The sequence below is a fragment of the Mustela nigripes genome, chromosome 6 (genome assembly GCF_022355385.1).
Source record: "Mustela nigripes isolate SB6536 chromosome 6, MUSNIG.SB6536, whole genome shotgun sequence".
In the NCBI taxonomy this organism is placed as follows: domain Eukaryota; kingdom Metazoa; phylum Chordata; class Mammalia; order Carnivora; family Mustelidae; genus Mustela; species Mustela nigripes.
In genome coordinates, this window is record NC_081562.1 from 118,087,540 (window position 1) to 118,375,897 (window position 288,358).

The 288,358-nt window shown below is 43.3% G+C and overlaps 2 protein-coding genes and 2 pseudogenes across 3 annotated transcripts; 3 read left to right on the forward strand and 1 right to left on the reverse strand.

Annotated features, from left to right (window-relative positions):
• Window positions 1–29,309: 29,309 nt before the first annotated feature.
• USP6NL (USP6 N-terminal like) lies at window positions 29,310–177,649 on the reverse strand. Of its 2 annotated transcripts, none has more exons than XM_059404088.1 (14): window positions 177,560–177,649; window positions 100,503–100,570; window positions 98,402–98,484; window positions 88,823–88,862; window positions 77,604–77,684; window positions 70,038–70,145; window positions 64,209–64,318; window positions 61,589–61,637; window positions 59,959–60,079; window positions 57,115–57,209; window positions 56,387–56,452; window positions 56,194–56,293; window positions 53,355–53,507; window positions 29,310–32,414 (listed from the first exon to the last, which is right to left on the reverse strand). In XM_059404088.1, exons 1-14 carry the CDS (start codon window positions 177,561–177,563, stop codon window positions 31,006–31,008), a joined length of 2,487 nt encoding a protein of 828 aa, XP_059260071.1. In that variant the 5' UTR covers window positions 177,564–177,649; the 3' UTR covers window positions 29,310–31,005. The 2 variants fall into 2 exon arrangements, with proteins under 2 accessions (XP_059260071.1, XP_059260072.1); XM_059404089.1 differs by lacking the exon at window positions 177,560–177,649 and adding an exon at window positions 104,267–104,392.
• LOC132021024 (U6 spliceosomal RNA) lies at window positions 111,962–112,062 on the forward strand (annotated as a pseudogene).
• Window positions 177,650–195,683: 18,034 nt separating the features above from the next.
• Window positions 195,684–196,399, forward strand: LOC132020409 (uncharacterized; annotated as a pseudogene).
• A 47,443-nt stretch (window positions 196,400–243,842) lies between these two features.
• On the forward strand, window positions 243,843–244,230 carry LOC132020865 (large ribosomal subunit protein eL39-like). Its single transcript, XM_059404989.1, has one exon. It carries the CDS (start codon window positions 243,876–243,878, stop codon window positions 244,029–244,031), a length of 156 nt encoding a protein of 51 aa, XP_059260972.1. The 5' UTR covers window positions 243,843–243,875; the 3' UTR covers window positions 244,032–244,230.
• Window positions 244,231–288,358: the final 44,128 nt, after the last annotated feature.

Consider the following 288,358-nt stretch of genomic DNA (forward strand, 5'->3'; position numbering starts at 1 on the left):
TGCAGGGGAGAACATCTGTGACCAGTCTGTGACATTCCCCCTGTGAACATCTGTGACAGTCACCCTGATTCCTCCCCACAGCTCTTCCACCGACGGAACCTGAGCCCCGCTCTCCGTGGAGGAAGCCAGGCTACGGAGTGTCTCATCCTACATGGAGGGCGCGGAGATCGGCCTCCAAACAGACTCAGACCTTCTGAAACTCTCGGAGGGACCCCACCCATTATCTCAGCGAGATAAAGCGCGGGAAGGTGACACACACCTTGGAAGGAATCTGGGGCAGAGCAGATCCTACCAAAAGCACGCGCGGAGGCCCAGACTCTGAATAAGCGTGGGGCTTGGCGACCCCGGGAAGCATGTGTCCAGGTTGGAGTCGAGCTCTGAGTAGAAGAGGAAATGCTCCACTTGCATCCGTCCTCCAGTCAGAAGGCAAACTGCTCCTTTTTCCAAACGGCACGTCCCTTGCACACACAGTGGCCGTCAGAGCAGAGGCTCGGAAAGCTGGAGAGGCCAGAAGCCTCCGGCCCCAGCGGCAGGCTCTGAGAACGCACGCGTGCACAAAGCCTGAAGCCGCGCTGAGATGTGGCCGTGTCTGGGAGGGCAGAGACCCCACAGACTACAGAGGAGGGACTCACAGGCCACTCCACCAGGCATCACCGTGGCCCGGACCCAGGGGCAGCCCCCTACAGAGCGACGCCAACCCTTGTTCCCCAGCACAAAACCCATGCCATTTACTGTCAACCAAATAATGACCTCATCCAGGGACCCACAGGCCCGCAGACACAGTCCCCCGGGGACAGAGAGGACAGGGATCCGTGTCCGGGCACACGGACGCCCAGTGCCCTGCGCCACCAAGTTCACATTCAGTCGCCCAACTCTGCTTTCTGGCAGAAAGAACCACCTGTCTGGGCCTTGCATTCAGTGATGTCGGTGGCGGACGTTTTCCATGTGCAAAGTCTGATGCTGAAAGCTGGATTTCTCTATTGAGAGTCAGCTGCAAAGGCCCCGAAGCTGGCTCGCACCGAGGCTTTGTCCTCGATTTGAAAACATGCTTTTCCCCGAAGGCCTCTGAGCAGGCCCTGTGAAGAATCGCAACGAGGCCCTGAAGTCAGACGGAATTAATGTGACTCATTCCTCCTGCTGGATCTCGATAGGACACTTGAAACCCAGGCCACATCCTTCTTTCCCAGGGCCGCGTGGCAAGGCTGAGCTCAGTAAAGCTTCAGGGATGATTTGTAATAGGATCAGAGTCAAGGGTTTGGGGTTTTGTGTGTGTGTTTGGGGCTGGGGGGGGGGTCTTCTTTTCAGCTGCAAGCACACCTTTCCAATGAAGCACCCAAATACAGGTATTATCAGGACAGAAACAGTGCATGGGAGCCAGGACTGGGAGGTGGCCAGACGGAGGTGGCTGGACGGAGCTGGAGGGGGAGAGGTTCCATTAAAGGCCCTGGAAGAGGGCAGAGTCTGGCCCAGAGGAATCTGTGCTTTAGTCCCAGCAGTGCCAGGTGGCGGAAGGTCAGAACACAGAGAAGGCAGAAGGAGAATGGACCTGTGGGAGTCACTGCGGTTTTCCCGGGCACTGATTTACGTGCCTACAACAGGCCGGGTCCCGTGGATAGAAGCGATTTAGGGCAAAGGGAAAGAACACTCAGAGGCCACAGGAAGGCCGTATCACCCCAGGAACGATGGCCCAAGATCCTCCAAGGGGCGGGCTTAAAGACAAGCCCAAACCCCCACCTTCCAGGTAAAGAAACGGAGGCAGAGATGGTAAATTAAACGTAAACTCCCCCTCCCCAAAATAAGGTCTATGACTGCTTTGAAATCATAGGAATAGGGTGTCAGGAAACCTCTGATTTTATCTTGGTCCCAATTAGCCATGTGGACTGTCTTAGTTGGCTTCGCCTGCAGTAACAAAATATGACAGTTTTGGGGGCAGAAACAACATGTATTCACCTCTGGGGCTGGAAGGGCCAAGTTCAAGCCACAGGCGGATTGTCCTTCTGGTCAGGGCCCGCTTCCTGGCTTGTGGGCAGCTCTGTGCATGCATGTCCTCATAGGACAAGGGGCCGGGGCTCTCTGGCGTCTCTTTATAAGGACACTGATCCCATCATGAGGGCTCCCTGCTTATGACCCAACCACCTCCCAAAGGCCGCATCTTCTATTACTATCACCTTGGGATGACAAAGTCTAGATACGAGTCTGGTGGCAGGACACACGCATCTGGTCTATAACGTGGCCTCAGTAAGCAACACGACCCACAGACAGCCTGATACTACATAGGAGGGACCCTCACTGCTCTTTGGTGGGGAGGCACAGAATTTCATGTGCCTGCAATGTTTTTTCCTATATTAAACTGAGACAACCTATTTTTTTGCTTACTCCTAAACCCCACTTTTTCCCAAATAAAAACCTTTTCTTTTATTCCTAAATGAGGAAACATATTTTTTAAACACCTCCAGTTTGTCCAACATGGCACCAAATGCTTGATATTTAACCCTTACAACACTGCTAAGAGGTTGGCATCCCACTTGGTGGATGAGGACACAGAGGCTCAGAGAGGTTAAGTCATCTGCCCAAAGTCACAATACGGACTGTGATCAGGTTGACTCCAAAACCCATGTGTGCCTCTCCAATATCAGCAACGCCCTCACAGATCTATTTGCCACGGACGAGTGAGCTGTCATGCCTCCTCCCACGGTGGCGGAGGGTGCGAATGAACAAATCGCACTCCGCTGGCCCTCCTCTGACCGAGGCTGATCTCGGTGACTGAGATCAGGTGCTGCTTCCTCCTGTGAATGGGGCAGGGAGGGGGTGGGCAGGAAGCAGGAAGCTGTTTCTAGCAAGGGCCACGATGGGGCAGTGCCAGCCTTCTCTGGCTGCCACATGTGAAGGTGACACAGACCTGATTCTAAGGGGCCACGTGACAGAGTGGAGAGATGCTGGTTGTGGCGGCAGCAGCCATTGTATTCTGGGTGTCGCAGGTTCCTTACAAATGCCTGGACTCACGCTCTGATGGCAGCAGAGACGGGACACCTGCGCTGATCCCGTGTGCCTCCCCGAGCATATGCCTGGTCAACCTGTTGGGTCTGGTAAGTCACTGGCATTGAGCTGACCTTCCCCCTCGTAAGCACCCGCAGAGGACAGCAGTGTGCCTTTCCACCTGTCTAAATGAACCTCATCCCCCAGCACCTGCGGTTTCCACCACGGAACCTGGGGACGTGGCGGAACCGACTCAGAGAAACCCTTTCATCCATTCAACCGTTCTCTAAACACTGAGAGGCCCCTTAGCCAACACGCTGTTGGATGTGACAGAAATGTCGTGGGCTTTTACGAAAGGCTTGTTTTCAAATCTTGGCTCTGCGACAACCTGTGTGCCCTTGAGATAATTTTGTGACCTTTCTATCTTCCCATCAGTGACACTGCTTCACGCGGGCTGTCAAGAAATGAGCCGAGACCACACCTAGACGGCAGGTAGCACGATCGGGCTCTGAATGACGGCATGACGTGTTCATGGGTGAGAAGGCTCCTGCTCTCCCCTTGACCAGGGACCCCCGCCTCTTCCACATCAGACAAGGACCTGCAGTGGCTTTAGCGCTTGGCCAAAATTTTCAGAGCTACGGTCTCTGGGTAAGACAAGAAGACTGAAGTGTATCTGACCAACGAATCACCCCACCCCATGAAGGAGGGAGAGAGAGAGGAAGTGAGCAAGAGAAGAAAAACAGAAGAAGAAGGTTGGAGGGGAAGGGGTTTGCAGAGAGCTACGGGGAGCAGGTTTTCCAAGAAGGACCCCTCGTGTCTTGGTACGCAAGTTCCAGATAAGTTTGGGGACATTCATGGAAATTTCCCTTGTGGTTTGGAACCTGGTCCTGTAGGACCCTGAGGGATACGTCACCGAAAAGTTGAATGACCTTGAAAGCCTGACCACAGAAGCATGACTGTCTTCGAGCGGGGCCTCCAATAAGGGCTTCAGGGGCAGAGCAAACTCAAAGACGGAACAGTTAGCCGTGGTGGCAGGACACCTTCCAGCCCCACTGCCTCAAGGAATAGGGGAAATCAAAAATGTACCCTACTCCCGGGGTCATCCGGCTGAGGAGAGGGTCCACACTGAGAGTGGGAGACACCATCGGCCTTCTCGCTGCTTCTGGTGAAAACCAGAGGGAGAGGGAGCTAAAGGAAGGGCCCTTGGACAAAAGGGAGCCACCGTCCTGGTTTGGGAAATTCTTGACTTCTCTGGATGCCAAGTGGTGTCAAAATTAAGAAAGGGCTCCCAGGCCAAAGACAAGTGCAGGGTGCTGTCCGGAAAATTGGATCTAAAGATGAATCCAGAAGTGTGACTGGTCTGCATCTGCTTGGATGACATGACAAATAGCAGGAAGGCCCACGGACGGGGACAAGAACAGCCCTGTCCTCTGAAGGGCTTATAGGACAGCTGAGGCTCCTCTCTTTCCGGATGGAATGAGCCCCGAGAAGACCGGAGACCCTCAGAGTCTCATGGAGGACGGACATTGGAGGAACGTGGCCAGCTTGGGCTAAAAGGCACAGACAGCACTCACTGACATGACGTCTTCAGCCTCCGGACCCTGTACAGGCGGGAAGCCTGCTGAGAAAAGGAAGCCCCTGGGAAAGGTAGGATGACCCAGAGGGAGAAACAGAGGCCGGCGGAATGAGTCTGAGAGCGAGGAAAGTATCCCGGAGCCGCCCACTGGAGCCCGCCTTCCTTCCATAAGTGCTCTGAGGCCATGACCTGGGTGTATCCCCACCTTCCACCCAGGCCGAACAGGAGGGCCCATGGCGTCACCCTCTGCTTGTCCCATCACTGCCTGTTGTTGAGTGTGGGAGGGGGCAGGTAGCTAGTGTCTCTAGCTCACAAATCTCAGATCAAAGAGAACTGGACTTGAGAGCTCAAGGAGCCTCATTAGTATGGATCTGGTTTGGACAAGATGAGAGTTTGGGGGTCTTGGGAGAGGCTAAGCACATCTTGCCCCTGGGAAGGCCCTGAACCATGGTGGGACCAAGGGCAAGTGTGGCCGCCCGCCTCTCAGATACCCCTACTGACTCCTCCCTCCGGTGTTCTCTGGCCTGTGTTGTCCTTCCCTTCTGGAATGGGACTGACCCGTGCCCGGGGCCCATGCTCTGGGAGAAGGCAGCAGTCACGTCATGCAGACACCTGAGCAGGTCTCTGCCAGGCCCACCTGGTGAGAGTCTGAGGCCTCTGCCCTCAGAGAGCACAGACTTGCCACCACGCGGGAGCCACCATGGTGGGCTGATCTGCCGGTCTCCTTCAGATGGCCGCAGGGCCCAGGCTGGCTGGCCCTTTCACTGCAACCTCGGGAGAGAACCCAAGCCCCACAATTGTATGAAAGCGCTCTCCAACTCCTGCCCCACAGGCACTATGTCCAAATAATAATACACATTTAGTATTGGTTTCGGGTACTACAATGTGGGGTAATGTGTTACCCAGCAACAGGTAACTATTACAGGATGTAAATAAACACATCGAAGATTTCATTCAATTCATTAACTAACGATGATGAAAATAGGAATTCGGTTCCCAGAGCACCTGAGGAACTTGACGCTTATGGACAGTTTAAGGACAGTTTAGAGTCCAAGGGCTGGGTTCATACAAAATAATATAAAACCAGTTCTTGTCCTATGGGGTAATGAACGGCCACCTTTGGGTTATCTTTCCACCAAACAGAAATTAGTTTCATCTGTGTCAGTCAAACATCTAAAGTTCACACAGAACTTCCGACATCTTGAATCTACAGAAAGCAGGGAATAGAGTCATTCTATGCAGGGAGAGGCTGCTCCGTGGCTTCCGGCACATTCAGGAGCATCACTGCCTTATGTACTACTTGTCAGTGACCGCCTCCCTCAACACTGCGCTCCGCGCCAGTCGTGACAATCAAACATGTCTCTAGACATTGCAAATGTCCCCTGAAGGACCCAGGGTTGAGAACCACTGCCTCAGATCATTAAGCATCCTTGGGCAGACCTATCCGATGATGCTCATTTTGACACTGACATGATATGCCTCCACTTTTTGGCCTCATTTCCAAGTTACACATACTCTCGCATAACAAGCATCTGTGAGCGGAGAGCCGAGAGCCGATGCTCCCTCCCAATTGATGCTTCCAAGGAAAGGGGGTTCCAGGCCCCTGCTGCTGCCTCCAGCTAAAACTGGACATGTGACATGGTCTCCTTCACCCCCATCCAGAAGGGGCCAGGAAAAGGGTATACAGGGCAAACACAGTCAGAGCAGGGCACGGGGTCACAGAGCTTCCAAGGTAAGCCATGCGGCACTATCGATAAAGACTTGTCTCTGAGCGCCTCAGGCAAGAAGATGAGTTGTTAGCCAATGGAAAGCTAAGAAGAGGAATAGAATTCCCAAAGAGGACTTCAGACCCTAACGAACGTTTTTTTGGGTTTTGTTTGCTACCTTTTCAAAATCATTTTAAACAGGCAAGCAGTATTTACCTAATAAAAATAGGTATGATTTTTTTCCTCTCTGAAAAAAAAAAAAAAAAAGAAAAAGAAGAAATTTGAATTCACCTTTGGGGGCAGATTGATTCTTTGTTTTGAAAGGAACCATTACATGAATTCCTTAAATGAATTCCCCTTTAAACTGATGAGGGACAGAAGCAGAAAAATGTTCACTCTTAGCCCAGAAGGCTGACCTACAGCCTGCTTAGTTCCGGTAAGGATCAAATACGTGCTGGTTGCTACATTCTTAAAGGGTCTTGTGACTGCCTGTACATCTCACCCCTAGTTAATGTCGAGCTGAATGATAAGCAGCAGAAAAAGCGTGTAAATGTAGTTCTATGAGCAGAAATTCGAGGAAGATATTTATGATCTAATACTCCCTGCCCATCGCCTCCCCTCCCTCGAGCACCAAGTGTATAACCACCAGCCTCACACAGCAAAAGGGCAGCTCTTTCTGCCCACGGGCCCTGTCCCCACACTACTGAAATAAACTTACTAAGTTGCACCATACAAAGTCTCAAGAATTCCTTCCCAGCTGTCACATGTGGCAATCTCGCAGGAAAACCATGACTTCGATGACGAAGCGTAACGCAAACACTCACCATGCTTGTTGAGTCTGTTGGCCTGTAGGTGGATGTTGGAGGTGGAGAAGCTCCACATTCTGTGCGGAGTAAATGGCAGAATCAGAACTGGACCTGGGGGGAAAAATTGGTCAGTAAGGGGTAGAGGAATCAGTTTGCTGTGGCTGTACCTATAGCCTGTGGGGTGATGTGTCTGCTGGAGGCCAGCCTGGGTTGGAGAATTCCCCCGCAAGGGAAGGAAGGAAGGCTAGGACAGGAGTCTGGGTGGGGCTCATTTCACTTAGCCTTTGTGGATGCTATGGGGCTAAGCTTAGTTTTAAGGCCCAGTTAAGTCTCCTGCTGGATAGTTACATTCCGATGGGCTAGTTTCATCAGGGACCAGAAGGCAAGGGAGCTCTCAGGAGGCCAAGGAGGTATACCTCAAAGCTAGGGTCACTTCTGTTGTCAGTCATCCTGGGAATGGGCTGGTCTTGAGCTAGGGAACGAGGATCAGGGAGGCCAGCCTCTGACAAAAGAGACAGCCCTTCTTTCTGGGCATCCGAGCAGCTGCAATCAGGGACATCCACAAAGCCCTTCTGGGGAAGGGGGGAACCCCTCCTTCCCATGAAGGCCATCTGGAAGCCAGGTGGGGGAGCCCTGGAAAGGACACCCGGACAGACCCACCTAGAAACTCCAAGAGTAGCCACATCCAGTAGGCTTATCACTTACCTATGCTCTACCCTCTTCCTCTCTTTCTTCCTAGCTCGTCAACCCAGTCTGGTTCCTGTTGTGAGGGAGGAATTTAAGGGAGAAGTCTGTTCCATGCCTAAAATGCAGTGCCAAGTGCCCAAGCTGGCTTGCTGGTAAGGACAGCAGCCTGAGGGAGAGGAAGCGTGGCCTGGCCCAATGACAGAGCATGTATGTATCACCCACCACAACCTCCAAATCAGACCTCTGAGAGATCTCAGGGGGGCTGAGACTCTGGGCACAGAGGGGACCCAAGGTTAACAATTCCCAAGACGAATGTGCCACTGAGGAATTCATGGAAACACGAAGTGTGGTTGAGGGGTGGTCACAGACTGGCAGACAGGCAGGCTATTGGTGAGCGATGGATAGACGGACAGGCAGAGACAGAGGAGGATGGATGGATGGATGGGTGGGTGGGCAGAGAGGCACATAGACAGACAGAGATAAAGGACGGATGGTGAAGTGTTCAGAACATGTCCCCCAAAGGAGGCCACTTTGGTATATTGATTATTTGAGTTAAAAGTCTTGAGAAATAGCAGGTATGGGACACCTGGGTAGCTCACTCAGTTAAGCACCTGACTCTTGATCTCAGCTCAGGTCTTGATCTCAGGGTCATGAGTTCAAGCCCTGCATTGGGCTCCATGCTGGCCATGGAGCCCACCTGAAAGAAGAGGCAGAGACAGAGACAGAGACAGAGAGGGGGAAGGAGCAAGATGGCAGAGGAGTAGGAGACTAAATGTCACTGGGTCTCAGGAGTTCGGCAAGATAGTTATCAAACATTCTGAACACCTACACACTCAACAGGAGATGGAAGAGAAGAAGAGCAGCGATCCTAGGAACAGAAAAACAACCACTTTCTGGAAGGTAGGACGAGCGGAGAAGTGCATCGGGGCAATAGGTGGGCAGAGAGACTGCGGGGGGAGGGGCTGGTTCCCCGCAAGCGGTGGAGCCCCAGAGCACAACATCGGAGCTTTTAGAGTCGGCTCCACTGAGGGACCTCACTCCCGAGGCTAAGTGGGGGTGGGGGGAATGGGGGGGTGGAGACCTCGCAGGGACAGTGTGGTCTCAGGGCCCGCGGGGTCACCCACAGACCAAGGGTGTCTGAGGGTGGCCGAGCTCGCAGGTATCAGAGCGGGGAAGCCGGCGGCAGAGACGGAGCCCAGGAGGAGCTCTCCGCTCGGGCTGACCTTACACCGTGATCCGGGACACGGTCAGGACACTAAGGGCGCACGCAGGAGTGGGGCCCCAGCTCGCAGCTCCTCCGGACAGAGCCTGGGCGGCGCCATCTTCCTTCCCATCCTCCAAAGCTCTACGGAAAGCGCTCAGGGAACAAAAGCTCCGAGAACAAAACCGCGCAGATGACTTAGCCTGGCCCCGGGTGAGGGCGGTCAATTCCGCCTCAGGCAAAGACATTTGAGAATCACGGCAACAGGCCCCTCCCCCAGAAGATCAGCAAGAACATCCAGCCGGGCCCAAGTTCACGGATCAAGGAGAACTGCGGAACTCCAGAGTTAGGGGAAAGCAACACAGAATTCATGGGTTTTTTCCCATGATCTTTAATTCTTTCAAAGTCAATTTTTTTTTAAATTTTATTTTTTCCTTATTCTGTTTTTAAAAATTTTCCTCGTTCTTATTTTAACATTTTTTAAACTACTTGTTCTTATCAATACCTTTTTTAAAATCTTTTTAAATTTTCATCGTTATATTTTATCCCTTCATTGTATTTAACCTTATTTTTTGTATACATACAGGTTTTTTTTTTTCCTAAAAAATTTTGGGATAAAATTTCATCTAATAGATCAAAATACACTCTAAATGTAGCTCACGGCTTTGTTCTGGTCTCCAGCCTAGATCACATCCTCTCACATGTGATGATCACATTCTCTCCTTTTTTCCCCCTTTTCTTTTTTCAATGAACTTCTTATAAATTCCTTTTTTAGAATCTTTTTAAATTTTCATCTTTACAGTCATATTCCATACCTTTATCATGTTTACCCTTCTTTTTGTATATATGTCAGTTTTTCTTTCTTTAAAATTTTGGGAGGAGTTTCTTCTAATAGACCAAAATACACCCAGAATCAAGTGTGTGTGGCTCTGTTCTGAAATTCACCAGTCATATATACATGACTTTTTCCCCACTCCTTTCTTTCCCCTCTGTTTCAGGTCCCTTCCAATTTGGTTAGTGTATATTTTTCTGGGGTCATTCTACCCTTTTAGTATTTTTTCTCTCATTCATCTAGTCTTATATGGATAAAATGAAAAAGCAGAAAAACTCACCTCAAAAGAAAAAGAAAAAGAACAAGAGGCAATACCAATGGCTAGGGATTGAAAAAAAAAAAAAAACCCATTGATATGCTGTCCATCAGAAACTCATTTTAGACCCAAGGACATCTCCAGATTTAAAGTGAGGGGGTGGAAAACAAGCTACCATGCTAATGGACATCAAAAGAAATCTGGGGTGGTAATCCTTATATTAGATAAATAAGATTTTAAGCTGAAGACTATAATAAGAAATGGGGAAGGACACTATATCATACTTAAAGGGTCTGTGCAACAAGAAGATCTAGCAATTTTAAATATCTATTTAAATATGCCCCTAACATGGGAGCAGCCAATTATATAAACCAATTAATAGCAAAATCAAAGAAACACATCAACAATAATACAATAATAGTAGGGGACTTTAACACTCCCCTCACTGAAATGGACAGATCATCCAAGCAAAAGACCAACAAGGAAATAAAGGCCTTAATGACACACTGCACCAGATGGACATCACACATATATTCACAACATTCCATCCCAAAGCAACAGAATACACATTCTTCCCTAGTGCACAAGGAAATATTTATATTAATTATCTCCCTAAAATGTGGGCAAGGGGCAAAGAAAGGATGTGAAAACATCAATGAGTGAGAACCACTGAAGGTAGATTACTTGCTTTTGCTCGTCATAATCCAGAAGGTGCTCCAGAGGCCAAGTTCAAAACTCCCCAGGGGTCCCCTGCTCTAGAAATGTGTGATGGACACATTTCACAGCAGTTTCACCCAACACCAGCCAGGATGTATGAAATAGAAATTCGAGAACCAAAGGGTGGGCCCATTGTTGTAGGAAAGGCGGGGAGCAGAAGAAGTTGTCCAGATGGGCCCTGAAGGAAGGCTGGTCCTTGTGGGTGTCACTGCGAGCTCCCTGATGCCACAGCCATGGGGTTCCTTCCAGAAGGTTCTGCTGCCCTTTACCTGTCTCCTACAGAAAGGGAAGTTTATCGTACATTGCTTGCTTCCCTAATGTATGTCAAACAGCTCAAAGAACTATTCTAAAGAATGTGACTATTTGTGGAAAAAGACCTTATGCAGGGCTACCTAATGTCACCTAATAACCACACAAGGCTCCCAGAAACATGACAGCCCAACAGATTGTGCCAAAGGCTTTCATGATGAAATGGAGCCCAGTGGGGCATCGAGAGTCCTAATCTTCTGTGAAAGGCCTAACTGGGGAGCCCAGTCATAGTTAATGTGCGTATTTTCCACACATAAAGCTGATTATCTCCCCCTACCTGGAAACAAGGGAAAAATTACTTGTAATTATTCTAGACTTAAAAATAGTGTGTTCTGGAAGTTTGTTTGACTCCCTTCCTAGCATGCCCGTTAATAGCTCTAAAGAGGAAAGAACACGGCGCTGGTTTGGAGTGACGCGATGGGTGACAGCACGCTTCACGTCTTAAGAGGAGGTGGGCGAGAAGGATCTACCTTTAAAGAACTCCAATTACAGTAATTACCATTGTTACCAAAATTACTGTTTTTAAAAGCCTGAAGTCCTCTATTGGAGAACACTTCAGAAGGCTGTGGAAAAAACCCACATGACCAGCACGATTAGGGAGAACAAAAGCCAAGCATTGTTTAAAGCTGCTTAAATCCTCCCATGCCTCCGTGCTTGGTGGGAAGTTACCGTTCCTGAAAGCCTGTCATAGTTTCTTAAGTTTTCAAAGAGCTGTCAGCAATATTCCCGGAATGGGAGGCCGAGCAGCACGTGAGCGGAGCCGCACGTCTCCTTCCGGCACCTCCTGAACTTCTCTTCTGATGGGGCACACACACCAGGGCTCCTGTTCTGGGCCACGGGGCGGACGGGCCACAATGGGCAGCGACCGGGGCTGCTAGGAGGTAGTGCGGATTCCATCTGGGATCACCTCTGTGCTCTTGGTGGGGTGCCGGAAAGATCTAGATGCTGGTGGGGATGCTCTCAGATTATGAGGACGAGGGCTATTTTTGCACATTTTCAGTGTGTTGCAGATGGATGTTTTCCGTCAAGAACCCTAAAAACCTAACTACTAGGAACATGAAATTAATAAAACAAAGAACTATAAAATATAAACCCCGTGACATTGTTATCAGGATCAACAGGCAAATACAAATTACTCTGTGCAATTGCTAGAACTGAGGCTAAAAGCTTCCCCCGCTGCAGACCACCAGTCCGGGGCTACCCTCGAAGCAGCTCTGGTGTAGGACAGCGTATCCCGAAGTCATCGCTCGCCAACTAAGTTACCCAAGGTGGTCACAAGCAGATGGTTCCGCTGGTCAGATGAGGTGTGGAAAATGCTAGATCTCTTTTTGGGCAGTCACAATGGATAAAAGGCTCTGAAAGATCTGGTTTTAAAAGAAGCAAAACGCTCCCTTTCTTGAGGCCACCTTTCCAAATTTATTTGCTCACTTTCTCTTTCTCTCTCCATTTATTGTTGACCGATTAGCTCATTCCTGCAGAGCACATGCACTACTTGCCCGACCACATCCCACCAATCCCACACTAAGAAATGCTTGTCTGGGGTCCGGCCTTATGGGAAGCCGGTCATAATGCCAGACCAGGACCCCAACGTGGAGAAACCCCAGTGTCAGCCGGTCTCTGCCAACCCACTTCGACCCCACAGTGGTGATGTCTGGGCCCATCTGCAGACAATGCCGAACAGTCCAGGGGATCGCTCGTGGTGACGGTCAGGTTCCTCTTCCTCATTCAGCAGCAGCTGATAGGAACCCAGCCGTTAGCGCTATGACGCTTTGGCAATGGCCTAGCACGCTGGGACATGGTGGCCTTCGGCAAACGTCCTTGAGCAGAGTGAAGTCGATCAAGGTAAGGAGACTGTGAGCTATGCTGGGGGATGCTGATGCACCAGCGACAGCCACTCTGTTTATCCTTCCCTGGGCTCACTCTAGCGAGGCCCACAGTGGCTTTTCCTAATTAGCTGGCATCAGGCCAACATCGCCTGGTGCGATCAGTGTCCTTCCACGAGGCTTCCAAACACTGCTCGGAAATACATTTGAACGCGCTAAGCCTCCCAATTCCCCTCTAACAAAACAATTATCCACAGTCCAATTTCCGCCGTGGAACCCTATGTGCCATTCACATGGGCGTCAGTAGCATGAGGGTCTGGTGGTGCCAGACCTCACTTACCAATGGCTTTAACCGTCGTGGAGACAGCTGGTGGCTGCCGCGGGTCTAGGGTACCACCGTCTTCCCAGGACAGGCCTTCTCTGCTGCTGTGCCACACATCAAAGCCACGTCGAAGCCAAGCCCCCTTTCTTGGTTCCTGTTCAGTCTCTACAGTTCCCTGCGTCCCTAACACTGTCTTGTACCTGTGGGCACAACACTGTGGGATCACTGCTTCACAATCTACTCCGACACAAGAAATCGACGCTCCTTGTCCACGTGCCCCCTCGTCCCTCTGCACACCTGACGTCAATCTCCGGCCACTGCAGACACCGAGAGACTTTCCATTGACCCAGACATGCCTAGGAGGACCCCAGACTATGTCACAAGCTTCTGTGCAGTAACAAAACATTCCAGAAATTTCTTAAATATGCCCCCCAGCAAAAGGTGGCATCTGATTCCCCTTCCTGTGAAGAAGGGCCAGTGGGGGGCCCTTGCTCCTGAGAGACTGCAGCAGGAGAGATGGCTGCCTGTCTCCCAAGGTCAGAAAAAGGGGACAGCTTCCTCCTAGTTGTCTCTCTCTCTCTGGGGACACACAGCTTTGGAACCCTGAGCTGCCACATAGGAAGGGTCACCACCTGGAAGACGCCATGCCGGAAAGGCGAAATGTGGAGACCACATAGATGCCTGAGGATAAGGAGCTCCGGCTCGTTCCGTCCAGGTACCACCGAGTGCCCCCACCTGCTGCTCCTGCACTGGGTGAGATGACACACGTTCATGGTTGTCTCAAGCCATGAGGTTTGGGGTGATCGGATACTTGGCCCTAGAGAACTAACGCACTCCTTGAGTGGGGCACTGTTGGAGCCCTTTCTACTTGTCTTTTCCTCGGCACACACTGTTGGCCTCTAGAAGACTCCCCCAGCTAGAGGAGCTCACCTACAAAGGAACACCTCGCAGACTTAGCCTTGAACTGCCTCCCCGCCCCCATCACTCACACCTCGCTTCATGCCGCTCACCTCCTCGGTGTTGACTCCTACTTTCTGAGACACCTGCGGTTACAAAGCCCAGCTGGTCCCTTGGTCGCTAACTGGAACGCTCCGTTGTCTTGAGCTGCCAAGCTCCGCTCTCTCCTGCGCCCACCACGCGCCTGGTGAGTCACTGTCTCCCATCCCTGGGCTCCTCCCCGCACAAGCACGGAGCCCATTGGGTCCAGGCAGGCCCGGCTGGTGCCGACAACTTCCACCTGCCTCCACACTCCCTCGAGCTGCTGTTTCTGGAGCGTCCACGGGCTCCAGGAGCAGAACGAAGCTGATAATCTCTCACTGTTCCATACAAAGCCAGGAGAGAAAACTCTTCCTTCCATTAGCAGGGGGATGAGCCGAGGACAACCAGGAATTTGTGCAGCCGGGACAGAGAATTTAAACTGGAAAGATCGGCCTTTTGTGGTTGTAGAGGCACGAGCTGCTGTAAGGCTGCACATGGCCACCACGGCCAGTTTTGTCATCTCTAGAACACAGCTGGGAACGGCGCTGCCACAGGGGGACGATATACGGGGGTGCTTCACCCCGTGCCTGGCATGCAGCAAGAGCTCAAGGAACGTAAGCGTTTCTTACTCTCAGGACAGCCTATCTCTAGCTTAATGCGCCCTGCGCCGAGCTCTTGGCATCCCCTCCCCCACCTTCCCCATCCCGGCTAAGGCCGCATCCTCCGTCCACTTACTCGGGCTAAAAAACCCCAGCACTGCGGGGGGCGGGGGGGCGGGGGCGTCTCCTTTCCTTCTCTCCCATTCCACGTGCGACCGAACGGCAGTGCGGTTTGATTCTACCTTCCAAACGGATTCAGAGCTGACCGCTTCTCCCAGCGGCTGCTCTTCCTCTGTCCAAGCCCCCATCACCTGCCCTCGGTTCCCGGCTGAGATGTGCGGACTCCCCTGCCCACTGGGATTGCCTCTCGCCCCAACCAGCTTTTCGGCCCACTGCCAGGAGGACTGTGGTTCAACAGATGCCATATCAACCTTTTTTTTCCCTCAAAATCTAGTGGTTTCTGACCATTCTCAGATGAAAGCCCATTCCTAAGGACCTCAGGATCTAATGATCTGGCCCCTGGTCTGGACTTCTCTCTCCCACCACTCCCTCTCCCCTCCCCTGACCCCCAGCGCATTGTTGGATTCAGCTTCTCTGGTCTTCCTTCTGTTTCTTAAGCACACCAGGCCCACTCCTGCTTCAGGACATTTGCACTTGCTATCCCTTCTCTCGCAAAGACTCTCAACAAATATCTGAAGGGCTTGCTTCCTCGGCTTCTCCCAGTCACCTTCTCTGGGGGGGCTTTGCCAGTCGTGCTCATTACAAATGCAACCCCTCCCGACCCTCCCTCTGCTTCCCGCACGCTTTCCTTTCTGCCACAGCCCTTCTCACGGTCGACCCAACTATGGAACGACTTTGCCTTGTTTCCCCGCCCGGCCTGGAATGTGAGCTCAGGAGGGTGTGGGGCCTGTGGCACACTGCTCGATTCCCAGCGCCTCGAAACTGTGCCTGGTGCATGGCAAAGGCTCAATAAGCGCTCCTGGCGGGCGGGGGATCGGGAATACGGCATATTGTTTCTTTGCCTCAAATGATGTAGGAAAAATCCAAGCCGATCCTTGTGGATCCTTGCCTGGCCTCTAAACTGAGATGGTGAAAACGTCTGTGCGTCTTCAGTAGGTGAGGGAAAGAGGGCGGGCCCTTGGGTACGGTTCCCTTCATCGTTCACGTGGTTGCAGGTGCAGCGGAATCACCACTGTGTGGGGGCAGAGGTGACCTCTGCGATAAAGACGCTCCCTCAAGGTGAAGAGCAGAGCAGAGTCAGAGGTCAAGTCTTCCTCTGGGATGCTAGTTCTTAGGGGGCCTCTGACACAGTCCGTGGCCGGTCTGAGTCACTCAGGGTGGAGTGAGCATTTCCTGGATGTTACTGACAGCCCGACCCATCAGAAAGCATGGGAGCTGCAGCTCCGACACGGACCAGATCCACGGGCTCCCCGACCTGTAGGAGGCCCCTCTACATCCAAGGAACGTGCCATGACCCGTGAGCTGAGCTGCTCTCCACCTTCTCAGGAGGGTGACATCGCAGATGTCTCCGAGAGCCCAGCAGTTTCGGACGAGAGCCATACACGCCACTAGTGGGAAAACAGGAGGACAACTGACACCTTTGGCGGGGACAACCGTGCTTTGATACAAAAGCTTCTTCTTCTTGCTTTTCTTATTCTCACTCATTCATTCTTTCCACAAGTGCTTATTTAACATCCACCTAGGTAACGGCCGTTTGCAGCGGAGCTCACCTTCAGAGAAGCCTCGTTTCTCGTGTCCTTCACTCCACTTTCTCTCTCGGAGCCGTCTACGCCACACCTCTCCCTGCGGTGAAGCTCGGGACCTCCCCCGAGAAAGGCGACTGGCTCCTTGCCGGACGGTCAGCAGAGAAGCTGCTGAAGTTATAGCCCTGGGAAGGCCCGGCCGAAATCCGCTGGCAGAGGCTGACATTGTGTAACCCCACGTGCATGAAGTTCTGCAGGCGAACTTCAAAAAGTACTTTAGGAAAAAGCAGCTGGGGGCGGCAAGGAGGGGGTGACTGAAGAGTCACCGCAGGCAGACGCGTCAGAAGCTCCGGGTTCGCGGGGATGGGTTTCTCAGAGTTGGCACCTACCCCGTGGCACGAGGCCCAGGCATAGCAGGTGGCACGGACACAGCTTTAATTGATAGCTTAATTAAGGAATTAGGTAGGTTATAACTTCCCAACTACAGCCTGCTGCAGCTAAATTTCAACATCTTCCCTTTCCGTAGAAACACACATAGAGAAGAAAAGGGAGGCTGGCTGCCGCACAGCCAGAAACTCTTGCTCGGACGGTCTGGCCCATCTGTGTGGATGAAGGGAAGAAAAATCTGTTTTAGGTTGGAAATGGCAACAGGTACTTCCTTCGCTTGTGGGAAACCACTGCGGGAACCCCCCAAGGGCAATGGTTTACCCTTTCTCCTCAAGACCTTGCTGGGTCGCCTTCCAGAGAGGAGAAGCACCGTCTCCAACAGCCAGACCAGAGCCTCCAAAGGTGCAGGCCTGTTAGTGCGCAGAGACCCAGATGGAGAAGACCCGTAAGCCCTCTCGCCAGTGTCCGTGAGCAGAGGTCAGCAGCTGTGTGCTTTACGAGCCACAGCCGTCATCGGCTTCAGGTCCCGGGCAAAGGTGTGGCCCTCCGGCGTGAGCAGGATGGGGCTCGGGAACTTGAACTTCCTGTTTCTCGGGGTGGTGTCCTGTCCCGCTGCATCAACACCAGGTGGGAGCTCCTAAGGGATAGGGAACCTCAGAGCAAAGTGCATTTCAGCAAGATCCCCAGGGCTTCTCTGTGCACATTAAAAGAAAAAAACTTAAGAATCAGTGACTTGGGGGCACCTGGGTGGCTTGGTCGGTTGAGTGTCTGACTTTGGCTCAGGTCATGATCCCGGGGTTCCGGGGTTCAACCCTGCATCAGGTTTGCTGTTCAGCGGGGAGTCTGCTTGTCCCTCTCCCCATCCCCCCACATGTGCTCACTCATGCTCTCTGTCTCTCTCTCAAAAAAATAAATAAAATCTTAAAAAAAAAAAAAGTCAGTGAGTTGGACAATAGAGGGGCAGTCCAGCTTCCAACTTAAAGCTGACTCTTTCCTATAAACTTCCTACCTTGAAACTGTAAGAAGATCAAGGTCTACAAAACACCTAAGCTGTTGGATTTAATATTAATGTCAAAGTCTACAAGAGAAGTGACTCCAGAAGTGGTGAGAGTCTCGGATGCGGGAGGAGGGACGAAGCTTCACAGACTAGACAGGAGGGTGTGGGGAGTCCTGAAGGCAGACCAGGCTCTGTAATATTGCCGGTGGCCTGGGTGCCACGGACGGTGGCCTTCCCACTGTAGGGTGCTCTGGAGTTTGGGGCATTGGCCGAGTTTGGAAACCAGCAGTCCACAAAGCTAAGAGTCCAGGTCTTGCCAAACTCTTATGCCGCGGAAGCCCCTTACTTCTCACCCAGACCTCCAACCCCCACGTGCATCACTGTCTGAGTCATTTCCGGGGAGGCTGGGGCTCTGGACGGCTCGGACAGGAAGCTGACGCCATGTCAGGGGCTCCTCGAAAGCCAGGCTGAGGACATTCAATCTGCCGGTCATGGGGAGCCTCTGAAGGTGGGTGAAGCAGACATAATCCGAACGGGTTTGGAAAGTATGATTTGAAATTGTGCAGTTGAGTAGCAAGTTGTTGCAATAATAGGTCAGGTGTACTGAAGACTCCAAATTGGGTTGTTTGTTGTCTTTTTTTTTTTTAATTGGGAGTATAGTGAGCAAAATGCCACTTTATTCTGATGGATACTCATTTATTCCAAGGGGCACATGGCAGGCATCCAGTAACACAGGGTTGAGTGAATGAGTGTAGAGCGACACCATTACACAGGCCAATCTACACGGAGCTGCAGTTAAACCTTGAATGTCGTTAAGCGATTTTCACCCATATTAACTGGGCCAAAATACCGTTTCTTGAACACTGGCGCCTGGGCTTGCTGGTTGGTTGGTTCTCCAAATGACTGGGTTTCCGTCAGGCGAGGGCTCTCTGGCCACAGGTAGGGTACACCCAGTCCGCCTTCCATATGCTGTGGGAAGGAGCCGCGGTGGGGAAAGGTAAGTTCTGGTCCTTTGCTCAAGGTCAAGTCACTGGACAATTATGGGCTTGTTTCTTCACCTGTGAACTGCCTACTGCAAAAACAGGAAGCGCGTGAGGTGTTGAGCCCACTGCAGACGGACAGGCTTCCTGGGCTTGGCTGTGGGCGGGCACTGAGAGGTGCTCTGACAGGCAAACATGGGGGACGTGTGCTTGCTCAGGCAAGGTTCCTGTTGGCTTCATGTGTTCCGGTGAAGCTGCCTGGTGATGAGATTCGGGAGAGGTCCATTGTCTCTGCTTCTTACCAACATACTTCATGGTCAAAGTAACACCTGCTTTTCTTTGCAGGAGTTAGGATTTCCTGGAGCAGCTTCCATTAGGTTCTACTTCTCCACGCTTTCTCAGCATATCTCCGATTTAACTCACACAGCACAGATCCCTTCTCAGGACTCTGATTAAACTTGCACACTCCATCTGGTGTTCCAAAAGCCGTTTCAAGCCTGGATTCCTTCTCTGAGCTTATTTGCCAACAACCTATCCATAAATTAATAGTTATGGCGTGTTTATTAGTTTCCGGGACTTCTAATAGCATATTGATTCTGGGCAGAAGCTTAGCATCTGGTTTGGCTAAAGAATTTAATTTTCTATAAACCACACAATCTAATCATATCATCTGGGATTGAAACAAACACTGATTCAGTGGCCTTTAAATGCTGATGTGTGCATCAGAGCTGAGCCATAGAGTTTTCCCCCTCTGGGAATGAGGTGTTAAAAAGAAATCAATATATTAGAAAGGTAAGTATATTCAATGTAAGGAACATTTTTTTTTCTGAGTTTATGCTTTCTTCTCTTTCATGTGTGTTATAATATTTTTAATGTATTTTTAATAAACCTATTGGAAAAATTAAAATGGGAAGCCCTGTGACGGTGCCTCAGATCTTGGGGAATAAGTTCTACTGACCCATAAAATCCAAAGGAAAAGCATACCCTGGACTAATAGAGCATCCAGTCATATTTAAAGTACGGGAAAAGTCCGGGCTCAAAACCTCCTCCATCCTTTTCTGGTACCAACAAACAGTGGCCATTGTCTCCCGTCAGGGCCGGCCAGGGAGGAAGAGATTGGCTTCCCAGATGGGCTTTTAAATAGAAGCCCTTAAATCCAACATGGACTCGTGCAGCAGGAAGACAGTAGGAGGCACCCGACCTCCCCCATGTTTCCAGGTCTTCGTATTTCTAAGATTTCTACCTTTCGAAAAACTTATCACCGCTTTTCTAACGTTCATTCATGGGCATCACTGACCTTCAGCCTCAAAGGTAGAAACAAGAGTGCCCTTTCACCCCTAGGCTACGCCGAGCTCCTGGCTGGTGACCACCTGCTGCCCGCCAGAGCCGTGGGCAGGAACTTCGGTGATTTTCTTGCCCGTCCGTTCCAAAGACCAGGAGCAAACGACACTGCTGAAGGGAAAGGAAAGAACTCTGAGAGCCTCTCCATTGAGGACCGGCATTCGCTGAGTTCCCCAGGAAGCCTTGTCGTGTTCACTTTGGGTAAAAGCCTAGATGGTGGCCCCAGTTCTGCTTTGCTCCCACTTCCTAGTCCTGTCCACCTGGGACAAGCCCTGCCCCTTCTTAGGGCTGATGGCCCCTCCTCACCTCCCTGTCTTGCTTCAACTGATTCTTACATCCCACATTCTAAACCTTTCTTCCCTGTCTATCCTAAAAGGCCCTAAAGCCTTCATGCAAACTGAACTTCCACGGCCCTCCTAGAGAGCCCACGGTGCCTAAACCAATAGTGAGCAGCAGCCATGGCCGGGGCACCCATGACCTTCACCACCACAAGGCTGGGCTGAGCTGTAGCCAGAACCTGGAAACGCAGCCAAGGGCTAAGTGAATGCTGTTTGCAGCTGTTTTCGCCGAGTGGTAAATCATGGACAGCTCTCCACATCAATACATGTAAAGCCACCTGCATATCCTTAAAGGGTGAACAGTATTCTTTCACGTGGTTATACCAAATTTAATGCATCATTTATTGATGGGCATGCACATTAATTTCTAATTTTTCTCAATTACAAATGCCGGTGCAAGAATTAGCCTTTCACATGTATTTCCTCCACTTGTATTTTTGTTCATGGTAGTACAGCTGGACAGAAGATACAACATGTAAACAAACGGAGACACTGGAAAGTGGGACGTTCGGGGGATGCGATTTTCCTCACGCCAGCGGGGCATGGACATCCTTTCTGCTGTCTTTGCCAATCATTGTTTCAATTTCAATTTCCTTAATTAATGGGTATGTAGAACATGTTTAGTAGCTTTGGACTTCTTCATCTGACCTTGTTGTTTAATATTATTTGTCCACAGTCCATTTGGGGGTACAAGTCTCAAAGAAAAAAAAAAAGCCCTTAAAATATGAATATCAGCCCTTTCCCCAAACAGACACATTCATCACTGAACACTTCGAAAGCATCTCTGTTCCAGGCACTGTGACACGTGCGTCATCTGAATTAATCTTCAGGACAACCAGGTAGGAAATGCCTCATTTTTCCCATTTTGTTCACGAGACAGGTCCAGCAAGGCTGGTGGTCATGCTGAGACGTCTCCAAGTTTGTTTTCAGGTCCAAGTTTTTTCATCGCACCTCTCAAAATCTCTAAATAAAAATGCCTTAATATGATCTTCAGGTGTTTTCCTGGTAGTAGTAGGAGGGTATGGGAGCTAGAAAACTGCATGGGGCCTGGAGAGAGTGGTATCTCCTTTCTTGCTCTGTGGCCCACTTTTTGCATGTTTTGCTCCAGTGTATTCTACACAATTGCCTTGTTGAGCTCTAGGTATGCAACCCTAAGGCCTGGGCCCACCCCGGGGGGATTGCAATGTGACTGGTCTGGGGTGGGCCCAGGCATGAACACTTTCGGCAGCTTCCAGGCGATGCTCACTTGCAGCCACGGCCGGGATCCGAGGTCCTAGACCACCTCCACCGACTGTTCCCGCTCTAACGCCCACGCGTTATGGTGGAAGAAAGCGAGCCTGGAAAGGGAACAGCACTTGCCCAAGATCACACTGCTGGTCAGTGGCAAACTCGAACCACAGTGCAGATCTGATGAGCCCCAAGCTGCGAATGCACAGGGCCACCGCTGTCCGCCCCTCTCCAAGGTGACTCCACTAAGGGCCTGGCTTGCAGGTGCCGATTGGCTGACAGCGTAGAACTGTCTGCAGGGTAGGAGCTGTTCGGGTCTGTACTGGTTACACGTCTCTCCTCACTCCCGGGAGGCACTGGGAGACCTGGGTCATTTTCCATGGTAACTTGCCGGCATCCTCTGCCCATCACTGTGGCTGCTTCTCCCAAGTGTCCAACTCAGGCCAGGCTGCGTCCCGTGGGCCTCATCTTCCTGCTTGCCACCGTCACAGGCCCTCCGTGCGCTGGGCGTGCCTCCTTCTAGGTCCCCGCCACGCGTGCAGGTCTGTTGTGCTGGTAACCACGTAATTCAGGTGAGCCTTCTCCACAACACTGTCTGCTCCCGGAGAGTGGGGACCTCCTGCCCTTGCTCACCACTGCTCTCCTAGCACTCGGCAGGACGCCGGGCACAAAGCAGAGTGGCCTTGGGCACTCTCCTCTTAGTTTTTGGGGCAGAACACTTGACACCTCCCCTTCCGCACCTCCAGAGATTACAGAGCAAAAATGGAGTCCCAGAGGGTCTCACGATCTGCTCCAAGTCCCACCGTGGATTTGTGGCCGAGCTTAGGGACTCATTCAAGAGTGACGGGGCTTTTTGGTGAGCCGCAGCTCATCGCCGACTCCTAGCCAGCCGAGAGCAGCTCACCTCTCCATGGTCCGCACACCCGCTCCTTCTGTGCCATTCTCATCGGGAGACAGCAAGATACAAGCAAGTGCCCCACACCGTCAAGGATATCCATGCGCAGCACTCAAGGGCTTTCTTGATACAGCGGGTTTTACACTGATTGTGCCAACTGGCCTCCACGTTAAAGTGAAAACTCAGAATTACAGGAAGTTTCATGATTGGTATTTTAATACTCATGAGTACATCAAGTAGCAAACTGGAATAAAACCGAGGGCTGCCTTGTACAAGAACTGGAGTGTTTGAACGGTCAAAACTCATTTCCAACTAGCATGACTTTTCTGTGTGTCAACACCTCCGGACCCCGTCCCCACCTTTACCCAGCAGGCCCTCCAGCTCCCATTCGGCCCGCCCTCCCATTCTCATGGAAGCCTCCGGAGAGAGCCGCGTTGCCTCCCACTTGCGTCTGCCAACCCTGCCATCTGAGGCAGGAGGAATGACAGCAGGTGTCAGATCCAAATTCTCTTCAGGCCCAGTCACCGGGCCATCCTGCTGCCGAACGTTTCCTTCTGGAAGTCTCGCTCCTCCAGCCATGGCCCTCCTCTGTGTCATGTTCCCGTTCCTGCTGGTCTATGTCTGCCCTCCTCACCAGACTCAGCTCCAGGACGTCACAGCCCATGCTCTCGTCACGAAACCTCGCACGGTCGTGGCATGTGACTATGGATCACATTTGAAATTATTACTGTGTGATGAGGCTGTGCTGAACACTTCACACGAAGTAACTCATCCAACTCACAGCTCCATGAAATGAAGACCAGTCGTCATCTATAGATGAGGAGGTGGACCAGAGCACCAGGCCCCCAAGGACGGGGACCGTGTTGCTGTGTTACATCCCAAACACACCACCAATGCCAAGAGGAGGCTTGAGCCTCTCTGGCTCCAGAGCCCACGGGTCAGTCACTGGACACTGAGCTCTCACAGAGCCTGCCCGCGAGCGCTCCCTCAGAGTCCTGCACACACTCCTTTCTCTCTGGCACCTCTTAAATGTCAGCCCCCCCATCTCCCCATCCTTAGCTAGCTCATCTCCCCAGACGAGCATTCTCACAGCTTTACCTCCTACGTGCTGGCAAGCAAGTCCCACATCTCCCTGAACGGTCAGCTGTCTGTCAGACACCACCATCTGTCAATCCCCTATTCCTCACATTCTACATGTCAAAACATGCCATTTTCTCACTAAGTCTGAGCCTGCTCCCTCTTCTGAGCTCTGTCTATCAGATGACGGGCCCCCGATCAGGCCCACCACCCAACCTGGGCATCGCAGAACTCTACCTTATCACTTGCCCTCCCCTCGCCGGTACAGAATGACGGGGAAGCACGTGGGCCCCGCAGGAAACAATCCATGCATGAGAGCAAGAAAAATAAAATACTCAGGGACAAAAGAAGTGCGAGACATACTAAAGCCACAAAATGTTGCCAAGAGCAATTAAAGAAGATGAAAATAGATGTAGAGACTATGTTTACGGCTTGGAAGATTCAACATTGTTAAGACGGCATTTCTTCCCAGGCGGATCCATGAAGTCCATGTCCTTTGCTTCTTCTTCTTCTTCTTTTTTTTTTTTTTTTCAGACAATGGCAAGCTGATCTCAAAACATATATAGAAATGCAAAGGACCCAGGGTAGCAAAAAACATTTGAAAAATAACAAATTTGAAGGAGGTACACTTTTTGATTTCAAACTGTAAAATAAACACTTATAAATATGGTCAAATGAATCTGACAGAAGTACCAAGGTACCCAATTCAAATGGAGAAAGCATGGTCTTTCTGTGACACATGACATTCCCATGAATTTAGGTCCTTACCTCACACCATACACAAAAATTCATTCAAAATGGCTCATAAACCCACATGGAACAACTAAAATTATGAAACTTCTTAAGAAAATAAAACAGGAAAACATCCTTTGTGACCTTGGGTTAGGCAGAAAGATACAATACTAAAAGCATGATTCATATAGAAAAAAACTGAAAAAATTGGACTTCATTAAAATTAAAAACATTTGCACCACAGAAGAAACCATAAGACAGACTTGGAGAAGATATTTACAAATCACGTCTTATAAAGGACATGTATCCAGAATATATTAAGAATCTTACTACTCGATAATAGGAAAATAACCCGATTCAAAAGTGAGCAAAGGATCTGAACAGACATTTCCCCCAAAGAAGACACAAGAATGGCCCATAAGTACATGAAAAGGTGTTCACCATCATTGGCTCTTAGAGAAATTCAAATCAAGGCCACGAGGAGATATCACTAGAATGGTTATAATAAAAAAAAGAAAATAACATGTGTCGGTCGATGTGGAGAAATTCGAACCCTCGTACAATGTTGATGGTGATCTAAAATGGTGCAGACACTTTGGAAAAGAGTCTGGCACTTCCTTAAGAAGTCAAGCATAAACTTACCATAAAAGCCAGCAACAGGCCAAGAGAAATGAAACCATGCCCCCACAGAGACATGGACACAAAGGGTCACAGCAGCATGCAAAGACAACCCACGTGTCTACGACTGGCGGAGGGAACGAACAAAACGTGATGTAGTCCCACCACGCACACTCCTCAGCAATAAAAAGGAATTCCTCACACCCCCTACGACATGCATAACCCTCAGAAGTGTTATGCTAAGTGTGAAGTCAGATGCAGAAAGCCAGAGACCGCCTGATTCCATGTGTACGAAATGTCCAGAAAAGGCAAACCAGGGAGGGAGAGGAAGTGGCTTCGGGGTTGCCCGAGGCTGGGGGCAGGAATGGAGCCTGATCGCAGATGCGTGTAAGAGATCTTTTGCAGGTGATGGAGATGTTCTAGAATAGGTTTGCTGTAATGGTTGCGCAGCTGTGTAAATTTACTAAAAAATCCTTGACGTGTATGCTAACATGGCAGGTAAACCAGAGCCCCTGAAAACTGCTGCACTGGGATAGTAGCAGAGGCTCTCGACTTAGACCATGTAGACTGAAATCCCGGCTGACGCGGGCTGGCTGTGTCACAGGGCGCGAGTTGTCTCAACCACCTGTTGTCCCAGAGGAACAGTGGCTTAGAGGGCCCAACCCTCACGGAATTAGGCTGAGAATTCAATGAGTTAATGCAGGTTCAATGTTTTGACAGAGGGCCGGACACACAACGAGCACTCAGTAACGTTCACGGTTTTTCTTATTATGATTATCATGATGACATTCAAACAATTATCAGGTCGGGCCAACTTTTCTTAGTAATTCTCAAGTTAATCCCCTTTGCTCTGAAACGCGTCCCGCACACTCCGGACCACCTTGGGCGTGAACATCCTGCCGCAGTCTTCCTGACGTCCTCCAGGCTCGCTCCCTCGCACGTAGCCTCCACAGATCCCCTAGCAAATGGGAACATACCACACCGGCTTCCGGTGTCTAGTTCAATGCACGGAAGGCCCCTGCCAGACAGTCTCTCTGTGAAACACTCCACTCCACTGGCGCACACACATCACAGCGGCAAACATCCCCCTACGTACCGTGCGGGTGCTCACGCCGTATGCCCTCGGCAGCCGTGTCCCGGCCCTCCCTTCCCTTCGTCTGTCTGTTCTCCTAATCCTCCGGCTCAGCAATGGAAGCAACTCCCCAGCCAGCCTCCACTGCTCCTTCTGAGGTGCGGCCTTCCCATGCCTGTGCTAATCACCTGCGCATGTCTCCCAAAACCGAACCAAGGCGCACAGCTTGAAGAACGTGTCTCCCATCTTGAAGCGTGAACCTAGCACAGTCCCTGAAACAGCTAGGATAGTGTAGGTGCTCAATAAAACGCCGCCTGGCTGGGTGAATAAGCAGACCATCGCATTTTCTCAGCTGCTCAACTAGGGAAAATGCACTTAGGTTTGCAAATAGCTCAGGCCTATTTTTAGCATGTCGCTTAAGGAAAATGACAGAGGTTGTCCAAGAAAATGGAAACCTTAGTAAGGCTCTATCTCGTTTGAGGCACTACTGTAAGCAGTAATGAGAAAAGATACAGGGTCATAACTCCCTCTATTTGAAGCCACTTATGCTTTCCAGAACTGTCGGTAGTTCATCAAAATTTACAGAAATGACTGGTAACACGAATCTTTCCAGTGGAATTTTTCCTAACTTACCTGAAATCAGAGTTTCTAAATCTGAAATTGATCTGTTGAGAATTTTTGAGACTGTTCATAGTGGGAATCTAAGACAATCAAAATCAAATTTAGGAGGACTTTTTTTTTTTTTTTAAGAGTTTTGCTGACTGAATGGGGAAAAAATAATTACCTGATGTCTGGGTTTCGCCCCAGAGATTCTGATTCAAGTGGCCTAAAGAAGAAACCAAGAAGAACCTTTTTTAAGTTCTCCAGATAATACTAAAGAGTAGCAAGGGTTGAGATGCACTCCTATGAAATCTAAAATGTGTTCCTTTATGCCTCATTGTTCTTATGTATAAAACAGTGGCAGTTATGCTTGGATTTATGGATAACTGAAAAATCTTCTGAAAGCACAATTCCTAACTAAATGTTAAGTGGAGTCCTCTCTTTTTATTCTCACTACCATGGGTCACTGAAAAAATAAAGTCTGATTTATTAAAACCACCTGATCGATAAGCATTAATATCCATGTTACAGAGGGGCATTTAAAATCCATTATAATCCATTACAGGATTTTACAAAAAAAGATCCCCCAATTGTAATCTTAATTAGCCCACAAACAAATGCATACTAAAAATAAAAGTGTGAGTCGGAAAGATAACGGAGATTAATAATATTTCCAGAAGACTGAGCTGTAGATCCTCTGTGAATAAATCCCTATGTGTGGGCATGGCACGTTTTTCTCTAGTCATGGATATGAAAGCTGATCTCAGCAAAGTACTGAAGAGGTACTATTTCCATGCTTGCATCTCAATGGGCCCTGGGGGAGAGATCTGAAATGACAAATACAAAACTTCACCTTAAGATTACACTGAGTAGGACATAAACTTTAGTATTAGAATCTCCTTAAAATGAAAAAAGTTAAAGCAATCACACCACATCCTGTAAACATCTATTTTTCTTCTCCTGAAATGTCCTATTCAATCTTTTTTTTAATGCTTCCAGGAAACATTCTATCATTGCCACTGAGGGAGATCAGGGCACATCACCCCCAAACACACACCACTTTGGCGTAAGAACGATTTTGAGCTGAAAGCATCTGAGTTCCTGAAATTGCTTATCTGCCTGAAAGCAGAGCCTCCCCACAAAATTCAGCGGTCATAAATCCCCTCCACAGGCAACTGTGCTCTCTCCCGGCACCGCACCCAGACCCTGCCACACACCAGCACACCGCCCATCACGCCTCCTAAGGATCCACTGATCTTTCCAGACAGTCCCGGGCTCTCCCGTACGTGCCCTTCTCCTCCTCCCTCTCCCTGCTAAGTTAGGTGCACCGACCCCACGTCCGACCCTCCCTTGAGTTGCTGAGGGCTGGGCGCCATGTGGATGCAGGAGGCCCCCGTTAATAAGCTGCTGTTTTTCTCTTGTTGATCTGCTTTCGTCAGACCGTTGACAGGGCCTGGCTGGAGAACCCCACAGGTGGAGGAAAAATAATTTATTTTCTTCCTCTACAGTACTTCGATATCTGACTTTACATTTATGTATATACATCTCTCTCAGCTTTGAACACCCATTTTTTTTAAATTAAAAAAAAAAATTTTTTTTTAATTAAAAAAAAAAAGTACCCAAAAGAGTCAAAGTTTAAAAACCCTTGGAGACTCTGGGTATAGCCTCTCTAACGTTTCAAACTAAATATTAAAACAAAAACCATACCGGGGTGCCTGGGTGGCTCAGTGGGTTAAAGCCTCTGCCTTCAGCTCAGGTCATGATCCCCGGGTCCTGGGATCGAGCCCCGCATTGGGCGCTCTGCTCCGTGGGGAGCCTGCTTCCTCCTCTCTCTCTGCCTGCCTCTCTGCCTGCTTGTGATCTGTATGTCAAATAAATAAATAAAATCTTTAAACAAAAACAAAAACCATACCAAAGTGCTTATCGTGCGAGGCAAGACTGCTGTGAAGAAGGGAGTGATTATGGACAAAGTATTCACAGCGCCCGCAGCTGTCCGTGAGCAGCCTCCTCCGCGGGGGTCCTCACCAAACACAAGGTGGTGATCCCAGTTAACCCACCTTACCAATACGAGTTCATCTTTCATCACCATTCCGCTATTTATCTTTCACTAAAAGATAAGTGTGAAAGACTAAAATTGTACGGTGGCAAAATAAGCTCCAATTAAATTTTCCTACTTGGAAAACAAACAGAGAGCTACATTTTATAGTGGGGAAGACTGGAAATACCTTATTGCTCTTAATAATGGCAGGTAAAATAAAGGAAAGGTAATGTAGTTCTAAATACAGAGCTCCTAGAAATTAATAAAGCGTTTGACATACAACTGTGATGTATAAAGTCACGTAGGCAAACACGGAGCACATCACCTCAATTAGAAGAAAATTAGCTTAGAAGCATCAGAGATGGAGAGCATTTCTACATATGAAAAAAAGCACATGAAAGACACAAAACAAAATATACTTATTACTTTTAGCATGTTAAAAACAATCACATCCATAAAAGTATACAGATAAAAATGTCATAGATGACATAAGAAAATAGTGTGTGTATATATATATTTTGCATATATATATATATATGTATATATATAAATCTACAGTATTTACCACTGTTGACATATATATTTTGGAGCAGCTCAGATGCTGCTTATCATATCCTAAATTATACAGCTTGGTTTATTACGAGTCACAGAATCATGGTTTAAAAACTGGAATTAACATCCTCAGCTATACGTCCGATGTACAATTCTTTCTAAGCCTCCACATGATCTGAATGGAGGCCCAGAGAGAGCAGGGGTTTGTGCATGCTTCAGCAGAGAGCTGAGCTGCTAACACACGGCCATTTGTTTTCCTGTTTAATAACATCATTACCAAGTTGATTAAAATTACATTAGACTCATTATATACATAAAAAATATTGTCACATTCACTAGCTAAACAAATGTTAGTCTCATCTGAAAAGACATACTTCGGTACCTTGAAAGTTTAAAGCCCCAACTTGCAACCAGAAGAGCCCGTGGTGTTCGGTTTTCTACTCTTGTCCTTGTTCAAACACGAGGAAAGCATGTTGAGAATAAGCTCTCCAATTAAACACAAAGTCAGACTTTCTGGGGATGCCTAAAACTGTCCCTGTGTTTTGGTAATTGTAGTGTAATAGACTGTTTTTGAAAGACGTGGCTAATTTTTTAACCATGAACCTGAATTTGTTCTCACTGCAAAAGAAAAAAAAAAAAAAAAAGGAGATTTTTAGAAGTATGAAGGTCACACTATTTTTATAAAGATTAAAACCTTAGACTCCTTACTAATAATTAGGATCATTTTTTACAAGTTTACACCATGATAATTTAATGGTCTAAGTGCAGCCATATCCCTTGATTACCACCTTTAAAGAAAGAGTGCCAGGAAAAGCTCAGGTAAGTCAACAGCCCGGGCCCTGCAGGAACTTACAGGGCAGAAGTAAGAAGCGACCACAGCATTAAGCCTGCTATCAAACGATGTCAAAGGAGCCTGTTCTGTGCCCCAGTGTTTAAGCACCATTCAGTGGCGAGCTTTTCTCTCCAGCGTCTTTAATTTTCAGAAGGAAAGAAAATGGCCACAACTGCAGAGAAGCTGAATGAAGGCGGGGCAAACCCCGACGGCACTCTAGGATCTGGGTGAAAAATATAAGGGAGAAAAAGAAAAAACCAAAAACCAAAAAGGTTGGCTGGAAGACAAGTTAAGGAAAGAAAGAACAGTAAATTATTCCATGGACGTAGATTAAAATTAATTTTTTAAAAATTAGTTTCTTTAGTTCTGTGTTCAAATGTGTGTGCCTGGAGGCTTTTTGGTATCTACTGAAAGACACGCACACTACATATAGCCTTGAAAGTATCTATTCTACACAGTTTCTCAGTGCTCTGTAACGTTACTCAGAACAGGATGGGCTAATGGTGCAAAAATGCTCAGGTTCTGGACGAAGATGTAAGTGAAACTGGGTCCCGAATTATCATTATGTGTGCATCCCTAACTGCTATTGCTACGTTTCTGGGTTGAATTCAGTTCAACAGGTTCAGTGATGCTGCAGTCTAAAAATGGTCATCACAAACCGCATCTACGTGGGCTCAAAGGCTCCTATGTATTCCTAGCATCAGCAGACGCCGCAACTCTGCAAGATGTTTACAATAGTATAAAATACTGCTTTGGCAATTATAAACATAGCAATGTAGGTTTCAAATGGTTTCTAGTCTCCCGTCTTTACCAAGTATAGATAAATTCTCACAGCAATACTGATTCTTGAATAGAAAGTCCATCGCGATTTCTGTAGTGGTACACTGGAGGTGAGGGCCCTGAATACTGGCAGCCAGAGGAGCCGGCATCTTCTAAGCCTGGGGAAGTTCTGTATCGCACTGGACTGTCCACTGAAACCGCCGGCAGGCTGTGGTCCTGGAAGGGAACGTGCTGGAAGGTGGAATATTTTGGTAAGTTGCTCAAGTGGCCCCGGTTAGTGTCTTGAGTCCACAACGGTCCATGAGTCTCGGGTCTGTAGGTGTAACTGACCTCCGACCACTTTCTGTTATCCGGCAGATAATCCACTGGAGGAATGATGAACTGTCCATTCTTTGGCGACTCTGGATTGCCTGCGTACCCCCCGACGCCAGGATCAATGGGAAGGACTTCTATGCGGCTGGAGGGCAGCACGACAGGGAGCGGGCGGCCGTGCGACTTCTCTGGAGAAATATTGACCGAAAGAGTAGAACCATAAGGTCTCCGGGAAGGATGCACTTGAGTCCCGTGGGTAGACGGCGGAGAGGCGAAGCTGCTGTTAGCAGCAGGGATGTGTCTGGGAGAACTGCCGTGGTAAACGGGGGGGTTACTGTAGGACGGCGGGGGCACTGTCCTGCGATCCTCGCCGTCCAGCGGAGGCGGGTATTTTGCGTAACCTGCAGGCTGCACTTTAAAAGTAAACTTGTTTGATACTCGCGATGGACTAGAACTTGGCTCCACGTACTTCCTTGGGCTGTGAGGGTAAACCACGTTCCGTGGACTTTGGGAGTAGGCTCTCTCTAGTGCCTCTTCGATAGAAGCGCTGTTGTCATTTTCAGGTACGTTGTCGTACTGGGACGCGTTAGAGCCCCGCTTCCCTTCATCGGCATCCAAAACCTTCATCTTCTGCCTCACGTTGGATACCCGAGGGTCAGCAGAACTTGGGATGGAAACGGTGAGTGCCGGGTGTCCTGACCTACTTTTGCCTTCGATGGCGTATTTGGCAGTCTTTTCAACAGCTGAAGTATCTGACGGTTTGTTCCACTTGGGCACAAATTCCTTCCTGGTATTGGACATGGCATTGCTATTCTGGTTAGCAGCTGCGTGATTGTACTGCCTGGAACTGTCCTGTGGACCTGATGGAGGTTTTCTTTGAAGATCTGCTTCATCTTGAAGCTTTTTACTGTCTTCATCTTCTGATTTCCGTCTCAGCGCTCTTACTCGTTCTGGTGTACCAGTCCTGCTCGCATGGAGAGGGGAAGGCTCGTGCTTTTTGTGAGGTGATGAGCCGCTTCCTCTTCTGCTGCTCGTATGGGGACTTGGCCTGCCCACACTTCTCTGTCCATTGCTCAGGTGACTGATGCAAGCAGATTCAGGTGGCAGCTGTCCCAAAGGTTTCTTCGGATACTCATCCTCTTTCCCTAAAGAGAAAGATAGATTCATAAGTAAAATAGATACAGGAGTAACTGGTATCAAATGTAAGAACCACAACAGAACAACTGCATGCTTTTCGTATGTGCACACGTATCTACACGCCACAGGATTGTACGGGTTTAGAAGCAGCACTATTTATTTATTTATTTTTTAAAAGATTTTATTTATTTGACAGAGAGAGAGAGATCACAAGCAGGCAGAGAGGCAGGCAGAGCAGGAGGGGAAAGCAGGCTTCCCGCTGAGCAGAGTTAGTGGGGCTCGATCCCAGGACCCTGGACCATGACCTGAGCCAGAGGCAGAGGCTTTAACCCACTGAGCCACCCAGGCACCACCAGAAGAAGCATTATTTAGAGAAACTGATACTAAAACACAGCAAAACTCAAAATCTTTTTACATGGCAGGCAGGTGGAAATATTTTATGAACTAATGAGTAATGTTTATACAATGATGAAACGCATGATTCTTGTTTTTTTTTTTTTTTTTTAAGATCTATTGTTGCTGGGTGGCCACCTGGGTGGCTCAATGGGTTAAGCCTCTGCCTTCAGCTTGGGTCATGATCCCAGGGTGCTGGGATCAAGCCCCACGTAGGGCTCTCTGCTCAGCAGGGAGCCTGCTTCCTGGCCCCCTTCCCCCGCCTGCCTCTCTGCCTACTTGTGATCTCTGTCTGTCAAGTAAATGAATAAAATCTTAAAAAAAGAAAAAAGATCTATTGTTACTTGCTTTTTCAAGAATGCAAAGCTGATACTCATTCTCTTTTTATTACCAAAACAATCGTGCAGGTCAGTGGTTCAATGTCTTACCATTATATTACTTTTGCTTTAATCTACCTCCACTAAAATGGTTTTGAAATCAGTAAAACCTCTCCTATCAACCTTAGGCAGGTCTGAAAAATTGAAAAGGCAGGGAATAACCAACTGTAGTCTCAACGTTGTCCCAAAACAGCTTATTAATTACTATTATAATTATTCTCTCAAGTACCCGCCAGAGGACTTCATGATGAAAAGAAATAGTACTCCATCTCAAAGTTTATAACTCTAAAATATCCTAGTGCAAATGCAAAAAAGGAAAAAAAAATTAGAAAAAGAAAGAAAATCATACTGACTACATTTAGTTTTACATTTTACATAATGAACATCAGAAAATTAATGAAGAGGGGTGCCTGGGTGGCTCAGTGGATTAAGCCTCTGCCTTTGGCTCCGGTCATGATCCCAGGGTCCTGGGATCGAGTCCCACATCGGGCTCTCTGCTCAGCAGGGAGCCTGCTTCCTCCTCTCTCTCTCTGCCTGCCTCTCTGCCTACTTGTGATGTCTGCCAAATAAATAAATAAAATCTTGAAAAAAATTAACGAAGAACTAAAGGAAGGTACAATACACTGGTCTTTCGGTAAACAGTTTTAGGAGGTTCAGGCTCACGACTTCGATTCAACACAATACTTGAAGTCCTAGCCATAGTCACACAAGAAAAAGGAATAAATGGCATTCACATTGGCAAGGAAGAAGTAAAACTGTGACTATTAGCAGAGGAGAAACCAAGGCAGATTCTTCACCGCGGAGAACAAACTGCCGGCTCCCACAGGGGCGGCGGGTGGGGCACGAGAGCCGGGATTACCAGCACATTCGTTACGGTGCGCACAGGTCATACACGGCCCTGCTGGAAACTGTACACCTGAAGCTAATATAGCGCCGTACGGTAACTCTACTGGAAGTAAAATACAAAACTTCAAAGAGTTAAAAAAGATTGAAACATGGATAATAATAACGTAGATATCCAGTAAATATCATCCTGAAGAAACAATGGAGTCCGTTTGTAAACATTCCATGGTTTAAAACACGTTTTTCACATTTCACAGAACACGGGTCTCACTTAGCAGTATGCGGCCGCTCTCTTCCCGCCACCACCGCCCGGAACACCGACCGGGTGAGCTCGGTGTAGGCATGTGCTACGTGATGCGCCCACGAGCCGTGAGCAAATAGACACGGTCTTTATTTTCACGTAGCTCACGGTCTGGATGATAATAATTTTGTCATTTACCCGCATATCTACTTCTAAGATTTTTTAAAAAAAATATTCAGTGAACTTTTCTTTGGGGGATGGAGAACAGAGTGATGAAGAAACAATATCCTTTAAGGAATTTAGCTACAGGAATCAGAATTATTAAGCTAAAAATGACCTTTGTGCTCTTTTCTTTTTCCTTTTCCTTTTTTTCTAAGGAGGCTCCACGCTGGGCTGGCCATGGAGCCAGTGCAGAGTTTGAGCCCACGACCCTGAGATCAAGACCTGAGCTGAGGACCAACAGTTGGAGCCCTCCCGGCGCCCCCCCGCGGCGCCCCTACCTTTGTGCTCTTCTAATCCAATAGTCTTTACACTTTTTAAAAGCAGACCCTTTTCTTTTCACACTGAATTCCATCTGAAGCCCCAATATAGAGAGAAAATATAAACACAGCTGCTCTGATCAAAGTGGAAAGTCACCCCTTTTTCCTCTTCCCTCAGCTGAGCTGCGCAGAGTCTGAGGGCTGGAGAGCTAGTTCTGCCTGTAGCTTAGAGGTGGGAAGCAGAGTCTCAGAGCAGCTGGGAGATCTCTCTCCTTTTTTTTTTTTTTTAACATTTTATTCACTTATTTGACAGAGAGAGCATAAGCAGAGGGAGAAGCAGGCAGAGGGAAAGGGAGAAGCAGGCTCCCCATTGAGCAAGGGAGCCCGATGTGGGGCTCGATCCCAGGATCCCGGGACCATAACCTGAGCCGAAGGCAGACACGCAGTGACTGAGCCACCCAGGTGGCCCCCATGTGATCTTTTGTGGCAGACACTGGATGAGAACCAGGACCCGGTGGTTTCATTCCAGCTCTGCCATTTATGTCACATTAATTAAACTCCAGAGATCCTTTTGATGATTTTAACTGAATCTAACTTTACTTTGGCAATATTTGCACAAGCCCTGTATTTTGCACATTTGAAAGCCCGCCCAGTGAACTGGCAATTACAGGTTGTGTTGCTCATGTCTCTATTAATATGGATGTATCGAGCAACTACAACGTGCCAGGCACTGCTTGGGGAGCTGGCCGTCCAGAGGGGACACAAAGTCCTGTTCTCCTGGAGCGTATGCTGGTTGTGCTGAGCTAGAAGACAGTCCTAGAAGCACCAGGAGAAGACAAAGCGATGTGGGGCGGGGCGGGGCCGAGCAGGGCAGAGCTCAGGCAAGAGCAAGGGCGCCCTGGGCCTTGAGTGGGAGAGAACACTGGGGCGAGGCTGGAGGAACGAAGAGTCACATCACACACGGCCCTGAAGACCACGGTACAGATTCTGAATTTCTTCCTAAGTTAACCGCAATCTACTAAGGGCTTTTCAGCGAGTGACATCATCTGATACCTATCTTACCAAGTTCACCTTGGTGGGACTTGTGTTATGTAATAATTAGTGTTGATAACAGTAACAATAATGGCTAATATTCATCACGCACTTACCATGTGTTAGCCACTGCTCAAAAAGCTGTCCATACAGCATTCAGCAATAGGCACATAACTGAGGTCACCACAGTGACTCTCACTCGAGAGAGGAGGAAATGGAGGCAGAAGTGAACCCGCTCAGGGGCTCCCAGCTGGTAAGTGGCAGATGCACAGTTCAAACCCAGAGCTGACTGCAGAGCCCTCTGGATGGAAGGCAAGAGAAGGTGCTGCTTCTTGCATATACCGTCAGGTCAGGGCCACACACTTGCTCCTGTGCTAGGCGTGGGCTAAGAGATGAATGGACCACAGGGGCCCTGGGGGCCGGAAGATACTGCTCAGTGACAGAGGGTGCGACCAATACTGTTCTCCTATTTTTTTTTTTTTTAAGGTTTTATCTATTTATTTGCCAGAGAGAGAGAGCACAAGCAGAGGAGTGGTAGGCAGAGGGGAGAAGCAGGCTCCCCTGCCCCACCCCACCCTGAGCAGGGAGCCTAATGTAGGACTCGATCCCAGGACGCTGGGATCATGACCTGAGCCGAAGGCAGATGCTTAACCAACCGAGTCACCCAGGCATCCTTGTTCTTCTGTCTTTTTATAAAAAAGACATTTTATGGTATGTGGACACAATATTTTAAGTGATAACCCAAACTTTAAAGGTTGTCCATGATGGAATGACTGGGGGGTTCAGTTGGTTAAGCATCCTCCTTGGGCTCAGGTCAGGATCCCAGAGTCCTGGGATCGAGTCCCACATCAGGCTCCTTGCTCGGCAGGCAGGACGCCTGCTTCTCCCTCTGCCTGCTCTCTCCCTGCTCGTGCTCTCTCCCTCTGACAAATGAAATGAAATAAAATAAAACAAGTTGTCCATGTCTGTCTGTGAAATAGTCTGAGGCAATTCCAGTTCAGGGTTTAACCAGCCTCATAAGAAACAGCTAGAGCGGGGGACTCCAAAGCTAGAAGGGGACTCCAACGCCAAAAGCACCCCGAGTCCAGAATATTCACAAGGAGTTATTTAGCCTACTGGGTTAAAAAACCAGCAACAAAAATAAAATCAGAACCTGTGTCCCCCAAAAAGCTTTCACCAGCTCTACAAATAGTTATCCACTGTGTCCCAGAAAAACACAGGAATTCCTTCTTCCTTGTAGGCGGGCAATACCAACAAACAAACCATCAGGAAGACATAAAGGTCTATATCAAAGGAAACCTGCACTTGGGAATCTCCTCGTGGTCCCGACTCAGACAGTTCTCTCGGGCACAACGCGGTAACCTGGGCGGCTAAGGCACGGGCCGGCGGCAGTCCGACGGAGAGAAACACCCGCCGGTCACCACGTCGGTCACCACGACGCCCTTCCAGGAGGGTGAGGGGGAGCCTGGCGACAGCCGCAACCATTCAACGGAAAAGGAAAGCAGCGGCGCCCAGAGAGGGGTCGTTCCCGCCTGCGAGATGTGCTGTTCCAGGGACAGAGCTGGCTTCGCTGCAGAGACGCTCCCGCGGAGCCCTTGAAGCGGCTCCTCTCCGCGCCCCTCCAGCCGCTCTCAGAGTGCTCGCACACCACCCCCACGCCGCCCCCCGGACATCATCAGGCCACCGGGCCGAGCCGTGAGCGTTTCGCAGCCCGCGCTGGATGTCTTCAGTGTCTCCACTGGCATCAGTTCACAACCCACGGAAGCCGGATTCTCTTGTAATTAGGTTGTTCAAAGGTTCGCTCTCTGCTGTGGACTGAAAGTTAGTGTCCACCCCCCGCCCCAAATTCATATATGGGAACCCCCCCATGGAATATAGTATTGGAGATGGGGTTTGGAAGACAGGTCATCCGGGAGAGACCTCATGATGGGATCAGTGCCCTCACCTCTCTTCAGATGGGGCAGGGGACAAGGCCACAAAGAGGTCTGATCTGTCCCCTCTGTGAAGGCTTCTTCTAGGAGTCGCCAGACTTCACCACAAGGACTGCAGCTGACGGGGTCCTCTCAGTGGGGTCAACAGTGGAGTGAGGAGTGGCCCCTGGCAGAGCAGGGGGGACACCCTGTTGGAGGAACAGTGGTCACATCTGGAGCTCTGGACCAGATGGGGACAACCCTTCTCCTTCCGTCATCATAGCTTCACAAATACCCCAGACAGGTGACACTCAGAGGGGGGGAGAGTCTGAGCCTGAGTCACGCGTGGGAGGCAATGGGCAGTGGCCGGCACATGTCTGCCCCAGGAAAGAGCTGTACGGTCTGCGACCTCTGAGGCGGACTGGGCGCTAGAGCAGGTTTCATTCACCAGAGGATGGATTTGAGTTTTCCCTTCTTCAGCAAAGACTGTGCCTAAAAATTACCTCACTGGTCGGGGCTGAATTACGTCCCCTCAGAATTAATGTGTTGAAGCCCTAATCCCTCAGTATACAACAGGATACAAGGCCTTGGAGATAAGGCCTTTACAGAGGTGATTAAGGTGAATGGGGTCATTGGGGCGGGCCTCTGATCCAATATGGCTGATGTCCCTCTCAGGAGACGTGTCCGGTCACAGACAGGCACGGAGGGAAGACCCTGTAGGAAAACGCCCAGCTAACGCCAAGGATGGAAGAAACCAATCTTGCCAACACTTTGATTCTTGACTTCCCAAACTCTAGAACTATGAGAAAACACTCCTCTGTTGATAAAGGCACTCAATCTGTGCTATTTCTATTAGAGCAATCGGAACAAAGATATTACCCTGGAGTCTATATTCTCAATCTCAAAACTGATTTGCTGTACCAAACAGATTTTATGGATTGCCTTTTTCTGCTAGTTAAAAATCACGTTTCATTATTTATAATCATCTGCTTTTTTCTTTTCTTTTTTTTTTTTTTTAAGATTTTATTTATTTATTTGACAGGCAGCGATCACAAGTAGGCCGAGATGCAGGCAGAGAGAGAGAGGAGGAAGCAGGCTCCCCACTGAGCAGAGAGCCCGACATGGGGCTCGATCCCAGGACCCTGGGATCATGACCTGAGCCGAAGGCAGAGGCTTTAACCCACTGAGCCACCCAGGTGCCCCTAATCATCTGCTTTTTAAAAAAAAAAAATTATTTATTTTTTATTCCTTTTCAGCGTAACAGTATTCATTATTTTCGCACCACACCCAGTGCTCCATGCAATCCGTGCCCTCTATAATACCCACCACCTGGTTCCCCCAACCTCCCCCCATCCCCTGCCACTTCAAACCCCTCACATTGTTTTTCAGAGTCCATAGTCTCTCATGGTTCACCTAATCATCTGCTTTTATGGTCCCAGCATATTTTCTTTTCTTTTTTTAAAAGATTTTATTTATTTATTTGACAGAGAGAGAAAACACAAGCAGGCTCCCCACTGAGCAGAGAGCCCAAAGCGGGACTTGATCCCAGGACCCTGAGATCATGACCCGTGCCAAAGGCAGATGCTTTAACCGACTGAGCCACTCCGGTCCTAGCATATTTTCAATGTCGACAATGTAATGAAACCAACTAGAGTCATGACAATTTATTTTACACGACCACATCGAAAAGACAACCGAACTGAACAAATGTGGAAGGCAGACACAGGCAGAAACAGATCCACAGTGATGCGAGATCCATTGCCTTGCAGGTGCCCATTTGCCATTTTCTGGGCTGTGGCTACCATGGTAGCGCTGGGGATGGGAACCTAGGATCGGCCTCCGTAGCGTTTTCCACAGACACGCAGCGAGACTGGCTTAGTGACAACGATGGCGCAAGAGGGCATCTCTAAGTGTGTAACCCGGAACTTAAGCAAGAATCCAGGTTTGGACTAGCTGAATCAGAGTAGAAAGGGGTTACTAAGGGACCGATCCATGGAAAGATTCAACAAAAAACAAACAAAAAACTTGGGGTAGGTGGAAGGAAGAAAGTGGGAGAAGAAAGAGCCGTGAGAGAAAATGGAACATCTCCCGGGAAAGTAAGGCCACGTCGCACACGGTTCCTGTACGCTAGTACCTACAGACTTGCGTCCTGAAGTCCTATAATTACATGAAAAGCACATACTGGTAAAGACTCACAGGATGTAGGATTACAGAGATAAGGCATGTATTTCTCAAGAGAAGGAATGAGAAGATTGAGAAAGGGTCATAGGGAGACGGAGGCCGTAATTCATGCACAAAACAAAACCGAGAGGTATGTGTCATACATACATGCTTGTGAGAGTTAATTTTTCAATATAAAGGTAGGAAAAGTATTCACCTCACATTTATTTTTTTTAAAGATTTTATTTATTTATTTGACAGAGAGAGAGAGAGAGAGCGAGCGCGCACACAGGGGAAGCAACAGGCAGAGGGAGAAGCACGGAGCCGGATGTAGGGCCTGATCCCAAGATCCAGGGATCATGACCTGAGCCAAAGGCAGGTGCTTAAGGGACTGAGCCTCACAGGCGCCCCTTCCCCCTGCATTCAACACCACTTGATACTCAAGTCAATGGAGCAAGTTTTCTGAGGAAGGAACATTAATGTTCTGTGCATCTACATATCGCAGAATTCAAAGAAAACTAACATGTTCCATTTACCAAATGGGCAAGAGGCCCAAATCCACATGGGGGAAAAAAATTGTGACTGTTCTAAAATATCCAAAAAGTGGCATGTCCAAGCTCCTTCATGGTAGCCAGACACGCGTGTCCCTTTCCCCTGGTAGACAATGACCTGCTTCAAGTGACTTCCTCCGCATCCCAACCTCTAGGATTTAAGACAGTCACGGAATTACAAGTGAGGTGGTGACAAAATGTCCATTCATTCTCATCGTAGCCTAATGGCACACTGTCCCTATGCACGGCACAGAAACATAATGGTTATAAATACCCAAGATCTACCAGCCAAGAAACTAGACGTAGCAGGGTTTAAAGGGGAAAAAAAAATCCAATGCAGACAAAATGACACTGCATTTAGTTAATTTCTAAACGGCAATCCCTCATTAGGCACTGGGGCCTGTAGCAGGCACAGGGTGAGGACCGCAAATGTACAAAGACATTTAGAGGATATGGCCTCTCTGTCCTCAAAGAGATTTTCAATAAGCATAGAGGGAGGTAAAACAATTTGAAAGAGGCAGTAGACAGAGATTTAAGAAAGAACCTTCCAAAATGCAGGGGCTTAAGAAACTCAGTTCTTCCCAATTTTAAAGATAATAACACAAGTGAGACTATGCAGGGCCAGGATATTCACGGGCACCAGGGCCAGACTGCAGACTGGGATTCACTTAATTTACAGCAGTGTCTGGTCAGCTCTCCTTCCCACAGTCATCTGTGACCCGGGGGTGTGCTGAAGACTAACAGGAGGCACGAACATGGGGTCCTGGCATCAGCACCTCCTTTCCATAAACGCCTGCTGACTGAGGACACTGTGGGATTAGGCTGTGCTCGAGCTATTCCCGTAACTGATCTCACATCTCTAACTGGCATAGAATTCTCAGAACCCGACAGTGATGGAAGATACACACGCACGTTAGAAGGGGGCTGGGGTGATGGACATTGGGGGGGACATGTGCTATGGTGAGTGCTATGAAGCGAGTAAGCCTGATGATTCACAGACCTGCACCCCTGGGGCTAATGCTACATTATATGTCAATAAAAAATAAAAATTAAAACAAAAACATACACACATTGCCTGTACCTCAGCGCAGGACCTCGGCCGTCCGGGGCCACACGACTGGGGAGGAGGGCTGTCTCTCTCAAGGGGAGGGGAAGTGAGAAGCGGGGGAAGAAGTGCCCAGAGAGGAAAAGGGGAAAGAGGCGGTGAGGAGAGAAAGCAGGCGCGAGAGGAGAGGTGAATGACGGGACCAGAAAGAGAAGGAAGGGGGGCCCAAGGGCAGAAAGTGGAGGCGGCCACAGGGAAGAGAGGAGCAGAACAGCGTCTCCCTTCCCGGAGAGGCTCATGTCGGAGCGGGGATTTGCTGGGGTTTCACAGAAACCGGGCGGGGCAGAGGCCGCTCCATTCCCACGGCAGTACCCAAACTCGAGGACCCGGTGCCGGGGCAATCCGACGTCGGTAATGATGCCATCTGGAAGAAAACTCTATCTGACTTTGTGATAAAGGCAATGCTTTCCTGAAGATGAATTATTCAACCTTTGCTGAGCTGAAGACAGACTGTGTAGACCGCTCAAGGAGGACCAGTGCCATCCTATGCTAGTAAATAGTCCTCACCGTTTTCCCATAAATGTGGCCCAAATAAGCAGTAAACATCCTTGTACTGTCCTCAGACCCACCTTAACCTATCGGAACCCCCGCGCACCCATACACATGAACGCTGCTGAACTTGGCTTTGTCTGGTTTACCTGTTCCTTTCACCCCAAGCGGTGAAGGGTAGTTGTAAGATTCGAGCCTGAGCCTAACTGATGTCAAAAGAGATGGCTCTACACAGGCAGAGTGGATCAACATTTATTCTCCGTACTTAAGTTCTGAGCTCTTCAACTGAACTCTTCAACAGCCACAGTACTGTCTGCGCTCGCCCCAGTATAAACTCCGTGCCCGTGATTTAATTTTCTTCTTCCCCTTGAAAACAGAGGTGTCTGAAATAATTACTGCCCTACTCTTAAAGGGTGGGAAAGCACCACAATTCTTATCATATACGACAGGGACATCTTTGTGAAAATATCACATTACAAAAATATTTTTATGCCACTGTCAACTTGACATATTTTAATAAAGACAAAAGAGCTTGTTAGTTGGTTTTTGGAACTTTTTTTCTTAAAAAAAGGGGGGGAGGACAAGAGAAAGAATAGTCTAACCATCCCTTAAACAAAACAAACAAACAAAAAACCACAAGAGAATCCCTAAAAACCCCCTCAGGTTTGGTCATCTTTGCTCTTACGCAGGTCTCTGCTGCCACCCTGTGGGCACTACACCAAATTACAAGCCTTGCAGGTCAATGGTCTGGGAAGGCATTACCAGTTCCGTTCTCCCAACAAGAGACACAGCATTACAGCAAAGCGCTCAAAGTGCTCTCTCTTGTGAGTAACCCCCTACGCTTCAATTTCAACAATAGAATATATGTACTCTCACTGTTCTAACAGTTTTCAGTAAGAAATGGCAGGGGCTGTTGTCAGGAAAATTATTCTAGGAGTCATCTTATTCCTTCCCAGATCAAATACAAAGTCTGAGTTTGAAAATATTGTCACAAAATCAGTGGTTTCACGTTTACATCTGAAAAGTCAAATGGCTTTATTTCTGTTTAATGTGCCATTAGCCAGAAAAATATACAATTCAAGAATTATTATAGCCATCAACAATCATACCTCCTTTCTATAGGGAAATAGTGTGCTGTATTTACAGCTATAATAGGGAAAAAAATATGTTCTTTAATCATTGTAGTTAGTTCATAGGCTTGACTTTTTTTTCTCATCAGACAAAACTTGGAAGACGGGAAACAGAAAGGAGAGAATTAGTTAAACACATTGATAAATCTCTTATAAAACCATTTAATGCCACAAAAATCAATACATGTTTGTGAAATAACTATTTTTAAGATTGACTTATTTAGAGAGAGCAAAAGCACAGGAGTGTCAGGGAACAGAGGAGCAGGAGAGGAAGTCTTTTTTTTTTTTTTTTTAAGATTTTATTTATTTATTTAACAGACAGAGATCACAAGTAGGCAGAGAGGCAGACAGAAAGAGAGGGAGGAGGAAGCAGGCTATCCGCGGAGCGGACAGCCCGATGGGGGACTCGATCCCAGGACCCTGGGATCATGACCTGAGCCGAAGGCAGAGGCTTTAACCCACTGAGCCACCCAGGCGCCCCGGGAGAGGAAGTCTTAAGCAGACTCCCCACTAAGGACAGAGCCCATGCAGGGTTCCATTGCGCGACCCTGACATTCGGTCCATAGCGGACAGCCAAGCTGAGCCGACACCAAGAGTCAGATACTCAAGTGACTGTGCCACTCGGGTGCCCCTGAAATAATTTTTAAAATCTGCACTTTGTGATCCTAGTGTTTGAATTCACACGTATACATATGTAAAACAAAACAAAACAAAACAAAAAAAACCCCTGCTGAGCACATTTAATATCAATTTCTATTATACAAACAAAAGTGAAAACCCACCTAAACCCTCAGAAAGTGCGACAGTTTTGTTTTGTTTTGTTTTTTAACTAACAAACAACACAGTTGACTCCTTTGTATGTGTGTATGTGATCAGGATACGAACCAGTTCCATTACCTCAAAACACTGCCTCATGCGAGCTAACCGTTTGTAGATGGCAGCCTTTATTATCTAAAGAATAGATGAAAACTTCATTAGTTCATTAAGAAATACTGACTGAATGCCCATTCTACGGGCACTGAAGTAGGTGCTGGTGACACGAAGAGCACTGGGAGCACACACAGGGTGCGCCCCAGGGACAAAACCCCGGGGCTTGAGTTCTGCGGCTCGGGAGGCTGCAACTGGCTGACAAGGCAGAAGGAGGAGATGATGCTTAAGCCAAGTCGTGAAAACAAACAGAATGGAAGGGGACAGAGGCACCTGGAGAATTGTCCAGGGTGTCCTTGGGGGAAAAGCATATCCCAAGGCAAAGTAGTAGGAGCGCGTAACACGGCAGCGGGGCCCTGAGGGGGCAGGCGGTCTGCTGTAAGGTAGGGAGCTGGCTTGGCAATCAGGCCTGGTCACCGGGGTGGGACCTTGGGCACTGCTTAAGCTCCAAGCCCCAGGTTCCTAATCTCCAAGCTGCTACTACTACTACTGATGCCAGAACAAGCATGAAAGCTATTCAAAATTAAACTAAAACGTCTCCTAATACAAGATTTAGGGTCCTTCATGGGTGCCTGGGTGGCTCAGTCAGTCTGCTTCCAGCTCAGGTCATGATCCCAGGATCCTGGTTCCCAGGCATGCCTGCTTCTCCCTCTGCCCCTCCCCCCCCCCCCCCCCTCCCCTCCCCCCCCCCCCCCCCCCCAACAGACCCACGCTAATCTTAAAAAAAAAAAAAAAATTTATGGTCCTTTCAGATAAAAAAACAAAGGAACACAGGATTCCATCATGTTCAAAGATGTTGAAAGGTAAAAGGTGAAAGTAAAAGTCCAAAAAACCCCCAAAAGACGAAAAACAAAAGCTAAGTCCAATCCTCCCGGGTCGAAAGCTGCAGAATTCCTCAAGGAGAAGAAAGAATTAGGTGGTGTGCAAGCAGGATCCACAGTGTCTGACTATGTGTCTGAGCCGTCTGAGGGGCACAGACCCAGTGATAATAAAAAGTGGTTCTGCCTATAAGTTCGTGACTGATGAGAATTTAGTTGGAGTCCTGGCTCGTATTTCAACTGACAAAGTACCTTCCAAATGTATTTGAAATTCATTTTTTTCATTCATAAAGATCTAGAATTAAGTATAGAAAAACTGAAGAGAATTAAATACAGGATTAATTCTGTATTTTTTGCATTAAGGAATCTGTCCATATTTAGTATTTTATATATTTACATTAAGAGAATTTGGCCCAAGTTGCTTTTTTATGCCAAACAGATTTGAACTTAGGATGTGAAATTTATAAATAGTAGTGTAACTAATTTTTAAGGGACTGGAGGTTCAGCAAATTCTTAAATTTATCACAGAAGTTCTTTAAGAACTAGGGAAGGCTTTGTTTTGAAATTTAAAAGTTATGTTTAAGGAACTGCATATATTAAATTTATAAATGCAATTTAAAATGTTTGTAGGACTTCATCTGTAAATGGAACCAAATGTTAACTATCATTAACATTAACCAAACATTAATGTGCCCTTTAAAAGAGAATGGTAAATTTTCCCAAATTTAAAAACAATCTACTGACTTTTATAAACTGGATTACCAGACTAAAAGAAGAACTAGGTTTCGGGATTTGGAACTTTAAGAAATTAAATACTAATTTTTAGAAACCTCAATAATTCTGTGCACCAAAAACTGTCCTCAAGGATATTAACAAACCTGAGTCAACAAAAAACCTTATTCCAAAGGGCTGTTGAAAAAAATTAAGTGACACGAATATGTAAAGAACGCATTTTGCGAGAAGACTATCATTTAAGACTCAAAAGTTTGCCATTATTGTTACTATGTTAAACGTGTCTGAGGAGGTGGGTAGGAGGGAAATAGGAAAATAAGCAGACGGCAGACTGGGTGAGGATCTGAGGTCAAACGAGGGAGCCTCATCTTCTCTGTCCGACACAGCAGCGCCCCCTGGTGGCTCTGGCAAGATAAGGGGCAGCACTGGAGTCCGTGCTCTGGGTGTGGACGACTCAGCCCCGCAGTGAGGCTGGAGAGGAGGCATCCAGAGAAACACAAAACCTGGTGTCTGAATGTCTGAATGGACTGTCACCGGGTGAAGTACTAGTAAGCGGGGGTGATGGGGAGATTCTGGAGACTGTGAAGATGGGGTAAAGTTGAACATTTTACCATGACAGGAAATAAACAGGAAAAAAATGGGAAAATGAACATTTTCTTCCTCCATTCCTGTCAAAACTTCTGGTGGCCATTACAAAAAAACCATACAGAAGGGAAAAGGCAATCTGAAGCTGGCAAAGTTTTGCTGTAAAGAGACAAAATTTTAAAAATCCAATTTCCCTAGGATGAAAAAGAACATTTCCCACAGCTAAAAGCAACAAAATGCTCTCCTTTCTGAACAAAGTTCCTTAAGTTTCATGTTTTCTGATACCTAAAATAAAAGATAAAAATTAAAAGGGCTCTCTCAATTATTGTAAGAAAAATTTGCTCTTGATTCTTTAAGGTCATATGGTCATAAGCTAGAGCTGGGCCAAACGGGCAGGCAGTCACCATGGATCAACATGGGCTTTCTAACCAGAGTGACTTCCCTAACTGGCAAAGTCTTTGCCAGACAGTCTCTTGTGAATAGAAGAGAGATAGCTGATGAGAACCAAGGGATAGTTCGACCTCAAGATCACAAGCCAATGGGGTATGTGGGAAATGATGGGAGTCATCTTAATGCTTTACTTGTACGCTTATTTAAACCGGGGTCTTCAGAGATGAGTTACGTTAAGAGATGGAAAAATAAAACTTTCTAACTACTTTATACGTGGTTACTGCAGCACCGGTCAAAAAGAACGGCATGATAGAATTAATCAGTAAAACAGAAACAACATAAGACAAAACACAAATGGTTGGAAATCAGATAAGTGACATACAGGAAAGGCTTGATATACTCCTAATAAACAAAAGACTGACACAAACAAGAATATAAAGATAAACAGCAAATTAGGAAGAGAAGGAAACATTTGTTGACGAAAGACAGTCACGAAAAAGCTGTGTACATTTATGTAAATATAAGTGCTTTCATTACAAGTTTATAGGTAAAAGCAAAGGAAATGGACTCAAAGAATATTCACCAACCTGAACTAACGGAAAGCCTTCATACTTCATTCAACATACTGCAAAGATTATCTACAGTTCTTATGAGGATATATTCATAAATTATTTCTGTAATAAAACTGAGGAATAGGGGATTTTTAGGGTAAGCCAGAACTATCTTGTCGCATGGAAATGTTCAAGGACGAATAGTGTTGAGTCAGAAGAACACAGAAATCAGTTTAAGGGAGCTCCCACTGGCCAAACAGAGAATAACGTGGGTATTAAAACAGTAACAACTGTATCTGGTTGAAACATTAAGAATATAGCAAATTCCATGGATTCACAGTGAGAAAGCCAAAACAAAAGCTCACTTTCTGCCACTGGAGGTAATCAAGAACATCAACTCCTAACTTTGAAAATTGGTAAAAGAATACAATTAAGCATTTATTCTGCCCCGTCAGTAGGAAATACATCTTAAGGTAACTAAAGAGCCCCTGTTGGTAACGAAGAGAAAACTCTTTTACAAAAGAAAATCTGTTGCTAAATGTAAAAGAAATAATGGAATTTGAAAAATTACTACTTTACAACCTATAATAAAATATTTGTTTTTGGCAAAGATTATTAATGGAAGCTAAAACCATCGAGGGAAAGATTAAAAACAAAGTCACTATCTATCAGAGAGGTGTGGACAAAGAGGGGAGGCCACTTTTGTTGTACCTCCACCATTGCTGAAAGCCCCTCTAGGCGACTTTCAGGGACTTTAAAGGGTCAGTCCCCTTTTTCTTCTTCTTTTTACTTTTCTCCCCTTCTGGGAGGCAGATATAAAAGACTAGGACATTTGAAAACTACTACATATGTGGGGAAAATTAGAAAGTGATGACTATACAGGTTCAGGGAAAGTTTCAGAAAAGGTTCTGAGAAGAACTTCAGTTTACATTTGTGGCTCATCCTTGCCACAGACACAGCCTACAACAATAAAACAAACAAACAAAACAACAAAAAACAGCAAACTTGGGGAAAACGGAGAAAACTCCAGAGTTACAGTGCTGGATACAAATGTCCAGTTTTCAACAACAACAAAAAAATCACCGGAGATACAAAGAAACAGAAAAGCATAGCTCATTCAAAGGGGGAAAAAAAAAAATCAAACTGAATTTTGTCCCTGAAAACTGTCCTGAAAAAGACCAATGGCAGATAAACTAGACAAAAACTTTAAGTGTCTTAAGATCAAAGAACTAAAGGAAGATGTGGATAAGGTTAAGAAAATCATGTATGAACAAAATGATAATATGAATAAAGAGAACACATAGAAGATTGTGGAACTGAAAAATATAATAAATGAAATTGAATAATCACTAGAGCATTCAAAGGCAGATTTAAGCGGCAGAAGAAAGAATCAGCCAACTTGAAGATAGGACAATGGAAATTATGAAGACTGAGGAATAGAAAGAAGAAACATTGATGAAAAGTGAACAGAGCCTAAGGGACTGGAAACCATCAGGCAGATAGACAAATGCCTTTTGGGAGTCCCAGAAGGAGAGAGAGACTGGAAAGAGAAAATATTTGACAAAATAATGGCTGAAAACTTCCCAAATTTAATTAAGGACATGAATTTAAATCTCCAAGAAGCTTAAAGATTTCCAAGTAAAATGAACTCAAAGAAACCCACACTGAGACACATTACAGTTAAACTTTCAAAAGACAGAATCTTGAAAGCAGTAAGAGAGAAGCAACTTATCATATACAAGGTATCCTCATAAGGTTATAAGCAGATTTCTCATCAGAAACTTTGGGGGCCAGAAGGCAGTCAGCCAACATAGTCAAAGCATTAAAAAGAAAAAACTATCAACCAAGAATCCTATATCTATTACAACTGTCTTTTAATAGTGAGGGGGAAATTTAGACAATCCCAGATAAACAAAAGTGGAAGGAGTCTGTTACCACTAGACCTGCCTTGAAAGAAATGTTTAAGGGTGCAGTATTAAATGAAAGGACATTACTCAGAAATTCAAAGGCATAAAAAGAAATAAAGATGTGATGAGCACTAGTTGTTATATGCAACTCATGAATTACTTTTTTAAAAGATTTTATTTATTTATTTGATAGAGAAAGAGAGTTCACAAGTAGGCAGAGAGAGAGGAGGAAGCAAGCTCCCTGCTGAGCAGAGAGCCTGATGTGGGGCTTGATCTCAGAACCTTGAGATCATGACCTGAGCCAAAGGCAGCAGCTTAATCCACTGAGCCACCCAGGTGCCCCTAACTCATGAATTATTGAACATTACATCAAAAACTAATGATATATTACATGTTGAATTTAAATTAAAAAAAGAAATTAAAAAAAGAAAGACAGCAATACAGGTAAAACCACGGGGAATTATAAAAGCTATTATTACTATAACAATGATTTGTAACTCCACTTTGTCTACATGATTTAAGAGAATAATAGTTTTAAAAAACCAATTATTTGTAAAAGCTAATATTGTTGTAACTTCAGTTTGTAACTCCACATTTTGTTTTCTCCATAATTTAAGAGACTAATGCATTTAAAAGAATTATTGCTGGAGTGGATGGGGCTGCGAGGGATGGGGTGGCTGGGTAATGGACACTGGGGAGGGCATGCGTTGTGGTGAGCGCTGTGTAAGATCGATAATCACACACCTGTACCCCGGAAACATATAGTAAATTATATGTTAATAAAAAAATAAAACTTAAAATTATAAAATTATTATTATTTTAAGGTTTCAGGCACAGAATGTATAAAAATGTCATGTGGAAACATCAACAACTGAAAGGGTTGGGGAATGGAGCTGTAAAGGAGTAGAGTTATTGAAGTTAATCCTCAAATTGAAATTAGAGAGTTATAACTTTAGGATGTTAACCATAGCTCCTTTAACTTCCCCCTGCCACAAATAGCTATAGAATATACACAGAAGAAAATAAGTAATTTCAACATTTCACAATAAAACAATCAACCAAAATGGAAAGTAAGATAGTAATCCAGGAAATAAGAGACAAAATTCTTTAAAGTATATAGAAAATAAATACCAAAATGACAGAAGTCCTTCCCTGTCAGTAATTACTTTAAAAGTGAATGGTTTAAACTCTTAAATCAAAAGACAGAGATTGGCAGAATGGATAAAGACACATGATCCAACTCTATGTTACCTTCGGGAGACTCTCTTTGGATCAAAAGACACCCACACACTGAAAGCGAAAGGATGGAAAAAAACATTCCAAGCCAAAAGTGACAAAAGGGAGTAGGGGTAGCTACACTACAGCAGACAAAATAGACTATACATCTAAAAAAAGTTACAAGAGACAAAAAAAGGACATTATATCGTAATAAAATGTACAATACAGCAAGCAGATATAATAATGGCCAATATGTATGCACCTAATAATAGACTATCAAAATATATGCCACACAAACTGACAGAAGTGAAGGGAGAAACAGTTCTACAACAATAGCTGGAAACTTCAGTAACTGGCCCACAGCAAGCGACAGAACCACCAGGTGGAACATGAGGACACAGAGGATGTAAACAACACAATAAACCAACCAGATCTAACAGACAATTACAGAACTCCCTACCCAACAACTACAGCATACACACTCTTTTTTTTTTTTTTTTTTAAGATTTTATTTATTTGTTTGTCAGAGAGAGAATGAGGAGAGAGTACAAGCAGGGGTAGCAGTAGGCAGAGGGAGAAGCAGGCTCCTTGTTGAACTAGGGAGCCCAGACCTGAGCCAAAAGGCAGATGCTTAACCGCCTGAGCCACCCAGGCGCCCCAGCATCCACATTCTGCTTAAGTGCACGTGAAACATTTTCTAGTACATGTTACATCACAGACGGATCTCAAACAGATTTTAAGAGACAGATTTTCTACAAAGTATCTTCTCTGGGCATGACAGGACAAAGTCAGAGGTCAGTCAACAGAAGTAAAACTGGAAAATTCGTAAATTCCCGGAAATTAAAAACACACCCTTAAAACTCTTCCCTTAAAAGTAATTCAAGATAGGGCTAAGGACTTAAGCATAAAAAAGCAAAAGCGTAAAAGTTGCAAAAGAAAATGTGGGTAACCAAAAATCTTTCACTCAGCATGTGGAAAATTCTTTATGAGAAGTATCTGTAACACATACAATAAACTGGCTAATTAATTTCCTTTACTTAGGAAGATGTGCGTGGATACAGCAGGAGAAAAATGGGCAGGAGATGAACAGTTTAGAGAGAAAGAGATAAAAGGCCCAATAGAAATAAAAGAAAGACACTCAATCAAAATTAAAGAAGTGCAAATCAAAACAACGGAAAACTTGATCCAATGGGAAAAAAAAATGAGCAATTCAAAATACCATGTGCTGTGCAGGGATGGGAAAACCAAGTGCTAAGTGAGGCAGCCCATCAGGAGCCACAAAGACATAAGATGCTTATGTGTGCTTTTAAGATGATGGGAGGTTAAAATGTCTTACTACAATGACCATTTAATGGCCTTAATGTTCACGGACAGATTGCAATAATTTCAAGAGGATACCACTGGCCAGGCTGCAGAGCGCAAAGCCCAGATAGTCGACGTCGTAGAAGTAGAGATACGGAGGAGAGACAGATTATTGTCCCAGAGAAAGTGCAGAGCCGCCTCACCACTCTGCCCTTTGTCAGTAAGATCAGGACAAGCTTTAGCCGATGGGCCTGGTGTTCTGGGTCCGGTCTCCCTTTATCCGCACCTCCCCCTCAATCCCGAGTCTATCACCTCCTAGTAAAAAGATCTTACAAACTACTACTACTAAGTTTGTTCACGTGTAAAAGGTGGGTGAGTACTTTTTCAGAGCTATTTTTAGGGATTAAATGAGATAGTGCATGTAGCCTGTGGCCCAGGCTAAGCATTCAGTAAGTAATATCTGCTACTTGGATGCTGAACATCCTATTCTGCAATATTTTATTCTCATGCTTGAATAGTGCTACTATATATATTTTTTCTCTCTGTATGCCTTTTACTAAAAGGACCAAATGTTAACACAGTTAGTCCACTGCTGTCCCACGGGTGTGCCCTGCTACAGTAAAGAACCAGCGGGCAACGGATGTTATCGCACTGAGCACGAGAGCGGTGTCCTCACTTAGCAAACGTGATGCTTGCCAAGGCCTCTGACCACCAGCAACCACTGTTGTGACGGTTTGTTTTCTAGTGGTTCTTGATGACCCAGAACAAACTTGGGAGAAACACTGATTAGAGCCCTCAAAATGAAGTACCAAAAAGCAGAGCATCTTGGTTTTTACAAAAGGGAAGAAAAGGTGCTTTCCATGAACGTACGTCTGCTCGTTCTGCACAGACATCTCTAAGAAGACATCAAAATACGGGCCAGACTGACTGGGAAATGCTACCTCCAACTCTACCTGAGAACGTAACAGCTGCATTGCCTTGGAACAAAGACAAGAGAAGAAATGGGCGAAAAAGGACTCTTTCCCAAGAAACCATTTCTTGTCAAATTATATCTCGCCAAAATGTCGGAGTTATTCCTGCTGTGATCTTTCCATATTTTCTTTCTCTCCCCTTTCCTCTGACCCCTCCTTTGGTCCCTCCCCATCTGTCCTGTTGACTTAGACTTCATTTGCTATCAGTCACATAAATCGTCTCCCCTGTGTGCACCTCGAGACAAGAAGCATGTCTTTCTCTTCAGTTGCTGAATTTCCTGCCCAGCACCTCACAGAAAATCTACTAGGAGGTGCTGGAAGAGGTTCTGAAATAAGCAAATAAAACGTTATCTACATGGCAACATCCCGCCAAGAGCCCTGGGTCACCAGTCAGAAGGCTTGGACGCCAGTGTCAGTAACGCCATCTGCGGGGTCTGTAGCTTCAGACAGCAGCGCGTCAGTATCCGGGTCCTCTTCTATAAAATGTTATCTTTTATTTTCTCTGCTATTCCTTACGTTTTACAGATTGAGAGGCTGAAAGTAAAGGCTGTTGTTTATGCTCATTTAAAGCACCATAATTACTTCTCTTGATCAGTATTATTTGCCATCCAAACCTTCTAAATTTAAGCAGGGGTAGTACAGTTATGCTATTAGGAGAAGCAGATTTCATTAATGCATTTATTTGCTTTTTCTTAAAATAAGCACAAAGCCATAAACAGCTTGCCATTACAAATACACATAATGCTTATGTTCTGAAACAGAAATGACCTGTGTTCACAGCACCGTTTCCCAACTTTAATTATGACTTAGATTAGAAAGTGTTTGAGGATTTCTTACCAGGTTCTGGAAGGTCTAATTTTGCACGCTTTAGTTCCACCATAGAAATCTGAAGTTGCTCTATTACAAAGTCATCTTCGAAGAAAAAATCCTTTGCCAGGGTCTCCTGAAGAAATTCTACAAGTTCTTCCATAGACAATTTCATTAGATGTTCTAAGAACAAATCAGAGAAATACAAACGCTGGGTTAACAGTTTCTCAGGTTGAGAAGGTAACATATTGTATTCTGGTGCAGTATTTTTTAAAAAGGGGCACAGCATACAACTTACACATAGCACTGTGACCATCACTGACACTCAGTAAGATGAAGTATTTTATGATACTCAAGCAGTCACATCTATTCTTCGGGAAGACAGGGAGAACTGATTACTAATAAGTACCTTCTTATGGATTTATTTAAGAACGTCACACCTTAGACATCAATATTAACCGAGACCAAGTACTTCTTAGAGACACGGGCCACCCAGGTTGACATGAGGGCTTTCTGTTTTATTGTTATGGAGCTCCACCTCCCATAGGCACACCTATTTCAAGTGTTTCTAGTTACAGTTTCAGAATTTCTAAAAAATCTGGATTACTAACCTTATTTGTATTTCTACTTATGAAATTAGTTTTATTTTTAAAAATTCAGATTACGGCGCCTCGCCTGAGTGGCTCAGTAGGTTAAGTGTCAGCCTTCAGCTCAGGTCATGATCCCAGGGTCTGGGGATCCAGCCCCGCGTCGGGCTCTCTGCTCAGGTGAGAGCCTGCTTCTCTCTCTCCCTCTGCCTATCACTCTGCCTACTTGTGCTCTCTATCTCTCTGTCAAATAAATAAATAAAATCTTTAAAAAATAAAAAAAACAAATTTTAAATAAAAGAATAAAAAAACTCAGATTACAGATACAAAGTAGAAAGCAAAAATCAGCTATGACCCCACTAAGCCACTGTCCTATAAGCAGATGTGTAGATACGTATCAATTTAAAAAACTGATTATACTTTGAGTCCATAGGATATACTATGATATACTATAATCTGCTTAATCAGTTTTCTAATACTGGACATTTAGGTTATTACTCATTTTTTTTTTTTTTACTACTTAAAACTAATAGTGTGTGATAAACCTGCTATGTCTCTAAATGTTGATAAAACAATCAGGAAAAAAAAAAAAAAGAACAAAATCTTAGGAGCTTTAGCTAAACTCTTGGTTAAGGTGCCCAGAAAGTTTATGAAGCATCACACAGCGGTGAAGAAAGTTCATGTAATTAAGTCCCTGAGCTTTTGTCTTCCTGAGGAAATAAACGACATTATTTAGTCTGATGATACGATGGGATATAAAGTAGCTATTAGGTTTTAAGTCTATTTGCAAAGGGTGAAGAAACTTTCCAGTTGCCAAAATTAATCAAGACTCATACATAAAACAGAATTTCAGATGGAGAACAGACCTATGGAGAAATACATCATGTTTCCACTTTCTTGCTGTTCAGTGAACATTAAACGAGTATGCATATGTCTTAATAAAAAAGTATACTTTTGTTCCACATCTTGGTCAGTTCATAATCCAGAAGGCGAGGAAAGACAGGGAGAGAAGGAAAGGCAGGAGAGGGAAGAGGAGAGGAGGGGGGGGGGGGGGCAGGTGGGGGAGAGACAGAGGTGGACCGTGGTTTTCCGGCAGACCATGAGCCTTGGGAGACAGCTGTCCCAGGGCTGTGGTGTGTGCGCTGCGGGAGTGAGGAGCAGGAGTAAGGGACATGAACCGCAGCACTTCTGAATCCTTATCTTTCTGAAGAAGCAACACAAACTTGATTTTAAAGGGAGTTTTCATTTCTCTCTCAAGTTTGGATAATCCAAAGGCCTGCTTTTCAAGTAAGCAATCCAACAATTATGTATTAAGATACCAAACATGTACTTAGAACAATGTCAAGCACAACAGGGAAAGAAAATACACACAAAAACGTGATCCCAAGGACTCAATTAGCTTAGAATTTCAGTTGGGCAGCTGAACAGAAGAATCATTCAAGAATAACCTAAGGGAGGAGAATGATCAATGAATGTGAAACCTCACTCTAAGACCTGGACTCCAAGTGCTCCTTGAAGTTCTAAAGCTTTCGAAGATTCTCTTTTCTGCAGAGTTACCAGAGGAGGTACTAGGAGGAGTTGTAATTTTAAAGACTGAACTGAGACTTTAAGATGAGTAAGGTTCTTCGCAGGCAAGAAGAAAACTCTCATTTCTTGATTTGTAAAGTAAGGCACTGCATGCCCAATGTACAGGGCCCTTGAAATGCTGCAAATGACCCTTGCATTTAGGCAACAAGTGACTATACTTGCCCCAGAGGCCACCATGCAGTTAAGCAGAGAGACAAGCCGGAGGTGTAGATCCCCTTTGGTCTACAGCCTGGAGCTGGGTGCTTTTTGCCTGGACAGAGGAACAAGGGTGGGAAAATCGTCTCCACTAGACGTTTTAACTAAGGGCCTGGTTCCTTTGGTCTCTCAGTTCTCTGACTACAAACCAGAGACTGAGACCGATGACAAGCAGTGTTAAGAGTATAGAAACAAATACTCAGTAGGCATAATATTATTAGTGCAACCAACACATTGCATTCTACTGCTTAAGTGGGAAAATTAAACCGAAATAGGAAAAAAAAAAATCAAAGACCTCTGCAATATAACGAATGAGCTTCTAGCCAGGAGAAAGGACCAATGGAAGCCGATTACCAACTGGACAGGATTTCTTCACTTTCAAGAATTTTTAAAATTCACCACTAAAAGAAAATGAATCTGAAGTTGGGTGAGGAATGAGAAATCAGAGTTAAGTCAAGCCTTGACCTTTGTGAAATCTTTATACTTAAACATTTTCTTACTTTTGTGTAATTTTAAGATTGTGTAAGACATAGCGGTAAGAACTCGTTCTCCTTCAAAGATGTAGATATCCCATATTCTGAGGTTTAGTGTAAAGGGAGTCTATAATTAAAAACAAAACAAGATAAGATTAACAGCTCACTCTTGTCTGGTATTTATAATTTTTATGATTGGGTTTTGTAAAGAAATACTCACACGATCAAGGAAACATTGAAAAAACCATTTCATTGTGTAAAAACTTGTGTAGATTTCTTGAGAGTCCTGAAAAAAACAAAGGCTTCAAACTTCTGGATTGCAGCAAACAAAATATGACAATCTAATATGAAAAGTTAGGAAAGCTGTTGGAGGCAGCTGTCAAAGCTAAGCACGAAACCGTTTCATTGCAAATCTTTTACATGCTGGAGGATTTCTAGCTTTTTCTCCTTCCTCCCCCTCTCTCTCCCTCAATCTCACTTTTGGAAATCACCTTCATAATAAATCCTTCTCCTATAGGATGGTAATACAACATTTTGATTCTCTACATTTTACAGCGAAGCATGTGTGCTTCACTAAATTACCATGTTTTATAGTACAGCACGTGTATGGTTCACTAAGGACGAGTCTGTATGACCCTTAAAGTATTTTTGGTGCAATAAAAAGGCCTCCAAAATTACCGAGAGATCATATGTCTTTAAAAGCTGCACCATTTGTATATATCATCTGCAAAGAAATGGTCTGATTTTATGAGTGAGGGCTGTGATGGTTCATCAATACTAAATTCCACAAATCTCATGCTCTTCAAACACCTGGGAATTACAACTGCATAGTAAATGAAATGGATAACACTGCAAATCAATAAAGTAATTGGGACCAAAGGCTGCACTCAATTCTTCTAGCTTTGTTCTTGATGTAAGTGGGTACAAGTCGATGTCACATCTACCTACCAAGTGTTGCTTAAGCTTGGATAGAAATTTATTCAGTATTTTTTCATGATGTTCTTGAAACCTCAAGAGTTTAGGAAAACCTTGAACAAAAAAGCCTAGAATACAAACATAAAAACAGTATTTCATAAACAATCGCAACAAAAACCCCTCTTTCAAAACGCAACACATTTCTTTCATTTTTAACTGTCAGTAACAGCAAAAATCCAGTAGTTACTAAGATACTTGTCCTCCTCACCAAGGAAATGATTGTGTGTAAGCTCTGGGTAATAAAATTCGCAATCTAGTACTTGTTTGCTAAAGATCTCCTTCAACCTTGTAAAAATATAAAAGAGAACAGACTATTTATGAATCAAAAGGGAAACTTAGAAACCAAGAAAAAAAATGAAAACTGAAGCCATTTATCAGGACTGTCTGTTCTCTTCAAGTACCTTAAAGCATATCTTAAATGTGCAAAACTTTTTATAGGTTATTCTAATCTTGAGGACTTATTTTGTTTTATTCTCAATACGCTACATAACAAACATTTTATTGCTTTTTTTCAGGTTACTCTAAAAGCTTCATTAGTATCATGTCTCCAAAGTTTTTACCACTTTTTAATCCCTTCTGTAATATTCAGCTAAGACATAATGACACTAATGATCGATGTTGTATCAGAAACTGGAGTTTATCCCATCTCCTTCTACAACAGAATCTCTTAAGATCTCTAGGAAGTAACTAATTGTAAATGGTTAAGTTAGTACCGATTTCGTGTATCTAACTCATGGACCTTTATGTCTATTCTTTCTTACGAGTTTCCTTTCAGAGAGTCTACTGATCCATTAAAAAGGTCATACACTCAACAGACTGATCATTCCTCCACATTAGTTATCTTCACCCTGGGTTTTATGTAGCTTTGACAGATGTTAAGAGCTGGCCTGTGTTTTTTAAAAAGCATCTAGGGAAGTGCTGCGTGTTCCACAAACCCTGCTGGTATGTTCATGACATGTAAGGGCTCCTCAATCTTTTTAACGTGCTTTCTAAAGAAACTTGGTTGGTTTGCTTGAGTCACTCCTTCTGCCAGACCGATTTGATCTGGGAATCCCATATTTTCTCCCCACAGAACATCTCCTTCCTCAACAGGGAAACTGTGTTCTCCCAAGAACCCAAGAAACATCCTTTATGTGTAAAAATTTCCAGAGAGAGATTCTGTTTCTCCCATAGTAACATTTTCTGATGTCATTAAAAAAAAAATATGCACGTATGTATCTATCTGTGCCACTTTCGTGGTCAGTTTGATAGGAATGGGAATTAGAAGGATTTCAAGAAAAAGTCTTATTGTGAAAAAGGCAATGCCCTCAGTAATAAACACTAGCTCAAGGAGAGCTAACATTACTTCACTTGTTAGCGATATCCCAGGCTTGATATTTTAAAATCTCATTTTCTTCAGCCCTCACTTTATGCTGTCCGTTTATAAGTGACATCGTTCTCAGGTAAAAGATGCAAAGAGCTGAGGCAAGCCTCGGTGAGAAAACTCCACGGGCAGACCTACAAACAAACATCTCTACATACACACGTCAGCAAAATAGTGACCTACGCTGCCCTGTGAATGCAAATATTAGGGTAGTAAAATTACTATTACTTTCTAGATGAGGCTGGTGACCAACGCCGAACGTAAGCTATCAGGTGTGTTCAAAAGAAATGACGTTCCTAGACTTGGGCAGTTTGCACGTCATTACACACTACTGAAACTGCAACATTGCTCTGCACTTCCCATACAGACCACAACACCATTCATTCCACGGTAAAGCAAAATAAAGGTGGATGAGGGGGAGTTATTTTTCTTCAAGATGCCTGTTCAAATGATACTCTCGGATGGCAGTTCGATACAGTGCGTCTTACCTTTGGAGTCTCTTGATGGGATGCAAAGTGTCCAGAAACAGTTATCAGTAGCGGTATTCATTTAAAAAATATTCACAAGGAAAAGTGAGGGAGATGGCGAAATGCGTGTGCGAGCGCATGCACACACACACAAACACACACACACAATACCACCCCAAAAACCACATGGTAAGAATGTGGAAATTAATAAACTAATAAACTTTGAAAATGTTACAATATCACTATCAACACGCGGCAGGCTCCTCACGACCTAAGGCTCACTTACAAATGGAACTTAGATGATCCATTCTTCAAGTGATTCATGTTAAAAGTTGTTTTTAACTTGGTATTATCACATGGATGGCACTTTGCACTAAATGGGCAAATGCCACTTTCATTTCCCGAGGAAGATGCAATCCAAACTCTAAAGCTTCTGGTATAAGCTTGGCAGATGGAAGGGAAAGGTACTTGAAAACCATCTAACTTGAAAACCAAAAACTCACGCAAGTTTTGAGAGATTAAATAATGAAGAACCCACGACATGTTAGCAGCAGCATTTTATCGTAAAATGGAATCAATTTTATGGCTAGAAGAACCTAAACACGCATTTCACTGAAGTGATCACTGCATGACAGTCTAAAAGTCTTAGTCAACAGCATCTTTTATTTCTCCAGGTAACAGAGCTTTCCTAAATTCCTCCAAACCTACGTTAGTTTATTTTGACTGGGAGCAAGTAAGGAAGGATTTCAAATGCCAACAGTGTGCCTTGACGTAAGCACAAAGGAATATAAATGTGGACAGAAAAGTGCAGCCAAGTTCAATATCGGCGGAAGAAGTGACTCACAAACACTGACTGACTGAACGGCCCCAGACATCCCGTTTCTGTGCTTTACGCTCCCACACATCTTCCAAAGTTTGATTCTGCTTTAATAACCTTTTTCTCCCTTCCTTGTTTACTGCTTTTGGTAAACTACAGGGCTTTCTTACCATGCATGGCATGTTTGGGGCCTGAGAATAGTTTGACCAGGGCCCAGAAGGCATCTTCTTCGTTCATATACATAAGGAGCAAAGCTGTGATCTGGCTCATCCCCTGACAGTATCCAACTTCCTGAAGATAAATGAGAACAAAGAAACTGGGGATTTTAAGATCCAAATACATGCATACCCACACGAAAAACCTGCCCACCAAAACAGTCAGAAAATGCCTGAACAATTAAATAACGGACAAGTCTACAGATAAAGACTACAGTTTCTACAACATGGAGCTACATCTCATTGAGCTATACATCAAAAATAAATGTAGAACTGTGGACCAAGTGTCAAACTACATGTATTTTTTTTGTCCCCTATTCAATACCATTATACCTTCTGTAAAGAGGACGAATCGTTTATTTTTCCTTTGCATATATTATTCTCAGTTCAATATTCCCCCTCTTTGTTCAAATGCTGGCAAGCTTCTCTCCTGTTGCAGCTCCTAAGTTGCTGTCTCGTCACCTCTGATTTCCCAGCCCTCAGAGAGACACATTTTGGGATACCCAGCCAGTCCATGTCCCTTCTCTGAGAACTGCCTACTCTCCCCATAGTCCCTGCTTATAATGTGGCCTCAGAGTTTCTTGTTTGTGCCATATGAACCGAAGCTGATGGAGCAGAAGAGGTCACTTGACCCCAGGAGAACATAACTGCTAATCACATACTCTCTCCAGGACAGCTGTAATCAGACGGTAAGATGGCATTTAAACAGAATGGTCATGTTGAGTCTGTGGGTGCAATTTCAGCCATGGGAAAACCAAAAAGTAGGCAAAGAAAGCAATCTGGAGAGAGAAACAGTGGAACAAGCAGTTTACGGAGATAATCAGTTACCATGTGGCCCCAGAACAGAAGAGCTACAGAGTGTGTAGTACTACTTTCTCAGCGAAGGCTTCTCACTTTCCAGCTCCAAGTCCCATGAGGCCCAACTATTGCTTCTTTTCCATGAAAAGGCCTTTAATAACTCTTATTTAACTTGCCCTAATTGGAAATTTCTTATAACTTAGAGGTTTTAATAGAAATTACACACCCAAGATTCAAGGTTGTCCTGCATAGAATCTACTCAACAAGCATCTAACGTCTGCGTTAGGTTCAACACTAACTGGTCTCTCCCCAAATTATTATCTCCCCCTGAATGACAGGTATGTTAAGGACAACATGTTCTATTATCAGAACGTTTACTTTTAGCCTACTCTGAGGGTTGGCAAGTAGGTACACAAGGTCTCCTCTTTGGCCCTCGCTGAGTAAACAAAACGTGACCTTGAAACGCAAACTCCCAGCGGGTGACGAAGAAAGAGCAAGGGTCAAGCAAAAATTTATCTGCCCACCGACTTCTTAAAACTTCTAGCCCTCCTCACAACTGTGTAAAAGAAAAACAAGGTAACAAATAACACCACAACAGAGTAATTCAGAGAAAGGAGGAGAATGAGAGCTTTGCTGGTATACAGTGGTTTTTCCTGCTTCTAAATCAGCTCTGTTCTGAGATCCCAAGGTCACCAGAGAAGCTTTGAAAAGATCCACAGAGGCAGGGGTGCCCAGAGAGTTCCCCCCAGCTCCTCAGAAAGACCTGAGTGGCTGTGCTCTGACTTACCGTGTTATAAATCGAGTACGCAGCGAGAACATGGAACAGTGACTGTTGCCTAGAGAAAACAAAGTTCATGTTGAATACATTTTGGTTATTTCACATAGTTTTAAAATTACAAACTTAAAAAAAATGTATAATAATAAATGCAGTCTGCCAGAAAAAAGATAATCCAGACAAAAGTACTACTGTAATAAAGAAATGATCCCAAGCTCAAATGTACACAACACTCTGTACAGTCTAAATTTTTTATTTAGATTTATATTAGATTTAGATGACATTCTTTTTTTTTTTTGGGGGTGGAGGAGCAGAGGGAGAGAAAGAATCTCAAGCAGGTTCCATGCCCAGCACGGAGTCCTGTGAGGGGCTCGACCTCCTGACCCTGAGATCATGATCTGAGCCAGACTGACGCTTAACCAACTGAGCCACCCAGGTACCCCTGGCATTCATTCTGATACAATTTATGCCAAAAAACCATCAACGGCTTCACAGTCTCTTCAATCTGTTGCCCTCCTTGCAGTGAAGGAGAGCAAGCACCCTCACTGAAATCATCCCCATGGGAGCAGGCAGCCTGACAGAACTGCGGAGGCCCTGGGAAGCCTCAGTTACAGTGGCCGCTAGGCACGAGGGCTGCGGCATCCTCTGGGAGGCTATGGATGCTCTCCACCGGCCACAGTATCTAGTGCTCTCTCCCACAGCCAGGATGCTGGGGTCCAAGACTCAAGGGGCAGAAACGGGGATGACTCTATCCACTATTTTCCCTAGTGGTCCACTAGCAAAATGCTCACTTCCCATTCCGTCAGCCTTAAGCTCTGCTGGTCCAGGACTCCTAGTTCCAAAGAAAGAAATACTTTCATCAGGAGACACAATGATTCCACTGAACTGGAAGCCGAAACTGCCACCCAGCCACTTGGAGCTCCTTGTGCTTCTGAATCAACAAGCAAAGAAGGAGGTGACTGTACCAGCTGAAGCAAATGAGCCGGATTACGAAGGAGAAACTGAGTTGCTACTATACACTGGATGTAAGGAAGAGTAGGCCTAGTTCGCAGGAGAATACGTGGGGTGTCTCTTAGCACAGTGTGATTAAAGTCAATGGAAAACTATAGCAATCTAACTCAGGCAGGACTGCGATGGTCCAGAATGAAAATGTAGGTTGCCCCACCAGGTACAGTATCATGACCAGGTGCCTGTGGAGGACAAAGGGAATATGAAATGGGTGGTGGAAATCAGTCATAACTACATACCCAGCCACAGAAATGATTAGGGGCACCCGGGTGGCTCAGCTTGTTAAGCGTCCAACTTCGGCTCAGGTCATGATCCCAGGGTCTTGGGATCAAGCCCCACACCAGGCTCCCTGCTCAGCAGGAAGCCTGCTTCTCCTTCTCCCTCTACTCCTTCCTGCCTGCTCACTCTCTAATAAGTAAAATCTTGTTAAAGAAAAAAAAAAAAAGAGATGATGATTATAATTTTTGTGAGCATTTCTTCCTTATTTTGGTGTATGTTTATACATACGTCTTTTAAAATATTTTTCCTCCTCCCTTTTCCCTTTTCATCTAACATATTAGCTATATTAGACAGATGTATTATTAACAGTTAATTTTATATTGCAGTATTTAAGTTTTAGAGCGTCAAAGCAAAAGAGTAAACATCACCAAGGACTTTGTATCCTCTTGTGGGGAAAGGGTAAGACTAGTTTCAGTCCCAGGCTAAAGAGTTATATTATGTTAGGTGAAGCATGACCTTGTATTAACCTGTATTTGGAAAGTGAGTTGTCAAGGATGTACTATAATGGTCAGTACACCATTGGTGTCACCCTGGCTAGGGTATAGCTCCCAATTATTCAAAAGCTAACCCACATGGGGCTGTAAAAAAGGCATTTTGTAGATGTGATTAAAATCCGTAAGCAGGATTTGACTTTAAGTAGCAGAGGTGATCCTAGTTCCTAGATCGTCTTGGTGGGCCTGATCCAATCAGATGACAGGTGGTAAGAGCAGATGTGAGGCCTCCCTGAAGCAGTTCTTCCTGTGGACAATAGCTCGGCTCAAGAGTTGCAGGCTGTCCCTGCTGGTGGCCTGTTCTCCAGATACAGGACTTGCTACCAAGCCAGTTCCTCTCAATAAATCTCTGAATACACATCTCTTACTGGTTTCTGTTTCTCATGTTGAACTCGGCCAATACAGAGGTCAGCAACACTACACTGCTCATGCATAAACTGTAATACTCATTGCAGACATTCACTCCTCATCTGTTTTAGTTTCAGTGATGCATTGGGGTCAAGTTCATAGGGATCTATTTGTCTCTGACCTGGTCCTCAAACACAACTTCCCATTTCTTCACTAAGATTTTAGTAAAAGTAGCTACTACATTTTTAAGAATTCCCAGATCATAAAATGACTCTTTGCCAACCAAATAGCATCTACTATGTCAAAGGCTAAAAAATTTAAGTGAACCTAGACACTAGGTTTCACACAACACGGACCAAACAATCTGCAAAAGCTTAAACCTTTAGGACCTACATCAAAATTATAGTTCACACAAGACATTCTACTCATTCATGTTTTAAGTAAACAAAGACTTTAATACTCTTTATAAATGCCATTTACATTTCATCACCTGAAAGTTTACTTACTTAACACCGTATCTGTCTCTAAACATAATATGGTCCCTAAATGTGCGGTTGACATCAAGGTCTATCTGTCTGATATCAGGTGAACAACCCCGGGCTCTGTGTTTTAATTTCTGAAAAGAAAAAAGAGGGGAAGAAAGCACATTTTTAAGGAAATCAGTTATTGAAAATAATTTTCATTAAAATATGAAATCATAAAATAATTCTTATTAAAAAGCGGTCTTGGTTTAGGAAAGCCACGCCTGTGGTTCACCAATGAACGTGGGAAGGCACACAATGAAGATCTTCCCTCCGAGCCATGTCCCCATCACTCCCACATCCATTCCTTCCCTCTAACCACCACCTTTCCCTTCCCATCTTAACAATACAATTCAATTTTAATTAGGAATGAAGCACTTTTTGGAGTCTGCCTTGGTAAGACTACGTAAAAGCTCTTCACAGCTGAGCCACAGAGTCTACTGGGATTTCTTTTTTCTTTCTGGCACAGTATTTTTGTTTTCCCTTGAACTAATCATTGCCTTGTTTCTTGATCTGCTTCATTTTCTACAGGCTTGTTGCTAATCCGATCCCAAACTCACTTTAAACCACATCCATCTCCCAGGGCGTTGGAAAATTGCAATGGAAAAGATACTCTCTGATTTCAACTTTGTGCAGATGTCTCTCCAGAGCCTTCAGACCTGCTCCAGCCTTGGGCTCCTGGACCTCTGGGCCTGCTGCACAGCTGGGGTCTTGGGGTCCCCCTTCACCCTCTGCTAGGCCTTCCTTCACTTGGGTCCTCTGTCCCCTGCGTCTCACGTCATCTTCTTTCTTGGTTTATTCCCTTGTCCCAGAGAAGCACATCCTCTAGTAGCCCCTGTGGAAGGGTGTATGGAAGATAAATTGTTTTGAAACTTCAAATGTCTGATACTACTACCTCCTTCTTACTCAACTGCTGGGCTGTTTTAGAATTCTAAATTGGAAAATATTTTTGCTCAAAAGGCACTGCCTTTACTGTCTTCTAGTTTCTAGTGTCGCCACTCTAATTCTGGTTTCTTTGTACGAAATCTGTTTTTTCTCTAGAAGTTCGTAGGCATTTTTCTCTCCATGTCCTGAAACTTCACACTTTTGTGCTTGATCTGTATCTATTTTTATCCACAGGGCTGGCACTTGATGGATCTTTTCAATCTTCTAAACGGAGACTCCCGTCTCTCAGTTTTGAGTGATTTCTTCAGTAATTCCTTTGTCGGTTCCTTCATCCCTCCCGCCCGCACTCCCATTTCCTCTTTCTGGAACTCTTATTATTACAGCGTGCAATCTCCAGCTGTCATTTAACTTTCTTGTATTTTCTCTATTAGTTTCCATTTCTTTGAATTTATCATCTGCTTTCTGGGAAATTCCTTCAATTGTTACTCTCAAACATCCTCTCAAATCTTTCAGTTCTAGTATAATTTTTTTATAACTAAAAAGCTCTTTGTTTTTCTCAAAGGTTCCTTTTTATAGGCTTTTATACTTGCTTTATGGATGTCATACCTATTTTGATCCCTCTGAAGATGCCTGTGATCATTCTTCTAAGTTTTCGTCTTGCTCTATAGTCTGTTTCTAACACATTTCTTTTTTCCATTTGTTCTCGTGTGTCTTTCTGTTAGCTCCCTTCCTCAAGTGAACAGCAGTATTTCGCTGTCTGCTTCTATTTAAAAGTAGAATACCAGAAAGCTGATGGTGAGCTCTGTGTGCGGAGGTGGGGCTTCACGACTGTGTCTCCACTGCAGAGTGATCCGACCGGGCAGTGTCGCTGGGGTTCCCCTGAAGTCAGTGTCTCTGGGTTTATGTCCCGCGGCTGGGCAGATTCCTCAGAGAAGTTTCTTCTGGTCTCCGGTCAGAAAGACATGCACCTGGCCACCAATGTGATGGGAAGGAGGCCAGCACGGCTGCAGCTCAGGATACGCAGTTCCTCTGCGCCCTCCCCCCCGGGAACATCTGGATCCTCTCCAGCCCAGCGGCCCTGTCGATCATTCTCTCCAAATGGTAAACCTCGGACTTGCGCCGGGGCGGGGGTGATGTCAAGGCTCTAACTCCTTCTGCGACGGACTCTGGGCCACTTCCACGGTTCTGAGCTTCACCTCCGCTCCCTGAAGCACCCGAAGTTGACGCTTACCAAGGATCCTGGAGATTCTGAGATCGAAATCAGGCAGTCGGGGCTTCCATTTTCTTGGGTTTGCTGAGTACAGTAAGTGTCTGTCTGGTTTCCAGATACTGGCAGCCATTCTCTCTCCTGTTTCTTACTCCTCATGGGCTTTGCCTTTACAGAAACTCCCTGCTGTCAGGTTCATGGCATTTCAGGGAAAGGGAGCTGAATGAGGATATTTAATCTCCCAAGCTGAACTAGATAAAAGAGATTAAAATGTATACTAATCTATACTTAACCACGCTAATGTATAATTATGCATCTATATACATATATTATACTGACTCGGGTTACCACGTGCTGGTGATACAGATCTCTGCCTGAATCAACTCCAATAAATACATATGAAAACATAACTGGCTAATTCCTGACTTTAGCTGAAAGCAGGAAGCAGCAGGCTATCTGGAATATGGGTGTCTGTGCCAAGGGTTTTGTAACTCTGTGTACTTTCTGTGTCTTGAGGTGCGAGCTCAGACAAGGGCAGCTTCTGTAGCTTTTAAAATCATGAAGAGTAATCACAGTATAATTCAGAGTGCTAAATACACAGGAAGATATTTATAATATCGGATGAGAATCACACGACCACTAAAATATTACTGTACACTATCGCTGATAAAAGTCAATCCAGGAGATATTACCAAAATTTAGTTTAAAAATGGTAATCTGTTCATTTTTTTTTTTTTAAGGGCAAGTAAAGAGGTTTCAGTTATTGTTCTACAGGCCTCCTGTTAAAAAATGAGATGTCAAAACATAGAAAGAAAATGTCTGACAGGTCATGATAAAATGTTCTTTACAATAAAATTTAGTTCAAAGGCAGAAAATCACCCAAACACACCTACAGTATCAGCTTCTCTAGAGGACAAGAAAATCCAACAATAAAAAGGCCTCCAGACAGAAGCAAATTTCAGTTAGCAGATAAAAAATAGTAGGTCAGAAAGATTATGTCCTAGAATATTTACCAATGAATGTACAGAAAACAGGAAATCAAGCATATTTCTTATCTTAGTGCAAGGAGGTAGAGCAGCTTCTACAGTTATCTCTGAGATTGGGTGGGCCGAGACCCATGAGTGTCATAACAATACAGGAATATACATTTTATTTAAAAAGAAATAGGATCTAGGGAATCTATAATCCTGAAGTGGAAGGAGAGAGGAAGCCATTCACATGAAAGCTCCGCGGTATCGTGGTTTCTTTGGCCAACAAGATTATGAAGCCCCAGGAAGGCCATAGGTGAGGTTGTTAGCCACAACAGACAGAACTGCCACCTGTGGGCTCTACCACGACACACACAAGAGACAAGTGACACTGAGGGACACCTGAAAGAACAGGAGGAAGTGGCGGATGAGAGTGCCAGCTCAGGACCAGCGACAGTCTCACCCACCCGAGAAAAATCTTAGTAGTTCTCTTCCTCCTCAAGCTCCCACCTGCAGAGAGCAACTCTGACCACCTTTGGAGAGACAGAGTAAGAAAGAGTGGGGAAGGAAGACCACCAAATAAGGGTGCCAGGAAAACTCAAAGAATACAAATTTTAAAAATTTTTTACGAAAGTGCTAGAAAAAATAACCCTTAAAAAAGTACTGGAAGGCAAGTCATTTCTTTTGCTATTGTTACTGTATGTCTGCCATGTTCTAAATAGATCCCTCATGTCAACCAGTGCTGGGATCATTTTATTCCCTGTAGAAAAGGTCTAAAAGATCGCGGAAAGCGGAGTTCTATTAGAACGTGTGCTGGATTGAACAGTGCCCCTTCCCCAAACTCATGCCTACCCAGAACCTGTGAATGGACCTGATTTGGAAACAGGGTCTCCGCAGATGTCTGAGTGAAGATGACATATGCTGGACGAGGGTGACCGCACGTCCGAGAACTGGCGTCTGTTATCAGGCCAGACACACAGACATACAGACACACACACGGAGCAGGCCATGGGAGGAGGGAGGCAGAGAGCAGACTGAGGCAGCAGAGAGCCCAGGAGTGGTGCCAGCAATGCCAGAATTTAGGAAGAGGTGAGGAAGGACTCTCCCCCAGCCTTGAGACAATCTAGGGACCTGCTGACACCCTGGTGTCTGACTTCCAGCCTCCAGACATGCGAGAGAAGACAGTGCTGCTGTTGGGAGCCACTCAGTTTGTGGCACTAGGAAACAAAAACAGCATGCAGAAGAGTAACTGTCTTCTCTCATTAATTAAACAAGAATTTAATGAGCACCTACCATTTACGACACACTGTGCTAGGTGCTAGGGTTAGATTTTTTTTTTTTTTAAGAGATTTTATTTATTTATATGACAGAGAGAGACCCAGCGAGAGAGGGAACACAAGCAGGGGGAGTGGGAGAGGGAGAAGCAGGCTTCTGCTGAGCAGGGAGCTGGATGCAGGGCTCGATCCTAGTACTCTGGGATCATGACCTGAGTCGAAGGCAGACATTTAACAACTGAGCCACCCAGGCACCCTGGGGTTAGATTTTATATGTTCTCTCAGACACCATTTTCAATGCTGGCTTTAAGACTATGATACTAAAAGCAAGTACCTAATCAACAGACTAAAATAACTTGAAACTCTAAAACTCTAACACATAAACTCATAGTCTGTGTAGGGCCCAAACAGCTAATTTAAAAAACCTTTTAGACACACAAAATAAGTGACCCTTTAAATTATCCAGTATTTATCATCTTTCATCTTGATTAAATCTTACACATACAAACACATTTCATGCAAAAGGAAAGAAAATATCAAGAGTATTCCAAAGTTCCTTTTATAATTGGTTTTGAGTTTATAAACAATTTTTCTTTCATCCATTTTATTCTCTTTATATTCACTTTCTGAGGGACATATTTCAAAAAGATTTTCAGATAATCATTCCTTTCAAAGGTTACTATAAACTTCAAACTTAGAAAGGAGTGTACCTGAGATGACAGGAAGGTAAATGAAATGTGTTACCCCATTTAAGGAAAGCATTACTGATCATTGAGTTAAAAGTTTGACCTTCGATTAACAAACAACAAAACCTAGAGATACCTACTAGGTTTGGAGAAAAATTCTTTTCTCACACCCAGAAGCAAACAGTCAACCACATATAGGCAGCTATTGGACAAACTGAATCCCACTGCTGTTTTCCCACAAAGTCTAGAAGCAACACTGTAGATCTCTTTATTAACACTACATGGGGGGCACCTGGGTGGCTCAGTAGGTTCCGTGTCTGCCTTTGGCTCAGGTCATGATCCCAGGGTCCTGGGATCGAGCCCCACATCAGGCTCCCTGCTTGGCAGGGAGCTTGCTTCCCCCCAGCCCCCTGCCTACTTGTGATCTCTCTGTCAAATAAATAAATAAAATCTTAAAACAAAACACTACATGGCACACACGCAGCTACGCTCAGGTGTTAGTCCACTTTCCTCATGAATATGTCCCCACACTGGTCATTTCAAGTATTTGAAAAGCACTGGACACTTACTGACTGATACAGAAAGTATCATTTTCCCTGAAGTATTTGTTCACAAGTCAGGAATTACATGGCTCTAAACCAAACAATCAAGAAAATAATAGGCTTCTACAACTCAATGTAATATCATTTCACTATAACTTCAAATGATACGAATATCTTATATCACCTTGAAAGTGAAAAGAAAGGGGTTTCACTTTTCAATTTCAAAATAACAAGTTAGCTTTAAATACTCACACTATAGAGGTCTCTTGTTTCTTCTTTCATTTTAGGGATCTCCAGAAGCAGAGCCCAGACTTCACCTCTGAGCTGGAGTGGGATTCCTTTGTAAATTCTCCTATGAAACTTGTTGAAATAAATAAATTGAAGGTTATAAATGAAATAAATAAGTTGAAGGTTATAAATGACAAAAAATCTTAGACTGAGCCCTCAAATCAACTAATTAATACCTGTTAGTCCTTTATTTTCAAAGCACCCATGATAACTGATACATTTGGACACGGGACACTTGGATCCCACCATCCCTACTTTTCAGACCCTGGCTGGGAGGCATACACACAGGTCGTCAGAGCACACAACAAGGAAAACGTTAAGTAAGCCGAGTGCATGAGGATTTCCATACGGTTACCAAGGTGCTCCTCACACAGCACCATCAGTGTTCTTTTTTAAGGCGTGAACATCTGACTTACACACTCCCTGTTGATATAACTAACTAGTTACATACTTTCTTCCTTTTCCCCCACACATCTAGAAGGCTTCAAATAGCAAACAGATTTCCTTGTCCCCAAACTGTTTTCATGGGAGTGTAGAGAATAGTGTAGCCCTAATATCCTTTCCTGCGGCATCGTCTCTCTGGGGCTTTCCAGAGCCTATCAACATAACATACCCTGTGCTCACGACTCGGCTAAGGTTCCCCCACAATCTTTAGTTCTCTCCCCACTCCCCAACTCCCTGTCCCTCCCCCCGCCCCACACACACCTCTACCCCATACTCCCGTCTCCCTCTCCTCTTTGATTTTGGCAGTTCTCCAGGAATAACCTGCCATCACTTTTGAATGGTACAAGGAATAAATCATCAGTTTTGTCAACTCTTCCGATCCTTGTACGCCGGTCACTCTATGAATCCTAAGACTCCATCTGCTTCTCCATCTTCCTATAATGTATCCTTTCTCCTCAAAGCTATATATTCAAATAACATACAAATCTATTATGGTTATTACAAAGTTGTGCACAATAAAACTTTGAAATTTAAAAGAACATGTCTAAACAAAGAAATGACTAAACAAATTATGGCAGAAACCTTGGGGACTGAGGTAAGAATAGGTACATAATTACCTTCATGATCAAAATAATATATTTGAATAGAATGGCTAAGCAAACAGGATGTAAGTTTTAGTAATTGAAATGCTGACAAGTTATGAGTTAAGAAGCAGAGTTTCAACTACTACTACCCTATACTACCTCACTTTTAAAATTTTTTTAATTTAAAGCTTCAGAACCTAAGTCATGGTGTAGTTTTATAAACTGATGCTGTGACTTAGAATGAGTAGCAACATAGAACAACTCTTGAATTAGGTAATTCCATAAGAATGGCCTTGAATTAGGTAATTCCGTATGGAGTTCTGGCTTTGTTCTTTTGGTATAAACACACTATTCCTCAAATTTGAAATTTCAGAAGATACTGATTAGAATCCTGGAAGTTTTTTTTTAACTCATGCAGTAGCTCTGACTAGAAGAATATATACAGCAAAGTTCTGTGTAAACCAAACTCTGCTACGTGCAACATTTCCCACATAGGAAAATAGCTACCACCTTTAAATGCAAACCGAGTGTCATTTAAAAAAAAAATGAATTTAAGAATTATGTTCCTAAAGAAAGTCTATCATCTACATTCATTCCAAAGTCGTAACATTTACCATTATACTAGAAGCATTTTCAATTTATCTCCTGAACTTCTAAAGTAAAGATGCTCTACTCTAAGCATCCAATGTGAGTATCAGAAGGTGTGGAAACTACTACAAAAGAGAAAAGTGAAAGTTTAATAACCAAGTAGAATATGATGACGGTGAGCAGATTAACTTTGAAGGACGTGAATCTCCATCAGGCTGATGTTTTCAATGAGTAAAACAAGAGTTCTGACATGTCTTTCTCACACTGTATTACTTGAAAAGACTTCAGACATTATTTTATTGCTTTTAAACCAATTCTGTATTCACCAACTATATATGTCTATTTTTCATCTTAAAGTATGTAATTTTTTTAAAAAATTAAATTATGATTATATTAATAAGAAATAATAGGGGCACTTGGGTGGCTCAGGCTGCCTTCAGCTCAGGTCATGATCCGAGGGATCAAGTCCCAGGCTCCCTGTTCAGCAAGGCACCTATCCCTCTGCTTGCCACTCCTCCTACTTTTGTGTTCTCTGCTGAATAAATACACAAAATCTTAAAAACGAACAAACAAACAAACAGAAATTTCTTGTAGAAAGCAAAAATTAATGGACCCAGTGCTACTCCAGGGCTAGAAAAATGAAGCACAACTTTTACTGGCCATTTACTATATGTAGGAAACTATTTTAAACTATATATAGATGTTTCTCTTATTTAATCACATCAACAATTCCATATTTTATTATCCCAATTTTACAGATGGTGAAAGTGAATCACAAAAAAGTTAAGTAATGTGCCCAAGGCACACACAAGACATCACCATCTTTTAGCAAAAGGTATTTATTTTACATTTTATAAAAAACAAAGACCATCTTTCCAAGACCATTTTGCATGTAACTAGTACCCACTGTTCCGCTCAAGTAAACTTACTAAAATACACAGATCAGAAAATACTAAGGGAATCCAAGAGCAGAAAGCATTAAAATAATGACAATGAAACTGTATTTAAAAGGAAGCATAACACAGAGTTGTCAAATCATTATGCTGCACACCTGAAATTCATGTAACACTGTGCGTCAACTCTACTTCAATTAAAAAAAAAAAAGAATATAAAAAGGGATGCATCTGGAATTCAGCTGTAGGAGGCAGTGAAATAAAAAACATGCATACAGAGTCACATATACCAGAACAAGGATTAAATTATGAGACCTTAAAATAAGAATTTTAAATTATGAAAAAAAAAATAAATTATACCTACTGTTTTTCAAATACAACTCTTACAGGACAGAAAGACATTATAAAAACATAATTTTCGACCATCATAGAAATTTTGGAAAATTTTGTAAAACAAAGTAGGAATTATATCAAGTATGACATACACAAATAAAATTTGCTTCTTCTCCAGAACAGTGTCCAGTTTACATTTGCTGAGAATCCTTCAACTGACAAAGTAATACCTCATCTTTTCTACGATAGCCTGTAGTGTAGGCAAAGCGAGTACTTTCAGTGCTGGGAGACCATGGCACTGAGAAGTGGCTCGCCTCGGTCAAAGAATTTCTTCTCTTAGTCCTATTTCAGGGCACTTCTGCCAAATCCCACAGCCTCTTAAGAGATCACAGCTTTAAATTAAGCAGACTTCAGCAGCAGCAGGTGATAGGTGTTTATCCCAACTCATAAATGAACATCGCTCATTCATTCTAAAAAGGAGCTTGGTAATGACTGCCTGCTTTGTGGCCAACACTTACTAGGTAGGTGCTCTGGCTAGAACATGAAGAAATTCTGTGGAGCTCACAGTGGGCGGGGGGGGGGGGGGGAATTGGTGTGTAGGCAGATAAACTGATACCATAAACTGATAGCCCTTTATTATAAAATACTCCCTGCTACAGAGCTGGGTGTCACCCTCTGATGGGAGAAGTCGGGACAGAGACAGACTCCCCAGAGGGGGCCAGAGTGGGAAAAGGAGAAGAGTAGGCCCTGCACTGCCTAAATGTGCATGAGCTGTTAGCCCTTCTGTTCCAGGACACAAGAGACTGGAGGGGAAAACCGGAAAAAGTTGAGGAATAGAGCTGTTGGCACGAGGGCAGTGAACACGGTGGTTACTTCTCATCAGACCAACACAGCGGCTCTCCCCTGGAGGCTGTATGAGAAATACTGTATCCGAGGAAGAAATACTGTATTCTACGTGACCGAGTCGGCAAGGATCAATACTGAAGGACCCACAGGGATCTGGCAGGAAGGGGCAATGCGGAGATGAGGGGGAGGAAAATAATGAATCCAGTAAAAATGACTTTAATAATAAGTGTTACGCTAACACTTTGTGATTATTTATTAGGAGCCTGCATATATGTTTCTATATCAATTTATTCCTTGTCATACTATCGCGTTTTCTTTTTTTACTATTTTCTTTGTTTATTTGCCAGAGACAGCGAGGGCGCACAAGCAGTGGGAGCAGCAGGGGGAGCAGGGAGCCTGTACCATCGCACCCCTGAAGAGGAACATGCTATTGTTAGCATCCCCATGTTACGGATGAGAAAATGAAGATGCGGAACAGTAACAGCAAATCATACAACTAACAAACTATAGAAGAACTGAAATTCAGTTAGTCTGACTTCAGGGACCACAGTTTCTGGTTCTGTTGTTTTGTTTGTTTGTTTTTTGTCTTTTTTTTGTTTTTAAATTAACATAGAATGTATTATTTGCCCCAGGGGTACAGGTCTGTGAATCATCAGGCTTACACAATTCACAGCACTTACCATAGCACACACCCTCCCCAATGTCCATAACCCAACCACCCTCTCCCTACACCTCCAACCCCCAGCAACGCTAGGTTTGTTTCCTGAGATTAAGAGTCTCTTATGGGGGGTGCCTGGGTGGCTCAGTGGGTTAAAGCCTCTGCCTTCGGCTCAGGTCATGATCCCAGGGTCCTGGGATCCAGCCCCACATCGGGCTGTCTGCTTCCTCCTCTCTTTCTGCCTGCCTCTCTGCCTACTTGTGATCTCTGTCTGTCAAGTGGATGAATAAAATCTTAAAAAAAAAAAAAAAAAAGAGTCTCTTATGGTCTGATTTTGTTTTCAAGATTTATTTACTTATATGTGAGAGAGAGGGAGAGAGCATGAGTAGGAGAGGGAGAGAGAGAATCTCCAGGAGATCCCCCCATGCTGCTCACGAAGCCTGACACAGGACTCGGTTTCACAACCTGACCTGAAACCAACAGTTGGGCTCTTTACCGACTTTGCCACCCAGCGCCCCCAGACAGCAGTTTTAACAACCATGATACAGAATTTCCGTATGTTGGATTTAAACAGCATTTTAATATTCTAAGTTAAAAAGTAATACCTTTAAAATCCTGTTAGAATTTTTTTTTTTTTTAGGGATATGATACATAAAATCTTCAAGAAAAAATAAATTAAGGTTCCCTGAAATCTACCTTTTGCTTTTAGTATCTCTGTTCTCTTGCCAACAGAAACAAGTAATTTATTGCAGTCACACAGATATATTTAAGCTTCCATCAACTAAAAAAAATTCCACTGACTGACCTAACATTTCCAATAGCTCTTTCTAACCTTAGTGATTTCACAGTAGTGATGAACGTGCCAGTCCAGTGCCAGTCCACATCACATGCTGGCCCGCGAGCCAACTTTGTAGCCAACCCAGAAGGGTTCCATCTGGGGGACATGCAACACCCCAAGTGTATCACCAGGAAACAAGAGTTCGTGCTGAGCGGCTGATCTCTACCGCCTCTCCGCTTCCTTTCCACAACCCTGTTCCATTAGCGTCTCCACCTCGGCCTCCAGAGAGGCACGAGCCCCTCTCAAGGCCAGATGTGAAAAAAGTTTTAAACCATACACAAGGCCCTATTGGCTCTTATAAGCACATTCTATTTCCTTCTGACTTTTTATTGACAAACACCAAAGGGAAAGCAAACATGAAAGATGGTACAGTAAACGAGCCTTCGAGTGTGGACATGGGACCTCCTGCTGCGACAAACAATGTGTGTGACCTTAAGAAATTTATTTATAAATTTGGTGCCTCCATCCTCCCATCAGTAAAATAAAATGCAAACTAATAAAAGGTCCCTTCAATTACTTGACTTAAAAAATGGGAACAAACTTGATCTGTCATAGGTACTCTGCTGTGACATAGCTTAGACACAATTATACCACGACTAATTAAATCATAATGTCTCCACTTAACAAAGATGACTTCATTTAATAGACTGTATTTTTTAAACCCAGTACTACTGAACCAGGGGCCGTGAGAATGTGAGACACAGGCAACACAAACAACCTTAATGGAAAATGTCTTTCATTAAAGTTTAGATTCTAAAGATCCAAATATTCTTTATCACAGCTATATTTTAATTTCAAGACACTTTTAAAAATTTCTTTGTATTACCATTATATAAGTAAGGAATCTCTGGACAGAAAACTTCCACTTCCTCTTGGAAGAGAAGAAAAACACACACGCTCCTTTTTTTTTTTTCTTCAGTGCAATTTAAAATGAGGTATGAATTGAGAGCAGCAATTCTTTTAGAAGGTACATACTGTTGCTCACCAAACTGGACCATATATTATCAAACAATTCCAGCATTATAGTTGTGAGAAAGTGCTTTAAAATTATACATCAAGGAAACTGTTCTGTTAAAAATCTCTCTTACTGGGAACTACATTAGACAGAATTGTTGTCAGAATAATGGTAGAATTGCTCATTTTTATACCGGCTTACATACTTTCACAGATATATGTATGCTCGAGAAGAACATAAAGCCATATAATTCTACAAATCTCTTCCTAGACCAAATGTTGAGATGAAAGTGGAGGTGCCGCACATCAACATTTACCCTGTAATTACCAGTTGAGCAATCTTCCCACAGACATGGAGTAAAGTAGGCGCCAACTTTAGGCCACTCTGGGAGACAGCATGATAATGAACAAGAGCACAGATGTTGTAACTGACATTCTACTTTGAACGGATTCCTCTCAAAAAAACATCTTGAGTTCCAACCTAATGCTCAAACACATTTAATAAAACCAACAACCTCAAAACGAGCTTACTCCTGATGAAAATAAAATAATAAAAGAGTCTAACAGACGTTAAGTAAGGGTATTTTGGAATGCTCAAAAAGAAAAGGGGCACTAGTCCTGTGAGATGCCCTCTGACAAAAAGATTTCCATGGTTGAATAAGTTCCACTCAGTTTAAGGTCTGTCTTGAAGGTGTGTTCTCCCTGCCACGTGTTACAATAGTGAAGACTCTGAGGAGTCCTGTCGTAAAGGACTTGACTTTGCTTCACTTGGGTTAGCTCTGGTATTCCCAACTTTATTGAACTAGAGACCTCTCCTCTTTTAAGAAAAACTTCTGCCACCAAGAACTCCACAGCTTCCCAATATTTAAAGAGTTTTGTGATGAGTGGCAGTGACAGTAATAGATGTGTGTATTACGTTTTAACTGGTTTAAAACTCAGCACCAACTCTGCAGGGCAAAAAGATTCAGGAGGCCAGCCTTCTTCCTGAGCAGTGTGACCTGTGGGTATGAAGCCTGGAACTGCTGCAAGGATTCTGATCCCAGGGGGAAGCCAACCTCAAGGTAAAGCTGGCACTGGAGATGGCAGAGAAGAGAGAGGGAGCGACGCTACGTCACAGGCAACACGAGGGAGCATCTGAAGCAAATCATTCCTGAAACCATCCACCTCCGGACTACCCGGGACATCCTCTAAAGTGCTGAAACCGATCTGACCTGGATATTCTGTTATAACGTAACGACTCCTAATTTGAGGCATCCCACTAAATTAAATTCTACTGAACGTTTTAGAAGGAATATGAACACTAATACTTATATAATTTAAAAGAAACTTTTATTGGGACAATCCACATTGAATTTGTGCAGTTTCAGAGAGAAGTAACATTATTTTAATTACCTTTTCGGTGTTCTTGTATTTCTCCCATCCTTTTAGCATTTTCAACCACTTAGTAGTTCTTTCAATTTCCAGTTGCTTTTGCTAAAATAAAATTGAGATTCATTGTTACTGTTTGAGGCTTCATACTTACAAAGTACCAAAAAAGGTCAAAGAAAATGCTGCTTTAAAAAAACCTACCGAAACAGTTAAGCACTTAGATTGCAAATACGCTATCTAACTTTAAAAAGACGGATAAGTGATTATAGTTGTAGCAATAGTATTCCACAACCAAAGTAAAATATATGGGAGATGCTCCAAGGGGACAGGTAAAGAGAAAGGAATTATTTAAATTTTCGAATGCTTTTAAACTAATCACTGAAACCCCCATGAATTCTACAAAATTAAACCAAAAGGAAGTTCTAAAATATTGTGCAATATTTTTTATGCAGCAACAACAGAAAAAAAAACTTAAAATTCCATTCTCTGACATTTTCCTGAATTCTACCATCTTAACGTTTACAGTGACGGAGATGATTCTTTAAAGGAGAGCTGGGTGCTCGTTTTGTGGAGCAAGTGATATCCACCTAGCAAAATGTTGTGAAAAATTTATCCAAAGTAAGTAAGAGCTGCTGCCCCGAATAAAGTTCAGGGCAACGGTCATGGACATTGATGGTACTGTGACAGTCAGAAAAGGTGACCACAAGGTCACAATGCAAGAAGTCGTCAAATCCAGTGAGGGATGTTAAAGAAGATAAGCCCTGGATGAAGAACTGTGGTTTGCTGAAAGATTATTAGAATTTTTATCACGTGCAACGCGGGACTGAATATTCCATGAAGCATGGATCAATGTTCTGAGACAGTATGGCACCGTGGGCGGCCTACAGTAGTTCTAAAGGGCTAAAAAAGGAAGCATCAGAAGATGGGGCTGGAAGTGCAGGCAGGGGTCTTGGATGGCGCACCAGACTGGCACTGGGGCAAAGCTGGGGAACGGGGAAGGTGGTACAGAAGATGCTTCTTCCTCCCTTCTTTGGCTTCCAGGAGAAGGAATGTTTTCTTCCTAATTATTTGGACCTGCTATCCAATCTCTTATTCACTCTTAAGGTGGTAAAGTGACTTGTTTAATTAGTAAGTTTAGAAAAAGGTCTGGGCATATACAGCTCCTCTGTCCCTATGAAAGCCTGAACGAGCGCTCAGAAGGCACATTTGTACTCCATCCTTTCAGACCGGGGAAAACACCCTCCTCAGCCAGGAAGTTGGCGGTGACCTGTCTGGGACCAGGTGGTAGGACTGTCTCCTACCAGGCTTCCGAGTTAGGGTGCCTACATCTGCTGCACACCTCACCTGCATTCTCCCCTAAGGCCTGTGTGCCCCATGAAGACAGACAAGTGGGCGTTTTCCCCAGTCCCTGGAACAGTGCCGGGCACAGAGCAGCGTCAAACTATTTCATTTTCATGAAATGAGACCAATGTGACCGTTTCTTATGAGTGAGCTGAGAGTCTGCTATTTTGTTAATTCCCAATGCCCGCATTTCCTTTTCTGGAGGACTCTGTAAATCTACATAGGTCTATGAATCAAAAACAAAGGAAATGAAAGACTAGACAGCACAGAAAACAGTTCTGAAGATCTACTTTAGGCTCAAAACGGTGTGCGCGTTACAACCCTACAAAGTACGTACAATCGTCTCTATTTTACAAATAAGAAAACAGAGGCACAAGGTGGTTTATTGGCTTTCAGAGTCCCCTCCGTAGTAAATTCAAGCGCGAAGAGCGGTTCACAGCCAGGCAGTTTTGGCTTCAGGACCTGCCCTCTGAGCCACCATAGCAAGGTCTCCTGTTCCCACGTGGCCTCTGCGCAGGTCACGAGACTAAGGTTTCCAATGAAAGCAATGGCTCCTTATCAATGGTCTTCAACACAGACCCACACAGGCAGATGACATTTGCCCACCAACAGTATTTTTAGATTTAGAAGAAGCATAAAATCCCAAAGAAAATCCTGATTTTAAGAAAAGATCCTCATTTTCCAAAAATGAAAATATTTTTAGGGAATTTTACTTTTAGGCACATTTTTTAGACTCTTTAATTACTTAACTCTTTCTAAAAATTGTGATGGGTTTTTCATAATAAAAGATGATCATTCGTGAGCAAAACATATTGCTATAATTCCCATATTTCAAAAGACTAAGCATAATCTTCATTATATTATTAGTGATAAAATGCTGCAGATGGTTCCAGAAATATGTTTAATTGTAAAGCTCGGTGAGGCACTGAAATCTAATTAATGTTTGTGCTAAATGTGACTTTAGAGAAGGCCAAGCTGTGAAAAATTAAGATTGATCTAAGTTAAGTATTTTTTTGTTGTTGATATTTCTGTACTTCCTCCCCTGACTTCTTCAAAGCACAGTCCCTTTCTCCTCCAACAGGAAAACACCAAATAATTCAAGCCAACCCAAGAGTATAATAACAGGCACTTGCCAGGAACAACCCTGCTGAGACCTAGCAGGTCTCTTGCTATCTTTCATTTTTATGACTATGAATTATCAATGAATCACTTTAAAAAATAGTTATTCTTTTTTTTAAAGACATATTCTGTATTCCAATTCCTACCATATACATAATGTTAAATGCTATACATTAACATGCAAGGGCAAAACACACACACACACAATCTTAAAAACCATTAATAAAGTATGCTTTTCTTTCCCCTACAGAGAAGGAAAAAAAAAAAAGACACACCTTGGAAAAGCTCCCAGCTGCAGGACTTAAAAATTATGTATCAGCAGTTCCATCAGGTTTCAATGTTAATTCCATAATGCCATCAAGTCAACCACACCTGACTTGAATGCAAGTGTCTGTCCCCCTACCCCACTCATGAATCTGTAACTCGAGGATAAAATATACTTTATCACCAAACATGCTACAACTAACTGTTCCAGAACTTATTCTGAAGTGAGAAGTAACTAAAATCACAAGTAACAAATGGTTACTCTATGGTAACCAAACAAATGGTTTCTGGATTGCTCTAGAAAAACAGGGTAAGGAACCCCATCTTGTCGTGGACTCAGTAACATCAAGACAAACTAGACTATAAGACAGCAAGTGAGAATCTTGACGTACAAGCTCAGCAGACACTCCATCCCACCATATCCAAAACTACTTCCCTGACCATGCTGCTGTCACCCTGCTCTTCCCAAACATGAAGGAACAGCATCACTACCTACTAAGGCCACCAAACGTTCTAGTTTTTCTTGGTTTTCATCATCCTTTCCCTTCCATCCCACTCCCCAAACCACACTCTGCTGGTCCCAATCCCGGCTCTTGCTTTCAACACGCCCCCTACCCCAGTTCAGCATCCTAACTCCTAGATGAAGGCACTAGCTCCTTACTCGTAGCCCTGATAGTCTTCAATCCCGTCTACCAAAACTTTCAGAATGTGTCACGGTTAAAAACCCTTCCATGGCTACCCACGATCTACAAATGAAGTTCAAACTTCTGCATGGACGGCCCTTCATGGTCCCGTTTGCCTTCCAGCTTTACTCCTTGCTACTTGTAAGACCCGGCCACTCTGAAATCCCTGTCACTCCCAGCACATGATCTCATGTCACGCCTCTTTAATCAAAGTTGGCTATTTGTCTGCCAGTGATGCTCTTCCCCACCATCATTTAGGTAAAATGTATCCTCTCAAGACCCAGTCAGATGTCAAAAGTCTGGAACCTTTCTCAAATGCCTCCATCCTCCAACCAGAATTAACTGTTCCTCAGCATGGCATGGACTAAGTTCCTAGCTGGCCTGGATTCAAATCTTAATTCTGCCCCTTCCTATCTGTTTCATTTGGGGCAAGTTACTTAATCTCTCTATATCCGAGCTGTCTTGTCTATAAAAATAAGAATTATTATGATTATTGTTCTAACACCTTACAGCTGTGCTTTAGTTGCCCTAAATACCCAAATCTTATCGTTGTTATTATTATTATTCAAGTACAAACTCCTTGAGAACAGGAACCATATCAAATACTCTTATTTTAATTTCATCACCTAAAATAGTGGCACTTTTACTTTAAGAGTCAAATAAATATAAACATAATTTATGTAAGAAAACATAAGCAAACAGCACTGTGAAACAATTAATAGCGTTCTGTGATCCCAGTGGTAGAGGGGTCGGAGGAGAAAGAAGATGAATGGATGGAACAAGATCATCAATACTTATGACAGCAATTCAATCACCGCGCTAGAGAAATAACCAGAAATGAACTATAATAGTCTCTCTTATGTTGCATAATGGTAAAAATGGTATCAGTCCTTCATATTGGCAACACTTTTCAAAGTACTGCCAAAAGGCAGAACTACTAATGTTAGAAGTCCGTACAAAATTGATAGTAGATAACTCTGTTGACTTCAACTACAGACATCTTACTTCTCCTAACTTTTATTTTGAAATACTTTAAACCTACAGAAGGTTAGAAGAACAGCACACCATATACTTCTACAGTTCCCCCTTGAACAACACGGGTCTGAACTGCATGGGTCTGCTTATATGCTGACCACAGCAGGGAACTGTAAATGTATTTTTCTCTTCCTTACGATCTTCTTAAAACATTTTCTTGTCTCTAGCTTACTTTATTATAAGAATACAGGATTTAACACATAGAGCATATAAAATACATTAATATATACTAATATATTAAATACATTGATTAAGTTAATTGACTGTTCATGTCACCCATGAAGCTTCTGGTCAAGAGCAGCCTAAGTAGTTCAGATCTGGGGGGAGTCTACAGTTGTATGTGGACTTCCAACTTCATGAGGGGTCACTCTGCTGTATGGTCAACGGTCAACTGTAATCTGTGTGGCACACTTTGAAGGACTGTGAACATCCTGGTCCTTGACAAGTCCGTGGTCTTATCATCCACTGATAATCTCTGCCTGAATAGATTCTGATTCTGATGGTGCTAAAATGATGTGGGTTTTTTTTTTTTTCCCGATGATTCCTTCTGTATTATTAACTGATACTTTTCTATTTCAAAGCTTTCCCTTCTAGCTCCTCCTCCCTTTCAAACAGCACTATGGTATAAAAGAACTATTTCATTCAATGTGTTAAAACTCACTACCGTCATTATTCTTTTAGAAGCTCAAATTGTCTCAAATTTGGCAGGACTTCCTCTTACCTGGTTGGAGATTTCCTCCTTTAATTGAAGCGGATCCTTTAGACATGCCCTATGTGGCACAAAATAATCAGGTTCACTTTACTTTTTACTTTTTCTACGCTAACCCTAGATTAGCCACTTCTTTAAGAAACAGTGGTTCAGTGTGCCTGGGTGGTTCAGTGAGTTAAGTGTCTGCCTTCAGGTCAATGATCCCGGGGCCTGGGACGGAGCCCCACATTGGGCTCCTTGCTCAGCAGGGAGTCTACTTCTCCCTCTCCCTTTGCCCCTCGCCCAGCTGGTACACTCTCTCACGCTCAAATAAATGAAAGTCTTGTTTTAAAAAAAAGAAAAAGAAGAAAAGAAACAGTCGTTCTTTTTAATGGGGAATGGTTTTCAAAAACTAAGATCTGGGTCCTAGGTGAGTACAACTGTTAAAAGCAGATAGAAGCCACATTAGTATAGGAAAATTCTATTCTCCCAAGAATGTAAAAACAACATATATCAAGAGGAAAATAATGCCGAGGTCTTTGTGTCTATCCTATATTCCCTTTGCTACCTCTCTGTCACCTCCACTGACTATGGAAACGGGATATTGTTGTGCACTTTTCCTCCCATGAGCTGCTTTCAGAAAAGGACTAAACTTCCACTTGAAGTTTGCAATCTGATACCCGACTGTCCTAAGTGATACCCCTCAGAATTGGACTGGCCCCTCCTGCTCAGGCAAGAAAGGTATAAAGGATTAAAACGGACTGCGACCAATGTCTCCCTTGCTGCTTCTCAATCTCCAGTGATTTCAGACTATATTTTTCACCCTAGGCAGGACCAAGTGAACAGTAAGTGCATAGAAACTGCTGCATCCACATGGTACTAACATATCCCCTGCATAGTCTTTCCTACCACTGATAACATCAATAACCCTGAGAATAACACCTACACACATACACATGTACACATATGCACCACACATGGGTGGATATTAAATGGCCTTCTCTTTTAGAATAAGAAATCTTGGAACATTACCAAAGTTCAAGCCTTCAGATCCTTTCCTGTCTCTCTGTTTGAGTCTTAGGATGAGTGACTGGGACAGCGGACCGGAGTCACAGACACCTAGACCTCACCAGCAGAGGTCAGGAGAGGACAGGAAGTACTGGAAAGAGAGTCCCGTTGTGACAGAATAACGACACTGAAACGTCTACAGGTCCCGTATTTTGAGTAAGATTTCACACCACATAAAATTAAGATACAGTTTTTAAAGATATGAATAGGCTCCAATATTCCATAAGCTATGCAAAATACTGCATTACATAGAGGAATAGCTGAATTCATGAAAATTCATAGCCTTACATACCCTTTCCTCTTTATTAAAAACATCAATAAGCTCAAAGAAACAATATAATCCATTATTAATATTGTTCTCTGCTGAGTAAATATAATAAGTGTAATTGTTTATTTGTTTAAATGCCTGTTTGGGGGACTCCAAAGCACTCTGCAAACATCAACATGAATCCTCTTATGAGGGGCTGCCCACTACTACCCCTATTTTAAACGGAGAACGGCCTTGGGCAAAATAATGCATGATGAAACTGGAACTAAAACCATGACGACTTGACCAGGCGTTAGTGTACAAATCTTCCCAAGTGGCAGTAAGCACATGCTTCAAGGCTATGCTTTGTAAAGATTAATAAACACGTGTAGGATTCAGCAAGGTACTATCTCCACTGATGTTATTCAATGAAGTAATACATGCAGAATTTTTTATTAGCCGGGGCGCCTGGGTGGCTCAGTGGGTTAAAGCCTCTGCCTTCGGCTCGGGTCATGGTCCCAGGGTCCTGGGATCGAGCCCCACATTGGGCTTTCTGCTTAGCAGGGAGCCTGCTTCCTCCTCTCTCTCTGCCTGCCTCTCTGCTTACTTGTGATCTCTATCTGTTAAATAAAATCTTAAAAAAAAAAAAATTTAAAAAAAAGGATCTTCTCTTAAAAAAAAAAAAAAAAAAGAATTTTTTATTAGCCTCCTGGAAACCATAGGCTTGGCTATTAGGGCTAGGCAGTCACTGAAAAACAATGAACTAAACTTAACCCAGAAAAACTGGGGGAAATTCTGATAAACTCAAAAGTTTACAGTCTTAGACTGCTTTGCATATGTTCTCATTACACTCTAAAGAGACCAAAAGTATACAAGGCAGGTCATGTAATAGGAGACAAAACTTCTACAAAAGGCATAAATGGAATCTCAATGAGCAGCCTCGGCATCCTGCATCTTTCTCAGTAAAAGACTGGCAAGTGCATATAAAATTACATCTTAATGTTAAATTATTAGGGTATGCATACGGTTTTTTTTTAGTGACTTCCTATTATGCTCTTTAAAGCAAACTACCAATTAATTATAAGCACAATTGTACTGGGTGGGTCTTTTATTCTACAGGCAAGTCTCTTAAAAAACAAAAACATAAAGACAACATCCCTCAGGCATGCATCCTCCACTAGTTTTTGTCTTCTATTTCTTCTTTCCCTCACTGTCACCCTTCTTGAATCAGCTGTATCACCAGTTCCCAGACTTCTGAACTTCCTGCACCAGAAAACTATGCAAAAGAAAAAGAGAAGCAGAGGCACTGAAGGAAGAAGTCTACACGGAGTTGCCAGATTTCGTTTTGCCAAATACGGATATTATTTTGTTAAAAGATACCTTCTAATTCTACTCTCCCTAATGTCTCAAATAAATGCCACTGTAATATTCAAAAGTGTTTAGGTCACCATATTTAGTGTTAAAAAGCAGCCGATATGTTCACTGAATTATGCATTCGGCCATCACTTACTAAGCATATATATATACTATATGCAGGGCTCTGTGTTCTGGGGGTACAGCAGTGAACAGAGTAGATACCCCCCCCAAAGAGATGACATCTTAGTGAGCAAACAGACAAATTAAAGACGTGAGTAACATATTTAAAATGTGAAATAGTGTTAAGTGCTAAAGAGAAAAATAGGAAAGAGAGGGATAATTAGCAATGTGTGGGGGGAGGGAGTTCCCAATTTTCGATATGATGGTCACGGAGGAGGGTCTTATTCTGAAGGTGACATGTGAGAAAATAGCAAAGGAAATGGAATGTATCTCATAGCTACTGGGCGGTGAGGCAGGGAAGCGCCCCAGAAGAGGAAGCAGCCAAAGAAACACTATGGCAGGCATGCTCTGGAAGCACTACGGAGACCAGTAAGGAAGAGAAGGCAGTGAGGAGGAAAGGAGAGCCTTAACAACGAGCACGTCATAAAGAGCTTTGAAGGCCACTCTAAGGCCTTCCTGTTTTACTGTAGATATGACTGAGAGGCAACACAATGTGCCAATCTCAGTGTCATGATCTTATGTATTTTAACAGGCTCACGCTGTCTCTGTTGGTGAACAGGAAGATCATGGTGGAGAAAGGGGGGACAACAGCAGAAGCAGGAAGACCGAAAACTCCAGAAGAGAGGTTACAGTGAACAGGGCGGCAGAAGTGGTGATGGTAAGTCATCACATTCTGAATACATCTTGAAGGAAGAGCTCACAGTGTCGATGAAATGCAGACTATGAAAGAGAGAAAGTCAAAGGTAACTTAAGAAGTTTTAGACTGAACAAGCAGAGAAGCGGAGCTCCCATTTTTGGACACAGGGAAGTGTGTTAACAGAATGGATTTAAAGAAAATACCAGACTCCTGTTTGGACATTTGTTAGAAATCTAAGTGCACAGATTAAGTCAGACATTTAAGTGTAGAAATTTAAATGTATGCGCAAGGATGTACAAGCATGGGATTCAGGGAGCCACAGATACGGATGGCATTTAAAACCAAAAGACGAGATGAGACCAAAAGGAAAAAATACAGACAGAAAAGAGAAGGTACCTCGAAGTACAGAGATCTAGGAGATGAGAAGGAACAAGCAGAGGAAACTGAGAACAAGCAGAGAGCCTGAGGGTCTGAAGGCTGGGAAGAAAGAATGTGTAAGAATGAGACCGTAGCCAACCACATCAAAAGCTGCTGGTAGGTCAAGAGGAAGACTGAACACTACCTACTTGATGACACAGTATGTTGGTAATTCGAGACCCTAATACGGGCGAGGAGGGGGCTTGGGGAAAGGGTGGGAGTTAAAAATCTGATAGGAATGGATGCGAGAAGGAAAAGCAGGAATGAATGGAATAGAAAGGGTATAGACACCTCTTTCATGGAGTTTTGCTGTAAGACCAACAGAGAATCTGGGTAGTTCTGAGGAGGAAATGGATCAAAAGAAGACTGGTACTGGGGTGTTGTTTACAGGAGAAATAAGAAATTTTACTCTGCTGGGAACATCAAGCAGAAAGAGAAAGAACTCGGGAGATGGAGAGAAGAACAGCTCAAGTGATGTCAGTGAACAAGTGGAATCACTCACAGTGACAAGAGCCTCTAAGCACAGATGAAGACAGGTGGGTAGGTATGGCTGTGGAACTCTGTGTAAGTTCTCTGATTGCTTCTATTTTCTTATAAGACACAAGAAGAAGATGAGCCGAGAGGACAAAGGAAGTACTGGAAGTTTGAGGAGGAAAGAGAATGTTCCAGTAGTTGAAATGGAGCAAAACCTGACTAGGAATAGCATGCTTTCCTAATATGCAAGTTGGCCGGAATCAGGGCTGGACTTTAGTCCGGAGGAAGCAATAGAGACGAGGGAGTAAAGGTACGTGGAGTGATTACACGGCCCTACAGCAGAAGTTCAGCTGGGGAGAGAGGGAATGAAGCCATGAGCTTGGTGAGGGATAACGTAACAGTGGTCGTTATCAGTGAGGTTCAAGGATAACTGAAGTCAGAACACGGACAACAGAGAAAACGGTCACAGAGTGGAGAGAGATCCTCAGATTCCCATTTCAAACGGGACTGCTACTGGCCACCAAGAATCTCCCGCCCAGTGTCTCACTTGACCTTCCTCTAGTCATCGGATGTCAGTGAGTGGCTCCACGGCAGAAACTACCTCTTATTTGACCCCAGTATTCTAGGCAGCGCCTGGTCCACTGCTCGATACACAGCTGCTACTCAATGTACCTACTGTAAGAAACTCATCTGCCAAAACATCAAGGTTCTGATATGGGGAGAAGACGAGGCAGACACAAGAGAATCCATCCACAGGAAGTACCTGTAAGGATCTTTATATATTTCAAAGGACAATTCTGTCTGCATCTTAAAGGTACGCTTCGTTTTCTTATTTTCAGAAATTTCTGACTTCAGACAGATTTTTCTAAAGTGTTTTTCGAATTCTCATTCTAATTATTTACCTCCATCATCTGAAACTCAGCCTCTTTCCCTGATCAAATATAAGCAAACCGAAGATAATCCCAATCAGTAGCCTGCCTTTCATTCTGCAATTCATTTTTTTAGTGCACAAAAAAAAAAAAAAAAAAGAAAGAAAGAAAGAAAGAGAAAGGGAAGGAGATTCCGACCAACCTTAAAATATTCAATCCCTAGTTCTCATGCACACACAGCTATGGGACAAGCTCCTTGGTCAAGTATAATGAACACAGGGGGGCAATACTGAGTTTAAAAAAAAAAAATGTGACAAGTTTACTATACATAAGATTTTTTAAAGTCCTTAAAAGCTAATGGGCTTATTTGACTAAAGCAAACTTCTGTTGTTGTTTATAGGAAATTGGGTTACAAGCTCATGGAATAGCTCTATTTAAAAAAGCTGCAGGTCTAGAATCCTGCTTTACTAGCTACAGAGGACATGAGAATCACTTGTGAAGCTTTCCGCAAATGACCTACCTGGGCTCCTGCCCAGAGAATCTGACCTAACAGACGGAGGAGGGTCCCCAAGCACCTGCGCTCTTCAAAGGCTCTACATTCGAAGCACTCCTAGACTGAGATTGTCTAGCAAACAAGTCTCTGAGAACTGCTACCTTCCTTTCTTTCAAGTATCTATCAGAAATTCAAAAAAATCTCCTAAAATTGTTTCACTATTAATTACTTTCTTAGTGATACACTCTGGGTCAAATTTAAATGGCCGCACCATTTACATAACACGGCACTCAAAGTCACCAAGGTGGAAATTTTAATCCTCTGATAACATAATTCACTAGTGATGATAAAAACATGCAGAACTGGACTCACGCGTTCCACAGCTGCGTTGTGATTCGGGAGCTCCTCCTCACTGCAAAGGAAGAAGAGAATATATGAAACAGTTAAAATCATAGCGAACTTTTTAAATATTATATACGTATAGATACAGATGATATACATGACCACCATCACAAGAATGGATCACACTACATAAGCTTCCATGCTACCAAATTCAATATAAAACAATTAGTGACCCTGAACCCACAAGGTCCCCTATCCCCCAATCTCTAGATATACACTGTCCAAGATAGTCTTCTCCAGCCACATGTGACTTTTTAATCTTAAATGTTAAGTTCAAATTAAATAATAATAACAATTCAGTTTTTCAGTCTCACCCCAGCCACAGTTCAAGTGCAAGACAGTCATGCAGAAAGAGGCTATTGTTTTGAACACTGTGTATATAGAAAGAATATTCCCACCACTGCAGGAAAAGTCCTACTGGACAACACTCCTACAGAACAGGAGTCAGCAACCTTCTTCTGGGAAGGTAAATATTTAAACAGTAAATACAATGGGCTTTGCACACCGTATAGTCTTTGTCATTAACTATTGAACTGTTACGTTGTATTGCACACACAGGTAATAGTATACTAAGTGCGATTTTATTCTCACAAAACATTTTCAAAAACAGGTGGTGAGCTGACTGTGATATGGTCATAGTTTGCCAACCTCTACTTGACAACATCACCTCCACTCCGTGGCTCAAACTATGGCCTATAAGAAATGACTGCTTTTCACAAAATGATAAAAGGATCGGGACACCTGCGTGGCTCAGTCAGTTAATTGTCTGCCTCCGGCTCGGGTCATGATCCCAGGGTCCTGGGATCAAGCCCCGCATTGGGCTCTCTGCTCAAGGGGGAGAGTCTGCTTCTTCCTCTCTTTCCCACTCCTGCTCTCTCTGTGTCTCAAATAAATAAATTAAAATCTTAAACAAATAAATAAATAAATAAATCAGCCTCCAACAGATTAATGAATGAAAAAGGAAAATCTAATTCTATACATCAGGAAAGCTTCATCTGTCAAAACTCCAATGGGGATGAGATTTTTAAATATGTAACAAAAGATCAAATTCATTCCCTGATACAGTAATACTATGGTATCAGCTCTAACCTGAAACATGCTGAGCCTCTTGTATTAACAGAAAAACAATGCACTATCTGTAACAAAGTTCTGAGCATTGAACTGTAACCTCAGTAATACTGATGGTTGGGCAATGATACAGATTCTCCTCTTAGTTTCTCTTAAACCACATAATACCACGCATATTAGTATTCCAGAATCCAGTATGTTCGAAGGCACTCTTCTGCTACTTTGAAGAGTCTTCGGGTGAACCACAAACCAACCTACAGCAATGGAACTGACAGAAATTCCAACAGCCAAAGGAGATCTTAAAGAGATAGTCCAAACCCTTCACTTCAGAGATAAGAAACTAACATTTCGCTTAGTTACAGTCATTTAGCCTAATACAGAGATGTGCAATCCAATCGCTCTAGCCCTGTGGGTTCAAACGAAGATGAATAAGATCTTTGGTTTGTGGAGTGGTATATGGAGAAAAGGCTTAGAAACCAATTCTCAAAAAGAAAAAAAGGATTTGAGGATTTAATATAAAAGTTTTTTTTTTTAATGTAAAATGTCCACTCTCACCTTACTGAAGGTGACACCTGGGTTTTTTTGTTGTTGTTTTGTTTATTAAATTTTCATATACTCATAGTCTACATTTCCCTGCTAATCAATCTGTACTCCTGATTACTAGAGCCAACGATGTATGAATGGTACAGGATGTAACTTCTAATTTATAAGTACATCTATCCCTTCTTCACTTACTGGCCGAAAAAGGGCTTATCGGCACCACTGGAATTTGTTTCTTAGGTGAACAGGGTCAGCAGAGACATCTCGAACGACCAGGAACATCTGACACCCTTTGCGCACACTGAGACCGGTATTTCTGGGGTGAGCAGGCTGCCCTGGGCAAGAGCAGCTTTTTGTGCAGCTGATTTAAGAAGCTCCTGATAACTGTTTGAACTTTCCCAACTGCAAATGAAGCGCCGACCCCGGCGGCTTACCGCACGACTAGCTCTTTGGGTACAGCTCTTTGGCGTCCTCCTCCTGACTCGACAAGACTAACTAAGACCTCACTGTGCCTGTTCCCAGCACTGAATCAGAACCAACTTCCGCACTCGTCTGTGGAGTGGGGCTCATCATCTATCTGCTTGGGCCACGTGGCCTGTGGTGCTCACGTCCTACAGACGTGAATTTCACCTGTGAAATTCAACATGAGACCGCACTGCTCTCAGCATCCTGCCCCACCTTACCATCAAGCCATACTCCGGAAAGCCCTGGGAGAGGGAGATGCAGGACCGAATGCACAACTGAAGTCAGCCAGAGGTGACATCCAGAAGTAGACAAGATCGGTGTTGGATTTCTTTCCATCTTGATATATTACGTGATTTCCTTTTGCCCTGTCACAACCCCCACCCCAGGATCTGCTTGCCTGTGCAGGAACATCATCATATCCCCAGACAGTTACTGAACTCCTACTAACCAAACCTTTTTTCGTATGCATTTTTTAAATTTTTTTTTTAATTTTTGATTGAGATATAACTGACATACAACATTGTATGAGTTTTAGATGTACAAGACAATGATTTATATATATATGTATATATATATCACAAAAGGATTATTATTTTAAGCTTAGTTAGCATCTATTACCACACACAGCTACACATGTTTTGGGTTTTCCCCTGTGATAAAAACTTTTAAGATCTACTCCCTTAGCAACTGTGAAATATACAACATAGTATTATTAACTATAGCCACCATGCTGTACACTCCATTTCCAGGACGTATTTACCTTATTACTAGAAACTTGTACCTTTTGACCATATTTTGCCTACCTCCCAGCACCACCGCCACTCCCCATCCCATCTCTGGCAACCAGCAACCTGTTCTCTGTATCTATTAGTTCATTTTTTTTTGTTTGTTTGGTTGCTTTAGATTCCACATATAAATGATAACATACAGTATTTGTCTTTCTCTGATTTATTTCACTTAGCATAATGTCCTCAAGGTCCACCCATTTTGTCAAAACGGTAAAATTTCAGAGGCCGAATAATATGCCTCTGTGCGTGTGTGTGTGTGTGTGTGTGTGTACACATATTTTCCTTATCCGTTCATCCATCAACGGACAACTTAGGTTATTTCCATGTTTTGGCTACAATGAAGCCAATTAACGGCAGGGGCCAGGGTACAAAAATCTTTCTGAAATAGTACTTTCCCTTTAGATAAATATCCAGAAGTAGAATAGCTGGATCATAAGTAGTTCTATTTTGGGGGAGGGGGTGAAGATTTTATTTATTTGTGAGAGAGCACAAGAAGGGGGCTCAGCAGGCAGAGGGAAAGCAGGCTCCCCACTGAGCAGAGAGCCCAATGCCAGACTCAATCCCAGGACCCTGGGATCATGAGCTGAGCCGAAGGCAGATGCTTAACTGACTGAGCCACCCAGGCTTCCCTAAGTAGTTCTAGTTTTAATTTTTTAAGAAACCTCCATACTGTCTTCTTTCATAGTAACTGCGCCATTTTCACTCCTACAGGCAGTGCACGGGGGCTCCCTTTTCTTCACATCCTTGCCAAAAGCTGTTGTTTCTTGTCTTTTTGATTATAGCTATTCTAACAGGTATGAGGTGACATCTCACTGTGATTTTCATTTGGATTTCCCAATAATAGGGGATGTTAAGCATATCTTCATGTGTCTGGCAGCCATTTGTTTGTCTTCTTTGGGAAAATGTCTATTCAGGTTCTTTACCCATTATTTAATCAGATTTTATTTTTTTTTACTTATTTGCATGAGTTCTTTATATATTTCAGATATTAATCTCTTATCAGATACCTAATTTGAAAATACTTTCTCTCATTTGGTAGGTTGCCCTTTTTATATGCTGTACAGAAGCTTGTTGGTTTGATGTTGTTCCACTTGTTTATTTTTGCTTTTGTTGTCTCTGTTCTTGGTACCAGATCCAAAAAATCAGAGCCAAGACCAATGTCAAGGAGCTTACAGCCTCCGTTTTCTTCTAGGAGTTTTATGGTTTCTGTTCTTATGTTTAAGCCTTTAATCTACTCGCTCTTCTGCATGTGGCTGCCCAGTTTTCCTACCACCACTTAATGAAGAGTGATCTTTGTGATCCCCATTGTATATTCTTGGCTGCTTTGTTATAAATCAACTGACCATAAATGCAGAGGTTTATTTCTGGACTCTCAATTCTGTTCCATCAATCTATGTCTCTATTTTTACACCAATACCATAATGCTTTGACTACTCAAGATCTGTAACAGAGTTTGAAATCATGAAGCATGATGCCTCCAGCTTTGTTCTTTTCTCTCAAGACTGCTTTAGCTATTTTGGTCTTGTGTGGTTCCATACAATGTTAAGACTATACACATTGTATTTCTGTGAAACAGGTCATTGGGCATTTTGCAGGTATTACACTGAATCTGTATATAGCATTGGGTAGTATGGACATTTTAACAAAACAATTCTTCCAATCCATGAGTATGGAACTTCTTTGCATTTATTTGTATCATCTTACATTTCTTTCATCAATGTTTTACAGTTTTCATAGTATGTCTTTTTCTCCTCGGTTAAATTGATTTCTACCTATTTTATTCTCTTTGATGCAGTTATAAACAGAATTATTTTCTCCATTTCTTTTTGATAGTTTTTACGATGTATACAAATGCAACTGATTTTTATATATTGATTTTGTATGCCACAACCTTACTGAATTCATTTATCAGTTCTAACAATTTTCAGTGGAGTCTTTACGGTTTTCTATATATAAAATCATTTCATTTGCAAATAGAGACAGTTTTACTTCTTCTGTTTCAATCTGGATTTTTATTTCTTTTTCTTGCCTAACTGTTCTGGCGAGAACTTCCAGCACTATGTGAATAAAAGTGGGAAGAGTGGACATCTTTGTCCTGTTCCTGATCTTGGAGGAAAAGCTTCAGCTGCTTACCACTGGGTATGATGTTAGCTGTGGGTGTGTCTTATGGGGCCTTATTCCTTATGGGGTCCATTCCCTCCACACTCGATAGATGCTAAATTGTGAAAACAGTCTTGAGACTGCTTAAGTGGATGAAAGAGCAACAAGATGGTCAAGTTTTTCCATATGGATTCTCTTGCATTATTGCTCCATATCTAAAACCTTTTATACAAAATCTGCTGTGTGCACAACACTGAATGCCACAGAATTTTCCCTCCTCAAACTTCTGTGATGGCGTGCATTAATCTTCACAGCCTTAAGGAGAAAGCAGAGGACTGCTGCCTTCCCAAAAGCTACATCTGATGTCTAAAATACCATGTCAAGCCCGGCACCAACCTCAAACACAGTGGCTGGCAGGCTGCAGGAGGGCACTCAATGCTGCTGAGTGAGCATATGAAAAAAAAAAAAAGGGTGAACCCTTGCCGGCACGCATATATGCACCTTCCCCTTGCCACATAAATATACTCCAAGCAGACGAAGGAAAGACTGAAGTCTGGATGAGTGCAGAGTATTCCTTCAGGTGAGCAAACTACAGCCCCACAGGTCAAATCTGGCCCACAGTCTGCATTTGGAAATAAAGTTTCGATGAACACCGCCACCCTCGTTCATGGATGGTCTGTGGTTGTTTACATGCTACACCAGTAGAGTTGAATCATTAAGTTTGAATCACAAAGATCACAAGGTCTACAAAGCCAAAAATATTTTACATCCAACTCTTTAAAGAGAATGTTTGCCTAACTCGACTTTAAAAAAATGAAGGTTTGTCCTCTGAAGGAAAGAGGTCCATAGAAGTTGCTAAAAGAAAATGCCAAGCTAAGAGCAAGAAGCCATGCCTCATAGAAACACATTAAGTAAAAACAACAACATGGTCATCCCTGGAAAGAGAGGGGCCTTAACTCAATCTGTTTTCATCTACTTTAAACTTAGAAGAATTATTTATTAGAGTACATGTGCCTGTTATTTTTCAATATTTCAGGGGGCATATTTCTGTAAGACAAACTTTCAGTGGGAAACTAAAAATTTGTTAAAATCAGTAAACTGAATATGTTGGCTACATTTTGTGTCTGCAGTTAAGTATGTCTAAGTTAAGATTTACTCTAATCACAAGGATTAGACAAAGAGTTCACAAGCTCTTGTCATCAAAACAGAGGTTCTTCAAAAACAAAAACACCTTTATTTTGGCTTTCAAATATTTATGTAGTCATAGTGAATTAAAAACAATCTGCTAATTTTTGGAAATATACATGTTTTGATTAGTTGAAAATCTGAAGGAGGGCACTCAACGCTGCTGAGTGAACATATGAAAAAAAAAGGGTGAAATATGCCCCCTGAGATATTAATTTTATCTTTATTTTTGATACAATTTCCTTCTAATTCTATTAATAACTTCTGACCTAAAAGCTCTATCATTATCCAAATTCCAAGCATTCCAAGCTGAACAGACTATTTTTTATAACAATGCTGAAAGTTCAAATTTCGAAATTTCTCTAACTCTTAAATGTGCTTGGTTTCTCCAATCTCCAGATGTAACTGTGTCACAGGCATGCAGACCAGGGACAACTCCCCATTTCTGAATCCTAGACAAAGACCATCCTGTTGCCGCATCAAGCCAAGCTGGTTTGGCAACAATTTTTATATTTATTGTGAAATCTCTTAAAAAGCCAAGTTAGGCCTATACTGCAGTTGTTAGTACGGTCACATACCATAACAAGCAATTTAAATTACTAAAACTATAATCAGATATGAAGTCAGCAGCCTTCGGAGAAGATCACAAAGTTAACTTTTGGCCACTGTATTGTATTGGCATTGACACTTAAAACCCAATTCACTGCAGAACCAATGAAAAATTGCACACAACTAAAAGAGCAGAAAAAAGTGCTCTTTGATCAAGGTGTGATAGAAAGCAGTATCTAAATGCCTAGGCCAAGTTTATTTATTTATTCAACAATGCAAAAAAACTTTAGGCTACAGTGACAAGCAATGGAAGGCACCAGCAGCAATCTCTCGAGGAAAGTGTTTTACTTATATTAGGCATTGTAACAAAAATCAATTAGTTTGGTGAAATTTAACAAAGCCTAACATTATATTAAAATGCATTTCTCTGCTTCATTATTTTCATTTGTGCTGGATGCTGCAGGACGGCACCATGGTATAAATTTAAAAATTAGTATGAGAACTGGTACCAACTGGTTTCATTTGCAAAGAAAATTAGTATGAGAACTGGTACCAACTGCTTTCATTTGCAAAGAAGTGGTGAGCTTAGCTATCTGACTTTACCTTCATACAAGTGACTGCCTTCAAATTTCTTTCCAGGCGTGTCAAAGCACTTTTGTGTTTTTCTTATTTAAAATACAGGACAGCAGTAACAGGCAGTATACTGCAGAAGTTCAGAACACAGGCCCTGCTGTAAGACTGCCAAAGGTCTACATCCCACATCTAACATGGTCAACACAACTCGGGCCAGGTGGTTGACCTCTTTCTGCTTCAGTTTCATCTGAATAAAAGATAAAAAGAGTGCCTATCCCATAGAGTTCTTGAGAGAAATAAATGAGCTACCTGTGTAAAGGGCTTAGAATGGTGCCTGGCACACAGTAAGTGCTCAATAAATACTACCTAATATTATTAAGATAAATAATGGACTGACTAAACATGTTTCAAGCAATCAGAAAAAGAGATTTTTAGGTAATTACTAGATCCTTTTGGAATACACAGGTTTTTCACAGGTAGTTTGTATTATATAGACCATTTTATGATATAAACATCTCTTTTGGTGGTTCGCTCCCAATATACAGTCCCTTGAGAAGGTTAAAATCAGGTAAGTTATAGTGCACCCTCTGAATCGAAATCTGGGACAGAGCCCAGAAATTTATTTTTAAGAAAAATTTCTCAGATGACTCTAGGTGTGCAGACAAGTTTGGGACCCACTGATCCTGACAGGGCCAAAAGCTCAAACTGTCCTTTAAAACTCCATCACATACCTCAGATCTGCACACTAACCCACACAAATATGTAACCATTTCCTGCCACATTTGTGGTCAAGCTTGATTTATTAAAAAAAAAAAAAAATGTGGAAGTGGGGGTTTAAGAATAGTGTTTCATCATAGTTAAATACTGCTCTGCTAGTCTGTTATGTTCAAAGTCTTCTAATTTTAACTACTCAAGGGAACACTCTGGTTATGTCAATAAGTATAATAATAACACCTTATATTTGTCCAGACCTTTAGACGGCATTACTTATATGGCATTCTATCATTTTATTTCTTTTTTTTTTTTAAGATTTTATTTATTTATTTATTTGACAGAGAGAAATCACAAGTAGACAGAGAGGCAGGCAGAGAGAGACAGAGGGAAGCAGGCTCCCCGCTGAGCAGAGAGCCCGATGCGGGACTCGATCCCAGCACCCTGAGATCATGACCTGAGCCGAAGGCAGCGGCTTAACCCACTGAGCCACCCAGGCGCCCCTCTATCATTTTATTTCTTCAAAGATCCCACCATATCCTAAAGTATGCAGAGCAGTGGTGATTCCATTTTACAAACGAGGCGTGACAGGGTTAACTGCAACAAGTGAAGGCACTAGAAGGGCACACATTCTCTAACTCCCAGAACTGTTTCTCTTCACTTTGTTCACTTGCTCTATCCAAAGAAAAACAAGATACCGAAAAATACTTTCCAAATGCAAGAAAACTCAACAGAAGGAGAAAAAGTCTGAGTACAAGATACTGCTATGAACTATCAAAAAAATTGTATTTTTTCCTTCAAAATGTAATCATGTATCCTAACATTAAAACAAAAAAAAAAACTCTAGCTTTTTCCTATTTATAATTAATGAGACTGGAAAAGAATAAATTTGAATGAGAAATTACTCACTAAATTGGATGGAAGCAAGCAAACTATAGAGTTGAATTCTAGATCTAGACTGTAGGGATCTGCCCAAACACCACCGGAACCAGAACAGGCAGAATTCACATCATTAGCGGGATGTTCTCAAGAGTCAAAATCACGTTAGCCCCTTTACAGTAGTCCAGACCTCTCTCAACTCTTTATATAACATACTCAGGATAAATGGAATTAATTGTGAGAAGCAATAACACAAAGACATCTATAACTATGGGAAAGATCAACGGCATTTCCTTTCATAGCTAATTTTTAGGCTGCGTAACACTGAAGTTCTAACTGCTAATTATTTTTAAAATGAATTTACATAAAATGAAATGTCTTGTAATTATTTTTGAAATGCAAATTATTATTCATTTCCATTTAATTCTGCTAAATTATTAATACAACTCACTTATTACACTTTATGTTCTTACTAAAATACAACAAGTATTAAAGACTGTATTCTTAACAATATAATTCAATGTTAATCATAGAGGTTAAAAATGCCAGGAATTTAATAACAAAAGCACATGCAGGACTACTCCTGGAAACTTATTCATAGCCGTGCGATTAAAAATAAAGAAAATCAATATAACAGGTCACCATAGAAACATTATAATAAAAAAGTTAGCTTTCAATCGATGCAACTTACTGTAAAAAGCCAAATCTATCCGTGACTTTGTAAACAAGGTAATCAGCATCCTCCCAAGGTTCAATCTCTGCGCCTTCTCGTCCCTGTAATTGGGGACAAAGAAGGGTATTATTGGGAATTTATAAAACTGAACAATTACTTAAAAGAAAAAGTCCACAAAACAGGAGCTTTTTTATGAATTAATAATAAGAGCTAGAAATAAGGCACTATCAGCCTAAATTAACTTAAAAAAAAAACTACTTTTGGCAATTAAATCACAATTTCCCAGTGACAAGCTTCAGAAGATCCTGTAAGGCAGCAACAGCTGACATGCAGCTAAGCCCTGATCGGACTTGGGTTTACGTGAGAAGTCAACTGAGAAAGAGAGAGCAATGAAGGGTAAGAAAGCCACTCTGACTAAAACATGTGTTGTAGAAAAAACTGTTTCTTACTTCTCATCCAAACTTCCCAGAAGAGTAAGCTATCCACCTTGTCTCTCTTACTTCACAGCTACATCAACCTTGACATTACTCTTGCCAACGTCAAAAATTATCTGCCACTGTTCAATCCAGTGGATGCTGTTCAGTTCCGATCTAGTAGATTCCGTTCAGTGCGTTTGTCCATGTTGCTTGCCCCCATTCCTCAAACTTCATCACACCAGCCTCTCTTGGCTCTCCTCATACCATCCAACTCTTCTTTTCATGGGTCTTCATGGGTCCCCCTTAACCGTCAGTGTGCCCATAGCTCTGCCCTCAGCCCATTGCTCTTCTCGTTCTACTTTTGAAGCCATTAATTAGCATGGATTAGAGAAGGAACATCAAATGTCTACACTGGTCCATCAAATTTTAGACTCAATACCCAACTGTCTTATGGACCACTCCGTGTGCATATATTTTATCAATGACTGCACAATGGCTAGCCTAGTTCCTAACTATGATTTAACTGCATGGGGAGAAAAAAGTGCATGCAAACATGAATGAATGATAGTCCTATTGGTTTTAAATTAGTTAAGCAGTTGAATAAATTAATTTGGTTTTTCACAGACTCCACTAAAACCTATTCACAATAATGGGAAATTGTGTCTGATGCTCCAAACAACCAATTCAAAAACAAACTCTGGGAACGTAACTATTAAGTAGAGCAGTGCCTGCCTATATGCCTCTCCAGGAGCAGGGCACAGTCCAGATGGCTTTCTGTAATTTCATGTTCCTGTTACTCTCCCAAATAATCAAAAATAACAGATATGTAATTACATGCAACTGAGATAAATATAAAACATGACATTTATAAATCACTGCCTCCAACCCATTATAGACCTCAAGGAGTAAAGTAATAACAAGAAGACATGTGAATTGTCAACAACTGTGATATTCTAGGGCACCAAAAACCAGATTCCATAAATAACTTAGAGATAAAATGCTAATGGAGAGTATACATAATGTATAAGTTCAAATTTTCAGATGTGTGTTAAAATTTTAAGAGCATATATAAATTATAAATAAAATGGGTATTTAGTTCTATATGGTGCCATGGTCAAAAATTTACTGAATACCTAGCATGTGCTAGGAACTATTCCAGATATTTCGGATATAAGAGTAAGTCAAACAAAAGAAATCCTTACCCTCAGAGTGTACATTCTAGGAGTGAGAGCAGACAACACACAAAATAAGTGTAATATGAAGCATGCTGATATAGTAAGTGCTATAGTGAAAAATAAAGAAGAGAAGAGAGATCCAGAGAGCTGAGGAGTTATTACACAGTGTGGTCAGAGAAGATCTCACTAAGATAGCAGCATCTGGGTAAAGATCTGAAAAAGGTGAGGCAATGAGCCATGAGAATATCCAGGATAAAGTGTTCTAGGCAGAAGAAACAGCCAGTGCAAAGGCCCAGAGGCAGGAGCAAGCCTGCTGTGTTGTAAGAACCGCAGAGACCAGAGTGGCCACAGCACAGGGAAAGTGGGAGAGAAAATCTGGAGATGAAGTGAGAGAAAGAAAGATGACTTCAACTGCCACATGAAGTAAACAAACTGCTTCTGAATTTAAGCTCTCCAAACATGAAATCCATTTCTATTTATGTCTTTTCCTAATAAATACTTACTCAAAGAGTCAATATGAATACTTACTCTGTCATATTTAGCAACTATTTCAGCTCGCTCCTGGGCAAGTTTGAGTGCTACATCCTGGTCTGAATCTGTGGAGATCAAATTTAGATGATCCGTTATTTAAAGAACCAAAAGTTAATTATTATATAACTAAGACAAAAGAGAAATAAAACAATAAATTGGTATTGCCTAAAAGGACAAACTAGCAAAATCAAATAAACTTAAAAGGCTGAGTTAAGTATCTGTAACTACAACTATGAAATATCGACGCATCTGCCATTTCAATAGTATAGATATTTTAAAAAAGCCAATTTGTTAACATAGCATTAACTTAGGGGAGATGATAAATTTTATCCCTTAAGAATCAATGTTGGATCTAATTTCAGAGAAATAAGTATTAAAGTAAGAAACAAATGGAAAGCTCTAAGTTTTCAGATGAAATCCATCTGGGTATATGATGAGAACATTCAAGAAGGCTTTTACAAACTGAGCAAAGCAGCATAATATATACTTCAGGAGTTAAAAAAAATTATTTCTTCTACATGATGAAAATAATTACTTCTTCATTTGGCCTCTGAGGTCCCCCTCATCAGCTGTCCCAAGTGCTATGATAATCTCCAATCTTTCCGCACAGACATACCTTCTGTCTTACTACCACCCTGTATCTTTGTGAGAAACACAAACCTGACAACAGCAGTGGAGATCACAACATGAAATAGTATGCTTATGATTACATCCCAAGTACCATAAGGAAAAACAAAAGACCAATAATAACAGGCTATGTCAAAGGCACCTCTTATCAAGGAGAAAAAAGACAAGGATTTCACTGGAAATTTGGGCAAAGGCCATGAGCAAGAAAATTCCCAAGAGTTAACGATAGCAGCCGCGAGCATGTCTGTGTTCTCGGGAACTCTCTGGCAGACAGTAAGAGGTCGCCAGGCTTCAGATACTGTGAAAAGCACTTTACATGTCTTATCACATTTATTTCTCACGATGACACTCTAAGAGAGGTATCACATGAATTCTACCACTCAGACAGAAAAACATGAAGCCTAGCGATTTTAGCGAACTTGTCGAAGGTCACAGAACTAATAAAGAGCAAAACAGGGATTCACATCCAGCTACAATGGACTTACTTCATAGCCAGTATTTTTAAGCGTTACTTTCTAAAAATGATTACTAAAGACACAAGGAAGGACTTCCAGGGAGAGATGGCCGATGGAACGTACATTTTATATCCATTCTTCTTGAAACTCACTAAAATGACAACAGAGGGATTCTTTAAATCCTCTCCCTCAAAGGCCCAGCAAATGGTGGCTCCTAAGGAGGGGAAGGATGGGGTTGAACACAGAACGCGGACGAAAGGGGTCGAGTCCCTGAGATTGAGGGGATGCGCAAGCCTGAAGGAATGTGTGGAAGAGGCTGGGTGCAGAGAAGAGAACCCCGTGTTGGCCCTGCAGATCAGGAGACCAGCGCACCCGCTTGACTGCGGAAGCAGGAAGGGCGACCCAGGCCTGCATCTAGCACCGTGGAAGGAAACAGAAAATGAAGCAGTCCGGGGAGTGGACGGTGGTTCCTTCTGGGCGGCGGACTGTGAGGCGGGAGGAGTATGGCAGTCAGCTATTTTTCAAAATAAGCCATCCAGACTGCTGAATCTTTAAACCAAGTATAGCTCTGGTAAAAATAAAATCTAAATATAAAAGCCAAGGCATGGGGAAAAGAAATCAAACTTATTAGAAACTGAGGAAATACAAGCTTTAAAATATCTTTGTACTTAGCTCAGACTGACCAAAAACCGCACTGATGTTACTCAATGCTGACAAGAGCGTGGGGAAATCGGTAGCAGCTTACTCTGCGGGGAGATTTATCAGTGTATAAAAATCTTTGTGGAAAGCAATTTGATAACATGTCTGCAGAATCTTAAAAAGAGGTATACCCCCAACAATTCCAAGTCTAGGGAGTTAGGCCAAGGAGATCATCGATATAACAATAAAAATTGGAAAAAGGGGAAATCTGTAAATTTTTAAATGTTTATTGGGGGGAAAAATGCTTATTCACTGCTTTTCTCAGACTACAAAGTGTCAATACGCTATCCTTTGGGGGAAACGTGAGTAAGTAAATAAAATAACAAAAATTCAGACCAGTTTAGATTTTCACAGTGAACTAATGTAGTCAGAAGTCCAGGATAATCAACTCAATTATATATTCATAATCCTAGTCCAGACTTACAGACCCCTGTCAATACCTTTTCTCTCTTCTATTGCCCAGCTTGACAACATTACACCCCTGCTTCTACAAAGGCGTAAGGAGAGCAAATTAATAGAAATTAAACTCAAACTTCCATTATCAGAACAACTAAGCGTGCGTATCTATGGTGATCAGGCGAGAGTCAGTGGATGAGTGTGTTCTTTGAATATGGTCAATACCACCTTCATTCCTGCTACCAGTCCTAGAGTCTGAACCCTATTTCCTACTTAACAAGGACAGGTTTAAAAGTACAAAGACAAGAACTAGAAACAGTATGGAGCTGATAAGATGCAGAGTATCATGAGAAAGCATCATTGTGGTGAACTGAAAGATAGCAAGCTTTCCACAGATGATCTCTAGTTTAGAGATTTCGGGAAAGGAAAACCTAACCATGTAACAGGCCATACTGGAACTGAATGAAATTCTATCTTAATTTTATGAGAGAAAGATCATGTACTTTCATATGATTAGAGTAGTTGACATGGCTCTAAATCAAAGAAAGTCAGTTCTAAATCTTTAAATTCCTTTAGAAATTTCTTATCATTGCATTTCCCTGTGGAGAGAAAATTCTATAATGTTGACAAATGTGTTCTAAAAAAAAAAAACATGGATCTGAAGTCAAATTGATTTTATAAAATACAGCCAAACCTGATTCTTTGAAGAGACTACATCTAAATGCCAATTCTTTCCAAGAGGGAGTAGTAGAGACATAATTTAGTAATCCACATTGTGAGGCAATAATCTTTAGAGTAAGAAGTAATATCCCTATGCAGACTTCACTGTAGTTATATTGTTTCATAATGTCTGATCTGTAGTTGAGAAGTTTATTAAGAATCATACCAGAATCCTCCCTTTGGTTTCATTTTGAGTGCTTCTTTAGAAATTCCATTGCAAGAACAAAGAGTGCCCTAAAACATTGATTACAAAGGGATATCAGCAGCTGTCTTGTGTCTGGGCACAAGTGTGCACAAAATTCCAGGCACCTATTTAACAAAGACAGTTGTGTTACTCAGTACTTAAATCACATGCCATTATTAAATTTAAGAAATCTCTATTACTTTACTCAGGCCAAATTAAATCAAGTTATTTTTATTGACTTCCCATCTAACGTAACAATGTTCCAAAGTAAAAGAGGCATATCTGAAGCAGTAAAAATCAAAAGACATTGGATTAAATACTCAAGTATACAGGAAAACATATCTGGGTACAAATTTATGGAAGATAATGACAGCTACTGCGTCTTAAGACACATATAAAAAACTGACAACTACAACATTTTAAGAAGACATCTAATTCCCTTTAAACACGAGAACTTTTAAGAAGCAAGCATCCTCCTGAATGGCATTTTTTAAAAGCAGGCACTGTAACTCAGTATCACTCAATTAATCCCAAGTTATAATGAACAAGTCAGTCAAAGTTATTAAATTTCAAAATCAATCCACTAAAACAAAATTGACAACAGACATTTTTCCTCCCGTACGGTCTAACAGATAATTATTATGTATAAATCAACTATTCCAATGCAAGAAGTACTTTACCCTTTGTTAGACAATTGGTCTGGCCTTGGGAATGACCGGCAGCTTCAGTCCTCATAGAGTAGACTTATCTCCTCCAAGATCTCATTATTATTTTACAGTTCTCAAGCACACCAGGAGTGTTAGGTGGTGCCTCACACATTCTTGCAACAAACTGAAACCGAAAAGTGGAAGGCAGCTCTGCTTTAAACACTTTGTGAAACAAGTACAAGAAAGAAAACGTTTCTAGGGGAGAAGAAAAGACCTTTCTGTGGTTACACAGACTACAGATACCCAAACAAAGATGATGTTTGTTGAGGGTAAAAACATGTCTTTCAGGCTAGATCCCGAGTATGAACCATACCAGCCTACACCCAGCATTCCATCTGACAACAAACAGGAGCTTGAAACAAGCAGCTTTACAACATGTCGTCTTGTACTGCAGAATTAGCCCCATGCTTACCACTTGGCATAAAATTTGTCATGAAGCAACAAAGACAATTTTAATTGCAAACATTAAACTGAAGCTAAGTAGAAATGTTCCCCTCAAACACATGTTACATCTTAACATAATTTTTAACATGAAAACTGCAGCCTCTGCTTCAGACACTAAGTAGAATACATGCTAAATTTTGGAAGGTTTTGGAAAGTTTGGGGAAGTTTTAAGACCCCACACATATACAAGTGAAACACATGTTTTGTGAAACAATGCGTGTAATTACTGTAGGACGGCACTGTGAAATGTTCTCTTCCACTCTATTTGTTCCGTCTTCCCTTCAATGCTTCCTTCTTTCAGATGGTCAAGGGCCTACACTTTGGAAACCACTTCACAAACACAACAGCCATGTTACAGGCATGCTTGTGAACGTCAATTACACGTAACTGGACACTTAACGCATTAAGTTTACACTCAGCTAAACTCATCTGTAACATTTAATATAAGCAAAAGATCTCAGAAGCTTAGAGAGAGGGGAAAATTTCAAGTCATATACTAAGGAATGAGAATCAAACTGGTATCAAACTTCTTACCAGCTAAAAGATAATGAAACTCTGCTTCCAAAGTTTTAAGAAAAAATTATCATTTACTTAGAATTCTATACCAAGCCCAACTATCAATGAAGCATGAAGAAAAAAATAAAAAACATTTCTAGATATTATGAGCTGTGCTGAGCTCAAGAATGACACCACCTCCCCAGAAGATGTCCACATCCCATCCCCTGGAACCTATGAGTGTACCTTATAAGGCAAAAGGGATCTGCAGAGCTTTGCAGACGTAATTACGTAAGGCTCCTCCGATGGGGAGAATATTCTGGATCATGCAGACAGGTCCGACATAATCACAAGGCACCATATACAAGGGAGACAAGAAAATGTGGCAATGGAAGAGGCCGGAGTGCTGTGAGAAAGGAAGGGGTCACCAGCCAAAGAAAGCAGGTGGTCTCTAGAAGTTAGAACGGACTAGGAACAGACTCTCCCCCGGTGGTTCCAGAAGGAACCAGCCAGCCAGACACCTTGCCTTTGGCCCAGTAAAACTGATTACAGGCTCTGGCCTCCAGATCTGTAACAGAGTCAGTCTATGTTGTTTTAAGCCACCACGTTTGTGGTCATTTGTTATTGCGGTGATAGGAAACCAATACAATGGTTCAAAGTTCACTGCCTATGCAATGTTTCCTTTAAAAAGAATTTCAGGATACACGACAGAAAAACAAGACAACAACAGAAATTGCTGACAGAGACTCTCTCCTTTTGCAAACTTCAGTCAGGCCCCTCCTAACCCTCTTCCTGAAGAGGCCTCAGCCTGTGTCCAGCCCGCCTAGCCCAGCTGTAGCATGAGTCTGTAGCTGGTCATCCTGGCATTGCCTCCACCCACGATCCTGTTCAGTCAATGTACCAAGGACCCCGTACCCTCGATGTCACCTCTACCTGCAGACTCCTTTGCTCTGCCTGTTGACTATAACCCCCCGTGTCCTTACTGTGTCTGGAGGGGAGCCCAATCTCTCTACCATATTGACAACAGTCTCTACACTAACTGCAATCGTCCTGAACAAAGTCTTCTTTGTTGCTTTAACAAGTGCCGGAATTTTTTCTTTAACAAAATCAAAAAGAGAGACAGACACAGGAGGCTAAAATTAGACATTTCCAGATGCCAACTGTGTAGTTGCCTAGAGAGCAGCCAGCCTACATTTGAACACGGAATACAAGGTGTCTTCAGGAAGAAAGTGGGTATTATTAGTGATACAGTAAAAGCTTATACATAAAAGACTCCAAAAAGAGGGTAAAAGGACTTGGAAATCTCAGAACAAGCAAAGCATAAAGTGATAAAAGTCACAGTCAAATGTAAAGAAATGTATACAAGGCATTTTTACATTTGAATTGGAAGCACATAAGAGAAATGAATTCAAGTGACCTTGACACTTTCAACAGTAGGATTTTACTTCCTTCCTAGGTACATCATAACATTTGAGACCGAGGTAAATGATACTGACATTATTGTGATCATATGATACTGACATTATTCTGATCACGGAAGAATTTTATCAACTTTTAAAGTTCACAATCAACTTCAGACCAAGTGTCCAAAACCAAACTCTGATCTGCAAACCCAGACCCCACTCCAAACCTAAGCCCCCTTCCCAAAAGCAGCTGCTTTGACCTATGAAAAACATTCTCCGCACTGTAAGAACCCTCCCTGCCTGTATCCATGCGTACACAGACATCAATTTCCCTTTTCTAGTCAAAAAGTAGAATCGTTCTACATATAATTCTACACCTTACTCTTTTTTCATGTTTAACAGTTCATCTTGGAGATTGTGCATATCAACATCTATAGATCTACCCAGTGGTATGCCAATACCACTTCTAAGAAGCAACTGATTCTTAGAGGGAAGAAGTAAGGGCTCAGGGACCTAGTTTGCAGCATCTCCCAACTTCCAGACGGCCGCTCCCAGCACTATGGTGGCTAATCAGCAAGCGACAGAGCGCCGGCACAGAAGACAGAGTTCAGCAGGCTCAAACACTTAAGCAGTATCTACCGCAACCTTTCCACAGGTGCAAAGCTTCCTGATGCCTTAATTTCTCTGACCAGTCTTCTCTGAGGGATGTGGGCGAGGATAAAATGGGAGTCCACTTTTAGTGGGAGTTAAAGACAAAACGTCAGCAGGTGAAGGGCTTACTAGGCAGTGGTGACCAAAGGCTAGGGGGGAAAACAGGAAGCAAAAAACGACCAGGAAACTCAGAAAAGCAGCTGTTGCAGTGAGGAAAACAGTACCTGGCATGCAGAGCAAAGCGAGTCACCATGACTAAAAAAAGAGACAGAAGGACCTCTCCCCGAAGCTGCTTCATGCTTCAGTTCCCAGTGGCTTTCACTTCCGGCTCAATACAAATAATGCTCTTTTATCTTGAAATAATTTGAGTAAGTTATTCTCGTCTATGATCTGAGTTCCTTCATTCCACCCCATCTTTCAACCCAAAGAGGCCCTTGGCACCGACGGGGCCTACGCAGGCTTCGGGTGTCTGTGATCACTTGCTTAGCACGCCCCGGACTAAGACGGACCAAAAATGAGGCTCTTTCAATGGTAAAATCTTAACAGGCACCACTCCTAAAGACGTCAGCATTGGTTTTGGTCATGCGTGAGATCCGAGGCTGGAAGGAATACTGGAAGGAGGAATAGGCAGAGTTAAGAAGATTAACACGAAAACATAACTAAAAACAAATTAAATAAAAGCAGGTGCACTAGTCACAAGAGAACGTGAAATGCCACTTACTGTGACTGGTCACTCTGCGTGAAATGACATGAGGTGCGGGCACCTACAAGTTCCATATACCCGAGCGCCAGCCCCTGAAAGCTTATTCTGAAACAGCATGGCAGGATACCATGGGATACAGCATTGGATATCGACCCCCTGCCCGTCCTGTGCCAACTAACTCAGGGTCTCCGCCCATTCCCTCCACTGGGAGGTCATCTGTAATCCAACATTCCTTGGCACTCCAGCCCAGCCCCACTTTCATCTCTCATAACTCAATTCCATATTAAACCACATCTTATCAAAAACTGTACAACCCCCCAAAACCTACTTCTCTCCTTCTTCCTTCCTCCACTAGAGTTAATAATCTTAGAAAAGTCATTGGCTTCCTTCTCTCTTTCTCATGTTCACTGGGAATAAGACAACAAAAGATTGGGATCATAGTTGCAATTATAAGACTACTATAAATAATCGTGATCAAGGAAGGGACAGCCAAAGGCAGGAAGCTAAATATATGAAAGAACCAATGCCATAACCCAGTCTTCAGAAATGCCCAGATTTGCTCTCAAAACAGCCACACAAGTGTCTGTACAATAGCTTCATATTTCTCTGGTTTAATATGCATTGTCTGATATCATAAAAAAATTCAAAATATATAAGCTTAAATACTCTTCAATTTTAGGTTTTATTTTAATTATCAGTGTGAAGAGGATTTGTCTCTTTCCACTCAAAATATTTCTATTACAGCACTATCAGCATGGTATCAATATTTTCTACTATATCATGCTTTAAATGAATAGTTTTTAAATTTTTCATTAAATTTGCAGAACACATTACTTCAAACAACTTCTTACACAGAAGCCCAATTGCCCAGCAAAGCGGGCAGGTAAGGTTAAGGAGAAAAGGAGCAAAGTTCCCCGACTTGATCTCCCTCTTTCTTCCACAGTGATCCAGGGGACCTGCACAGACCTACAGTGCTATACAGGCCAGAGCAAGCTGTACCCAGTGGCCTTCTTTTTTGCGTACCTTGGTAAAGAAAACTACTGCTCATATGACTTCTCTTCCAATCAGCTTCCCAACTACATCTCAAGCTCCCTTTCACTCTCCCATAATTCTCAAGGTCTGAGTCTTCCTTATACAAATAAAAAGATCAACATTTTATAATTGATAGGTTGGCTGTTTGTTTTATTGTGTTTGTAAGCATATACTTTTAAGACCCTTCAGAACACAGGTATTTTAAACACTAATATTTTAAACACAGAGTACCTGGTATCAGCAAAGGTATTTAATATTTCCATAACTAAGAAGATACTTAAACTTACAGTTTTAACAATAATTCCTGGGTAGGCTTCTATTACTTACTTCCTAATTTCTAGAAGGATGAGAAACAAAATAAATTTTAAAATAAAAAAATTACTGACAAAGATTTATTATAATTGAGAAGGCCATTTTTTCTCAATTTCAATCTTGAATTATAGTGGACCTACCTTACCAGTGCCCACTGGTATAAGGGAAAACTGGCCACTGCTTCATTTGTTCTAGCGTACTTCCAAACTGATACCCATAATATCTCATTGAATACATTTATTGACATGTCTATTTAACTGAAAGTGTCATGAACAAAAGATAGTTATCTCATTCACCTTGGTATCACTATCACAGTGCCTAACACAGGGTAGCTGCTCACCAAATATATCTTAAAAAGATAAAAATATCTCCTCAAAATGTATCACTATTGTGAACTATTCAACCAACTAAACACTAAAATATCTATTCATTTTTAACAATTAGATTTTTATTTTATTTTATTTAGTTCAGAGAGAGCATGAGCCTGGGGAGGATCTGAAGGGGAGGGAGAGGGAGAGAGAGAACCTCTTAAGCAGGTTTCATGCTGAGCACCAAGCCTGAAGGCAGCAGAGCTCCATCCCATGACCTTGATCACAACCTGAGCCAAAACCAAGAGTGGGACACTCAACTGATTGACCAGTTGCCTGAACAATTAGATTTTAAACTATTTTCCAGACACACTTTCACTGCAGAAAGCATACCTTTACTAAAGATTATCAGCTTTGTTTTTTATTCTATTTCAAGGTAGCATTAAAAAATTTTTATTAAAGCACATGGGTGGCTCAGTTGGTTAAGTGTCTGCCTTCAGCTCTGGTCATGATCTCAGGGGCCGGGGATCAAGTTCCGCATCAGGGTCCTTGCTCAGTGCGGAGCCTACTTTTCTCTCTGCCTGCCTCTCTGCCTACTTGTGTGCTGTCTGTGTGTGTGTGTGTGTGTGTGTGTGTGTGTGTCAAATAAATAAATAAATAAATAAATAAAATCTTTTTAAAAAATTTTTATTAAGACTGTAAAATTCAGATACAAGAAATCACAACGTATTTCTGATTAGCACTTCTAATTAATTACAAGTCCTTCATTTCTATTAAGGAAGAAGGAAGGAAGGAAGAAAAGAAGGGAGGTAGGGAGGAAATGAGAGAGAAAGAGAGAGAGAGAGAAAGAGAGAAAGAGAAAGATAGGGGAGCCTCTTGAAAGATGAAAACCACAGACTTAGCGTGAGGTCTGTGTTCCAACCTACTCCCTTCCTCACGTCGTCCTTGAGCCGGCTCCCCAATCTACTCATAGAATCTTGCAGTCTCACTTTCTTGACAGGAAGTCCTGTTCACTTGGCTGAGTGTGCTACCATCGTGCTTCAAGTCTATGTGGAGACACTTCAGCTAAAGGAACGCTCTAGAACTCTCCCGCCACTTCTCCCTCACTCTTCTCATGGGGTCAGAAGGACTTTGGAGGTTGGCTTGGTTGAACTCCTCGCTCTCTCTCTCTCAGTCCCCCTTGGGGCATGCCAGGGGGCATGGTCTACTGGTCTACTCTTCATGCATGAAGGCACCCATCTTGAGGGGAGGCCTGCAGTTGCCCGGCCGTGCTAGTCACAGCGTAAGTCTAAGTCACGATGGGCTACTAAGCCCTTTTCTCACTTCCGCTCTAATATCATGTCCTCAGATCATCCAACAGAGCAGACATTTTGACCTCTATCTGTCAGTCTCTTGTGTTGTATCTCTTAAAGAAAAGAAACAGTATCACTCTCGGTTCCCTAGAACTCCCCAAATCAGACTAGAACCTCCTACGCCTATGTGTAAGGTGATTCATAGAGAAAAAGGATATGGAGTGATGCAACAATATTTAAATACCATTACTACTGATGAGAAGCATAATTACTAGCTGTTGAATATGAGTCTAACTCCCACATTTGGGGGTAGGGTTGAATGACAAAATTGTCAACAACAGATACTTAGCACCAAGACAAGCTTATGAGTCATTTTACTCACTTAGATCCGCCTACAGGTTGCTGGCAAACTCGGGATTATACCTTAGCTGCTTTTCCAGCAGTGTGATTGCTTTAGAAGATGACACAAGACTCATTGGTAACAACTCCCTGTTTGTGGATACTTTACAACCTATCTAGTGAGAGTTTACTAGGTGCCAGACACTGTGCTGAGCATTTACTACGCATAACCTCACATACACAAGCTATTCTCGTAGTTGTAGGTCTATCCCCAGTTTACACATGGGAAGCCTGAGGTGTGGAAAGGTTATGTCACCCTGGCCCTAGCGGACGCAAGTAGCAGAACAGGACATAAAAGTCAAGGCTATCTGACATCAAAGCCCTGTTTTTAACCACCAAGCTATTTTGCTGAAGTACAAATGGTTGATCTTTTTATACTTCTTCTCACCTCCGCTGGTCCTTACATCTTTTTTCTTAGAAATAAATCTGTGATTCTAATGGTTGTTTTCTTTCCAGCAGCCTTCTAAACTGACCACACTGAACTGTCTACTATTTGTGCAAAATGGACTTTAATGATGCAGAGTCCAAGAACACCTTTATGAAATATTCTTTGTGATCCTAAGCAATTGTACCTCTTATATTGTAAGCTGTATGTTTTAGGATAATAGGAAATGTTCAAGAAACATGCAGTGCTCACTTCAGCAGCACATGTTCTAAAAACTGGAACAATACATAGGATTGGCCCCTACACAAGGATGACATGCAAATACATGAAGCATTCCAAAAAACACACAAATACAACAAAAAAAACCTGCAAAAATAGTTGAGTGACCACTCACCACATGGATACTAAATTTAACTCTGCTAAAAAACGTTACGCATTTAGTAGATACTAACTCAAATGCCCTCACAATTAATTTCTAGGACTATGGAAAGAATTCTGTTGAATCTACTTCATTTACCTGACTTCTACAACTTTCAGCTCATTCAGAACTGAAAGCATGTACAGTTATATTCACTATAAGTTCGTGTTGAATTCAGTCCTTTGGATACCAACAAGAAACAAAGCAATTATAGCAGATTCCTGTAGACCACACATAAGGCAAAGGGGCTGGAAGAGAATTCACAGAATGCCCACCGCAGTAGTACAGAACGAATTCCACAGATAATCTGGCAAACCCTATTTTCAACCTGATGGTAAAATTTCCACTCTTTAAATAAAAAAATGATAAGCAAATAGTAAACTGTGCCTAAAATGGCATACAAAAACAAGAACTCAGTATCACCTAGTACAACAAAGTAGCACAGACAAAAAATTGGATTAACACATTTTTTTTAAAGTATGACTATTCAAGTAGTATTTGGTTCCTGAATGGCTCTTAGGTTCAAATCAGAATATAAGGCCATTGAAGAGTGCCTAGGTGGCTCAGTCAGTTAAGCATCCAACTTTTAATCTCAGTTTAGGTCCTGATCTCAAGGTTGTGAGTTCAAGCCCTGCACTGGGCTCGTGCTGGGCATGGACACTACTTTAAAAAAAAGGAAAAAAGCTATCAAAAGCCAGCAACTTGGGAAATAATAAATCTAAGTGTTCATATCACACTGAAGCTGCCATCCATTCAAATAATTTTTTTACACAAGTGCCCTAAGCTTCAAGCACAGCACCACATAACTCCCATAACATAGAATTACAGTCATTGCCTCCTGTAATAAACCCTAAGAACACCATAAATGCACATCTCACATTTGTATGTATGTTTAATATAACATGCATTCTCTCCATTGTTACTGTTACTGTACCAATAAATTTGTGTTGGCCTGCCTCATATAAGTGAGATTTATTTTACAGAACAAACATCAAATGTGCTATACACATATGAAAGTCACTGATCAGGAGACTAGATATAATAAATACCAACTAAGAGTCTGGCTCATAATAACAGCTAGCATTTCTTTTGCACAATCTAAACATCTTATGTATGTTATTTCACGTAATGACCTCACGTCCAAACTGTGAGGTAGGTATCATTATTGTTCATTTCACAGACAAGAAAATTGTTGGGTTAATTAACTTGCAAGATCACACCGCTCTGCAGTGGCATTGGGCCTATGCAATAAGGCCCCAGAGTGCTCTTAATCGCTCCACGTAATCTCTGAATAAATGAAATGGCAAGCAAATGTACAAGAGGTTTGTCAAGAGAATCTGTCAAAAGGGATCCTCAAAGTAGCATTAAATCAGGCCAAGAGGCCAAGGAAATGCCCTCCAATCAACAGGAAGCCAAGGAGGTGTTTTTTAAAGGGAAAACTGGCCAGAAGCTGCAGCTACACTGAAGGCTGCTCGGGAAGGAAGAAGAATGTGCTTATTAACAGCTCATGTTATTGAGCTTCTGTAACTCAGCAGGCACTGTGCTAGGTACATACAATAGCTCAATGAATGCTCAAACAGCCTATTAGCATTTATATTTTACAGATGAGAAAATGAAACTTGAGAGGTTAAGCAACTGGTCTAAAGCTACATTATGGGTCAAAGTCTCAATACAAACCCATTATCTGGAAGGCTACAAAGCCTATCCCCTGGCCAATAACGCCATAAAAGTGAAGCGAGAAAGAGAATGTCTGCATATCTGTAAATTGATAAGGTATAAGCTACCAAGAAACTAATGCACGGTAACCAGGAAGTGGTTTGGCTGAGTCAGTGTGCTCAAACCTACGTGTGCTGACTGTGTTTCCGCAAATGAATATCCTCCCCCAATAAAAAGAAAAATCTTCCTAGATCTGAAAATGACTTCCCCAAATTCCTTATTCCTGGGCACTTTAAGATAACCACGTCCTCAAAGTTTCCTTACAGATATCAAAAAGCGCCACAGAGTTTTACACACAAAAAAAATGCATTTTCCTAGTTTGTGATTATTACAAACAAGCAAGCAAAAATTTCCAAATGTTACACTGGAGCAGCTCAATATTGATACAATCCAACCTATTTTTTTATTTTTTTAATGCTTTACCAGCTGCTACTCACCAGACCCTGGGAAGCGAGCAGGGAAACATGGGTCTCCTGTCAATGGTTTTAGTTGTCTTTGATTTATACCCTCTATTTAATATTCAGTCTTGTATTTATTTTTTTTTAAACCCTTTTAACTGCATCTTTTTGCCCCCTAAGTATAACACATAGGTTCTTCAGTATAAAGATTCATTAATTTTAAATTATACCAAACTTTAAAATACAACATTTCCAACACACTACTACTGGCAATTTGTAGTATATAAATATTGCACAAGACACTCCAGCTTTCATCATTGACATTTGAAGATTTTAATGTTTCATCAGTTTCAACACTCCTAAAGGTCATCATATGTAACAACTGGTGACTTTCCTTAGGCATGAATCTGAATCATGGACTGTGTATATGAAAGCGGGTCACATAGCTGATGAGGGGGCCTAGATGTCTAGTTAGTGCCTACCAAAGTAGCTTTGTTTTTCTCCACTCGTTTTATAAACACCAAATCCCATGGTGGGAGTGAAATAAAACCAAAGCAAAACACAAAATTTAGGGGCCTCAAAAAGAAAGCAGGTAGTACTTTGAAGTACCTCTGATCTGCTATGGTAACACAGCATAAACTCCTGAGATGTGACCTACAGAGGTCATGCAATGTAAACAATAAAGTTACTTCAATACCAAACAATAAAACAATAATCAACTACCATGGGAAACAAAACAAAAAAAGCACATGAACAGAAAAGAGACAAGTCACATGCAACTCTTGTTCTCAGGGCTGTGAGTCTGAGCCCCTGGTAGGGTGAAGAGATTACTTAAAAATAAATTCTTTAAAAATAAAACTAAAACACTAAAAACAAGAATGACATGCATCATAATGCTAACAATCATTTTAACTCTCTGAATTCCTTTGAGAGGATGAACTACAGACAATTTTATTTTCTTCTTACCCTTGTGTATTTTTTTTCTGCATGGTCATTAGTAAGTATATATTACTTTTATTATAAAGTGTATTTTTAATATAAAGACAGATCACATTAATACCATAAGTCAAAAAATTAAAAACCATTTATTCCCCAAATACATTTTAAGCTTTTTAATGAAACAGTATGCTGGGGCGCCTGGGTGGCTCAGTGGGTTAAGCCGCTGCCTTCGGCTCAGGTCATGATCTCGGGGTCCTGTTATCGAGTCCCGCATCGGGCTCTCTGCTCAGCAGGGAGCCTGCTTCCTTCTCTCTCTCTCTCTCTGCCTACCTCTCAGTGTACTTGTAATTTCTCTCTGTCAAATAAATAAATAAATAATCTTTGAAAACAAATAAATAAATAAATAAAACAGTATGCTGCCTGGGAAACAAACTTGCTCCCCAGTTCTCTAATGAGGTTTTAGATGGAAATCTATAAAACATTTTTTGAAGAAAGTTATCTATAGTCATCAAAATAATTCTCCCCTATCTCTATGAACACCTAAAATTCTACTTGGAATACCAAGTAATAAGTCATGTAAGTGAGTGAAGATTAGATTAAGAATATAAAGACCAGCTTTCCCCTGGAAAATGGTAGATTAGATTTTCTGATATTCATTAAATCAAAAACTACTGCCACTGCACTAAGTTACTATGAAAATAAATATGGATAAAACGTTTTTCATAAAGATCACAATCTCCTGAGGGGATCAAACACATAAAGAATCACTGTAAATAATGTGATAAATCTCCCTTCATTGAGGTCTTTTTAAAAATGCTACAGAGAAATTAACAGGAAAGAAAAGGAAGACAGAAAAAGATTTTCACTACAAGGCAACATTTGAGCAACGCCTTCTAAGAATGGTAGATACTTAACCATGTGGACAAGGACAGAAAATCACAATGTGTTAGTAAAGAGGTAGGGTCCATAGAAGGAAACAGAATAGCGCATGTAACACCTGCTGGGGGTTAGGGATATGCATAAATACAGAGATTCATCTATTCGTCTATTTCAACTGCAATGTCCACTGCTGGGGTAAAAAAAAGGTGAGACTCCTAACTTTTATCATTTCTCCTTTAATTATATTCTACCCAGTACAACAGGACAGAAGGCAATACCCTGGGGCAAAAGTTAAGTGTATGCAGGAAAAGAACAAAAGGTAACAATTCAGGATCAGAAATTAGTTTGAGGCCCTAAAGAAAGCAAAATAAACATAGTAAAAATTTAATAACTCTAGTTCTGAGACTACCAACATATCATCACTACTTGGGTATTCATTCATTACAACCTGAGTCATTAAAAATTAAATGACTGAGATAATGGCAAGTGGAAACCTATTTTAATGATGCAAATTCTGTTCCAAAAGCCAATTCAAAAACCAATCTAAGCACATTCAAATAAATATTCCTTCAATATTATGCCAACATAATCCACCATATACATTATTCTCCTTGAGAAAAATAGCAGTGGTAGAATGTAGATTTCCACAGAAAGCAGCACCACTGTACTCAGGATTTTTTAAAAGACAATAATCTTAGATGCAACTGACCCATGAAAGAAGAGCAAAGGGCTACCACTGGGCTCCAGATGACATCTTGTCTGGATATCCTGAAATTCCAACTTGGGTTTCTTTACTGTTAAGCTATATATCTCATCCCCATCCCAATGTCTCACGCTCAATTACCTGGCCAAAACTATAGCCACGTGTTACATGAAACTCTACGTGAATTTTTTATTATATCAGTTAAAGAGTAACTCAAAGACACGATTAAAGTAGGGGAAAAAAGTTTCTTTGAGAATGCTACACCCGATGAGTTCTACCAAATCCCACATGAAATATCACCACACGCCAGGGAGACTGACTATAAAAACACATTCTACATAGAAGACCTGCCATCCTGCTCATTGAGGAAAACATTTCTTAGAAAGCACTGTCTCCTTCCTACTCACTGAGTATACCATCTGAAGTTACAGAATACATTTATAACAACCACCCCAATTCCTCTTTTACAAGAAAATAAGCATGACCAACTCCACAAGCCATCAAAAAAGACTGGAAACAACCTAAGTGTCCCTCAATTCAGCTATTAAAAATCATGATGTAAAATTACATACTGATTTGGATTCATTTCCAAGATATACTGGAAATAGGGAGAAAAAAAGGGCAAAGGTTCAGAATAGTGCATATAACACCCTGCTGGGGGGTTAGGAATGCACAAAAATACACAAAACTAACAGTGGTTGTCCTGGGGAGATTAAAACCCAGAGTGAATGGAAAGGACACTTATTTTTCAGTGGCTAATCTTGCATACACCTTGAGCTGTTTATCAGGTACGTATACCACCTTATCAAAATATAAAAAATACATATATCAACAATTGTAAACATAATTAACGTTCGGAGAAAAATCCCTCCTCAGGAAAAGGTTAGGGTTTCATATGACTCCAGTGTAGCTCCCTCTACACAAGCAAACGTTCCCTTCTCTACCAACCCTTCTTCTAGCCTGCAGGGACCTGAAACAGGAGGAGGGCCAAGCACAGGGCCACGTCAGCTTTTATGATAGAATGCCTTCATCTTCCAGTTCTCCTCACTGTTCTAAAGGAAGGAAAGGAAGAATGTAAATTCAAAGAGAGAAAAACTATGTCAAGTGCATAACTATCTCCTTCCCATAACCATGAGAAAGCCCATTAGTACTTTAGACTCTAGCAGGCCATCCAGGCACAGGGGCTGTAATGGTGCAGAAAGAGGAAAATTAAGACTCTATATCCCCCCTTCTTGATATATGAATAGAAAACCAGGCCCTGGGAAACAGGTCTTTATCCAACACGATGATTTGTCAAACAATCAATATTTTACTGAGAACGGCAAAAACTACAAAAAGGATAAAACAAATGCTGAAGTCATTAAATTTTAGGCTATCACGGGCTAGATCAAACACCTTAAAAATAAATACATAAGCCTGGGGGCCTCTGGCTGCCTCAGTAAGTACAACACAAGTTTTGATCTTGGGTCGTGAGTTCGAACCCCATGTTAAGGCACAGAGCTTACTTTAAAAAAAAAAAAAAAAAAGTACAACCAAATAACAAGATTTACAGGAAAACCTGCTTTAGCAGATCACACTACAACTTTCCTAACCAATTCACTTACTTATTCAATGGGATTTTTATTGCTGACACATCTAGGTTATTTTTGAAATCCATGTCTCCTAGAACTTTCATTTATAGCATTCTTGAAATGCCTTTAAAGCCTTTTAAAGGTTTTTTTTTTTTTATCCCTTAAACTTTTTTTCATATGACACTGATCTTGTCAAAAGCAGTTTTGCCAACAGCCGTTCTTTTCAAGAGCATAACTTTAATAAACTCGCGGACAGTCATTACATTACAGTCATTGTGAATGGTAAGTTACTCTAAATGACCATTTTTAATACAGCCAATCTAATGAGTCCCTTGGCTTCCAATAAAACCACCAATGCTTTGACAATTTCACAAACTCAGTGTGGACAAAGGCTCTTTGCAAGTACTGAGAAACATAGACTATTAAGACCCCCTATCTGCCCTCAAGATGTTCACAACCTTGTAAATGAATAAAACAATCATTACCTTAAGGGATGTGTTGCCCACAGGACCTTACCAGCAAGGAGAAAAAGACAAAAGTAACAATCTTTCTTAAAGCACATCACACAATCTGCTGGGGACAAGTATGTTACTATACCATGCAAACTATTTCTAACACGACTAGAAAACCAGAGAGCATCTAATGAATGAATTATTAAAGGGGATTATCTAAAGATAGAACAGAATTTTAGTGAGATCGTTTTTGTTCATTTCAACACTATAAATGAGAGCCAATTTGGACTTCTAGGAGATGCCTTCAGATTGACTTATATCTCTCTAAAGACCTAATGATAAATCTAGCAATCAGAAGCTCAAATTGCCTGGCAAGTATACTGGAATGCCAACACAAACCAAAGTTATCTGCCTACTTCCTTTTTCATGCTATCAAGCACCATAAATCTTTTGGAAAGTATGGTTATCTTTATTTACAACATGCTTTAGAAAGTATTTTCCTACTTAATTATGCCTGGAATGTGTGTGTATATATATAAACCTATGCAAAACAAAGCTTTCCCCCAAATCTGTAATAATAGTTTCACAAGAGTCTGATGAATACATATAACAAATCAAAATGAAATTAATACCCTTACACAAATTAATACAAAATTAGTCCATATACCAGCACTATAGCTCCCATCTGATTTTGGTTCTGTTCCATTCAATAGAATAAGTAATAACTGATCAACCACTCATTACTGATAGAAACTTGGGCAAGTTACACACTGCATGAGCATCAGTGTTTTCACCTGTAGAGGAGAAATTATGACAATAAGAGCACTAGCTAACATTAACTAAACGTCTGCTATGTGTCAGATACTAGTCTAAGCATATCATGTTCTAGGCATATATTCTCAAGCATGTGATCATCAACGCAAACAAACCTATGGTATAGACACCATACTGAGAAAATAATATATCGCCACACTCCAGATGAGGAAAGAGAGACACATGTTTCTGAAGGTCTCATGGCAGGTGGCAGAGCCCAAATGGTCTGGGATCCAGAAGCCACACTCTCAATCATTAAGGTACAGCTGCTTAAAAACCGTTAAAACATCTCCTGCCCAACTTGTAGAATTCTTGTGAACATCACATTTAACCGGGCTCATAAAGTATTTTATAACTTTTGGTGTCATGTAAGAAGGGGTATTTATTATTAATAAAGTTTTAAGGACAAGACTGGTGAAAAATGACTGTGGAGGTATCAAAGCAAAAATTTAAGTTAAAAAAAAAAAGTTCAAGGAATTGTAAAGGACCTTCAAGTGTATCTAGTTCAGCTTTCAACAAATGTTAATATCTGCTGGATGACACTCTTAATAAGCTGTCACAGAATTTCTCCATTAATGCCTCCAGAGATGAAAATTTCCCCAACTCACAAGTCAGCCCATTCCATCTCAAAATGTTCAAATTATTATTAGAAATGTTATCCTTTCAGCTCTAAACAAAATTAGGCTTTTCCACTATAAATATAAATCACTATGATAGTCACACTTTTCAACCATGACATTTTATTAAAGTCCCCTTTAAAATGTGACACCCAAATTCAACATAAAATCCTTGAACAGGTCTAATGTTGGGAAAACAACAGCTCTATCACCTTTCTTGATCTGCACCTAAATTCACTTTTCTTTCCCGGCTGGTAGTCAATTTATTGAGCTCGCATTTGGCATATGTTTAATTGAAATATCCCAGTCCTCCCTTGGGGGCTATCTCAGTCACAGTGTAGAACATGACATTTTATCATTTTTAATCTTGTTTTCACTCTGGTCTATTATTCTAGCCTGAAAAGATCTTGGCAAATCTCAATTTTATAACCTTACTTTAGCGATCTCTATCAACACTATACTCTATCTCTTCCTTCACAAACCCACTGATGACAGTGAAATTTTCTCCCTGGCCACTGAAAATAAGTTAAAATCCTAGGACATATTACAGAGATCTTGACTCTGACAGAATAAATTAATTTAAATATGATTCATCAATCAAATGTAAAATCCTTACAAGACCTATCACTTCTAGTAGTCTGTGGCGGCACTGCAGAAGCCTTTATCAGTATGTTTCTAACACCACATTAAACCCATCTCTTGGTGGGTTGGGATCCGGACAGCAGCCTAGTAAGATCCTGAACTCACTTCCTCCTATGGATACAACAAATACACAACTACAGATAGGATAATTTGCTCTGAGAAAAACCAGAAGAGCAAATGAACAGAGTCTCCACAACAGAGGACAGCATCCAGGATAGGAAAGGCAAAGACAGCCGCAGAGAGAAAAGAGAGGAAAGTGGGAAGGGAGAGGAGGAGCAAAGGGAGGAGGGAAGAGAGGAAGGGGAGAAAGGGAGAGGAAGGGAGAAAAGAGAAAGAAGGAAGAGAAGGAAGGAAGGGGAAACGGAAGAAAGAAAGAGGCAAAAGCACACCCCAGGCACCATCAGGAGGGATCCTGAGAACAAAGAACTTCTCGCTCACAATGAGGGGTTTGTGCTCTTTATCAATCAGCCATCACTTAGACCCTGAATCCCAGAAGACCCTCCTAAACACTGGGCTTTGAAAACCAATAGGGATTACATCCAGGAAAGTCATTAAACTGTAGGGAATGGAGAACCCACCATAAGGAACGTCACACAGACTTCACTCAGGACCCAGTGCAAACACCACCAGTCTGAAAAGTACTTAGATTTTATGTGGAGACCCACTTATTAAAAACATCTGCCATATAGGCAGGAAACCACTGAGGGTTTCTCTGGGGATGGAAACTCTTTTTCTCCAGGGTGGGGCCATTTTTACCACCTCATCCTACCTTGCTAAACTCAGCACCGGTAGGCTCCTTTTGGAACTACCTCCCTAACCTGTTAGACCCAGAGGGGCGCCCAACTGAAAGCCCACTCATTCGCACAGCACAGCCAGCAAGTCACAGCTGGGCCAGACACCAGTTTTCCTCCCAAACCTATGCCACATGAGATGAGTGCCTGCAGCCCACGCAGGGAACACCCCTTGGGTGTCAAGATGTGCTGGTGAGACGGGATTGCACCACTGGGCTCCACAGGAAATCTCCCACACAATGCCACTCCTTCGAGATTGGGAAAGGGATGGGGAGCCTGGGTGGCTCAGTGGGTTAGGTCTCTGTCTTCGGCTCAGGTCATGATCTTGGGGTCCTGGGATCGAGCCCCGCACTGGCTCTCTGCTCAGTGGAGAGTCTGCTTCTCTCTCTCTCTCTCTCTGTCTGCCTCTCTACCTACTGGTGATCTCTGTCAAATAAATAAAGAAAATCTTTTAAAAAAAAGACTGGGAAAGGGAGTTGATTTATCTAATACATTAAAAACAAACACAAAGAGGCAAAATGAACAGATAAAGGAATGTGCTCCAAAGAAAGGACAAGAAAAAAAAAATCAGGCAAAGACTTTAATGAAATGGAGAAAAAAAATCAAACTACCTAATAAAGAGTTCAGAGTAATGGTCATAAAGATGCTTACTGTACTCAGGGACGAATGAAGACAGTGACATCCTTAACAAAGAGACAGAAAATATAAGTCAGTTTGAAACATGTGGGAGGCCGCAATAAGGCTTGAGACGAGGACCCAACCAGGCCCTGACTTGTGCTTCCTTTAAAGCTCGAATAACCTAACAAAAGGTTTAGGACGGGAAAAGTTGAGTAGCACTGAGAAAGGGTCTGTGCTGTGTGTTGTGCGCTCGCCTACCTGACTTCCCACATTATTGCTAAACAAATGAGAACAATCCGGTTGGGGTCAAAAGTTCGTTGCTGGTCCTTGCTGCCCTAGTACGGCCCATAAATTACTTTCAGGTTTGCTGTATCAATACAGAACAATTGTACTGGCATCAGCTGCTTGACGTCAGGAGGTCTGCTTAGAGTTAAATGTGAAACTTATTATGGGAACTCGGGGTTGTTCAACTAGACACAGGTGTATTGCTTCTCCTATTATCACTATATATATGGCCTTAGGGCTTTGAATAAACATAGCACTGTTGGACACCCTCCTCAGTGCTCCTCCTGCCCCGATTTCTTTGCTTCTCGAGTTCTTTTCTTCATCCTCTTACCCTCACGTTCCTGGTCTATTTGTCGCGCTGGCCGCGACAGAAACAGTAGTTATAGAGCTAAAGAATAACTGAACTGAAAAATACAAAAGGCGTTCAACAGCAAAGTGGGTGGGTCAATGACTGAGTCAGTGAACTATAAAACAAAGCAATAGAACTCACCCAGACAGAGCAGCAAGAAGAAAACAACTTTTAAAAAACAAAGAAAACTTAAGGGATCTTTGGGTTAGCATCAAGGAGAATAACCATCACAATATAAGGGTCCCAGAAGGAAAGGAGCAAGAGAAGGGGCCAGAAAACTTATTTGAAGAAATAACAGCTGAAAACTTCCTCATCTGAAAAATGAAATAAATGTACAGGTCCAGGAAGCCCAGACAGTTCCCGAAAACGATGAACCCAAAGTGATCCATATTAAGATACGTTATAATTAAAGTGATAAAAAGATAAAGAGAAAATCTTAATTACACACAAGGGAAATCCCATAATGCTAGCGCAGATTTTTTAGTAGAAACTCTGGAGGCCAAAAGAGAGTGGCAAGACATATTCAAAATGCTAAAATGGAAAAACTTCCAAACAAGAATTCTCTACCTGACAACATTATCATTCAGAAATGAAGTAAGCATTTTCCAGATAAACAAAAGCTTAAAAAGTTCATCACCATCAAACTGGCCTTATAAGAAATGTTAAAGGGAAGTAAGTCCCTAAACCAAAAAGAAATGGCACTACTGAAGAAAACATCCAAAAGTAAAATCTTACTAGAATATAGGTAAATATACAGTAAAGGTATACAAAGTATATAAAGCAAGTATGAAGGTTAAAAGACAATAGGAGTAAAAATAAATAAAATTATAGTAATTAGATGAGGCACATAAAAAGATCTAAAACATGACCAAAAATATAAAATGTGGGAGGCACTGAGAAAAAAGTATAGTTTTGGAATGTACTAAAATTTAAGTTGTTATCAACTAAATTAAGTTGTTATCAAATTAAGTTGTTATCAACTAACCAGATTATATATACTTATATACTTATATATACTTATATACAAACCTCACAGTAACCACAACCCAAAAACTTAGAGCAAACACACAAAAGAAAATAACAAAGAAATCTAACATCAAACTAAAGAAAGCCATCAAACCACCGAGGTGATAGAAAGAGAAAAGAACAGAGAGGAGCTATGAAATCAGCCAGAAAACAACAAATAAAATGGCCATAAGTACATCTCTATCAATAATTATTTTAAATGTAAATGGACTAAACTATTCAATCAAAAGACAAGGAGTAGTTGAATGGATTAGAAAACAAGACGCACCTATACGCTGCCTGCAAGAGACTCACATCAGAAAGACACACACAGACTGAAAGTGAAGGGATAGAGAAAGATACTCCATGAAAATGGAAATGAAAAGAAAAGGACAGGGATTACAGGAGTAGCTATACCCAGAGCAGACAAAACAAACTTTAAAACAAAGACTGTAACAGTAGATACAGAAGGCCATTACATAATGATAAAGTAATCAATCCAACAAGAAGACATAACATTTATCAGTACATATGCACGCAACATACCTGCACACAACCGAGATACATTAACCAAATATCAACAGGCCTAAAAGGAAAAATTGACATCTGACAATGTAGCATACTTTAACACCTCATTTATATTAATGGATAGATCCAAACAAAAAATTAAAAAGAAACATCAGCCTTAAATGACACATTAGACCAGACGGACTTAGTAGACATATACAGAACACCATATCCCAAAGCCAAGAGAATAGACAGCCTTTTCAAGTGCCCATGTAAAATTCTCCAAAACAGACCACATGCTAGGCTACAAAACAAGTCTCAGTAAATTCAAGGAGACTGAAATCATATCAAGCATCTTCTCCAACTGCAATAGGATAAAAACTAGAAATCAACTATAAAAAGAAAACTGGAAAAAACACACAAAAAATGTGAAAATTAAACACGCTGTGAACAAATGGATCATCAAAGAAATACAAAATACACCTATCAGCACTTGAACCTCACCAACAAGCACTTTCTTATTAACTTGAGACAAATTAAAATAGAAATACAATATATCAAGATCTTTGGAATGCAGCAAAAATGGTTCTAAGAGGGTATACTGTAACAATACAGGCCTACCTCAAGTGACAAGAAAGATCTGATATAACCAATCTAACTTAACACCTAAAGGAGCTAGGGAGAAAAAAGAAGGGGGGGGGGCAAAGTCGGTAAAAGTAATAAAGTAAGGATTGAAGCAGAAATAAACAAAACAGAAATTAAGAAAAGAAGGAAGAAATTAATGAAACTAAAAGTTGGTTCTTGGAAAAAACAAACGAGGGCTCCTGGGTGGCTCGGGGGTTAAAGCCTCTGCCTCTGGCTCAGGTCATGATCCAAGAGTCCTGGGATCAAGGCCGGAACCTGCTTCCCTTCCTCCCTCTCTGCCTGCCTCGCTGCCTACTTGTGACCTCTCTCTGTCAAATAAATTAATAAAATCTTAAAAAAAAAAGAAAAAAGAAAAAAGAAAGGACAGACAAAATTAACAAATGTTTAGCTAGACTAACTGAGAAAAAAGAGAGGGCTCTAACGAACAAAATAAAAAACAAAAAAGGAGAACTTACAACTGACACCACAAAAACTCAGAGGATCCTTAAGACACTACTGAAATAAGTATACTTCAACAAATCGAACAACCTACAAGAAAGTTTCTGCTTTAACAAACAAACAAAGGCAACAACCAAAACAAGCAGATGGAAGAAAAAGAGTCTGAGACATATTCTCTCTCTCATGTTTACATTACATGACCTGCTCTGAATAGCAGGCCTGGGTGGTCAGTACAGATTTCCAGGAATCAAAGTATGCTTTTTCATTTGTTTTTCTCATACCCCAAAATGTTCACAGATATCAACTCACTTGCTCTTGATTCTTCCTTACATTATTTTTTTAAAGCACTTACTACTCTCGTTCATTCAGTATAGGTTACAATACTGTACCTTCAACAGCTTTTATGTGTATTTTTACTTATTCAGTGTAAATTCCTTTATCATTTCTTTCTTCTTAGAATCGGTAACCGCTGCAGATTTTTTTTTTCCTTTTTTGTTTTTTTAATTGGTCGAGGTCTCCTTCTAAAGTCTGCGAATATATGGAAGACCACCTTTACTCTTCCATTTTTCTAATTCACTTCTCTAAAGATAATCATATATCACTAACTTGGCACAGAATTTCATTCCTTAGCATTTTACAAATTCTCAGAAGTTATCAGCACTGAAACCTCACCAACAAGCACTTTCTTATTAACTTGAATTAGCCCTGAAAAGCAGTTCCTTTCATTATTCGCACAGCCTCCTAAAATATACACTTATCAGTAAGATTACGAGATGGATTTATTTCTATTTGATAAGCTCTATTGTCAGGCTCAAATTCTTGTTGAAAGAAATGGTTACAGATGATAACAAGATCTCATAGTTTCAAGGTTTCATAATAATTCATGGAGAAAATATCTTTTCAATAAATGATGCTGGAATAACTAGATATCTGTAGAGGAAAAAAACAAACTTTGGCTCTTAACCTCACACAGTACACAAAAATTAACTTGAAAAAATTCAGTATTTGTCAGATGAAATGAGGAGACCCTGGGCCCTGCGGCCTTGAGCTGGCCCATCTCAAAGGAGTCACCAAATGTTCCTGGTCTTGTTACAAGAAAGAATTCAAGGACAGACATGCAACAGTGGACGAGTGACACAAGCAGGAAAGTTGCTTAAAGAGAGAAGTATAACGTCTAGAGATGTGAGAGTGGGTAAGTTCAAGAGAGGGAGCCGCACGCCCTGGGGGTTTCTGTCTTTTACTGACAGTTGTTAACTAGGGATCAGAACATTCATTAATTGGGATGGGGATTTCTTGGAAGCAGGGTTTCTTGCCGTTTCTTCCTTATATGGTCAGGCGTTTCCTGTCATGTGGGAACCACCACCTTGGGCCTGCCTGGATCGACCTGGCTTTTTGTGGAATGCTGCCAGGACAGGCTTTCCCTATAGCTGGCCAAGACCTCCTCCATGCTGGCCTCCGGGTATCCTGTTAGAAACTAACGCCCTACTCTAACAAGAGATTTACATGTATGAGCAAAAACTATCAAACTTCTAGAAGATGATACAGGAGAAGATCTTACTACACTGGGTGCCCAAAATGAAAACATGTTCATAAAGAATTTTATGTGAATACCTTATTCATAATAGGCAAGAAACTAACCCAAATGTACATAAACTGTCAAATAGATAAATTACGATTAATCTGTACTTGGAACACTACCCAACAAAACAAAGGAACAAATTTACTAATACATGCAGCAACATAAATAAAACACAAAAGCCTCATAATATATAATTCCACTCATATCCAAGCCTAGAAAACACAAAATTATAGCGACAGAAAACACATTAGGGGCTGTCTGAGTGAGGCTGGTGGTAGGGCAAAGAGACGGAAGAAAACAAGAACTTTCAGGATTCTTGATGGAACTTTTCTATATTGAGATGTGGTGGTGGTGCCCTGACTTCATAAAATTACCAAAATTCATCAAAGCTCCATGCTATAAACAGAGGAATTTCATTGTCTGCAAACTGCACCTCAATAAAATTTTTAAAAGGTTTCGTAACCTACTTTTTTTTTTTTTAAGATGTTATTTATTTGACAGAGATCACAAGCAGGCAAAGAGGCAGGCAGAGAGAGAGAGGAGGAAGCAGGCTCCCCCCCAGCAGAGAGCCCGATGAAGGGCTCGATCCCAGGACCCCGAGATCATGACCTGAGCAGAAGGCAGAGGCTTAACCCACTGAGCCACCCAGGTGCCCCCATAACCTCACATTTTTAACAATCACTTTTCACTTTGAGTTTTATTTTTATTACTGCAATGTCTTGCTGTTTGTGGAGAATTTCTAAATTGACACCCAATTTGCCACTTCTAGGCTGTAACAAAATCAAATAACCAAACTTAAGTGAACAACGTAAGAAATAATCAACAGGCCCCAAGTGAGGGACTAAGACTAATGGTCTCTACACACAAACACAAGTTTCAAAGCGTTGACTTTGCTGAATCTGCTTTGGAAGCTATTTGCTTCCTTTAAGTTTTTAAGTGACCTCTAAATAAAGAAATGATTGTCACTGTAACACGGATAGCAACTAACTCCCATCAGGGGCCATGGCGAGGCACTGCACGGATCACGAACAGCTGTCTATCCCACTTCCCACTGTCTCCAAACAAGAACTCCCACCACACAGGCCTTACTCTAGTTCTTACCAGCACAGCACCCCCTTCTTCATGTTGCCGCAGGGCCATCCCACATTCTTCTATTCCGTCTGTATGCAATTCTCTCTCTTCTTTACATGGCTCACAGCTACCACGCCCCCATGTCAACCTAAGAGCTACCACTTCAGGGAGTTCCTCCTCAGCTGATCTCTTTCATGGCACCTTGATACCTTCTTCATAGAAAATACAAGTTGTAATTATTTTCTTTGTTTACTTTTTGTTTTCGGTCTTCCCCACGGAACCCACACAGCAGTCCATACCATTTTATTTACCACTCTAAACCAGTGCTTAGCACAGTACCTGACACATAACTGAGCTTCAGTAAACTTCCCGAATGACTAAATGAAGGAACAAGAATTTTCTAATTTAATCCCAATCACAACTCTAGTGACACAGGTACCATTGTAGAAAAGACTGCGTGTTGGACAGATTAATACTGGTTGGTGATTATAGAGCCATTAAGCAGTGGTACCACAAACAGGTCTCTAGGTCTCAAAATCTTGTGCAAGTAAACAAATGTTAATGTCTATATGCAGGGTAGCAAAACTCGCTGAATTTCTACAATGGATTGTTTAGGTCTGCTCACCGAGTCTTAAGTTATTGGTTGGATCCTATCATAAACTCTAAGAACTATTCAGATTATTTGCCTAGAATTTTGTTTGAGCAAATATTCTTTCAAACAATCGGGCCAGCTCAATGATGAAGCCTGATGATAGTTCCTGGAGTAGGCTTTAACTGAGTACAACTAAATTGGGTAAAAACTAAATTTATAGTACACTCCTAAACAAAAGATGTATATGTTTACTAACAAATTACATAGTATTTATACATTCATTTTATTAACAAATGAACTTGTCTCACTATTCTTACACACTACTAGCTGTCATTCTGCTATACTTCCTGCCAAGACTGAACAGCAAAATGCCAGCCATCAAAAGTAAAAGCTTTGAATATGCCTAGAGGCGTGGCATATACGCACCAATTAAGAAAAAACAAAGGTTATATTCAGCAATGTGAGACTTACTACAATAATTCTATTCATTGGGGGGAAAAAAGAAAAGCCAGAAAAAGAAAAGCAGAATGAAAGAGCTTTTGAATGACAGTGAACTTAAACAAGTGAGTCAAGATAGTGAGTCATTCTTAAGTGTATACCTCAAAAATGTTGAACAGATACTACCATAAGTCCTAAGATGCTAATTATAGTCTTTGTCAAAACACAGACATAATGCTGCTTTATGGTGAATTCCTGTTTTCAATGGAATCATAGTTCTACCACATACATTCAAATGTAAATGGTTTTAAAACTAGTTTCTAGAATACTGTCTATGAAAATGAAATAAAATACTGTCTATGGATAGAAGCAGCTTTCGAATATGTGAAAGAGCAGCTGCAACCTGAGGGCAGGTAAAGTCCTGCAGGATCCTTCAGGGTGAGAATAAGTTAAAGAAAACTCTTTTATGTTGGCGTGATGCAACTCACATTATACAGAGAATTCATATGTACCAAGAGGAAGAATTATTTCTTAAATTGAACATATTCTTTATTTCAAGTAGTGAAACATTTATTTCCTTGCAAGGAACCCCTCCCTAATTTGCCTATTTCTGTACCAATAGCATTACTATGCCAGATTTTATGTTCAAAAGCTTAGAGCTTAGCATCATCTTTAAATTTTTTCTTTGATCTCTCTACATGTAATGTGTCACTAATTTCTGAATATTTGTTTCAATCACCCCTTGCTTTTTTCATTCCCCCCACTACCATATTAGTCTACAACCATATTTTATCCATAGAATGGTATTGTTGAATGAAAGAGAGTACACTATAATCCCCCTGAATGTTCTACTGGGATAGTGTGGTAGGTATAAGTAACTTGCCGATAGCAATAAATGACAACACTAGAATTTGTCAAGTCTTTCCTTATAGGAACATTCCTCTCACTAACCTGAATTTTCATGGTCCTTTCTCAGGGAATTAAAGTAATAGCCTTTGGGCAAGTATACCAGATATATTAAGAGGACCTGTCTGTAAGATTATGCACTCAGGGGGGCACCTGGGTGGCTCAGTGTGTTGAGCCGCTGCCTTCGGCTCAAGTCATGATCTCAGGGTCCTGGGATCGAGTTCCGCATCGGGCTCTCTGCTCAACAGGGAGCCTGCTTCCCTCTCTCTCTCTCTCTCTCTCTCTCTCTCTGCCTGCCTCTCTGCCTACTTGTGATCTCTCTCTGTCAAATAGATAAATAAAATCTTAAAAAAAAAAAAAACGATTATGCACTCAGGTGCATGACACTTGTTTTGTATGTCACAACTAAATAAAAGATTGAGTAGTGATTCTTAGTAAGTGATGTGAATATATACTTATACTGATTCCAGGAACCCTCATTTTATTAATCGGTATTAAATTCATCTGGGTATATCACAAAACTTACAATCACAAGGCTAAAACAAGAGAAGATGTTGATTTCTTTCCTAATGTCTAGGGAATCTAGAACTAAGTTATCCAGGACTGATATGAGGACTCTATTTAGTCAACAGGAATTCAGGCTTCTCAATCTTTCTATCTTTCTTCTCCACACCCTCTTTAAGGCTTATATCCTCACAGTCACCTCATGGTGCCAAGATGGCTGCCAGATCTCCAGCCATCATATTTGTAATATAGATAGTAAAAATGAAAAAAAATGTGTAGTGGGCTGGGGGACTGCGGAGGGGGGTAGGGGTGGTGCAAGAGAACAGTCTGCACCAAAGAAAAGGAGTAAAAATACTGCCTGACCCAGATAAAAACTGCTAAGAGACAGAAAATCAGCATTTCTCAGTCTCACACTAAAGCTCAGGGTAGCCAGGACCTGAGGGCCAAGATCCTACAGAGCAAGAAAACAAAGAGAAATTAACCTAAAATTTCAGCTGCTTAACTCCTCAACACATTTGCCCTGTCATAAGCATCACAGACTGCCAAGCAGACAGTATCAACAGCACTGAAAAAGCTAAACAGAGTTGGTGTCAATCTCAAAGTCCTAAGAAGACAAAAATTGGAGTTCAGGACCCATCAATGAGGCAGGAATCTAGTAGGCACCCTAGACTTCCAGCTCAGGTCCCTGAATGACTGTACCTTAAGATTCATGGAGAGCTAGAAATAAACAGGCCTTATAAATCCTAAAATTCAGACAGCTCAGGTATGATGGACTAAGTTGCTCTGCCTTTTCTCTAACTGCCTGCCAAGAGCTACAAGTTTATCCAAAATTTCTATAAACTTTTGATATATAATAACTACCGTTTAATAAAAACTTAGCAGGCATATAAAGGAATAATTTCCCAAAAAATGGCAAGGGGGACACCTACAAGGTAAGACACATAATGCATTATCAAAAATTTTTGTAACCTGTAATTAATATGTTCAGGAAAAGTGATAACAAGATGGTTATTTTCACCAAAGATTTGTAATCCTTTCTTCTTCTTCTTCTTTATATTTTTAAGAATCATGTGAATATTCTAGGACTGAAAAATACAATCACTGAATTAGCAGCAGACAGGTTTAACAGATTAGAAACAGCTAAAGAGAGGACTAATAATCTAGAAAACAAATCAAAAGAAAATATATAGACCGAAACAAGAAGAGATAAAAGGATGGAAAATACATGAAAGAGCATAGGACACATATACATACTAGGAAATGGTCTCGCACACAAGTAATCAGAGTCCTAAAAGAGAAGATAGAGAAAATAGGGCAGAAACAGTTTTAAAGAACTAATATGCAAAAATGGCAACCCAGGGGCACCTGGGTGGCTCAGTCGGTTAAGTGTCTGCCTTCAGCTCAGGCAGACACTTCAGGTACTCTCAGGGTCCTGGGAGTACCACATTGGGCTCTCTAATCAGTGGGGAGCCTGCTTCTCCCTCTCCCTCTGCCTGCCCTCTCCTGCTTGTTCTCTCTCTCTCTCTTTTTGTCAAATAAACAATCAAATAAGTCTTAAAAAAGGCGGGGGGAGGGAATGGCAATCCACAGATTCAAAAGGCAACACAAACTCCAAGCAAAATGCAAACAAAGGAAAAAACACCTGGACACATCAGAGTATAACCTGTGAAATCTAAAGACAAAGAAGCCTTAAAAGCATCAAAACCCAGCAACAACAAAAAACAAAAACAACAAAAAGAGATAACCTTCAAAGGTACAGCAATAAGACTTACAGCAAATTTCTAAACCAAAACTCTGAAAAGTCAGAAGACCCCGATATAACTCTTTAAAGTTCAGAAAGAAAATAGCGAGCAACTTAGAATTTCAAGAAATTTTTTTAAATCCTTCAAAATTGAATCCCAAAATAAGACATTTCCAGACAAACAACATCTGACATATTTAACGGTCAGCATACATGTACTAAAATAATAAAAAGGACTTGTTCAGGTGGAAGAGTATAAACACTGACAGAAGAACAGACATGAAGGAAGAAATAAAGGAAATAAAAAGAAATAAAGTAAAAATAAATAAAAGAAAAGGTAAATGCATGGATATTAAGAACATGGAACTTAAAATATATATAGAATTAAAGCATACATGAATAATGCCTAATGGCAGGTGAGACAAGTGGAGTTAAAGTATTTTAAGGTTCCTAGATTTTTCTGGGAAGTGAGGAACAGCACTAATTTATTATATATTCAAATAAGTCAAGATGAATAATGCAATCTAGGGTAACACCAAAGAATAGCAAAAGAATTTATAATTAAACTAGTAGGTTTGAAAATGGGTAATAAAAATTATTTGAATAATGTAAAAGATGGTAAGAAATGACAGAAAAAGAATTTAAAATAGGTTTAGATTTAGACCCAAACATGATAGTAATATATATAAACAGAGTGAGCCATTCCAATTAAAAGATTAAAATAATCAGTTTTTATTTTTAAAAGGTTTTTATTCATTTATTTGAGAGTGAGAGAGAGAGCACAAGTTAGGTGAGGGGCAGAGGAAGAGGGAGAAGTAAACTCCCCACCGAGCAGGGAGCCTGATGCAGGGCTTGACTCCGGAACCTCAGGATCATGACCTGAGCCAAAGGCAGATACACAACTGACTGAGCCACCCAGGTGCCCCTAAAATAATCAGTTTTTAAAAAACCATAGAGATATATACTACTTAGAAAAGACCCATCTTGGGGTACCTGGGTGGCTCAGTCAGTTAAGCAGTTAGCCTTTGACTCAGGTCATGATCTTAGGATCCCAGAATCAAACCCTGCATCCGGCTCCCTGCTCAGCAGGGAGTCTGCTTCTACCTCTGCCCCCCACTCATGCTCTCTCTCTCTCTCAAATAAACATTTTTTAAAAAGAAGGAGGAGGAGGAGAAGGTATAGAAGGTACAGAAGACAAAGAGGAAGAAGAAGAGACCCATCTTAATTATAAGGACGAAAAGTTTGAAAGTAACAGGAATGGGGAAAGCTATACGATGCAAATGTGAATTTAAAGTTGTTATCACTGTATGCTTGCTAGACAAAGCAGACTGAGGCAAGAATCATCACCAGAGATAAAAAGAAACATTTCACAGCAACAACAGAATCAATCCAGGAGGAAGACATAAAGATGAACACAGGTTCAAAATATATAAAGCCCCAAAATGGCAGCATTAAATGGAAAAACAGACTGATTCACAGAGTGGGAGATTTTAACATACAGAAAGGTCAGAAAGAACCAGACCTCTATAAATACCTCTTTAACAACAAATTAATTAGACTCAATACTTTTGAGCCAATTAATCTTCCTCCGAACTTCAGGGGTACCAACAACTGAGGAACAGGATTTTTTATATTCTTTTTGTGAAAGGAAAAAGCCCACTGACTATTTCCTTTGGGGTTGTAACCAGAGGATTTTCAAATAATTCTAAAACAATTCCATATTCTCAAAAGAATTTTTAACAGATTAGTAAAAGCTAAACCATACAGCTCTGGATCAATTATGGATATAATTAATTATGCATCAGATTAACTTTACTGAATATTCTGTTTTCTTTCGGTACTAAACCTCCTGCACACGAATTACTTTCATGCTCACTCAGCTCAGTTATTCATTCAAAACATCATTCAACATATTAGAGGGAAACCTGACACCATCTGTTTGGTCAAAGCTAAACAACTTCTTAGTAGTAGGAAGGATTGAGGAACAGTCACAAAAAGGACATATGGGGCCCAATATTACAAAGCCAACAAGTGTGGTACCCAATATGACAGAACAGCAATTAAAATTTGTTTCCATTTTAAGTTCCTCTTTATGATACAACCATAGCAACTACAGATGAATGGTAAAGTCTACACATTTCCCTAAATATATTACACTTAACACAGGAATATAAAGTGGCATGAATAACATATTCTAATTAAACTAAGGCTTATGATTTTAAGAGCAAATTTTAAATCGGATTATCATCAATGTTAAGTTGGAGACATGGGCCTGAAAAAGTCTGGCTAAGGCAGATTTAAAAGAAAATGGAAGAGCAGACATTGAAGACAGCGAGTTGGGACAACTCCTTGGAGGAGCTTTACGGCGAAAGGAAACAAAGAAATGGAACAGCTGCTGGCACGAAAGGAAAATGCAAATGAAGCAATTCTTCATTGTCTCCTTTATTTGAGAGAAGTAACAACCTATGGCGTAATGAGGGGAAGGACCCGTTCGAGGAGGGACAGGATGACACAGAGACAGAAGAGAGCGCGGGGGGAGCTCGGCGCGGCCGTGGAGTGTGGGGGGGAGGCCGGGGACAGCGCGCAAGGAGAGGGGCCGCACCGCACGCGACGGGGACATCCACCCGCGGGAACCACAGGCGCGGCACTGGGGTTCGGCTGATGGGATGCTCCCGGACTCTGGCCGCGCTGGGCGGGGAGTCCACGGAAGCGACCAGCTTCCCGTTTCTTAGTAAAGAAGGACAGTAACCAGATGAGAAGTGGGTGTGGGGAAGAGGTTCGAGAAGACGGGACAAACAGATCGTCGCTGGCAGGAAGAACACCGGGCGGCAGCGAGGCAGCATGAGAAGCCGCTTCACGTTCGTGACTAGTCAGAACGCCGTGCTGGATTCTCCGGCCACGTGCAGACGCGCAGGTACACACACAGCGGACGCAGGGCTGGAAAGTACCGAAAAGACTCGGAGCTCCGGCCTCTTGCTCCCCTGCTCCCGACTAAATTCCGCCTGCACGAGCAGAGGCACTCATGTCCTCGTCCAGGAGAAGACCGTCGGCTCAGGGGTCTGTCTCCCTTACTAACAGCGCTTCCTTCGGTTTTCTCTTCTCATTGTCTCCCCCATGAGTGACACACACAGTCCCGAAGCCAGGACTCCTCCTCCTCTGCCCCTCCACCCTATGCCGCCTGAGTGCTAAGCCTGAGTGCTAACTGCGCGTCCTGCTGCTCTCCGGGCATCTAGACCTGGATCGCTACAGGATACATCTCAGTATGTCAGAAATAATCCTTGGAAGTCTGGTCCCAGTTTATGGCTGTGGTATGTCCAACACATCCCCTACATTCCCCCATCCACGGACCCCATCAGCAAGACACTACACTTCTTCCCCAAACACAGTCCGCCCTTGAACAACCTCACACCGCTAGAGATGATCACAGCGAATTCGCTACGTTAACTTTATATAAACTGTACTCACTTAATCCTAATCCTGCTCAAAGTCACATTATACTGAAGTGTCTAAAGAACTCAGATCCAGCCCTCCTCTGTTACAGATACAGAACAAATGCAGTACTTTTTCTCTGGAGTTTTTGGGAGTTCAAAGTCTAATTCTACGTTCAAAGCATAATTTCTACAACTAAGCATAGCTTATTCTGCTTAATATTAGTTCATATTTTGTAACTGCCTAGATGAACACATGCCCATCAACTACATTATTTAAAAACAAAACAAAAGGGGTGCCTGGCTGGCTCAGTAGTTAAAGTGTCTGCCTTCGAATCAGATAGGTCAGGATCCCAAGGTCCCCTTGGGCTCCCTGCTCTGCCAGGAATCTGCTTCTCCATTTCCCTCTGCCTCTGCTCCTCTCCCTCTCCCTGCTTGTGCTCCCTCAAATAAACAAACTCTTTTAAAAATATATAAATAAAAACAAAACAAAACCTTGCTTGTGAAGAAAAAATCATTTAAAAAGCAATGAAAGCCATTAAGTCAAGCTTGGTTACATACTTCTATAATAATGACAGTACAATCCTCAAAATACTAGAAATAACAGACTGTAAAATCTTCTAAGTAAAGGTCCAAGTGTAGCAATGAAGGTTAAGTTCTGGTAAGGAAAAAGATTTGTGTGTGTGTGTGTGTGTGAGTGTGTGTGTATACCTAAAGTATCATGTAAGCAAAATATACAATATAATATAAAAACTAGCTGGGCTTCTAAATATTATAAACAAATATGTAAATGCTTTAAGTTTTTCAAATTAAAGGCAAGATTTATGAGCCCAAATAACAATTTCTCCTTCTTACCGTGAACAGGAAACCCCGAAATTCAAAAATGTCATAAAAATAAGAATATAACTTACTTCATCATTTTTTGAATACAATAAAATATTAACTTTAAAATCATTTTCCAGGGGCGCCTGGGTAGCCCAGTTGCTAACCATCTGCCTTTGGCTCAGGTCATGATCCCAGGGTGCTGGGATCTAACCCCGCATCAGACTCCCTGCTCGGTGAGAAGCCTGCTTCTCCTCCTGCCACTCCCCCTGCTTGTGTTCCCTCTCTCACTGTGGCTCTCTCTGTCAAATAAATAAATAAAATCTAAATAAATAAATAAGACTATTTTCTAAACCATTCAGTAATTCAACATCTTAGGTGTATACACAGTGCTGTCTAGGCACCAAAGTAATAAGACTTTCCATAGCTCCAAACACACATTATCATCTAAGTAATATTATAATACTATATGGGAAAACAATGCATTAAGCCCAAAGCTTCTTTGCTTTCTGGACCAATCATAAAGTAAACCTAAACATCTTATAAAGACAAACTGCTATAAAAATGATCAGAGAGAGAGAGGACTACTTTCAGCTAGATGGGGAGGGAAGCCCTGGATCTCTCCAGTGCTGCATTAGTCTTGAGGATGAACGCAAGCTCTACCGCTTACCAGCTACGATATCTTAACCTCTCTCAGACTCATTTTCCTTATTTGAAAAACTGAGATACCACCACACCATGCAAGGTTGTTTTAAGGATTCAGGGTCTAGTCTATAAAGCAAGTAGTCGTTGCACATGGAAAAAAGGCTGGAATGAGACACAATAAAATATTAACAAAGATCTTTCCTGTGAGGAAATTTAAGGATCTCCAACAAAATCCTTCCCTGCGTGTTCTGTGTTCTCCAGGTTTTCTGCACTAAGGATAATAATTCTCTTAAAAATAAAATGAAAAAAAGCGAGTTTTGTTCTATTTCCAAAAAGCACAATACATTACACAGATCTCAAATTTCATATTATCCCATACAAGAACAGTCAACTATGTGGGTCTCAGTGTGTACCAGATACATCCCATAAACTATGTCCACTTCATGTTCACAGCAATCTCTGAAAGTGTCATTTAGGCAATTACAAAGTATGTACTGACAGTAAGTAAAATAGGCTTTAAAACTAAAGATCAAAAAAGTCACTCAGCTAGTACATAACAGAGCCAGGATTCAAACCTCAGTTGACCTATAGGCTCTAGACACCCTATAGTGGTTAATTACGAACTTGGCAATGAAGGAACAAAAAGAAAATGCAAGTATTTGAAGGTTTAGGGTTTGGTTTTTTTTTTTTTTCCTTACACAACCCTGCCCTAAAACACCCTGTGTCCTTTCCTTACTACCACAGTATGTTTCTCTAGGAGAGGACACTGTTGGGTTATCTGTTTGTAAAAGATCCCTAGAGATGTAGCAACCTTCACATGAAACCCCCACAAATAACGAAAACAAAGCTAGCCAAAGAACAAAAGGCCTCCAAAAAACAGGTGTTCAAACAATAGTCTGTGTACATTCTTAGAAAATCCCTCAAAACTTTGATCCAGAACTAATTTATCCACCTTTTATTCAAAACTATTTTTAGAAATAGTTAAAACCAGGTTGATAGTTGCATCATTCCCAAGTCAAAGAAGATTAAAGCAGAAAATTCGAATAGGAAGGACTCTTAGAGGCAGATACACTGATAATGTACAAGTAACTGCCTGCCTAAAGTTCAGAAAGTTAAAAAATTTATAAGGATGATTTTAAAAAGCATTTAATCTAAATCTATTTGGAGTAAATTCAGCAGCCCTAAATATCTCATTAGATCCTGAGTTACTCAGAAAAAATATTTAGTATTCTCTATGGCATAAAATGGCAAAATAAAAATTTAAGTAGTTTCATCCAGAAAGTTAAAATGAAAGTTTGTACTTCAAGCATCCAAAAAAAATTACATTATAGAACACTTCATTTCCCAACCGGACAGTTATTACATACTTATAAAATAGTCAGACAATACAGATGGGTATAAAGAAAGTAAAATCTCTCTCCCACATACTGCCTTCCCGAACCCACTTCCCAGTGTTAACTGTTTTTGGTGTGTATCTATAAAATCTTTTTCTTCTGCATATTCCAAAACAGATATAATCATACCACACACACACACACACACACATATGCACGCACGCACTCGTACAGAAGAACACATACATAAACACATCCATACATACCAGTGGGCAGGCAACAGAACCAAACTATGCACACTATTCCATAATTTGTTTCTACTCACTATATCTCATGGCTGTTTTCCAGATCCGTTCATACAAATCAAACTTTTTTTTTTTTAAGATTTCTTTATTTTACAGATAGTACACGCACACGTAAGCATGAGCAAGGAGAGAGGCAGAGGGCGAAAGAGAATCCTAAGCAGACTCCCCACTGAGAAGGGAGCCCAAGGCAGGGCTTGATCTCACAACCTGAGCCGAAACCAAGGGTGGCTTTCAGTGCAGTTCATTCAACCAACTGCACCACCCAGGCACCCCCCGAGCTCATTATTTTTAATGGCTGGCTATACTGTACTCCACTGAATGGATATAAGATTTTGTACTAATCTTTCTCCTGATAGTTATTCAGATAGTTTCAGGAGGTTTCATATTATATAAACAATGCCACAGATCTTTATGTACATATGCAAGAACAGTGTGTTCTACAAAACAGAGTAACAGGTTTGAAATGATGGGCCAGATGAAGCACTATTTTTAATTCTGATGAAGAATACCACAATTGCCCACCAAAAAGGTACACCAAAAAGTATGCTAGTACCTTTCATCACTCTGAACATTATTCATATTTTTTAAGTTCAGCCAGTCTGAGGTACACATGATATTTCATTGGTTTTTTTTTTCAACACTTTTTAAATCTGCTTTCCCCAACGAACACTGCTAGTTGCCTATCCAATATTCCTACATTGCCCTTACCATCATCTTTTACCCAAATCTTTTCAGTAAGAATCTTTCAAGTTAAAAAATACTTGCTATTTAGTCTACCTTGCAGCCATGTGATACAGTTCTGGCTGGCAGTTTAAGGAAACACTTATGCTTTCTTTATACATGTGACACCCATGCTGGGTTTCCCCTTTTCCTTTTTCTTCTGGTCTGGCTCTTGGACCTAAGGATGGAGATGCAGCAGGTATCTTGCAAACATCAGGACAAACACTGAGTGTGATGGAAGAGAAAAATGAAAAGAGCTGAGTTACTCAGGGCATCACTCTACCCCTGTAAGTACCCTGCAGAGTGTACCCTCCCCCTGGACTTTCAGCCATTCTGCCTGACTGCAGGCGTGGTGGTCACACAAATCCATACATAAACTACACAATACACACACAATGCAAGCAGAACTGTTAAGTTGCAACAATGTCAGTATGCCGGTTTTCATATTTACCTACAGATCTGTAACATGTTCTCATGGCGGGGGATGGGTGAAGGGTACATAGGACCTCTCAGTACGATGTTGTGCTACTTGCTGTGCTCTATAATTATTTCAATTGTAGTATATGCCAATTGTAGCACTGTAATTATTTCAAAATTTAAAAAAATACTTGGTTCTATTTTTGAAAAACCCATAATCAATATACCAAGTCTCACTCTTCAACCTTCTCCCAGCAGAGTCTGGATGAACTTTTCTTTCAACTCCACTCCAAACCCCACATTTCCAGTCAAGATTTCAGAGGATAAGCAGAATGCATGGGAAAGTCACTGCTTCCCCCCATCCAATTCTGCACAAGAAATTCCTAGACACTGAGAATTCAGCCCAGAGAATGCCAGGCTTACCAAGTATAACCATTCTAAAAGTGTTTCACTGACATTTTTGATTGTTCACTTTACAGAAAGATAAGAGCTTTCCCTTAATTATTTAAAATTTAAAGAATTTTTAAATGTTCTTACATAGTAATTTAGATTAGCCTAAGTCAGATTTCCAAAGTACAGCATCTATACTGTGTTGGATGTTTTTGGTAAATGCAATGATGAAACCAGCATATGTTCAGGTAATAGTCATTAAAGGCTCTCCATGACTAAGTAGCATAATGACCTTTATTAATTACTGCATCTGGTGACTGCCAAAGTAAGAGAAACCATAGTGGAGCAGCTCATTTTTAAAGGGTAACAAGTTACCTGAATGAAAACACTGCAGTGCTTTTAAATTACACTTAGAGTATAGCAAGATGGTGGTACAAATAAACATTTAATTCCAACCAGCATTCTAAGTAAAATAACTCATTGCAAACCTAATTGTTCTCTAGAGAATGTTTATAATATTGACTGGGCAGTCTGTTTCAGTAATAAAGTAATACAAAGTAAGAATCAAATCCCCTCAGTCATTAGGTAACTGATTAAACATCCCAATTATCTATTATCCATATGTGCATTCATCACTTTGCTAATAAGCTATAGAGAAACAAATACCAAGCAAGTTCATGAGCCACTGCATTCCTCAGAATGAACTCTTCTCTAACATGATGAATGAATTGTGGTCCTTGCCTTCATGAAGCTCACAGCTTAATAAAGGCACAGCACTTTAGGAAGCAAGCATGAGTACATATGTTATAGGAGAATAAGCAGAGATCCATGCAAAGGGTTACTCTAAATCATTGTCTGGTAGAACTTAGAACCTCTATCCTACCAGTTCCCAGCTATGCCCCCATGCCATCTCGAAAGACCCCAAAAAGCAACAGAGGATATTGAATCGGTGTCTTAGAAGAGATGTCTGAGAACTTCCAATGACACTGCAAGACCACATATAAATCTGACTCATGTCACTGGTTTCATTATAACCACTCTTTACTCCATGATATAACGTACAACACATGGTCACTTGCACGTGCCTTTGTGACAGCACACACACTTGAAAATGCACCAATCCAGAGATGATCACGGACTGCCTCTGCTATTCTCTCACATGAAGCAACTTGTAGTAAGAGACATTGCGCACGACCTCACATCGCAGGCACACACCATTCCACAGCACAAGTTTCCACTCAAGTTTTTACACTTTTTTCCTCTTATGGAGATAATAACCGGTTTAAAGGGAAAAATAAATTATACTAGATGTCATTATTATAAAAAAAAACAAAACAAAACAAAAAAAAAAAGTTTTCCTTGTTATATGAGACGGTATTTTCTCGTTTTGATTTTATTTTTCCCCCTTTGTTATATCCCTCTGATAGGCACTTGAGTCCAATCAGGAAAAACACAGAGAGAGACAAACAGCAGACCGAAGAGTGTGGAAGATCACTTAAAGAAGTGAGGAAACCAAGATAAAATCTGCATCCTTTAAAAATGTATCATCCAGAAAATCACCAAATGTGTCACTAAAGGCTGCTTTTCATGTCACCACACTGTAACGCAGAGACCTACAGTGACAAGAACTATTACCCAGGCCCCTCCCCACTGAGACGAACACAGACCAGTGGCAGAGTCCCGCGCGATGGAGCACATTCCGGATACCGACATCACAGATGGTGGACGGGGTTCTGAATTCCCTTTACTTCAGAGATTACTCGAACAAATGTGTTTTGATATTAATAGCAATACTGATTGCATTTCAAAAATCTGAAGATTCTTTCATGCAACAAGCATACTCTGAGCATTTACTGAACGCACAGACCCTAACACTACATGCACATTCTGGGAAGAGCTTCTATACCATTTCAAGAGTGAAACCATCGCCATTAAGTATTTTTAACAACTAAGGCAGCGGTTAACTTAAAAAATGGAACAAAGGGCTAGAACTGATGAGTTGTGAGTTGTTAGGCCCAAAATGCCTAACAAAGGAGACTCCGCTTCAATCTGAGAGCAATGAACACTCACAATGAAGTTTTAAGCTAAAATGCATGACAGAAACATTCCTCGACACGGTGGTCCAATATAAAAATGAAAAATGCACCCAAACGGGTTGGTATATATAATTTTTTTTCTCAAACAGGCAATAGAAAAAAATACATTAAGGACAAAAATATAATCACTACACATTACTAACTACAAAGCATGATAAATCTAATACACCATGCATATTTGTTTATTTAACAAACACAGAGCTACTATGTGCCAGGGGCTGTTCTAAGCACTTTACAAATGGTGATTCATCTACTCCTCATTAACAACCTCCTGAGAACTTTTGTCTGCTGTTATTGATACAAGTTTACATGTGAGGAGACTGAGGCACAGGAAAATTAATAAACTTGTCCAACGTCACATGACTAGAAGGTAGCAGATTCAAGATATAAGCCCAGGCAGTCTCACTATACAATCTATTCCGTGGTGTCCAACAGAACTTTCTGCAACATGGCTACTGGGCACTTATGATGTGGCTAGCATGACTGAGGAGCTGAATTTTTTATTTTCCTTAACTTTAATTATGTAAGTTATTAAAAGTTGTTGAAGTCTAAATAACCATGCACTAGTGGCTAGTGTACATGTTGGATAGAGTTCAGATGATGCTCTTAATTACTACAGAGGACAACCATACTGCAGGATGTCCACTGCACTCAATTTTAAGTTTAAACAACCTACAGAAAACTTTGCAAATAATTCAGAGTTTTAAGCAATGAGTGATTGCAAAATTCACTGCATTACTTCTGAAATTCTTTACCATAGTTAAGACAGTGACACGCTGGACCAATGAACAATAAAATGAACCCGTGTTTCTTTAAAACAGTATCTTTTAAAACTGGTAATATTAATTAAGATCTGTACATAGAAATATACTTCCCTGACACAAAGTTTCGATAAAACTTCTATCAATTAACTTTGCCCACAGCACACACACACGACTTTGACTTCAAATAATACATACCTAAATTTAAAGAATAAATGAACTATTTAAAGCTGTCCAAGTATAAATGAAAAGAAACTGTTATAAAGATACTGAGTCTGTCCACTATGCACAAAGAACGCTGTGTTCTATCCTGGACACAAACACCTGTAAGCAAGTTAGTAGCCAAATAACATATCAAGAGCACAGCATCAATGGCAATAAGAATGACAACAAAACAAAAAAGGAAAGAGAACTAACGAGAACACTAATGGCAGTTTACATGCAGCTCTCGCTACATGCCAGCCACTACGCAGGTCCTTTCTATCAATCCTCATCTCAATCCTCACAACTTTTATGAAGTACATCCTGTCATCATCCCTACTTCAGATAAAGAATCTGATGCACAGTGACATTAAGTAACTTGCCAAAGGTCACACAACTAGTAGGTGGAAACCAGCTGCAGGGTTGAAACCCCAATCTCCTCGAATACAGTCCATGACCTAAATTAGCCTCTTTTGTGCTGCCTTTCTCTTCGTTAAATCACTCACATTATAGTGTATCAACATAACAGTAAGTTGGGAAGAACTTCTGAAGGCTTTTTATATTTAAGCCAATTACACAACCTTCTAAGATTTCTGCAACCCAATTTACTATGTGTGTGTGTAGAAAAGTGAAGACAGCCAGGTAGGCATTATGAATCTGCTATTTTAACCTAAGAGGTTACCAGAAAGGGGAAAATGGCTTGAAGAAAAGTAACAGAATATGAATGTCAGTGCTCTCTGAGATCTTAGGGGACACCTCATAATAGAATAGATGGAAAACTCAGTGACACAGAGACATTCATTGACTTGCCTAAAGTCACATGATGGTAGAACTAGATCATAGGTCTTCTGATTTCCTCTCATCCTACTATAATGGCCACATCTGTGTTTTAACTTAGGATAAATGCTACTCTTCATTAAGACTACCCAACCTCAACAAAAAACAAAATAGACTGTAACAGGGCTTGAGTTGCATTTAAGAAATTCTGCTATTTAAAAGATACACTTTTGCCTCTTATTTTTTATCAGATTGGACACATACTTGTGAGGATTGCTTTGACTACAAGTAATAAACTAAGAAGTCTAGAGGTAAGTAAAGGTGATACAAAACCAGGTGGCTCACTGGTCCCGTTGGTTTCACAAAAGACCAGACTTCTACATTTCTTTCCCACCATACTGCTTTTGTCCTCATGGTCGCATTATGGTTGCTACAACTCCAGGAATTCCATTCACGTTCCAGGTAGGAAACAAACAAACAAAAGATGTAAGAGGAAGAAGAAATGACAACTATCTCAAAAAGCAAAGTTTTCCCAGAATCTCCAGCAGCCTTTTATTTCCACCTCAGAAAATATAGTTTAATTGGTTTGTTTTTTTAACTGAACACAATATCACTCCAAACAAAATCACCATCTTGTCATTAGGAAAGATTTGAGTGGATACGGGGTAGACAATGAACAGTGTTTGCAAAAGTATTCATTTCTCAACTTTTCATTAAGCAATTTTTTTTTTTTTTTTTTTTTTTTTGCCAACAGCTTGAAATTCTTTGTAAATCTTTAAAAAAACTTCAAACGAACAACAAAGTCAAGAATACTAGATGCTGGGGCACCCGGCTGGCTCAGTCAGTTAAGCGGCCAACTCCTGATTTTGGCTCAGGTCCTGATGGCAGGATCCTGGGATGGAGCCCCGGGTCCGACTCTGGGTTGGGCAGGGAGTCTGCTGGAGATTCTTCCTCTCCCGCTCCCTCCGCCCCTCCCCCCAACACTTACGCATGCATGTTCTCTCTCTCTCTTTCTCTAAAATAAATAAAATCTTTAAAACAAAAAAGAATACCAGATGCTCTGACTTCAGTTTTTTCAGCTTAGTCAACATGTGCAGCAAAATATGTGTGTTTTAAATATAAGCAGAAAATCATTACCTATCAGCTGAAAACCATTATCTCAGATACTACAAAATACCTCAAAAGGAACCAAACCTTTCCCTGCCCACTGTTAAGTCATTAGCTAGGATATTTCATTTATCTAAAGATCAGCTGCCGAAAATCTTAACTCTTTTCTAAAACACAGCTAAAAGACAGAATGGAAGCCAAAAACGTTCAGATCCGTAACATTTACAGTTGACCCTTGGACAATATGGGTTTGAGTTATACAGTCCTACACAGGTTTTCTTCAATAAACACACAGGAAAACTTTTTGGAGATCTGAGGCAATCTGAAAAAATTCACAGAGGAACAGCATAGCCTAGAAATACAGAAAAAGAATTTTAAAAAGGTGTGCTATGGACGTATGAAATATATGTAGATACTAGTCTATTTTATCATTTACTACCATAAAATATATACAAATCTATAATTTTAAAAAGTTAAAATTTATCAAAACATCTGCACACACTTACGGACCATAAAGGGCGCCACTCACAATCTAATATAAACAAATGTAAAGATACAGTCTTTAAAAAAAAAAGATGCAGTATTAAACATAATTGCATAAAATGAACTGTACCACTGTAATAACTTCATAGCCACCTCCTGCTGCTACTGTGGTGAGTTCAAGTGTTGCAAGTGTCCACGTAAAATGCCAACCACATGATGCTCATCACTTCCACATGAGGAGTCCGTCTCGCCTATGCGTTGCATACAGCAGTAAAAAGTAATCTCGGGTGGTTCTCGCGTATTTTTCATCACATTTAGTTCCATCCCGTCAACTCTGAGTAGCACCATGGGACCTACACGAAGTGCCGGGAGTGATGCTGGAAGCGCACCTACCAAGCAGGGAACAGTCAGGACATCACAAGGAAACGTTCAACTGCTTGACACGTACCCTAGACTGAGGCCTGCAAGTGCAGGTCCACGCCACTGCAAGAGAAATGAATCCGGCATAAGGACCATTGTAAAAAAAAAAAAAAGAAAAGAATGAAAAGAAAAGGAAATCTGTTAAGCCATTGCCTCAGCTATGCCACCAGACATGAAAACTGTGCACTTTTTATGAAATACGTTTTATCTCAGATTGAAAATGCAGCATTTATGTGGGTGCAGAATTGCTGTAAGAAAGGCATACCTATAGAGAGCCTAATACGACTGGAGAAAAAAGCAAAGTCATTATGTAATAACTTAAAGAAAAAAAGAGGATGAAGGAACTAAAGTCAGATGATTTAATGCCAACAAAGGATGGTTTAGTAATTTTAGAAAAAGGTTTGGCTTAATAAATGTCAAGATAACAGGAGAAGCAGCTTCTACTCTCCAACAGGCAGCAGACCACGAGTTTCCAGATACCATTAAGAAAATCACTGAGGAGACAGGAGATCTGCCTGAACAGGTTTTAAATGCAAGTCCCCTCCCCCACCTCCCCGGAAGAAAAGAAAGAGAATGCCACAAAGTACATTTATTAGTAAGGAAGAGAAATGAGCATCAGGATTTAAGGAAGGAAGAGACAGGCTAACTGTACTGTTTCGTGCAAATGGAGTCAGGCTTATGATCCGAGTGTCCTTACCTATGAAGCCTGAGCCTTGAAGGGAAAAGATAAACATCGGCTGCCAGTTTCTGCGTGGTACAACAAAAAGGCCTGGACAATGAGAACACTTTTTCTGGATTGGTTCCACCGAAGGTTTGTCTCTGAAGTGAGGAAGTACCTTGCCACTAAAAGACTGCCTTTTGAAGTTCTTTTGAACAATGACCCTGGCCACCCAGCACCCCATGAGTTCAACGCCAGAGGTGTCGAAGTGGTCTACTCGCCTCCAAACACATCTCTAACTCCGCCTCCACACCGGTGGTCATAGGGACCTTGAAGGCTCATTACACAGCACGCTAAAGGAAAGATTGTTATCACTACAGAAAAGAGATAGAAGAACATTATGAAAGTCTGGAAATATTCCACTATTGAAGATGCCATCGTCATTATAGGAAAAAGCCATAAAAGCCATCAAGACCAAAACAATAAATTCTTACAGGAGAAAACTGTATCCAGATGTTGTGCATGATTCACAGGATTTACGACAGAGCTGACCAAGGAGACGCCTGCTTGCTCTTCCTCCTCAGCCTACTCGGTGTCAGGACAATGAGGATGAAGACCTCCTATGATGACCCACTTCCACTTCATAAACAGTAAATAATCATCATATAGTTAATAAACGTATCTGTTGTGTATGTGTGTCTTCATGTGAATGTCTAGTAAGTGTAGGCAAGAGCTGGGTCATCATCATCACCTAAGTATTCATCATGTAGAGCATCGTGCGCAAGACTCACATGGAAGAGGATAGCCTAGCCTTAGACAAGCATAAGGTGAGTGATATTTAGTATGAAATCAGTAATGTGTTAGTTTCCTTACTGTTTATAACTTTCTTTTCAAAGAATTACATTATAGTATGCTTGAAGGAACTGCCTATCAGTCTAGCATCACAGGTAAGTGCTTTTTCTTTAAAAACCTAACAATGTTGCCTATACTGTATCAGGAATATGACCATAACACTGTATGCCATAAAAATTTTAGATGATTTATTCATTAGCATACAGTCTAGGTTCCCATGAAGCAATCATATTGATTATACTAGGCTACCATAAAGCAATCATACTACTGCTTTCTTATTATCAATGCATGAATCATTACACCTGATAGGAGTTTCTTTTCCACTTATCTTTCCATTTTTGACATCTAGTGTTAGTAAGACAAGCTACAATGTTCTGTATCATATAAGACAATACTGATGTAGGTACTCACGGATGATTCATCTTATAAACAGATGAGGTACACTTACAGTATCAATACAGAACAGTACTGTAAGTATATTTCCTTATGATTTTCTTGATAACATTTTCTTTTCTCTAGCTTTACTGTAAGAATACAGTGTATAATATCTGTAACACACAAAATATGTATTAATCGACAGTTTATGTTATTGGTAAGGCTTCCTTCCGGCCAACAGAAGGCTGTTAGTACTCAAGTTTCGTAGAGTCAGAAGTAATATGTAGATTGTCAACTGTGTGGGGGTTGGAACGCCTAACTCCCACACTGTACAAGGTCAACTATTTCCATTAACATTGATCAACTTAACAAATATAACCATAATGTAGAGAATGTTAAAGGTATAATAAGAGGCCAAAGTAAAATGCTAAGAGAATACAAAGGAATGATTAATTCCGACCTAGAAGGGTGAGGGGAGAAAGTTAGGGAATGCTTCCTGGAGGGGTGGCATTGGAGCCTCGTCGGCTGACCTGGTAAGAGAGCTACTTGTTGGAGGAGGGAAAGGACCCGCCAGCCTCCTGGAGCAGCGCGTCAGAAACAACAAGCATTGTGCAGAGCTGACAGGCTGCATGGAGAGATCCGGTAAGACAGCTAGAAATACACAGTAAGTTCAAATTCCATGTTCCGAGAAAACTTTCAGAAAGCTATTTCACATAGCAAGGGAAGGATGGAATACAGGGTTAAATGACCGAATACCACATGACCACTCTTCTCACTTTCTCCCACAATCATCTAAAAGTTTGCAAACTTCTTCACCTGGAAGGTAAGCCTCCCACGCTTGGCTACCTGAGCTGCCCTCTACTGTGTATTTTGCTCAGGATGCTTGTACACACTCTCCGCCACTCCATGACCCAGCTCGCTAGCTTTTTATGCATCCTCTGATACTTGGCTCAAGTGAAAACATCTGTCACTTCACTAAGAGTTTAATTCCTCTGCTCTAATTACCAAACGAGGGCCCGTTCCCTGTGGGGTTCCCACGACACTCTGTCTACCATAACACCTATCATACCATTGTAATTACTGACTTTTGTCTCTTGCTATTGCACATGCATTTCTTGAGGCTACTGGATCCTTCCATCTAAGAAGTCATAAGTGTTCAGCAAATGTTTATGAAATAAAATGAGTGAGGAGGCTAGTTAAATAATCTAGAGGAGAGGTATTAAGGCATGAAAGTAGGAATAGAAGGATACCAAAGCTCTTAGGTTTTACTAACAGGAGGGATCTTCAGGGTGTCACTCTAAATCTACTCTTTCTTTAAGAATACTTTTTTTTTTATTAACATATAATGTATTATTTGCCCCAGGGGTACATGTCTGGGAATCATTAAGTTTACACACTTCACAGCACTCACCATAGCACATACCCTCCCCAATGTCCATCACCCAACCACCCTCTCCCTACCGCCCAACCCCCAGCTACACTCAGTTTGTTTTATGAGATTAAGAGTCTCTTAAGGTTTGTCTCCCTCCTGATCCCATCTTGTTTCACTTTTTCCTTCCCTATCCTCCAAACCCATGCCCTGACTCTCAAATTCATCAGAGAGAGCATATAATTGTATTTTTCTGATTGACTTATTTCACTTTCAATCGCAAATGGCAAGATTTCATTTTTGACGGCTGCATAGTATTCCATTGTATAAGAATAATTTTAATAAACATGGTCATCAGCTTTTGCACGCTACAAAAAAATATTTTAAATAAAGAACTTGAACCATACCTAAATTTAGCAGACTTTCGTTTTACAAGATAGGGAAACATGTTATTTAAATATTTTTATCCAAACAGACATGAAGCTATTTAAGGCGAAAACCAGGCCCCTGACTACTACACAGCCACAACGCTTGCATGTGTGCCTCATGTATATTTGAACAGACTGTACAGTTTTACTTGAGTCATTCCATGGTACTGAGCCTTCCCAATCCACTCAAGCATGGCCCTGAAGATGGAGCCTCACCAGGACATTCAAGAGGAAAACTGTGACAGTTTGTGCTTCCACTTAACATAAATCGCTCACTCCATCCCTTTCTTTGGTCTACAAGAACACACTGCTTTAACTCTCAGGCTAGTTCATCTTAACAAATGTATATTCTTCCATTCACTGACTGACTCATTTATTCAACAAACAGCTGAGAGTGTACTATGCCTCAGGCATGGGCAGGGATCATATCTTTTCTTGTGTCCCCAGTGAATAACACAGTGACAGGCAAACAGTGGACACCTGATAAGGGCTTTAAGAATAAATACATGAGAGATTGATGAATGGACAAACCAGTGAGCATGTGCATGTATATGGGACCCTCTCTCCAATAAGGCAAGAATACTTTTCCAAAGACCCCTTATTCTTTGCTTAGTCTTCCTTTATTTTGCCCAAGGTTGTCTTACAAAACATCTATGCCTATCCATTTCAACCATCTTACAAATGTCAATCATTTCCATAGCCTCCCCAATGCATTATTGGAAAAAAGAATGTAGATCCACTAAAATTACCCTTCAAATAACATTACTAGTTCTCTCCTTCCTTTTAATGCTAACTGCTGCAAAACTCTAAGTTTCCTAAAGAACATTAACATGAACTCTAAGCATGTATGTCACTAAGTGCTGGGTAGATTAGGATACTTCAACTAAATGACAGAACAGTCATTTGGCAGATATTTTGAAAATTTTAAAGAAAATATTCATGAATATTGCATAATTCCCTCCTTCCTCAAGATAATCCTTCACCAAACTGTTGAGTCCTATTTATAGTCAAGGAAAACGAATTTATGAAAAATTTTCAAACTATTTATCATAACATAAATATTTCATCCCCAACTTTGATACTTTCCTTCACACAGCAATTTTTCCATACTATTTGCTCACATGAATGTGACCAAATACTTTGAAATTTGTCTAATTCATCCAAATTCATACTGTATTTTAAAGAATTTAGTTTAAAAACTCTCTTTTTATAGGTCATTGCTTCATATTTTTTATAAAACTTTGTTTTTCTCAGTTTATCAATATTGAAAATTGGTAAAATGTAACAATATTTTACAAAAGGATAAAACTAACAGTAAATATACTAGCTAAATGATTAAAAAACTGTCAGAATAGGTTTGAAAAAAAGAAGTGTCTATGAAAAAAAATCCATATACAATTTGCCTCTGTTTTTCCTGGTCACAGAAAATTCTGCCTGAAAAAAAATAAGAAAAAGAATCTAAGAACCGAAGCTGTTCTACTACTTAGTATATAGCATCTTTTAGTACTATTTTTTCTATATTCATATGGCATTTCCTATCAAATATGATTATGCTGTGTATGTATATGCATTCTGAAAAACAAGAATATTACTACTTTTTTTCCCTGGGTGTATTCCAAGTAATTATGATTATGACCAAAAACTTATAAACTAAAAGAAACATTCCAATAAAAAAAAATCCATCTGTAAAGGTTAAACCATATGAATCTGACATTTTCAAACAGATTGCAGTTAAATTAACTATTTTATATTCCCTTGAATTAGTAAAAGCCGTGGCCTAATTGTTAGAATCCTGCTATTCAGAGATAGAAAGACAGTACTTTTTATTATAGAACAAAAATAAGAAATAAAGTAGAAAACAGGAGGTAATTGTAAAGTATCCTAAATATTATTTTTTCAAAGGTAAATGACAACAGTTTCTCTGCCTTTTGACATGCATTTTTGTCCATTTAAATACCATGTCCTTCCATAAAATGAAGAAAAGACAAGATGGGCTAGGGTTTCTTTCAGCTGTAGTACTCTACATGTGGCTAATTATAGTATATGTCACAATATCATTTCATACCTTCACCCCAAATAATGTTGCACAAGACTTAAGGAATCTCATAAGATCTACTTCAAACACAGATCATCTCAAGTTTTTTTAAAAATCCAAAATAATCTGTATTTTATATTATCTGAGGTATATTTATGCTATTTGAATCATATAAAGACAGAATGCTACATCTTTTACATGTGAAAAAGCTGATATACAAATTTATCAACTGACTGATTTTAAATCATAGATTAAATTCATGAAACTGACAGCATTATAAACTAAGTTTATAAACTTATGTTTGTTAAGTCAATTCCCAATTGTCATTTTGGAGAGTTACTATTTCAAATGTTTAAAAAAGCAAAAACACAACTACTTCTTCAAAGGTATATCTGCATTAGTTCATTTTAAGATCTGTAAGTCAGACGTGGAACTTAGAAAGGTTCTGAAAATGGATTTCAACATATCCCAAACTGACACAGGCTATAAATAGAAAACTATCTTAAATATAAGCAGCATTGATTAAGCATATAATCCTAAACAGAAAAAAGTAACTATTCACTGAAAAAGGCAAAAAAAAAAACCCTACCATTCAGTGGCTGAATTAATATTTGTAACTATTATTTCATCAGCTGGCCACACAAATAAGAACCATCTAGTTCTTTTGCCCTGCTACAGGAAGAATCCTAGCTTGTTCCTTTCTGATTTCTGCCATGAACATTTATATTTTAAAATTAAGAAGAGGATTATATAAATTATTCTCCCTCCTCCAAAATACATAATAAAAGAGGATTTTTCCAGTGTGAAAAATACTACTGCAGTAGATATGTCATAACCTCTCCTTCATCCCTTTTAATAAGAAGATATGCTTCTAATTTGCCATTTAAAAATCGGAATAATAAGACGGGTTTACAGTTATGCCATTACCTGATCCTTTTCAGTACCATTATATAAGAAGAGCAAAAAACCTCAAAACTCCTTTCTTATAAAGCTGTTCTTTAGGTCGATATTTGTAAAAACCCCTGAGTGCTCCGGCTGTTCATTCTGACGATGTTCCTACCTTCCTTCACTCGGGCTGCTTTTTGCCTCGATGGTGTCACCAGCTCCTTCACAATCTGCAAGACTTGAATCATTGCTAGTTAACAAGCCAAAGACTCCACTGCTTCCTCCAGAAATCCAACAGGTTTCATCACCACGAGCTCACGGCTGTCTCTGCTTTCAGGAAGCTCGGGCAGGAGCACAGTTGAACTTCAGAGAAACACATTACATGCTTTGCTTAGCTATCCATGCAGGCTCGGAAGCAGTTAATAAGAACCAAACGGAAGGATAGGCTGTATCTTCTTGAAATGGATTCAAAGTGATTTCAGCACATATGAAAACCACCATCCTCAAAGTCCAAATGTACCATTTTACAAAGCATTAACCGGTTATAAACAAAACAAAATGTGGGTGATCTGCTGCAAATCACCAAGCACAGTGAATGAAAACATTTTCCCACAAAAGTCATGACAGGAGAAACAAAGTGCTATGCTATAAATTCTCATAGAGCCGATCACAGATGCTATGTGCAAGTTTTTAAAAGCACTCAGTAGTCAACCAAAATACCCTGCACTGCAAAGCCTTAATACTTTTTTCCCATTTCTCAAAAATCTCATATTTGAAATGCAGAAAGTAAAATGCGGATAAAAATAAAGCACTATCTGGCTAACTCCAAGCTCCCAGGTCTGCCTAACAGATATGAAATTTCAAGAACTGTCCTATAAATTCCTTGCCCTCCTCCTCACACAGACACCTCTGACTGACATCCTAGGCCCTGAGGAGAAGTCCACATTCATGCTTCACTCTAGAAGTTCCTACAGGGTTTGTAAATTCGTTGGCCTCACCAGAAGAGGCATGGGCGAGATTTTTGAAATTGAGCATAACCACCATTCTCACCACTCGGTTTTCAACAACCAAGTTGCACCAATGCTGTTAATATTGAATACCTTCAATACATATTCTGTTTACCACACAGTCAAAGTCAACCTAGAGGCTTAACTGAGAGAGAACTGACATCGGGTTCATGTCATTAAATGTTCTGTTTATTAAAGTGAATCTCCACCAGCAATTTGTTCCCCTTACCATACTGCCAACTGTCTTCCTAGTTTCCCTTCTTTCCCGTTCATCATTTTGATATTCTTAATGTATCAGTACGTAATGGATCCGGGAGGAAACCAAAGGCAGTACTTTTGCCTACACACTTGAAGGCTAATTTGTTATTTTCCCATTTTCCAATTGGACAACCGAGGTACACAGTCAATCAACCAGGGTTGGAAGTAAAACACAGAATCCAAAACTCAAAGACTTCTGCTTTCTCTGATATCACGCCTTTCCTGTCAAAATGGATAGTTTTAAAATTCAGGGTGAAGTTTTCAGCTCTTCAAAAAAGAGGTGCTATAACATGTGCATATATATCCGCCCATAATGTATTCTCCATATGGGTGGTAATTTAAGACATCAGATTACAGATCCATGGCAGTGAGAAACTGTTTGCAAATGGAGGACAAAACTGGGCAATTGTCCTAACTACCTGTTATCTTTAAAGAGGATATCTGTACTTGCAAACTAAATCAGAAAGTTCAGAGGAGTCAATGACCAAGTTTCAAACCTCAAATCAAAACTGTGCTCTTTGGACTCCCTCTGCAGACCCACTACAAACAAATCAACATTTAAATCAAGATCCCCCAGGTCTTTCTACCCTTGGCCCCATCTCCTGGGCAGTTCAGAACATGAAATAGATGTTAGGTATACACTGACTTTATTTTCATGTCTTCACATTTCCAGCTCCAGAAAAATCACTTCCACTTTTCTAGAAAAACATAATGTTTTTGAAAGTTACTTTCTGTTAGCTTTGCTCTCTCCCACTGTATCTCTCCTTCCATGCAGGGAGAGGGATCTATAGGGCATTATCTTCGGTCAACTCTCTCCTCCAGATCTCTGACCAATAAAGAGAAGACCATCTATATTCACGTTTCCACAAATTTCAATTATCATCACCCTATCTCCCTGATAACAGTATTAGTTTCAAAAATGAAAAATCACAATCAGTTTGACTCACTACTGTCAGTCCTTAACTTCTGCTACGCAACCAATAGCTTCTCTTGTTTCTCTCATTCTCTTCTCATTTTTTTTTTAATCACATGTTGCAACAGTGAATGTATCTGACTACCTATAATCGAGTAGATATAACAAAGCTGTAGTCTCAACTGTCAAGATCAGGGCACCTGGGTGGCCTCAGTTAAGCGTCTGCCTTCCGCTCAGGTCATAATCCCAGGGTCCTGGGATCGAGTCCTGTACTGGCCCCGCTGCCTAAAGGAGTCTGCTTCTCCTTCTACCCCCCTCCCTGCTCATGATCTCTATCTCTCACACACTCTCTCTCTCAAATTACTTAATTAAATCTTTTAAAAAATGAATAAATAAAAATAATATGTCAAGATCGGGGCAGCTGGATAGCTCAGTCAGTTAAGCATCTGCCTTTAGCTCAGGTCATGATCCCAGGGTTCTGGGACCGAGTCCCGCATCAGGCTCCCTGCTCAGCGGGGAGCCTGCTTCTCCCTCAGCCTGCTGCTCCCCCTACTTGTGCACTCTCACTCTCTCTCTCTGACAAATAAATATTTTTTTTTAAATGTCAAGACTATGAAAGGCAAAGAAAGACAAAGGAACTATTACAGTTCAGAGGAAATTCAAGAGTCAGGTTAACTAGAATGAACACATGATGCCAGGTTAGATACTGGACCAGGGACAAGGGAAAATGTGTGACATTTGGGGACAACTCGTAAAGTGTGAACACCATCTACAGCTTATCAGTGTTAATTTCCTGACTATGACCATTGCACATAACAGAATATCCTGGGTTTTAGGAAGACACCCTGAAGCATTTAGGGGTAAATATTTCAATATACTCCCTACGGGTCCAGAAAAAAATTATATTAATACAGAATGAGAAAATAAATGTGGTAAAATCTTAGCATTTGGCAAATCCAGGTAAAGGAATAAGAGAATTGTTGTGTCACTCTTACAACATTTTCCTAAGTCTGAAATTATTTCAAAATAAACTTAAATTCTGAGTATTTTGCCCAATCTACATATATGTTTTTGTTTATAAAGGGTATATATTCATATTTATGTATACTGAAATCATACAAAGCAGAAGATTTTTAAAGGCTCAGATAATATAAAAGATAATTCCACATTTGTATAAGTGCTCTGATAAGTCTGTGTATGTGTATATACACATACACACATTTATATGCATTCTCATATGCTTCCTTTGCCCCAAAGATCATTCTGCATCCTCCTGGAATGCAAACTGTGAAAACACACATACCTCTGGGCTTACTCTGGCATAGGCACTCTTCAAAGAATTAATTTCCAGATCCTTAACTTGTACATGTACTCATCACTACAGCTGAGCTGCTTGAGGAGACGCAGGCAGCAGGGGCCCATCTCCATCTCCCTTGATGCAATCACCTTTGACCCACTTTGCAAGAAAAAGGCCAACCCTCAGGCACCTCATTGTGGCACAGTGCTCCAACAGGAGAAACATGGGAGATGGGAACAAAAATAACCCAATGATTCCTTTAATCAAGCACAGTAAGTAACATCAGCTAAAAGTTCATTTAAAGTAAAAAATTATTCATCAAAATTCATCATATACTTGTTGCTTTGACAAAGTATATTAGGAAAGACCTCTGTGAGGAAAGTAGAATAAATACAGAATTTCAGAGAAAAGTATATAAAATCTCTGGCTACTAAGGCATAGCTTGTTTATTTCTTTTCTTTTTTTTTTCTTTTTTTTTTTTCTTTTTTTTTTTAAGAGAGAGAAAATACCCACAATGGGAAGAATCTTAAACAGATTCCACACCCAGCACAGAGCCAGACACTGGGCTTGATCTCATGACCCTGGAATCATAACCTAAACTGAAATCAAAATCAGACACTTAACCAACTGAGCCACCCAGGCTCCCCATTCTTCTTCACTTTTCAACTGGATGGCACTGGGTATCAAACCACTGTGAAAATCAAACCCTACTAGATACACTTATAAGAGGAATGTGATAGTTTTGCTAATCTATTATTTTTCCTTACTGGCCCTCTGGCACAAAGAATTGGTTTAATCACATTCCTTGGATCTTATCATGGGTCCGTGCACGGCCCGGTTTTATTTATGCATTCAATTATTTATTTTTAATAATACACCACAAAGCAACCACTCGAAAAACAAAACAAAACAAAACAAAGCAAAAAACTAGGACATTAACAATAATCTGCATTTAATCTACAGTCCCCCCAACCACTAACCCACCCTTCTGCTTCAACCCAAAGTAACAAACATTCTAAATCTAGGGGAAAAAAAAAAAAGAGTTTCTAATAAAACTCCCTTGATTCCCTTGATTTCCCTTGTATCAATCGATCTAATACTCTCTCCTCCCCCATCTTACACACACAAACACACACGGACCCCTGTGTTGCTGTTTGGTTGTTCCAAACTTTATAAAAAGGCTATCACAGTTCATGTTATCTTTGAGGAGTTATATTTTTTCTTAAATATTGAGACCAATGGTTTTAAATCTACACTACAAATTGAAAACCCCTGGGAAGTTTTAAAAAGTATGATGCCTTGGTCCATCTACAGGGATCTGGACTTCATCCCAAACATCATAAACTTTAAAGTTTCCCTCAAATGATCCAAACATTCAGCCAAGGACCACTGTTCTAGAAGAATGACATAGGGAAAGTTAATGTGTACAAGTAAACATGAAAGGTCCAAATATTATGATTCCATTATTATTATTCAACTATTACAGAATTAATTATACACACACACACACACACAGAAAGATGTATGCACAAAGAAAAAACACCAAAATGTTACCAACCACTTTTCCTCTAAACAGTGGTATTATATATCAATTTTCACTATCTTCATTTTACTATACTTTTCTACACAGAACACATTTTACTATTTAAAAAAATGAATATTTTGGTTTTTAAATATTCCATATCATCTCACCAAAAAGGATACACAGATGGCAAGTTAGCATATGAAGAGAGTTGGTTCAACATCACATGTCATTAGGAAATTTCAAATTAAGACACTGACATACCCCTACACATCTATTAGAATGACTATAATGTAAAACACTGACAACACCAAATGCTGCCAAAGATGTGGAGGAACAGGAATTCTCATTAACTGCTGGCAGGAATACAAAATGATACAGACACTTTGGAAAACAGTTTGGTGGTTTCTTACAAAACTAAACAAACACTTACCATTTTATGCAACAATCGTATTCTTTGTTATTTACCCAAATAAGTTAAAAACTTAAATCCACACACAAACCTGTAGACGAATGTTTACAGCAGTGTTTTATTTGTAACTGCTAGAATTTAGAAGCAACCACATGTTCTTCAGGGCATGAATGGACAGACAAACTCCTACATTCAGGTTATGGAATATTGTTCAGCAGTAAAAGGAAATGAGCTATTTACACACACACACACACACACACACACACATACACACACACACACACACCCCATGGAGGAACTTTAAAGGTTAAGTAAAGAAAGCCCATCTGAAATGGCTACATAGTGTATGATTCTAATTATACGACATTCTGGAAAAGGCAAACCTATGGAGACAATAAAGTGATTAATAGTTGCCAGGGAGAGGAAGAGAAGGATGAATGGGGTGGGGGGGGGGGGCACCGGGAATTTTTATGGTAGAGAAACTACTCTGTATGCTACTGTAATGGTAGATGCATGTCATTATACATTTGTCAAAACCCATAAAACGTACAACACCAAGAGTGACCCTTCATTTAATCTATGGACTTTAACAAGAATGCACTGATACTGGCTCATCAACTGCCATAAATGAATCATACAAATGCAAGATGTTAGTAACAGAGGAAACCGGGAAGGTGGGAGTATTCTTAGGGGATATGAGAGAACACCTAGCAGTTTCCACTCCTTTTCTATAAACCTAAAAGTGTTCTAAAACATAGTCTCTGAAAATCTTATTTAATATGTACTTCATAATCGGTATCTGAAACAATGCAACGATAAATCCAAAAAAGTACAGAGTTTAACTGGAGTGCTTAAGACAAAAATATTGCTACACATGAGAGCTCCAATGTGGCTCCGTAGACAAGAAATAGAATCTGTGTCCTCCCAATGGACTACCTGCAACCAACTGTGAGCTAGTTCTTTTCTGCCAAGAAAAATTCTTTCTTCAATCTTGTTTCCTATGTTTGTATTTTTTTTTTAAAGATGGCCACCCTCAAAACCACAAACTTTAGACAACCCCCAAAAGCTTCCTCCTCATCACTTCCCAATCCAGCATTCCCAGAGTGGGGCAAAGGGAAGAGCCGGGGAGGGCCCAGAATGAGGCAAGAGCCCAGAGAGAAGTGCCACAGGCGGAGGAACGCTCCAGGTCATGTCACTTTCCTTTCTCCCAATGAAAATACAAAGCCAAAGTCAACTTCTTTCTGCTCAAAGGGGATCAAAACCAGGAATTATATGTCAAATGATATAAAGAAAAATCAGTTAGGCAGAGTAGAGAAATCTTTTTCTACCATTCCTCACTCACCAACCAAACAAAACACCAGGAAAAGAAAGAAAACAAGATTGACTTTGATCTCATTTCTTTTCTTTCTCTCATTCATTTAATAAAACCATAAACAAATTCACTGGACCATCTTTCTTGGCCCCACGTGAAAAGAAATTTGGAGAATCACTATATCTTAAAATAAAATTATATTATTATTCTCCACAAATAATGCTGTAGATAATTCAGACCAACACCCTAGAATCTTAAAGTATTACAAACTAATTTTAAAGGTCTCTATTGGGCTCTCTGCTCAGCAGGGAGCCTGCTTCCTCCTCTCTCTCTGCCTGCCTCTCTGACTACTTGTGGTCTCTATCAAATAAATAAATAAAAATCTTTTTAAAAAAATAAATAAAAGGTCTCTATCTTCTTCTTTCTGTAAATATACATCTCTAATAGTTATTCTTATTACTAAAATAATGCAGGTTCACAGTAGGAAATAAGTATATGAAAACAAACCCAAAGAAAAGAAAATATCTCAGGTACCTGGGTAGCTCAGTTGGTTAAGCAGCTGCCTTCCGCTTAGGTCATGATCTGGAGTCCCAGGATCAGTCACCATCAGGCTCCTGCTCAGCAGGGAGTCAGTCTGTCTCTCCCTCTGACCCTCTCCCCTCTAATGCTCTCTCTCTTTCAAATAAATAAATAAATAAATAAATAATCTCTTTTTTAAAAATTTTTTTAAATAAATAAATAAAATAAAATCCTTCTTAGACCTACACCATACAGAGACTACCTTTTAGACTTACCTGTGTATGTTTTGGTTGCTTTTACAAAAATGAGGTAACATTATATATACTGATTTGGAATCGGTATGTTTTCACACTTTAGAATACTTCATCAACATCTTTTTTCTAAAATAAACACAGACAAGGATATTTGTACTGTGTTTTGTCCAAAAAATTTTTTGATCATATGAGTAACAACCCAGCATCTTTCCATTCTTGGCAATGATTTAGGGTTTTTTCTACACACTTTTCAGAAAACTGTTTTGGCTTTCCTGGAAATATATTTTAGAATTAAACTACTGTCAGTTTTTCCAGAACATGTAGATAAATGAGGGAAGAAAAAATAAATGTGAGCGGCCACACTTGTTGTGACAAAAACGATCTGTAAATAGAACATCAACTGACCAGCAAATAGAAAAAGGCTTTTGAATATCAAACCATAAACCCATTTCTGACCGGTCTCCTCTTGGGTTAATAAATCAGCTTAATATACTTCATTCCTTTGTCATTCTACTTAGCTTTTACAGGTGGGATATAAACACTTTGTTCTACAATTTTGAAAACCAATCACTATAAACTCATCAATATGGAATAAAATGTATGTTGATTATAAAAATAAACGTTGTTGACTTTTGTCCATATTCCTTTTTCCATACCAAGTATCTATAATATTTTCTGTCTAAATAGTGCTGAGGTGATCTTACAGTAATTCCTAATCATTTATATGGGGTATTTAAAAATCAACACTGTCAAAGTGAAGCAACTATCTTTGCAGGTTTTTTCACAGAAAAAAAGTAAGATAAAATAAAAAAAGATAGGAAGGTAAAATGTCCTGAAGTTGGGATGCCTGGGTGGCTCAGCTGGTTGGACAACTGCCTTCGGCTCAGGTCATGATCCCGGAGACCCAGGATCGAGTCCTGCATCGGGCTCGCAGCTCCACGGGGAGTCTGCTTCTCCCTCTGACCTTCTCCTCACTCATGTTCTCTCTCTCACTGTCTCTCTCTCAAATAAATAAATAAAATCTTTAAAAATAAAAAAAAATAAAAATAAAAATGTCCTGACGTTGCAGTATGTGGAGAGCCACAGAGTATGTGTTACAGATGACATTATCCCTCTTTCACATAATCTCAAAGCATATTAGATGGCAGTAACTGCTTATGAACGAAAGTAACTGTATTAATGTAATTAAGTTAGAAGTTCTTTCAAACCCAGTTTTTAAAGGTATTTTATAAAAGGGCAATTCATTCTGCTTTTAACAAGCAGCCAAGAAACCTCGGTAGCTTGGTAGAAGCTTCTGTACTTTCTGTGGCTCAGCGGAAACTGCCATAAATATGCTCAAAGTACGCTTCAAAAACGTGGAGAATGAAAATATATTATCCCAATTTATCCTCATAACACCCAGAAATTCTTCATGTACATATCGCAAGTTCATTTTAAAGGCAATAAAATTTTGCTCATCCATAAAAAACTATTAAGCACGGCCCAGGTACAATGCTAGTTGCTGGTACTACAAGGGTGATCAACCTCCTTCCACGCCACCAAAAGAAACTGACACTAAACACATTTACACAATTAGCCATTGAATTACAATTGAAATAACTCCTGCAAGTAAGAACAGAATGACGAGAGTGTCCTTAAGTAGAAAAATAGCAGGAATTAAAGGATACACACAGCACATTGTAACTGAACATATTCCAATTCCTGAATTAGCACATTTTGAATTTTTAAAGAAAGCTCTCCTTTATGTAGAAATTGACTCTTCTGACTTTCCAAAGCCACACGCAGATGGACAAAAAAGTTACAAGGTAAATAGGCTTTTTAGGCATAATGAGGAAATTTAAATATGACTTTATTTCAAAATCAAGAACTCAAACACACCATCCAAACAATCTGACCTACCCCAGATTCTAACAAAGCTGTCAAATAACATTATTAGCTCTTAAAAATTCATTACCATAAAAAACACATACTGAAAAGCAGTCAAGTCTTAGAATAAATCATTATTCAATCTAGATGAATAATTCAATATAACATCAAAGATCAAATGTCCATATGCACATACACATATGTATAAAAAATATAAAGACATAGGAATTTCCACAGAATTTACCAAAGTGTTTTGTGTTAGAAGTCCCTCTAACACTCAAAAAGATCTTTCTGGAGTTTCCCCTATACAGAATCTAAAATTCACCATAATACATTAATTTTAACAGGAAGTAAGACCACCAACAGAGTCCCTGACAGAACAATACATCAGGCAAAACTGATCTTTGGTACCTATTACTCTCCACTTTTCCTTCCTTTATGAAACCTTTTTCCTCTCTCTGACTTTTCTGGATACTATGCATTGTGTCTCTCTGCTAACCATCACCAAATAACCCATGTCCCCAAAGAACCATATTAAAGTTCCAATGCACATACTGAAAAACTAAATTGCTTCAAAATAAATTTTTGGAGATACAAAAGCATCATCCAGCATTAAAAATCTGATTTTCCAATAAGCATTTGGTAGAAAGGTCTATTTTAAAAGGATATGATACCAGAAAAAATATAAACAGTGAACACATGAAAAAAGTTATCCTAACAATGAGATAGTGCCTCAACACCCATTAGGACAGCGGCTATCAAAAAAACAGAAAACAACAGAGTTGGCCAGGATGTGGAGAAACTGGAACCCTTGTGCAGGGTCAAATGGCGTAGCCACTATGGAAAACGATACGCAGTTCCTCAAAACATTAAACACAGAATTAACAGATGATCCAGCAATTCCACTTCTGGGTATACACTCAAAAGAACTGGATATATACTCAAAAGAAAGGTGAGCCTCCAAGAGACATTTGTAGACCTATGCTCATAGGAGCATTGCTCGTAATAGCCAAAAGGTGGAAGCAGACCACCTTGTCCATTACCAAAATGGGGTAATCCAAACAATGAAATAGTTATTCAGTCTTTAAAAGGAAGGAAATTCTGGCGCCTGCCACAACATGGGTGAACTATGAAGACATTACACTGAGTGAAATGACACAGTCACAGAAGGACAAATACTGTCTGATCCCATTTACATGAGGTATCTAGAGTAATCAAATTCATGGAGACAGAAAGTAGGATGAATGGTGGGTGCCAAGGGATGGAAGAAGGGAAATGGGAAGTTGCTTAGTAAGTTCTTTAATAAGCACAGAGCGCCAGGTTTCCACGATAAAAAGAGTTCTGGAGACTGGTCGCACAACGATGTAAATATACTAAACACTACTGAACCGTACACTTAAAAACAAAATGGTGAATTTTATGTTATATGTATTTTACAATTTAGACAAAAAAGTTACCCTGTCTAAAAATCAAATATATGCAACTAAAAGCAACTCTTAATGCCATTTTGAGCCTACTAAACTAGTCATAGTGAAATATATCCTTGGATACCAATTACCACAGTAACTGTAAATTAGCACAGTCTTTTAAGAGAGACAGGCAGACATAGGCAAAAACATGTCAGTACTGTAAATCTAGCCTAAGGAATTCACTCAAGTTTTATTAAGAAAAGGGGCAAATTCACCAGTGATAATCATTGTGTAAATATTTTTTAAAAACCGATGCATCCTAAATAACCAAACAATAGGGAAACAGTTAAGTAAGTTACCATGCATCATTATGTTTAATGAATATGATAATTAGGAATTTGAATAAAGAAAAACAATTATAGAAATAGGAGAACTGTCTAAATACAACTCAATGTCAGAAATCCAAATATAAAATTGTATATACATTATGAATCCAATTATATAAAAATATATAGCATTGGGGGCACCTGGGTGGCTCCGTCAGTTGAGCATCATCGCCGCCCCTCCCTCCACTCTCTTCCTAATAAATAAATCAATCTTAAAAATACACACACGCGCGCGCACACACACATACATACACGCGTTATCTGGTAAGACCACAGGGTCATATGCGAAAAAGCAAAAGCCTGCTTTAATGTAAGGGGGTTACAGTTTCTTTTCTCCCTATCTCCAAAATGCATTTACTTTACTGTCATGATTATACTTTAAAAACAACAGGAAAAGGGGACTGTAAAGATGAAGGAAACAGATTAGCTTCAGTGACATCAGGTGAAATAAAATATAAAATGGAGGCAACATTGTGGTGTTTATCTAAACTAAAATTACAAACTTAATCTCCTCCCACTACTTAATTCTACCAATGCTAAATTCTCCTTCATTTCCTAAACTTAATCTCAACCTCTCAACTCCAGGTCTTCACGCAATCTGTTCCCTCTATTCAGAACCCTTTCCCAGGGCACCTGGGTGGCTCAGTCGGATAAGCATGGACTCTTGGTTTTGGCTCAGATAAAAATCTCATAGGTCCCTGAAAATAGAGCTACCCTATGACCCAGCAATTGCACTACTGGGTATTTACCCTAAAGATACAAATGTAGTGATCCAAAGGGGCACGTGCACCCGAATGTTTATAGCAGCAATGTCCACAATAGCCAAACTATGGAAAGAACCTAGATGTCCATCAACAGAAGAATGGATAAAGAAGACATGGTGTGTGTGTATGCGCGCGCGCGCATACACACACACACACACACACACACACACACACACGAGCGGAATACCACGCAGCCATCAAAAGAAACGAAATCTTGCCCTTTGTGACGATGTGGATGGAACTAGAGGGTATTACACTGAGTGAAATAAGTCAATCGGAGAAAGACAACTATCATATGATCTCCCTGATATGAGGAAGTGGAGATGCAACATGGGGGGTTAAGGGGGTAGGAGAAGAATAAATGAAACAAGATGGGATCAGGAGGGAGACAAACCATAAGAGACTCTTTTTTTTTTTTTAAGACTTTTATTTATTTATTTATTTGACAGAGATCACAAGTAGACAGAGAGGCAGGCAGAGAGAGAGAGGAGGAAGCAGGCTCCCTGCTGAGCAGAGAGCCCGATGCAGGGCTCAATCCCAGGACCCTGAGATCATGACCTGAACCGAAGGCAGAGGCTTTAACCCACTGAGCCACCCAGGCGCCCCCAAACCATAAGAGACTCTTAATCTCACAAAACAAACTGAGGGTTGCTGGGGGGAGGGGGGTCGGGAGAAGGGGGATAGGGTTATAGAAGATCAAGCCCCACATGGGGCTCTGTGCTCAGCTCCGAGTCTGCTTAAAAGAGTCTCTCCCTCTGCCCCTCCCCCATCGCATGCAGGACCATGCTCTTTCTCTCAAATAAATAAATACATAAATCTTTAAAAAACAAGACAAAATAAAATCTCTCCCTCCTCCTCTTCACTTAGCCAGACCTCAGATGGAATGTGATTTCCTAACAGTAGTCTTCCTGCCCTTCCTGCAGATAGGTTCCCTCGCACCCCCAGATTCCTGCATTCCCTTTTCATATTAATCATACCATGCTACTTGTGCATTACTCGTCTTACCCACCAGTTCTGTGCTCTAGAGGCCACCAACCACGTTCATCTTGTTCTCGTCTATATCCCCAAAGACCAACCCCGCAGCAGTATACCTGGAGATGCTCATTCGTATCTGTTAATACTGAAAGATATTTTTTATTCAAAATCATATATTCCCTTCCTTAAAATTTGTCTTAAAAATCAGATTTAAACACCATGACTCTTTTCTTTTAAGAAATCAATTTACAGCATCATGTGTCTCCAAGTTGTCAAAAAAGCAAGATTTAGATCTCTTATACTCTGCAATACTCCAAAATTTTCCAGCTTTCACTACACCCTACAATTATTAAACTTTTAAGAGTTGTAACTATAGATGGTAACTATCCTGACATTCCACATTAAAATCTAATATAACCCATAAATCTCTAAAACCTAACAAGAATCAGACTTGATACGTTCATTTATTCTATTTTTAGCTGAGGAAAATTTATTAGGACAAAGACAAAGAGGCACCAGGTTATAAGAAAAGCTAATCCTTAGAGAAGCGATAAAGAGCTTCCGTGGTTTACTGCTACAAAGCCAATTCAATATTGCTACACCTTTTACCTTCCAAGTATTTGTTCGACAGCATCTTGAGATTTTGTCAACATAATTCAAAATGGGAATTGTGCAGAAAGAAACTTCTCTCAATAAAAGTTGAATGTTGTCCCCTTTCTAGGTCAATCTCATATTCTAGAAAATATCTCACCACCTTTTTTCTCAAGCTTTCATAATAAAAGCAAAACAAACTAGTAAAGCAGACAATAAATCCCATTCTTATGCAACATTATGAATCCTATTTCAACTAAGGAAGAAATGGGAAATTTTTCTGTTAAAGAGCTAAATGGAAAAAAGCGGAGAGATCACCATGCTGTCTTCCTCTCTCCTCCAGACAAGCTTCCTGAAGGAATGCCTCCAAACCATCACACACGTTAGGAAAGACCCCATTCATTGGAGGAACCCCCCACCCCCACCCCAGACAACCCTCACCTGAGGGCTACTCTAAACACCAGTATTGTGAAGGATTAAGAATTCCTGAGGGACTGTCCCAGGTTCAAGGAGACTACAGAGGGAATGAAGCTGGTGGGTAACACCCAGATGGGCCCTGCACTGCTCTCCAGATCTGCTCTCCAGGACACTGCTGGGAAACTGAACAACAACAGAAGGACTGTAGAATAGATAAACATAATTCACCTATGTAGTCACTTTACTGTGGTTACGAAAAAGAATGTCCTTGTTCTTCAAAGCTACATACTGAAGGACTAATGGGTAGAGGAGTGTGATACATACAACCTACTTCAAATAGTTACAAAATAATTTTTTGTATATATGAAATTTTTTATATATTTTTAGAAATACAAAAAAATAAAGAATTGATCCTGTTAAAAAAAAATTAAGCTGCACTGGTTGGGAAAGAGAGGCAGAATTTCACATGCTAAAAAGAGATACACTCTAATCAAAGGAAGAAATAAGAAGGAAAACTTTGCAGATCTCAACAATGTCATTTTCCATCAGAATGCAGTTCAGCACTGAGTTAGAAAAGCACATCTCGGGCGCCTGGGTGGCTCAGTGGGTTAAGCCTCTGCCTTCGGCTCAGGTCATGATCTCAGGGTCCTGGGATCGAGTCCCGCATTTGGCTCTATGCTCAGCAGGGAGCCTGCTTCCTCCTCTCTCTCTGCCTGCCTCTCTGCCTACTTGTGATCTCAGTCAAATAAGTAAATAAAATCTTTAAAAAAGAAAGAAAAGCACATCTCTACAGTTAGATGAAAACTTCTGATGGCTAATAATTTTACAGCACATTTTAGGGGAAAAGACAATAATGACTTCACCTTTGTAATACAAATCAAACGTTTTATTTTATTATTTTTTAAAGATTGTTTTTTTTTTAAATTTGACAGAGAGGTAGGCGGAGGGGTTGGGAAGCAGGCTCCCCACCGAGAAGACAGCCTAATGCTGGGCTAAATCCCAGGACCCTGAGACAATGACCCAAGCCAAAGGAAGAGAGAAGCTCAACCCACCAAGCCACCCAGGCGCCCCACATATCAAACATTTTAAAGTAATTTTTTTAACTACAGAGTTACCTCTACTAAGAAATCATTTAAGACCCAAGTTCCTCTTAACAGTCAGTCTGGGTACCTAAAAAGTTGGAGTGGATTCTCCTGTCCTGGGCAATGTTCCCCATATGTATCAGTACATACACCTATAGGTACATGTAAGTACAAAGTTCCCATAAAAGGTCTAAGGCTGATTTGGGTAAAAACAAGAAAGTCAAAATGGCCCTGCTGACTCTATACGAGGTAACCTGGACCAAGACCATAACAATAGAGAAGCATCTTTCCTCAGGAGATTCTGTGACAAGGAAGACTTCCCCTTACTTAGCAGTAAAGAAACCTTCTTTTAAATAGCATCTAGGTTATTTTTACCATCAGAAACAACATTTTTTTTATAACAAAGCATGCCAATGAAATACATTTTAGTGATCATATTTTAATAGTATCAATCAATCATTTGGCATATAAAGTTATGTTGATACAGTTAAAACAACAAATTCAAGCTGGTTTGAAAATCAAATTCAAATTCTGTGGTACCAAAATTGTCATGAGTAAACAAGTTTGCAAGTTTGCAATGTTCTTTCCACACGGGTAAGACCCAGCCCCTCCTTTCCTAATCCAGAACACATCCCACCTCATTAGATCTACACAATACATAAAGCAAATGACAAAAAGTTATTATCTAAAGAAAATACACAAGACCAACTACTATGAATTTATATAAAAACTTAGTGTGTGTGTACATGTGTGCATTCTCAAATTTCTTTTAAATTAGAATTAATCATATTCTACTTCACTTTGCATTAGAACGTAACAAGGTTAACCAGTGAAGACATCAAACACAGTACTTTACTGGAGACTGTCAAAACCCTTACTAACATGTCCTATAACTTCCATTTCTATCCTATTCTTCTAGAATCTTCAATAGGCAACTGTATTTTTTAAAAGACATTGTGACACCAAATGCTCTACAATTTAATACAAATGAAACATGAGTGTACATCAGTGTCTTACTGAAATCTTTCCATGCTTCACTGTTTAAAGTGAATGCTTTAACATTCTGAATGATCCAAACATGTGAGTAGGAAAGAAAACTAGTTCGACTCCAGGGTACCTAGGTAATTCCAGCAAAGTCAGCTTCTGAATTCAGGGGCAAAAAATAGCATTCTACAATCAACTGCCTACACATGACCACTATCTCTGAACACGAATTTAATAACTAACCTATGACTCAGTGCTCAAAGGGAGAAGGAGACTGGGATAGGGGAAGAAGAGTGAAGATGCTTTCACTCTATTCCTGACTCCTTCTAACCAACAGCTTTAATGAGAAGCTAGAAATAATTACTTTCATAGTCACCTTGTCAATCTCCAAAAAAGAAAAAAAGAATAGAATATCAAAACACTATTTTAGATCAGTTTTGAGGGAGAAAGATACAGGCTTGGAAATATCAATTCCACACTTCTGGGAAAGGCGGAAAAAATTATATAACGACATGCACCATCCACGTTGACGGGTTCAAATTCCCTTACCAGAAAACATCTACTTATGTTTAAGGTAAAAAAGTGTAATATACAGCTGTCCAGATTCTATTAAAAAAAAAACACTGAATATTAATATATGTAGATTAGCCAGACCATATAATACGTATCACTTACTTATGTTAGTTATAGTTGAAGTAAGACACTTTGCCAAGTCTCCTCTGTATAAAATTCACTTATGTCTCAAAATTTTTCAATTCAGACTTCAGCCTTTGCACTCAGGAGAGTTCTGCATCCAGCATGAGCTCTTGTGCTCTACACAGATCTAATTTATACAGTGAGTCAAGAAGTAGAAGAAATGATCCAACACAGCCTTTCTTTTCCTTTTTCCTCTCCTTTGAAGTGAGTTGAGTTCTCACTTAAGGTTTGTAACACAGCTATTTCCTAGCGTAAAGTTATGCCTTCCTTGGTGCCATTGTTGTAAGGTGTTTTTCCCTAGACCTTCCCTTATGTGGTTTTACCTTTGTTGAATTTGTATAAACAACTGTACAAAAAAAAAAAAATCACTTACTAAGGTGTGCTTTCCACTATGTCTTTCAATAAATGAGAAATACCAAAAGTCATTCCATAATATTTTCATACAGAAATTCATTTTTAGAGAAGTTAATGTAAAAGAGAAATGGAAAATTTTAAGCCAGTACATCAGTTCTAATAACACGATTCAAGTATAAACTGTATAAATCAAAATATTTTCTGAAATTAATGAAAGAGATAACATGATGAATATTTAAGAGCATTAATTTTAAATAAATACTCTGCTCCATCTCTACTTGCCTAGAGAATAAGCAGGAAGAACAGAGAACACGTGCCTACAGTTGGAACAAGGTGCCTCTGAAAGTAACCAGGACAACAAGGAGCAACAGATGTAGGCCCCCAAACCCTGAAAACTGCATGTTTAAGTTTTCTTAATTTAGTCTAACAGAGGCATTTCTCGTTTCACTGAATAGCTGTGTTCCTACCAGGCAAAATTGGAAATGAAAATTTTCTCACAGATATTATCATAAATTTTAGAACTAGAAGGCTTCCAGACAATGTAGGCCAGTCCCCATATTTAAAACAAGGAAATGGGTAAGGGTGCAGCAGGAGGTGTGGGGGGAGTGGGGCGGAGAGTGGAGACACATTTAAGAGGTCAAGCCAATGGCCAGACCTAACATGGCTAGTTAACAGCAAAGCCAATCCAGGTCTCTGGGACCCTTAAAGAAGACTGTTACTGGACAACTTACTCTCTCAAAATGGGATTTTAAAGAATTTCTCTTAAGAACAGAGTATCTTGGGGCGCTGGAGTGGCTCAGTTGTTAAGCACCTGCCTTCCTGGGATTGGGCCCCACACTGGGCTCCCTGTTCCGAGGGAAGCCTGCTTTCTCCCTCTCCCACTCCCTCTGCTTCTGTTCCCTCTATCACTATGTCTCTGTCAAAGAAAAAAGAAAAAGAAAAACAGAGTATCTTAAAACTATTATAAAGAGGCTGGAGCACACTAGTTTGTGTTATACTAAAGAATTTCAATTAAAGTTAATTTAGATACCAAGTTTATCTATATTATGCAATATATTGTAGCTTAAAACAAAAATGTTAATGACAGACTTGCAAAACCTATGTAAATAATGTCATTTTTAAACAACAATAGCAGGTAAATGATTTGAAATTTTAAGATTTAGCTAGGAAAAGTAATTTAGAAGCTTTACTGACATTATATTGTAATAGTACAGTAAGTGACATTTATGCTACAAATTTAAATGACTTCTGATAAAAAAGAAAACTAGATTTTCATAGAAAATGTTCTGTTTAACTACAAACCAATTTATTTTATATATATGTAAATGTGTTAGTGTGTGTGACACAAAGAGGAAGAAAAAGGGAGACCAGGAAAGAATTAAATGGACATGGGGCACCTGGGTGGCTCAGTGGGTTAAAGTCTCTGCCTTCGGCTCAGGTCATGATCGAGTCCCGCACTGGGCTCTCTGCTTGGCAGAGAGACTGCTTCCTCCTCTCTCTCTCTGCCTGCCTCTCTGCCTACTTGTGATCTCTCTCTGTCAAATAAATAAAACCTTAAAAAAAAAAAAAGAATTAAATGGACAAAGTGTGAACAATAGGTACACTGGATAAAAGATATATGAAGAATTTGGGTTCTAAAATGTTACAGCTTTTCTTGTTACAAGCTTGAAAACCTATCAAAACAAGAAGACACTAGATGATGCAAATCATCTCAATAAAAACTTAATACTATACTTATATTTGAATGCTATAATTGAATATACTCTATAAGAAATACTACATTAAAATCATGTTAAATTTCCCACAGTTATCAAACTAAGAATTACTCATTTTTTTTGCAGCAAGTGGTCAAAAGATGATAAACTGGCTAAAAGTAAAGTTTATTTCATTTTCAAATGTCAGTACTAACACAGTGAAGTGCCTTAAACTAAGAAACTGATCAAATAAATTATCTGAGAAGCAATTTTTGTTGGCATTCTTCACCACCGCACCTACAGTGTACTGTGCCACGGCTCTGATGGCTTAGACACAGGCTGTTTCTCAACACAGACTGGTATACACTGTACCTGGCCCAGCCCACTAAATGCTAGCAGGTCTCCCCAGTAACTATGACAACCAGAAATTCTCCATACACTTCCAAATCCCCACCCCCCACCATGAAAATTCTGATTTTACACTTGACCCTTGAACATGGCGGGAGTTATGGGCACCGAACCCTGACACAGTTTGAAAATCTGCCTTTAACTTCTGAGTCCCCAAAAACTTAACTACTAATAGTTAAGTACTCTGGAAGAGAAGCCTTACAGATACAGAATTGATTAACATATACTTCCTCAGAGGTCCTGCATGCTGTATTCCTACAATAAAGTAGGCTAGAGAGATGAAACTATTATGAAAATCAAGAGGAAAAGACATTTAGAGTACTGCACTGTATTTCTTTAAGTAGAGTCACCACACTCTGTTACATTAGTTTCAAGGGTACCATACAGGGGTCCGACAGCTCTAACTCCGTGTGCTATGCTCTCCACAGGCCTACCTACCATCTGTCACCATACCGTCCTATATCGTACTCATCCAAAACTTCCACGATACAAGAGGACTGGCACTGTTCAAACCTGTGTTATTCAAGGGTCAAGTATATATTCACTTTAGTTAACATTTAAAATTTTATCTGCCAAAATCCAAACTTATCAAGCGTAAATGTCTTAATATAACAAATAGATATGTACAGTTTACAAAGGGATTTCTTTCAAGAGTCTGTTAAATGCAAATACCCCAGTATTCAAAACACAATTCAACGTAAGTTTTCTTTTCTGTAACCTCTACCCAACTTCTAAGGTACACATCTCTTCCATAAAACAAGATATATATCTTCATAATTATCCTACACAGAAATTTTAGCCAGTACTTAGGGAAAGCCTTATATTATTCGTTCCATTAGTAAGACTCAGAAGAATCCTTCTGCCACCCTGAAGGACTTAGTAATCTATCACTTATTTATAACATTATCTGTTCTAACAAATATTAAATTGTTCTCACTTAAGCATGAACTTAAAGTGTACTGCTCCGCAGAATGAAGGTATTTGTTCCTACTCTGTTAGAAAGCCACAGATTACACCCCAAATTATTCACTGCCATTACATTTTCCTCACTTAAATGAGAAATGTTTCATATTCAGAAATGACGTCAAAAAACTCACTCCTTTATTTAGGCCAAAGGGCGGATCAAACACTCCAGTGCAAGATTCACTCCTGGATTGCCAAGTCAGAAGAAACTTGACACAGAAGTCCTCTCTTAGAAAATATGTCATTATTACTTACAGAACCAAAGTTTCCTAAAGAAAATGAAATACAGTATGTATGATAAAATTTACAAACAGTAGAGGAGATAAACTTTATTTTTTCATGTTAAAAGTTGTTAAAAAAAAAGTTGTTAAAATAAAATTAAATAGTACCCTAAATAATCATTTTTGGGTTTTGGTGTTTTTTAGGTTTGTTTTTGTTTAACCTGCTCCACCAAAATAATCATCTGGAAACTGTTGTACAATGCTGTGTAACAACTCCTGTTGTTACAATCTCCATTACAGATCTAAGAGGTCCATTTCAAATTATAGCCCAGTTTAAGTATAACAACTTTCAGATAAATACTTTATCTTGGGCACCACCCGATAAAACAAAACTTTGAAAAAAAAAAAGTTGACAAGTGTTTAACATTGCAACATATGCAAATACAGAAAAACAGAAACAATTTAAGCACTAAAAATCAAAAGGCTTTTTGTGGATTGTAACAGTCAACAATCCACAATGAAATGCACAACTCATAGCACACACATAATACATTTTCCACCAGATAAATATCTTGCCTCAAAATAGGGCAGAATATATAAAAATCTAGAGCAAAAGCTGAAAAACATTTTAAAACATTTAAGCAGTTCTCTAGGGTTTAGCTGGGGCATCCCAACTAGGGTGCCCAGGCGTGCCCAGGTGTGCAGAGAAGGGATCCCTGCCCCTTACAGGACAGTTGGGCACAAGCCTGGTCTGAGGGGGCAGAGCCCACTGCCTCGGAGCCCCGCACAGCTCCATCAGCTTACCCGCATGCAGGACAACTTCCACCACACAGTTCATGACACGGAAAGGGCTAGGAAATGCTTCTGAGAAAAACCCACCCAGACATAACAAGTATCAACCTTTCTTTTAATCTCTACAGAAATACTGAAGAAAATAAACAAACAAAAAAACCCCAAAACTTTAGTTACCCATCATTCTCACCCAGATGCAGGTTTGGAAATCCTATCTAGACTTCAAAGATGTATCTTCCTATTTTTTAACCTGTACTATGATTCTTCACTATTTTTTTTTTCAAAAACCAAAACTCTGATATATTCAGTTTCCACCATTTTGAAAACTTACAACCCCCTAAAAACTACATCTTAACACAGACACAGTAACACTCCCTAACCTATGGTCACAGTGGTCTACTCAAGAATGACTTCTGTCAGTACAGAAAGGCGTCACATTGGCAGGAATAAGAAACTCACAGCCTACTTCAAAGAAAGTCTAAAATGGGCTGAAAACTAAGAAAAAAGCTACAAGGCAAATATGGCCTATGACCAATCTTTTTAACTTATATCTAACAAAAATGTCTATTTGTCAGAGTAATTTTTCCATAACGAAATCTTCAGTTGCTCCCCTAACTGAAATCCTTCAACAGCTCCTTAAGCCCTGCAGGGTGAAATGCGAACTTCTGAACGTCCCTGCCTCAGACCCTGACTACACCTCCTCCAGCTTTCTCTCTCCCTGTCTCTACGTCATTCCTCATTTCTATGCTCCCAAATGCTCAACCACGCAGAGTTATGCCTCCATGCCTTTCTCACACTGTCTCACTTCCTCGCCAACACTCTATCCTATGCCACACTCCACACACACACACACACACACACTCTCTCTCTCTCTCTCTCTCTCTCTCTCTCTCCCCTCACCCCAGCCCTCAATCTCCCTTCACATGGGATCAGCTTAAATTTCACCTAAAGATAGTAACACATGGAACAGCTACCCCATACTAAAGGATGTTACTTAGGAACACCCAAAGCCATGCGTTATTTATTGAGCACCTATTAAGTGCCAGGAAAAGTGTTTCATGCTAGTAATAAAAATCTTTGGCCTCAAGGATCTTACACTACATGAAAATAAGAATGAACAACTGTGTGATTTTGAAGAGTAGGACAGGAACTAGAGTGAGGCAAGCAGGGTGCTACAGGAGGAAGCATGATGGGGCTCGACTAGCAAGGAAACGTGACGCAAGGATAACAAAGAGGAACCCTAGGAGTTGGGGAACTAAGCAGAAACTGGCTGGGGGCTTTCTAATCTTCAACGTAAAGTAAGAAGTTTGAACTTTATGTTCATAAACTTCCGATTATATGTTCACTCTTTATGACTCTCTGGTCTTCACAATACGCAGAGAAGTAACCAGATAAAACATAAAAAACAAGTCACTAAAATGACCCACCTATGCCCCTAAACATGTTCAACATCTCTCGATCAGAAATCTAACAGGAACACCAAGTGTGAGGCCCCAAAGCAGGAAAAGGCAGCAGGAAGTAAATCCCATGGGGTAACTGTACATAAAGGAGTTCCGTGCAAAGCAGGGTCCTTGCCTTAAACCAGGGGCAGGAGTGGCACTAGTCCTGGATTAAGAAACTGGACTGAAGAAGGCTTTTTAGCTAAGCGTGCTGAAGCCACTACTGAGGAAGTTGCTGACCTAATGCCAGCTGACTCGGTGAGAGAATCTGTGATATCACCAGCATCACCACGGGGCTGGTGCTCTGATCCACTAACACAAGACCTGATTCTGATCTGGGAACTCCAAAGGCAGGCAGAGACAACTGCAAAGCTGCCAGACCAGCAGGGAAAATCACAAAAAGACAAAGACCTAGGAGAAAGAGAAAGAATTTTCATCAGAATGAGCCTGCAAAATTGCAGAACATGATGAAAACTCCAACAGCATCAACAGCCACAATATAAATTCACTGGAGACAAAACAAAAAATAAAATCAAGTGATCTGAAAGAGACTTCAAAATAAGCACATAAAGATCCACAAAGAGATAAAAGACTAATAAAAGAACCAAATTTTTAAAATAAAAACAAGCAGAAATGAGAAAAGAACTAATGGATATAAAAAAAGACAAAAATATTACAAATGAAATACAGCCATTGTGTTTACAAGTAAAAACTTGTACAAGGATCAGACAATTTATTATTAGTCACCTAACGAGCTATCCCGCACCTCTGCCCTTGTCCACACAGGGCTCTGAATTTTTAAGGGCAGCTGCATACAAGACACTGTTAGACTCTAAGATTCAAAAATGAAAGAGCATACCTGGCCTCAAAGAACTCTGTAATGGTGATGCTAACTGAACACTAAGATTACAAAGTAAAATGAAAATTTCCCAAAGTGCAGTAAGCATTTTTAAGTTAAAATGCCTGACATTTCTTAGTCTTCATAAATTCCTACTTCCATCTTTACTATGAGCTGGCACTCTTTGGTAGACAAACGTTCTGACAAAATTTCCTATCAATGGAGTGGAAATATCAAAAGCTGCTTCCCCTCTAATCTGTATTTGAACTCATCTAGCAACTATCCTAGTTTATTCAAAGCACACCACTGACAAAGTAGCCCACTGAAAAGTCTCAAATATCAGAGCTCATTTCTTGCAATATTATTCTTAGCAGAAAGCACTCAAAGATTTCACAATAACAACAGCCTCATTTTCATTTGTCAAAAACAGCCTAATTATTTCAATCGATGTTAAGAATAACTATTCGGATTAAAATAAATATAATCATTATGAATTACATGTGAAAATTTTTGAACTCTCCAACATTATATTCCCCAGTAGGAAATGCTCACTCTATGCCAAAGTTCTCGTAACCAGAGACGCTGTACTTTTTTTAAAGTACATCAAAACTCTCATATGATCACAGGGTAAAAATCTTAATTCTTCCCTCACTCTCTAAAAGTAAACAGTTAATACAAAAGAGTAAAATCCAGCTCTCCTCCTCATTGGAAATAGTGGATAGGAATGGCAGAAAATATTACATATAGTACAATCCCCTTAGACTGAGAACATAAAATCTGTATCAAATCTGCGAAGTCTTTTAGGATATACTTGCTTCTCATTCCACCAAAGACACTATCAAAGACATCTTTTTTTTTCTTAAATACAATACTGACACATGTTATCTAATGATTAAGCTTCACACAATTAAACCTCTGCTAATTAGGTCAACTTAAACTTAAATTTTCCCTCTTCAAATTTATTTCTTTTTCCCCCACCCACTTCTCCTCTGGCAACCACTAACTTGTCTTCTATATTTATGAGTCTGTTTCCCTCTTCATATTTCTAACAAGTCCCTTTCCAATGACTAGTCAACAGAATATTTTGGGGAACAGAACTAAATCAGCCAAGAAATTAACGACACAGATTTCCTCAGCACATCTAACTTCTCCAAATAAATGAAACATCAGAAAGGATCTCCTTGTTCTAATAGAGACAGGTGCACAACTGGGCTGAACCAGATTATATAATCTCTGTTGAAGTGACATAATTCCAGTCTGTCCCATAACAAATTTTTTCTTCTCTTTGAGTACTCCACAAATGCTCCTGAGGCCCCTGAAATTAAAACAAAGATGGACACTTACTCATGACTGGAAATGTCCCTGTAGGCTGTCCCGATCGGAGAGTAAACCAGAATCTGCTGCCCAAAGCTTCTCAGAAGAATACATGTCCTGGTCAGAAAACAAAGAGAAAGAAATCATCTTTTCTAAAGGTCAGCATTTAAAATAAAATCTTCTAAAAGGTAATGAAAATAATCATTTTGACAATTTTCTATTTCTAAAAGAACACTCTGGTGTCATCTAAATATTAAAAAAAGACCTATCAATCTTTAACATTCATCTTTCCTTTGTAAGACGTTATCTCAAAAGCAAATACTGTGTATAAAATAATTATCACACAGAAACTTATTAACAGGTGTCCTTGGTCTTCACTTACTAAAATCTTATTCCTTCCCCCTTTCCCACATAAGTGAGTCCTAGAAAGGAAGCACTCCATATTGGGTAGATATAGCATATCACAGCTGCTAGATTTTTTTGGATTACACATAAATAATTCATATAAACTATCAAAATAAAACGACCAAAGTTATTCCTATAACTCCTTCTCTAATAGTTCCCTTCCTCCTCCTTCTCTAATAGTTCCCTTCCTTCTCTAATAGTGGGCATTTTCCTCATTATAAAATATCGTTTCATTGTTTTTAAAAAACTGTAAACAGCAGCAAAATAGAAAAAATCTCTCACCACACAACGCCATTACATCTATGCAACTATGTGGGGCACGTTTCCTTTCAAGGGATTTTCTTTAAGTATTCTTAAAATACACTTCAAAAATGCTACATAAAACATTTCATATTTGGTTCTTTTCACTTCAAGGCAAGATAAAGCATCAACCTGTATTAGTATAAATACAAACTATATCTTCCTTACTTCATTAACATATTTTTAAAAATGAGGCATAAAGACTAATGCTGTATTTCAATGTATTCATGGATGATAAGTGCCTCCCAGATCTAATAATAAGATTCCATAGATAAATTAAAATTCAGTATAAAATTTGCACTGTGCTTCCTCATGTACAGCTTTCTTCACTAACTGATAAACTACTTTTTGCAACTTCAAGAAGTGACAATTATCTTTTAAGACGATTAAGAAAATAGCCTAGTACTAAGGACCTCTGATTCTGAAATCGATTAAAGTTCAGGTAACATTTTTTTGAAGAAATAATGCTTATCCCATCTATATACTTCTTTACTCGTGCCATGTAACATACATGAGAAATACAAATTTACAAAATGAAAATCTGTATGCGCAGCATGACTCGCAGACTGTAATTAGCAGCGGCATATAATCACGGAGCTGCTGCATAATCACCTGACCCCCACCCCACACGCTTTCTTCTTTATCTATGCAGTAAACACTATGATTTTCATTTCCAGATAACCCACTTATCCCAAAGGAAATGAGAAGTTGTATGGAAAATCTAAAACAACATATAATCTACATGTTAGTTTTAGAATACGGGATGTAAGCTTCTCACTATAAATACACACTCTTGATGGCGCTTCACAGGGTCCATCAGACCTGTTTTCCCTCCCAGGGCACTATGAGGTCAGACATGCTGACCCCCAGAGCATACTGAATGATGACGACATGGGAAGGCAATCCCACGTCACAGATACACAAAGGAGATTAACATTGGTAGATGATCCAGAAGTTCCCTTCCTCTCTAAGAGTCTCTTTAGCTGGGGACTTTTTATCCTGTTTATGTTGAAGTTTTCGATCTTAAATTTAAAATTCCTAAAGGGCAACATCAAAGCACAATGCACTAAGAAGTGCGCTCCTCCTAACCATAATCATAAAATGCTGAACAAATACGTATTCAAGACTTGAAGTTCCTAAGACATCAAGAATTTTCTTAGCACCGAAATTAGTAACTTCAAAAATGCCAGGATAATAAAACTCATAAACAGTGCATTGATCATCTTGCCATTTAAAGTGATGAATATACTTTACAAATCTGCAACAATGTTTGTATTGGAATGACCGCACAATGTCATGGAGTAGTTCTTATTAAGTAATATACTTTGAAATTACTTATAACTGAATACACTGGTTCAAGATTCTTTACCCTAATCACAGCTTTGAAATGCAGGTCTTCGTATCTACTCTCAAAGCAGGTAGTCTGGGAACTCTTTAAGCAACAAGGCAGTTCAGAAGAACATGGCATACAATGTGCTCATTCTCTTTCTCCTTCTCTAAATGCTATTCCCTCCCACTGGACATACAAAAAAAGAAAAAAAAAAATCTAACTTTGTTTTTCACACCATCCAAGAGGGGAAAAAAAAAAGTAATTTGTCTTAATTCCACAGCTTCGCATAAAAGGTATGTTGGCGTATTTCCATAAAATCTGGCCTTTAAACTCATTTTCTAGGAACTTGTGCCAAGCTGTTCATTCTCAGCATGAGAATTTATAATCATGCTAACCTAATCCTGGTTCTTTCAAGTGACTCCTCTAACTTTTCTGACAAAACTTGATAGACATGAATGACGAGCTGGCCTAAGGATACCCAACCCATCCTGACTGGGCACTCAGGGTCTACTTAAAAGTAAAGCAAACTCCACCAAATCCCTTTCTTTATTGGAGGCACTACATGACCTAAAAATAATTTCTGATACTTTTAAACAGTTAAAACCTCCCAAAGGATCTGAAAGGACTTCTGCTTTTTATAACACCAGATAATCTATTCTAGAACTAGCTCAGCAGTCCCTATGTTAATTATGTTAAAACTTAAATTGAACAGAATTATGAACCACAACATATGGTATCACATTCTATTGTTTCTAATAATATTCTTTCAGGAGACCAAACTCACAGTAACTTATTTGATTGTTGATGAACTTCTCCTACTGAAAGACATTCACAAGAATGTCAATGTCCACTGCAAGCTGATGGACTCTCCCTCCTTCCACTCTCCTCACAAATTATAATTTTAGAAAATCCAATTTAATCTTGAGAACAATTATGCTAAGTGAAAGCCATTCATATGTAAGATGAATATCCTATTATTCCACTTACATGAGGCACCTCAAAAAGTCAAATTCAGGGACAGAAAGTACAATGGTGGCTGCCACAAGCTGGCGGGGGGTGGGGAAAATGGGAGTTGGTGTTTGATGGGGACAGGATTTCAGTTTGGGAAGATGAGAAAAGTTCTGGAAATGGATAGTGATGGTTGTACATCAATGTAAATGTGCTTAATACCACTGAACTGGGTACTTAAAAAAGATTAAAATGTTAAATCCTATGTATATTTTACCACAATAAAAAAAATACAAATAAAAAAAATCAAACGTTCCAATTTTTATCATTCAAGATAAGTACCTCTCCAACTAAAAATACAGTTGTCAGGTATTTGTGTCTGAGATTCTCATGTCCAAATGGACTGGGAACCAACCCTCTTGCGACATGACATCAAACATATTTTATAAAACACAAGGTTTATTCTTTTAAGAGCATAGCAAAGCTCATAAGCAACTAAGAGAAATCCTTAGAGACCAAAAACATGAACAGGAGCACAAAAGAGAATGGTCAGTAGGCAATGTTGCCAGCAAAGGCCTTAAAGGCATTTGACAATCTCCCATAACCAAGCTGCACTGTCCAATACTGTAGCCACTAGCCACACATAACTTTTGAAATTTAAATTCATTAACACCATGTGAAATTTAAAATTCCATTCCTTTATCATACTACAGGATTTCTAATGTGGCTACTGGTTGCTGTATTAGCAGAGATGTGTAACATTTCCATCATCACAGAAAATTCTACTGGACAATGCTGAAGGGCTTTCAGTGTTGACAGTCATGCATGGGACAAAGTCGAAGCTTCACACTGTACAACATGGGAAGTCGGACTACAGTTAAGCATATAAAGCCTGCCCCTGAAGAACTGCATCTTCAATAAAAAGAATAAACTACGGGAAAAAAAAAAATCTGTCCCAAAGGAAGGATGAAGGAGAATTTTCTCCTGAGTCCAGGTTTCTTTGTATTTGGGGAAGGGGAAGGGAAAATCCACTGTAGATCTGTAACCAAAATCAAACTTCACACAAGTTTCAAGTTCAAGTCCATACACTTGCATGTTAGAAAAGTCTCAAGCCTAGAAATCAAGTCACCCTGGTTTAACAGTGTCCTCAACCACAAACTCTTTCTGGGAGAAAGCACTCTTAAGCCAGGTCTCACAAGCATTTCCACAGATACAGTTACAGTAAAAATTAGCTCAAACTTTTAAAAACAGGCATAAGCGAGATTCAAGAGAATTAAGTAATCACAAAGAGTTAAAGAGGAAAGGACTCTAATGTTTCAAAATACAACAGGAAATGGAAAATACAAGCAAAAAAGAAGGCAACAGATTAGGAAAAGAATCAGGTGAAAAACAGGATAACTAAAATTAACCTCAATAGACAAGTTCAGCAAAGTAAGTTCTGCTAAACAGAGAATTAATGGACTAGATGATAGATCTGAATAACTTTTTTTTTTTTAAGTTTATTTATTTTTGTTGAAATCTCTATACCCAACACAGGGCTCAAATTCACAATCCACAGATCAAGAGTCACATGGTCTCCCAACTAAGCCTGCCAGATGCCCCTGAACCGGAAGACAGATCTAAAATTACCCAAAATCCAACAAAGAAAGATAAAAAACATAAAGGAAGATTAAGGGACATGAAAAATAAATTAAAACATCTAATATGTATATCTAAGTGGAGTTTTAGAAAGAGAACATTAAGAATGAGGGAGTGCGGGCGCCTGGGTGGCTCAGTGGGTTAAGCCGCTGCCTTCGGCTCAGGTCATGATCTCAGGGTCCTGGGATGGAGACCCGCATCGGGCTCTCTGCTCAGCAGGGAGCCTGCTTCCTTCTCTCTCTGCCTGCCTCTCAGTGTACTTGTAATTTCTCTCTGTCAAATAAATAAATAAAATCTTAAAAAAAAAAAAAAGAATGAGGGAGTGATAATCTGCAAAAAGACAACAGCTAAGACTTTTCCTGAATTGATGAAAGATACTAATGTACAGACTCACATTCAGCAAATTCCAGAAAGTATAAATAAAATGGAAACTGACCCTGAGAGATATCATTGTGAAACTGTGAAACATCAAATACAAAGAGTTCTTAAAAACAACCAGAAACAAAAAACAGATTGCTTACAAAGCAACAGACCTACACCTGATTTATTAACTGCAACAGGAGCCAGAAAACACTAGAATAATATCTTCAAAGTTCTAAGAGGAAGAAACGTGAACTATAATTATATACTCAGCTAAACTATCTTTCCAAGAAAAATGACAAAATAATGAAAATTTCAGATACATACAGAATATACAGTAAACAGATCCTCGTTAAGGATGCTTCCAAAACTATAGTCACAAAGTAGGAAAATGATGCCAAAGAGGAATGAAATACAGAAAAGCATGGTGAGAAAAAAACAGTAAACATGACTAAATGCAAACAAGTATTTGAGGTAAGATTTCTAAATTAGGAGTTACCAAAAACAAAAACAAAGGAGTTAAAGTACTGACCAACAGCATGTAACCTAGAAGGGAGGTAATAAGAATGGAAATATCCCAAGTTTGTATGCTGTTATTCAGGAGGAAGATATGGCGGACACTGTCTTTTGTTCCTCTTGCTGTGGCTTCCCCAGGAGGGGCATATACTCCCCACCTCATGGATTTGGGGACTTGACCATACACATGTTGGACTGACACTGCACGGGTCCTAAGTGGAGATTCTAAGAGCACTGTGCTTGTCTGAGTTCTCTTGCTCCCCGACCACACACCCCAGATAGCTACTGGACCTAGAATGAGTAGACACCTAGCACATAACCGAACCCACCCCACAGCTTATAGACAAAGCCACACCTAGCAGAGACTGCCAAACCCATGAGCTAAAAAAAAAATGTGTGTCATTTTACACTACTGGAATTTTGCAGTGGTTTGTTACAGAGCATTATTACTGCAAAAGATGACTAATACAGAGAAGGAGGACATTAACTTTAAATGTAAATTCAATTTGTGAGTTTTAGTTTTACTAGAAAACTTTACTCACTAAATTTATGAACATATACACACACACATAGTGATACCATTTACATGAATTTCCAAAATACATAAAATTAACAATAAGTTGTTTAGGGACATACAGACTTATACTTTAACAGAAAAGCAAGAGAATGTTAGACCTGAATGTTGAGGCTGCTGGTTTCCTCAGGACAAACAGTGGGATAGAGAAGCAGAGATGCGATCCTAGAGGGTACTGATCATGTTCTCCTATCACTTAAGTTGAAGGACCAGATAGTACAGACACCATTATGTAACACACCTTACACACTGTTTTTTGTATAAACAATATTTTATGATATTTCCATATAAAAAAGCAAAAAATTTCCAATAAATTTGCTACGTGAAATGATTATAAATAAAAGTAACACAACATGGAGCGCCTGGGTGGCTCCATCCATTGAGTCATGACCAGGGTCCTGGGATCACACCCTGCATCAGGCTCCTGCTCAGTGGGGAGCCCTTCTCTCTCTGCCTCTACTCCTCCCCTGCTCATTCTCTCTCTCTCTCTCTCAAAGAAAGGAAGAATAAAGGTCACATAACATGTGTACTCACCTATATAAAGGAGTTAAATGCATTTATGATCTTTAAACTATAATTAAGAGGTAGAAAGAGTTGTAGTGACTCATTCATTCTCTAAAAGCTAAGACAATACCAAGTGGTAGGCAGCTCTACTACTAATTCCAAGAGAGCTTTCCTGTGCAAAGACTGATGATTATACATTATCCACACTTAAAAGCAGAAAAGAATTGTTACCATTTGTGCTGGCTGAACTCAGCTGTCTGATCGCTAAAGCTTCTGATCTCACCTTCAGAGTTGTACAATCCAAGTTCATTTTCTAGTAGAAATTCCTAGATCCTGTTTTGCAACATTGCTATGTGTTGAACTGCCATCCCAAGAAAGAGCTTAAGAAAATTTCCTTCATTGAGCCATTATTTGTAACAGAAAAAAAAAAAATTACAAACAACTTAAATGTCCAATAATAAGGGATGCACTAAATGAACCACTGTTAATTTATATATAAATATAATATATAATAATAATATATATAATAATATTATAAAATAATAGACTCACATGTATCCATTTTTATTTATTTTTTTTTCAGATATCCATTTTTGAATGGCACAAGAAAATTTAATGACAGGGAATGAATGAGTGCTCAGCGCTGTACTTTATGCAACTTTCTCACAGCAAGAATTATCAGAAATGATGCCTCAACCAATTTAAATTTATTTCCCAGAGGCCTATAAACCTTAAATGATTTATGTTAGGTTTTTAAATTTAAAACACATAAATAATACAGAAGTTTACTATTCCTTCAATAAATATTTACTGAGCAGCTATTATGAGTCAGGCAGCGTTCTAGGCTCTGGAGACATAGCCAAGAGCAGAACAAAGATCCTATCTATCCCTGTGGCACTTACAACACAGTAAGTCTACTACCTTTCTTTCTTAATTCAGATTCACAGTTCATGAGTTCAAATGTATGTCGAGGCAAAATTCCCAGGTAATGCCTTCTCACTCAGATAAAGAAAGAACTTCAGTTAGTATTAAACTCATCATTTACTGACGTAGAAAGTCTCCCCACTGTACTTGGCCAATTCTTGGTCATTCTATAAAAAGTGTTCTTTCTACAATTTATATCCCTTGAAACACAAAGCTAAATTTGAAAAGCTTTAAATAGTTTCCCAGCTCAAGAGAAGTAAAGGGAATCTTCCATTATCACTAGAGTGAAAGGAGATTTGTTTATCCTATTCACTAAATCAACAACATATTTCCTGCTAATAAGATTAAGAATGAGATAGGCAAAATGTGAAATCATTTGATTTCCTTGGTTTGTTTACACGTGTATGTTAATGAAGCATCAGATAAGAACGAGGTCTAATTTCCCCTTCTGCAGGTAGAATTCCAGTTAGGTTTCCAGAAGGACTTATCAAATTCTAGTAGCTATACACTGGTAAACAGGTCATTTCTAGGTGTTTAGAAAAACAAAAGTCCTTTCCCAAACTTCCTTACTTACAGTTACAGAGGGAGAACCTTTCAAAAGAAGCTTATAACTTGTTCACATGTTGTATTTGCTTAATGCAGTTGATACATACTATCAGAACTGCATATAATGCCTGAGCTCTGCAGATAAAAGCTAAAATGAAGGATACAATATATCTGATTTTCAGAGGCCTGGCACCATTTTAAAAATTCAGCTAAAAATTCCAAACTATCTCCAGTTAGATTCTAAATACAAGAATCCAACCATCCATTCAATAAATACTTATTCAGTTAGACAATATGCAAAAACTTCTGAAGGGGCTTGAGATAAAAAAATCAAGACAAACCCGGTCCCAGCCCTCTTGCCACTAACAAAACATAACCAGGACAAAAGTACTGTGGGGGAAACTGGAGTGAAGAGCTTCAGGTCATGCAAAGACCCTGTGCTGAATGAAAATGGTAAATTTTATGAGCCTTAAAATGTAAACACTGAAAGCTGAAGACAGGAAAATTCATGTAGTCGATAAAATCGGAATTCAACAGATTGTGAGCCTTGCAAGAAAAATCACTCCACATATAAGAAGTCCTAGATGCAAGAGGCACAGCTCTGCTGTGACCCAGCTCTAGGACTTTAGATCAAGTCACTTCAGTGCTCTGAGAGTGTCTTCATCTGTGAAATGAGAGTTAAAATTTCTAACCCACCTACCACTCAAGACTGTCAAGGGATTATGCGTGAAAGAATGATTTGGTAAACTAAATATTTTTTATAAACTACTACTGACTCAGCTTTATTCAGGTCTTATTATTAAGTAAATAAGTTGAAACGATCTTTTTTAAGATTTCATTTATGTAGGGGGGCCTGGGTGGCATCAGTTAAGCATCTGCCTTGGCTCAGGTCATGATCCCAGAGTTCAGGGATGGAGCTCCACATGGTGTCCGCCCATCGGCAGGGAGTCTGCTCCTCCCCCTGCTCATGCTCGCTCTCTCTCGCTCTCTCTCTTTCTCTCAAATAAGTAAATAAAAAAGATTTTATTTACTTATTTGAGAGAGCACACACAAGTGTGGGGAAGGGTGGCAGGGGGCGGGGGCGGGGGAATAAGAGGGAGGAAAGAAACTCAAGCAGACTCCGTGCTGAGCAGGCAACAGGACACAGGGCTCCATCTCACAACTCCGTATCATGACCCAAGCCAAAATTAAGAGATGCTTAACTACCTAAGCCACCCAGGCACCCCAAGTTGAAATGATTTTTAAGTTCTCATTCTTTTTTTTTTTTTTAATTTAAAGATTTTATTTATTTATTTAACAGACAGAGAGATCACAAGTAGGCAAAGAGGCAGGCAGAGAGCGAGGGGCAAGCAGGCTCCCTGCTGAGCAGAGAGCCCGTTGAGGGGCTCCATCCCAAGACCCTGAGACCATGACCTGAGCTGAAGGCAGAGACTTAACCCACTGAGCCACCCAGGCGCCCCAAGTTCTCTTTCTAGCACCGTAAGATTTATGACCTAAAAACCAATCTTGATTCAATGAATAACTAGGAGAATTCTAACTTCCTAAACATTATTATTAGTAGGATCAATCAATAAATTATTGCAGAAAACCAGGTATGAGCTAAAACAAATTGGTCTAAAATGTTCGTTGAAAGAAAGAGCGAGCAAGCAAATCAGATTCAAAGATTCAAATGACACTTGGAAAAAAGTTAAAATGACTATTAGTAGTGAAGTAGTCAAAAGTAACCTGAGTCTGAGGGAAGAACTTGGACGGCATTCTTCTGGAAATCCTTTGTGATGGCAGATTATAAATTTTGTAGGAAAAATTTTGTGCGATTGAAAAATATTTCCCAAGCAAGTCTGGGAAATGAGTTTAGAATTCGAACTCATGATATAGCATTGGATCAAAAACAAAATGTGATATAAATTGAGGGACGGGGCTCAATAGTCCCAGAAAGCAAATTGTAAAAAGAAATTTCAGAAATTTTGGGGCGCCTGGGTGGCTCAGTGGGTTAAAGCCTCTGCCTTCGGCTCAGGTCATGATCCCAGGGTCCTGGGATTGAGCCCCGCGTCGGGCTCTCTGCTCAGTGGGGAGCCTGCTTCCTCCTCTCTCTCTCTGCCTGCCTGTCTGCCTACTTGTAATCTCTGCCTGTCAAATAAATAAAATCTTAAAAAAAAAAAAAAGAAAGAAATTTCTCTTCAGCAATTAATGCAGATGGCCCGCTAATGCTAGCTATAAACAGCACTAATTTGAATACATATTCTAAAATGCTTCTTTAAAAATTACTGCTACTGTTACTTCACAATCAGACTATTCTACCTAGTCCCCATTTTCTAATAATTAAGCATTTGGCTGGGAAAGCAAAAGATAAGGGACCTACATTTCCAACAAAGCTAGACCACATATTACACACCAATCCTCTTGATTTAAAGACAAATTTAAAAGCTAGACAAAGGGACACCTGCGTGGCTCAGTCGGTTAAGTGTCTGCCTTCAGCTCAGGTCATGATTCCAGGGTCCTGGGATCAAGTCCCGTATTGGGCGCCCTGCTCAGCAGAAAGCCTGCTTCTCCCTCTGCCTGCTGCTCCCCCTGCTTATGCTCCCTCTCTCTGACAAATCAATAAATAAAATCTTAAAAAAAAAAAGGCTAGACAAATATATATATATATATATATTAATTCTTAAAAATATGAGGATATTAAATGGCGTAACCACTTTGAGAAACTGATAATAACTACAGAAGCTAAACTATATCTACTCATTACTCAACAGTGCCATACCCAAGGATATTTCCAAAAGAAGGAAGTGCATAAATCCAACAAAATACACATAGAAGAGTACTCACAACTGCCTTATTGTAATGGCCCAAAACTGGAAATAATGGAAATGCCTATTGAGAGCAGAACGGATAAACTGTGACAGATTTGCATATGAGGCTACTCCCATGGCACACTATATTTTCCAATAATGGTGACTACAGTGTTTCTGGTCTCACATGCTCTTCCAGAATCTCAACTCTCGCCATCAAGAGGTATAGTTGGCTTCACCTCTCTTTTAAACCTAAGCAGGCTCCTAACTGCCTCAAAGAATAGACCGCAATGTTAGGAGAACTGCATTAAGCTTCAAAGCCAAGTTATAAGAGGCAATCCAGCGTCTGTCTGGCTCATCGGCCCTCCACGCCTCTCCCCACCGCACGCGGGTGCAGGACGGGCCCTTGGAACACTGCCACCACAGAGCTGTGAGCACACTCAGGCCACATTTAGGTGTTGTATCATCAACCAACAGACATGTGAGCAAACCTTTAAATACTATTAGGCCCAGCCTTCGAGCAGCCCAACTTGAAACCAAAAGAAGCTAAAACAAGCACTGCCCAAATTACAGCGTTGGGCAGAACATAAATGTTGTCTCTGCTTACACCACTGAGTTTTAAGGCAATTTTTTAGGTGCCACAGTAACTAGAACAAGTACAGGGCAACAAAAGAGAAACACTTCTGTTATGTGCAACAACATAGCTAAATTTCATTGATACTACACAATGCTGAATGATAAAAGCTAGATCAGACACAAGAGAATAGATCATACCATGTGATACTATTTTGACTAGAAAACCAAAAAATGCAAAACTAGTCTATGGTGATAGAAAACGGAGTAATTGTTACCTGAGGCAGGGAAGGAAGGTACTATGGATGGGGAAGGTGTGTGACATGGCCTTCTGGGGTGGCAAAAATGTTCTATATACTGAGCAACTGGGTACGATTATACATTTCATTACATTTATAAAAAATCCTTTAGGGTATACATTTAAGATTAGTGCACATTATAATATGTATATGACACCTTAATTTAAAAAGTGGGGTGGGGGGCACCTGGGCGGCTCAGTCGGTTAAATGACTGCCTTCAGCTCAGGTCATGATCTCGGGGTCCTGGGACTGAGCCCCATGTTGGGCTCTCTGCTCAGCGGGAAGCCTGCTTCTCCCTCTCCCCCTGCCTGCTGCTCTGCCTCCCTTTGTGCGCTTTCTATCTGTCAAATAAATAAATAAATAAAACCTTAAAAAAAAAAAAAAAGTGGGGTAGGATGGTAATCCAAGAACTGACATGGTAACAAGGAATTACCAGGCACAGTCCAAGAGAATAGAGAGGAGCACGGCACCCTGGGGTTTCTTCGCTCCTGGAAATGTTTGCCTAACCAAAAAACTGGAAGGAAGACAAAATGTCAGAGTACAAGATCCACCAAGGGAGCCATCCCCCGCTTTGGAATAAGACCCCAAAAAGCTGATCCCAGAAGAGATAACACAGAAGTAAACTAAACCAGTCCTTCCATAGGCACAAAAAGACCTCAGTTTGAATAAAGGTAATCCCAAGGGCCAGGCAAAAGCAACAGAAAAATCTTTACCTAAATCTGTAATTACTTCTGGAAATATCTCTTCAAATAGAATGAACAGTATGGAATCAAAGATAAGCAGGCACGTAGGGAGATAAGACCCTCAAGAAATAAAAGATCACAGACAAAACTTATGGGATAGCTTACTCTGCTCAAAGAGATATGTGCAAAGCTTGAAAATTTTGAAAAGGGAATTAGAAATTATGAAGGCGGCATGGCATATTTTAAAAGGAACCAAACTGGAATTCTACAAAATTCTGCAAAATACAATCAACCAAAATTAAGAACCCGGAGAGTAACATTTAGAGCAGCTTAGACTGAGGTAAAGACTAACTTAGTAAATGGAAGAGAGACCACAAGAAAATACCCATTACAGAAAAGAAACAGAAAAGTGGAAAATACAAAAGGCAAGTGAAATACACAGAGGAGTGGGTGAGCTCTGACACCATGGAGCGGAAGTCCCAGCAAGAGTAAAGCAAGAAAATGCGGACGAAGCAGTATCTGAAGAGATAGCCAAGAACCATCCAAAACTGATGAAAGACATCCAGACGCATCACTAAAAGGTATACATCCCAAGCAAGACAAGATTACTTGAAATCCAAAGACAAAACGAAAATCTCAAAAACAGCCTGAGAAAGAAACATGTTACCAATAAAGAAGTGATAAACTATAACTGACCTATCAATAGAAACAAGGCCAAATATTAGAGAATAATCTCTTCTCCAAAGGACTAATATGTAACTATATGTATGTATATATCTCTAGTCTAGAATTCTTTTTTTTTTTTTAAGAATTTTATTTATTTATTTGACAGAGATCACAAGTAGGCAGAGAGGCAGGTGGCAGGGGGGGTGGGGGGGCAGCAGGCTCCCTGCTGAGCAGAGAGATCCTGGGCTCAATCCCAGGACTCTGAGATCATGACCTGAGCCAAAGGCAGAGGCTTAACCTGCTGAACCACCCAGGCGCCCCTCTAGTCTAGAATTCTATACCTAGCAAAATGTATCTCTCAAGAATGCAGGTGAAATAAAAACATTCTCAAATAAAAAGTTTGAAACTTTGTCAATACAATACCTACTTTAAAGAAAACACTAAAGGGTATTCTTCAGGAAGAAGGAAAATTATTTCAATTGGAAGGTCAGTAACACAAGAAGGAATGAAGGAAAAGAAAATGAAGTAAGTCTGACTGAATAATGACAGTGTAAAAAATACAGCTTGGGGGTTTAAAATATATATGCATTTTAAAACACGGTAACAATGAAATGGGTTAAATGGGTTTAAGAAAGAAAATTAACTTAAATGTTTTAAAATGGTTCGTTCTCTGGAAAAGAGAGAGGAAATCTCAATTAATACTACACTCTGATAAGATGAGAAAACATATTAGAATTTCTTAGGCAAACACTTAAGAAACAGCAAAGGAATACAAAATCCCAAGCTAATAAAAAAAAGGTAAATGAAATAATCATTTTTAAAAAGACAATCTAGAGGCGACTGAGTGGCTCAGTCAGGTAAGTGTCTGCCTCGATTTCGGCTCAGGTCACGATCTGAGTCATGAGACTGAGCCCCACATCTGGTTCCACAGTGACTGTGGAGCCTGTCCCTCTCCCTCAACCCCCCCCCCCACTTATACCCATGCACTCTCCTCTCAAACCAAAAACAAAGCTAAAATGAGAAAAAAGAAACACAAAAAACAGGAAAGACAAATAGATTTTTTAAAATTTTTAAACATTCATGTCAGCAGTTACTGTATGCCAATTCATTTTTATAAGTCATAAGCAAAAGACACAGAACTACCTGGCCAATGTATATATACCTAACTCTTATAAATTTTAACCACATCTATTCAATTTCTTCCCACTGTGACTGACTTCTCAAAATTTTACTTCACCCTCTCTTTTCTGATCTTACTACAGATATGCTAACAAGCATTAAAATGTCCAAACTGAATAAAAAGGAAGGGGAACAAAAACCCTGGGGAGCCAACTAGCTTATAAATATTGCATTAATTCCATAATAAAATATTAATTTACCACTACTGATCTATATAAAATTACTAAAATTAATATATTAAGAAGCTTAAAAACAATCTTCTTTCACTTATTTCATGAAAAATAAGTATATTTTTCATAAAATATGTGAAAATATTTTCACAATATTTTTAAATTCACAAATAATATTTTTTAATTCACCTGTTAATTTAGTGAGAGGAAAATTCCAGGATACAATTACAACTTTTTCTACACACCCCCAAATGTCAGCAAGACACAGGTGCAACAGGTACCTCTACCAGAGGATAACTAAACACCTATTTAGTGCCAAAAACATGAAAGCAGACAAGATATGAAACTCTAGTCACTCCTGACCTTCCTATAGGCAAATGAAACTACCTGCTGCTTAATAAATATATTTCATTTCAGGATGGATTACTACTATCATTTTGGGAGAAGTAGATATTTTAAGTAAGGTAGCCTAAGCTCTTCCAAAGAAACATGCTAGCAAATTTAAATCAAAATGCTATATTCCGGGGCACCTGGGTGGCTCAGTGGGTTAAGCCTCTGCCTTCGGCTCAGGTCATGATCTCAGGGTCCTGGGATCGAGTCCCGCATCGGGCTCTCTGCTCAGCAGGGAGCCTGCTTCCCTATCTCTCTCTCTCTCTCTGGCTGCCTCTCCATCTACTTGTGATTTCTCCCTGTCAAGTTAATAAATAAAATCTTTAAAAAAAAAAAAGCTATATTCCTATCTTATAGTATCTCTGTAAAGAAATCAAAGAGTCTTATTCAACATTTAATTTCCGTCTTTCAGATACAGAAACTCACAAGTGAATGGTGCCAGTTTAATAAACTAGACACCCAAGTGTACAGAGAGTCATTTGCAGGTCTAGAGTCAACTGGGCTGACTCCCTTTCAACATAATGGCTGCGGAACAAGACTGAGCCCTTCGTTCAGATGGCTGGAGTATGGTGCCAAGAGCCTTCCCTACACGAGGAACAGTAGTTGCTGCCAAGCCGTGTGGGGAGCTAACTTACACACGCGCATCCTTATCCAACCTCCACTGACAGTCTCTCCAGGCACTGTGTTCGCGCTCTTCTCTTATCCTGGGTGTCCTACCCACTCACTCCTCTTTTCACCTATGAACTCCTCCGTATCCTTCAGCTCTTACAAGTCACGCCCTCAGGAAGGCTTGCCCCAGCACCCCCAAGTCAGGCTAGGTTCCCGGGTCACAGGTTTTACAGCTCCCCGTGCTTTACTTCAAAGGACTTAGCCCCCTGTAGTTGAAAACCCCCTAACAGGGGTTCGTGAGGTACACAGCAGGCACTGGAGAAATCCTTGCTGAATGAACAAATCCGAATTGATGATTCCCCCCGATTTTACAAAGAAACAAGCCCTTAAAAATTATTTACCTGAAAAATTAAGTAATTTACATGGAAATGGCATAAAAGTCGAGAATCCAAGTGTTTGCAACTCTAATTCCCATGCTGTGGCACCCATGTACTATAAGGAAATGTGGTAGAAGACAGATTTCTTTCAAATTCATATTCCTTTTAACTGACTTCTACTGTAAAAAGTGAGATAATTTTTAATGGGGGAAAAAGATTCTAAATACAAGTGAATTCTATCTAAATGGAATATGCCTTTCAAAAATCACTCTGAAGGGACAAATGATAACATTCTGGTAATAAGGGGTTAGAATATTGTTGATAACAATACCACTGCACTAAAACAAACCAAGAACGGTTCAAGTTAACTTGCACACATAACCTGCCTCTTGCTCTCTAACTGCAGTAGCAATTCTCAAACTTTTAAGGTTGTGGCAAAGACCTCTGCCAGCTTCAGACCGTCTTAACGTGCCTAGCCCATTTTAACCAAAGTCATTTTGTTTTCAGTTTGCCACTAACTAATTTACTGGCCTCTTTTTCAACCACCTTCAGAGGCTACAACACAGAACAGGAATGTGAGATAGATGGGCACACGGTGACCAAGACTGACAGTACAAACCCTGCTTGGCACGGGAGGCCCAGACTGAAATCTGCCCTGCCAGGAAGTTGTCCTGGTTCCCCAAAAACGCTAGGGATAACCCGTCAATTAACAGATGGCTGACACTTGCACTTACTGGCTTGTTTGAAGCAGTGGCAGTTATCCTCACTAGGAGACATTCCACATCAAAACACTGTTAAAACTGATAATGGACTATCCTTTTCAAAAAACAAGTACACCAGGGAGTCTGACCGGCTCGCTCAAAACAGTAAGTAGGCACAAACACCAAGACTCAGGGCCCAAATTCTTAATGTTTGGCAAAAGATGCTCCTTCAAATGCCTTTGGGACGACTCACTAATTTTTTGTATAATCAGCAAAGGAATGTCTGTTAACTCAAGATACCTGCTTTCTTTTAAAAATTTATACTTCTTTTTTTTAAGATTCTATTTATTTATTTGACAGACATCACAAGCAGGCAGAGAGGCAGGCAGAGAGGGAGGAGGAAGCAGGCTCCCTGCTGAGCAGAGAGCCCAATTCGGGGCTTGATCCCAGGACTCTGGGATCATGACCTGAGCCAAAGGCAAAGGCTTTAACACCCTGAGCCACCCAGGTGCCCCCAAATTTATACTTTTATTAGCATATTTTCTGTTATATGTTGACATATTTCACTTGCCTAGACAGACTATAATATAGGGTCAATATTCATTTTAAGTAAAAACATGAACTAAATAAACCATGCTCACAAACTTTATTATCAAAAACAGCAAACTCAGAAATGTTTTTAATTTTAGGGTCTGACAGAGTGAGAAAAGCAAATAAACCACTGTTCATTTGATGCTGGCTCGCTTAATTCTTATTAAAACGACTTCACAAAAGGAAAAAAGTACCCTGACTTCCCTCTGATAGAACTTCCGAGAGATTCAACGTGTGAGGGGACTGGCCACGATGGATCTCTGAAGTTACTGTGCAACTTTTCTGAGCGAGAAAATATTATGTATCCCAGCGACTTAATTCCATTAATAAACGGATTAATACAGGATTAAACTCGGTTTCTTCCAGCAAGCAAAATATTTAGGATCGTGTCCCCACTCCCCCCGCCCCCCATTTGGGTCACATTATTCCCTATGACTGGGTCTTGCCCCCAATTCAAACATCCCTCCCAGTCCCAGAAGGGGCTCATCTCACTCCTGTTCAAGTCTACTCACTAAAAAGCAACTGTGGATTTAAAATGGGGGAGACGGAAAGAGCTCATATCCAATTTATAGAAATATCTTTGCACTTATAGAAACGTGGCTCCACGGACTCCTCGAATTTCCTGGCATTAAAATACCCGCGAGCTCGAAATGCCGCACCATCACGCGGCTGCTCGCTCTCAACTACTTTGCAAACTTCGCGAAGGCGCACAGATTTGCAGGCTCTCCCGATCCCTCATTCACCCCATCCTCCAGCGTAGTCGAAACAAAGTTCCGCGGCTCGAAGGCAGTAATTTAAAAGAACGAAGTTTGCCTCAGTCCTGCCCACTCGGACTCCGCAGGACGCAAGTGAAACTTGCAACGGAGACACGTCTCCCGGGGACCCGAGCCTGCTCCGCGGGGGAGGGGGAGGCGGCGGGGCTCCCCTCCCCCAGGACCTGGCCGACCCCGGCCCCTCCCCCCGCCCCCTTCCCCGGCGACCAGGTCCCCCCTGCGCACCGTCCCCCACAGACCCTCCCCACACGCCCCCCGCGCCCCCCGCCCGGCGCCCGCCCGCCTGCCAGTCAAGCCCGCAGAGCCCCACGATCGAGCTTCCAGGGGGCACCGGCACGGCCCCGCGCACGTTTCCGGAGCCTGACCCTCGAGGGCTGAGGCAGGGAGCCGAGGCTCCGTCCACCTCCCCGGGGCCGGGAATGGCGGCGTCCGGCTCCCCGGGGCCAACCCTAGTCCCTGCCCGGAGGAAACCCCGGAGACCGCCGCCGCCGCCGCCGCCGCCGCCGGCCCCCTGCGGTGGGAGATGAGGAAATGAAGTTACCTCCGGCCGGTCCCGTCGGCGGAGGCTGTGGGAGGGGACAGAGCGGGGAGTCGGGGCAGCCGAGCAGGTCCCGGCGCGGCGGCGGCTACCGCAGTGCCCTCCGCCCCATTGTTTCCCTTCCAAGAGGATCCCGGCGAAGCCGAGCCCGGGAACCAGGAAGTTCCCCGGCGCGACACCTCCTGCCGCCGCTATGGAAACGGCCCCCGCCTCCCAGGGCGGCTCGCCCGGGACCCCGCCTCCGCGCCGCCGGCCCCGCCCGCCTCACGGGCCGCCGCCAACCGTCGCCGCTGCGGCCGCGGCCGCCGCCATCTTGGCGCGGCCGGGCGGCCTCTTCCCGGCGGCACGTGCGCGCCGCTCCCGCGTTCCCGCCGTCCGCGGGGGCGCGCTTCCAGGGCTGCGGGCTGCGGGCGCAGCTCCCCGGGATCCTGGGGCGTCTGGCCCTCGGCGGCGGAGGGGAGAGGGACCCGCTCTGCGCTGCAGACCCTGAACCTGGAGCGGGGCTTCGAGGCAGCGCGCGGAAACGACCCACTTAGGCTGTCCAATCGGAAAGGTCAAGGGATGGGTGAGAGCAGGGGTGAGGCCGGCGGAGCAGTGGCCAGATTGCCGCGTGTTTCATTTCTGGGTCATCGTACTAGCTGTCAGAGCTCGCACACTCTAATTTTCTCTGTGCCTCGGTTTCTTCATCTGTAAAGTGACATAATAATAGTGATTTCCTCATCAGGTTATCTCCTGGAACAGGGAAGTGCCAAGTCGGTAGTAGGTGCAAAATGATCATTCCTTCAATAAAATGGTATTGCTTCTCACGGAAATCACATTCCTGTCATTTTTCAGGAACTTCAAGTGTTCAAATTATGCGACTGTAAATAGGCTACTGTTTCAGATCCCACTGCTGCCGAAAATTTCCCGAATGTTCATCTTTTGTCCCGTCTTTCTCTAGGTCAGCTTTCCTTTTTTATGTCATGGAAATTGTCAAGAGTTTTAATCTCCGGAGTCTTCCATTAAGAGGTGCCATAAAAAGATGAATGATGTAAACTTTCCAACACCGTAATTAGCTGACAGTTAAGTGATTTATTCAATAGGAGCTAGAAAAGTTAGGGTGTGCAAATAACAAAGGCTTCCTGTCCTTGATTCCAGGAACTAGAATTACCAAAGCTGGCAACTCTGCACTGTTGTCATTATCTTTTTCCAGCTGGTGAAAACGGACACCAAAAAACTGGGTGCTGTGTGCAATATGGAAACAGAGGATGGAGAGTAGTAGGGTCACAGCCTCTGTTGGAGGACACAAACTTCACCACCTGTGCATAAGACTGGGTCTTAGATGGTCTCCAAGGCTCCTTGTAGCTCAGAAGCGTTGCTCTTACTTGCACATATACTCCTTAAATTAATACTTCCCTTTGACTATTCATTTAAACCAGATTTGTGAAGACTGATGTTTAGTAAGTCTGATCCAAAACTGGATATAGGAATTGGGGTAAAAAGAGATCAAGAGCTGGCAGGACATGGGAAACTTCTTCTCCAAAAACACTTGGGAAACACTTCTCCAGAAGCTCTGGAGTGCTCTGATTAGCGATTACCCTGATTGAGATAACTTGAATTTCTAAAAGGCAGGAGCCCCCCCACTCATACAGCTTTGTAGCCCTGCTGGACCAACGGTTTGCTTTGCACACTATAGGCCTTCAGTGTTTATTGAATTAAATGGCCCTGTCTTTGGCTGAGTGTAATCATTTAAGGAGACCTTGGGAACCACAGAGACACACAAGAAATATTACTCAAGGACATCACTGCAAACATCATTAAACAGGAACCCCAAGTCACTAGTTAATGGGATTCTGGTATGAACAACTCTGGCCAGAGGCTTATTTGGCAAAATAAAGTGGAAATTTCAGATGTTTTTTCCAAAACTTACATGGGTAATTTTTTAAAACTTTATTTTGGACCTAATTATGAGCACCACTGATTCAATTTTATGCTTCAGTAATCGCCCTCTGACGCTATAGTACAGTTCAAATTCAGAAATCCCCACCTTTTCCCCCAAATCAAAAAAGTGTCATTTCAATATAAAACTAGTATTTGTTCGTAGGTATAACTTCAGGGGCTTGTCAAAATTTTTGTGTATTTAAGCATCTTGAAGGTACTGTTAAATGGCAAACACAGAATTTTGTCTTTTTATATCTAGTGTTCACTACTCTGTGACATACAGTAAACATAGAATTGATGTCAATGATTATCAAGGAAATAAAGATAAAATCATTTTTCCTCCAAATCAGCGATGGGCAAACTTTTTCTTAAAGGGGAAACACAGTAAACATGAGGGCAACTGTAGACAATATCTAACAGGATGAGTGGACTTTATTCTACTAAAAACTTACTCCTGAAAATAAACGGGTATTTATTTTGCTGACCCCTAAGTCATTATATTTATATATTAGATTCATTCCATTTTTATAGTCACTCCAATGTGAAATGCCAGATATTTAAAATACAAAGGGTGGGTGCCTGGGTGGCTCAGTGGGTTAAGCCACTGCCTTCAGCTCAGGTCATGATCTCGGGGTCCTGGGATCGAGTCCCACATCGGGCTCTCTGCTCAGCAGGGAGCCTGCTTCCCTCTCTCTCTGCCTGCCTCTCCATCTACTTGTGATTTCTCTCTGTCAAATAAATAAATAAAACCTTAAAAAATAAATAAATAAATAAAATACAAAGGGTAAAAGCTTGATATCAAGAAAGCACCAAAAAGTCAAAAGACCTACAGAGTAAGTTTGTATTACCAGTTAAAATATTTTGTAAATACCAAAGGCTGAGAACTACATCTCATGTACTCCAGTGGAATAAGATAGATGGATATTTGCATTTCATTTTTGCAAAAGTTATGTGAGGATAATGGAAATAATCAAAATGTTGACAAAGATAAGAGTGCATGTTAAACCCTACCCCATAGGATGCTATAATTCACTGAAGCCAGAAGTACAATTTGAAGTGAGAACATAAGAACATAAAGAAAAAAATGCTCCAAATCATCCATCCTTCCCTGTCATCTTCAGAATGTAGATGACAGTATAGGTCCCTTGAGTCTCCTGTAAACTGAGAATTTGAAACGTGAACCCGTGGCTATGTGGAAAATTCTGCTATGCACGTTTTGATCCTCACTAGAAGCAGTACGTTCTGAAATTTCATAAGGAACCGATGCTGTTCCCATTAGTTAGGAAAGTCACCTACAATGACGCTGCATATAATTGTTCTTCGCTGTTGGGAAAAAGACAATATCTGTGCACCCGGTGTTAAGTGAAAAAGCAACAGAGAGCCAACAGCCACATCCACCCTGCTTAGAGGAAAAAGTTCTCCTTTGGTTCAAAAGAGAAGTTATCGATGCAGAGTGAGGAAAAAGTCTGTGGAAGAAAGTGAGCTCTGTAAAATTGTATGCAAGATGCTGTGTTCGTAGCTCATTACTTACAACTAGCTGGAGTTGTCTTATGTATTGGTGTACTTGGGTTTGGTTTTTTTGTTTGTTTTTTAAGATTTTATTTATATGTGAGAGAAAGAGAGAGCCAGCACGAGCAGGAGGGGCAGAGGGGGAAAGAATCTCAAGCAGACCCCACGCTGAGCTCAGAGCCCAGTGCTGGATCCCCTGACCTGAGCCTAAAGCAAGAGTCAGACGCTTAACCGTCTGTACCACCCAGGCACCCCTGGGGTGGGGGGTGGGGTTCTATCTTAAGAATGTGCATGACATGAGATTGGGCAACTTATCTGTCTTCTTCCCTATTTTATCCTTTGGTCCAGATCAGTGTCTGGTACAGAAACAACTCTCTAAAAATAACTGTAGAAGGAATGAAGAGGAGGAGGAGGGAGTGACAAAGGTATACAAACATCCATGTTCTCTGGGTGAACAGTTCCCAACTCCCATCATAAGCTCGAAAGGGTCTGTGACTCAAACAAAACAAAACAAAACAAAAACATAAACAAAAACCAAAACAAGCCAACAACAACCCAAATAAGAATGCCCGGTTTCCAGCTACAAAGGCTGCCTTCATTATCTCCTGGGCCCTTTTGCTCACCCGCCGGCCCGCTCTCATCACGAAATGGTTATCACCGTTTGCCAGAAATCCACAATGATGCCCTATCTTTTGGAAAGGGTCTCATTATGTTTTTGTAGCTCTAGAGAATTGCTCTCACTGCTCGACTTAAAAGTTGTGGTGCTTGAAGTCTCCGTGTGACCACCTCCTCGACGCCATGCCCTTTATTTTTTTCAAATCTCCTCAAACAGAGTTGTATTTTGGGGCGCCTGGGTGGCTCAGTGGGTTAAAGCCTGTGCCTTCAGCTCAGGTCATGGTCTTAGGGTCCTGGGATCGAGTCCCGCATTGGGCTCTCCGCTCAGCAAGGAGACTGCTTCCTCCTCTCTTTCTGCCTACCTGTGATCTCTGTCAAATAAATAAATAAAATCTTTAAAAAAAAAAAAAAAAAAGAGTTGTATTTAAAAAGTACTATACGATATTGAAATAAACATGCAGTACTATTTCGAGACATTTTTGTCCCCATTTTACAGTGATAAAACTTTTGCCTCTGTGTGTATGATTTTTTAATTAATGTTTAAACCCTTGTGTACCTGCATCCATGTGAGCTGTGTGGCAGCTAATTTTCAAAGACTCCCCCACCCCGGGACCCATGCTTCTAATGTTCACATCTTCGTATACCGTTCTCCTCTGAAATCTGGGCTGGCTCTGTGACTCTCTTCTGACCAAAAGAATAAGGCAGAAGTGAGGCTGAATATTTTCTAAGGCCAGAATGATAAGAAGTCTTAGAGCTTTTGCCTGGGTCTCTGAGAGACCCATAGTAGTGGCCTGCCTCTCCGAACTCAGCTTCCACATCGTGGTCCCATACAGGTGACAACCTTTGCTGTGTCCCCACCTGACAGCCAGCACCAAATTGCGAGGCATGTGCGTGAGCCATCCTGGGCAATCAGCACAGCTGAGCCTTCAAATGCCGTGAGCACCTGGGACCCCATGAGAAACCCCAAATCAGGACATCTCAAGTGAGCCTCGCCAACCCATGAACAATGGAAGCAACAATTGTTGTCTTAAGCCACTGAGTATAGGGCGGTTTGCTATCCACATACTGATAACGGGAATAAGCTAATTAAATATAAAGTGCTAAAGCTACCCTTAGCTATATTTAAGCTAAAACCTTAATAAATAACATCACCCAAACTAACAGAAATGTGGTGTAAGAAGGTCAAGTTATGGACGAACAAGGTGAACCATAAAAGATCCTAAGGCGTTCCAGGGCGTCTTTCTGATGGTTTCATGGGCTCTTGTCCTGTGAGAAGGGGTGCCACTCTGGACAAGCGAAACGCCACAATGACCTTAACCTTCTGGTGTCTACAAAGTAAATGTACTCGCAATTCACTGTGACTTAGACAGACATGAACCAAGTTCCTGCCCACATGCTTTGGCTAAAAAAAGAAAGGAGTGGTCACAAGTAGCCAGTACTACAGGTTCAATGAAAATGAAACAATAGATGGAGGAAATTTTTTTTTTTATCTACTCAACTTCTCTTTTCTATCTGCTAACACTTCATGAAGACTGCCGGTCCATAATTCTTAACCAGCAATTTTGAAATCTAAAAAGTTTTGAGAAACGTAAGTGTTTTTCCCCCTAAGTGTGGCACCTAAACTCCTTTGGTAGCAACTGCACTTTCCTTTGGCTATGTATGGCCTCTTTTTATTCCATATGAACCCTCATCTCATTACATAACTAGCAGTGTGTTTGATTACAAGGTCCTGTCATCCTTCTAAAAATCGAAAGTTCTGAAATCCAAAACAGTTCTGGTTTCAGACCTACAGTAGACTTTACTGGAGACCTGAAGTAACATTTTTTGTGTGTGCAGGGGTGAGATGATATAATGTGTAGTCACGGAACACTCTATTCAGACAGCCTGAGTTCAAATCCCTCCTCTACTGTTTGTCACCTCTGAGCCTAGGTCAGGGAGAAACCCCCTGCCTCAGTTTCCCCCTCTGCAAAATGAAGACAGTAATAGAAATTACCTCATGGGGTAAAAGAACTGAATGAGGTTATACATGCACATGGCTTATCCCAATGACTAGGAGTTAGTAAACATTCAACAAATGTTAACTCTTATTGTATTATGATTCAACAGAAGCTTCTTAAAAAATTTAACACAACTAATCATATCTCCATTAGGGTTCAGGAAACTACTCAAGGTACTACCAGCAGGAAGATACTTAAAGATTTTATTTATTTGAGAGAGAGAGAAATCACAAGTAGGCAGAGGCAGGCAGAGAGAGGTGGGGGAAAGCAGGCTCCCCGCTGAGCAGAGAGCCCGAGGAGGCAGGGCTCAATCCCAGGACCCTGAGATCATGACCTGAGCTGAAGGCAGAGGCTTTAACCCAGCAGGAAGATATTTAACACAGGGAATCAGAGGCACAAAATCTTTGGAAGGGGTGAACGGGGGAAGGGGACCAGCACCAACTCCCGGGTCAGTCCACCGCTCGATGTGGACCCGATCGATGTCAGCAAACTGCTGCCCCATAGTCAGAAATCACAGGAAATGACATGGAATCACTGCCAATGTCACGGCTGCCTTGCAGCTTGGAAGCTGGTAACTGTCAGGGGCGCTCTTTGTAGTCTCGCCTCCCTGCAAAAATATGTGTCTTCCGAAGCCTTATGTCAGCCCCGGCTGCCAGAGGAAGAAAGACACACTCCTTGTGCCTTTCCCATCCCAGGAGGGCATCTCCCTGGAGGAACGACACCTTACCAGAACGGTGCTGGCAAGGGACCCTGGGAAATGCAGCTCTTGCAATACAGATGCTATCCAACACAAATAATTTAACAATAATGATTTACATTTGTAAAGTATCTGCTGTAAAGGTTCCGCGAGGTACGCAGAAACCGAAAGCACAGAGGGGCTAAGTGGCAGGTCCACGGCTGGCTGTGTAGCGAGACACTCAGGTGCACATATTCCAAATCTAAAGTGTATCTTTATGCTGGTGCTCATCGGAGTCCTAGGGTTTTTCCCCAAGTCCTCACACCATTTATATTATTATTTACACATTGTTGTTGACTCACATTTCTTCTGAAATTAATTTATATAGGAAATCACTGTCGAAGTCTAATGCAAAGCACTGAAGTAGAAAACAGGTGTCACGTAACATAAATACAAGGTAAAAGTAAAAATAAACATACAGAAAACAACCATGATATTAAGATCACTTAGACAGCACTGCCCACAGAGGGCACTGAGCCTGAAGCCTATTCTCTCTTTGTTGAGGGCTTAGCATGTGCTGGAGAGGCTAGACATCCCAACACGAAACTGAGCCTCTCTCAGTGACACGCTCACAGAACTAAACGCTGACTAAAATCCTTGAAAAGAAATTAAATTTCTCACTGTATGAGGCAAAGTTATTTAAAGCCTTGCTTTCCCATGTTACCTTCCAAGTACATCCGTGTACTTCCAAGTACATCCCACACTTCAGGTAATCCTGACTTCCGTCCTATCAATTTTGAAAGTTGAGCTCAGAATCAGAGTACCGATTAATTCAATTTTGAAAAGTACTTGTTAACCAGGTATTAAACACATGTCAGCATGTTTTGCTCCTACTGACTCATTCATAGAAGACATTTTTCATGTGGAGGTAAAATCCCCATCACAGAAACCATTTCAAAGCAAACAATTCAGGGGCTGAGTGGCTCAGTTGGTGGGGCGTCTGCCTTCAGCTCAGGTCATAATTCCAGGGTTCTGGGATCGAGCCCCACATCGGTAGGGGACCTGCCCCTCTCTCCCTCTGCTACTCCATCTGCTTGTGCTCTCTCTGTCAAATTAATAAATAAAAAATATTTTAATAGGGCACCTGGGTAGCTCAGTTGGTTAAGCCACTGACTTTGGCTCTGGTCATGATCCTGGAGTCCTAGGATAGAGTCCCATATCCAGCTTCCCCTGCTCTGCAGGGAGCCTGCTTCTCCCTCTCATAATGCCTGCCCCTCAGCCTGCTTGTGCGCTCTCTCTCTCTCTCGGTCAAATAAATAAATAAAATAAATAAATAAAATCAAAATAAATAAATAAATAAAATAAAATAAATAAAAGAATTTTTTAAAAAAACAAAGTGAACAATTTAGTAGCATTTAATACATTTGCAATGTTGTACAATCACCACCTGTATGCAGTTCCAAAACATATGTATCACCCCAAAAAGAAATTATACCCAGTAACCAGTTACTTTCCCTTTTCTCTCTCCCCAGGCTCCAGCAACCACTAACCTGCTTTCTGTCTCTACGGAATTACCCCGGATGTTACCTGTGAATGGAATGATACAATATATGACCTTCTGTGTCCTTCTTCTCTCAGTAAGCATAATGTTTCCGCAGCTCATACACACTGTAGCGTGTACCAGTCCATCATGCCTTGTTATGGCTGAAAAACACCGCATTGATGGATAGACCACATTTACTTACTGATTCATCGAGGGATAAACACTTGAGTTGTCTCCAACCTTGAGCTACTGTGAACAGTGCAGCTAGGAACATGCATGCAGATGTATCTCGTTTGGTATCTGTTCCACAGTTACTTTGGATGTACACTGAGGACTGAAGTGTGGGATAGTATGGTGAGTCTATGTTTACCTTTCTGAGGAACTACCCAACTGTTTCCCATAGTGGCAGAACACTTTTACGTTCCCGCCAGCAGGGACATTCCACATCTTTGCCAATGCTATTTACTCTCTTCTTTCGTGATCATAGCCCTCACATGTGTGTGAGTGTAAAGTGATGTCTTTCCGTTTCACCAATTACTAATGGTGCTCAGCATCTTTTCATGTGTTTACTGGCCATTTGTGTATCTTCCTTGGAGAAATGCCTTTTCAAGTCCTATGCCCGTTTAAAAAATTGGGTTATCAGGGCACCTGGGTGGCTCACTGGGTTAAAGCCTCTGCCTTCAGCTCAGGTCATGATCCCAGGGTCCTGGGATCGAGCCCCGCATCAGGCTCTCTGCTCAGCAGGGAGCCTGCTTCCTCCTCTCTCTCTCTCCCTCCCTGCCTCTCTGCCTACTTGTGATCTCTGTCTGTCAAATAAATAAATAAAAGTAAAAAAAAAAAAAATGGGTTATCTTCTTACTATGGAGTTGTGAAAGTTTTGTCTGTATTCTGACCCTCAGATAGGAGATTTACAAATACCTTCTCCTGTTCTGTAGGTTTCCTTTTTACGTTGTTGGTAATGTTCTCTGATGGGCAAAGTTTTTCGATTTTGATAAAGTCCAATTTACCTATTTCTTTCTCTTCTTTTGCTTTTACTTCATATCTATGAATCAACTGCCAAATCTAAGGTCATGGGTATTTACCCTCATGTTTTCTCCTAAGAGGTATATGTCTTAGCCTTTATATTTATATACAATTTAAACCTTACCATAAAAATTTTCAGAGAAATAAGGTAAATCCACTGACTTAGATTAACTCTATAACCATTGAAATTCACTCACCCTTGAGTCATTTTTTTAAAAAATGTGTTTAGCCATGGCTCTGAACAAATCACTATACTAGATAGTATGTATATCTGTAGACTATACACACATATGTGTATTAGTGCATATACTATGTATTTGTAGAGTCTATTATTCTTATAGACTAACAGGAAGATTGTAGAAGTGCTAACAAGAAAGATGAAATTGCCAGCTTATGAGAAGAGGAGCATTATGTTCAAATTAAAAAAAGAAAAACAAAGCCAACTCAAACTGGGTCATATATACAATAATACAGATGAGCTATTGGCTCATTTCACTGAAAGCCAACAGAATGTGGGCTCTGTGGTGTTTGAGGATATTGTCAAGGACCAGCTTCTTTCTCTACCTCCCATCATGTCAGCTCCATCCAACCAAGATGGCTGCCAGCTATTTCCAGAGCTACGTGCATCCCCATCTCAGTCAGGGAAAGGGAGCAACCCCCAGCTAATTCTCATCTCTGCCTCTTGCTGGTATGATCTGATTCACATGCCCATTGCTGGGTACCCTTAACTGTTGATTTATGGCCGGGATATATGATTATGTCAATTGCTTTCACTGCTGTTTACATCAGAATGGAATTGGACTTCTTCCCACATGGGGAAGATATAGTTATCAAATGGAAATTAGGCAAGTGACAAAGAAAACAGGAATGGATATGGGGGTGTCATCACAATGTTCATCACAGGTAATCTCAGAGAAGTCTTAACAGAAGAGAAGGGATCTGGTCAGAGGGAATGGAATAGAATAACAGTGTGACAATGGAATATTACTCAGCCATCAGAAAGGATGAATACCCAACTTTTGCATCAGCTTGGATAGCACTGGAGGAGACTATGCTGGGTGACATAAGTCAAACAGAGAAAGTAAAATATCATATGGTTTCACTTATTAGCGGAACATACGCCATAGCATGGAGGACATGAGGAGAAGGGAAAAATGAAAGGGGAGAAATCGGAATGGGAGACGGACCATGCGAGACCACGGACTCCGGGAAACAAATAGAGAGTTTTAGAAGGAAGGGGTTGGGGGGATGGGTGAGCCTGGTGATGGGTATAAGGAGGGCACATACCGCATGGAGTATTGAGCATTGTACATAAGCAATGAATCTTGGAACACTACATCAAAAACCAATGATGTACTGTGTGGCGACTAACACAATAAATAAACAAATATTTATTTATTTATTTATTTATTTACTTAAATAAATAAAACAAACTTGTATTCAATGAAAAGAAGAACAGTGTGAGGGCTCATTTATAAAAATAGGGAATAATCTTCCATTTTAGTTGGACCACGGGTGTCCGTTGAAAGTTAGTAAGCCTAGCAGAGTAACTTGAGAACATATCATAATGGAGGACTTCAAACGCCTGACTAAGCAGTGTAGACTCAATTACTCAAGCAACAAAAAGAAAAAGAAAATAACCTTATTCTCAGAAAAAAAAAGTATTCCTCTAATTAAAACTGTATGAAATGAAAGAATTTTAGAAGAATTCATGCTAATGCTAGGTCTTGCTATTTGATAAGCTACTTATCTACTTATTCTCTCTCAAATAAGTAAATAAAACTGTTTAAAAAAGTAGAACTACCTGTTAATAAAGGATTGAAACCTGCTCATTCAGTTGGCAAATATTGACCATCTAATGTGTGCCTGGCACTGTTCTGGCAGTAGCTGGACACTCAATGGTGAAAAATAGTAATGTCATTGCCCCAGTCAAGGCTATAGGCCTCTGGAGAGCCTGTCATCTATGCCATCATGGCATCAGATTCTACTGTCTCATGTGCATTTGGAAAGCATTACATTCTGGGTCAGAACTGTCACTCACAGTCAACGGAAAACAAGGTAAGAAAGCATTCAAACCAGAGTTCCCAAGCCTGACTGAAACCTCCATGTGCCTTGTCAAGTTAATCCATCCCTCTTCTAAGTCCTCCAAGCCCAGTTGATACCTCACTACAGAGAAGTCACTCTTTAGCCCTACTTGGATGAAGGGACACGGGCGTCACCTAAAAGATTTTACTTAACCTCAACCTCAAAGTAATAACAATAATCACTGTTGTCCTGTTTTGACATATTCTTTTTTTTTTTTTTTTAAGATTGATTGATTTATTCGAGAGAGCACGAGCATAAGCGTGGTAGGGGCAGAGGGAGGGAAGAGAGAGTCTTTTTTTTTTTTTTTTCCCAAAGATTTTATTTATTTGACAGAGAGAGATCACAAGTAGAGAGAGAGAGGAAGGCGCAGGCTCCCTGCCTAGCAGAGAGCCTGATGCGGGACTTGATCCCAGGACCCTGAGATCATGACCTGAGCTGAAAGCAGAGGCCGGGAAGAGAGAGTCTTAAGCAGACTCCAAGCTGAGCATGGAGCCCAGTGCAGGGCTTGGCCTCAGGACCCTGAGATCATGACCTGGGCCAAAACCAAGGGTCCAATGCTTAACCAACCGCACCACCCAGGCGCCCTTCAGTGGAGATTTTAAAACACCCAGAATGGGGGCGCCTGGGTGGCTCAGTGGGTTAATGCCTCTGCCTTCAGCTCAGGTCATGATCTCAGGGTCCTGAGATCGAGCCCCGCGTCGGGCTCTCTGCTCAGCAGGGAGCCTGCTTCCCTCTCTCTCTCTCTCTGTCTGCCTCTCTGCTTCCTTGTGATTTGTCTGTCAAATAAATAAATAAAATCTTTAAAAAAAAAAAAAAACACCCAGAATGTGTCAAAGCTATGATAATCAGGGTACTCCCATACATTCCTGGCAGGAGCATAAATTGGTAGAAGTTAAGTGAAGGGCATCTTGGCAATAGAGTTTAGGTTTTATAGTATAAATAGTTTGATGTAGTAACTTACCTTCTAGGAGTATTTCCTAAGGAAGTAACTCACGTATGCACACAAATAAAGCCCACAGAGATTTACATATAGGGCCATTCAGCATAGCCTTGTTTCCAATATAAAAAATTGGAACCGGGTGCCTAGGTGGCTCCATTGCTTAAGTGGCTGTCTTCAGCTCAGGTCATGATCCTGGAGTCCCGGGATCAAGTCCCACGTCAGGCTTCCTGCTCGGCAGGGAGTCTGCTTCTCCCTCTGACCGTCCCTCTTCTCGTGCTCTCTCTCTCATTCTCTCTCTCAAATAAATAAATAAAATATTTTTAAAAATTGGAACTTACCTGTTAATAAAGGATTGATTAAAAGAGAGTAACATCCAACAAAGTGCAATTCCATTAAAAATCATGTCATCTCTATTTATTAACAACACATTTAACTGACTTTTTAAAAACTACCTATATAAAAAAAAAACGACATGTATAGTATAATCTTACTTTTAAGTAAAATAAATGTGAGGTACATCTTGGGAAGGAAATTACTGAAAATGTGAAGAGTGATGATTTCTGGGTAATTATACTAGAAATTTTTATTTGTACATTGTTACATTTTCTGAATGATTTCTGCAGCAAGCCTATGTTCCTTTAAACGCTCCTCCGCTTTAAAACTCATTTTATTTTATATTTGCAAGGGAATTTTCATGGAAGGACTAGCCCCTAGGGCAGTTCGTATGTCACTCTATGAGGGCGGGCAGGGAGCGCGAATGGGGGAGGGTAGGAGGTCATGGAAGGTTCTGGAAGGAGGAGGAAGGGGGTAATTAGGATCCAACCTACAGTCCAGGCCCCCAGACTAGGTCTGAACCTAATGGCAAGATAGGCCGCAAGCAAGGACTCACGAGACGTTTTCCCTGGGGACATGTGAGACAGAGAGGTATACACAGTGTCCCTACAGTGCTCAGACAGGGTGCACGGCAGGTGACACAGCGGAGGACAAAGAGCAGCATGAAGCAGCACTGAAGGCCTCTGGGAATGCTGCCCCATCTGGGCATTTCGAGGCCGGAACACTGGCATTTTCCTCAGATGCGGCAACACAGACAGAAAACCCGGCTGCCTTAGCCAGAGCAGGCTGGATGCAATGGCCAAGCCACGTGGGAGAGGTTTGGATGGGGGATAGGTAATGGTGGGGATGAGCAGTACAGAGAGGGTTTCTAAGGCAGGAGACAATGAGAGCTGAGAGAAGCATCCAGTAGTGGAACAGAGGAGGGGGAGCTCTTCTCAGTGCACCCAGGGTCTTGATCTGATCTCATCCACACCATGGTTTTAACTACCACTTGTATGGAATCGCCACACTCTATAGCCAGAGCCCAGGCATACAAGGAAAGTGTATTACACCGATGAAACTTTCTGCTGGCTTCCGGTTCCAAATAATTAACTCCTTATGTCTCTCTCAACAGCTCCTCTGCTACTAACTTGATACCCCCCACCCCCACACACACACACTCTTCCTTGGGTGTTCACTTCAGTGAATGGAATGGTACCACCATGCACCTAGTTGTCAGGCGAACCACTGAGCCTCCTCCTTCGTGCTCCGTCTCATCTCTCCCCGCAGCCAACAAGTCAACAGTGTAGATCCTCCCTCTGGAGAGTTCCGGAACCCAGTCCCTCCTCGTTATTCCCACCACCACCGTTCTAATTCGGTCTCTCATCACTTAGTGCTTGGGTCACTACAACTCTCATTTCCAGCCTATGCCTCACACTGCTACAGCACAATTTTCCTAAAATTTAAACCTGACCACAACATTTCACTCACCCATTCTGAGCTTCACAATGAAATGCTGGTTAAATATTCAATAAATGACTAACCGATTTACCAAAGAAAGGGAGGACTCTCCTTGGAACAAGATTGCCAGCCCTTTCAATCTGGGATAGCTTTGGGCTAATCATCCTTTATTATAATAATCAAATGCCAGCTGGTCTCCAGGCAAAGCGTCAAAACAGGTGTTCTTAGGTTCTGTTACATGTTATTTGTTCATATTTTTCACTGTCCCACAAGAAGAAGTTCAAGGGGGGCACTGGTATGTCTTACAAGGTCCCAACAAATTTTTGTGGGTGTAAGAGAGGACCCAACATGCCTAGAATTGGAAAAAGGCATTTTTAAAGTGGAAAAATAGAGGCCCCCAAGTGGTTCAGTGGGTTAAGCCTCTACCTTTGGCTCAGGTCATGGTGTCAGGTCCTGGGATCGAGTCCCGCATCAGGCTCTCTGCTCAGCAGGGAGGCTGCTTCCTTCCTCTCTCTCTGCCCACTTGTGATCTCTGTCTGCCAAATAAATAAATAAAATCTTTTTAAAAATAAAGTAGAAAAACAAAAGATCACTTAGATAGGCTCAAAATGGTGGCTGATGTTATAGATAATAGCTAGCGATAAGCCGTCTACATCATGTACTTACTTGGGCAGTGTATAACCTGTGAGTGTCATTGAGTAAGTAGGGCATATACAAATAAAATAATAAATAAAACATAACCATGTTGAGGTTAAAAGGAATGTCATCATTTATTCCAGAAGTATTGATGCCTGTGGAGGTTTGGAGAAACTGCTATCCTTCCTTAAAATATTAATAATAAAAATCAACTGAAAGGCATTTTAAGCTAAGCCCTAGGCATTTTAAGCTAAGCACTCAGAAAATAATTTTTTTAAAAAGCAGGATATCCTTTTCTGAGGTTTATTTATTTTAAAGAGAGCATACACAGGAATGGGGGGTATGGGGAAAGAGGTGTAGAGACAGAAGGATGGTGAGACCTAAGCCGACTCCATGCTGAGCCCACAGCCCGACTCAGGGCTCAGTCCTATGACCCCAACGTCACAACCTCAGCCAACACCAAGAGTCTGACACTTAATGGTCTCTGTCACCCAGGCCTCCTTACTTTCGTTGTTTAAGCAAGCCCTATGCCCAACGTGGGGCTTGAACTCAACACTCGGAGACCAAGAGTCACCTATTCTACCGACTAGCCTGCCCCACACTCCAGGACATATAGTGCCGTCTCCCTCACCTCAGAGAGAAGATGCTCTCTATAAGAGATATAGAGATATACAGAGACAACCTCTATAAGAGGGTAAGATGATAACAGTGGAGAACCTGCCTCTATCACCGAGTTTCATTTCCCCTTGAAGCTTTCTCAGTAGGTGTGACACAGTCATTAACACTGTTCAACAAATATCTCTCTGTACATAGAGTAGGACTGCTTCCTGGCCCCAGTGGGTTGGGTACAGTCGCCCTGGATAATGAACTGTGAACAGATGTGGCATATGTAGCTTCCATACAGAATACGTAATTGCTGGTGTGAGACCCTCCAGGGCACCCTTGCCTCCTCTAGAGCAACCAGCAATGCTCCAGCTAGTGGCTGCTCCATTAGTCTAGATTACAAAACAATGCAGAGTGGAAACCCCTGCTTGTCCTACCATAGAAATATAACATGGACAAAAATGAGATCTTATGTTCAGCCACCGAAATTCTGGGGTTTTTTGTTAGTGCAGCAAAGTCTAACCTATACTAACACAGTAAGATGATGATGATGATGATGATTATCACGAGCACCTGGATCCTCATTATAAATTTTCCTTTAAGTGAGATCCTGACATGAAAATAACTCTTTCTTACGTTCCTGTTGACTTCACTAGTAAAACTGGAACTTTTGAAAAGGCAGTAATAAATGCAATGGAGGAAAAAAGAGGGGCCAGAATGAGAGTGAGCCAGGAGACAGACTAGCTGGGTTCCGTGTCTTCTTCTACACTGTGTGACCCTGGGGCAGCTGCATCATCCCCCCAAACCCCAGTTTCCTTAACAATGAAATAAGAGATGATAGTAATAGAACATAGATCACTGAACCATTTTTTTAAAAGATTTTATTTATTTATTTGACAGACAGAGATCACAAGTAGGCAGAGAGGCAGACAGAGGGGGACGGGGAAGCAGGCTCCCCACTGAGCAGAGAGCCTAGTGCGGGGCTCGATCCCAGGACCCTGGGATCATGACCTGAGCCAAAGGCAGAGGCTTAACCCACTGAGCCACCCAGGCGCCCTGATCACTGAACCATTTTAAATGCTCAATGAAGGGCGCCTGGGTGGCTCAGTGGGTTAAGCCACTGCCTTCAGCTCAGGTTATGATCTCAGGGTCCTGGGATCGAGTCCCACATCCGGCTCTCTGCTCAGCAGGGGGCCTGCTTCCCTTCCTCTCTCTCTGTGATCTCTTCCCTTCCTCTCTCCTACTGTGATCTCTCTCTGTCAAATAAATAAATAAAATCTTTAAAAAAAAAAAAAAAGAATCTGTTTCTTTAAAAAATAAATAAATAAATAAATGCTCAATGAATTCCCATTTAAGAAGGCATCTTCTCAATGGGCCCTTTCCTGCTATGATCTTGGCTTAGATTCCACCAAAAGAACCAGAATCTGAGAAAGATGTACTTTATTGTACTTTATTGGGGATTGTGACTTTGGGGATCAGAAGACAGAGGGAAGGGGCAAAGCAGGGAGAATGAGCCAAAACAAGGATGAAATTGATGACTGGTCACTCAGTCCTTTAGGACAAACTGAGAAGTCTTTCAACAGGTCCTTCAGAAGCCTTCATTTACGGGGGCAGGTAGAAATGAAAGGAGAAAGCATGTATCTGTCAGCTCTGAGGTTAGCCCCTGTGGGTGTTGGAGAAAGTAATCTAGAGGACATGACCCCTGGTTGAACCTCAAGCTGGACCTGCGCAGTCAGAGGTGCTCACGCCCACCCCTGTCCTTAAGAAGTACACTCTGCCTACAGTCCTCAGAGTTGGAGCTCTTCCAAAGACTCGGCCTTGAGAAGGTAAGGTGTTATTGCTATATCTAGATGGTATTTGTGACTGAACCCACTTAAGGCCTCTGTAGGCTTTTAAAACGTGGCAGGCAGGTGTGGAGGTCTACTCATCTTGCCTCCATCTACAAAAGTCACATATATAAGTCCCCTTTCTTACGAAACCAGCCACCTACCAATCTGGAATAGCCTGCCTCTTTCTTTGGTCTCTTCTTGCCCTGCACGTATGGGGGTGAGTTTGCAAACCAACAAAGGACATTAAGTAACCCACAATCTGGGTCAGGCATGCATAGGACTGGGCACTGGGAGGTGTGTCCCACATCTTGTCAATAACAGAGCAGCCCTAGACTGGGAGACAAGAGGAAGGTGGTGGCTACCAGGTTGTACCTGTATCTGGCTGATCAGAGTCTGCAGTCCAGAGATTTAAAGATAGAAGAGGTGTCTAACCCACCGTCTATTTAAAATTGTAAATATCTCACTCTGGAATTTGTCACTCTCACCTGCTTATTTGTCTTCATTTCACTTATCACCATCCAAAATACAATATCATTTTACTTCTTTAGTTCATTCTGTCTCCTGCATTAGGAAGTAAATGACCTGATGGACAGAGTTTTATTTTGTAAACTGCTGTGTCTCAATAATTAGAATGTCTGGCATAACCTAAGTCTGTAAAAATTATTTTTTACCTTTTGGTTTGATAAAATCTCAAATTTATAGAAAATTTACCTCAAAAAAGTCAGAGAACTTCCATATATGCTTTAACCAAATTCATTATTAACATTTTACACTTGTGCCCATGCACACTCTCTCTCACACACACATATTCTGAACCATTTGAATATAATATGTAAGCATCATGCTCCTTTGCTTTCAAATATTTAAACATATGCCTTCCAAGAATAAGGACATAATCACAGCACAATGATCAAAATAATAAATTTAACAAGCTGATGAATATACATTTCATATTCAAATCTTATCAATGATCCCAATAATGTCTTTTATGGCAAAATTTTTTCCTAACAGGAGATTCAGTCCATCATCACAGATTATGCTTAGTAGATATGTCTCCTTAGACTTTTTAACTCAGAATAGTCACTTGGCCTTCTTTTGCCTTTTGTAACAGTGACATTTTTGAAGACTATAGGCTTGTTATTTTGCAGAAAGATTCCTCAATTTCAATTTGTTTGATGCCTTGTCATTAGATTTCTGATGATAAAGAATGTATGAATACATTATTATCAAACATGGTGGTTTTCAAAGCATCTTATCTATTCCCACCCATTTGATATTTCAACTAAATGGGATAATTGGGGATTCAGTTGCTGTGACTTCTCACATTCCTACCTTACCTTCTCACAAAGAAAAACCAGATAGAAGTTCTGGAATTGAATGTGCAATAATGGAAATAAAACAATTCACTCTAAAGAGGCTCAAAAGAAGTTTGGACCAGATGAAAGAAACAGAAAACTTGAAGATAGATCAACCAAGAATATCAAGTCTGAGAAAAAGAAAAAAAGAATGAAGAAAATGGAATCTATATACAACTTCAGAGACCTGTAGAACACCATCAAGCCTACCAACAGACTATAATGACAATCACAGAAAAGGAACAAAAAGAAGAAAGAATATTTGAAGAACTAATGACCCCAAACTTCCCAAATGTGAAGCAAAACATTAATCTACACATCCAAGAAATTGTTATCCAAGAATTAGGGTAAATTCAAAGAGATCCACATCTAGACACAATATAAACTGTCGAAAATACAAAGACTCGAAAGCAGCAAGAGAGAAGTAACTCATCACATACAAGCGATCTTCAACAAGATAAACAGCAGAATTTCATTAGAACCACGGAGGCCAGAAGGTAATGGGATGATGTACTCAAAGTTGATGAGTGAGAAAACCATCAACCAAGGATTCTATAACCAGAAAATTAGTTTTCAAAAATAAAGGAGAAATCAGGTCATTACTTGATAAACAAAAACAAAGGGATTTTGTTATTAGCATACCTGAAATACAAGACATTCTAAAGGAGGGCTGAAATGGAAGGACACAAGATAGTAACTTATATTCACATAAATAAAGAGCATCAATAAAAATCACTAAAGGTGTGGAACATACAAATAGCATAACTGTATATTTTGTTTATAACTTTTTCCTCCCACCTGATCTAAGAGGCAACTATAAACACCAATAATCCTGGGGTGGGAATGTAAAATATAAAGATATAATTGGTACGAAAATAATAACACAAAGGAGGGGGAAGGAAGAGAGATACATAAGAGTAAAGGTTTGATATACTACTGAAATTAATTTGGTATTAATTTGAACCTAGTTTGTTATAAACTAAAAGTTTAATTAAAATCCACTGGTCAAGCATTAAGAAAGTAACTCAGAAAAGATAATAAATGACAATTTAAGTAGAATTTAAATTCTACTTTAGAAAATTTCTTTAAAAAGAAGACAGTAACAGAGGAATAGAGGAACACAAAAGGCAAAAGACATAGAGAAAGCAAATAGTGAAATGACAGATGCAAATCTTACCTTACCAATAATTACATTAAACATAAATGGATTAAACATTCCAATTAAAAGGTGGCAAAGACTGGAAGGATGGATAAAAACACATGATCCACCTATACGGAGTCTACAAGCGACACAACTTTTAGATACAAAGATACTGGGGCACCTGGGTGGCTCAGTGGGTTAAGCCTCTGCCTTCAGCTCAGGTCATGATCTCAGGGTCCTGGGATCAAGCCCCGCATCGGGCTCTCTGCTCAGCCTTCTCTCTGTCTGCCTCTCTGCCTACTTGTGATCTCTCTCTCTGTGTCAAATAAATAAATAAAAAGTAAACATTTTAGATACAAAGATACTGATAGCTTTCAAGTAAAAGAATGGAAAAGCATACCATAAAAATAGTAACCAAAAGAAAGCTGTAGTGATTATACTAAAATCTGGAAAAATAGATTTTAAGTAAAAAATCACTACTTGCTGCAAAGAGGACATTTTATGATGATAAAAGTGTCAGTCCATTAAGAAAATATAATAGTTATGAAAACACTGCACTGAATAATGGAGCCCTAAAATACATGAAGCAAAAACTGTCAGAAATCAGAGGAGAAACAGACAACTCAGCAATGATAGTTGGAGACTTCAGTACTCCTTTTTTTTTTTAAGATTTTATTTATTTATTTGTCAGAGAGAGAGAGAGCGAGCGAGCACAGGCAGGCAAAGGCAGAGGGAGAAGCAGGCTCCCTGCTGAGCAAGGAGCCCGATGTGGGACTGGATCCCAGGATGTTGGGATCATGACCTGAGCTGAAGGCAGCTGCTTAACCAACTGAGCCACCCAGGAGTCCCAGTACTCCATTTTTAATAGTGACAACCAGGGATGCCTGGGTGGCTCAGATGGTTAAGTGTCTGCCTTTGGCTTTCTCTGGTCCTGGGATTGCGTCCATACAGGCACCCTGCTTAGTGGAGAATCTGGTTCTCCCTCTGACTCTCCTCCTGCTTGTGCTCCTTCTCTTTCTTCTCAAATGAATAAATTTTTTAAAAATCTTTAAAAAATGGTGACAACTAGACAGAAGATGAACAGGAAGTAGAAAACTTAATACTTTTATATAAATATATAAATAAATATATATATATATACACACACATATATATATATATCTCCTTTTTAAAAAGATTTTATTTATTTGAAAGAGAGAAAGAGTGAGCAGAAATGGGAGGCAGAGAGAGAAGCAGACTCCCTGCTCAGCAGGGAGCCTGACGCAGGCCTCAATCCCAGAACCCTGAGATCATTATTGGAGCCAAAGGCAGATGCTTAACCAACTGAGCCACCCGGGTGCCCCTATATAAAGAACTCTTACAACTACAATTTTTAAAAAAAAATTTTAGAAGACAATTAAAAATGGGCAAAATAAAAAAAAATGGGCAGAATACTTGGATACACATCTATCCTGTAGCCAAAAAGCACAGGAAAAGATGCTTAAAATCCTTAGCCATTTGGGAAATACACATTAAAGCCATAATCAAAACAACAAAAATAACAAATGTTGGCAAGGCTGAGGAGAAACTGAAACCTTTGTGTACTGCTGGTGGAAATGAGAAATGATGCAGCTGCTTTGGAAAACATTTTGATAGTTCCTCAAAAAGCAAAACACAGATTTATTATATGACCCAGAAGTTCTACTCAGAGATATATACCCAAGAGGGTTGAGAACAAGCGTTCGGATCCAAATTTGTCTGTGAATGTTCATAGCGGCATAATTCAGAATAGCCTAAAAGTCAAAACTGCGCAATGTCCATCAAATGACGAATCAATAATCCAAATGCGGCCTCTCCATATAATGAAATATGATCCAGCCACAAAAAGGAATGAAGTAATGATACGTGATACACGCTACAACACAGATAAACCTAAACCATTATGCTAATTGAAAGAAGCAAAATGTAAAAGGCCACCTATTATATGATTCCATTTATCTGAAATACACAGGTTAAGCAAATCCATACAGACAGAAAATAAATAGTTGCGAGGGGTTGGGGGCAAGGGAATGAAGAGTGACTTCTAATTGAATGTGGTTTCTTTTTTAAGTTGATGAAAATGTTCTGGAATTAGCAGCAGTGATGACACAGCCCTATGAATGCACTAAAAAAAACTGTTCACTTTAAAAGGTGGGATTATATTTTTTGTCAATTATGGCTCAATAGGAAAATTAAAAAGAAAAATTCAAAATGAGATTAGCTATCTGGAGATATTAATAACTTGCCCAAAGCACTACTGTGAAATTTAAACTATGTCCTAATCCTCAATTTGATTAAATAGAATGAATCCAACGTTAACTAACTTAACACCAAATAGAAAACAAGTCCTCAAATGTAAAGGTAGACGTCTAGGGACGCCTGGGTAGGCTCAGTCCTTTAAGCATTTGACTCTTGATCTCAGCTCAGGACTTGATCTCAGAGTTGTGAGTTTAAGCTCTGCATTGGGCTCCACGCTGGGAGGCTACTTAAAAAATATATATATATCTATACACACACACACACACACACACACATTAATTCTTGGGGAAAAAAAGAATCAAATGGCAAGAAGTTGTGCTTATTCAACCTCCCCCATCAAGTGGAAATGCTACACCTAAAGGATATTTCCACAAGAAAAATCTATACCACATAGTCTTATGGAGATGGTTTTCCAAATCCTATCATGGCCTGGATGAACTATCATTAAAAGCCCTTCAACACCCTTTACTCAGGTTCTATTCTCTCCAAACAATTTTCTCATCACTGTTAGGCTCCTCAGGCAAATTCTTACCAAAAGAAAAAAAGAACACTTTGAATGAAAGACAAAAGAATTTGAACTATTAAAAATTTAATCTTTTCATTTCAAATTCATGCCGAACACCAAAACGAACACAGTGATTTTTCAGTAAGCCAACCTGATACAACGGTGTACAAGAGTCAGGCAGCAAAGACTAGCAGAATGTCTAGAGTCAGACCAAACCCAGCAGTCCACACTGGGAAGTCTGCTGGCCATGAGGGGCAGCACTTCTTAAAGAGGGGGACAGTAATCTGCAGCTGTGCACGAACAGCGACCTCTGGTTTACCCACAACACCTCTATTTTTTTCCATTTGTCCTCCCTTCAAATTTGGCAAAGTCTCTTGGAAATGCCATCCTATCCCAGCTGTGTGAGGCTGGGTCTTGTTTTTACCAGGTGTGGGATGCTCGTGGAGAAAGTTCCTGTGGCCCCGGTGCCAAGAATGGTCATCACAGCAGAGGACCACAAGGAAAAAGTGAAATGCCCATGTTTCACGGGAAGTTGTTTGGTCCTGCTGCCTATCACACCCAACTCCATAAGCCTTTCCCTCTGGTACGTCCCAAGCCAAGATCTTAAGGGTTTTGGGACTTGATTTACAAGCAGAGATGATCCCCTTACAGTCTCTATAAGAAACTCTGAGGGGCATCTGGATGGCTCAGTTGGTTAAGCATCTGAATATTTTTTTTTAAAGATTTTATTTATTTATTTGACAGACAGAGATTACAAGTAGGCAGAAAGGCAGACAGAGAGAGAGAGGAGGAAGCAGGCTCCCTGCAGAGCAGAGAGCCCAATGTAGGACTCGATCCCAGGACTCTGAGATCATGACCTGAGCTGCAGGCAGAGGCTTAACCCACTGAACCACCCAGATGCCCAAGTATCTGAATCTTGATTTTAGCTCAGGTCATGATCTCAGGGTTCTGGGATTGAACCCCAAGTCAGGCTCCACATTCAGCAGGGAGTCTGCTTGCCTCGTTCCCTATGCCCCTCTCTAAAATAAATAAATTCATCCTAAAAGGAAAAAAGAAAAGAAAAAAAGAAACTCTGAGACTTGAAAGTGTCAGGCTGGAAACAGGTTGGCACAGGAGTCTGAGCGGTAGGTACCCTAGTCAAGACACCAGGCCAAACCGAGGGCGAGGTCCTAAGAGGCTAAGATGTGGGCTAAGGGGGTCACAGTAATGAAGGGGCAGAATAATGTGGCAAAGACTAGTGCACATTCATCAGACCCATATCCTGAGGTAGTACACAGCCGCGTGGCAGTTTCCAGCCCACTGCAGTGACGCATGGTCACGCAACTGTTCTGCTCAAAGTGGGCAGAAATGATGTCCACCATTTCCAGTTCTGGCCCATGTAAACCTCCTACAGGCAATTCCCTATGCTACTTTCCTTCCTGGGGCAGCTCTGGAAGCTGAGTGCGCAAGATCAGATGGACAGAGTGAGCCTGGGCCCCTGCCTCTCCGCAGGAGAACATGGCCACCCAGTAGGAAGCCCCAACTGGGCTTTGCCTTCATGAGAAAGAAAACTTCACTATGTTAAGTGACTGAGATGTGGGGGTTCCTCAACAGCAGCTCACTTACCTTTACAGTCACTTTTATAAATACCAGGGAAATGAAAGTTGCCCAGAGAAGCTGGACAAGAGAGCAACAGTAGGCAAGAGAGCATACTAGAACACGGCTGGCCATGGCCTCCCAGCTGAATCCTCTACCCGGCGTCCTCCTCCAGCTTCCATCCATCCCTCAACTTCCAGTCATAGCCAGCTTTCTTGGAAGAGCTGTCTACATGCGTTTTCCCCATGTCCTCGCCTCTCGCTCCTCCCACAATTTTGTACCATGTAGATCTTGTCTCCCACTCTGCCAAAGCTGCACTGTGACCTCCTCACTGTCACAGTCAACCCAACACGAGTCAGTCCTTATGGAGCGGCGTTCAGTAAACAACAACATGCAGACCTCCAGAAGTGTTTGTGTTTCCGCCTCTAAAACTCAATATTGCTAAGCTTCCCTTTCCCACTGGGCAGGGAAGACGTCCGATCGAAGCCACCCATAGCTTCCTACTGGGTGGCCATGTTCTCCTGCAGAGAGGCAGGGGCCCAGGCTCACTCTGTCCATGACGTTCCCAGGTCTTGGGTCACTCAAGAGTCAAGAGGGGTTTAGATAGCCCAGAACGCTGGGGATGAGGTATTTGGTTCATAAGAGCCAAGTCTACTTCCCTTGGGGACAAGTGTCACCCCTCCTTCTAGTCACAGCTGGGCACAGCAGGTGCTGTCTAGACTGAACACTGGGTGTTCTTAGGTCCACATTGTACCTGGCACCTGCCCTGGGGGTCCTAAGCAGGAAGGCCTTGAACCCCACTGCTCTCAGAGTCCTTGGGCCTGGGTTCGTTCCCCTACCCTTTAGGACACTTCGGCTGACTGACGCACCCCAATCACCCTCAATTTTGCAATCTTCTTGGAGCCCCTCTTTGCTCTCAAACAGATAAACTTCTCAGTCCTTAGAGCGGCTAAGGAATGCTTGATTTCCAAACTCAACATCCCCGCTTGGTCAATCGAAAGGCAAAGATATCTCCCACCGACACACACTCATGAGTCAAAGCCTCAGGACGTGATGCTGTGGCACCTACCTGCCTGACTCTCTGAGGTATAGGACAATTCTCCTTCCTCAAAAGTCTCTGCACATTCTGAGTTTCCCTTCTTTCTCTGTGGTTATTCTTTCTTGGTCCTCTTTGCTCTGCCAATTTATTCTTATTCTTATTCTTAAAAGTACCATGAGGGGCACCTGGGTGTCTCAGTCAGTCGGGTCCAGCTCTCGGTCTTGGCTTAAGTCCTGGGATCGAGTCCTGTATTGGGCTCCATGCCCAGCAAAGACAAGGAGTCTACTTGTCTTTCTTTGTCTGCCTCTCCCCCCCCACTTTTCTCTCTCTCCCTCAAATCAATCAAACAATCTTTAAAAAAAAAAAATACCTGGAAAGATTATATACTGTTCCTGTACATTCGTAAGTTGATATTTTTAAAGTGTTATCCTAAGTCCAAATAGTTACGAAGAATGAATTTTCCAGTATACTGTAAATCTCATTATCTGAAAATGAAACTGTGATATCATTCTTTTTTTAAAAGATTTTATTTATTTATCTGTCAGAGAAAGAGACAGAGGCAGCACAAGCAGGGGGAGGGGGAGCGGTGGTGGCAGGCAGAGGAAGAAGCAGGCTCCCTGCTGAGCAAGGAGCCTGATGCAGGACTCGATCCAAGGACGCTGGGATCATGACCTGAGCTGAAGGCAGACACTTAACCAACTGAGCCTTCCAGGCATCCCATGTTACATCATTCTTATAAATAAATCTAATGGAATCTATGAAACATGGTGTTTGTTTATCATTCACTATCATTCATATTTTAAACCATTGAACCAACCTCTATTTTAACCTTTGGCATTTTATAAGGCTTCTTTTCCCCTTTGATATTGTATTTTCCTTCCCACAGAATTTAACCTTAATATATTTTATATTTTACAGCTCTGGGGAAAAAGTATGAATTAAAATCTGCTAGGCTTCCCATAGCCACAAGCCTTTAAATGTTAAAAATTTCTTCTGTGTTGAGTTGCCATTACATTGATTACTGGTACATAATTGAGCAAAACCACATAAATACCATAAATTTGATAAATAAAAACTAAACAGAACAGACAACCTTTTCTTCAGCTTTAATGAGATCATTAAATAAATTAGTTACATCCAAGGAGATACATCTAAAAAAACTTCACCTACTTTAGGTGGACATCCTGATAAATGTGGACAATTGTGTTCACTTCCATAACCAACACCACAGTCAAAATCAAGATATAAAACTTTACTCTAAAACCTCCCTCTTGGGGAGCCTGGGTGGCTCAGTGGGCTAAAGCCTCTGCCTTCTGCTCAGGTCATGATTCCAGGGTCCTGGAATGGAGCCCCACATCAGGCTCCCTGCTCAGCAGGGAGCCTGCTTCCCCGCCCCCCCCCCCCCCCGCCTCTCTGCCTACTGTGATCTCTGTCAAATAAATAAATAAAATCTTTTTAAAAAGTAAATAAAACCTCCCTCTTGCCTCTTTGTAGACAATCCTCAACTCTTATTCCTGACTCTAGGCAACCACTCACTGATCTGCCTTCTAGAAGTCACTACAGTTTTGCCCTAAACAAATGTTTATTGGAAATTGCTGTGGTCTGGATATTGGTGTCTCCCCCAAATTCGCATGTTAAAATCCTAATCCCCCATGTGATGGTATTAGGAGGTAGGAGCCTTTCGGGGTGATTAGGTCGGGGGAATTAGTAGTTTTATAAAGAGACACCACAGAGCTCCCTTGCCCCTTCCCCCAGGTGAAGACCCAGGGAAAAGATGTCATGTATGAACCAGGAAGAAGGTTCTTACCATACTAGAGTCTGCCAGCATCTTGATCTTGGACTTCCCAATGCCCCTTGGGAAATAAATCCCCGTTGTTTATAAGCCACCCAGTGTGTTTTTGTTTGTTTGTTTGTTTGTTTTGTTTTTTTGTTACAACAGCCTGAACTAAGACAGAAATGTACCTCTTAATTTCTGGGATTGGAAAGATATATATATTCCCCCCGCCAAGTTTAGTCATCTGCTAGTATTACTGGTCTCTAGAATAAGACAAGCTTCACCAGCTGGACTCCCTTAAAACACCGGAATACACGTACTCCATCAGAAGTCTTCACAAGGAGTGCTCTATCCTGGTTAAAGACCTCTACCTCAAACAGCTGGTATTAGTTAGGGTTCAGTTCCTGGTCATCCTCACCTCTTTTGGTTCTATACATTCTCCTCCTTCTGGGACCTAATCTGCATCTCTGACTTACCCAGCTTAGACCCCTGGCCCAACTCTAAGAACCATGTATCCAGAGATGTCTGGGGGGCTCAGTCGGTTAAGAGTCCACTTTCGGCTCAGGTCATGATCCCAGGATCTTCGGATGGAGTCCTGCTCAGCCGGGACCCTGCTTCTCCCTCTCCCTCTGTTCACATACTCTATCTCTCTGACAAATAATTAAATTTTTTTCAAAAATCTTAAAAAAAAAAAAAAGCCATGTATCCAACTGGTTCTTTTCACTTTCTACTCTCCTGACTTAGGCTTGACATGCTTTCTCATATATACAAACTTATCCTGTCCTAGATTTAGGGAAAAAATAGTCAACTCCCATACACTGAATTGGAAACAAAGTCGTTAGCATTTTTCTGTCACTTACTGTTCACAAGTACTTTCATCTCTATACACGTGTTTACAGTATAAAGTGTATAAGGTATGTATGTGGTCTTTACAGTAAATGCTTATGTTTTACAGATGAGGACGCTAGAACTATTGACAGGGAGTGAAAAGTCAATTATATTCAGAAAAACATGCCAGAAATAGGATTTATTTTCTGCCTTGACTAAGTCAGAGAGGAGTTACTTAAAAAATCTGAAAAATCAACACTAGCCTGCTCAAGGTAGGAGCCAAACTCCTCTTCAAGCAAAGGATATTTTCCACCTAGTTTTAATAAAAGGTAGAATAGATTTACAATTGACATAAAGGTACAGATCTCATCTCCTTATGGAAATATGAGAAAATTAAAATTTGTTGACTAGGAAATAAATTCATTAACCTACAGTACCTAAGACCCAAAATGATTTGATGAACCACTACTGTGGGTTTAAGGATTGTTCGTTCAGCCAGAAACAGGAGGTGAATGTGTCACTTCCTTGGCTGCCTTCCAATAATTTAATTCCACACAAAAGAAGTGCTTTGTCCATTCTCTTATGGGTTGTGTTTTTGACATAGTCCTTCACTGAATGTACGTTTCCTCTCCTGAGTGAGGTGTTTGTGTGTTGTGGGGAGAAAAAACACAAGGTCTCACTCTCTGGAACAAGTGTTATTGATAATGAACCCCAGGCCAAGAGGGCACCTGGGGAGTCTTGGTTCTCAAAAAACCCAAAACACACACATTTTATATTTTCTTAAGATGATGGTCATCTTGATGAAGTGATCAACCAAATCTTTAGAAATTGTCTTCCTTCATCTTTTTTTTTTCTTTGTTTCCATATCTCTCATCTTTAGGTCCTATTTATCATTTGTACTCTTGATTTCTGTTGCTTTATCTTCACACAGAAATCAAAACTTTCAGCTTCCCTTGGTCACACGTGTTACTTTCATCTTCATCTCCATTGTTTGTACACATTTGGACTTTGGAGACAGAACTCCAAGCTTTGTTGGTTGAAAATGAATGAGGCCTCCTCAATTATCCTATGTTTTTTTTTTTTTTTTTGCTATTTTAATTTTTTTATTTTTTTATAAACATATATTTTTATCCCCAGGGGTACAGGTCTGTGAATCACCAGGTTTACACACTTCACAGCATTCACCAAATCAAATATCCTATGTTTTATCTGGCAAAAGCCTGCAAAGATAAAAATGCAGCCAGCCAATAACCAAGGGAGCTGTGCTTTGAGTAGAGGAATGGATACAATCCTACACATTTCAAACCCAAAGGGATCATGCCAGGGTGAGCAAAGGCCTGAATCCCACATTGGGGTGTGTCTTAGTCCATTTGGATGACGACAGTAAAAATACCATGGACTCTGTGACTTCAACAGTAAACATCTCTTTCTCACAGTTCTGGAGGCTGGGAAGTCCAAGGTCAACGTAGTGACAGATTTCTGGTCTGGTGAAGGTTCACTTCCTGATTCACAGCTGTCTTCTTGCTGTGCCCCCCATTAAGAAGAAGGGGCAAGCGAGCTCTCCGGGTCCTTTTATAAGGGCACTAACCCCATTCCTGAGGGCTCCCCCACCTCCTGACCCAGTCACAAAGTCCTCATTTCCAAATACCATCATCTTGGGGATTAGGTTTCTACATAGGAGTTTTGTGGGGGACACAAACATTCAGTCTATGGGAAGGTAGGACAAGGCTTCACTGAACAGGATTGTTCCAAAGACTGCAAGACACCTAGCATCCTTGACTCTTTACAACAAGTCTCTTTAAACTTAGCGTCTTAAAAAAATGACCTTTTATTGTCTCGGTTTCTCTAGGTCAGAGCACCTTAGCTGGGTGGTTCAAGCTCAGGGTCTTCACAAACCTGCACTCCAGGGGTCAGCTGGGGCTGCAGTCATCTGAGACTTGATTGGGTCTGGAGGGCCTGCTTCCAAGGTCACTCACATGGCTGCTTTGCAGCAGGTTTCAGTTCCTTACCACACGGTCAACTCCATAGAGCTGCTCACAAGGAGGCTTTCAATAGAGCAACTGGTTAAAGAGAGTCCAAAAGGGGAGCTGCAACACCTCTTCTAACCTTTGGAAGTGACTGATCTTCCTTCACTTCTGTGGCATCCTCCTGGTCACATACAACAACTCTGCTGCACCATGGGAGGTACCACAAAGCAGTGTGACCACCAGAAGTAGAGGTCACTGGAGGCCATCTTGGAAAATGGCTACCATATACAGAATACATCCAGAGGCTACCAATAACAGAAACGTCCTACACATATTCCCAACCACCCTCGCCTCCCCAGCTAAAGAATAACCACCTCACTGGATGGCAAGGAAACAAGAAGAAAGGCAGAGGCAGTGACTTGCTTAGATTGTATGACTCATTAGAGACTCTCCTGCACCCTACTGCCTCTCAGTAAATGTGTTTGTGGATAATCTCTGGGAATCAATTATGTTTTAGCTGCACTCCTCAGGAAAAAGGAAATTCTGATGATTATCACATATTTAGGTTAACGGCAGATTTTTTCCCCCTTGCCCAGGAATTCTAGTATCTCTTCATCTTGGACAAAGTAAGCTTATAATTAAAAATTCCTCTCTGATTTTCTCAAATGTGGTTAAGACTCAGCCTGGACCTATAGTTTTTAATATTTTCCCAATGTGAATTAAATGTTTGGTAGGGGGAGGGTGTCTGGCTGGTGAAGTTAGTAGAGCGTATGACTCTTGATCTTGGGGTTATGAGTTCAAACCTCACATTGGGTGCAGAGATTACTTACTTACAAAAATAAAATAAATATAAAGAAATATATATATTAATATATATAATATTCTATATTTATGCCAAAGAACAGCTCATCTTGCAAAGAGCTCCCTAGTTGGGATTGGAGGAGTTTGGAGGATATGAATAATGGCACTAAGGTTATTTATTGATACTGCTGCTGATCAGCCCAGAGCTTTCGAGACATCATCTCATTTAATCCTCATACCAATCCAGAGGAGGTGGGCATTATTACTCCTAATCTGCCAGGTTAGGAAATCAGTGCTCAAAAACATCAGACAGCGAGGATGAAAGCCAGGTTTGCTTGAATTGAACCTCAGCTCCTACATGATTAGGACTGAATTCTTTACAATAATGACAACAACAAAGAATACAAATTAGTTCCTTAAGAAAAGCTGCAAAGAAGACCAGAAGCATTATAATCCTCAAAGACAAAAGACATAATTATTTTAATCCCCAGGAATGGACAGTGTACCAAAGATTTTCCCAATTTGACAAAAAATTCATTTAAAATACTGCGATTAATGCTGGGTTTTTGGACAGTTTGGAACAGGAGCAACTATCTTGACACAAATGCAGTGGGGCATTACAATGCGGGTCAAACATCAGAACGGGCAATAATGTGGATCCGTAGTCGGTAGCCCTAGGTGCCAACACCCACCCTTTGCTCAGTGGGTCTGATTGGACAGAGCCCTCTCTATGGCCAAACCCATCATACCTCTGAGCCTTACTTACCTAATCTGCCACCATTTTGAGTTCCACATTTATTCTATTCCTTCTCGATGTCTAAAACTGATAATAACTACTACTAGTAGACACTAATAGAACTCTGTAGCAAACATAGCTTTACACACATCAGCTACAGGACCTCATTTATTTTGTTTATTTTTATTTTTAAAGATTTATTTATTTATTTTAGAGGGAGAGAGAGAGAGCACACATGTGTAAGCACAGGAAAAAGCAGAAGGAAAGGGAGAGAGAGAGCCAAGCAGACTCCAAGCTAAGTCCAGAGCCTGACACAGGACTCAATTCCATGATCCTGAGACCATGACCAGAGCTGAAAACAAGGTCGGTCATGGAACCAACCAAGCCACCCAGGGCTCCTATAAGATCTCACTTAATCATTGTAACACTACTCTACAGACAAGAAAACCATGTAATTTAAAAAGCTGGGGTGCTCAGTCATTAAATGTCTGCCTTTGGCTCAGGTCATGATCCCAGGGTCCTGGGATCGAGCCCTGTATCGGGCTCCTCGCTTGGCAGTGGGAAGCCTGCTTCTCCCTCCTGTGCTCCCCCTGCTTGTGTTCCCTCTCTTGCTGTGTCTCTCTCTGAAAAATAAATAAATAAAATCCAAAATAAATAAATAAATAAATAACTTCGTGGTGTCAAAGTCAGTGAGAGCATCAGGCAAAATCAGAGTTGTCTCACTCCCAAATTTATGCCCCCTTGTTACCACATCACGCTGCCTCCCAAAAAGCCTTTGACATGGGAAGGTTGGCATATCCATCCTTTGGACAGTATGGACACCTTTTTTGAGCAATGGCGCATTAGTAGGTCTCTCCTTTCTTCTCCCTTCTGAGCTTCTCTCCATCCCCAATTTTAGCAGACCATGTAACTTTAGTTCTTTTCTTTACATAGTTAAGTATTTGCAGGCCATCTGAAGTCAGACTATCAAGATGAAGGTACTATAGTAGTTTGATGGGAGCAGAATGGCGGGAGAACGGAGTCATCGAAATGCGTCTGATGATATAAGCACATGGACCTCAGAAGTGGGCATCCAGTGGCGAGTTCCACATTCACACCGTGAGCCATGAGGAATAAGGATCGCATGGTAAGAACACATACCGACTTACCACACATCATTCAGGGGCAGAGTGAACAATCAATGAATACATTTTGTCATCATGTTTGAGATACACTATTCGACTACCCCTTCGAAAGAACAGATAAGGGATGTAAAACAAACTTTGTTAAAGAGAAAATAAAAATAAATAAATAAATTTTAAAAAGAGAAGAAATGTCAGCACAGATCATGACAATTACTCAAAGGATGGGCAGTACGTTCAAAATCAACACAGCCAAACCAACAAGTGAAGTCTTGACCATATGAATAGATATTTCTACTATTACCACCAAGAGCCAGTGATTTTATTTCGACAAAACAATTCCATCTGGCATACTGAATGCTAATTTTCACTTTATGAGTTTCGTAGTTTTGCTAGCATCTCATATGTTTTGATTTGATAATCGTGTAAGAGTTATAAACATGGGTTTACATCCAGTTTTCAATATTCAAATGTGTGTATTATCAAAACCTTTCCACTGTAAGTGACAAAAACCCAAATCAACTTGATTGTGCTCTTCCTGTCCAGCCCTCTTATCTTGGCTAGGACCAGCATTCTGGCCCAAGATTTCGCAGCAGTCTCCTCTCTCACATCTCGCAACGGAATCCAGGCATCGCCCACCGTCCTGCCCTTGGTTCGCTTCTCTTCTTCCACACCCTTTCTTTTGGGGGAGCTCATGCACTCGTGCAGCCACAGTGATTGTGAAACGACTTCCTCATCTCTCCATTGCCATCCATCATCTCTTCAAATCCACATTTCTGACTGCGGGATGGATGCCTCTACCTCCCATTTCGTGTCACGAATGCTGATAAACTCTCTCCATTGTCTTGGTCTTTCACTCTCTTTCTTTTTTTTTTTTTAAGTAAGATTTTTTAAAAACTTTTTTTTTTTTTAATTTAATTGACAGAGATCGCAAGTAGGCAGAGAGAGAGGGGGAAGCAGGCTCCCCGCTGAGCAGAGAGCCTCATGAAAGGCTCGATTCCTGGACCCTGAGATCGTGACCTGAGCCAAAGGCAGAGGCTTAACCTACTGAGCCACCCAGGCGCCCCTTAAGTAAGATATTTTAACTATAATTGGTTAATACCATTATCTCTGTCCTCTTGGATTTTCTCTCCATCATACTTCCCCCGGTACAGATACCACTGGAATGGCTGTGACATTTTGGACTCCAGCTAAGGAGAAGTTGAGTCAGGGGTGCCCGGTTGGCTTAGTCAAGTGTCTGCCTTTGGCTCAGGTCACCATCTCAGAGTCCTGGGACAGAGTCCTGCATTGTGCTCCCTGTTCAGTGGGAAGTTGGCTTCTCCTTCTCCCTCCGCCCCTCCCCCTGCTCATACGCATGTGCTCTATCTAACAAATAAATAAACAAAATCTTTAAAAAAGTAAAAAGGGGAAGTTGAGGCAGGGATGCCAGGGGTTGGTGGGGTAGAGCTCCGTGATTCACAGTCAGCTGGGTGTATGATGATTAGTAGCCATCCTCGTGTGGGGGTGGCTTCCAGGGATATCCCTATTGTTCATTAGGCTGATTCAAGCAGAAGGTATGTCATGACATGAACGTGTCCCACTATACCCAGCCCTGAAACGATACAGGTCGTAAAGAGGAAAAACAAATTTGAAATGTGCAGCTAAGATGACCATTTTAGATGCACCACACTTTTTTTCCTCTTTGATGGAAATTGTGTGAAATAGAATGATCATAAATCCCGTACTTATAGGACACAAATTATAACAAGACTACAAACAGCAAGAACATTTATAAGTGCTCATATATATTTTAAAAATCTCTTACTTCCAGAATTAAAATCCATAAAATAAAATATAACGAGATAATCTACAACATAAATCTATGAAATAAGAAAGTTTTGTCTCATACATTATCTTATTCAATCTCTGTGGCATAAGTAGAACAGGCTTATTTTCTCCAGTATTCAAGTAAGACCCAAAGAAGCTGTCGAAGCCTGCACTGGCAGCTGAACACAGAAGGAACCTCAGCCCCGGCCAGCTGGTCAACCAACGCCAATCTCCGCTCTCTTCTCGTTAGCCCGCACTGGGAACAGGTCCCCATCAAACACTGCTGTCTGCTGTCAGCTCTGCTCTGCTCACCATGACTGATGGTGCTGGGCACACCGATCGGAGACACACTTGACTTATGTTAAGGTGCCTGGTGGCATGTCTGCCCCTTCAGGGGTCCTGTCCATCAAGCTAGAGAGCCTTTCTGCCTTTAATGGGCTAGGAACTGTGTTCCTCCTTGATATGTAACTTCAGCTTGGAAAACTTTTCTCCTTAGTTTATTTTAATAGCTATATACTCTTGGCCCGCATTCAAACCCTGCTAGCATTTTGCTACATTTGCCCCCTCTATCCCTCTCCCCACTGCACCCATTTTCTCCCCCTCGGAATCTCTCCCTCTCTGCCTCCATCTCTCTTCCCCCCCCCCCCCCGTCCCTTTCATCTGAAACCAAGCTGCAGACATCAGGGCATTTCACTTTAAAATTGTTGGCATGTATCTTCAAAAAACAAAAGACATTCTCCTATACGATCGTTACACCCAAGAAATTGAACACTGATGCATAGCGTTATCTGTGGTCCCAAATCCCAGTTTCCGGAGTCGTCCCCTGAAAGTCCTCCCTAAGTCCTTTTCAATCTAGGTCATTAAAAGTCACGCAGTTCACTTGGTTCTCATGTTTCTTCATCCTCCTTTTATCCAAAACAGCCCTGGGGTGCTTTTCTCTTCTTTTTTTCTTTTTTCTCTTTTCTTTCATGTTGGAAGGGTTCAGGCCAGTTGCCTTGTTTGGTTGATGGCTTTCTCATGATCAGATTCATGTTGGGCCAAACACTACATGGTATTCCTATCAAGAGACACACGATGGACATATTGTCTCATTGTCAGCCACACAGAATTGTTCACTTGGTAAAGGTGGATTCTGCCAGATCTCTTTATTGTGAAAGCATCTTTCCCCATTTGTAATTAACAAGTAACCTCTGGGGTAATAAAGGCAGACATCAGTTGTGTGCATATTCTTTTCCTCAACAATCTTTAATCCAATGGTTTTATAGCATCACTGTTACATTGGTGACTGCAAAAAATGGTAATTTCCCCAATTCTTTATCATTCTGTCTACATTTATCAGCAGACATTCTTCCTAAAATTTTCCATCCCTTCCATACACATTGTTTGAGTATCATTATAAACTCATGGCTTCCTTTCTGACTTTGTGCTTTGAAACCCACTGCCGTTATTATTGTTTTTTGGTGCTCAAATCGTCCCAAAATTAACCAGCAGGAGCCCGTTCGAGCTGGCTCCTCTGAACTTCTAACACATCTTCCATTATCAGGGTCAGCATCGAGACATGTGACCTGGGTGGTTGCACAAGACCTTGCCCTTAGGAAAGCCACCTGCTTGCCTCACTGCTCTGCTATTACTATTCTGACATTCCCGGTCATTTTTCAAAAAGGGGCCTGCATTTTTTCTGTACTGGGTCCTGCAAATTACACAGCTGGTTCCACCTACTGGTCTTTGAGACTTTCTTTCTGGACAAGATGTTCCAAACACATTGTACTTTCCCTGTCCCTAATCTGGAATCAACCGATTTATCCAAGGAGACTTGTTCCTTAAAAGGGAAAGGTATTTAGAAACCAAGATCTGAGGACTAATGCGTCCTTTGGTCTGGGAGTGACACTGCTTCAAGACACTTTCAGTAGTAAGAACTGAACACAACCATACCTTCCAAACCTCTAGGCTAAGGAACACCAAACTCCAGCATGACTTCAAGCAGGTAAGACTATGTCCCTAGGAGGCCCCCCGCCCCTCCCTCATATGCCTGTCTGGAAAGTTCAGCACTGACAGGAGAATTCTGTTCATTCCAGCCAACAGCTGAGATAGGCTACTGACTCCTCTGTCTTAAAGCATTCACTAAAAAGGGCTTAGAATTGTGAACCCTTCCCTGGACCCTTTGAGAGGTATGTGCCTCCCCTACAACTCAGGAATGCCTTTCCTGGGGCTCTGAAAGTCATGCCTGCGGAAGGCAGTCAGCAGCCAGGATGGGGCCTCTGTCTCCCAGTCTCTGTGGGAGGAAGAATCCTCCCAGCCTGCAGGCACAGCTGGCCTAAGTCACACTGACACTGAAGGATCCTTTGTCATTTTTCACTGAGCACCCCTCTGTCCCCTTCTCCATGGCCTCGTTCTCACTTTAAAACACCAAGTTACCCTATACAAATCAGTACAGGACTCAGATCTTGTCCCTACGGTCAGTAGGTCTTGCATAAAATCTGCTTTTAAAGCTTAACTAATGTCCCGGTTTATCTTGGATAATCTTGGACAGCAGATAGAGCTGGGAAACTGTGAACTCATACCAATGCCTCCATTTCTAATCCAGGAGCACAGCATTTCTCCATTCCATGTAACACCTCCTCCTCTGCCCTCGACAGTCTGAGGTCGCCCCCACACAGTCAGTGTATTTATGCATTTGCCAGGTCTTATAACACAGAGAGAAGAGTTTCATTGTGTTGACACTGGTATTACTACCAACTACAACCCAAATGCATACGCCTCCTGCAAGTCTGTTTTCCCTTCGACCGTACCCCATCAGCCAGAGCATGGGGTTCAAGAGTTACTGACATCCTCCTCATGCCATCAATTTCCAACCACTTAGATTCCTTTGTTTCTGTGAAGGTTCAACATTTTTCTTAATTATCTTTAATTTTTTAAATATTTAAAACAGCAACATGGTTCAGTTTCCTTTCAGCCTGAACAGCCATCTTCCAGTAACTCACCAAAACGACCAACACAAAAGGAAAGAAAAGAGGTACCTGCTCTATGTTCTTTAGGTCTTTTTTTTTTTTAGAAAAACAAAACAAAACATTTTTTTAAGATTTTATTTATTGGGACTCTGGGTGGCTCAGTCGGTTAAGCCTCCATCTCTTGGATTTTGTCTCAGGTCATGATCTCATGGTGGTGAGATCAAGCCCCACGTCAGGCTCTGCCCTCAGCCTGGAGTCTGCTGGAGATTCTCTCTCCTTCCACCCATCCCCTGGCTCACTCACACACAGTCTCTCTGTCTCGCTTACTCTCTCTTAAATACATAAAATCTTAAAAAATGATTTTATGTATTTGAGAGAGAGCACAGAGGGAGGGGAGAGGGAGAAGCAGATTCCCCGCTGAGCAGGGAGCCTGATGGGAGGCTGGACCTTGATTGGGGGAGGCTTGATCCCAGGACTCTGAGATCATGACCTCAGCGCAAGGCAGATGTCCAACCGATGAGCCACCCCAGGCGCCATTCTCTAGGCCTTTTAGAAAACATAGAATTGCTTCTTTGGCCGCTTACATGAGACTCTGTCAGGAAAAAAGTGATGGCGTGGACATCAAGGGAATGGCACTGTTCATGAAGGGACGTCCCACAATATTGCTATGTTCAAAACCGGAAGAGTCCACAGTGTTACCCGGCATGCTATTGGCGTTATTACAAACAAACAAGTTAAAGGCAAGATTCTTACCAAGAGCATTAGTGTACGTATTGAGCATATTAAGTGCTCAAAGAGCAGAGACAACTTCCTGAAAAGGGCGAAGGAAAATGATCAGATGCAAGCCAAAGAGAAAGGTACTTGGGTTCAGTGGAAACACCAGCTGGCCCCACCCAGAGAAACCTGCTATGTGAGAGCTGATGGAAGGAGCCGGAGCTGCCTAAGCCCATCCCTTGGGAATGCAAGGCATGATAAGCGTAAAAAAAAATAAAAGACCTCAAGACTATAAAAATGTGTTCCTTTTTTTTTTTTAAGATTTTTATTTATTTATTTATTTGACAGAGAGAGATCACAGTAGACAGAGAGGCAGGCAGAGAGAGAGGAGGAAGCAGGCTCCCGGCTGAGCAGAGAGCCCGATGTGGGGCTCGATCCCAGGACCCTGAGATCATGACCTGAGCTGAAGGCAGAGGCTTAAACCACTGAGCCACCCAGGCACCCCTAAAAAAGTGTTTCTTAATGGAGTAGAAGTATGGTGCCCTCTCCTCCAAAGAAATATTTAAAGCAAACTTTCTGTCCTAAATAAAATAATAAATAATAAATAAAATAAAGTAAAAAAGTAAAATAAAATAAAGCATTTACATGGTTCAAAATTCAGAACTGCATGAAAAGATCCTCAGAGAATCCCTCAGAGAGGGATCCACGATCTCTCTCATCCTTCTTTTTTCCGTGCTGTTCACACTTATGACCCTCCAGGTCATTTTCCTTTGTTTCTGGTTTACCTTTCCTGTGATTCTGATGAGAACAGGAAACACACACACACGAAAATCCCTACCCGACCTTTTTGTATATAACTGGCAACATATTTTACATATTCTTTTCCACATTACATTCTTCACTTAACATTATGGCTTAGAAATCTTTTCCTATCAGTTCCCAGAGTCTTCTAGTCTTTTCTCGTGGCTGTGTGATACTCTAGTCTGTGGCTGTTCCATGACTGATTCAACCAGTCTCGGACGGGCAGGAGCTTTGATTGTGTTTTCAGTATTTGTGATTGTAACATAATTCCACAATCAATAACCTTTCCTCTGTATGTTGTTTTGCATTCTGCGGGGCATTTCTTTAGAATAAAATGATCTAAGCTTGTTTGCTTGACTCCAGGGAATGCAGCCCTTCTGTCCCCTTGATTCCAGCCCAGTAAGAAGACCCATTTGATTTTGTTTTATTAAATATTTCTAACTCTCCTCATTCGTTGTTTAACTGCTCTGTACTCTTGCCAGCCATGCCTGAAAATGCCTCTATCAGCATGGAAATGCTGATGTGGAGAAGCATAACTGTTTCAGAAACCGAGATCAGAAGGTTTACTCCATGGGTATTGTCTACTGCCGGAGCGCCAATCTCTTAATCCTTTCCACCATGAGTCTGCTATATTTTTATGTCCAATAGATTGAAATGAGAGTTTATGCAGGCAAAAAAAGAGGCTCCCCAAAACCAGCAAGATGTTTGCATGATGGATTGGTCATGAAGCTGCCCCCAGGGAGGGCTCTAAAAACAGAGTGTGGGGCTCAGAATTGGGCCGCAGCCCTGGTATCTCAAAGGGGACAGATGAAGATGCAAAATGAAAACCACGTTGATCAAGGAATCAGGGTGATAGCAGCTGAATGAGAATCCGGATGCCAAGAACAATGGGTCTCCTACAGCCCCGGGAGCAAGAGGGAGGCCTGGCCTGCTTGAGCTGGGGAGCTGCATAGTGAGGAGTCTAATAGTTAATCAAAGCCTTCATTGGTCAAGTTTACAAGTTTTGCTGTAAATACAGTACTTACGATAATTATAAACAGCTCCATATTTTTATCCTAAATTTAGCTAACTTCGCCCCAAACTCATAAAACCCAAGTGTATTAGTCTCTTATTGCTGCTGTAACAAGTACGACACATTCAGTGGCTTTATTAAACAGCACAAATATATTATCTTATAGTTCCAGAGGTTGGATCTCTGAAGTGCGTCCTACTGGTCTAAAATCAGGGTGTTCTGAGGGATTTTCCAATTCCCAGAGGCTGCGCCTCACTGCCTTGTGTCTTGCTTCCATCTTAGAAGCCAGCAACCACCGGTTGTGTCATTCGCACATCACATGGCTGTGACACTGACTCTTCAGCCTCCCTCTTCCCCATGAAGAGCCCTTGTGATTCCATTGGGCCCACCCAGACAACAGGATAACCTTCCCACTTCAAGGTCAGCTGATTAGCAGCCTTAATTCCATCTGCAAACTTAACTCCCCTTTTCCACATAAACTGACAATATTCACAGGTTCCAGGATTGGGATGTGGACATGTTTGGGGGTAGCTATTCTGTCTTGGACTTTCTTATTCCCAGGTATACTCTGACATGGTGTTACACTCACAAGTCTACAAAAGCCCTGACCATAAAGGATGGATCTTTACTGAAGATCCCTTGAGGACACTGAGAAGGGAGTTCTAGGTCTTCACACAGAAAATTCTCTTTAACTGTCTCTTCTTCCTGAACTTTCTACCCAACATTCCTAATGGGAACTCTTTTTTTTGTTTTAATTTTTTAATTATTATTTTTTTATTTGACAGACGGAGATCACAAGCAGACAGAGAGGCAGGCAGAGAGAGAGAGGGAAGCAGGTTCCCCGCTGAGCAGAGAGCCCGATGTGGGGCTCGATCCCAGGACCCTGGGATCATGACCTGAGCTGAAGGCAGAGGCTTTAACCCACTGAGCCACCCAGGTGCCCCCCTAATGGGAACTCTTAACTGGACTTTCTCTTCATTCTCCCCATCTCTCCTCTCCCTCCCAACCTATTTTCCTTCTGAGTTTCTTCCACTCTTTCTCTCTTCAAGGAACTCAGCCCATTTCTGTTCTCAGCTTCCCTGTCTTGCATCCCTGTTCACCTGTCACTCAACTCCTTGGGGAAGGTGGGTGTGTTGGATACATCATTTGCTCCTGCAGATCCCATTTCCACCCTTCTGCACACTGCCCGTGCCAGGGAAGGCCAGCCCTGCCCTCTGGCTCCTGGTTGGGTTGGGTACCACAAAGCATGGTGAGTGAAGGAGGAGGGAGGTGGGGGTCTCTGCTCCCCTCCCCCCAAGGCTTCAGCTCCTGTCTGGTGGCCTTACCTCCAGCTACAATTCTCCCTCCAGGTTCTAGTAATCATCACCCCCTACCCCTCCAGGCAGTACCCCTGCAGGTAATCATCACCCCTCACCCCTGTTGGCCTCCTTAAACCCACAGCCTTATAAATGATCCCTTCATTAAATTCTGTTCAATGTCCATGTCAATATCTAAAACCATGTATTTCCTGCAGGGACCCTGACAACAGAGTGGGGAAGGGGCCTTGGAAATACTTAGAATTGAACACACACACACAAACACATCTGCTACAACACAGATGAACTTTGAAGACATTAGACCAAGTGAAACAAGCCAGACATAAAATCTGTTATGATGCCACTTACATGAGGCCCCTAGAATAGTCAAATAGCAAGAAAAATGGTGTTGCCAGGGGCTGAGGGGAGGGTGACAGCTTCAGCTTGGAAAGATGGAAAGAAAGGTCGGGAGAGTGCTGGTGGTGATGGTTGCATGAAGATGCAAACATAGTCGACGCTGTGCCCTTAGCAATAGTTACCATGGCAGCTTTTATGTTATATCTTTATTTTTTGTCACAATAAAGACAAAAGAGAAAGCATTTCAAATACCTGTCACCTACATAGTAGGGATCTCAGCTTGAGCTCTGACTATGACCACGTCCTATGATGGCATATACATGGGCAGGTCTGGAAACATAGCAGGGTAGCCGAGAGATGGGCAAGGGGGCTGAGAACTTATTTTAAAGGTGGAAAGATCCAGGCCCGAGGCACCTGACCCAGAAACAGAGCCTGACTCATCAGGAGGCAAGAGCAAATTTCCAACTCTGGTAGGTCCCCCATAATACAGTCTCACTGCTAGTCTTCGTAGCATTTCCTGCAATTACCTCTAAACGCGTGTAATGCCTCTCTCCCTGCACTGATAACTGCCAGAGTAGGTCGGTCTCTGTTCTTCCAGGCTTCTTACAGAAGGAGAGAAATCTAAGAGAACCACAGGCCAGGTGGCTTGCGGACAACAAGCACTTCTGTCTTACAGTTCTAGAGGCTGGAAGTCCAAGATCAAGGTGCCCACAGATCCAGCATCTGGTGAAGACCCGCTTCCCGGCTCACAGATGGCATCGTCTACATCATGGGGAGGAGGTGAGGGAGGTCTCCAGCTTCTTTTTTGTGAGGGCACTAATCCCATTTGCAGGGCTTCCCTCTCGTGACCTAGTCATTCCCAGAGTCCTGCCTGGCCTCCGAGTACCATCACTGGGGGGTTAGGACTTCACCATAGGAATTTGGGGGTGTATGAGGGAGGTCACACATTCAGTCTGTGGCCAGGGCTATGAATATTTATGTATGGCTTTGTCCCTTGCACCCAGTTTAAGGACCCTGGTGGGCATACCTGCTCATGACATATTTGAGTAAATGAATGAGTTCTGAGTACAGTACAGTGATTGTGAGTAGAATCTCTCGCTTCCCGGCTCTGGGGGTTCTTGTCTGGGTCCTGGAGCTACCCCAGTCTGTCAATGATGCAGCAGCCATTGCCCAAACTCTGTGATACTTCGGGAGCCTCAGCAACACCACATGGGACCTTCAGGGAACAGCACAGACAGCGGAGAGCTTCCCAGGATGAGTCTCAGATTTTCAGGCTTCACAGTAGCAGTTTCCCTGCCGGGGAGGCGAGGTCAATGACACTCTGTCTTCTCTTTCTCTCCAATCCAAACTCAAAAGATCTCAGATTTCAGCCATCAAAGAGCTTGAAAAACGGCCCTCTCTTTCTTTTCCTCTACGAGTGTTTTGGAGCCACATTCAGCAAGTTAATTATATTTAACTGTAATGGATTTTGTAACTATTAATATAATTTTTGAGATACTCTGGCAAGAGGAGAACTTTCCCGTCCTGCTCACAGAGTCCCTTCTTAGCCTAGGGTGCCAAGTCACACCAACAGCCTGTCATTCTTGACTTTAAACACAGTCAGTTGTTTTGTTTCTGAAGGCTACGCGGGAGGCCCTGGGAAGGTGTCCGACCTCTGCCAGGAAAACAGAGGAGATCCAAGACACTGTGTCCTCAACTCCCTCACCACACACAGCGACCCAAGTTCCCTCGCAGGTGCCCTGCCAGACATGAGGTCTCCCGGCTCTCTCCTTTCAATGTCTTGGGTCTTTTTTCATCTCCTCTTGACTTGAGAACAGACTTCTTTTTCAATCTAGCTCCACGTCTTCACTTGGGCCCTTTCAAATTCCCAGTAAAGGAATGGTTTCCCTCCTTCTCCACCAAGACCGGAACGGAGACACCCTCACGTGGGCACAACCTCAGGGGCACGTGGTCCCGAGCAGACGGCTGCTGCTCCTGTGCACAGAAAGACCGGAGGGAAGAAGGGAGATAGGGACAAGGGAAGGGAGTTGGGAGCATTGAGACTGGCAGGAAAGAACTTTCTAGACCGAGCCCCTTCTCTATTCTGGAGATGACATCCTAGCTTCTGCCAGGGTGCATTTAATGGTCCTCTACACGCTTCCAGGATGGTAGGTTTGTCAGCGCCTCGGCAAAGGCTCTTCCTCATATCTCAATAAACCATCTCTTTGCAATCCTTTCCATGGGATTCATGTTTTTCCTCACCCCAGTGGACTCTTGACCCTACCCTCGTCCACGCCATGAGGACACAGGACGTCTCTGGGCGTTGGCAATAAAAACAAGGCACCGAGGCATACGAAGGCGCCGAGGAATCTTGAAAACACAGGCAAAGTGAAAGAAGCCAGTCACAACAGACAAACGCTACATAATGATTCCATTAATGTGAAATGTCTACAGGAGGCAAGTCCAGAGAGACAGAAAATAGAACATGGGTGCCACGGGCCGGGAGGAGGGTGAAGGCCAATGCGTGCAGGATTTCTTTTGGGGGGAATGAAAGTGATTTCAAGTTGCTTGTGGGGATGGATACACAGTTCTGTGAATATACCCCAAACCACTGAATGGTGCGCTTGGAATAGATGAATGGTGTGGTCCGTGAATTACATCTCAATAAAGCCACTGCAGAGAAAGCTACTCACAGTGAGGGTAAGGAGGTAAAGGATGAAATCGACGTAGGGGGAAATGCACAATGAGACTTCGGAAATCAGGAGATAAAGAGAAGGTGTTTTTGTTTTGTTTTGTTTTTTAAGAGAAAGGGGAAAATATGCTCTTATAAAAAACAGAGCTTTTCGCCCAATGCCAGAGACAAGTGCTGTCTGTAAAGTATGTTCTGGAAACTGCAGGAACCAGCAGGAAGGGGAAAAAAATAAGCTGGATCAATGCAGCAAAAGTGGGAACCAGACAAAGGGCCAGGGGAGCAACGGAATCAGGTGCCCCAAAGCGAGTTGTCAGAACATTAGGAAATGGAGTGAAAGAGACAGGTGGGAATAAAGCATCAGGAAAAAACAATTTTGTAAGAATTTTGAGTTTTGAGGGGCGCCTGGGTGGCTCGGTGGTTTGGGCTGCTGCCTTTGGCTCGGGTCATGATCTCGGGGTCCTGGGATCGAGCACCGCATCGGGCTCCCTGTTCCGCAGGAAGCCTGCTTCCCTCTCTCTCTCTCTCTCTCTCTCTGCCTGCCTCTCTGCCTACTTGTGATCTCTGTCTGTCAAATAAATAAATAAAATCTTAAAAAAAAAAAAAGAATTTTGAATTTTGAAATAAAAATTAAGTTAAATGGGACAAGAGAGCTTGCTTTCCTTCTCCTGGCTGTTTGTTTGTTTGTTTGTTTGTTTGTTTTAATACCACTCTCCCACTCCCGCCCACCAACCCACTAACACGCACACACCTCTCCCATTCAGAATCTGACCACCAGACCCTCCCTGTCCTCCAGGGAGCCTATGGACATGCCAATGGACCAGCCCAGGGAGCAAAGGCCTTGGGACCACCCTGTGGGTCGGCAGTGGCGAAGGCCTGCGTGATCTTTCCCTAACACCTGGCTCTCGAGCAACGGCGTCCCCAGTCCTCACCCCAGGGTCATTCACGGATCCAGGAGGAACCATGTTCACAAAGTGGCCAAGGACGGTCCCTTGATGCCAGGCTAGTCGGCCGCTTGCGAGAGTGCACGTTCTTAGAGCTTTTCCCTCCACTTCCGTCCCATCAAACATCTGGCCCCGGGCACTAGACCACCCGCCAGGAAATCGTGGGCTCTTTTTTGTTTGTTTAAAGCTATGCCACACCGGCCGGGGACAAACTCTTTAAACATGGGCTCCCTTTCTATTCTGCATTCACTCAGCAATTTTTTTCCTGGGTTGCCCAGGGTGACGGACATCTACCACATCCACCTGCTGTTACGATTCCCATCTTACAACTCCAACTCACACGGCGAAATCAACAGTCTCACATCCCAAGGTGGGGCGCTGGGTTGGATCAAGATGAGAACACCCCAGTCACCAGCCCCAAGTCTTACCCTTGTTGGTCTGGCACGCTGCGAGTGCCTCATGAGGAAGGACATAAAGCTGTAAGAGGTCATAGATGAGTCTACTCACACCTTTTCAAATGTTACTACACATGTTCTGTTGTGACACAGGAGAAGCTGGGAAGAGTTAAGTTCCTTTTTTAAAATTTTATAGATTTAATTTATTTCTTTGTGCATGAGCAAGCATGAGCAGGGGAGGGGCTGCCTGGCCAGAGGGACAGACAGCAAACTCCCTACTGAGCAGGGAGCCGGATGCGGGACTCGATCCCACGACGCTGGGATCATGACCTGAGCCAAAAGCAGATACTTAAACAACTGAGCCACCCAGGCACCATAAGACGGGTTAAGTTTCATAAACGAAAACAAACAACCCAAAACAAAAGCCCACAGCTTTTTCTGATTCCAAATACTATATACCTCCTCTAAAACATTCCGTCTTCAAATAAAACACATACGCCCACAGCCCTCTCCAAAAAAATGTCATACTTTTCAAAAAATTCTTTAAGTTGTGTAAATTTAAACAAGTCCTTCAGTTGTAGACATTTACTGTTAAAAAAGAAGAATCTGACAGAAAGCAGAATCCCCTGGCCATGGAAGACTTTCTCGAGAGAGAGTCTGGGAAGCACAGGGATGGAGAAAGATGCCTTCCCCTGCGATTTGGTTCAGTCTCCAAAGCAGAACTGGAGTGACTTCATGCCAAGGATGGGGAGAGCCTCGTTCATGTGTGTTCAGATCTGGGCATGGCAGCTCCTTCGGGGACTAAATGTGACCCTGACCTTGGAAAGACAATTTACATCTCCAGATATGCACGAGATCAGACCCTCCAAGGAATAGATGAAAAGTAGACATTCGACCCCTGGGAAAAGTCTTCAAAAATAACCACCAGCATTGCACTCCTCTTCCACCCACCTTCCAACCAGCCAAGAGGTGAGTCCAAGAAAGTCCAAGAACAACATAATTAAAGAAATAATTTTTTGTAGATTTCGTATTCTACCACCAGGAAGCATTTCTCCCAGTGCCTAATGGCTTATAGCCTGAGGCTAAGCCCTGTTTAAAGAGAACTGTGTTGAACCAGTCAGTCTGACCATCCCCTTTTCAAAGACTTTATCAGGGAAAGGTAGTTTGCACTCACCTGGGCCAACAGGTTCAGGACACAAGGAGAGCAGCTGGGGAACTGAGAGCACGCCAGGGCCCGGACACTGGTGAGTCCATCCACAGGGTCAGTCTCAGCGCATTTTCAGGGCAGGGAGCCAGGAAAGAGAGCGTCCAGGGGCGAGTCGAGTCGCTGTTGGGTTTCTAGGGATGCCTATGTCCAGTGGTAGACACTGCCCACACCTCTCAGAAGATGCCAGGTCAGTCTCCTGGTGGGCAGGGGGGCTGCAGGATGGCGTTGAAGGCAGGCAGGACGCAGTTGGGGTACGCGGCTGGGCTGGACGAGGAGGCGCAGAGTTCGCGCAGCAAGGGTGTGGCTAGCAGAGGAGCAGAGAGGGCTGCTGGGGGGTGAGGTGGGAGGGAAACAAAACAGAGCGGCTGTTGCTGGCAGCCCCACCCACACCTCCAGCCCCGGGAGTTCTCCAGCCTTCAGCTGTGCTCCAGACCCAAGGTGATTTCTAGAACGCTCGTTGGCGGAAATGGAGAAGAGCGCGTACGTCAAGCTTAAAACGTGTGATTGGACATCAAAGAGGGAACAGGATGAAAACATGTCCTGCCCAGAGGAAATGCTGGTCAGTGACAGGATCAACCGCAGCCTGGTTAGCCAGGAGGACAACATCCTTGGATCGGCTGTTGATGACAAGAAGGTCCCAGCAAAGGCCCAGGTATTTCTGCAGGTGAGTGAAAAACACAGAGCAGAGGATGAACAGGAGATGTAAGGTTTCCGTTGACCAGCTGACCGGAGTGAGCATCAGACCCTGTGAAAGCAATATGGAGAATTAGCAAAAGCTGACTCGGCATCAACAGTCTCAAAAGTAGGAGAGTATTCTGCCACTTTTTAAAAATTTTTTTTAAATTTTATTTATTTATTTGACTGACAGAGGTCACAAGTAGGCAGAGAGAGGCAGGCAGAGAGAGGGGAGGAAGCAGGCTCCCTGTTGTGCAGAGAGCCCAATGTGGGGCTCGATCCCAGGACCCCAAGACCATGACCCGAGCCGGAGGCCGGGGCTTAACCCACTGAGCCACCCAGGTACCCCAAGGATTTTGTCATTAAAAGCCATCATGCTGGATCACCTGGGTGGCTCAGTCCTTTAAGCATATGCGTTTGGCTCAGGGCATAATCCTAAGAGTCCTGGGTTTGAGCCCCGCCTCAGGCTCCTTGCTCAGCAGGAAGCCTGCTTCTCCTTCTCCCTCTGTGGCTCCTCCTGCTTGTGCTCGCACTGCTCTCTCTCTCTCCCCTTATCAAATAAATAAATAAATAAATAAATAAAATTAATAAAAGCCATCATGTTTATTAATTAGTAACTATAAGCCTTCAAAACTATTCTAGGTTGGGCACCTGGGTGGCTCAGTGGGTTAAGGCCTCTGCCTTTGGCTTGGGTCATGTCCCAGGATCCTGGGATCAAGCCCCGCATTGGGCTCTCTGTGCAGCGGGAAGCCTGCTTCCCACCCCCCATGCCTGTCTCTCTGCCTACTTGTGATTTCCGTCTGTCAAATTAAAAAAAACAAACAAAAAAAAAAACAGGCTGCCATCCTGCTGTGTGCTGCGCGCTGTTAATTGACCATGTATTCTCATAAGACTTTCAGGATCAAGCGATTCCTGGCCAAGAAACAAAAGCAGAATCGTCCCATTCCCCAGTGGATTCGGATGAAAACTGGTAATAAAATCAGGTACAACTCCAAGAGGAGGCACTGGAGGAGAACCAAGCTGGGTCTCTAAGGCGTCCCACATCACGCGATGACATACCTAATTGGCACCACGTATTTAATTAAGCTACTTGAGGATCATGTGTTCTATTCCATCACCCTGTAAACACCTTTCTGCCTGGCCAATAGATACCATTTATCAGCGAAAAATTTTTCTGTTACTATAGCTCTGCACTAGTGGGTTGGTTTGGTAATAAACGTGAGGCCTTTGAGCTGTTAAACAAAACAAAACAAACAAAAAAAAACAAACAAAACTCTATTCTAGGTCAACAGCAGGACCCCTGGTCCCACCACAGTCCAGACCCCAAACATAAGTACTGTAGCTGGTGGCCAGGTCCAAGATGACTGAATCTCCATTTCAACCCCTTCAGATCATGCACATCTTTCTGTAATTATGCACGCACACATTTGTGGAAAGAAACATCTAAGGCATCTTAAATGAGGAAAAAAATAAAAGATTGGGGATGTGGGCAATAAGTTTGCTCAACCCCCACCAGTTCTCATAGAAATACAGATTATGATAGGCAGCGAGATACTACATTTTGGCAAAACAGAGTGGTAAACATTCAAAATTATCCACAGCCACAGTGGAGAAATAGATTCTGTCTTATGTGCTGGTGCTATACTCATAACACTTTTTGGGGATGGCAATTTGGCGGTGTCTATCCTTATGAAATGGCCATGCCTTTCATCCAACAATTCATTTCCCCGTGTCTCCCAGTTTCTATCTGTTCTAGAGCATCAGTCAAGTGTATGCACAAAAAAAGCAAAGAATATTTCTTATAGCAGTGTTTAAAATGTTTTTAAAAAGGAAACAAACGTAAATAGCCATCACTAGGCAGATTGGTTACAGTTTGGAATATCCATGGAATATAATGGAGCAGTAAAAAGAGAATGAAGTGAATTTACATGGAAAGACCTCAAAGATATACGGTTCCCTGAAAGCCGCTGGTGGGGAAGTCTACAGAAAGCATGACATCATCTATGCAATACATACAGAAGACTATACATTTCTCTATGTAAATACAGTCATACAAATGCAAACAAGAAAGTCTGGACAGATTTATACCAAATTGATCACAGTGATGACTTCTGAGCAAAGAATAGGTTGGGAATTGGGGAGTTAAGAGGATTGTTTTTTTTTTTTTAACCTGTATAGAAGTTTCCTTTACAATGAGAATATATTCATGTATTACTTGTGCAAGTAAAAATGAATTTTATTTTTTAAAAGTTTTATTTATCCATTTGTGAAAGAAAGAAAGAGAAAGCACAAGCAGGGGGAGCAGCAGGCAGAGGGAGAAGCAGGCTTTCCCCTTGAGCAAGGAGCCCAATGTGGTACTCGATCCCAGGACCCTGGAATCATGACCCAAGCTGAACGCAGATGCTTAAACAACTGAACCATCCAGGCATCCCTACTTGTGCAAGTAAAAATGAATTTTAAAAGAATGGGAAAGAAACAAAAGAGCATCTGTCTTCATGAGGCAAATAAAAAGTTGACCACTGAGAAGGATGGTGCTTCTTCCCAAGCAACTAACCAAGAGGGTCTCCATTTTCTCCCTCATGCCCTGTATCTCCAGAGTGGACTGGATGTTTGACACACGGGTCCCACATATCTCCATGAGCTGGGAAGCCCCAGTAATTTATTCTGAAGCACTGTAATCCCACAGATGGCACTCCCACCCCCTCAGAATGAGTCATACACAGGCCTAAGGATGGCTGTGGGAACCTCACTGGGAGGAGCCTCACTTTGATAGAACTATCTATAGCTCCCACCTGAACGTCAGATCATTTTTCTTGACCCTCCTCTAGGGAAGTCTCATCACATAAGGAATCCAAAGGACCTCACCTCACACTACTCAAGCTTCAGGACTCCAAGGCATCTGTGATTTTAAAACAGACGCTGGAACGGCTTGCATTTACGGAATTGGCATTTGAAATGGATGGTGCACATCTCTCCGGCCTAAGAACTGACAGACACGGAAAGCAACTCTGGGTCAGACTGAAAAACAAACAAACAAGAAAGCAGCAATAAAAACAACTTAAAACAAGCAATAATAATTAAAAAAAGAAAACCTAAAACGAGGACGGATACTGGAAATTTAAAAAATACTACAGATAGTCCCAAACTCAACGATGGTCCAACTTATGATTTTTCTACTGTATGATGTTGCAAAACTGCAACCATTCAGTAGAAACTGTGCTTGGGATTTTGATGTTGGACCTTGTCCCTGGCCAGCGATGTGTGGTCGGTCCAGCGTCCTTGGACGCTGGGCAGTGAGCCACAGCCCAGGCAACCAGCGATCACAACCTGACAACCTTCTCTACCCATCACCATTCTGTCACTTTCAGAGCCGTCCTGAACACATGATGCGAGACAGTCAACCCCTGATGATCAAATAGGCTTTGTGCATGGTGACTGACCCACCTTCCAGAGGATCCCATCCTCTGGGATGTGTTGTGGGCATGGTTACAGCAGGCCAGGCTATGTAAGCTGTGATGCCTGGTGGACCAGATGTGGGAAATGCATTGTCCCCAGACACTGGTTTTGACCTCTGATGGGTTTATGAGGTCTCAGCCTCAACGTAAGTTGAGGAAGACCGGCACAAGGCAGGCCAGTGAGTATCATTCTCTCCCCAATAATTTCACCTTTATTCTTCACGCTTTTACTTTTCTTTTTTTCACATGAGAGGCTCAATTGGTAAAGCATGAATGAACCCTTCGTCCTCAGAAAACATTTGGCATAAAATCTTAACCACACAAGCTCTTATTTTCTTTAGAGAGGAACAAAACAATATTTTTCATCTCGACCCACCTAATGCGAACGTTTAAAAAACATTTTGCTGGCAAAAGATTACAAATACAGATGCACTAGGCCAAAGAGCCTCACATTACCTTCCTCGCTGATTTCATGAAACGTGACTTCATCTGGAGGTTCATAGTAAAGGACTAAGTATACTACAAATGGTATCAGAGTCTTCCCTATTAAAACTCTAATGAGGTGGCTCAGTGGGTTAAGCCTCTGCCTTTAGGCTCAGGTCATGATCCCAGGGTCCTGGGATGGAGCCCCACATCGGGCTCTCTGCTCAGCAGGGAGCCTGCTTCCCCCTCTCTCTCTCTGCCTGCCTCTCTGCCTACTTGTGATCTCTGTCAAATAAATAAATAAAATCGTTTTAAAAAAAAAGAATTTAAAACTCTAATGAGAAAATATAATCACATGTTGAATCTGAAGTCCTGCTGTAACAACTGGAAAATTCTTCTTCTGTATCTATAATCTATTTACTGTAACCCACTATTTTTTGGTTCTCAGTAAGCTAAATAAAATCCAATTAAAATTGTTGTTTCAGTGGTTAAATTGAGGCTGTGTGTCTATATACATATGTATGTAGAGTGATAAACAGCATCTTACATATTTCTCTGTTTGAAATTTTTCATAATAAAAATTTAGAAAAACTTCTGTTGTTACTTTCAAAATCTCTTTCAGATCACCCTTGACCAGCACTTTGCTCAGACCCTCACTTGCTTATGGGGGATGACCATGCAGCTGGTTTCTCAGACTTTCTCTGACCCCAGTTTCCAGGCCGGCCTCGACAGAGAGGCCACGTGACTCTTCTCCCACGAGCTTTCATCCCTGTCTTCTCTCTTTGCCACTTGCCACAAAGAGCCAGAACTCTTCTGCTTGATTTTCAAGGTTCTCAGCCTCCACGCCCCCCAACCCTGCCCCCCTCAGTAATGAGGCTGCTTTTCTGACCAGCTCTGTGTCTTCCCCGCTGCACCTCTGCCTGTGGGGCCCTGCCCCCGGACCCTTCCTCCAGCTCAACTTGAGCCGGGCAAGTCCCGTCCTTGGCCTTCCTCCCCAGTCCTCCCCTGTCATTAGCACTTGAGGTCTGAACTGTAAACATCCAGAAAGAGTACACACTGGCTGCTTGGAGGCAAATTTAGCATTTCCATTAGCAATAAAATTACCACCTCGGTGATTGCCTCTCAGTCACTTAAAAACCAGGAGATGAAATGAATGAGCACCGACTAACAGATGCTGGTAGGTAAATTATTCATCAATTTCAGTGACAGGATAACTCTAAAGGTAAACAAAAGTAGGGGTGCCTGGGTGGCGTAGGCCCTTAGGCCTCCCACTCTTGATTTCAGCTCAGGTCATGACCCCAGGGTCGTGAGATCAAGCCCCACAGTGGGGCCCATATAGGGCTCCACGCTCAGGGAAAAGCCTGCCTGAGAGTCTCTCTCCCTCTGCCCCTCCCCCCACTCTTTCTCTAAAATAAATAGATCTTTTTTTAAAAAAGTAAACAAAAGTAAATTCACTAAAATTATGTGACCATGTGTGTGTTCAACACAGATTCGGTGACCATCTACCATATGCAGACATCTTTCTACGTACTTTGGATAAACCAACCAAGAAAACATATGAGCCCTCATAGAGCACAGGTTCTGGAAGTAAACATAACTAAGGTACAAAATAAATAAGCATGTTAGATGGTATATTGGAAGATGACAAATGCTATGAAAAGAAAACACTGGGAAGGTCACAGGGGATTTGAGAGTGTAAGGCAAGGAATGTTCTAGAGGGGCGAAGTGTTGCCATTTGAAATAGCATTAAGAGCATGGAGAGTGTGTCTGTTCAAGCTGCTATGACAGAATGTTGCAGACTGGGTGGCTTCTAAGTAACAGAAGTTTCTCACAGGTCTGGAGGCTGGGAAGTCCAGGATAAAGTCATTGGCAGATTCCGTGTGTGGTGAGAGCACGCTTTCATGTTCTTGGATGGCCATCTTCTCTCTGTGTCCCCACATGGTAGGAATCGTGGGAAGACCTCTAAGGGCACTAATCCCACTCCTGAGGACGTCACCCTCATGATCTGATCACCTCGCAAAGACCCCACCTCCACATTCTAGGGATCCAACATAGGGATTCTGGGGGAGACACAAAATGCAGAATATCACAGACAAGGAGGCTTTGTTGACAAAATGACATTTGCAAAGAGACTTGAAGAAGGCGAGGCAGCTGGCTGTGCAGGTATCTGGGCAAACAGCATTCCAGGCAGGTTGCAGAGGGAAGCTACACAGGACTGAGTCTCATGAGTCTCATCTCTCAGCGTGGGCACTCAGTACCCCACACACAACACCACGTTCCCTAACTGACCTTCTTTCCTTCCCTTTCTCTTTAGTGCTGACTGTCCAGCTCCAACACTACCTTCTGCACTGCGTGTGACATATTTCCAGTGCACATTAAGTCAGGAACACACAGATAATCCTAAACTCTCCAACTCCCATTCAATTATGATAGCACAGACTTCAGAGAAGGCTCTCAGAACACATCTGCTAGCCAGTCATGAGTTGAAGACCTCCTACATCACCAGCATCTTCACTGCTATTTTGAAACCCTTCTCTTCAGCTGATTTCATGTTATGTCCTTTGGCAGACTGTAACTAGAACACAGGACACGATAAAGGAATAAAAGAAAGAGCCCACTCCAAACCACCGACAGAAACAGGCCAGAGGGAGAGGACAGAGGGAGGAGGGAGGCAGAGGGAGAGGACAGAGGGAGGCAGGAGGCAGAAGAGATGGGAGAGGACAGAGGGAGGCAGGAGGCAGAAGAGATGGAAGAAGGAGGGAAAGTGCAGGACCTTTCAGAGCAGTGGTGTGGCTGGACCACCCACGGGAACCAGGAACCCAGCATCAGTGAGCTGGGTCTCACTCTTCCCCGTATCCAGGAGGCCTCAGAGCCTAGGGACAACCTGGCTTAATAGGAAGTCTCCACTAAGAGAAAGGAATGAGGTATACCAAGGAGCTACAGTCCCTACATTTCCACTTAAAAGCACAAGTTATGAATGGTGTATATCTTCACATGGAAGTCGTTATGGAAAGTGGAAGATGAAAACAGTGAAGAGATGACAATTAGGATTTCATCCTAGCCACTGATTATCATCCAGCTAGACACACACTTAACTGACTGAGCCACCCAGGCGCCCCAAGCTAGACATACATGTAAAAAAAACAAAACAAGGGGTGCCTGGGTGGCTCAGTGGGCTAAGCCGCTGCCTTCAGCTCAGGTCATGATCTCGGGGTCCTGGGATCGAGTCCCGCGTCGGGCTCTCTGTCCGGTGGGGAGCCTGCTTCCCTCTCTCTCTCTCTGCCTGCCTCTCCATCTACTTGTGATCTCTCTCTGTCAAGTGAATAAATAAAATCTTAAAAAAATAAAAAAAACAAAAACAACAACAACAACAAAAAACTACAAGAAAAATTACCGAACTAGAAAACACCTTGTTGCCTTAATTCGATGGAGTTTTTTCTTAGCCAGGACAGAAGGAAATAGTGATTTTCCTAACTAATAGAAGAACAAGCACCTTTCTCTTCAGGACTGACAGCTCTTGACACAAACTAAAGCGGGCAGGCAATTTATTTTTTCACCTTGCCCTGACATTTTTGTCATCTTCTGCAGAACATAATCATTTCTGGTCAACACCAGCCAGAAGCACAGGGGCTCCTCCCACCCCCTGCGTGGCCCTGTGCCACATGCTGGGACCACAGTGGTGAAAAGACAGCTGTGATCTCTGCCCTCAGGAAGCATATTGTCCTGGAAGGGACACAGGTATCAAATAAGTACATAAGTCAATTCACCAATACACATTTAAATTACAGTTATAGTAAGTATTCAGAGTGAAGTTTAGAGGGACTTAGTCCAGATAGTGGGGGTAGAGGGGACCCAGTGGGGGCAGGCTTGCTTAAGGAGGGGATGATTAGGCTGAGACTTGAGGTGAAGCAGCCTTTAGCCAGGACATAAGGGACTTAGTGCTTTCAAAGAACTGAAAGGTATTTGTGGCTGCAGATAATTAGAATGAAAAAGGATTGCATTATTTCTCCAGAGAAACAGAACCAATAGGATGTATATGTATATATACAAAGGCTGTGTATAACCTCTAAGAAATATGTTCATGTTTACAAAGGCAGGCAAGTCCTAAGATGTGCCCATGAGTTGGCAAGTTGGAGACCCAAGAGAGCCAGCAGCATACCCCAGTCTCACCTCTAGCAGACTCGACACCCAGGATGAGTAGATGTTGTAGTTTGAGTCCAAAGACAGGAGAAAATCTGATGTCCCATTCTAAAAGCTGTCAGGCAGGAGGAAGTCTCCCTGCTCTAGGGAGGTCAGCCTGTTGTTCTATTCAAACTGTGAACTGATTAGATTAGGTCCACCACACCAGGGAGGGCAAGCAATCTGTCTTGAACAATTCAGTGTTAATCTCATCCAAAACACTCTCACAGAAACACCCAGAATAATGTTTCACCAAATATCTGGACACCCGGTGGCCCAGTTAAGTTGACACATTAAACTAAGCATCCTAGGCATGGTGAGAAATGAGGTTCCAATATTAGACATAGAGCAGATGCATGGAAGATATGCAGGAGCCCTGTCAACAATGTCAAGAATTCAACTTTGTGAAACATAATGGTCTACAGTTACCAGCTCTTCAAAAAAGGCCAGAAATTTTAATTCCACAAAACATAAAAGCCATTCTCTCAGAATAAAGAAGGCTCCTTTAAAATAGATATTTAGGCTTCTGAAAACCTCCCCCAAGCATCCTCTTTTTCCTCATTTGGTGGCAAACCTAAGACACTTGTGTCATTGTCTGTCCCGTCTGCATGTGCCCAGACTAAGACATGAGGGAAGCCCAAACTGTGAGATGTGGGGAGAACACCTTGGAAGAGGATTTAGAAAGCACATCAGAGAAGGCAAAATGGGAGAGGATAAAACCTTAATTGGGGTGGGCAGAATGGCAGAGCAAGGAGGAAAAACAACAGTAGAATAAATGAGAATAAAAAAAAATAGAGGGGCAACTGGGTGGCTCAGTTGGTTAAGTGACAGGACCCTTGGTTCTGGCTCAGGTCATGATCTCAGGGTTGTGAGATCCAGCCCCCCATCAGGGTCCGTGCTCACGGTGGAGCCTGCTTGAGACCATCTCTCTTCCTCTTCCCTGGCCCGTCCCCCTAAAATAAATAAGTAAATCTTTAAAAAAAAAGAAAAGAAAAGAAAGAAAGAAAGAAAGAAGAATGATCCTTCCACCTTTCCACTGCAATCAGATAGTCAATCAGATAATTAATCTCATCCCTGCCTTTGTAGAGAAGGGATTTTCATGAGTGAAAGGAGGAAGTTGTGCGCCCCTAGTGGCCAGGAGGAAGATTAGCATGAAAGCCAAAAACCAGAGCAGGGTCAGCTAACTATGGCCCATGGGCTAAATCTGTTCTACTACTACCTCTTTTTGTACAACACATGGACCCTCTTATTTTTTTTAACCTTTAAAAAATGTTTTTAATCAAAAGAAGTCTACTATTTTGTGACATGTGAAAATTATTTGAAATTCAAATTTTGATGTCCATAAATAGTTTTGCTGGATTATAGTCACCCTTTACACGCTGCCTGTGGCTGCTTTCATGTGACTTGACGGAGTTGAATAGTAGTAAAAGAGATTGTGCGTTCCACGGGGCCTAACATATTTACCATCCTGCCTGCAATTGGTCTGAATGTTTCTGTGCCTTCAAAATTTACTTGTTGAAACCTAACATCCAATGAGATGATATGAGGTAGCAGGGTCTTTGCCAGGTGATGAGGTCATGAGGGCGGGGCCTTCGTGCCTGGGGTTCCTGTCCTTATAAAGGAAGCCCCACAGAGCTCCCTCCCCCACTTCTGCCATGTGAGGTTATATCTAGAAGGCACTGTCTAGGAACTGAGTCCCCGCCAAACACTGAATCTGCCATACCTTGACCTTGGACTTCCCAGTCACCTGTAGGAAATAAACGTCGTGGGGCACCTGGGTGACTCAGTTAACTGTCCAACGCCTGATTTTGGCTCAGTCATGATCTTATGGGTTGTGGGATCGAGTCCCATGTCAGGCTCTCCACTGAATGCAGAGTCTGCTTGAGATTTTCTCTCTCTCTCTCTTTGCTCCCTCTGCCCCCTCCCCGCTTTCTCTCTCTCTCTCTCTTTCTCTCTAAATATACATAAATAAATCTTAAGAAACAAAGAAATGTCCGTTGTTTACAAGCCACCCAGTCTGTGGCATTTTGTTCTTACAGCCTGAACAGGTAAGACATAGCACTTTACAGAAAAAAAAATTGCCAGCCCCGGAACCGGAAGCTGGAGGAAAGGGGAGAGGCAAAGTGGGAACCTGGGAGGCCACAACCTGGCGGGGCTATAGGAGGTGACCCCTCCCACCTACATGCCGGAGGGAGATCCTCGCAGGAACTTCTCGGCCCAGGACGTATGTAGCCTCAAGGATTCCTGGTGTCACTCAGAGGCCCGCGGAGGGACAAAGACTAGTGGATACTCGGGAGCATGTCAGCCCGTTACAGACAGATCTGCATTTAGCTTCTTGTTAGTCTTTCTCTCTCTCTTTTTAAAAAGATTTTATTTATTTATTGGACAGACAGAGATCACAAGTAGGCAGAGAGGGCAGGGGGAAGCAGGCTCCATGCCAAGCAGAGAGCCCGATGCGGGGCTCGATCCCAGGACCCTGAGATCATAACCTGAGCCCAAGGCAGAGGCTTAACCCACTGAGCCACCCAGGTGCCCCCTTGTTCTCTTTAGAACCTGTGTGTTTTTATATTAACTTGGAAAATTGTTCCTTTACATGAAAATGGACTCTCCTCCAGAGCCTGACTTTCCTCCCCAGCCCTCGGTACTGACTGCTGGGGCAGAGTGACATTGTCCTCCAATGCGGGCTCATTCTGTTGCTTCTGGAATGGCAAGCACAAGGCTCACGCGGCACGGTCTGAGCACATCGAGGAGGGGAGGCGATCCCACCAGAGGTGCCCTGAAACAAAGGAAACAAATAACTTCAAAACCACATCAGGCAACCTGGACCTGTTACAGGGCAGATGGAGCTCTGAATTGTTTGATTCTATCAGCAGAACAGAGGAAGGAAATGCTGTAAAAGGAGATTATGTGATTTTCCCCAGGTCTCATTATGCAACCTTCCTGCGCCGAACTTTAAATATCAGCAGCCCCTTTCATGGCGATGAATGGGATCCAGCCGGCAGTTGCTGTGCAGGGAAGTGGCTCCATTAAGACGACCACGGAGAGGCAGAGGCTGAGATGAATAGTGGATCCCTGCAGGAACCTTTAGCTGGGTGAAAAATCGGGCTCTGAAACACAGCTGCGTGTCTCAGGAAGGGATGGGTGTCTTTGAAAAAGCTATGCGCCCCATATAAACATTAATTACAGGGACCTTTTCGAAAGACAGCCATTGTAATGAATAAAAGTCTTCTGCATTCTTTGCCCTCGACGGGAAAATGATTGGCAACTAGTTATTGTACAAAGAAGAAAAAATCCTGGAAGTTGGGAAATCTCCTCCAAACAAAATCTGGCAATCATTCTTTATAATGTGAGGCTCTCAATGCAAGATTTTCAAAAGGAGGTTGAATCATTCAGCCCCAAACCCTGCTAAATGATAATAATTAAAAAAAAAAAAAAGTGCTTTGCTCTTGTTTTCTAGTCAACAATCATCCAGGTAGGATGATATGGACGAGCGAGAGGTCTGTTCTTGTGTCTCCTTTGCATGGATGTCCTTCCACACGCATCCTGAAGTGTTGAGGTTCCACAAGACCCTCAGAGCACCAGAGGCCACATCCAACCAGCAACTGACTGAGCAGTCTGGGGACATCTGAAATTTAATTACCTCCCCCTTCGCCTGCCAGCCTTGACGACTCTGTGAATCGCACCCACATCCGTCTACACACCCGGACAGAACTTAGGGTGTGTCCCCAGATCTTCTATTCTCATTGTCCGGCCCCCATTCTTGGAAGACTTAAAAAGAATGATATAGAGAGGCATAAGGAAGACCATACCTTTGCCCTGCGTACATCTTTCACGGACTTCCCATCGCCCTTAGAATAAAATTCAAACTCTGTTCCTAAGCCTACAAAGCCTGTGTGATCTGACCTGGTGATTTCTCAAGCCTTTTCCCCATCATTCTGTCCTCAGTCATGATGTTCCAGCAACTTCAGTGCTGATCAGTCTCTGAATACTTTTGCTTCTTCCCACTCTGAGCATCTGTGTTTTCTCTTGTCCATGCACTCACCCGACACACGTCAGGGGCTGCCACGTTGGATAGAGAACCCACTCCCAATCTCCTTTTTCCTTTTCATTATCAGGGCTTGAGGCTGAGCTGACTGTTTCTATTGGAGTTCCATAAAGCCCCAAAATAGCACCCTTCCTTTCTGTCCAAGTTCTGAGCCCTTGAGAAATCCAATGAAGACGCCAGCAGATGGAGAGAAAAGAATACCCCATGTATCAGTGACAGGATCGGTCTCGGAGAAGTGGCTGACAGTCTCTGCAAACAAGTGGCTTCCTCGTACCAGCCCTGAGTTCGAGTACACTGTCCACCCAGTCACAGGCTGCGCTGTGTCCTGGCAGACCTCCCCCTGGGGGTCCTGGTTGGGGGGGGGGGGCGCTGCACCGTCTGCAGGCAGGCCGGCCCTCCGAGGAGAGAGGAGGCCATCGGGACTCTGCAATCCCAGTTTCTCTTTCCAAATCGAAGTAATCCTGCTTCCTCTAGGAGCAGACATGGCAGACAGAGACCAGAAGTATTATGCTGGCAGAACTCCCTCTACATGGAAGGAAACACCAGGAGTTAAGAAACATTCCCCACTGTGCTCCCCACCCCCTAAATTCTCCTTTAGAATGCCTGGAGCTCCCCTCCTGTGGGCTGGGCGAGGAGACTTCACCTGGCTCTCCTGGTGCCCTCCACTTCCCTGCATTGACTTGGCCTTTTGCCCTGTAACAATCTATTTACTTGCCCACTGTCCCCATCTACCCGTGACCTTCCCGAGGGCAGAGACCAGGCAGAAGAAAGAACGGAGGGGAGAAGTGTGAGAAATGAGTGGGAGGTGTCTTCCCTGTGCTACGCCACAGGTTAGGGATTGATGCACGTTGCGGATGGACTCCCGGTTAGGACAGACTTGGAACGAAGCGAGAGCCCGCCTGCGGGACCACAGCAGGCTGGCTGGTGCAGGGGGAGGCCCATTCTCAGGGAGCTCTGTCCCCCTCTGTCCCGGCCTCAGCTAGCAGGTATGAAAGGAAAGGAAAGTCTGTGCTCCTCGCACAGGGTTTTGGGGCACTATTTTTATTTAACAATCGGAAGACAGAAAAATTGTCTGCCAGACACGGACTGCCCGCGACCCTGAGGTTAAACAGCTCAATCCATGTCACAATGGCTTGGGCTTCCCCGTCGACAGCACAGACCCTCAAACGTTAGGTTGATCTTGGTTTAAAGCCAAGGCAGCTGCGTTCGGAGCCCCTCTCCTCCGACGATTTTAAAGCAGCCCCCAGATACGGGGTCGAGCACAGACGCGGGGCTGATCGCGAAGCTGGCGTGACAGAGAGAGGCGAAATCACCGCTGCTGAAATCAACCATCTGACTCTCACCGCCTCACCCCGGCAATCCCCTTCCTTGCAAAGGGCAGTGGTTAAGCATGAAATACTGCAGAGAACAAGGGAGAATGTGCTTGCATGTAGGGCAAGCAGCCCACAGCAGAGGTCTAACCCACCAGATCGAGGACACCGAGAAATGGAGTTCTTAATATGTAAGTGTCACAACCCAGATGGCACAAGCACTGTTTCCAGGATGAGCCGCCCTGCTCCGGCTCCCACCCCAGGCCCTGGCAGCCAGGGGACTTGTCAGGGAGCCGGTGCTGTTCATGGCTCCCCGAGAAAGCCCAAAGACTCCTGTGGAGCGAGGTCCATGCACAGAGATCTGCGCACAGAGCCACGCCTGTAGATTTCTACAGTGACGCCTTCAAGGGCCATGGCCACCCCGCTAGATCCCACGGCCAGCTTCTGATCACGCAGTGTCCTTTACCGACTTCTCCGTGTTTCTGTTAACCTCTTCCAAGGATACGGAACTGTCCACCTGAGGAGGGACAGCTGCCCAGCGGGACTCCCCCGAGTCCACGCCCTGCACAGGCACGACAGCCTCTAAGACAGTATTAAGATGGTGAGTGCATTTTGCCAGGAAAGACAGGGCGGGCGATGCTGTTCATCTGAGGTCTCTGTGTGTCCAGCCACAGAATGAAGCTTTCTAGAGGAGCGCGTTCTCCACCTGAGTCTCACAGGAGAGATCGGTGAACTTGGAGGCATGAGTTTGGGGGTGGCGGGTGGATGGCATTCGGAGGGGACAGCAGAGAAGCCACAGATGCGGTGAAACTATGAGTAACCATGGTGTGAATGGTGAGAGGCGGGGAGGCACAGTGGGGCACCGCTCCCGAGCTCAGCCTGTGCCCCGCGGGCAGTGGGAAGTGATGGGGTCCCACGGCCTCGTAGCCGGATGAGTCTGGGGCTGATTGGAAAGGCGGATCTGCAGGAACCAGGACAGATGGCCAGGATGCAGGCTGGAAGGAAAGCCGCCACTGTGGCCCCGGCACGGGGGAAGCCTGGCCAGGTGAGGGGTTTAGGCTGATTCGTGAATGTTCTAGTGGCCGAGGGAGATGAAAGGTGTCTTTGGGGGAGAGTGAGGACCCGCGCAGGAACCGGACCCCAGTGGGCAGACGGCTACTTCCATCGTGTCCGTTAACGTTCTCGAAAGTCAAATGTGCCGCAGGTGAGTTTCAAGAGAGAAGACCCCCTTCTGGGTATAGACACAAAAGCGTGGAAAACAGGGACTGGAGAAGATCCTTTTTTGTCCGCGCAGGTTCGTAGCAGCGCTGTTCACAACAGCCACGAGGTGGAAACAGCCCGGTCGCCCGCTGAGGGATGCACGGAGGAACCAAACTCGATCCCTATGTAGGAAGGAACACGCCACAGCCTTACGGAGACAGGACGGGCTGACACGCGCTGGAGCGCGGAGCAGCACGGAGGAGGACTCGGTGGTCGCCGGAAGAAGCCAGTCCCGAAAGGGCAGATACTGTGTGATCCCGCTTACAAGGGGCACCTAGAGCCGCCGAAACCACAGAGGCAGAAAGGACATCGAAGGCTGGCAGGGCTGGGATGGGAAATGGGGAGTTACCGCTGGACGGGGCCAGAGTTTCAGTTTAGGAACATTCCAGAGAAGGACAGTGGTGACGGCTCCTCATCAGCGTGGAGGTCCTTAAGGCCATTGGACTATATTCTTAAAAATGGTTAAAAGGGTCAGTTTCATGTTATATATATTTTATCACATTCTTAAAAAAAAAAGAGAGAGAGAGAGAGAGAGAAGGCAAGGTACCTGGGTGGCTCAGTTGGTTAAGTGTCCGCCTTCGGCTCCGTCATGATTCTGGGGTCCTGGGACGGAGCCCTGCACCAGGCTCCCTGCTCAGCAGGGAATCTGCTTCTCCCTCTCCCTCCCCCCACTCATGCTCTTTCTCACGCACTCTCTCTCTCTCAAATAAAAATAAATAAAATCCTTAAAAAATAAATAAATAAAAAGTAATAAAATAAAAAAGAGAAATCAAAAATGATTTAACATTCACTGAGCACCTAATACATATCAGCCCTGCCCTGAGTGCTATAAAGGCTTCAGTGTATTTAATCCCAAACAGTATCCCCTGGGTTCTGTGTAAGGTCGCCGGCAGCCACCTGGTCACATGCCAGAGTCGTCACCCACCACCTCCCCGCCCACCCCCTCACCCCGCCATGCTGGGCTTCAGCCCCGGCTCTCTCCGGAAAGAGAGAACACAGCATTCTCTATGCTCCTGTCCCCAGCCAGTGATCGAATCCGCTGCCCCAACCGACCAGTACTTCATGAGAGGAGGCCCCCATCTCACGGCCGGCTCAGCCTGCCAGTCTCTGCCCTCCACTGCCTCCCGGCCCAGATGTCACCATGCTCTTGGAGAAAGGGGACCTGAATGCCCCCGAAACAGCACTCTTGTGACCAGCATCACGTGCGTGGTGAGGATGAGGAAAGATGAACACAGCCTCCTCACGAGCCTCCTCACGAGCTTCCTCAGGTCTTCATGAGACAGCCGGCCGTCTGAGGACCTCCTGGGCCTCCTGATAGCCTTGGCGAAACCCGAAAGTTAAGACAGAGACTCAGAGCTCTTCTCAACACAGCATCCTGGGAGCCGTGGTCAGATGAGGGACGGCACTCTGCTGTCCCTTGGCTTTTGTTTTAGCTTTTCCCCAAAAGGTCCCATCCAGGCAACTGAGACGCTATACCCAGCCGGCTTCCCAGGCAGGGCACTGAGCAAATATATCTCTGCATCCTAAGAAGGCACAAAGCTGCAAGATGAGCTCAGCCCTCATCCCATCGCCTCTCTCCAGAGCCTGCCCCCCAGTGCACATCTCCTCTTCCTCTCTGCCTGCCAACACGAAGCCAAGCAGAACAGAAGGACTTGTCTATGCTGTTCCCTTCCCAATCTCTGCCTCCCGTCACAGAGGCCTACACGGGTCTGCGTCACCATCTGGTCTGCGCTTCTTTCTTTGCTGGTGGGGTGACATGGACCTAAGCCGCTGGCACTGCCCTGCTCCCACCGGTGTTAAACAGAGGGGGCAGGGGGACAAGGGATGGTGGACTATTGCCGAATGGGAACAGAGTTTCAGTTTAGGAAGATTCTGGAGAAGGCTTGGGTTGGGAGACCTGTTCTGTCCTCTGTGGACACTAACCCTCTTGTTCCCATGCACACGCGGGTGTGCACCCTTGTGTGTATAACAAAGAGGAAGACCCACTTTTAGATTCCAGGCCTCCTGAATCGTGGAGAAAAGCAGCCCCTTGACAGCCACCTGCCTCACGCCAGAGTGCAGGCTACTGGGGACTGCGGGGCTGCAGGAGGGCTGGGCCAAGAGTCACAGGGGTGGCCCTACCCTGGGAGCTTGCACAAGCAGCCTCTAAACCAGGTCTGCGGGCTGAGTGTCCTTTGTTCCTAGGGGCCTCTGGGGTCCCTGTTAAGCCAGAGCTGTGACTGCTCCCTCTTAGAGAAGACAGAAGGTGACTACATTTCATCTAAATGAGCCACCTGCCTCGCACCTTAAAACCGTGACTGACCCTATGGGTCACTGCTTCTTCCCTTGGCAAGTCCTTCAGGACCCTGGCTCCCGTGGCTCTCCCTTCCTATAGAATCTAGAATCCCAAGATCCCCAGGCTTAGGAAGAACCTGGAGCCAAGTGTGAAGACCCTGCCCCATGCTCCTGCCTCCAGGCAGTGGGGGCTTGCGTTCAAGGCCAAGTTGCAAAGATGTGCTGGGAAGTAGTTTCCACCAGTGCTGTGGGATGGGGCTGGGGACGGGAGTTGTTTCATTCGTCGCGGGCTGGAAACAAACGGGCAGCCCGACCTGTTCTCATTGCACCTGTGGCTTTAACAAGCATCTCGGACTGTAATCACCCTTTGCCAGTTGGACCGGTCCAGGAAACGGATGACTTCCCCTAGAGCTGTGGTGACTGCCAGCCTGGGTTCTTGGGACTATCCTTGAACGTCTTGGTCTGGCTTTCAATGCACTTGACTTGTGACGTGAGTCACAGTGCAATTAGAACAAAAGTGGCTGAGGCAGAAGGATGAAGAGAAAAGCCAGAACTATGTAGGGAGCACAAGGCAAGGAAACATTGATGTCAGTGGCCCGACTCCAAAAACATCAACCCAGACCTCAATTGACAACACTTTGGGTCTAGTAGAGAGGCGATTACGCGCCTTACAGAATGTGATTATTTCATTTTGCCACCAATCACCAAAAAAAAAAAAAAGCACCCAAGCTTCCTTTTGGTCGCTTCTCTAGTGAATTTCAAATATTACCAAATTGTCTGAAATCCAATTTATATACATACTTTTTTGGACGCCTCTATGCAAGATATTCTTGGATTCTGAAGCTAGCTGCCTACGCTTGGAAAACACCAAATGCTTTTGTAATTCTAGATAATAATAAGTACTCACTTGGCAAGAAAGAACATGAAGTATAAACACCAGCTCATCAAAGGACTTCAAACGTCTTAAAAATACAATCCAGGAGCCAAACGTGATAACAAACCCGACCCATAAGACTGGTCTTCAGAGGCGAGGCGGGGTCTCCGGGCAGTAAGCCACGTTGGCCGTGCTCCTGGTGCTTCCTCCTTTGTAACTGGACGGGCTGGAGAGGTGGGGTTGGCTTCCTGATCGCCCCCAGAGCTCACCAGGGCTCCCCACGGCAGCAGTGAAGCCAGGCTAAGGTGTGCGTGCCCAGGAGGAGGTGCATAGGGGCAGGCTTCTCACAGGCTCGTCTTCCTGCTGACCTTCTCTCCCGCATCTGGCCCACAGCTGGACGTGCCCAGAGCCAAAGTGCAAAGCATGTAAAATGCATCTTCAGTCTGACCACCTGGGGTTCTGTCATTCCTTTCCTTCGCCAGGCAGTCCCCAGCCCAGGCTTGTGTTCTCCTCCAGCTTAGGCTTTAAGCAAACTACCATGGCCCTTCACCAAAACATTAAGTGGCTAAACTTCGGCTGCTGGAACTTTCTGAGCAGCATCTGTATTCTCGAGAAAACCTCCAGGAAGGGGCGATGGCGAACTTTGTGTACCAACTTGACCAGGCCAAGGGATGCCCAGGTAGCTGGAAAACATGAATTTCTGGGTGGTCTGGGAGGGTGTTTCCAGAAGAGATTAGCGTTCGAATCAGTAGACTGAGGAAAGAAGACTGGCCCTCCTGAGGGTGGGTGGGTGTCCTCTGCTCCTCTGAGGGCCTGAGGAGAATAAAAAGGCAAGAGGGAACATGATTTGCTCAGTGCTTGAACTGGGACGTCCATCTTCTTCTGCCCAGGGACACTGACACTCCTGGTTCTTCGTTCCTTAGCCTTGGGCCGGGACATGCCTCCTGCCCCCGCTGGCTCCTGGGGCTCTCGGCTTGGACTGAGACTTTCACCATTGGCCGTCCTGGTTCTCAGGCCTTTGGGTTTGAGCCTGCAGCTCAAAGACAGCAGCTGATGAGACTTCCTAGCCTCCATCGTTGCCAACAAATCTCCTTGTGTCTGTCTGTCTATCTACCTATCTCCTATTGTTTCTCCGGAGAAGTCTTAAACAGAAAGGTATAGGGTCTACCTGGAATTTCAGATGGCAGGAGGAAGAAGAGTTTCCTCCAAGTGTGAGGCAGGGCGAGGCACGATGCAGAGAAACCCCTAAACCCCTAAGGCTCACTGAGGTGCTGTCACCTGTGAGCCACACACAAAAGCAGGCCAGGTACCGTGGGGTAGACCAGTTGTCCAGGAGAAACCACTGCACAGTGTCACAGGCCTTTCTCCTTAACTACCTCAGATGATCTCCTTAGCCAGGGAACAGGGGTGACCCAGCTGCCATGGGCTGTGTCTGGGGTGGCCCCAGTAGTGCTCTGTGCTGGGGGATGGGGGCTCTGACTCCCAGAAGAGAAGACCTTCCCGACAAAGGAGCTTCACACACAGGGCTGAGGGAAGTATCTGGAAACAGAAAATGGCATTGCCGAGAGTCAGACCGGCCCCAGGTGTGTTCCCTACTCATCACCCCAGGAGAAAAGCATGCAGCAATTCTGGGCTTGTGTCATTTAAACACACAGGAAGGACGGCTTGCTGGTGACCTCATTCCTGTTGTTGCCCGGAGAACCAGTTACACCTGCTCACCGCCCACAGCCTGCTGATGCTGGGCTCAGACGCCAGGCCCAGGAAAAGCCTCCAGGAGACCCAGAGCCTGGGCAGACATGCCTCCCTTCCCAGCTGCATCAGAGGCTTCGAAATATTTCTTCTTGGGTAGAGAAATAATGCAGGAAGAATAAGACTTTCTGTGCTCATCAAAAAATAGATGACCCATGACTCCCAACTGGTAGGAACAGTCGCTTTCCTACATTCCTCTGGCATCGCCCAACAAAGTCATTCGCAAAGGTGTGGGCCCCACAGGTTAGCACGCTGGAGCCCGGACCACACCACAAGGGTAGTCCCGCCTCACAACAGCCTTTGGTCACCAGACAGTCGCTGGCTTCCAGCTGCCCTGCCCATCGCGGAGGCTGCGTACCGTCCTGGGCAAGGAGGCAGCTAGACGCTGTTAGCAGCCAACACGGCCTGTCCGAGCGGCGCTGGAGAAGCCACCTGTGTCTGTCACAGCATGGAACATTAAGGGAATCTGAATTTAGTCTGTTCCTTTGGTTCATTGTTTGCTGTTGTTGGTTTTTTCTCCAGACAGGTTTCTTCTTCCATCATCGGTACTGATGTTTCTACGTTCCTTCGTTCCTTTTCTTATTTCTGCATGTCTGCTGTTCCAGCCTTCTGTTCCTCTCTCTCTCCGAGTCTCAGAGTGTGGTGAATCCTGCAGGATATACTTACTCTTTACCTGATTGCTTTTATGTCTCCCCTTCTGAGATACGGTTTCAGGTTGGGGGTGGGGTGGGGGCGGGGAGGGCGTGAGGCCACAGCCACTTTTCAGTGCCGGGTGACTTGGCACGGACAACACAGCAGAGAGCTGCTGTGGGCTTCTGCACAGACTCTGTTGGCAAAGCTGCAGCCTGCCTTCTCTTTGTGTGAAATATCCCGGTCCAGTTTTCATCCCACGTTGTTAAGAACATTTCTAGGGACGCCTGGGTGGCTCAGTCCGTTAAGCATCTGCCCTCGGCTCAGGTCACGATCTCAAGGTCCTGGGATGGAGCCTTGCACTGGGGAGGGAGGGCCCCACCTTCCCCGCTCAACCGGGAATCTGCTTCTTCCTCTCCCTCTGCCCCCAACCCCCCCACCCCTAGTGCACTCGCTCTCTCTTAAATAAATACATAAAATCTTAAAAAATTTGGTCATTCCTCCAAATTTTGTGGAGCTCTGGAAAAAGGGCTAACCTCCCAAGAGCCTTGGGGGTGAGTGAGAGCTTTTACCCTCAGGCGATTTCCCTGTTGGCGTTCTGTAGCCGGCTCCGTTGACTTGAGAGTGTTCCTGAGAATTCTAGAGATCTTACTGATCAACCTTCCTTTCCACATCCTGGTTTAGGGGTGTGGGGGAGGGGCAGGTGGCGTCAGGAGCTCCTGGTATGGTATGGGCAGCAAGGGACAGAGCAGGATACGAGGCTGCGGGGTCACCTCGTGGTTCCAAAACCCCAGGGCCACCAGGCAACACCTTCACCACCCTTCAGTCCTAGAGATGAACTTCCTCTTGGCCTCAACCACAGCCAGCGAAACAGAGACCTGCTTTCAACTCCGCTGACATCTGAGAGAAAGAAATCCTTTCATTTCTGTCAGAGGCCTCCACCCTCAAAACTCGTCGGCCTTCTCACACTCAGCCCACAAAGATGACTTCACTGGCTGTCACCTCAGCAAGACCTCGTAAAGGTCCCACACTCTCTGTTCCTTCAACAGGTGTGCGGGACTCTATCTTCCCCCACCAAAGAATCTTCCCAAGGCAGGAACTAGCAATTTCAGCATTTCGGGCTAGGAATATGAAAAATGTCCTTTTCAAAGTGAAAAATGAGGGGAGAGTGTAGTTTGCAAAGCCGCCTCCACGTGGCCTGATGTCCTCCATACGGGACACAGACACCGGGGTCACCCTGCCTCTGCAGCCAGAGAGATGCCCTCGGGGTGGGGATGGGAGAGGGGAGAAGCATGCTGGAGCATTTCCTCAGGAATTATCAGCTGATAACTTTGTACCGTCTTTTAATACCATTATTTGGGGGCACCTGGGTGGTTCAGTTGATTAAGCGTCCGTCAGCCATGACTGCAGCTCAGGTCCTGATCTCAGGGTCATGAGATCGAGCCCTGCAGGCAGGTCCCACGATGGGTGCGGAATCTGCTTGCGATTCTCTCTCTCCCTCTCCCGCATCAGGTTCCCCTTCTTGGGGCACGATTGCAAATTCCCTCACATTCACACAGTGTATGACGTGGCCACGGGTGCAGAGAAACCAAGAAAGAGTCTGTCAAATGGAGCAAGAAATCAGGGCACCAGAGCCAAGTGCTGCCGTAAGCCTAGAGCGGGAGAAGCAACACGGCGGGAGTCGGAGCCATACTTGGCAGACCCAGCACTCGTCTGCCAGGGATGTTAGGAAATCCTCACCCGAGCCCGGGGCACAGCCGCTCCTGTGACAACAGGACTTCCTCCACCGGGCTGAGCCAGGAGGCATGAGGCTCTTCACGCATGGTGTGTGGGGCCCTGGAGCTGGCATGGAGGGACCTAGGGCTGGGCGTCGGCTTGGCCAGGGCGCAGGGCACCCCACTGCACTCTGCCACTCCATCTCTGGCTTAGGTAGTAAGTTGCATGGGAAACGTAGGAGCACCTGTGTTGTAAGAATGTTTGTTTCGAGAAGTGGTCACAGGTCTGGAGACACGCAGAGTCTCCACTTTCAAAAGCAGCTCTCGGAACAGACTTAGCAGAGCAGGTCCAGCCCCACCTGATGGGTAGAAATGGCTCCAATTAGTGTGTCCATATGGTCCCCCCCCCCCCCCACCAACCTGTTTCAGACCCTGAAGACTCAGACCCTGTCTAATTCACAGGGAAATCCATTTATCTCCAGGAGACTCTCCCTGTCCCTCCTGACCCCAAGAAGCCAACACTGTCTGAGCAGAGAAAACCCAGAAGTCTAAAATGTCTTTGCTTCTGGGGACCCCCAGGGGGCCAGGTGGGTAAAGCGTCTGCCTTCAGCTCAGGTCGTGATCCCGGGTTCCTGGGATCGAGCCCCACATTGGGCTCCCCTGTCAATGCGGAGCCTGCTTCTCTCTCCTGCTCTGCTCCTCTCCCCTGCTCCCTCTCTCTCCTGCTCTTTTTTCTCTCCCCCAGGTAAGTAAATAAAATCTTAAAAAAAATAAAAAGTCTTCGCTTCTGACGGGCACACAGCATTCCTGCTGGAGATGGGTCGTAGTCTTCCCACCACCCAGCCAGAGCGGCGCCCAAGTTGCTTGAGTTCCCAGAGGTCGAGTAAGCCACTCCCTAGGGACTGCGTCTAGCCCGGAGTGCCCCAGACATGTGTTCTCGGGGGTACCGTTGCACAGGTCTGCCATTATGAGAGACCACAAACCGGTGGCTGAAAACAGCAGAAATGTATTCTCTCACAGTTTCGGAAGACAAAAATGCACCAGCAAGGTGTGGGCAGAGCTGGTGTTTGTGGGCGCTCAGAGGCAGAATCGGTCCAGGCCTCTCTCCTTTGCTGGCGCTGGCGGCCGGTACTCCGGTAGCTGTGCCGTTCCGGTCCCTGCCTCCCTCCTCACACAGCCTTCTGTGTTTCTCCTTCTCTTCTCTCTCTTATGAGGACACGTGTCATTGGATTTAGGGCCCACCTGCTCATTCCAGAATGTTCTCATCTTGAGATCCTTGGCTTAATGATGTCTGCAAAGACACTTTTTCCAAATAAGGTGATATTCTCAGGTCTGGTGGACATCTCCTTTAGGGGAACGCCACTGGACTCAGGTGTCTTTGCTCACGCGGCCATAAGGAGGTACCACAGACTGGGGGCTGGAAAGACAGACTTTTATTTCTCACAGTTCTGGAAGCCCCAAATCAAGGTGTTGGCAGGTTTGGTTTCTCCTGAGACAAGGCAGAAGGCAGATTTTTCCATATGTCCTCATATGGCCTTTTTCTGTCTGTACTTCCCTGATGTCTCTGTGTCCAAACTTCCTTCTCTGAAAAGGACACCAATCAGGTTAGGGGTGTCTGGGTGGCTCAGCCGGTTAAGCATCTGCCTTTGGCTCAGGTCATGATCTCAGGGTCCTAGGAATGGGCCCCCATCGGGCTCCCTGCTCTGCGGGGAGTCTGTTTCTCCCTCTGCCTACACTACCCCTCCCCTGCTTGTGTGAGCTCTTGCTCTCTCTCCCTCTAATAAATAAATAAGTAAAACCTTAAAAAAGGGGGGAGGAACACCAGTCAGGTAGATTAGGGCCCACTCTAATAGCCTCATTTTAGTTTAACCACCTCTTTAAAGACCCTAAGTCCAAATTCACTCACATTCTGAGGCACCCGGGGTGAGAGTTTCTACCTATGAATTATGGAAGGACTCAAATCAGGCCTCAACACCACGTAAGCATCTTCTCAGATCCCACTCAGCCCTCGGCCAGGGACCTTGGCCAGCTCAGGAGAGCTGCGCCACTTGGGTCAGGTTCCTGTCTACTCCAGAACCTGGAACGGGGCCCAGGAGTGAGACAGCTTTTCCTTTCAAATCCTCTGAAACAAAGTGTCTAATCAGATCCCCTTTTCCTGTGCAAACTCAGCTGAGAAATGCTGCTCTGCCTCCTCCAGAGGGAGCCGCCTTTAGGGACTCAAGGGTGCCCACGTCTGCCTTTCTTAGGGCCCTTCATGGGCGCCGACATGCCGCCCTCTCTTCTTTTTATTTATTTATTTATTTATTTATTTATTTTTAAAGATTTTATTTATTTATTTGAGAGTAGGCAGAGAGGCAGGCAGAGAGAGAGAGAGGAGGAAGCAGGCTCCTGCTGAGCAGAGAGCCTGATGCGGGACTCGATCCCAGGACCCCGAGATCATGACCTGAGCTGAAGGCAGCGGCTTAACCCACTGAGCCACCCAGGCGCCCCCCGCCCTCTCTTCTAAGGGGCCCGCTCTCATGGCCCGCGCCAAGCGCCTGAGCAGCACACTGGGTCCAAAGTAGGTCCGTCAGCCTCTCATCCCACCCTTCCCTCATCCTCGGAGGGAGCCCCACGCCCCGACTTCTCCCTTATCCGCGTTCTAAATTCACTTCAGCAACTCCCATTTTTCCATGAAGAGCATGACCTTGTACTTGATATCCAGAAAGCACTCAATACATTTTTAAAAAGATTTTATTTATTTGACAGAGAGAGACACAGCGAGAGAGAGAACATAAGCAGCAGGAGTGGGAGAGGGAGAAGCAGGTTTCCCAACGGGCAGGAATGCGGGGCTCGATCCCGGGCACCTGGGATTATGACCTGAGCCCAAGGCAGACGCTGAGCCACCCAGGCACCCCAGTGCTCAATAAATATTTGCTAAATATTTAAATAAGTGTATTAGTTTGGAGGACTGCTATAAAATAAAAAATACCACAAATTGAGGTGCTTAACCAAAATTTATCTTCTCATGGTTCTGGAGGCTAAAGGTCCAAGATCAAGGTGTCGGTAAGGTTGGTTTCTTGGCTTTAGATGAACACTACCTGAATGTTTCCATGGTCTGTCTGCCCCATGCAGATCTCTGCCTACCGCCTCTTCTTAGGAGGATGCCAGACAGATTGGACTAAGACCTGCCCCATTTCATTGATCCTTAATTCATTGGACCTTAATCACCTCTGAAGAGAAGCTGTCTCTAAATTCACCACCTTGGTCCTGGGAGTAAGGGCTGCAACACCTGAATTCTGAGGGGACATAATTCAGCCCAGAACAGTGAGGTAATTTTTAGGCACAGTCTTTGCTGAAGAAGAGAAAACTCAAATCCATCCTCTGGTGAATGAAACCTGCTCTAGCGCCCAGTCCGCCTCAGAGGACGCAGACCGTACAGCTCTTTCCTGGGGCAAACACGTGCCAGCCACTGCCCACTGCCTCACACCCGTGACTCAGGCTCAGACTCTCCCTCCCTCTGAGTGTCACCTGTCTGTGGTATTTGTGAAGCTATGATGACGGAAGGAGAAGGGTTGTCCCCATCTGGTCCAGAGCTCCAGATGTGACCACTGTTCCTCCAACAGGGTGTCCCCCCTGCTCTGCCAGGGGCCACTCCTCACTCCACTGTTGACCCCAACTGGGAGGACCCCATTGCTCCACTCTGTAAAATCACTGTATTCTTTTTTTTTTTTTTTTTAAGATTTTATTTATTTATTTGTAAGAGAGAGAGAGAGTGAGAGCGAGCACAGGCAGACAGAGTGGAAGGCAGAGTCAGAGGGAGAAGCAGGCTCCCCGCGGAGCAAGGAGCCCGATGTGGGACTCGATCCCAGGACGCCAGGATCATGACCTGAGCCAAAGGCAGCTGCTTAACCAACTGAGCCACCCAGGCATCCCAAATCACTGTATTCTTAAACACATTCTGTCTGTTGGGATTCTTCCAATGGCAAGTAAGAGCAAACCTAACTCCAAGTCGCTTCACCAATAGGGGGAACTTCTTGGTTTACATAACTGAAAAGCCCAAAGGTAGATAGGCTTTAGGTGAGGCTGGATCCAGCAGTTCACAATGCCACCAGGAGCTCATCTTGCTTTTCATCTCTTGTCCCTGTTTGTTTTCCTGGGATTGGCTCCATCCAAGGGGACTTCTCCTCTCTAGTTACAAGGTAACTAGATAAGCTGCCTCGGCCCCACAGAGTAGGAAGAAAATATCCTTCCCCCAAATGGATCAGAAGTCGTGGGGATCCCCCTGATGGACACAGTCACGTGCCCATCTCTGAACCAATCCGCATGTGGGGGATGGGGGGATGGGGGATGGGGGTCGGGTGGGACTGTCCTGAACCGCTTAGAAAAACCAGGACCCGTTCTTGGAGCTGGAGGGCGGCAGAGTATGGCCCCCGCCCAAACCAGGGCAGGTCCGGGGGTTGAGAAAAGAAGCACAATTTAAAGGCAGCTCTGACTAAGAAAGAAACACAGAAACGCACATGGAAGCTCCCGAAAATAACTCCCACCTATTTTGAAATTGGATGACATTGTATTATATAAAAAGAACAGCAGCAAACCCTCCCCTGAGCTCCCCAAACGCACGTCCCCGCCGCGCGCACCCGCGTGTGGATCACTCGGCACCAAAATAGCGAACGTTTCTGTCGAGCTTGTCACGCGCCACGCCAAGCGCCACACGTCCCTCCGCTCTTGGGGTGAAGACGCCAAGACAAAGCCCTGAGCGCAACGTTCCGGGTCCCACCACGTCCCCGCAAGCAGCGGGCGGTGCGCCCTGGGCCCCGCAGCTCTCCACCCGCCAGCCCACCTGCGGGGCACAGAGCCCGGGAGCGGGGGCTCCTAACGCGGCCCTCTAGGTCCGCCGCTGGACCCGCAGCCACAACACCGGAGCTGGCGGGGGAACAGAAGGCGAGCGGAGGACGCCCCGCCCCCCCCCCCCCCACCCCCCGGGGGGGGGGGGGGGGCTGCGAGTGACATTCCTCAGGCCCTCCGGGCTGCCCTACAGCTGCGGGAAGGAGAAACACATGGTGAACTAGTGATGTCACCGTCCAGCAAGATCCGTGTCTCCCTGGGCTTACAAATGCCTTCGTGATTTCCAGGGGGAAAAAAAAAAAAGCATTCTTGGGGCGAACCTACCTTCCAAAAGGAGACTCCCAACAAGTCCTGATGCTTTGCTAGAGGGAGAAACCACCCGTACCTGGCAGTGGCAAGGCCTCTCATAGCGGGTAAGTCCTCTTCAGCATCCAAAGTTCTTTCGAAAACCTCGGCTTTCCTTCTGCATTTCCAATGCCCGAGTACGTAACCAGCCAGGCCTGACCCCCGGCAGCAGCTCTTCCTGCCCACGCTCCAGTCCCTGTGCCCCACTAAAACCAACATTTTGCACCAAAGACGTGGCAAGTGTTTTCTTGGCCATTGGCTCCAGACCTCACCCCGCCCCGAACCTCCCCTCCACTCCTCACCCCCCTCCAAACCTAGGTCAACCCAACATCCAGGGTGAGGCCCGGGCAGCAGTATTTTGTCTTTAAGCTTCTGAGGTGATTCCGCGGAGCAGCAGAGGCTGAAAACCAGGCTTTCACACAAAGACATTCCCCCAAGGACAAGCATTAACTCTCATAAAGAGCATATTATAAACACACAGTGAGGAATGTAGACGCCGATTTTGGACTTGAGCTATGGAAACTTGACTAAAGCACAAGGCCACTGCGGCCCCCAGGGCTGAACGCAGGCAGGCCCATCAGGCCGCCCACCTCAGAATACCCACCGGCCCTACCTAACCTTCATGGGCTACTGACAAGCCATGACCAGAAAGAATTCCCTACGTCCCCATTCGTCCTCACCTCTGCTCTTCTGTCTTGCGTGCTGCTCCCGTGGGGTGTAAGAAGTAAACGTCTAGCTCCCTTGTTCTGCCTCAGGTGAATCCTTTTGCTGACCATGCCCCTAGCCCCCCCCCAACCTGATTGGGTCACCCCACATTTGGGGACTCCCTCATCCATTGGAGTGATACAACCAGAGTGACATTTTCCTATCGGCCTCACAACTGGCAAGAATGCCTCTTTCACAACGGGGTAAGACTTCACGCTCTGACCTTTCAGAGCCAAAAAATTCCCCGCGTCCCGGCTCCATTTCAGCCAGGATCCGAGATGCAGAACAGGGCGTGTGGTCACTGGGCTCATTGTTAGCAAGATTGGGATATGTTGCTAAAGGCTTAAAAGTGCTTCTTCGTAAAGTTCAGATGAACTTGGGGAGTCAGTGACCCTCTTCTGTCCAGGCCCCCATCGGGAAGGGAAGATGGAGGGAGCAGTTTTGCTCTCCCCTGACGTAATCCAGTCCTTCGGGCACCTCCACAGAGTGGGTGCGAGCTGATGGGCGCAGAAGCGGGGCGAGGTAAGCTTAGCCGGAGCCTATGGCTAGGAAGTGCTGGGAGCAGAGGTGCTAACTCGGCCTGGAGAGTTCCAGAAGTTGCTTTCTGCTCCTCTCTCCCCCTAGGCTCTGGGCCCCTGGACATCCGGCAGCAGGTGACCTGGGGCTGAGCTCCCAGGAGCCAAAGCTGAGCTGCATAAATGTTCCCCGCGGCCAGAAGCAGGATGAACTACACGACTTAATCCTGGTTTAAAAAAAAAAAAACAACAGCGCAGGCCCCAAAATGGCAGCACGGGTCGAGTCCCCCAACCGCAGCTCGATAGCTAATCTAGATGCAGTTTCAACCTCCCCCAGAAATGCAGTCTTAACCGGTCGGTCAGGAATTTTCGGATCGGCTCCAGTGAAGTCATCCGCCACGTGGGCCTCGTCTGCCCCCAGAGGAAGACGGGAATGAGAGGATCTGCAGGATAAGACCGCCCGCCCCCCCCCCCCAGCTCCTCCCACCCAGGGCCAGCAGCCGCTGGGCCTAGAACAATCCTTTTCTTTTGCTAATAACCTCCTTGCTCTACGCTCTTTCCTATGAAAACCGTCCATTTTGTACAGTTCCTCAGAGCGCCCCTCCACTCATAAGTCGCTGAATAAAGTCAATGAGATCTTCAGATTAACTTCAGACTGATGTTCTAGAACTCTGCTTGCACGCAAGTCTCCCTGTCCCAGAGGGTGCACAGAGCCAACCTGGGGGATGCGGGATTTCATCTGTAAACCTAAGCTGCAAGAAGTCCCGATCCAAAGTGTCCAGAAGCTGGGGCGCCGGGGTGGCTCAGTCGGTTAAGCGTCTCCCGTCGGCTCAGGTCATGATCCCAGGGTCCTGGGATCGAGTTCCGAGCTGTGCTCCTTGCTGAGCGGGGAGCCTGCTTCTGCCTCTGCTGCTCCCCCTGCTTGTGCGCCCTCTCTCTGTCAAATAAATAAAATCTTAAAAAAAAAAAAAAAAAAAAGCAGCCAGAAGCCATGTGGATGCATCCAAGGAGGGGAGGGGCAGGACCAAAGCGTGAGGAGGTGTTGTGGGTGAACGGTGCGCCCCCCAGACCCATGTGCTGAATCCCGTAGAATGTGGTTGTATTTGGAGACAGGCCTTTAAATGGGTGACGAAGCTAAAACGAGGCCATCCGGTGGGCCCTCCTCCAGTCTGCTGGTGTGAGCAGAGGAAATCTGGACACACGACAGAGGATCCACGCGTATAAGGGAAAAAAAGGTGAAGACACAGGACGCCTGCAGGCCAAGGAGAGCGACGTCAGGAGAAACCACACCTGCCCACACCTTGATCTCAAACATCCAGGCCCTGAACTGTGGCGAATAAATGTCACTAGCTTCATCCCCGAGGCCTGTTGTTAGGGCCACCTGGGCTGACAGAGACAGCCTGAGCGGGCAGCCCCGGGGCCTGCACCTTCAGCGAGGGCCCTGGTAGGTGTGGATGGGCCCGCGGCAGTGAAGGGCCGGGCCGGGTCGGGCGGCTTGGTCTGGAGGAAATGGAGAGGTTGGGTGCCGCTTCCTGAGAGCAGTTTTTTTCTGCCGCTGTGACCAACAGGAGACAAAGGACAAGTGTCCTCTTCCCCGGAAGGAGGCCCTGCGTCTGGGGTTCTGTCTCCTTTCGTGTCCACACAGGCTGATGCTCCAAAGTGCCCCCGGGGCAGCTGTGCGGCCCTGCAGGCATCGGGTACCTGGGTCTCGGGGTGCAGGCTGGTGACTGTTATAGACAAGGCCAAGGACTACCCCGTGTTCTGAGTGAACGGGGCGTCGCCCCTCCAGCCCGTGACTCACGCCACGTCCAGCCCCAGAGGCAAGCCCTTTTGGGGACCCCCCCGGCCCTGTTTATTCACTTTTCATTTCTTGGGGAACTGGCCCTTCTTCTCGGTTCCAAGACCCTGTGCCCCCAAGGGGAGGCAGTCCTTTTCTTTTCCTTCCTCTTGGTCACTGGAAGAACAAAGCCCTGTTTGGTCCACGCAGTGGCTCTCTCCTCCTCCAGCTTTCAGTACAAACTATCCCCTTCCCCGGGCACCTGCGCGGTTCAGCTGGTTGAACGTCCGGCTCTTGGTTTTGGCTCAGGTCATGATCTCGGGGTGGTGAGATGGAGCCCCGAGCAGGGCTCTGCCCTCAGTGGGAGTCTGCTCCAGATTCCCCCTGCTTCTGTTCCTCCCCTCACCCGTCCCCACACTCTCTCACTCTCTCAAATAATAAATAAATCTTTAAACTATTCCCTTCTCAACCCCTGACTCATCCCTCGGTCCTTCCTCTGTGCTACTGGGAAACAACACCCTACCCAGCACGCCTAGTTCGGGTTTCCGACTTCAATTTGAAACTCTTGGTTCCTTACAGACCCCTACTCTCCTAGACCACAGAAGGTCTAGAAAGCCCCCAGTTTCCCAATTCTCCCGCCTCCCATCACAGGTAAAGTTTCTGGTCCCCAATTCTGATGAGTGTGGGGAGAAGCTTCCCCACACCGCCAAACAACACTCAGACACCAACCGCGTTTCCTACTATTCAACTCAGTTCTGACACATCTACCCAGGGATACCACCAGATCCCATAGATGAAGGGCTTGATCCTACACAACTGCCCCACGCACGTGCAAACACTTCCGGTGTCATCACAAGCCTACGTTGTCCCCTCGGCTCTGACCAAGCTACCAACTGTAGATTGGAGGTTCCTATGACTCTCACCTTGGGTTCACTTCGTTTGCTAGAACAGCTCACGGAACTCAGGGAAACGTTTCACTTACTAGATCACCGGTTTATAAAAGCGCAGGGGCTCTGGAAGGTCCAGAGGGAAGATGTGTAGGGCAAGGCATGGGGACGCGGGTGGAGCTCCCAGGCCGAGCGCAGTACTCTCCCCAAATCCCTGCAGGGTCACAGATCTGGAAACTCTAGGAACCTGTCTTTTGGGGTTTTTTAATGGAGGCTTTATTACAGATAATACATGATGGATAAAATCATTGATGACTGATTCAACTGCCAGTCCTCCTCCTCTCCTCAGAAGTCAGGGGGTTGGGATTAGAAACTCTTACCCTCTGGGGGCACCTGGGTGGCTCAGTGGGTTAAGGCTCAGGTTGTGGTCCCGGGGTCCTGGGATCAAGCCCCGTGTCGGGCTCTCTGCTTAGTGGGGAGCCTGCTTCCTCCTCTCTCTCTCTCTCTCTCTCTCTCTCTCTCTCTCTCTGCCTCTCTGCCTACTTGTGATCTCTGTCTGTCAAATAAATAAATAAAATCTTAAAGAAACTCTTACCCTCTAGTCACATGGCCGGTTCTCCTGGCAACTGCCCCCAGTCTTAGGTGTGATCCAGAAAGTTCCATTAACATAACAAAAGACACCTCTGTCACTCTCAACTCTTGGGAAATTGCAGGAGTCTTAGAAGCTCTGTATTTATTATACAGTGAAGTAGGAGATTGTACTAGTCAAGGTTCCCCAAAGAGAAGCAGAGCATATACAGTTGGACCTTAAACAACAAGGGGTTGAACTGTACAGGCCTATTTATATGTGAATATTTTAATAGCACAATACTATACATGTGTTTTTCTTCCTTATAATTTTCTTTCTCTCTTTAAAGATTTTATTTATTTTTGTGACAGAGAGAGACAGGGAATACACACGAGTCAGGGGGAGGGCAGAGGGAGAGGGAGAAGCAGACTCCCCGCTGAGCAGGGAGCCCAGTGGTGGACTCGATTCCAGAATCCCCAGGATCATGACCTAAGCTGAAGGCAGACACTTACCCAACTGCGCCACCCAGGCGCCCTCTTCCTCCTCTTCCTTGTGATTTTCTTAATAACATTATGTTTTCTCTAGCTTACTTTACATTTTCAGAATGCAGTATATAATATAGATAACATACAAAATACGTATTAACGATAAATTATGTTTTCGGTAAGGCTTCTTCTGGCCAACAGCAGGTAGGCTGTTAGTAAAGTTTTGGGGAAGTCAGCAGTTACACTTGGACTTTTGACTACACAGAAGTGGGGGACAGCAGTCCTGACCCCCATGTTGTTCAAGAGTCAGCTGTATATTGATATATAGGAAGAGATTTATTATGAGGAATTAGCTCACATGACCGTGGCAGCTAAGAAGTCCCCCGGCTGGTGTCCGCAGGCTGGGGTCCAGGAGAGCCGGTGGTTTCGTTCCTGAACTCCAGAGTCCCAGGGGACCAAGGGTGAAAGTCCTGGTCTCAGGCCAAACGCCCAAGAACCAGGAGCACCAGTGTCTGCGGGCAGGAGAAGATGGACATGCAAACTCAACCAAGAGTAAATTCGCGCTTCTTCTGCCTGTTTGCTGTGTTCAGACCCTCGGTGGACTGGCTAACACGCTGGTGGGGGCAGTCGTTCCTGAGCCTACCGCCTCAATTGTTCATCTCTTCTAGAACCCCCTTCTCAGACACACCCAGAAGTCATGTTTTACCAGCCATCTGGACATCCCTTGGCCCAGACAGGTTGACGCATAAAATGAACCATCGTGGTGCTATGACTTTCCTGTTTTACACATGAAGAAACCAAGGCACTGAGAAGTTAAGTGACTTTAAAAGGTGGCACGGCCAGAAGGTGCGGGTCCCGAGCTCTCGAGGCCGGCAGTGTGGCTCCAGGCCCTGTGCTGTCACCGCTACACTGACCCCGAGAGAGACGCGCGCCTTCAGCAGCACACTTATTTTTCAACTTCGTAGGCAGCCGGGGCGGGCTCCTGTGACCGGAGAAGTCACCAGAGCAGGGGACACTGCAGCCCAGGGGTGGCAGAGTGAACCTTGTGGACCTCACTCGGCAACCCCGAAGACGCCGCATTCAGAGGTGAGGCTCTCGCCGCATTTTCAAAGCATTTTCTGACGCCTTGGGGACAATTGCCCCGCGTTGTCCTTCTGCAGGATTCGGTCGCGGGAAGGAATGACGTCGGGTTTTGCCCTCTGATGTCAGGACGGGATGACAGACTAACTCGTCCCTCCTCGGCTCTCCCCGTGCCAGGTGCTGGGCTGGGCGCCTTAACACCCTCGCGTCCAGGCTTCACACCGGCTTCTGAGGCGGACGGGAAGCTTCTCTGGGCGGAGCTGCACAACCTCGGGCTCTGAGAGGCCCCGCCACCTGTCGGAGGTCGACCCGCCACGCCGCAGTGACCTGAGCCCCAAACCCCAGAGCCTGAGTCCGTCCCTTCCCCCACCTGCCAGCTGGAGGGGACAGGGACAGGCGAAGTGGGCCTGGCGGCCTCTGGGTGGGACAGGGTCCCCACAGGAAAATTAAACGGTGTGTGGCAGCTTCCGAGAAGGGCCTGGCTCTGCAGTGGGGACCAAGAAAAAGCTACACGTGAATGAACATCTCTTCTTTACAGCGAGAGACGGTGGGTGCTAGAACGTGCTGTCTCCGGCCTTCAGCAAGCAAAGCGCTAGGTCCACGGTAGGAAGTCGGGGGACGAGCTTCTGCGGGGCGCACCACGCTTCTGCCAGGTGCTGGCCAGAATAGCCCCAGGCTCCCCCCAGATCTCTCCAATCAGAATCTGTGGGGGGTTCTTAGATTTATTTATGTAGTTCAGCAAGAGAGGGAGAGTGTGCAGGGGGAGGGACAGAGGACCAGGGACAGAGAAACTCAAGCAGACTCCCCGCTGAGCCCGCAGCCCGACACAGGTTGTCACACACGGCTCGATCCCATGACCCCGAGAGCAGACCCGAACCGAAACCAAGAGTCAGACACTCTACCAACTGTGTCACCCAGGCGCCCCTGGTCCCTCCATTTTTAACAAACTCCCAGGTAATCTGTAGGTACTCTGAAATTTGAGACTTACTGACTTGTTATGGGTAGAATTGCATCTCCCCCAAATTCCTATGTTGGGGCCCTAACTCCCAGGACCTCAGAATGGGACCTTCTTCGGAGACAGTGTCTTTAAAGAGTCAGTCAAGTTAGAATTAGAGCCCCTGGCAGGGCTCCAATGCACTATTACTTGTGTCCTTCTAAGAAGGGCAGATTTGGGGGTGCCTGGGTGGCTCAGTATGGGTTAAGCCACTGCCTTCGGCTCAGGTCATGATCTCGGGGTCCTGGGATTGAGCCCCACATCGGGCTCTCTGCTCAGTGGGGAGCCTGCTTCCCTCTCTCTCTCTGCCTGCCTCTCTGCCTACTTGTGATCTCTGTCTGTCAAATAAATAAATAAATAAATCTTTAAAAAAAAAAAAAAGAAAGAAAGAAATACTTTCCCTAAGGAAGTTCTTACATAATAAAATCATTTAAAAAAAAAAAAAAAGAAGGGGAGATTTGGACACAAAGGTGAGCCCAGAGGGAGGACCCCGTGTAGACCCAGGGAGAAGAGAAGCCATCTACAAGCCAAAGGGCAACGGATCCTGGAGGTTTAGGTTCGGGGGAACCAGCCATGCCCACGCCTTGATCTCGGACTTGCTACTTCCAGAACCGTGAGATGGTAAGTGTCTGCTGTTTAAGGACCAGGTCTGTGGTACTTTGTTAGGAAACTCTAGCAAACGAACACACTGGATCCCTCGAAAAAGGGATCATCACAGCACCCTCATACGGTCCCTGCGGAGTGGGAGTCAGGGCACGTAGAATGTTCTGAGCCCCACCGGGGAGACAGGGAGAGCACTTCCCCCACACAGGGAGGAGCCTTTCACACAAAGTTCTTCAAGGGAAGTCACCCGGGAGCAGTGGAAAAACCAGGGTCTGTCTTCTGGGGCAGGCAGGGAGAGATGGAACCAAAAGATCTGGAGCCCCCCAAAAAATGAACAGGAGAGAGGAAGATTCAGAGCTGAAAAAGTGAGAAATAGGATCCTGAGAAAGAAAGGTTTTCGCTGGTTATTTGCTCTTAGCTTCTGGGCTGAAGCTCTAGGGGAGCGTCTCTCCTGGACCTACAAGGGTTTCAGCAGGGCTCTGCTGGCCTCCTGAGCAAGGCTGCTTCTCTCTGAATTAAATGCTCCCCTGAAAGTCTCCTGGGTCGGAGGGAGGACCACCGGGTTCTCCAGGATCCAGGCGTCCGCTCTGCTCCAGGGTCTCTGTACCGGGGGCAGGTTGGCAGCCCTCTGGTCTCCCCGGTGTCCAACAGAGTTCCTGCTCCCCAACAGAGTGCTGCAAGTCTCATGCCTGTCTAGAAATCCTGCTCTTGAAAGGAGAGAGGAGCGCCTGGGAGCCTCAGTTGGTTAAGCGGCTGACTCCTGATTTTGACTCAGGTCATGATCTCAGGGTCCTGAGATCGAGCCCCACGTTGAGCTCTGAGCTCAGCGGGGAGTCTGCTTGAGGTTCTCTCCCTCTGCCCCTCCTCCCCGCTCTCGCTCTAAAAATAAATAAATAAATAGATCTTTTAAAAAGTATATTTTCTCTGTCTTCCTCTGTCTCCTCCCTCCCTCCAGAAAAAGGAAAGAAAGAAAGAAAGAAAGAAGAGAACACATGGGCATCTTAAGAATCCTGATGTCTGCTTCTAACTTTACTGATACAAAATATGAGACTCAAAGAAGTTAGGGACATTGTCTCTTGGACAATTACAGGCAGTGTGACCTCCGCAGCCGGAGTCTTCTGGATCCTGGCCAGGGCTCTCTGTACACCAGCAAAGCCCAATTCTAGTGCCACAGCCTGCTGGAGGGTGGGAAGGGGTGCAGAGAGAGTTGCCTGATCAGAGCCGTTTTCAAACCCTGCAGAGATGTTCAGCCCTTTCCCACTCAGGGTCTTTCCATAGACTGGCCTCGTGCCTCAAATGGTTGCAGCCACACCCCTTCCACTCAGCCCACTTGCCTCGTCTTCCTCACCCCTACCTTCCCTGCATCTCGCACGATACAAGGCACCCAGTGGACCGTCTACGGAAAGGTGCTGAAATTAGCAGGTTAAGGACTCTGAGAAGTCCTGCAAGAAAGCAGCCTGTATAACCTTATTTTCACTCAGCATTTCCCAGCCCTGTTGGACCATGGCATGCTTCTCTTGAGAAACAGGAATCTGAAGAATTAACTTATCCATATCACGGGCTCACCCCTGGGGAAATACTATGCTGTGCTACACATGGACCCCCACCCCCGCAAATAAAAAGGTTCTGATGCTCCTTGTACCCCCACCCCAGAGAGAACTGTGCATGGCTTCTTTTTTAGAGATAGAAACAAGTTTGAATCACTGTCCCCACCATCAGAGAAAATAAATACCGGCCACCACGCCCAGATTTCGTTCTCAGGTCATACAGATCTTCAGAAGGGCCATCCTTTGGTTCTGACAGGAGCAAAGAAAGAGATCTTAAGGGGCCCTTCAGCTCCAGCTCTTGTAAAGAAGTTGGAATTTTCTTCAGAAGCCAGTGAAATTAGTGTCAACGGTGAGTTCTAGACAGGGCAGGGCCTGACTCCCAACGACCATGGAGGAGAAGGGCAGATATTCCACGTGCGACGGTTAATTTTACATATCAGCTTGATGGGGCCACAGGATGCTCAGTTCTCCCAATTAGGTATGTCTGCAAGGGGGTTTCTGGAAGAGGTCAGCATTCTGCTTGGTAGACCGGGTAAAGAAGAGGTCTCCTCGCCAGTGTGGACGGGCCTCATCCAATGCGTGGGGAGTCAGAATAGACAAAAAGTCAGAAGAAAAGGCAGATTTGCGCTCTGCCTGATTGTTGAGCTGGGGGATGGGTCTTCTTGGGCTTTTGGACTTCAGTGCTCCCAGTTCTCTGAGTCTTCAAACTTGGACAAGAATCACAGCACCGGCTTTCCTGGACCTCCAGCTGCCAGACAGCCGCTCGTGGGACCTTCTCAGTCTCCATAATTGTGTGAGCCAATTCTTCATAAGTCTCTTATGGATAGATGGATGGATGGATAGACAGACAGACAAACAGATCCTATTGGTTCGGTTTTGCAGGAAAACCCTGACTAACACACCAAGTGATACCTGTTGCATGAGGAGTCCAAGTGCCCGTCAAGGAACAATATCAGGGTTACCAGCCCCTCGGGCCCGGGAACTGTATCTGGGACAAAGCAGAGGGAGCAGGCCTCCGCGGCGGGGCCAGCCCGCAGCAGCATGAAACCAGGAGGAACAAGGTCAGAGCCCAGGGGAAGGGAGCGGGGCCGGAACAAGCGACTATCTCCCGGGTGTCTCCTGGAAGGTGGGAGCCAGCTGGAGGACCGTGGGCACGCCGGGCAACCCCAGCTGCTCCCGGCCCGTGGTGGCCTCCATCTGGGTCCAGGAGACAATGACTTCGTGTCCAGCAGCTGCAGCAGCGGCTGGGGGAGGGGCAGACAATGAAGGAGAGCAAAGGACCACAGCGGGGAGCGGAATAAGCTGGCAAAGGCGAGCCATCCGAGCAGGAGCGGTGAGTAGGTCAGGGTGACCCAAAGCTCAGAGGCAGGGACATGGAGAGAGACCTCTGGCCCCTTAAAGGTGTTGTCAGTGACCTCTGGAAAGAGAAGCCTTGCTGCCCAGCCGAGATAGGGGGGACATGGAGGCAACAGGAGGGAAGGACAGAGCCGAGACAAACATGGCTGACATCAGCCACTCCATCTGCCGGAGGAAGCTTCCAGGGATGGGAACTATGGAAGCCAGAGAGACAGAAGTTTGGGTTCAGGTTGTTTTAATATGGGGACAAGGTCAATGTTCTCCACCCACACGATCGTGGGCCTATCGGGTTTCTGCAGGTCCTGCTACCCTAACCAAATGGCATACGGAGGGAAGCCTAAAAAGCAACCCTAAGGTTTATTAATCACAATACTTAGAATATTTATTCTTTCACAATACTTATTCTTTCCACAGTATTTGTATCTGAGGATGCCTGACGGTGTTCTCTCCGTAAAGGGGGAAATAAATGCCAGGAGCTGATCACGCAGATGCGCCCACAGCCCCCCTGACCACTGCGTACTCAGTTCATGCAACAAACACTTCCCGTCCAAACATTTGCCAGGAACTACGCTAGGCACCTGGGACACAGCACAAAAACAGATGTCCCCACAAAGCTCACATTCCTGTGGTTTCTGTTACCAGTGGCTCCAAGAAGAAACAGCTCTCCTGTGATCCAGAAGGTGCATTGAGCCGGGTCTGTTCTCTAGAGGACCAGGAGCAAAGGTTCCGGTGAAGTCCTGGGACAAGGGCCATAGCAGTGACCAGACGGGCGAGCAGAGGGGCAGCAGCCCCTGTCCAGGAGGAGACAGAGGGGCAGCGACCTCTGGCTGAGGGGCCAGCCAGGGCAACCACCCGCCTAACCTCCCCCTCCTTGCCCGCCCTCGCCTGGAAGCCAGGGACAGGAGAGCCCAGGGACCGCTCCTACGGGGCAGGGTGCTGTCCGGACAGTGGGGGCAGAAGGCAGAAGAGCGATCTGCCGGGCAGACAGACGGCCAGCCGCGACGGGTCATTTCAGTCCCTCTCCGGTACAGCTAAGTCCTGCGACCTCTGCACGTTTGGGAAGCAGGGGTCGGGGAGGAGCCTCCCGATGTGGGGAAGGGGCATTCTCACCAAGTCGCCCTTTTCTCTCCGCACAAACTCAGTCCCACGGAGAGCCGCCTCCCCTCGCTGCGGCCGTCTCTCCTGACCGTTCTCGTGGGAAGAGCGCGGGGCCAGATGTCCCAGCGCCGGGATCGGGCCCCTTCCAGCTTCCCAGCCGTATTCCGCAGCTAAGGCTGACGCAACAATTCAAAGCAACAGAAATGAATTCCTCCCGGTTCTGGACACCAGAAGGATGAAGTCACCTGGTCCCCCCAAAGGCTCTCGGGGAACGGTCTGCCCTGCCTGTTCCGTGTCAGGCGGCTCACGGCGTCGTGTGGCTTCGGCACCTTGCCTCTCTGCTCACACCCCCTCTCCTGTGCTTCTCCTGTCTCAAGGCTCCCTGTCCTTTCTCTTCTGGGGACATCCCCGAAAGACAGAATGATCTCGTCTCGGGACCCACAGCTAGATCACATCTGCAAGGACCCTGTTTCCAAATAAGGTCACCCTTACAGGGACCCGGAGTTAGAACTTGGACATTATCTCTCTGGGGTCACAGTTCAGCTCACGAGCTGTGTGGCCCTGAGCAATTATTTAATCCTTCTGAGCCTCAGTTTCCTCACATGCCAAACACAGAAACCCAACAGGAACGGTTGTTGTAGAGGTTTACAAAGGAGGTGCGCCTGGGTGGCTCAGTAGGTTAAAGCCTCTGCCTTCGGCTCAGGTCATGATCCCAGGGTCCTGGAATTGAGCCCCGCATTGGGCTCTCTGCTCAGAGGAGAGCCTGCTTCTCCCTCTCCCCCTACTTGTGATCTCTGTCTCTCTGTCAAACAAATAAATTAAAAACAAAAATGTGGGTGAAGGGCGCCTGGGTGGCTCAGTGAGTTAAAGCCTCTGCCTTCGGCTCAGGTCATGATCCCGGGGTCCTGGGATCGAGCCCCGCGTTGGGTTCTCTGCTCCGCAGGGAGCCTGCTTCCTCCCCTCTCTCACTCTGCCTGCCTCTCTGCCTACTTATGATCTCTCTCTCTTTCTCTGTCAAATAAATAAAATCTTTAAAAAAAAAAAACGTGGGTGAAACCGGAGGACACGATACTAAGTGAAAGAAAAGGCAAGTCATTAAAATGAAAAATACTGCACGATCGCACTTATACCAGGTTCACAGAGACAGAAGGAGAATCGCGGTTGCCAGCGGCTGGGGAGGGAAGAGAGGACTCACTGTTTAATGGGAATGAGTTTCAGTTTTGCAAGATGAAAAAGGTGTGGGAACGTGTCTCACACCCATGTGAGGGTACCAAACACCACTGAACTGTACACTTCAAAACAGCTAAGATGGGCTACCCTGGCGGGGCTCAGTTGCTTAAGCGTCCGACCCTTGGTTTTGACTCAAGTGATGATCTCAGGGTCGTGAGATGTGACCTCGCCTCGGGCTTCACGCTCAGCAGGGAGTCTGCTCAAGAGTCTCTCCCTCTCCCTCTCTCCATCGGCCTCTTTCCCCTTTCATGCTCTCTCTCTCCAATAAATAAATCTGAGGGAAAAAAAGAATAGCTAAGATGGTACATTTTATGCTATGTGTCTTCTAGCGCAATAACAAAAGTGCACAAAGAAAACAGAAAGATCAGGCGATTGAAGCAAAAAGCTCTTCACAAACAGTAAAGTGCTGCCTACGCAGAAGGCTTTACGTCAGGCATATCCGCTGTCACAGAGCACGGCCTAGTGTGTAGTAGGTGCTCAATAAATATTCACTGGGCAAATGATCTTAATAACCGTTCTTATTAGGCACAGTGGGAGAGAAAAGGACATGACGAAGGGGGGAGAAGCGGCAGCCGAGCCTCACTCTGGTGAACACACAGAGGATTTTCAGAAATGGAAGAGATGTTTTCCGTGAAGTCAGTCTCGGGAGCATGGCCTGCTTCCAACGGGCACTTGGGGCTCTGCAGTCGACTGCCCCCACCTTTCCTGGAGGGACAAGGGCTGGTAAGTGGGAGGGATTCTGAAGCCCCAAGACAGAAAGTCAGGTGCTGGCTGGGAGGGGCTGCTCCTGTAACCTCACGCCTGCTCCTCATCTCCGGGCTGCCTTTCACCGGCGGCTGGAGAGACCCCAGGGAGCATCTTCGGGAGATCTCTGAATAGGGAGCGGGACTCCAGAATGCACTGTGTTCTCGCAGCCAGCAGCCAGCAGAACCCCGGGCTCCGGCAGGCAGAACTGGCTCAGCGGGCTCTCCTCTGCCCCTCCCCCCAGCAGCCCCCCTTGGCATCCCTCCAGGGCTGTGGGGGCCCCAGCCATGCTGGCCCCCCCATCTTCAGTGTGCAAGCAGGCGTTCTGGCCAGAAGCCACTCTCAGCAGCTGATGTTCTCTCTCCTGGCTACAAGGCCCCGTAAAAGTCACAAAATCCTTGCTCTATTTGTTTACTTCCAGAACTATCTGCTATTTCAGGTGTCCCGAGGCTCCCAGCTGCCCTCGGGGATGCCAACTGCTGTGACAGTGTCAGGACACCAGATCCGGGACAGAGCCGGGGGTTCACACCATGCTTGTGCAGCATCCCAAGGAACAGGCGTGGGATCTGCACCCGCGAGGGAGTTGGTTTGCACTCCTGCCCCTCTGAGTGTGCAAACACTCGTGGAGGAAAGCAGGCTAGGCGGGGCGATCCAGGAGAAAGGCCGCCCGCGCGTCCACACACGCCCTGCGAGGAAGCTGGTGACAGCCAGCCAGGATGATCTTCGGGGCGGGGGGCCGGTCAGCTCGGACTAAGGTTCGGGCACCGCACACCTGCCCCTCACCCTTCCAGACCTTCTGTACCCTCCGCTGGAACTTTCTCTCTGCTCCTGCCCACCAAGCTCTGCACCCAGCATGGGGCTTGAACTCACAACCCCAAGACCAAGAGTTGCGTCATCAACTGAATCAGCCAGGAGCCCCTCCCGCATCTGGAACTTCTGTGAGAGTCACAGAATGCACGGAGACCGACTATGGGAGGTGGTGGGAAACCAGTATGACCATCTCTGAAAGACCAAGATCTTGGAAAACATTCCCGTGGGGGCATAAGGTGGGCAGTTTGGGAGGAGCCGCTTGAGAAGTGAGGAGACTTCAGTGTTGCTCCAGCGGTGGCCTGTGTCCCGGCGTCTGACTGGAATGGACTTCCATTTGCTTCTGACATTGCCTGACAGCCTAGGAAGTCTGCGAAGCCTCCCTGGGGGTCCCGCCCTGGTCAACACGGAGCTCCAGGCCCCTGGGAGGAATGTTAGCCCAAAGGCAGCCCCAAGCAGAGACCCGCGCTCCAACCCCCATCTCCTCCCCTGCAAATATGCCTGAAAATTCATCCCAAACCACAGGGGTGATTCCTTTGCACCACAGACAGGCGGGGGACCCAGAAGCACCTCTGAGGATGGCGGGGCGGGGGGAGCCACGTTGGCCCCAACAGAAAGAACCTTCCTTTCATGAACAGAGCTGGCAGGGCGGTCAGGGAGAGGTTGAAGGCCTGGCTGGCGCTGGGGAACAAGGAGGGAGTGTCTGTGCTCCCAGCACCTCCCGCAAGGAGCCTGAGGGACCGCCTTTGTGTCTGGCCGCCCCACGGGGCCCCTCCAGCCCCAGTCCGAGCGGGGCTGACTGAGCGCCAGACCACAGCGGAGCCAGAAGGAAAAGACCGCTCGGGCCCTTGACCCAACCAACCACACAACAGAAACGCCCTCTCTGTTGACACAACGATAAATCAAATCCCGGGCCTGACAGGCGTGTCCGATCTCAAAGAGGAAGGAGGCAGGAATGAATGGACAGAGAAGGGAACAGAGCCGGACAGTCGCTTTGTTTCTCCCACTGGTTTAGAAAGGGGGTGCTTGGAACCAACCAACAATGACAGGAGGGGGAGGGGTGCTATTGGGGGTCTTCCAACTCAGAGCCCGAACAGGACCCACCCGCTGAGACTAAGGTGGCTATCCCTGCAGGGGACACAGTCTGTAGGTCCCACAGAGTGGACAGAAGGCCAGGAGGAGCCAGCTGGAGGGGCGGAGGGTCCAGGTCCAAACCTGGCAGGGCCGCCGGCCCAGAGGGCCCTGACCTGGGGAGCCCAGCAGGGGCCTGGGGGAGGAGGCCGCCAGCCAAGAACAAACAGCGGGATCCAGGATGGGGCTGGGCTTCCCGGCAGGGGCAGAAACAAGGAAAGGGCCTCTGGGGTTGGGCAGGGGAGGGGGGGACAGGGGGAGTCGGCTGCCCCCACCAGCAGCCGGTACCAGACACCGGAATTCACCTACGGGACAGATTTTCCTGCCCAGGGAAAGCCACCCAGGCCCCCCAGAGGGAGCAGCGCTAATATGTGTTGCTTCGTTCTTGGCGATGCTGTGAAGTCACCTGAATGGGATGTTGTCCACCGAGAAGCTGACTTTTCGGTTCAGTGGTAGAAAACCTGTGCTCTGGGCGCCTGGGTGGCTCAGTGGGTTAAGCCACTGCCTTCGGCTCAGGTCATGATCTCAGAGTCCTGGGATCGAGTCCCACATCGGGCTCTCTGCTCAGCAGGGAGCCTGCTTCCTCCTCTCTCTCTCTGCCTGCCTCTCTGCCTATTTGTGATCTCTCTCTGTCAAACAAATAAATAAAATCTTTAATAAAAAAAAAAAAAAAAAAACCTGCACTCGCAGGGTCCGCGCTGCGGCCGAGGGCAGGACTCCCGTCTTCTGAGGCTGAACCATTCGCTCTTTGAAGTCAGCCAGACACGGAAGGGCAGATCCGCCAGGATGACACTCACACCAGGACCCTAAACTAGTCGGGCTCGGAAGCAGAAGGTGGGGGGGAGAGGAGGGGGTTAATGAGGCTGGAAGGGTCTTAGTTTCGGTGCCCGCGGGGTGGGCCGGTCCTGGAGAGCCGCTCTCCGGCAGGGCACCGAGGCTAGCAAGATTGTATTGCCTACTAACAATTTTGCAATGAGGGTAGATCTTATGTTAGGTGTTTTTATCACCAAAAAGAAGGAATGAGAGTGGGAGAGAACTTCTAGAGATATGTTTAGGCAGGGACTGCGGTGACAGGGTCACGGGTGCCCACGTATCTCCAAACCCAGCAAGTTCTCAACACTGAAAATGTTTGCATCCGTGTGTACGAATGCAGCTTCCTGAATGTCAATCATGCCTCAAGAAAGTGATTTTTTTTTTTGAGACATACATGTGTGTACACTTCAGGGGAGGCCTTCAAGACCCTGAAGACGTGGCCCTTTTTTTTTTTTTTTAAAGATTTTATTTATTTATCTGACAGACAGAGATCACAAGTAGGCAGAGAGGCAGGCAGAGAGAGAGAGAGAGGAGGAAGCAGGCTCCCCGCCGAACAGAGAGCCCGATGTGGGGCTCGATCCCAGAACCCTGGGACCATGACCCGAGCCGAAGGCAGAGGCTTTAACCCACTGAGCCACCCGGGCGCCCTGACGCGGCCCTTTTTTGAGAGACAAGCTTCTTTTCTCTGCCTGGGTTTAGAGGACCCTTTGCAGGAATTCTTGCTTATTCTTTGATTCGAACATGGGGTGTCCTGTTGCTGTCATGTTCTGTGAGGTCGTTTATTGTGACAGCGGCCCACCCCCTACCCAAGGAGCGGCTGTGAAAGCCACCAGGTTGTTCGAGATCAAAGGACTTGGAAGGGGCTGGTTTGGACGACTGAGTCCTGTTGGAGGCCGCTGGGCCAGAGCACGGCTCCTGAGTGAGGGGCAGGCGTTCCCACTGTCCCCCGCCCTGGAAGAGGTCCATCCTGGTGTGAGGAAGTAAGGATCAAGCGAGAAGGGTCTGGAGGAATGGCCTGGTCCCTAAAGTTGGGCCCAGCATGCAAGGTTGGGACTGGTTCAAGGGGAAGCTGGTTCCCACCTCACGGAACCTCACGGGCAAGGAGTCCTCCAGTGTAGGCCTGCAGGCTGTGGGCGAGGTTCGTTAATTCAGCAAATATCTACTCAGCCCCTGCTCTGTGCCGCTCACTGGTGTTACTCTTTGTATTACACTCTCCTAGAAGGACAGTCTTGCCGAATTCACACCCTGACCCGAGGGGTCACACTGGGGGAGGGGAGCAAGAGAAGGGTCTGTGCCCACCCTGGGCAGAAGTTCCAGAAAAGACGGGAGGTCCTCCCCCAGAAAGGGGAAGGAGGGGGATGCGAGTGGCAATGGCTGAGACTCACCTCAGAGTCCTGGTCAAGGCCCAGGGGAGGGTGGCCTCAGCCAGCATGAGTTACTGGGACAGCCAGGGATCCCTGGAAGGCTCAGGAGGAGCCCCTAGAAAAGAAGCTGTTCTAGGAAAGCAAGACAAAAACGCAGCCCTATTGCGGGGGAAGTAGCGAGGCCTCCCCCGCTGGTGAGGTTTGGGGTGGCCCCGCTACAACAGGGACAAGGAGAGTGGGTTTCAGAAGGAATATAAAAGGAGGAGAACAGTACATCCAAACACACACACACGCACGCACACACGCACACACACACACACAATCTCGTTCCCAAAATCTAAAACCTCCTACCAGGACCAATCACAGACACACCCACGACCCTTGAACACCATAACATGGAAAGGGGTTCTTGACACGTGGGGGAAGCAGAACCTACTTTGCATCGGCCGCTTTCCACCCGTCACCTCTGCTGAGGAAGTGAGTCTGGGACTGACCACGTGAGGAAGGGGAAGTGACAGCCCCGTCGCAGCTGCACCGGATGGCCGAGCGCCCGGGGGCGACCCAGCAGC

Bases quoted from the DNA above. Each gene is read 5' to 3' on its own strand.
- USP6NL (XM_059404089.1), bottom strand. From the start codon at position 104,321: ATGAGGACTGAAGCTGCCGGTCATTCCCAAGGCCAGACCAATTGTCTA. The intron at 70,146-77,603 runs GTAATTAAAATA...TATTTCAACAAG, and splicing joins AATACAAGAACACCGAAAAG to TTTCATAGGAGAATTTACAA. The intron at 57,210-59,958 runs GTAAGAAAGCCC...TTTGTATTCTAG, and splicing joins CCCCAAACATGCCATGCATG to GCTTTTTTGTTCAAGGTTTT.
- LOC132020865 (XM_059404989.1), top strand. From the start codon at position 243,876: ATGTATTCTCATAAGACTTTCAGGATCAAGCGATTCCTGGCCAAGAAA.